At 41.2% G+C, this 272,708-nt stretch overlaps 3 protein-coding genes across 4 annotated transcripts; 2 read left to right on the top strand and 1 right to left on the bottom strand.

Annotated features, from left to right (window-relative positions):
* Window positions 1-45,417: 45,417 nt before the first annotated feature.
* Window positions 45,418-189,293, bottom strand: ZFYVE28 (zinc finger FYVE-type containing 28). Of its 2 annotated transcripts, XM_082759185.1 has the most exons (14): window positions 189,062-189,293; window positions 120,080-120,220; window positions 103,147-103,284; window positions 100,144-100,346; window positions 98,892-98,981; window positions 96,126-96,215; window positions 92,837-92,938; window positions 84,284-85,645; window positions 75,052-75,156; window positions 61,304-61,458; window positions 60,601-60,717; window positions 59,468-59,572; window positions 48,428-48,531; window positions 45,418-47,699 (listed from the first exon to the last, which is right to left on the bottom strand). In XM_082759185.1, exons 1-14 carry the CDS (start codon window positions 189,098-189,100, stop codon window positions 47,568-47,570), a joined length of 2,883 nt encoding a protein of 960 aa, XP_082615311.1. In that variant the 5' UTR covers window positions 189,101-189,293; the 3' UTR covers window positions 45,418-47,567. The 2 variants fall into 2 exon arrangements, with proteins under 2 accessions (XP_082615311.1, XP_082615312.1); XM_082759186.1 differs by lacking the exon at window positions 75,052-75,156.
* A 3,235-nt stretch (window positions 189,294-192,528) lies between these two features.
* Window positions 192,529-246,964, top strand: CFAP99 (cilia and flagella associated protein 99; the record flags this gene model as incomplete). Its single annotated transcript, XM_082759503.1, has 15 exons — window positions 192,529-192,648; window positions 202,871-203,015; window positions 205,903-205,997; window positions 212,347-212,459; window positions 214,603-214,777; window positions 219,559-219,639; window positions 221,822-221,887; window positions 222,829-222,888; window positions 225,016-225,104; window positions 227,836-228,040; window positions 229,779-229,920; window positions 231,149-231,300; window positions 236,422-236,627; window positions 244,399-244,561; window positions 246,797-246,964. The coding sequence occupies 15 exons, from the start codon at window positions 192,529-192,531 to the stop codon at window positions 246,962-246,964; spliced, it is 1,980 nt and encodes a 659-aa protein (XP_082615629.1).
* An 8,372-nt stretch (window positions 246,965-255,336) lies between these two features.
* RNF4 (ring finger protein 4) lies at window positions 255,337-266,686 on the top strand (the record flags this gene model as incomplete). Its single annotated transcript, XM_082759592.1, is given in 7 exon segments — window positions 255,337-255,345; window positions 255,347-255,385; window positions 255,889-256,009; window positions 256,908-256,991; window positions 260,713-260,878; window positions 263,524-263,572; window positions 263,907-266,686. Coding segments are annotated over 7 exon segments (618 nt in total), but the record flags the coding sequence as incomplete, so codon positions are not given.
* Window positions 266,687-272,708: the final 6,022 nt, after the last annotated feature.

Genomic DNA, 272,708 nt, shown 5'->3' with positions numbered 1-272,708 from the left:
CTGACGCTGCCTGGTGAAACCAGAGGGTTTCACCCAGAGAGAGAAACCTCTGCTCAAACCCACCCTGGCGTTGGCCAGAATAAAGCCAGCCCCAGCTCCCCAGGCTGCCTCAGTTCCCATGCCTGGCGCAGGGTGTGAAGGTGGTGCCTCTGTGGCTTTCCAGCCCCTGCTTTATCAGGGAGGATGTTTGTTTCCTGCAAAGGAAAGTACAGGCGTGTGTCACGCCAGGGGAAAATAAAACAGATCTACAGAAGACCACTCTGCTGTCTTTTATGGCTCTGCGTAGAGCTTACGTGTTAGACTCTAATTTAGTCCATCACTGGTGAACAAGCAGTTGCAGGGGCAACTTCTCAGTGTTGTTCACGATGTGTTATGTCATATGGGCTTTTGTTTCCCTCTATAGAAAGCACAGCTCTGATACTGACCCTGCAAAGCTCTGGGGATGGAAAAAACACTGTGTTAGTGCTACGGGTGCTGAACACTCGTGGTGATCACCGAACTGCATGGTGCTCCTCTGGCACGGATCACTCTGAAGAAATGTTGTCCCTCCAAAGTCATACAGGTTGTCCTGTGGGAGTCAGAAATTGATGGTAGCAGGAGCTGGGTCAGCAAGACGGACTTTTGGGGTGGTGAGGGACCTCACCATCCCCTCTGAATGGTGGCCCTAGGGAATGGTTTGGAGAATCATGCACTGAAGCATCTCGACCCCACTGGGCTCCTCGCAGATCCTCCCGTTCCCACATGCAATTCCTTTATCCGTACCTACTGCAGAATCGCACAGAGTGCACGTTTCAGCCTGAGACCATCCTGCTTCCTTTTGTTTTCTCCTTACGGCATTACACACAGCAAACAGTTTTGGCCACGTGCACTTTTTTTAATTCAAGCATTTCTCGTTACAAAAAGATTTCTAGTTCTGGGTCCTTCTTTCCTTTATGGGGAATATCCATTCAGCAATTACCTTTGCCAAAGATGATGTAGTGCAAGCAGGTGTTGCAGCCTTACTTTCGGCCGTATGGAAAATACATTTCATTTCTGACAGCAGCCCTGCTGTTCCAGGGGAAGGCTACCCCATGCAGAGACAGGCTGCTTAGATCAAACTGCACTAATTGCAGAGCCGTTTGGAAATCTGTTCCACTTGCAAACAGAATGAATCCAACACTTGGTAACATTGAATTAACAAAGGTCACATTTCATAAATATTGCAAAGCCATTTTCATAGATACTGCAGCAGGCTGGTTAATGATTAGAGCAGTAAACCCCTGACGTAAAGCTGTGATGAATAAGGGACATATTTTTGCAGCTTCCATTATTATTGCTTTAGGAATCTTAACCAAAGCTAGCAGAAATGATGAGGGTCCAACATCTCTCTAATATCAGTTTCTGGTATTTCCAGTGGCTTCTAGATTAATCACAGCAACTAGAAAATTTAAGAGATTTTAGAGTGTCAGTCAGATTCTTGATGGGAAAATAAGCGTCTTGGTTTCAATCCAGTTTTATTGGATTCTGCAATTAAAAAAAAATAATAATAAAAAAAACAAGGCCTCAATAATTGGTGGGAATTGGCAGCACGCAGGCTACGCCGAGATGCAATTCCCCCTCCTGCTGCAGCTGCTGGGGCTGCCAGGTCAGAGCAGAAAATGTGAGTAAAGCTCCGGTTGTGCTCTGAGCATGGACCCCAGAACTGGCTGCAGCCCCATTTCTTGGAGGGAGAGGTGCCCAGGCTACCTGAGCTGCAGTCCTGCTGTGCTCCATGGGATTCGCTCTGTAGCAAGGCAGAACTTTACTTATTACATGCAAGAGAAGGTGATGGGATGAGCCATGGGTGAGCTCAGATTACTCAGAGGTGTAAAACCTGGAATTTCGGGCCCACGTCTAAACAGCAAGGGTAGAACTGGAGAATGTGATTTTCCAGCGTTTAATTAGGCATGATTTATATCCAAAAGCTGCACACGCAGAGGCAATCAGTATGTCTCAGTGGGTTTTATCTACAGTGAGCCATTCGCGTCTGGATGTGATGGGCGAGGAAATCCCGGTGCGAAGCTGTGGGACAACTGCCACGCAGCAGTGCTGGGGGCCTGGGGAGCAGCACCATTCCTGCGGGATTTTTGTGTTCCCATCAGCCAGAAGAAATCCACAGGGGCTGGAAAGTGGCTGGTGTCACTCTGCAATGTATTAACGAGGAAAAAAATGAAATGCAAAGCCTGTTTGGGAACCCACAGCCATATCCAGACACTGAGGTGGAACCGACAAGTTGCCATTTGAGAAAGCTGTTGAAGAGACAAAATGTGAATAGTTTGTGCAGAGACACTTGCCATTGGGACATTTCAGTTGTTAATTTTTGATTTTTAGATGCTTGTGACTTGAAGCCATTCAGAAACGAAACCTAACTTGTAATTCCTTGAAAATCTGGTGCAATTTGAGGGGGAAAAATAAAAATAATGTGCATACAAAACCAAACCCCACCAACCTCCCTGCAAGTAGCAGCTCAGCTCCACATAAAACAACCCCAGCTACAGAACCCAGCCCAAGCCAGCGTCAGAGCCAGGGTCACACGAAACCTAGAAGGCTTTTCCCACAGCTGGACACTGGGGAAGCCCAGCAGGAAGAGGTCTGCAGGGTCGCTGCTCCCCGGAGGGCTCACCTGCCCGCAGTCAGCACTTTCTCCAGCCCTGCCTCCATCCCAGCTGGAGCGGGCTGCAAAATAACTGGAAGTTTCTTGTCGCAGCACACGCATGGCACAACCAGTTCTTCCTCTGACAAACGAGTGAAAGGAAAAAAAAAAAGTAAATAGATCACACTGTCACTTAAAAATAGCTCCAGTGGAAATAGAGCGGGGAGGGCTCTGGGGCTGATTAGGGAGTGTTATCGGCATACCTGGTGCTGGATAAAACCTGATCCTGCTGCAGGTGTTCTTGCTCAAAAGGACGGATTGTGGTGCTGCAACAAGTGCCTAAGAAACTGTAGAAGTTTTCTGATAGTGCAGGAGATTGAGACAAGGGTTTTCTGCCCCTTGCCTGCAATGGAGCTTTAGATAAGCTACGTGTGGTCTGATCCAACAAAGTGATATTCTTGGAGCTTGTCAAGACAGGAGACAGCAAAAGAGGATGCAGACACTATTCCCCTCCCATACCAGTTACCTCTTTGTGCTAAATGCAAACTGGCTTATTCTGCTGCCAAAGCGGGGTGAGCAACCTCATGCAAGAGTGATCCCATCACGGAAGCCTGAAGTGAAAGTATTCATAAAGGCAAAATCCCCCTGTAAAGCTCAGCCTAGATACAGGGACTTCCATACGTGATGTCTGTGCCTTGTATCCGTACTCTGAAGTGGTGTATTTTCATCACAGGCTTTACCATGTGATTTTGGGAAGTTGGTCCATTGAGCTTTCTTTGCAGGGTCATCATTGTCTTTAAGAACAGCGTGCATCTGCAACACTTTCCCAACAGCAGAGCTCCAACTGCTTGACTCAAGTTTAGGGTCACTGCAATTTTTCGCATTCTTTCTGGTCTTCAGCCTCCCAGTTCTGCTTATACAATGAATTCAGGTGTTCAAATGAATTTATTTTATTAAGCAGTATGTACAGCGTCATTTAATTTGCAACTTTTGTTTCAATCCATTTGCATTGTTCCAATTATTTCACCCCAAAGGGGAAAGAACATTCACTAGCTGAAGAAAATGAGCAATGAACCAAGAACACTGATTCATTTAAAAGACTCTTGGATGTATTTCAAGACAAAAGAAGAAATGGACGGAAAGAGAGCAAGATCAACTCCCGAACTCCTCTGTGATGGTATCACCTGTTAGTTTATTGCAGTCCTCTCAAGACCTACCTGGACCCATCACTCATCTAAAGCTTCATAGCTGGAGATGCTGCTGAAATCCAGAGGCTTGAAGCACTGACAGTACTAAAGGAAAACAAGTACAAGTTTTTTTTACATTAAAAGTAAAGCAACAGCAAATGTAGCTTTGCTAGGTCAAGTGTCATTCTCATGACCCTAAGATTAAAGATCTTTCCTGTTTTTATGTAGTATATCCTGACTGCCTTTTACATGTGGCTGCATTAGCAAAGCACATCCCAATGAAAATATGTAGCAAAAAAGTACCCGAAGAGACAAATCAGGGAACGTGGTGAAATTCTCCAAAGCAGGGTAAGTCCCCAGCTACCCTTGCAGCCACAACCCTGTATGTCCTGTGCACACCATGTGCCATGTGTGTGCTCAGGAGGGCAAAGTCTCTTTGCAGAGCCCACACCTGCATGGGGCCACCTTGCACCTCTCCTTTCCCTTCCCTTCGTCCACCCCAGGATCTGACCCATGCAGATTTCCCACTGCTCCTGATTTCCTGGGCTTTCTTCACAACATTCCTCAGGCAATTCCCAGATATCCTGGGGGAGCTGCACTTCAGAGATCTCCCTGCCTCAGCAATATTCATTTCCCGGTGGGATCCCAGTGGGATCAGCCATTGCTGAGGGCACTGACAGATCCACCATGGCCCTGGATTTCATGCTGTCCTGCTCCTCGGGCCAAGCTAACACCAAGGGGTTATTTAGGACTTTCTTTCCTCAAGCAATAGGTTATTCAGACCGAGGGGACAGACAGCAGGTGACACCTAAAGCCTTTCGCTCCCAGCTCCAGGCACTGCCTGGACAGGAAAGCAGCTGCCCAGCTCACCTGCTTAACCGTGAACAGCAAAGGCTGGAGACCAAAGCTATCAGGAAGAAAAATAAGTAACAACGCAGGGGATGTAACACTGAGATGGTAAGAAGGCAGCGATGCTTGGAAAAAATAAAATTGAAATGCATCCCACCAGAGAGCTGTACTGGGGCAGGACCACAAGGGGTGCTTTCCTGCTGCCTGGCTGCTTTCTTCAGCATCTCTTTCAGAGTCAGCTTTTTGGCTTTACTGCTTGAAGAAGTGGAGGACTCTGCCCTGACGTGCACCTTCTGCACTTCCAGGGTCTGCAACTTTCCCTTAAAAAAGCCTGCCAAACTTCGAGCAGCTTGCTGTTCAAGCTCAGCCCTTCCCCAAGGAACCCATGGAGCGAGGCCAGCGGCACATCCTCCTGGACGCAGGCAACGTCCGTGCTGCTAAATACTTCCAATTCCTCCTCAGATTTCTAGTCAGGACTCAAAGAAGCTCTGGAGACCTGACACAGAGGTTGCTCAGTGTGACGTTTGTCCCGGGGGTCTCTTCAGACCAGCAGTGGGTGAAGTGAAATCCTCAGCCCAGGCCTCACCTCCAGGCCCAGGCCGCATCCCTACCAGCCTCAGCAGCCTGAGTGTGAGGACCTGGGGCTCTGCCTGCTTTGGAGACCTATCCTTTTGTTTGGTGTTTTCTTAAAACATCAGTAGGTGTTGATTTCTTTTTACCCTCCATTTTGGGTGAAGTCTGCATGCCCGTTCTCTCCTGTGTTGGCAGGCAAGTGGGTTAGCAGTGAAAAGCGGCGTGTTTTGGACTTTTCCCTTCTTAGTAGCTCCTAGGCACTGTGCTATGGTAACTACACAACCCTGCCCACATCTTGCAGGTCTGATAAGTATTTCTCTTGTATCAGGTTCAGATACTAAGGGCAGATTTTGAAGAGCTCAGCACCAGTATATCCTACTGAGAACAAAAGGCCTTGCTGAAAAGTGAAGCCAAAAGCCATCTGCCCATGAACCAAGTGGTTCGGCGCTAGCTGGGATCAGAGCAGCAGCCCCCATCCTGCTCTTCCTGCATTTGGGGTCAGAGATGGAGATCGGCCTTTCTTTGGAAGGAACGGGTCCTGTTCTTAGCTGGACCTGAGCACATAACAACCAGGACAACTTCAGGAATTTATTTTCTTCTCCTTGCCTCTCTCCCCTTTGGTTTGTTCCCAGGCTTTTTGGTGCTGCTCTCATTGCCCCCTCAGACTGATGTGCTGCTGCTGTACAGAGAGGAGCTCATCTGCAAGGAGGTCAGGCCAAAAGAAAGAAACTAGCATCTGAGGACCATATTTTAGGAATTACTGAAATAGATTCCAGTATCACTTATTTTTTTACAACATGAAATCATTTGTTTATGGCAAAACCAGAAGAAAACCCTGAAGTGCTGAATTTCCCCTTTCTATCACCACAGTCCTTAAGAAGAAGGTGACATTCACCATCAGCTTCTGGGGACACTGACACCCAGGCAGTTTCTCCTCTTGCCCCAGAGCTTGCCCTGGGATGCTGCTGGTCTTTGCTCATTACCGCTGCTGTTATCGCTCCCCAGGGTTATGGGAAGACAGAACAACTTGAGAGTTTTCAAATCGAGGTTTCAGGAAGAAATAAGAGACACATGCATCTCTGCAGCCTGGTGGGGGAAAGAATGAAAATTAAATTGCTCTGGTGACATGCAGTTGCTGGCTATTAATTCCTTTGAGGATTTTGTATGGCTTCCAAAGCAAATACAAGATTAGCTGTTGGAGTGGTGGAGTAGTGTGGGATACGCATCTTGGGGTTCTTGCAACACAGATGTTATTTATTTAGGCAATGCTGAGCAAACCTACTTACAGATGTAATTTTGTGATCACAGGCTAACTGTAAAGTCCAGCTGCCCAGCATCCCCCGTGATAACGTGAGGAAGCCGTGACCCCGGTGAGGTGCTGAGGGTGGGAAAAGCCCCTGCTCCCGGCCAGGGATGGATGTCCCAGCCCTGCCCAAGCAGGTGCTGGCTGGTCTCTCCAAGGAGGATATTACTGGCATGCCAGTGACTCAACCATTTTTTTTATCGATGTGCAGAGGTGAGTGGAGCAAAAACCAACCCAAGTGCAAGTGGAAAGCATCTCCCAGTTGCCTGACACATTTGTGGTGACACTCCCAGCTGGAGGGGCTGCCCATCCCAGCTGCTGGTGATGGTGCTCAGAGGAAATGCCGCCCGTCTGAGAATGCCGCTATTTTGTAAAAGCATTTTCAGGACCTTCCAGTGCCAGATATCCAGACGTGCTAATGCAAAATGCATTAGCCCGAGCAGCAGGAGCTCCGGGGCTGCTGGCGCCATTGAGTTCCACTCGTTTCATCTTTATTATAAATACTGCATTGTCATCTCCTTTTCTTCTCTCATCCTCTCTTCAGAAAAGAATTATAAGGCTCTAGTTGACTGGTCCCTTTGACTTAGTACAGTTGTTAAACCATAGGCAGTAAATATCTTGTTCAATTGTTTAAGGCGGGTGTATTTATTTCATTGGAGCAACTGAACAAAATCTGTAAGAGCTAAACCCCCCCCTTTCTCAGCAGTTCCACGTCTCCACCTCTGAGCTGAACACAAAAAGTCCTCTTAAACCTGCTCCATGAAATCAGCCCACTGTCAGGCTCGCTCCTGCTCCGAGTTCAGCTTTTGGGCGTTCAAGACGTATTCCAGTGTAGCAGACTCCCTTGGAAGTAGCAGCTGAGCAGTGCACAAGTGCCTACCCCATCACACCAGGCTGGCTGCGGCAGAAATTTGCATCTCAAGTCCTGTATGAGAAGCACATGGAGCCCACCAGTAGGTGTTGCCAAACTCTGATTTGTGTCAGCCACATCACTGCTCTTCTGAGGTTAAAAAAAATCTCATTTCTGGCCATCAGAGAACATGGAATAAAAATATGTCCTCCTAGGAGATTGCTTAGGAGAGTTTAAAGGGGGTGCTGAGCTTCCTGATGGACATGTGGACAGCTGTCTGCTGTTGCATGTGGCTGTGCTGCATCTCTGAGCACTGTATTTAACCTTCATGCCACCCTGTAATCCTTGTAACTGGTTTGGTTTTCATATACTGCTGCAGCAGGGAACTCCAGATTTATTTATATTTTCATTAACTAGAATGCCTTAGTCCACCTGTGCACACATAGTCATCATCTGTATAGGACTGAGAATGGAGTCATAGAATGGCTCGGGCTGGAAGGGACCTTAAAGCTCATCTAGTTCCAGCCCCCTGCCGTGGGACTTCATGGGTTTGACCCAGTGCAGTTTGAGATGAAAACACAGAGAAAAGGAGAAATGAGGAAGGACTACGATTTGAAGATTCTGGCAAGGAGGAAAAGCTGTCACCGGTTTTAATGCCTAGCATTGCTTACTTGCTTTGAATTTAATAGCACCGTTTTCATTGATCTGAGTGGCAGCAGGACTACGGTGTATTTAAAAGGAGAAAAAAAAGGGCATTTGACCCAACAAACCTGTTCTAGCTTCACATCTCCTTCCCTGCTTTCATATCTATTCCCAACATCTGGCTCAGCACAGCCACCACATGCTATCTCCATGCTCCCCGTTCCCCTTCAGCAGCCCTGTCTGGCAACCTGCTTTATGCAATATGATACAACTTCTTCCCCAGAGGGCCAGAAACGCATGGACCCAGTGATCAGGGAAGGCCACTGATTCCTCTCAGCAAGGGCACTTGGCTGGGCTCACAGTGTCCATGGCTGTTTTCATCCAAGAGTGAGCTGATAAGGCGATTTCCTTCCAAGTGGAAAAGCATAAATTACATTTATATGCAGATAATTTCCTACTTGCTGGGTTTAGCACAACAGGATGAATTTCTGTCCTGTTTCTCCAGCAGTCTCTGACCACATGAAACATTCACCATTGTCAGGGTGAGAGATGTTTTGCCAGAAGCTGGAGACGTGCAGCTGGCTGGGCAGAGGTGGAAGGACACGACCAGGCCCATTTACTCCGCTTGTTCTGGGAGGTGGAAATATGGACCACAGCACCTAGATGTTCATTACAGCTGCTTACGCCTTTGCTCATCATTTTACATGCTCATCATACATACGCTTCAATCAAAAATTACAATTAAAAAAACCTTTATGGTGCAGCTAACACCCTCTGAGCCAACTTCAGGACCTCATGGGTTTGCATGGTACAGGGAAGCAGGACTGCACTCAGCTAAGGAGCCCAGGAACTTGAACTGCATGTGTTACAGAGAAAGGATTTACTGAAAAAGCCAGTGGAATATTCTCAAACTCTTCATGGCCATGAGGGAGGGGATACTAAACTTCCTTCCTACAGCACTTCATGTTCAGCTGGAAACCTACCCCATTCCTCTCTGCAGGGGTTTCCAGGAGATGAGACCCCAGCTCGCAGCAAACTGTTAACTTTTAGTCTTCTCTGTATCATTTACTGTTGCAAAGCACCCCGAGATCCCTCCCTCCAGGAATTCTTCATGTTTATTATATTATATTGGGGTTTTATCTTGCACTCACTTCAGTGACAGCCATGGGAGTATGCTCTTCAGATTTAAAGATTAAGCTTTTATTTAAATATATACTGCCCTCATGTTACACATCTGGCTTTGTTCAAAAGTGATGTTACTTGATTCAGAAATACGTTGTTCGCTGGGTCCTTTGTTACTCCATCTAACTCTTGCACTGCAGATGCTACCAGCAGCTTCACCTCAGTCAATGAGCTTTCAATTATCTGGATTTAGGCAACCATCTAGTTGCCCAGCAACCTGCTGGGCCAATGCTGCAGCCCCCGGACTGATGCCTTTGGGGCAGAGAAGCTCCTACCCATCTGCCCTGAGCTCAATATTTCTTCCATAACGCTACCCTGATTTTCCATTCCTCAGGTTTGCCTCTCTTGGCATCTCGTGTGTGTGACAGGCTAATGTACATGAAAACTTTGCAGAGGAAAGTCATCTTTGCTTTATACTGTATGCTTATAAAGCCCAGCAAGTAATAAAAGCACCTCCGAAAAACAGTAAACACCCGAATGCCTTTCTATTTCTGGGATTACTTACTGCTTCTTGAATCCTTTGAGGTTTGACTGGTGTCTTTCAAGAAATGGCATTTAGCTTTGGCTCACTCATCCCTCTTTCTCTGTTCAGTCTTCTGCTTCTAGATTGTGTTTTTTTTTCCCTTCTTCTTTTTCTTCCCCTAGACTGTCTGTCCCTTCTGCAGTGGGACCTGATCTCTTCATCTCTCTCAAGACTGGAGATTTTCTGTTCTTTTTCTTCAAGTATCACCTTTGAAGAGATCTCTGAAAAGTCTAGGGCTCCCATGATGATGCTGATGGTCCCTGATTTGGAGCTAAGATCATTCTTCTGCCATAAAACAGACACTTTAATTGGCACTGAGAAATAAAGTTTATAGAAACTTTAGAATTTAGAATCCAAATGGAATTTATACAGATATATGCAAGTTCCCCAGGCCATGTGTATATATGTACATAAATACACATCTGCATATGTATGTCTATATTTATACACACACAGACATAATAATAAAAATAAAAGCTATATTCTGGCAAAAAAGCTAAGGGTCAATACAGTAGTAGTAGAGTATAGCACAGAAAGCCAATACTCAACATGTTCAATACCATAGAAAAAATCCGATTACTATCACGGAAGGTACCATTTTCCTAGACCTGCCCCAGGAACCTTGTTGCCCTAACCATCTGTACAACGCTCACATTACTCAAAATTTTAAACGGTGCAAAAGAGCAACATTTTGTTTAGCTTCAGGTTTCAGGGAACCTTTCTGCTTTGGAGTTTCTCAGCTTGAGAAAGTGCTAAGCTGTGCACAGTGGATTCCTGGATCTAGTGCAGCCATGCAAATTACAGTATAATTTTCCCAAGCCCAGCTTGAAATACAGCTTCCATCTCTCTCCTACTTAACCGTATCCTGGTGTGAGACAATAATATTGAGAAACACTTCAAACTACAATAGTACCCAAACAATTCTTTTGTTTTATCAAGTGGAATGAATCCCCGAGGACTCGAGAGAACTCCACAGAAGGCTATGTAAGCAAAAAGAGAGATTGCTTATGGTAAGCAAGGTTCTTAGTGGTGAATAGTCAACACGCACGTCCACACAATGAGTGTACAAACACCCAGCGGGACGGGGATTTTGGCGAGGGACCCTTCCCTCTTGCCTGTACCTGGGCACCATGGAATAATCTCCATCACCGTTTATGAGATTTCAGGCACTCAGACCAAGCATAGGAGCAGAAACAGGTCCAGCCACAGCCTGTGACCCCTTTCTTTTTGAGGACAGCAGGCTCGGTCCCCCTGCATTGGCATCTGCAGCTAATACACTTCTTTCCAAATGTCATCTAGTCTACAAGATGACAATGCTCATCTTCCATCAGAGGTGGATCACTCAGGCTGTCAATTAAAGGTGTTCACTGAGGGTGAGCTGCAGATAAATTAATCTAATAAGAAAGCTCCATAGGTCAACAGCTTCCTGCCAGGGACAAGGGAATGTCCCAGCACACTGCTTGTTGGTGCTGGACGTGACGGTAATGCCCCCTGTCACCGCCTGGAAGCAATGTCCCTGGATATGTGAACGACACCGTTGCCTGCAGCCTGCACGGTGCTGTGGTTCATCATGTTTGCTCCGAGGGTTTGTTTCGGTAAGGACCAAAGCTGTCGTGCTACTGCTCTCTCCATGTGAGCACACCGTGCTGGCACCCTGGATGGCCACCCAGAATTATGCAGAGCCAAGAGTGAAAATGGATAAGGCGCAGTCGACATGGGGCAATACCAAGATACAAACCACTGGAGACCTTCATGACAGTCAACAGGATTTGGCAGTGAATGTTTGCCAAGGCTCCAGGGACGACGGGGTCCTGCACTTGGCAGTTTGCTCCAGGACCAAAAGGTCCAGGGAGTCTGTGGGCACTGCAAGCACTGCACAAAGAGCTCCCAGCCATTCCCAGAGAAGTCCTCTAAAGCAGAGGTGGCCCAAGATGACGGAAGATCATTGAATTTGCCAGTTATGCAAACGAGGAGAAAGATTTCCTGTTTTCTCTGATAAGCTGCTAAGGTAGATAAACCTCTGGTCAGCAGGTGTAGGCCCACCTGAACACAGGGTGGCTTTTGAAGGTAGAGCAAAGGGTTCACAATCCTTTCTGCTCACCATGACCAAGATGAGAAGACCCACATCAAACATACCTGAATTTGGGGAAAAACTCAGCCCATGCCCACTGAGTTCACAGAATGCAATTTGCAATTAGAAGCAACACAGAAAGACACAACTGCACACAAAATGTGGAAGAAGGAAATCTTCACACAACATACCTCAGAACTTGAGGAAAAGGATGGAAAAATCCTAGTGCTCAGCAGTACGCTCTGATGGTCATTTCCCTCAGATTATGTTTTGTTGCCTAAAATAATGTTTAGGACATTGCATTATTGGCTGATGTTACTCAGCCAATCAGTTCACATCTGTTTTTTCACAACTTCTTTATATTTGTCCTCCCAGAGTCTTCTAAGCGGAAGTAGATGTTTTCAGCAATGCAAGAGGAATTCTGGATTAGTTTTGAGGTTTTTTTTGGGAGATGAAGAGGAATCTGAGGGCAAAACCAGTTTATATTTACTCATCAACCCCTGTATTTTGTAATATAGATACCAGACATAAGTACAGAAAAATAATGTAAATGTCACGAACAGAAAGGTAGCTTCAATCTCAAATATTTTACAGTCCAAGTAACAACAACAAAAAATCCTTTACTGGGAGACAATTGGTTTGTCACAATTCAGACAAATATTTGTTATGCAAAAGCAATTCTTACTTTACAAAGGCAGCGCGGTACCTTTGGGAATGCTCCCACAAGCCTCATTCCCATCTCTGCAGAAAAACAGAACGACACAACTCAACTGCTTGCGTTGCAGCAGCGGGTCAACCGCTCTGAAGGCATGGTCTCGGGGCACAGGGGCTGCTTCTGCCAGACATCGTAGACGTTTTACGTCATGCACATTCTGGTTCTCAGTTTCCCGTTACTGTTTTCTTTCAGTTTAGGGATAATCTCAGATGTATGTTTCTTGCCATTTAAAACCGAGAGAAAAACCACAACAGTATTTTCCGTGTAAGCCAAAATCTTTCACATGTGCCAACTGTCAGAGCAGACAAAAGAGCTTTGATCACAGTCAGACACCATAACTAGCTACTTGTTTTAATTACAGAAAGTTTTAGCTATTATTACACGACAGGCTGGCACATTCAGCACATGACATAATTTTATGACAGCTTTTCATTGCTCTCAGCGCAGCTCCAGCCCTAGGCTATTCCACTCACAGCAGAAGCATGGGCTTGAACGAACCTGGGGAGATACCCAGCCCTACAGCAACCCGCTCGTGTTCCGACCCCGCTCCCAGCCTCGATGGGATCCCACCACCCTCACCCAGCTGGTGCAGAGCCACGAGCTGCCCGCAGGTCATGTGTGCTTGCTTTTGTTCTTTAACATTTCCCAAATGAAACAATTCTAAATCCACGGTCTGGGGGACATACTTCAGTTATTTGTAAATTTCTTCTACTTGGTGTTTTCCTTCTATTTTTAGCACACTTGCTGTTTTGAGGGACTGATGAGCTCAACCCCAAACTATTGTTTTTTTTCCTGCCTGGATTGCTGTCAGACCACCAGAAAAAAAATAGCTGTGGCACAGGGCAGCCCAAACATTTTCACAAGTATTCCGGGGCTGTTACATGTTTTCACCTCTATTAGCACTACTTTCATTTTGGCAAACGTTTCCGTGAACAAACTCACAAAAGCACCGACGAGGAGCAAATCAAAGGGATTATGACAGTTGTCAAAAAGGCTCTGTGATTTCTGTTTGAACAAACGCTTATGAGTACTCATTTTCTCATAGCTGGGAGCTCTAATCCTCATCTATTCAGCACATTACAGAAAAACACGAAAACACATCCCCTATCACTGCATCTAATTTCAAATGAAATCAAATAAGTGTAGTAAAGAGAATAAACACAAATAATTAGTGACACTGATAACATAGGAACTGGGCTGAAAGAAGGCTTTCCCGTGGAAAACACTGGGAAGCAGTGTCAGAGTTGTTGATTAATTTAACAGCTATTAAAACACCTTATTAACTCAAGTGCTAATTGAGTGCTTGGCAGGAATAACAGAGCAGTGCCAACCATGCACATACATAAAACTTGCTAAAATTTGAAGAAATTCTGTGGCTTAATATTTTGTTTCTTTTACAACTTGTTTTTATAGCACGTTTGGCTGGCTTAGGTGGCCCTACCTACCTGCTTTGTGCCGGTTTTGAAGATGCCATGCTTTGATGGTACACAGCCTCGGGTGTTCTTTAAAAGGTAAGTCCATTTACAGTCCTCACAGCTGAGATCTTCTAAATCCTGCTGGAACACGTGCCTCACAGCAATGCCTGTGTTTGCACAAAGACAGAAAGGTGCAAATTGATGAACTTTGGGAAGAAAGAAGCAGAGCCATAACTGCTGATGTGGTGAGCATGGAGGATTCAAGTGGTCCACGGACCCCTGACCATGCTGACCATCACCTTCCCAGGACCAGTGGCTGGTTTTCAGATCCTCAGATAATTTTTATTTCATGTGCCTGGGCAGTTTGCAGGGAGAAGTTAAACTAGCTTTCCTCCATCCTCAACATTTGAACCCCAAGGGCGATAGTTTGTGGTTGACACACATCATTTCCTTTATTTTCTTGCACCCATAACCCGCAGAGACATCCCACCACAGCTCCTTGATGTGAAGAGGACAGCCACATGTTGCTGTGCTTTCCTTTTGTAGGAGCACAGAGGTCACCTCCACCCCTTCCCCACCATCCCGCCCAGGAGGAGGGAAGCGACTTGTTTTTCCTGTTCGAGCAAAGCCAAGACATCACATTGCCTGAATTTTGCTCGGGACCTAAAGGGAAGTGTACCCCACTGCTGGAAGTGTTGCAAAACCCTTCAGCTCCAGACCTCTCCCCTTGGAGACAGTGGCAGGGTGCTCACTCCTACAGGGCAGGCCCAAACCTCCAGTCATATAGGATGAATTATGTGAGCACAGGCAGGAGATATTTGGAGCTCAGATACTTCAAATCCTTGTGATAGCCAACAAAATGGAAGAAAACTTATGAAGTTCGCCATGCGTAAGGCCACCTGTCTGTCATCAAGCCCTCAGCACAGCCCCATCAATCAAAAAATGCCCCTGGATGGTCTGTTTGCAGCTCCCCTGGAGCACAGGCACACAGGGCCAGGCTGGAAGCCGCACCTGGGTCCATGTTTAGGCTCAGGTACCCAGCAGAGGTCATAAATGCTTCGAGTGGTCAAATCCCCCGGGAACCTTGGTCAGAGGAGGGAGGGTGGTGGTGCTGTGTACATCACCTTCCCCACTTCGAAATGGCCGGCCACCTAGTGCTGGTGCTTATTAATAACCTTGCTTAAGGAAGTTGGCTGGAGTCTCACTTTTCATTGTGCTGAATGAATGGGACTAAATATAATCCAGGGCTCGTTTGGGTGAATAACAATGCAAGAGAAACTTCCTGTTCTAGCCCAGTTTAAAAGTAGGAGTTTCTCGAGGCTTGGTGAAATTCTTCAAATCTCAAGAAACATTAAGGTCACTCTCTAGATTCCTTTTCTCTTCCAAATAAAGATATTCTTTTAATACTCCGTGTGAAGGGTAATGTAGCTGAAAGCACAAGATGTTTTAATCAATGAGCACTCAGAAACAAAGGTGCTTCTTGGCTGAAGACCCAAATTCAATAATTATTTTTTCAGCTCAACTAGAATAAAGACATTATTTAAACATGTATCTGTCATCTCACACTGCCCGTGGCTTGCTGCTGGATATCTATTTCTCAGGCACACCGTGGCAGCTCCTTATGCAAAGGGGGAAAAAAAACATAACCACTTCCTCACACCTGGGATTGTGCCTCATTACAGTGGGGCGCTGTGTCAGGAGGTGGTTTCAGGTGCTGTTGGGTGCGTGAGCGTGCGCCCATCTTTGCAAACACGCCTGCTTGTGTTGCAGATTTGCAAAACCAAGGCTCACAGTGTCTGATTTGGCACTTGGTGCCAAACAAAGCACAGGCCCAGGGGCTGCAAAGGAGGAGGGCGCGGGAGAACCGGGAGCTCAGCAGCGGCACCGCTGCCAAGACTGAGATTTAGAGATGTAAAAACACTTTAGCCCTGCCCATCTCCTCTCCCTCATCGTGCCGTTTGTTACCAACCCATTAGCCTTTCTGATGAGTTCTCCAGGACCTTCGATCCCCATGTGCTGTCTGTGCGAGCGATGTCCTTGCAGAGATCTTTGCTCTGGGAGAAAAGCAAGAAGTTCATCCGCGACTCCTCTTTCTCTACAAGTGCAAAGTCTGTTTTATTTTGCCTTCTAAGTGTGCCACACGCAGTGGACCTGAATCCAGTGCTGCCAATAAATGCAGACCCTTCACCAGCTCAGAAGCGCAGAGCCAGCATGGTCCTGCTGGGCTCTGAGCCAGCCCCACACATCAAGGACCAAGGCTTTGGGGAAGGAGTGCATGCAAGGAGGAGAGCAAGGTTGGTTGGATGTATGTAGGAACATGCTGGAGATGAAAAGGAGAAAGGGCAGGAGGACCTTGGGGTAGAAGCAAGAGAAGGTGGAAGGGAAGAGACACATGGGGTACCTGATGGCTATCTGCAGGTGATCACAGGGCTGAGATCCTCCACAGGAGACCCTCCACATGATGTTGCCTTGAGGAGCTCCTGGCAGCAGCACAGCCATAAACATGGAAAAGTTGGATGAAGAAAGAGGGGGCACACTTCTGCCCACGAGTCTTCAAGATGGGCAGTTGTGCAGGACAGACAGATCACACCCAGACAGGCCCTGCAGAAACCACCAAGCTGTGAGGAGTGACTGGAGGACACAGCAGGAGATTTCATGCTCTCGCCATGTGCTTTGATGCTCTCAGCTAACGAGTTAATCAGCTGTTTGTTGTCGGGCCTGATGGGAAAATATCAACAAACACAGCTAGATGATGAAGTGGAGAGAGCAAAACATTTTCTGGCATGTGCTCCTTTGACTGTAACATCAAAGATCACATTAAGATTTTTGCAGAAGTTTGTTTAATTCCAAAATAGTCAGGGGTGTCAAACCCCATTTGCAGGAAGACCTGGGGAGAAGGACTCCACTGGAAGGGCAGGGGTGTTTAATATTTCACAAAGGGCATGCACAGACCAATACACAGTTCTCAAAACATCCTAATTAAAATGTTTTAATTAACGTTTGTTTAAGTATTAGCAGACATAGGGCTTCATGCGTCCCGGATATATCAGGTCCCATGGGAGCATCTTTTCCCTTTCCCAGGGGAAGGACACATCTTGAACCCCTCACAACCTCCTTTTGACATTGAGAGTTTCCTCATCTCGAAGGGCCAGGAGACTTATTTTTTTTTTATCCAAGCAGAAACCAGCCATGCAAAGCAAACAAAGCCAAGAGTGTGAAGGGAGCAGCAGACATGATCTTGCTTCCTCTCCAGGGCAGTAGTTTCAGTTCCCCAATCCATTAATGTCATCAGCCCAGCATCCAGGTCTGCCCAGCATCTGGACCAGGCACACTCCTGCTCCCGTGCCAGGACTGGAGGTGCTCCTCCATCCCCAGCCACCTTGTCTTGTTCTTGGGAAAGGGACTAGAAGAGGGCTTCAGACAAAGCCGGACAACAAAATTCAGGGGAGCATCCCCATTTCCACAAGGTCATTTTTTAAATGGAGAAGAGATGCTGCTTTGGTCACTCAGACAGTACGTCTGAGATGCTGCGTTGGTCACTCAGAAGAGACAGTGCGTCTGATATTTTCTGAAGATATGGGCTGAAAAAATGATGTAAGGAAAAGCAGGTAGAAAAACATTCTGTGTTTTAATTTTATGGGAAATCTCCTGGGCCGGGAAGGGTTTCGGGGATCTCTAGGGGAAAATCTTGCTGCCAGGACTTAGTTGCCACCATCACAGAAAAGCCAAGGACTAAATGTGCTGCAAAGACCCTGTGAATTTGCTCATGAAGAAGCACCCTTAGCCACTGGCTGCTTTATCTCCGTGGAGATAAGAGGAAGGGTTTGCTGCTGCCCTTCACAAACAGCCCATCCCGCAGCAAAGCCAGAGAGGAGCAGAACAGCAGCGTGTCTTGCACAGCCTTTTCCAGTGATTATTGACGGGGCTGAATGCACACTCCCAGCAGCATGGATGGGCAAATGAGCTACCACAAGATGGGTCTGCAGAAGCATGCACACGGAGCGAGCAGCCAAATGACAGAGGAGCCTGCACCTCAACCTGCAATGGATACGGAAAAAAAAATAATCCATTTTAATTATGCAAACCACATGCACTTTTTTTTTTTTACCTATAAGGAAAGAAAAATAGGACTGTGCCTTATCTTTTTGTGCAATCGTCATTCGGTTTGAAACCCGTGGATAATTAACAACATTATCATGCAAATTCAACTGAGTCGAGCTATGTAAATTAAAGCGGCTTCACCCACCTACCCAGAGAAATGGCAACCCTGCGCTGCCGTCGGGAAGCACTGAGCACTATTTTTAGTGCTGCGCTGTGAGAGGGCCTGTGGGAGGGCATCTTCCAGAGGAATGCAGACGGTATCTTTGAGGAGGAATTAATCCTTAGGAAACCATTACCCGCTCTCACGAATGACCGAAGGATATTTTTTTTCTCACTGGGCTGGAGTTTATGCACAGACAGCCGCGTGCATTGAAAGAAAATCATGACTCATTGAATTTAAGGAACTATTTATTGAAGCCAAATTTTCGAGTGTTCCTCCCTCTCCCTTGGCTCGCTGTCACAATGGTCACAACAGAGTCACAAATTTCTGTCTATTTCCCCTGAATTGGAGAAGTCAGGCTTTTTCAGGACTGCAAAGCTCTCGTGCGTCCTTAGAGCTGTGTGGAGAGAAGCCCACATGCTCGGCACAGCTCATTTCGACTGGCAACACCTTTGCTCGCCAAAGGAGACCACGCAAAGGCCCCTTGAAAAATAACCACCCAAAACACACCCTGAACTGATTTTCTGAGGGTTTCAATTTATTAAATGTTTGCCCAGATGACCTCCAGCCTGTCACACAGACAGTGGGGCCTAGCCCGGGGCCTAGGCCGAGCCCCCGCGGCTCCCTCTAGTGGGGGCACCACAGCCCCAGTTTGGGGCACAGGGACATGTCACATCTTCCTGGTGGCACTGTTCAAATGAATGTTGGAGAGTCACGAACTGCTGCTATTTTTTTTCCTCAAATACCTATAAATGTATAAGCTGACGCCTATCCGGGCTGAAATGTTTTGCTAGCATGTCTGAAGCGTCAAAACCCACGTAAACGCGCGTTTTACCTGTATATAAAGAGCTCCTGGCAGCATCACCTGTGAAAAAAAGCCATAATTACCTCATAAACAAACACTTCTAGATAAAGTTTGTAGGTTTGTTTCTTTGTGCGTGTGAGTGTCTGTTTTAATTTATTTATACTTCTTCTTCTTTTAAATGCATCTCCCTCATTCTCATATATCGGGACTCAAAAATGTTTAACCCCACATCCAGGATTAAAAACTCTGTAGGTGAAGGAGGAAAGATTTGAAACTCTGTAGTTGAAAGATGTTCTGCCTCTGAAAGCAGCAGAGGTGTTCAGGAGTTTCCATCTCCCTGAACATCATCAGGACTTCACTTTCCAAAATGACTTCAAAAAACAGGTCGCCAAAGGCTTGCAAAATTTTAAGGTTGGGAAAAATAAATAAATAAATAAATAAATAAAAGGTGCAACTAACATTGGCCTAAAATTTTAAATCATTTAATGACTTTCTATGGAAAGCATTTGCATTTATCAGCCAGTGCTTCAGATGGCATGCAGCGGGGTCGGTTTGGCTGCTTATCCCCAGCATGAACCCATCCTTCTAATTTTGCCTCCCGCTTGTTGAATCTTGCCTGCTATTGCAAAGTCTTTAGGGAAAGACTTTACATTTTCCTATGTGTCTGCAAAATGCCTGCCACAATGCCCGAGCCCTGTAGATGTTACTATAATAATAATAATAATTATGAGCACAATTCCCATTGTGAGTGGCGTGCAGTGAAGCGGCCAAGAGCCCTGCCACGAGCAGGTTTAGAGTCTGCCATCTAATTACAGGCAAAGAGGAGGTGCAAGAGGATCAGCTATAGCGGGGAAGAGAGAAAGGCTCTTGGGAGAGAACACGAGCATTTTACAAGGTAGATTTGCTCTCCTCACTTGTGCATAACGAATGTGCTGTGACTTAATACCTTAAAGGTATTGCCTCAGATGCCCCTTTTTCTTCTGCTGGGGAAGTCTGGGTGGACTTTGAGTTCCTTCTATATTTCCGTAGGATGTCTGCAGGCTGGAGGAGACCTTAAAATGCACCGAAGTATCAGAAGAAATCCCAATGCAGCCAATGCACAGGAAACACCGAGCCTGGGGCGAGGCCGCACAGCTGGGGATGGGCTGTGCAGGTGCTAAGGGCACGCGCGGAAAATTGGATATGTCCTGAAACCCTCCGATTTATGGCCCTGCTGCAAACCATCTGCCTAGCACATGGCCCGTCGACACACACAGCTGAGAAATCCCACATGGAAACACAGCAGTCTTAGACGTGGGGTGAAAGGGACCATCCTAGTCATAAATACAGCACTGGGGTTTTGCAGGGAACCAAATATTTTATTCAGAACTGAGCCAGGAGGGAGACATTTTTTTGTTTTATGACCAAACCTGAAATTTTGGAATTTGGTTTCTACTGTGAAACGGGTAATAAATTTGTCAGGCACTGCAATTCCAAAATTGCTTAACTTCAGGTAGATCAAAGTGTTTGATTTCCATGAAATCCGATTTCAGCCTTGAAAATTATACACCATACGTATTACATTTTTGTATGAGACTGGAAGAAATTGAACCAAAACATTTTGGAAAGGAAATTCAAATTGTTCTTTCTGTTGATTTTCTATTTTATTTCCTTTCAATTTTTCTAGAGAAGTGAGATTTTGTACATCTCAAAGCAATTCTCCATGAAAATTTGTTTCTCAGCATGCTGGCTTCCCCTTACTGAAGGACACCAGTGGCCACACCGCTGCCAGAAACAAGCCATCAGGTGGGTCAGCGTTCACATCGGGAGCTGGGGATGAAAGCCCAGCCTGCAGCAGCTGCTGCCAAAGGGATGCTAAAAGGTAGCCTAAGAACAAACCACTGATCAGGGCGAGGAGGGCCAGCTGCTTTATCACTGCCTTGATCGATGACGAGCACGGTGCTGGCTGGGAAGACTTCTCTTTCATTAGGAGCTGTGCTCTGACTCATGGCTTGCTGCATCTGTGCAAATATATTCTGTTGACTTAATGCTGGTGTGGGTGCTGGGCTGCATCTTCCCCCACTCGGTATCGTGCAGGACGGCAGGACACCTCATTTTATAGGAGAGGCACATAAAAACCAACAGCTGTAAGAAGCTCATGGGTTTTCTCATGGGCTCTTGCAGAGAGCTCCCCCCAGCCCTGTGGGATCAGACTGTGGGCAGGCAGAGGAAAATGCAAGCAAAACTTCCCCTGCAAGGAAAAAGAAACAGCTTCACATCTTCTGAGCATCGCGGCTGGCAGGCCTAAAAAGACAAATTATTTAAGGAGGATTTCACCGAGCACAAGGATAGGTTTTCAATGCAGACAGCACAGAGCACACCTGGATATGCACCCACCTAACCACACCTCTGGGTGCCTCGTGGTGCTCGGCAAAAGCAACCGGGCTCCTGCAGCTCTTTTTACTGAAATTAAACCGACGAAGGGATCTCCAGCTGTGCAGCACCCGGGGGAAGGCGTCACTGCGGTGGCCGCGGTGGGGACGTGGCCATACAAGGCACCGTCCCCACCGCGCCGGCAGCCCTCGCCGTGGGAAAGTCTTTGATGTTACCAGAGCTCTGGGGCCGCACTTCCACCCCGGTACCTGATCTTGTAAACATCAGTGACGGCGCGGCTGCCGTGCACACAGAAACCACATCCTGTCACCCGCTCGGCAATCAGTGGGGCCATCTCGGTGGCCAGGACGTGGAGGAGTTGCGGCACTTGTCTGCTTGCTGCAAGGCAAGAGCGGTTCCCATCAGGGCGAGGGGCCACCTTTTTGCACCCTACGAACCCTTGGGCTTGTGGAAATCCACCCGTGTGCAGCCAGGGCTTATTTTTTCAAGTGGCCAAGGCAGGCTACGTGCATCAGCTGATGGTTTCTGCCAGCAGTTTTCCTCTCCACAGGAACATGGATCTGACTTTATAATTCATGCATGCCTGGGAAGTTCAATCCAGTCCCACTGGAGTAGCAAGCTCAGTGGGAGTTTATTTATTTAAAGCAGTGCATGCAGTAGCATGGAAAAAATCAAATCTATCAGAAACCATAAGTCTTAATCCTGAAACAGCCTCGCTTTTCGTAAAATATGGTCTAGAGAAACGGTTTTTAAAATGTGGCTTCCACTGAGCCTTGGCTTAGCGTTGCAATCCCCACAGAACAATATTATAGCATAATAATTAAAACATTTACAAAATGAAGATAACCTATGTCTGATCCAAGTTTCTATGGAAATTTGGAGGCTATGGAGTATGCAGCTGTTCCCATCTAATGCAAAGGTTGGCTGTAGCTCTGCTTCTGAGCACATTCGTAACTTAGGGGATAATTTATCTGCTCTGTTTACACAGTTCTCAGCTTGCACAGCCCTCGAGCACAACTTTTCTACGTTTCCCAAGCAAAAGGCTGCCTTACCCTCCCCTCTCAACCTGAGCAGTTGGTGTTCTCTGTGCTAACAAAACTCCTCTGCTGAGAGGTGTGGGTGCTTGCGCTGGTGCCACAGCCGCTGCCTGAGGTGCATCAGAGCACCCTGTGCTGCGGTGCCCACAAAGATGGTCCCACAGAAATGCTGCATTTCCCCTTGGTGAGGTGTCAGGCTCCTGTTTCCTCCCCACACGGGCTGCATCCCGTGCTGCCGCCCTTCCCGAGCAGCAGAGGAAGGGGCACAGCTGGATGGCGCGGCTGCCAGATGTGCTGCCAGATGTTTGGCTGTGGGTATGGGACCTCCTGCTCCTGGGCTGAAGATTCCTGCTAACAGGGTGCACTGAGCTCATGGTGAAGCTGAAAACAGGGAAATTTCCCCACATTTTGAGACCAGTGGCTTCAGGGCATTTAAATATTTTTATTTAAAGCCATGTGTATCCCTGTGCATCCCTGTCTGCTGTACACAAATTACGGTGTCAGCACTTTGCACACATGCAGTTGAGGGGAGGATGCTGTGTGACAAAGCAAGAGGGGAGAAATGCTTCAGGAAGTATCTTAAATGTCACAGCAAAGGACTTCTGGGCTGATCCCACTTCACAGCACTTCATAAACCAGAGCAGTATGAAGCTGGGCAACCCAAGCTGTGAGCAGTGGAGCCCAGAGTCAACATTTGCCAGCTGCTCACATTCATGACAGGACAGGGTCTTACATTCACAGGTTTATCATCTCCAGTGAGCCTGCAGCTGATGCAAGCAGTTTTCATTTTGCAATGTGAAATGGCTAATGAAGAAAGCATTAATGACCGCTAAGCAAAGGAAGCTGGCCAGTGGAGCACAGCTCCAGCGGCCACACGATGGCCCAGGGGCTGCAAACCTTCAAACCTTACAGAAGCAACAGCAAGGAAACCTGCTCTTTGCAAAGGGAGAGCAAAGCTATGTCACTCAGGAGGGCACAGAAGAAAATATTTCAGCTGAAACAGTGCTGGTGTTTCCCATCCTGGACAACTATTTAGTAACATTCACCAAAAATTTGCTTAGCATTAGTCCAAACTCAAAGAGACAGCCTCAAAGTGTCAGGATTTGGCAGTCAGAAGGGAAAAAAAGAAAATAAAACCAATAAAACAAAACAAAACAAAACAAAAGCAAGCATACAAACAAACAAGAAACACCCCAAGCCCCAGTATTTTAATTCCTGGTCACATCGAACCAGTGCAGCACAGCTGAGTTGCAGTTGGGATGGAGGCGGTGATGGCTCAGAAGTGCCATTGATTTTGGAGAGCGGCTGAATCCAGAGGCCCTCGGACACTTCTCAGTGAAAATAATTTGCGAATAAGTATTCACATCTCATATCGTTAGAAAGCTGGTCAGAACACCAGGGAGCTCAGAAGCTGAGGTCAGTACCACTTCATATGGCAAGCCTGCACTTGAGAAGAATTTGCTCCATTCTGCACAGCCCGTCTCAGCACCCCCAGCCTGCTCATGGAAACACTTGGAGGAAAATGTGTTTCCTGCCATCCTGAGAACATTAATTTGGCTCGCATGTACTGTTGCAGGGGGTTGTGCCAACCAAGAGAAACTCTGCTAATAATTTTGTCCGCAGGGCTTGCATGTCCTGTATCACACTCTGACTGCAAGGGAACGTCTGTGGCATGTAATTACTGGGCATGTGTTTATTTTACTCCGATCTTCAATGTTTACAAAAGACATGCAGAGCAGAGAAGGGGGTTCTATTGTTTTCCTTTTCGTAGACTTCAGAGTACATAACATTCCTGGACAGATAGCTGGTAGTGCAGAGGGATGCGAGCCAAGGTGCCGTGACCCGAACCCTCCCGCCTGCAGGAGGTGCAGGACGCAGACACAGGCACCGGGATGCTCCGACACAGAGAAATGCCCCATTCGCCGCCTGGCATTTCCCAGCTTGCTGAGGAAGGTGGCAGGAGGAGGGACAGGCACTTCAAGTGACACAGGGGCGATTCCTAGAAGCAGACCAGCCGTGCCCCTGCTTGGCCGTGCCGAGGGCTCATTTCAGGCGTGCGGCTCCCTCTGTGCCTGTGCCAGTGTTTGCAGCAATAAATCGCTGCCTCGGCCGTTTGCATTCCTTATTCCCCACGGGAGCCCTGTTGCTAAGTCACACGGTTCTGTCACTGGGGAGCGCCTATGGCTTTTCCTAGCTATTTTTTTTAATTTTTATTTTTTATTTTTTTTCCCCCTTGTGGGTATCTTAGTTTCCTTACGTCAAATTCCTAAATTTCCAGCTAGGTATCATCTCACTTTTGGTCATCTTACCTGCAGCTTGGACAGGCCATGAGGATCCTACATCAGTCCCTGACCATCATAGTAATGGATGGGAATAAAATATGAATTACACCAGCCTAGATTAGCCAGTAAGTGTCCTTCAGCACCTTCAGAAATCTATTAGAGAGCAATTTGCACAGTGCTTGCTTTCTGGCTTGCAGAACACTCTCTCTCTCCCCCGTATGGCCAATTTGGTTGTTTATGGGATTACACTTTCTTAAACCAAGAGCCTAAAAAGCTCCACACACAGTCAAATCTATCTCTACATAGATGATAGCTTCCCTTTTTATTTTTATTTTTTAATTACTAAAATTCCAGTAGAGGATTTTCTTTGTAACTACTTACTGCTACGAGCATTAAACCAGATCTGAAGTTAACCAGCGAGTAGAACAAATGTGAAGATCCTCGGCCTCTCAGGTCTGCTAAACCAGAAAACTATTTTCAAGGCAATCCAAGAGTCACAGCCCCCTGGGCAGGGCCAGCACCCTCCCTCATTACAGCCCGGGCTCTGTGCGCTTAACGAGCAGCTGCGTGTGACCGCTGGGCTGGGAAGAGCCGAACAGAGCAGCTGCAATGCGGACGCATTCTGGGAGCAAACAGGGCTGTGATTTGCCTTCCCAAAAAGAGGGGGGAGAGCAGCGTGTGGGATTGCACTGTGAGCACATCCACTGTAGAGACAGGCGCAAGGGAAATCCGCTTGCAAAGAGGGAACTGGATCCACACCTGGAACTGTAACAGCACGGGCACCAGCCCAATTTCTGGAGCACGTGCACGTCTCCGGCAGCATCACCAGTCCTCGCCGCGCTCTGCTCGGGCCAAGATTTCTACCGAAAGGGAAGATCATTTTTCTGTCATATGCGGAAAACAGACTGCAGAAAACTTCCTTGCAGCACGGAGTGCCTTCCCTGCTACAGACAGCCAGAAACGTCCAATTCACTTACAGCTAAAAACGAGTGCAAAGAGAACTTTAAGATTTTATTTATTTATTTATTTTGTCCATTGGATATTCAGTAAAAGAAAAACACAGCTTAAGCATCTGAAAATCTGAAGTAAGAGACTTTACTCTCGCATGTCGTGTGGCTGCCGGCTGGCTCCCCGGGAGACAGAGCTCACGCCCACGGCACGAGGCAGGCTCCCATTACATGGGGGGACAGGGTGGTGAATCACTGCCGACAGGGATTTACCCTCTCGACAGGGCAGGGTGAGGTCAAATAGCCAAGCCTAAGGCAGCGTGAGTGCTGCTGAGAAGTGTTTTGGGTCAGGAGACACCTCGTTGCCTACCTGCTGCTGGTCCCCAGTAACAGGAGCTGCTCCCCCAAGGGCTCTCCAGGAAGGGAGGGAGCAGATATCAGATGGAAAGGTGCTGGGTGAGATAAAAGAAGTCTTTCACAGCGCTGGCTCACAAAATCACAGAAAAGGTGGTTGCAAGTGACCTCTGGGGACCTCCGGTCCAGCTCGTGGCCTCAAAGCAGGGCTGGCACCAGCACCAGGTCAGGGCAGCTCTGGTGTTGCTGCAGGAATGGGACATGCCAAGGACTGTCCTCAAGAGGCTTAGAGCTGCTGATGAAAATAGCAGGATATGTAAATTACCTGTTCTGCATGGGAAGGTACCGGGGAGCTCTGAGCCCAGCCCAGTGGCAGCAGTTCCCATCTACCTCCCTTCTCATCCTCCTCGCAAACTCCAATGTGCAAAAGCAAAGCACCAGGGATTGCCCCCACAGTCTGCATCCATCTTCTTCTCTCCTTTTTTAATAATAAAAAAAAAAAAATCACATGCTGATTATGCAGTGATTTTGCCATTTTTCTTTGAAACAAAGCTGTCACGGAGAAAGCAGAACTCATCAGTCGTGCCAACAGCTAAGACATAAAGGATGAAGATTGAAGAATGGCAAAATAATAAAAAGCAAAGACACCAAAAACATCCTTAAAAAAGGGGGGACAAGTAGGCAGAGAGAAAACAGTCGGGCAAGAGGAAAGAAATAAGTGCCTTTTGCTTTTTTTGCTTTTTGGAGAGAAAAAAAAAAAAAAGAAAAAAAAAAGAAGGAAAAAAAAAAGAAAAAAAAAAGAAAAAAAAAAAGAAAAGAAAAAAAGAAAGATCTGGATCTTAGTACTTACATCAGGGCATTAGAAGATCATTACATTTGCAGACACTCTGTCTCCCCCAGTACATTAGCAGCCCGTCCCCACACCCCATACAATATTTCCCTGGAGATGTCACCTTCTTTCATCACATCTGATATCTAATGAAGACATAAGAGAATTTAATAACAGCCTGCGCAGGGGAGATTTCTGCTCAGACAACCAAGGGAGCTGCTGATGTGTTGTTACTGGAGATGCTGGAGAAGGATAAGAATGACCAAAAAACCATGGGGAGTCGAGTTCTGGAGGTCGTGCTGGTGGATCCACTGATATCACCCCAGCCAGCCCGGAGTTTGTACTCACCAAGGCACAAAATCTTTCCCAGCTGTCCCAGGTTGTGTTGTCTGAGTGAGTTCAGGTCCCAGCACTTGGCTCTACACGTTTACACGACTCCTTGCAGGGGGACACCCGCCCCGAGGCAACAGCTGGATAAGCAAAGTGATCCAAGCAAACTTGCACCCATTTCGAGCTCTCTTGCTGGATGTAACGAGATGTGTCTGGATTGCTCACAAAAATCTTGCCCTGCTTGGGAAATGGGCCCCCGCAGGTACCTGGTTGGGCCCCATGGGAACACGCACTTGCACAAGAAGTGGAGTGTTTTATTGCCCATCCCTGATCGTTTCCACACCCCAAATTTTCAAGACTGACCATTAGTTTTGGGTGCTTAGACTGAAACATTTGGGGGGGCTGATTCTCTTTTTAAAAAATTTTATTTATTTATTTATTTTTGTCAGGAGGCGAACAAGTGTTTTCAGAGCAGCGGTCTCATATAAATAGTCTCAGATGAGAAACCCCCGAAATTAAGGTTGCAAAAATAACATGTCACTTTTAAAAATTATGGCAGGTTACAATAAAGCCGGCTGACCTGATGGCTGTGCCTTGAGGTTCCTGTATGCGTTGTTCGTCCGGTGCCTGCCAGGTCCCTCTTCAGCCAGTTCTCGCTCTGCTCTTACAAACCCATGTTCACGTACTCACTTTGCAGAGACATACTGGAACATTTTTATGAGGGCTTTTATTGCTGGTGAGGGAAGGCAGGCTTCGCTGCAAATTGTTTATGACTCTTCTCAGGTGTGTGTTTAAACACAGAATGAAATAAGCCAAGTACAGGCAAATGCTTGCTTGCAAACACGTTTTGGATGCTCCAGCAGCACCCCCGTGACGAGCAGCATGAAAGCTTTGGAGCCGCCTTTTAGCTGTGAAGCACAGACCCTCACGCACGCAGGACGTGGTGGGCCCTGGCTCTCCTGGCAGGGCACAACACCAACACAAAGTGCTCGGGCACAGGTTTTGCCTCCACATGGCCATTGCTGCTTTTCCCACCATCTTAAAAAAAGTTTTAAAATGGTAACATTACTTTTTAAACTCCTTCATATTGAAGATTTTGACATGAATCTGGTTGGGGCTCAATCCAGATGTTGCTGGCAGCTGCATCAAGGTTATCTGTAAGTGAAAGCCTCTGGAGCTTTCACTCCCCCTTCTCTCTAAATCTGTGAATTCAGTTTTTACTACACTAGAAATTTCTCAACTTTTGCTTTTCAGCTATCTAAAGTAAATTGCCAGATTTCTTATGTGCTTCAAGAGATTCCTTCTCAAATGAAGCAGGGATGGGACTTGCTCCCGAGCTGTTTTCGCCCAGTAACACAGTTGTATTTCCCTTGTTCCTGGACTCCCTGGGCTCCTCTGCCTCTGGAGACCCATCCTTGCACCTCAGGACCTGGGTCACCCACCTCTTTGTCACCCATTTCTGTGTCACCTACCTCTGCCACTCAGGAGGGTCCCCAACACCTTGCTGCCGGAGCACTGAGCCACAGGGAAGCAGAGGTTTGCAAAGCCCAGAAATAGTCCTAGGGAGAAGAGAAGAGAACAGTGAGTGTTGGCTACCTGGCAAAGCTTCTGTACGTGTTGTCGCGGTGGAAAATGCCTCGGAGGTCACATTAACGTGTAGGCTCATTGCTACGGACTGGCTCGCGTCCACCCCACCAAGCACTCTCTGAAGGACACAAGCCATGGTCACGCTTGGCAAAGGTCTTTCCTGAGCTCCCTACAGAGCTCCACAGAACCTGGGTCAATAACGATCACATCCTGGAGTTCTTTTTTTGTGTGTTAGTTTGAAATTCTCCAGATAATGAAAGGCACTGCCAGAACTGCACGTCCACAGAAGGACGTGACAGTGTCTTGTGTTCTGCATCATGGCGTGAAGGTCAGTGGGCATGAGGTCTCCTAAGATGTTTGGAGGACTGTCCAAGGTAGAGCCTGGTCCAGCTCATGACAGGTTTTTCCGTCTGGGCAACCCTGGAAAAAGCAGCCTGTCAGTCGTGCCGAGGTTTCTTCTTGGGAGAAACCAGTTGGTTTGCTCCAGAGCAGAGACAGGAGGGAGCTCATATGCATGCCGTGGAGACAGCCGGTGAGCAGAGCCCTGGGGGGAACACAGGCAGCCAAATTGGCTGTGCAGACAGAAGGTGCTTTCATATCCCTGTCTTGGACGAGCGATGCCATTTCTCTGCACCCAAACCCTGCAGGATTGGCACTGTTGGTCCCTGCTGCCTCCTGGCATCGTCACAAGCATCCGTGTCGAGGTGTCTCTGGCACGTGGCTGTCAGCCGCCTGGAGCTCCTCCAGCTCTGGAGCATCCCCCAGGTGAGGATGATCTCCATGCCTTGGATCTACAATATTTTAGCTACTTTTAAAAGTTAGTACAAAGGTATTCTTCTTTATACATCTCAGGTGCCCTAGCCTTTGATTTTGGGCCTGAATAGAGTTTTAGACTTAGTTTTAACCTTAGCATGAATGATACATAAAGCAGCCTCTTAAAAACAAGCTGAATAGCACTTAACTGACTGATTCCAATAGCTCCCCATCCTATTTACAGCCCGTGTTTTCAATATTGCAGTTCTGGCTGAAAAGCAGCATGAGACAGCATTATTCTCTATAATACACACTCTATTTACAGTAATACATGAAAACGTTTACTTTAAATTACAAATGTAATTATAAAGGTATAATTACAGATAAGACTGTGCCTCTTTGAGCCACCTCAAATTACAGCTTCATGTTATAACAATAAAACAGGATCAAATTAATGACCTTGATTAATTTCATTATGGAGCGGAGCGAGCGCCGCTCGGCGCAGGGTGAGCTTACTCTGCCTGACCTCGTTTCATCCGCGCTCTTCCCCTGCAATTGAGGCGAGCCCGATAGTGCATCAGGTGAGCCTTTCCTCCCCCCGACGTTGCCAAGCGATCGGCTGCAGGGTTATAAATGTTGAGTGCTTAATACACGGTACACGGGGAGCACAGATTAACTTTTTTTTTTTTTTTTTTCCCTCTTTCCAGGTATTAAGGGACCTGGGATGGCTCAGCTGAACGGCACACAAATAGAGTTTGGAACCAGAAATGAACCCAGATTTAAGGCAGCCAGCAGTGCTTGTGTACAGACTGAACTGATTTGTTGTGCATGTTATGTGCTGAGTTGCAAAACCTTGCTATATTAGTGATTTAACTGGAGGAACAATTTGATTTGTCATTACCAATAGGGATGGAACTAAATTAGTCTCCCACATACTCTACGCTGATGAGGTCATGCTTAGATTTCCCTTTGTAGATTCACATTGGCAATACTTTTAATCACTGGTAAGAAACATAACATGAGTAAAACTATTATGAAACGCTGCAGTACTTTCAGAGGGGTTTAGAAACCCGAGAAAATCGTAGAAGTCAAAATCAAAGATAAGCTTTAATATTCAGCCCTGTGTTGTACATCTGATTAAATATTAATTCACAGCAGTATGTTGGGTACTTACAGTCAAGTTCTCTTGACCCATTTGAAATGCACGGTCATGTAAATGAACCTGGCATTTGAAAAAGGACAGCCCCGCAGACTCTACTTAAATCTTTTCTACAGTTCTTTCTTAATTAGTGGCCTGACCCTGCCCTTATAAGTTGTTGACTTGATCAGTGGCGTGGAGTTATGAAAACACTGCTGTAAGATAGATAAGCAAGCTTTGAAAAACACAGAGGCTCTCCGCAAAATATTTTGTTCACTTTCTTTTTCTTTTTCTTTTTTTTTTTTTTTTTCCCTTAATCAAAGGACAAAAGGATGGCAACCAAATTCTAGTTTATTCAAAGAATTTGGCTTTTTACTGCCAGTAGCAGAGCTGCAGTACATATGGGAACATGGGGAACTAGTCTGCTTTCTAGCTAAAAAAGAGGAAAAAAGAAAAAGCCACCGGGTGGAGCAGCTCCCTGAACTACTTAGTGGGAGATGACGTGGGAAAAGAAGCAGATAGCTCACAGTCCAAACTCAATGCTGAATTACCCAAACCATAGCAACCCTCTTTGGTGTTTGCCTGTTGTTGGGGAACTTGGTGGGAAGACAGTGCAGGCTAGAAGAGTTCTACTTCATCTTCTGCTCTTCCCCTTCTCAGGGGCTACATGACGTCCTTGACCATGGCCAACACATCCACAAACATCAGTGAATGTTGGCTACTCTCAGCCCCTGTTTTGACTATCAAATAAATTCAGCACTGGGGTGAAGCCACCTAATCCCCATCCACAGCCATTCCTTCATTCCAAAGCCTGGTACTGACATTTTTTATTTTTTTATTTTTTTTTCTTGTGAGAAACTGTTAATAGCATTTTGTTTGGTATCACTGCTTTGATCTCCCCACTTAAATACCACATTAATTCAGAGCTCCCCTGGGTGGATGAGTTCACAGTATTAGTTAACCTCTTCTGCTGGAAGTCTCAAATATGATTTAGAAATAATTCTGTGCATTGTGACGGAAACAAACAAAAAAAATCATCATTAATTACAAGTATAAATAGGAGGGATTTCTATCATTAGATGAAACAGAATTCAGATGCCAGTTCTTTGCATTTCTTTTGCACTGCATTAAAGCAAATTTTCAAATTCTGCATGGTCTGCCTAACAAGTCTCCTTTCTGGTAAGAAACTAAAGGCATTTTCCGGAATGCCTGTGAGCAATAAGCTAGCTGGATCCAGGAAATATTTAGATTTTGATCCTTCTTTTGGGAATAGAAACCGAGCCGCAAAATTTGGGAACACCCAGATTTCATTACTCCTGTCAACTTGTGAATGGTTTATTACTAGTTTAAACTCCTTTAAGCCATCCTTCAAGGTGTTTTTGATCACATCCACAAAAGGACCAAGGTCAAGCTATGTGAAGAGCCTCTCAGATGCCACGTGCAGATTTCTGGCTTCTCACAAAGAACATGCTTGTGGGGGCTCGACCATCTACACCTTGGCAGTGCTGAGGAGCCTCTCTTCCCAACAACTGCTAGGTGTTCCTCAAGCACAAAAGGAGGAACATGGTGACTTCACCACCCAGTGCCAGAAGGTGGCTTTTTGCTGGTGGTAGTGGTCATTTCTGTGTAATATTAAAGATTACACCTTTATATTTTTAATCTAATTACATTTTACGTTGTAATTCCAAGTTCCTGTCTCTAACCAGTCAGCTGCATGCCACAGTCACCAAGGCCCAGATGTGGTTCCATGCTCATCCTTCTGCCCTGTGAATCTCCAGCCTGGTCCTGCGCAGGACTGAAGGTGCCATGGAGGCCATGGGGTCACTCCTGTGATCCTCTGACCCTGTCTGTGAGCTTTCAAGGCTCAGAGCCCACATCTTTGGTTTGGGGCTGAGTTCTGCAAGTGTTGGCCTGTTGTGTAAGTGGAGAGCACCACCACCAGACACAGGGCACCATCTTACCACCATGCTGCTGTGGTGGGCTGAATCCCAGCTTAATTCCACTGCTGGTTGTCTTCTCAAAGGAACAACAAACACCTCCTTTGAGTGGACAGGGCTGCCACCTGGAGGCACCCCAGTTTTCCTGCAAGGTCAATGAAGGGAGGGAAGCACCTCAGTGAGACCAACTGCAGGCTCCAGAGGTGTCTGACTGGGTTGTGTAGGACATTTACAGAGACACAGTGTGTAGGGCATGGTCAGGAGACGGCCATTTTGGCACCTAAGTTAAATAGAGGTTTTGTGCTGGAGGCCTCTCTGAGGCTCCAGATTTCACTGGGGAGCAGGGTTGTTATTTCCTGCAAAGCCAAGCAAAAGTCTTCTGGGGGTTTCTTTCCAAGGTCCAGGTTCAAGTAGGACCCTGCCACCTACCTTCCCATTGACCTAACGCTCTGTTAGATGAATAAGGACTTTCAGCACTTCCATCTTCCCCACTGAGCACAGGCACCTCACAAACTTTCTTAAAAGCACACCTTCAAACAAGTTTTCTCTGGTCAATACCAGCAATTTCTCCTTCAGCGCCTGCTGAAAACGGAGTCTCAGAGAAGCCTCAGCACTGACCAACAGCACTGGGCTAACACAAGGGCCAGCACTGTGCACGGCTGGGTTGCAACAGGGCTTGTGGCACTGCAGTGGGACGTCAGAGCCCATGCTGACCCGCTTCCGACAGCGTGACCAAGAGGAAGCAGCCTCAAAAGCATTACATTGCTGCAGATTTCCCGAGAAGTCAGTGGCTAGGTGGAAAGAAGAGGTGCAACCAAGTACCCAGCAGTTCCCACAGCAGTGAACCTTCAGCCCAGCCACCCGCTCCTGCCCTGGCTGTGGGTTGCTGGGTTTTGCCATTTGCAGAGCAGATTTTTTGTGCTGTGGTTTGGGCAGCAAATTAACCAAGTGAGAAGGCGATGGGGAGTCATGGTGGGGTTTGGTGGTCCTGCCACCTGACCCGATGTGGTGGCTGGTCTGCTTTCTCTGGCACTGCGACCACAGTTTGATTCTGGGCATTTTGCCGTGTGCAGGGAGGATGGATCTGGACACCGTCCTGCCTTTTGGGCTGTGCCTTGCTCCACAGGTGGCACTTGGGGCACTGTTTGTGAGGAGATGCCCTGAGCACACAGAGGTGGAGCAGTCCATCAGCTGGGGAGCAAACAAGCGGCCACCTTTCCATTTGCCCAAAGAACAGAGCTCTACTGTCACCCCCAGAATACTGGGTGGACAAAAGGTTTTCCCCAAACCTCATAGTTAGCATGACTCAACACAGGCTGATTTCCAGAGAAGAGGCTGTTTTAACTCATTTCCTCCTAGTCCAGCAGCAGGAAGCCTGTCTGTAGGAAGCTTGGGTTAGACCATCACAATGTCAGCAAAAGCAGGCAAAAAAAAAAAGAGAGAGAAAGAGAGGGAGGGAGAAAGAGAGAAAGATGAAAGAAAGAAAGAAAAGAAAGAAAGAAAGAAAGAAAGAAAGAAAGAAAGAAAGAAAGAAAGAAAGAAAGAAAGAAAGAAAGAAAGAAAGAAAGAAAGAAAGAAAGAAAGAAAAGAAAGAAAGAAAGAGAGAGAGAGAGAAAGAGAGAAAGAAAGATAAGTCTTCTTTTCTAAATCTGCCTTAGTTTCATTATTTAATAAAAATTCTTATGAAGGATATGAATTTTTAGGTGACAGCAGTCTAATAAATTTGCTATATTGGCTACAGGACTCAGTTCTGACTAGTTAACTCAATAGAGCAAATCTTACCTTTTGTCTCACCTGCCCATTGCCTTGCTCCTAGTTCTGTGTTGGCTCCAGTTTGAGTGGTATCTGCTGACAACCATCTACAACAGGGGACATTGTCCATCTCCCCCTAGGTGTGTTTCCTCAGTTTGCCAAGACTTGGGCTTCTGTTCTCTGTGCTTTTGTGACCAAAGGCTTCACGTAGAGAAATGGAGCTGAACTCAAAGCAACCAGTTTACCAGGGTAATTTCAGAGTCCGAACCCAAGTCTTCATTTGAATATTCATGGCTGCATCTCTTCCTGCAGAAACAAAGACCTTGCTGGGCAAAATTTCTTCTTGGTGTCCCCACTTTGCACGTTGACTATGGAGTCACAGGAGGGCTCAGCCTGGCCCCCCCCACATTAAGTGAGGGAACTTAATCTGAAGCAGAGGGCATTAATTCACAAGCTTAAAGCAGATGTGCCATCTCAGTGCTCCTCATACCGGCAGCTCTGTCTACACGCTGCTGCACAGCAAACCACTGCCGGCAGGATTTTGCCACCTTATGTTCACAAACTGCTAATGTGCAAAAAACAATTTTCTCTGGTTTGTTTGAAAACATTCAGTGCCTTTTTTTTTTTTTTTTTTTTTTTTGCATATAAATTTTGTGTGATTTGTGTCTCACTCCTACCAATTCAGCTCCAGCACCTTATCAGGGCTGGCCCCACTCCCTCCATTGGCGAGCAGTGTCTTTGCAGCCAGGGTTTTGTTGCCAATGCTAAAGGATAGCCGATTTTAAATCCCTTTTCCTTCTGTCCTGAAGATGGGAGATTAGCTCTTCTTCCTCTGACAGCTGCTGGTAAAACTTGGTCATAGATTTGGAGGCACCAAAACATAAAGGGGATGTAATACAGCCAGCATGCAGTGATTTGAAGTGCAAATATTGAAAAAAAGCCTTAATCTGAAATCTATTTACTTAGTACTTCTTTTAAAAGGAGTGAAGATTTCCCTTCCCATAAAGCAGGGGAGCTTTCACTCAGCACAGATTTGCAGCAGTCCTCTGAGTGGAAGTCAGAACATAAACAGGAAAATAATTTGTGTTTTTCCACGTAAAATGTGCTAAAGATAAGAAAGTTATCTCTTACTTTCTTACTGCATCAATGCTGTAAAGATGGGTGGCCTTGTATGTTCAAGGGAGGGGCATTTGTGCTATTTAACTTGGGGATATGGAGGTTTGTTCATTTCTCAGAAATTGCAATCTCTTCAAAAACAGAAGAAAAAGAAAAAAAAAAAAAAAGAAGAGAAGAGAAGAGAAGAGAAGAGAAGAGAAGAGAAGAGAAGAGAAGAGAAGAGAAGAGAAGAGAAGAGAAGAGAAGAGAAGAGAAGAGAAGAGAAGAGAGAAAAGAAAAGAAAAGAAAAGAAAAGAAAAGAAAAGAAAAGAAAAGAAAAGAAAAGAAAAGAAAAGAAAAGAAAAGAAAAGAAAAGAAAAGAAAAGAAAAGAAAAGAAAAAAGAAAAGTTGTTGTTTTACTCCTGTCTCAGTTTGAGGGATGGAAAAGGCAATAGCACATTCCCCATAAGAGCTGTCAAAATGTTACAGAGCAATTCTCAGAGTCCATATGGTTTTCATCAAGAGACAGTTTCTACATCCTCTCGATGTACCATGAAAACCCAACCACTCTGCGAATGCACTGCCCAGACATACCATAACCCGTAGCACTGCAACGATAGCCTTGGGAAGTAAAACGGCACGTTGGGGCTTCCCTTGGCACAGTGCAGGTTCCCTCAATAATTCACCTACGGATGGTGAAACCTAGCACTGAGTTCCAGTAAGACTAATTTGTGCTTTACTTTGTTTGCAGGCTTTTCCTCTCTAAAGACTCTTTGGGCCAGGAAACTGCCTAAACATCTCCCACTGCTGCTTTCCCCCGTGGATGCTCTCCTACAGCTGCCCAAAGCCCAGCAGCTTCCACCTCACCTAAAACCTCCCATTTCTGCCCCAGATGCTTAGAGAGGAGTGAAGGGCTTCACTTCTTGGAATAGGACTGGGGCGCTTCTAGGGTGTTACCTGGCAGGTTTCCATCACTTGCTGTTCCCACAGGTGTCACAAAAAGAAGCGCCAGGCTACCCACCCGCACCACGCTGGCTGCCCTTGCTGTGATGTCCCTCGTGACGTTTCCTCGCACAGTGTGGGCTCACTGCTGAGGCTTCGGTGGGAGGCAAGAGGAGGGGATGTCCTCCAGAAGTGAGCTGGAGATCTGTCTGCAGAAGGGCAGCTGCACAAACCTTCAAAGACTTCTTTTTTTTTTTTTTTTTTTTTTTTTTCCAGTGACAAATCAAGATGTATGTATTTTTTTCAGCCCTGTCCTTATTTTAAAAAAGAAGCCCCAGTGTAATTTCCATGGTAATCAGATGAAAGCTTGCAAAATACATTTCCTTCAAGATCTGGGGGCATGTACGAAGTGGAGTCCAGGTGACCTGTGCCGTTGTCAGTGACACACACCATTTACATCCACGCAAATGGAAACCTTGCCCATGCTGCAGGCGCATTCTTTGCTTTTCCCATGCTGCTCGCGGGGAGCTGGAAATGTTTGATGAGTGAAGTCTCAGCGATGCATTTCAGCAATAATTCATACGCTATACATAATTCAGGCACCCGCCGCAGTCCCCCCATAACACAAGCTGTACGGCGTGTACACACAAGGCCAGGCGCTAGCTTTAAGGAGGCTCCAGGCACAATCTGCAGCAAGAATAAGTTTGATCCGTCTCCAATTTGCACCTGCCAGATCATGAAGGGAGCTAATTGGATTAAAATATTGTAATTATCATTTCATTTACGTGCGGTAAAACCTTAGGGAAACATTTTAAATAGCAGAAAATTTCAGGATGTAGTCTCTGAAGTCTGCTTCTTAAAAACATAATGCTCTTGCTTTGTCATTGCCTGAGACTTTTTTTTTTTTTTTTTCCCTAGGAAAAGGCGAGCTCAATGAGGGATGTGCATGTAACTAGTGTAGCACACACACAACACTGATGGTTGGGTTCATCAGGGCTGCTTGGGTGCCTCTTATATCACCAGTGACTGTACCCAGCTCTTAAAGGACTGGACCCAGGAGTGCAGAGGACAGCAAGGTGCAGGTCACTGGGACTGAGGAGCATCACGTCTTCCAGGACATGACGTGGATGGCCACCAGGTCCACAGCAGCCCAGCGTGGCCTCTGGAACGGAGGGCAGCAGGGGTGCCATGGGACGTCTGTGCTGGTGGCTGTCACCACAGGGCAGGGAAATGACACACACATGGTGCTGGGCACTCACAGGGCTGATTTCAGAAACTGATGAAACAGAACACAAGACAGGCCCAAAGTAACCCAAAGTCTCCTCACACCTAGCGGGTGCTCTGTAGGGGAGGTAACTCACTTTGTGCAGAGCTGAGGATGTACTTGTCAGGTTTACAAGCCAAACCTGGGCTTTCCCAAGTCCTGTATTGGTTGAAGGCCTCAACCTGGATCAGGTGTGGAGCCTGGATCAGGTGTGGAGCCTGGATCAGGTGTGGAGCAACTCCTATGAGGTGGGTGCTCAACAGCAAGGCCCATGCCAGAAACTGTCTAATTACCTTCTGTATTCCTTCTGTGACACGGAGTTAAGAATAAAGTCACAGCCACAATGAAAGATAACATACAACATCGCTGTGCTCGTGTTTTCACAAAAGCCTTCAGGTCTGCTCAGGTCTCCCGTGGAGCCGGCACGGAGTTGCTGACCCAGAACAACCTCAGGCCTCATTGCATGGCCAGGCCTAACAGTGGGGACACGTGTGCTCATCAAGAGCAGGAAGGTGGCAACAGGAGAGCAAATACCATCTTCACAGGAAATGAAATACAATTTAGGGGACTGCATTAACCCCTCAGATGAGGACACAAGGCTTTGGAAGGTCTAGGTTGCAATTCAGGCCCTGCTCCTGTCACTGGTGAAGCACAGGAGCACACGAGGGCAGCTCTGGCAGCTGCCTCAGCACTTTGCATGAGTTTTGGCAGCCCGGAGCCTGCCGTTGACACAGTTACCTGATCCCAAGGTTACGGTTTCTTTTTTGAAGCAGCCAACTCCATGCACAATACATGGAGCTGATGTTCAAAGGGCGGGCACCCCACCCAGTCTGGAAGCCGGAGACTTTAAGACACGTCCCATTAGACAGGCAGAAATCAATGCCTGCTCGGCCATTAGTCATCCGGGAAACCTCCGCCTCGTGAGTCAGCCCAGGAGCCTGGCACAGCTGGCAAGCTGCAAGGGAAGCTCAGTTTGTTTGCTTCCACCCCCACTAAGTGTCTGAGTCGAGTGGCACAGGCAGCAGGCAGCCTCCTTGGGAAACGGCTTGGCAGGGAACACGACGTGAAATCGATTTCTGGTCCCTCCGAGTCACATCTAAGTGTCTAAAGAATATTTGGCTGTCAATTTCCATCTCTCTGGAAACAGAGCTAAGAATCAAGTCTCACTGAAGCAGGCTACCCGACGGTCTTCTGTTAAGTGCACAAAACCAAGGAAAAGAGGGGGAAAAAAGTAGAATCTGAAAAGTAGAATTTGCCATTTACACAGTTTTGGCTAGTTCTCCGAGCTTCAAGCCAGCCACATATGCTACATATAGAGGAATTTCAGGATTGTGTCTGTTTAGCATTGACTTTGCTCTCCTTAGCCAAACTGCGTGCAGGAAGCTCAGCCTTCCCAGGCTTGAGTCGCTAACACACCTGTGCACGCAGTCCGAGCATCTTCCATGGGGCTGGGGCGTCCACACGAGAGCAATCACTTCACATCCCCGCCAATTCAACGTCCTGCTCGGGCTGCAGACACACACTGGAGATTTCAAGCCTCCACACTTGGATGGTGTTGATACAAAATTGACTTTGCTACAAAAGACAAAGCGGGTCAATGGAAATAAAGCTTTCAGCACTCACTTGCTGAAGCCATGGTTTGTAACCATCGTGTTTCTGTGAACCAAGGGATTTAACCTTTGCCTCTTGGAGAGGAGAGCAGCCCATCAGCACAACTTCTGCTTCAGCTTCCTTGAGATGAAATAGCAAGTTTCCATCTCTGTAGTTATGAAGCTTCTGGTTGTCCAGCAGAGCTGCTAAGGGCAGCACCGAAACTCAAACCAGCACACAAAGCCCTGAAAAGGCTGGGAAGCCCAACACCAGCTGGCATCACCCTGTTGGCCCACCCTGCAGCAGAGCTGGCTGGGAACCACCATACCACGGACTCCCCCTGATGGTGGATGGCTGCAAAGCCAAAACCTGTCTTATTTCTGAGCTAGATGACAATCAGAACGGTGGGGTTGGCAGGGACCTCTGTAGGGTACCTGGTCCAACCCTCCTGCTCAAATAGGGCCACCTAGAGCAGGGTACCCAGGACCTTGAGCAGGTGACTTCTGAAGATCTGCAAGGGGTTCTCTGGTGGTGGTGGTGGTCTCCTGGGCATTGTGTTCAAAAGAACCCAATTTTAAGCTCTTAGCTGAGTTTTAATCCACTGTTTCCACCATTGGGCTGTGGGGGTCTCTGAGGCCCTACCACAGCCCCTATTATTCAGCAGACATGCAGGTGATGGTTGGAGCTCTGTGCGTGTTGCTTTGCTTCACCAGTGACACAGCCTTAGTGCTGTGCTGGCTGCTGAGGGACACCTGAAAAACTCACAAAGCCTCCTGAAGCGCTCGGTGCCACCCATAGCATTGAGTCCTGCCCACCTCCTGTCCTTGCAGGGTCCCAGGGACATCCCCAGCAGATGGCATCCCCAGGGAGGGACAGCAGTGAGATGTGCCTTGCTCGGTGATGGGAACGGGGAAGGAGGGGGAATGTGGCTGGGATTTTAAAAGATAATCCTTAACACAGGGAGGAAGGCACATCTCAGCCTCCTCCTGGGTATGCCCCAACTGAGCTGCATCAGGTTCTTGATGTTTCACAGGGACAGACCAGCAGGAAGGAAAAGTTTGAAGTCTGATCACAGGGACGTAGCTGAGCAGCCTGGTCCCCTGTGCTTCGGAGAGGGCACAGACCTGGTGAGGCAGCCGCTGCCTGCTGCCCTGCAGAGGGCTCAGCGGAACGGCTCGCTCAAGGTTACATCGGATTAAACTCTTACAGCTCCACTTTCCCATGTGTGGTTTAAATTTAAATGCTATAAATTTCACGGTGAGTTATTAAAGCCTTCTTGGCAAGGAGAGCTCAGCTCCAAAGGAAGAAAAAAAAAAATGTTCTCCGAGTTTGCAAACCCACGGGGAGGCCTCAAGGCAAGGGGCTGGGGAGATTTCCAAGGGGTGGGCAGGGAAGAGCCGAGGTGTTTCACAGCATGAGCCCCACGAAGCTGCCAGCTGCTCACCGGGTTTTGTGGTCGGTGCCGTGGTCCCACACATCATGCCCAATGCCATGATGCTCCTGGAGCAGCAGCCGTGCCCCATGCCGTGCGGCACATTCGATGGGACGCCCAGAAATTTGGGGGATGCTCGTCAGTGCCAATTAGCAAACAAGCAGCACGGGAGGCCTCGGAAAGCCCTAATTCTGAGGAGGCCCATGCTATCCGTCTCAACATCCTTTGCAGCCGCCACACGGTGTCACACCAGCCCCGCCGCTGCCGCACTCCGTCACCAGCTGCTATTTTTAGGGACAAACCAGCCATTTCCAGCCCCACAATGGGGTGAGGCGGCCGGGGACCGGGGAACGGGATGGTGGCAGCAGGGAATGGGGAGAGGGGATGAGCGTGGGCCGTGATTTGTCCCGGAGAGGTTAGAAATGGCGATGTTTGCTGCTTTTATCCCACCCGGGGAATTGCATCCTCCCCAAAGGGCCTCGTGCTGCAGCTCGGAGGCACTGCTGGGCTGTGGGGCACTGGAGATGTTATTGATTTCTCACACGAGCAGCGATGCAGGAGCAGCACGGGAGGGGGACTCGGGGGCACCAGGACAGACACCAAACCCCACAGCCACACTCAGGCCAGGTTAGCAAGGGGACAGCAGGATCCCCAGTCTGGGGTGAAATGGGGAAGCTCCAGGAGTGTCACAGCAGTGGGCGAAGCAGCTCCCTCCTGAAAGCACTGCCTCCCCCTGAGCTACCGAGCCACCAGAGGGGGAGAAATGATTCGGCTCAAGGACTTGGAAAGGAAAGCTCTGCTGCCTTTTACATCTGAAACGCTTGCTTTGCTGGAAGATGACTTTGGGATGCAGTACGGGGACTTAAAGGTACTCGGAGGCACCAGAAGAGAAAATACACAAAGCAGAATCAGCCCCTGGAAGCTGCTGGGTGTGAGGTGAGGGCTGCAGGTCACAGCCCAGCAGCGGGTCCGTCGCTGATAGGGATGGGGTTAGGGGCTGAGGTGGGAAGGGGCAGTGTTAATGCCAAGACCTCCAGGCTGCAGCTACCACACTGCAGCCATGGCCTACATCCTGCAGCCCTGCATCCCCCTGCTGCCCAGCACAGGCACGGGGAATGGATTTTAGGTTCCCCCAGTATTTACTGTCCGAGTACAGTAAAGAAACCTGTACTTACATCCACGATGGGGTACGACTGATATATGAAAGGGATTACTCATTGTTTGTGGAGATGGCAGGACAGGACAACCTGATCCCAAACCTTTTAACAAACTCCTTTCCTGCCTCTCCTGCAGGATGGAGATCGCCTACCTGCAGCAGTGGCACAAGCAGGGCTTCACCTGAGCCCACCACAGCACCTCCTGCCTCCATCCTCAGACGCATGGCTGCACCACCACGCTTTTTGGAAGCCTTCAAATAGTGAATTAAAAAAATAATAATCCAGTGATCAGCGTCAGAGAGTTCACCAGCTAATTACCCACACAGGCATTAGCCCCATTGCTCATATGGGTTGTTGTTGATGTATTTCTCATTGCACCAAGAAGGCAGAGAAAAAGCAAAACTATAATCCACAAGCAAAAAGACAGCAGCCTCTGTCTGCCCCCTTCCACCTGCCAAGGATCAGTTAATATTGGGTGGGAATATTTGGGAAAGGCTGCTCACAGCAGCCTGCCTTTAAGGTGGGGACACAGCAGTAAGTCGTTTCAAACACTGGTTAGGGGAAAGAAATACAGAAGTATTTCCCCCAAGACTCAGTTTTGAGTCTAACTCCAATATTATTCCTTTGGAGAGAAAAAAAAAAAAAAAAAAAAAAAAAAAAAAAAAAAAAAAAAAAAAAAGTAGCTATCACAATGCGATGAGTAACCACGACAGAGAAAGGCTCCTTTAGCAGCACAGCTGTGTAGCATTTTCCTGCTTCTGCTGCCCCTGGTAAGCTGCCTTCACCTCAGGCACCTCCCATCTCACGCTGGGACCTTCCCAATTCCCTTCCCCATCCCACTGGGGACAGGGAGCCAGCGGCTGGTGGTGCTCAGCTGCCTGCGGGGGCTGAACCCACCTCACAGAACACCACCACACGGCAGGGCTCGGCCCTCACTCTCTTCAGAAATGTTTCAAGGCCTCGTCCCCCAGGCTGACAAGCTTGGCACTACCACGGCCTAATTCCAGCTACCACCTGAAAGCCGGGCCCTGCTGACATCTGAAATGTATCCTAGGAAGCAGTCACCTCAAACACCCACCTGCCCTACTGCAGGAGAGGGCTGGAGGCTACCGGTGGCTGCATCGCCTCAGGCTCCAAGGACTTTTCTCTGCTGGGATGAGCTTGGTCAGAGCCCTGGGAGCACAGCCTCGGATGCTGCTTGCAGAGCAATGCTGGGCAGAAGGCAACCAATTAACTTCACACCGCTGAGTGAGCCGGGAGGGAAGATCTGGGCCTGTGCTTGCGGCTTCAGAGCCGGCCGGGTCAGCGAACACAAGGACTGAAAGGAGTCCATGGAGGACTCATCGCCGGTTCGTGCATGTCCCCAGCACTCCTAGCACACACACTTCCAGCTTTTTTTCAGGCACCCATTGTTTCATTACAATATTACCTTCACACTTCTGGATTTGCTGTACCAAGTCTATTTTCCATCCTTTCACCTTAACACATTACCATTTTTTGGTTTAAGCCCAAGGAAGAGACAGCCAAATGCCTTTGTAATATCTACCATTTACTAATAGCTGCTAAAATCTGAGATTTAAGGTCTCTCTTTCCTCCCCTGCCAAGCAAAGGAGCACTGCAGGACTCCGAGTGCTGCAGGACAGCGCTGGTGCAAAACCCAGGCAGGGCTCCCACAGCCCAATGCTGTTGCCAGTGCGAGGACACTGAACGAGGGTTTGAGATCAGCCTGTGCCTGGGAACGTGAGGGGGGAGATGAGCAAGGGATGGAGCTGAAAGCTCCTCAAATCGTGTAATACGGCCTCTGATATTTTGCTGGCTGTGAGACCACATCAGGAGGGGTCTGGTTTCCACAGAGCAAAATCTGAAAAGTTGGGTGAGGGGGAAAGAGAGAAGGGGAAAATAGCAGAAGGACCCCAGAAATGCTCTAAAGGCTGTCCACAGAGGGGATTTCTTTCAGACAAGCCTAATAAACGCAACTCAGTAAATTGTTATTTAAATGGTCTGTCTCAAAGGGAGCTCCTAGCAAGCAGCTGGCCCTGCAGCAGCCGTGCTCATGGCTCCAAATGAAGACGTTCGGGGGCTCACGATCGCTCTGATGAAGCAGAAAGCAGAAGGCTCTGTGCCTGCGCGAGCAGGGAGTGCTGCAGTCTTGGCGCTCGCGGAAGAGATGCTATCGGGGTTGCCGAGGAAACCAGAGGATGCAGACCCAGCAGCTTTGACTTTGCATAAACTGACAGGGAGTTCAGCTGGGGACGAGGCGCTGAGAAGGCTGGTGTTTTCCTCCGGCTCCCAGGAGCGATTTTGCTGTGGCCGTGTTTCCATTTTCCTGCAGTCACATCTCCTGCTTCCACCTCTCCCAAATCCAACCCTCCGTGTCCCCCCTTGGTGTCCAAGCACACACAGAGCTTTCCCCCCACTTACTCCCAGTTTAAACTGGGAAAAATTATTCGGAAAAATGATTCAGAAATCATTTTTATTCAGAAATAATTTTTCTTACCCATCCCTTCCACCCAGCCGCCCTATAACCTCTTCAGTATTTTCAGTATTTTTCAGTCTCCTGCACATGCATGATTTCTGGCAGCAGAGATTTTGCTGAAGCTCCTTTCATTGCAGAGGGAGCACCAACATCCCACCTCCCCGCACAAGCCTTGGCAGCAGGAAGCACCGTGCCACTCGCACAGAGCCAGAAGGGCTCATTTCACCATTTCTTGTGAACTTGCTCTGAAAACAGCCTGGAGGCAGAGGGAAGCTGGCAGGCAGCACCAGGTGAATTAATGCCACCTCCAGCAACGTCGCTCTTACCTTGTTAGTCCCTGTCCCTCCCTGAAAGCAATGGGGAGCTGCAGTGCATTGCTGTGGTTTCCCCCACTCCTGACTGAAGCGATGTGAATTTCATTGAAAAGGCCCTTTGGGATAAAGTGCTGCTGTTCATTTATTTATAAACACCCCAAGGCAGCATTATTTGCCCATAAATACTATGTGCGTTAATTCAACTGCAATTCAACTTGCATGCAGGCTTCCCATCAAATTTTCCTGACGTTGCACCAGTGAAGCTAACACCCTAACGTCACAGAGCTGCAGAAGGGTTTTTCCTTCGGTGAAATGGCATCCCCAAGACAGGCATTAAATCCCCTGGGAAAAATAAAAAGATAAAAGACCTCGACCCCTACACCAGCTCCATCTCACGTAGGAGCAGAACGGATCAGCGCTGGGCATTGACGCTGCCCAAGAGCTGCTGCGGTGGGTCCAGGGAGCGGTATTTTCATTGTGGATTTGCATCACCCACAGAACAGCTCAGCTTTGACACAGGCAGATCAAGGGTGCCTAAGGTGTGAAGTGGCCGCTGACAGCAGACATTTCGGGCAGGGAGATTCTCAGCCTGCAGCAAGGGAGAGCAGCAAGCACACTCAGGGACAGGCTGGCACTGGGTTGCCACCCCCTCTCCATAACGGCCACTTCCACTTCCCAACTCAAACTCATTTCTTTCGGGTTATCTGGGAAGTGGGCAAAGTGAGAAAGAATTAGGGGCAGTTTGTTTGACAGGCTGGCAGCTGTCACTACGTGTGAAAGGACCCAGAAATGAAAGAGCAATCCGGCACATGGAAGTAGAAAGTCCTGACATTTTAATTATCTGAAGAGATTACAAGATGAAAGTCTGCCTTGAGGCAAATGTATATTAGTATTGATATAGTCATTGTGCTTTTCAGTAAGAGAAATAGGAGTCTGTATTTACATAAGAAACTATAGTGTCTGAGATCTTTAAATATCATATTTATGGAAATGATTCTGAATTACAGCATTTACAAAATAAAAACAAGCTTGAATAAATATTCAGTCCATTAAATAAGATTTTTTTTCACAGAAGCAACTTTTTGTGCATATTTATTTCACAACTGAAGTTTGTTGTATTTTTTATCCTATAAAAGAAGCATTAAATTTGTTTTTATTTATTTCTTTTTTTTTTCTAAAAATAAAACTGCAATAATCATTGCAATGTGAAGCCTGAGATTTAAGCCTGAATAAGTATCATTGCTTGCACCACGTTATACTCACCTCCCACCAAACACCCACCCCATGCCTTTCCAAACTCCGGTGAATGCCGACACTTCAACTCAAGGATTCCACGGAAGGAATTTCAGGGAAATAATAACAAAAATATAAATAAGGTGAGGACAACACATTATAGCTGACATTGTCCACGAACAGCATCATAAGGCTTGTGCATTACACATAAACTAGGTGAAGCTGTTTCATGTGATCCCAAATGACAGTAGTGCCAGACTGCTATACCCTCATATGGCTCGTAACACTTAATAGAAAACCACTGAACAAAGGGAATGTCCACCAAAAAAAATTATAATTCACACTGGCCAGTTTCGCTTTATCATTTCGAATGACGACCTTTCTTGAGCATGAAACCGCAAACAACTTCCTCATCTCTCTTTTTGTATTTATCAGTTTGAAACACACTGTGTAACTCTGCACGTCAGGAAAGAGGATACAGCAAAGAGCTCTTGATCTCATTTCCTCTGCAACCACAGCACACAGTGTCTTGCTTTTAATGTGGCTAGCTCAAAGCATGTCCAGACGTCTTTGAAACCTCAGTGCTCAGGGAGCTCTTACTGCAAAGAGTTTGTGCAAGATCATAGCAAGAATACATGTGAATCTTATTTCTTTCCTCTCCAAGTGGAAATAAAAATTAATCCCTGGTGTTTCAAATAAATACAAACATCTTCTGAGCTGTTAGCATGAGTGAAGTAACAGTATGCAATATTTTACACGGTTACTCTGCCAAATGTGGACACCAAGAACCCTTCTCTGGCTGACCATTCTCTAATGCTCTGACCTTTCCAATGTATCATTACGTATTTGCCTTTTAAAAATCATTTTAAAAACTCAGCATGGGATAAATCATTGTCACAATACTGAACTCTGCTGCTAAACCCTTCCAAAAATATGTACTTTAATATTGATTCATTCATTTGTAATCATTTCCTCTGCAGTTTGTTTAGTTAAGTTTTAAATGTTGATATAGAAACCAGAACTCTGTCTTATACTTTTATTAACAGGATTTAGCATCAATGATGCAGATTATAAATAATCCCAAAATCTCAAAATATGGAACTAGAAGTTATAAATTGCAATTTTTAAAAGAGAACTTGGAGTTATTGCTCTGCTCAGTAAATGAAAGGCAACAGAAATAGACTGCTTCAGGACCTCCAGTGCTTCCTACGTGACTCAAAGAAAGTTTTGCCTTTATAAATATTCAAGATGGATTTGAAATATTGTTGCTTTAATTAATCCTAGCATAGGTAGCAAAAACCTAGCAATGGGCAAGTTAAAGAGCAACGGGAGGGAGAGAGCTGACATCCACAGCCATGCTGGAATTGTAAGCACAGAAGTGTCCAGGCTTTGGGACTGGTTTGCTGAGATGAACTAGGTAACCGCCTGCTCTGTTCTTAGCATGTCAGATAAGCAGCAATGCTCGTTCAATTCTCTGAGCCCTATTTCTTTCCCCACAGTGCATTTGTTCTGCATATGGCATCGTAACATTAATGTTTTAGATTTATGGAAGACTGTACTGCAGCCTTAGAGCTACAGACGCTTCATACTTCCCTTTAGCAGCTTAGGAAAATGCAATAAAAACTGTACAAAATTTATAATAATGGATGTCAAAGCTTACACACCCTCACAGGGTCCCTCTTTCAAGTTAAGTCTTGGCTTAGGTCAAATATCTCAGTCCATGTAAGACTCCAGCAGACACACCAGTAGTTTAATACGTCAGATACCAGCTTTGTCACTATAGAAAGGAGTGACGTGGAACATGTAACAGTGAGTGCAAACACGGACAGGCTTCATCTGACCATAGCGAGGTAATGGAGCAGAGTGGGAGGAACAGCGGGAACAGAAGATCTGAAAAAGAAAAGGGAGATCTCACGTTAGTTCCCTGAAGAACTGGTGGGACAAAACTCATTTCAGAAAAGGGGAGAGAAGATGGCATGTGCTGTGCTCCTGGGTACTGGGAATACTCGGGAAGACAGACTAGGGGAGTATTTGTGATTATCCCCCGAGTTCCCACTCCTGCATGTCCACTATAAAGTTATCAAAACCAACTTCTTTACCACCTTGTACAAAAGCAAGAAAGCAAGCAAGTGAAATAAGACTGTGGATTTCTGGCTTTCCAAGACTTGTGACTGCTTTATGCTCCCTCTCCTTCCCCCCCAGACTTGCAAAGCAGCAGCCCTGTGCACCAGTCATCCTGCAAAGACTTGGAAGAAACCAAAGGGACATGCTGTCCCTGCAGCTGAGCCCTGCAGCACCCTCTCTGTGCAGGCTGCTGTGGTTCATGAAAGCTTAGAGAGCAGCAGTCCGGAGTGACTCCAGATTCGGGGTGCTGGTTCCTGGGCCTCAACAGGGAGTTCTGCTTTCAAGAGGACAAATTGCTGTATAGAAGTTAGAGTTTCCCACCCCCCTCAGTTTCTAAATAAGCTGACCAGTCGACAAAAGACATAGGAAAGCACTTGTCACTTGAAAATCTTGGGCAAGAGCACACGTTTTGCTGTGCAGCTGAGTTCCTGTGGTGTGTGTGAATGTGCTGCTCTCCGGCTGAGCATTTCTCACACGTCTGCCTGAGTCATTACCTTGCCACAGCTCCTGCAGTGGTGCTTCCTGCGAATGACCGTGAAAGGAGCCTTGCAGGCTGTGCAGTAGCTGCAGACTTCATCTGGAACCCAGTCAGGAGGATCTGTCAGAAACACAACAACAAAAGGGGAGATAAATCAGAAGGGAATAAAACCAAGCCTGCGATTACCAGGTCCTCCAGGGAGCAGGGAGGATAAAATATCACAGCAGCTGCTTTCATCTCGGCGTCTCGAGGTGCTCTGTGAGCAGGCAGGTGGGTAAGCTGAGGAACGACGGGGGTCTCGCCCCCAATTCCCCACAAGGTGACCACCTCTGGGGCAGAGCACAGCTGCTTTGGGCCTGAAATGAAACGCAGCCCGGGCAAGTGAAAGTGGCAGGGAGACGTGGATAGGCAACATAAAGCACGAGGACAGGAGGCTGTTCAGCAGAACCCAGGTGGTTTTGACAACGCAACCAGCCATCAAAGCAAGCTGCGAGCCGTTCCCAGCCTCTGCAGCACATCCTGCAGGAAAGCTGGCTGCTTTTTGTACAGTTTCAGGCAAACTCCGCAGAAAATCGACTCAGAGCCTGGCTGCTCTCTGCTACACTATCAGTGCTCTTCCTGGAAGCCTGCCTTACCGGCAACGAAAGCAAATACACAAAATCACGTGCACAAGACTTAGCAGAAAAAGATCTCGACCGCCATCCCTAAGAGCAGGTTTCAGTTGTTTATTTCTCCTGGGAGCTCTGTAACCCCTCATAAAAGCCAAGCAGCAAAATGGTTTGGTTTTTGCACAGCAGAATGCATCAGGCTCACTTCTGTTGAGCTGCTCCTGCTAGCGACAGGCTGACGCGACCTCCACGAGTCTAAAATCATGAGTGTAGAAATGACGTAGCTGATTGCTTAATTAAGTTAGTAAAAGTCTAATCAAGGGCAAGACAAGTTCTACTCAAAAGGAATCCACGGACAAAGTGGAAACATAAACTGCTGGACGTGTTCACCCCCGTTCCCCATATGCAGCTTCTCTCCAAGTGTTATTTACAGCACACGACCCATACAATTGCTGATTTATACACCTGACAAGCACGATCCCTGCCTTGAGGAGCGTGTTACCCAACAACAAAATACGCGGCGCACTTAATGCAGAGGTCAAGTGGACAACAGCTACAGACAGAAAGGAGACAATTAAATGAAAAATCCAGCTCATTGCATTATATTCGTCAGTCAAATGTAGCCGTGACCCGCTTTCCTCTGTCACATTGCAACACTTGTCAAATTTTTAAAAAAAGCATATACAATGTAATGCAGAAAACATTCAAAAAGCAGATGGATAAAAAAAAAAGTCTGAACAGAACTTCAAATCTGGACACAGCTTTTATAAGATCTAAACTCTTTTGCAAATTAAGTTAGTTAAGGAAGTAATCTCTCATTTAACAAACTATCTGGTCTGATAAAGGCTGTAATTGTAGGGAGAGCAACCAAAAGCGAAGTCAATGTTCAGAGAAATGACCTCTGTGGTAGTAAGAGAAAATAAAATAAAAAAGAGGACTGCGCATTGCAGCCTTCACCTCGCCCCTGGGAACAGCAGAGCAGTTCACCAGAAGTGCTCTGTGGGGATGTAAGGGCACAAAATCCGATTTAAAAGCCAGACTTTCCTACGGCAGCAGGCAGAGGCAGCACTGCCAGCTTAAGCCAGAGCATTAATGTCAGTGAAAGCAGAGGATTTTCCTCTCTGTTATTCTTCTTGCTGCTACCTTTGCAGCTACTACATGTAACGTGGCCAGGGGAACTTGCCCCTAAAAGCGATCTGTGATGCTGACACAAACTGGGTATCACATCCGTGGGATTACCTAGTCTGAAGCCATGGCATGCTGAGCTTGGACCATCTCCACGTTCTCCATCCAGGAGGTCCTTTGGGTTATCACGTACACAAAATAACTAACCAGTAAAGATATTCCTATTCCTAACTTGCCATTAGACTACACAGCCTTGGTTATGTTTTTGGGGATTTAACCATCCCCTTGATTCGCGCTCATTTTTAAAGACAGCAATATTTAGAAGTTATTCAACCTTTTGCCACCAAGTCTTCCCCCCATACAAACAGCACACCAGTGAAGTAGTTTGGTAAGTTGCCTACTTTGCTACCTGTGCAGCTAGTTATCAATTTTAATATTCACCAAAAAGCCAGAAAACAGAGGCCCTTTTTGTACAGCCTGCAACAGGGCAATAAGAATGGAGGCTTCTGGAGCAGCTCGTACCGTAACCGCTCCTCTCCTCAGACTGTGACCAACACAACTCCACTGCAAAGACTCCAGAGCCCATCAGCAAAAAGCAGCCTTCTTATCGGCTGGTGCTCACCGTTTGGGTTTGGTTTATTTGCTTTTCTCTGTTGCTGCCCTTGATAGGCATTGCTGAAAAGTTATTTTTGATTGACCTTATCGGGATTTAATTATCTCCGGTGCTAAATAAGAAGGAAAATCACCAAAAGCACTTGCTGGAAGGACGAGGCTGTGAGCAGCTCAGCCTCTCGGAGCCCGTGCAAGCCCAGTGCGATGGGACCAGCACCTCTAGGTGCCCGTCTCCAGCCTCATCCCCCTCAACCCTGTGAGCTGCCTTCCTGCCTGACTTACATGAGCGACTGAGTCATCATCGGGCTTTTTATAGAACAGGTTTCTGAAATACTCTCTGAAGAGCAGCCTCGTGAGGGTAGAAAGCTCCCGCAGGAGGAGCACAGCGAGTTAGAGAGATGAAACCCTCAGCATCGTCCCGAAGGCTGGCTGGAAGCAGGGCAGCAGCACCGTGCCTGTCAGCTTTTTCTTAGGGTCCTTCTCCAGGCTATGTGGCCCCACACACAACAGCAGATGGAAAGATCCAGTCCCCAAAGCAGCATCTGCCTGGGCTTCGGGGATTTGCACAAGGCATGGAGGGAAAGGCTCGTTCGTGGGCTAATTGGCCCGCTGCTTCATCAGGCTGTGAGAGCTCAGAGAAGTCTGCTGGGAAACGGATGAAGACCACAGTACGAACATCAAAGAGGAGGAGGAAGGGAGGGAAGGGATTAACGAGACAGAGAACAGAAATAAATTTGAGAAGAAAACATAAAAAGCGTGCACAGGAAAAAGGCAGAGAAAAGCAGCGAAACAAGTAATTTAATGGCTATGAAGCACGAGTTCAGAGAAAGCAAAAAAATAAAATTAAGGGCTCAAGATAAAGTGAAACAGTGTGGAGACTGAAAAAGACATTTAAAAGGGAGAGACAGTATTCCCAGCTCCTCGCTATTATATCCTGTGTTATGAAAGCCAATAAATCATGAAACTTTATGTTCTTTTGTTTCACTTTTATATCGTAGCTTTTACAATTCACCTTTACATGTCCCTGCAACCTCATTAGTTAAACAAAGTTCATTCTGCACTATGGAAGTTACAAATCCAACATAAACCCAAGATGCTGGAGCTCTAAGAACAGCATAATCATGATAAAAATCAGATGCTGGAAACACGTCAAAAAGCACATGTGAACTTATTTTGCTTCAATGTGTGCAACACGACTGCTGCAGTCTGTCTGATCTGACATAAACAGGGAGAACATCTCCGTGCCACAAAGCACAGGGAGCCTGCGCCTGGACCCATCAACAGGGGTGAGTCAAAACAGCACCAGGACACACTGCCAGCATGGTCTTCAGCTAGAGCTCGGTCGTGCTGGGATGGACACTTGGCAACAGCAACGCTGAAGACTGAAAGACCAGAATTAAAAAAACAAACCCTGCCTCCTGTGAGTAAACCATCCAAACCCAAGTGTTGACAACACAGAGACACACAGTCCTGAAATAACCGTGAATCCTTACCGACAGCCTGAGTTCATTTGGTGGTGCTGACACACAGGAGACTGGGTGAGATGGGATGAAAAAATCCCCCAAATTGCTGGAGCTTGCAAGTTGCCTTATCTAACAAATCTATATAGTCTGGAAGAAAACAAATCCAAAAGCATGCACTCCCAACTCCCTGTGGAGGGGCAACTGCTAACCCCTAAGCTCATGCCAGTGCCTGCTTTAGGGCCAGGCAAGAAGGGGTGGACCCTTTCTGCATCTTCTGTTTTTATCAAATAACCGTAATGCAGAACTGGAAGTTCCTCCTGGATGGATGTGTATTAGATTTTGGAGCACTCCATGCACGATCCTGATTGTACCTTTCCCAAAGCAGCCTCAGCGAGGGCTGTTCCTATGGCACCCTGTGGAAGCTACAGGGCTGCAGCCATCAACACGCATTATCCTCACAGCTGCAAAAAAGGTCAGGCTGCCTTGCTGCAGCTCCTCTGATGAACGTTGTGCCACACGGTAAATTCTAACAGTTGTAAGTACGGAAAGCAGAGAACAAAGGTGACGTGACTTTACCCCTTCACCCCAACCTCTACGGGAAGATGAGCCCTTTTTTCCCATATGACATTTAATTTTCCGCATGTCATTCCAGGCAGTCTCCAACTTTTATGTAAGATTCCTTGGAGGCAACTGCACCAAAGTAATTTTTTCCCTTGCTCAGTAGATTTAGCCTTGATTACAGCTGGCTTGAAATTTTTCAATTAAAATAATTTTCTGCTTCAACAATGTTATTTGATGAAAATTGGGGCAGGGGGGAGGTGAGGGCAAAAACAGAGGTACAGACTTATTAGCTTCAAGGACAGCTCTGTCAAATGGCTTTCTTAAGATGCGATCTCTGCGCAGACCTAGGAAGCTCTGAACGAAGCACGGAGCTCAGCAGACTCAGGCTTCAGCCTCTGCTGTGCCTGATTCAACACATCTTGACCTATGACATCCTGAATCTGTTCTGTACGGGTGCCTGACCAGCAACTTACTCTTCAGGCCTAATAATTATTTACATAAAATGAAGCAACTCTGATAGAAAACACTGATTTTCACTTGGATATGTTTGTTTTGTTTTTAAAACAGATGAACCTGAAATCTTTATCTTCCATATAACCATTGCTAGCAGTCCTTCGGAAAGCCTACCAGCAATTAGAGAACAGTTATCTTCTAGATTTCTCCCTGAGTGTTCCCTCCCTTTTTTTTTTTTTTATTTAAAGTTTTCAGAATATGTAATAAAACTTATTCTGAAGCCTAAATTTTGAGATTTAAAAATTATGTAGTATATTAACACCCATTTAGATTCTAAATACTTTCTAGTAATGTTCTTGACTTAGGTTCTGAAAACTAGAATTTGATTGATATTTGTTTGAAAACAAATTGGTACTGTGCACTACATGACAGCAGAACACTCAAAAAATGTGTACTTTTAGGACAAAGAAAATTCAAACCTAATCAAATCTCAATTATGCCACAGTGGAGGCAAATAAGCCTGTGCCTTACAGTACCTATTGGTTGCTTTCTCCTCCTGCAACGAAATCTCAATGAAATCTGCACTGTGCTGACAGAGTGGGACAATCTTTGAAAAGGTAAGAGACTGTGAGCAAGTTTTTAACACATAAGCCACACCAATACTACCTAAACCTGAACATTTGGAAATCCTGTAATCTCCCATGATTGAGTACACTTCGTGTATATTGTAAAACAGTGTCTCATTTTAGAAAACTTTCTGGTAAATTATTCTGTTGCACTTGCGCAAGCAGAGCTGCTGAATAAGAAAAACAGCAAGAAGTTATACAGACAGAATATATTTGGTCACTGAACTGTGCAGGAATTTAGCTTCCTTCACTTAGAAAGCCTTGCTGGTCATCATTATAAATAATAGAGTAGCCAGAGGTGTGTAAAGGACAAAAGGAAAACTGAAGCTTTCAGCCAGGGTTGACAGCTAATTCTAGATTCAGTGATTAGACTCTGCACGCACGGCAGCAGGGGCAGTATTTCTTGACCTTGTGCCTTCATATGGCAACAAGAACATGAACTCGAGCCTCGGGACCATAAATTACTGAGCTGTGCTAGTGCTGCTGGCTGGAGAGCAGCAAGGAGTTGTGACTAGACAAAAGTGGGTGGGCCGGGACTTTATGAGATGGAAAGGGATCAAGGAGAAATGGCTTGCTGTTGTGCAGCAAACAGATGCTAACACCATTTGGCACAAACAGTTATTTGTACTGGCAGCCACAGCAAATGCATTACGGCCAGAGTTATGGCTAGGTGGCAGCCAGCAAGGAGGTTCTGTATAAATGGGAGAGAGAGGGAGGGGAAATGGATGTATGGCTGCAGAGAGAGGTGGGATGCTACAGCAAATATTTTTGTGGAGCACAACCAGCTTCGTAATGCTTACTGTCTTTCCCTGACAAAATCTTTAAATTTTTAAGCATCTCACGCTTATTCCTAGACCAGAAATGTAACTCACTGCTTTCGCTGGCCTGTAGCTTCGTGATATCAACACATGAAAAATATTCACCTTGCCCCAATCCCAAATGCGGTAAGCAGGGAATTGTGCTTGATCACATTTACAGATGGAAGAAGAAATGAATACATACAAATCCTTAACAAAACAAACAAAGAAAAGAAGTTACTGTATACATATGGGAAACAGCATGCAAATACAAAGCAAGTTTTATATTAGGACTGGAAACAAGATCCCAGACACACAAACTGCATAAAGATGTCAAATTTCTACATTCTCAATGTTTTGTTTTGTTTTATAAAATAAGAAAAAAAGCTATACTAGATACTGAAGCCTCTACGAGCAAGACAGCCCTGTCGCAGCCAGGATGCATTTTAACTAGGTTAACTGAAAAGCAGCCTTCTTGTACTTTCCAGTGTGAAGGTTTGCTTTAATTCACGTATGACCCGTTCTGCCCACTCCCAGTCCCGTGCAAATTCCTTGGCCAGCTTGTTATCTGACTGGCTTGTCCCAAACCAGAGCTTGGGAACGTCCCAGCAGCCTTCTCCCTGTGCTGGCTGGTCGGTCCCCACTGACACCAGGAGAAAAGCAGAACCCAACCTGCTTTTTTCTGAGCAGCTGTCACACATATGCCTGTTATATACAGACCTTCATACCCACTGGCCACCTTCTCCATCATTTGATCAGGGCATATCAGGGAAATTATATTTTAAAACTCAATTATGAAATTTTGTATACATTCATTTTATATTCTAGTAAAGCAAATGTGTTTGTAGTTTTCACTTGCTCTCTGAAAAAAACACAGACTGCTTTTTATGCCTATAAATTATAAATACATAGGCTTCCTAAAAAAAAAAATAATCCTAGAGCATTAGGAAAGCAAAGATGAATATATACACCACAGGCTCATCTGGACTTTGAAAATGAAAATGCTTCTGTTTTGGAATGTCAATTCATCTGTAGTATATTGTCTTTCAACCTTCAGAAGGTCACAGGATTCAACTCTTATACCCTTGCCAATGTCAGCTGGCTCATAATAAGCATTCGTATTTGTTTTATGACCCAGACCAGCTGGTGAGTTTGATATAGAGTAAGAATGAGAAATCTGACAAAAACAAGTGATTCATCTTCATAATCTGAGTAGAGGCTGGAACCTTCACGAAAATCTTACCACTATTCATTTATTTGTTTGGGTTGCTAGGCTTGCCTTTTTTTTATTAACATCGCTTGGATGCAATCTTCAGCATTTGGTACTTTTTGTAAGGGAGTTTTATTTGATAATTGGAAAAAGCTTTCCTGGCAGGTAGCTCGCTGGACTTTCTCAATTTGATCCATGCTTGTGTTCTGCCATGATGGCAGAAGGGAGGAGCTGCCGATGTGCTCACTCACTTTAAATTGTTTTCACTTTCTGCTGAAATCATTAGGAGTGACCTGAAGTATAGAAACAATGTAGAAAAATGGATATAATTAATTTTGGTGCAATGATGTCAACAGATTGCTGCAACAATCAACAGACTTTGTATTGAATCCATTTACAATGACAACTGCCGTGAATTCCTGTTGGTGGCCTGTGGCCCAGCTTTAGGCTGAAGGATGAACCCATCAGACTTGCTGCAACAAATGGGGAACATCGTTCATGCAGCAAAGGTTATCCTGACCAGCAAATATCTTCATCTGCATCCAAACCTCACCCAGCACGATGCCAGGAGCTGTTGCTTTCACAGCAACCTGCAAAAATGAGATAGGTGGGGAGGTGTTAAAAGGTGTGGGGGGAAGGCACATGGCTGCTGAGGATAAAATACTGCTGCAAGGTTATGCATCGTGCTGGATGCTTTCGAGACAGCAAAGGATGTATCCCATTAGCTATCACCTCATATCTCAGTGAGAGATAGTAGGAAAATGTCTGTAGAGCACTACCAGCAATGACACGTTATGACCTGTGCCTCAAGAGACATGAGTCTGGAATGTACTGAAGAGGGGACAGGATGGGTGTTCCTACAGTTTCCACAAATTCAATGAACTGATCCACTTCAGATACCCCTTTTTGGAGGCCTTCCTTGGTTTGTTCTAGTTTGGAAGGCAGAGCTCACCTCCACGCTCCCCAGCACCCTCTGTTTCTTGTGATGCCCCCTGTAACAAGAGACCTGAACTGTCGACAGTCCAAGGAAGGGCCACCAAGGTGCTGAAGGGCCTGGAGCACCTCTTGTGAGGAGAGGCTGAGAGAGCTGGGGCTGCTCCACCTGGAGAAGAAGAGGCATGGGGGGAGAGATTTCATCTATGTGTATAAATTCCTGCAGGGAGGGTGCAAAGAGGACTCACAGTCCCTTTCCAGTGGTGCCCAGTGCCAGGCCAAGAGGCACTGGGCACAAACTGGAACCCAGGTGGTTCCCTCTGACCACTAGACAGCCCTTCTGTGCTGTGTGGATGATGGAGCCCTGGCACAGGCTGCCCAGAGGTGGTGGGGTCTCCTCCCTGAAGAGCTTCAGAAACCACCTGGATGTGGTGCTGGGCACTCCACTCAGGGTGGCCCTGCTGGAGCAGGGGGCTTGGACCAGGTGGCCTCCAGAGATCCCTTCAAGCCTCATCCACTCGGGCTTTGTAATCCTGTGAAATTCAGCCTCATTCCAACAGAGAAGTCCTGCCCATCAGCCAACCTTAGAGCTAAGTTTACCCAGTCAGAGGAGCTGTAATCATTTGTACAAGAAGGTATTTATAGCATAACCACTTACACACAAGACTCCCAAAGAAAGCTGCAAGGAGATTCACTCAGACATGCCCAAGCCTTCCTGGGGCTATTGGAGCTCCCAGTATGTAACACCACAGATTTCTCCTTACCCCACTCCAACACAGCCCACCATAACATCACCTGAGCACCCAGACTGCTGCCCTCTATTTCAATAAACAGCATCCCAAAACAGAAGCTGTGCATCTCCAAACACAAAACCTTCCCCTCACCAATAAAAGGTGCCACAAAAAGCTGAAGAACCTTAAAAGCTGAATAACATGGCACGGAAATAAACTGACTTTGCTTTGACAAAACGCACGTTCTCTGTGAGAAGGTTATTCAGCATCCTGCAGTTCAGCAGAACTTGCTTTCAAGTTCTGGAAGTCACATTTACTGACACCATCAGGCATCAATTCAAAACAAAAGAATACAAACCGAAATGGTAGGGAGTGAATCATCTCTTGCATTTGTTTCCACTACAGCCTGTATACGGTAGATATTTTGCTTAAAGATTTGTTCTTCACTGTGCCTTCTGTCAGATTCTGAATTATTGCACAATAGAAAAATCAATTAAAATTATTCTGAATAGTTCTTTACTTTATCTGCCCCCAAATCATCTTCCTCCAGAAGAGATAATTTTTCTACAGTACATTATACATAAATTAGGCCTGCTGTTCTAAATGAATAGATTAAATTCCAAGTCTTTAGCCTGCAGCTTTAGAAGAAGGGTTAGCAACCAATCCTTGAGTTTTATATAAGCACAAAACAACTGATTTCTCTAAAATCTAAAAGGTTGTTTGTTTGTTTGTTTTTTCCCTGTGATCTCTGATCTTTACTACAAAAGACATGAACTAACATTTCTTGTCTGTTGGTCATCCCTTTCTGCAGACAAGCTGAGACATACATTGCTCATTACTCATTTAACATCCTGGATTCAAAGTGTGACTGGCAGAACACTGGTGTACATAGACAAATAGACAATAAACAACAGGAGAAAGTTTTAGAGCATGGCAAAATTACTGCCCAGCTGATATTGAGGCAAGTTTAGGCACAATTTCTCAGTTTATGGCTGTCTAGGATTTCTCACCTGACCAGGGACCCTGACCAGAGACAACACCTCTCCAGTAACTGGGCTCCTGGTGTGATGAGATCACCATCCAGCCCTCAAGATCAAAGCCGACAGCTTTCCTGTTTGCTGCATCTCATACAGCTATTTCTCTTCTCTTATTCTTTGACTGCAAGTGCAAAGATTTCTTTTAATCCATTTTTTATACATTGTTTACTATACTAGGGCTACAGTCCATAACTGACTCCTAAGCACTCCTGCAGCTCAGATTTAAAACCAAACCAAAAAACTTCTGAGCTCTCAGGAGGACTGAATCCTGACCCACACTTTGAGACTTACTCTTCACTTCTCTTCAGCCCTTCCATGCATTCAGTGAGATTTAAGTACCCCCAGTACACTCACGAGAAATATCTTTTCCACACTTAGAAGTAATATGGTGAAGCATACAAAAATAAAAACCATAGTATTTTGATCATTTTCCTCAGAGACAAATGCATAGAAAATATGAAAGCTACTTCTACTGGTGAAAAAAGTAGCACCTCCACATATAGCTAAGGATATAAAAGATCTCTAGACTTGGCTGAGATGACCTTACTTACAGCATCACATCATACGCAGCCGTCTGAGACTTGTCACATGTAACGTCATGTGCTATATTAAAGCCTTTAGTACACAGAACCTTTCTCCACTCATACAAATGCATTCATACTGGATATGACAATTTGCAGATCACAGACTTTCATGAGGATGTTAGAAGTTCTGAAAGAAATATATGCTCAGTTTATCATCTGACTCTGTTTATAAGCCACATAATGACAGTATTTTATATTCACTTTCCAGAGCCAAACTTTACAAGAGTGGGGTTTTATTCCATTTTAATGTGTTTTTGTTTTTTGTTTTTAAAAACAACAGTATTGTCTCACTTTATTCTCAGAAAAAAGAAAGTACCTTCAAAGTCCCCATCTCTGGCTTTTGCTGCAAGTTCTGAGGATGATATACTTTCTTGACACAAAGCACAGTCTTCCAATGCTGCATTCCTTAAACCCTGATTAACTGTAAAACAAACCAAAAAGTACTTGAATTCATATTTTTCCAATTTGTACTCAAAATATTCATGTTAGGATTTCCAGAATGATATTACAGGAGCATCTATATGTACCTTCTTATACTTCTTATTTTTTATTCAACCTGACACAGCGATTTAAGAATCTCCTGGATTCTTCTTTGAAATGACAACAGAAATGAAAGATGCTGTTATAACAGGATATACAGTGCTTGTACTTCCACCAGTTTAGCTGCATCCTGTATTTTATTTCACAGTTTTTAACCTGGTTCCTTTACAAAGAAGTAGATGATGAAAACAACCAGAGATTCCCTAGGTGTACTGCACACATCAAATCACAAAGAGAAGCATCATTCCAAGTGTCCCTGACTTTCATTCACTTACTTAGTTTATGCTTACATTTGTCAACATTTTCTTTTTTTAGGTTATAGCTCATCCAGTGGAAATTATTCCAACTAAGAATTGTTGCCTACAAAACTGTAGTGATAATTCTTTATAGCCTCCATTTCTTCATTATTCTTCTTTGAATGTTGAATCTCATAGCCTACTCTTCTACTTTTTTTTTTTTTACATAGCTATTTAAATCCCAGGAGGGAAAAAAAAAAAAAAAAGACATCTGTCTTGCTAAACTAAAATATGACCATTGTAAAACAGTACCAGGAAAATTTAAAAATAAATAAAATATCGGAAGTCTAAACACTTCATATAGGCTATGAACACTGTTCTGTTGCACCCAGGAATACGGGCAAGAGTAGATGCACTCTGAAGGCTTTACATCTTGCAATGTTTGCCTTGAGACATAGTCCTATATACCTGTAATTTCAGTGACTTCATCCTGTTTACAGTCCATTTCCATGACTTTTAAAAAAAAAAAAACCATAGCTCAAATCACTGTACAGTGTGTCCTGTCAAAAATTATCAAAGTTTTAAGAAAATTCTTGTCAAATAGTTCATAGATCCATGTGGAGTTACCATCAGAAATTCAGTACAGAAAAAAAAAAAAAATTAATCTCTTCACCTTTCTTTTGCTTTTCCTTGTCTTCTGTTTCAGGTTTGGTTGCCATAACTTCAAACAAGGTCTTTAAGATACTTCTTAGATCACTAGCATAGTTTGTCTGCAGCTGGTCAGCAACACCTAGGAGATTGAGAAAACAGATCAATCATTGCTAGAGTATTATACCTCCCTTAAAATGAAGCATTTAAATTTGTCTGTTGCTCCCAGTAACGGCCTGGTGTACATTTTCAAAGGTTCACTAGCTCATGTCAGTAGTAAAAATAGATAAATTAACTAAACTAATTTTCCATGATGACCAAGCCATGTTCTGGCCTTTACGTTGGCTTTAATTTGATAAACAACCTCCTTGCCCTTTTGGCAGAAAACACTGGGAGATTCCTTTTGCATCAAAATACAACGGCTGCATCAAATGTCTTCCCCAGAAGACACAGGGCATTACAAAGAAACAGGAAGCACTATGAAGGCAAACCCACTGCATGCCCAAACTCTTCATCATTACAGGTCTCAGATGTCTGTGTCTCTGACTCTTTATGCTGGTCACAATTAGGTAACAGGTCTATCTAGATCAATCTGCAACTTACACTCCAAAACACAGTCCTCCTGCTACTTCATCACTAGTCCATTCTACCATGTATTTACACAAACAAAAAAAAAGAAAAAAAAGGAAGTCTTTTCAGTACATTCAGAACAAACGATGCTCTCATACCTGAGATACAGACAAAAAGGCGGTGAATAAGATCATTACTGCCATGAAATCTGGATCTGATCTTTTCTCGGGTGGCAATTTTAGCAGCCTGCAAAGCAAGCTGGATTTCTTCCTGATCAATGTCATCAGATGAACAAGAACTCGTCATTAAACTGCTGTTGGAGAAAAAAAAAACACATAATGAAGAAAAGTAATGTAAGTCTGCATTCATTTGTTCAGGATGTTCAGAAAATCCTAAAGGATTTATTATTCAGGCAATACTCTACAGCAAACCAGAACTAATTGCTGTAAATTCTTGTTGAAGGTAATCAACACGCAATCAATCACCATCATGTTTGATTTTCACTCTGTGGCATAGTTGCAAAAAACTTTTAAGCAGAAAATCATTTGTCTGTATTTTATTGCATTTCCCTTAGCTATTTCAAAACGCTGGTCCATTTTTCACATTAACTCCCACTCAAACTTCTGTCCTAAGACCATAACTCCACAAGAAATGCAAGAGGGGAATATCAGCCTCAAACAAGAAGGTCAGTTCTGAAGTCACCTTAGAAATTTATTAACGTGGAAGTAAATTTGAAAAAAGAATTTCTGAATTATGCTGCCTTAAAATAGCAAGAATAGAATCCAAATATAACCTTACATAAAAAATGTAAAGGATGATAAAACATAATTTAGGCAGTAGAGAGGAAGATTAGTCCCCTTATATACCTAACGGTAAAAATTACTGAAATGTCAAACTATTGCAAGAGAGTGGCTCATCAACTCCAAAGAGATTAAAATGTGTCTCTAAATGTCTACTAGAGCCTTAACCCTTTTATTTATTTTTTTTCTTAAAAAGGGATGCATGGTTGCTAGCCATTTCCACCACGACCACCTTTGTGGAAAGGAAGCTGGAACAAACTGCAGAAAGCTCTGGCAGGAAGCCAGCTTCTTCAAATATCCAGAATTACCTAAATTACTTGTAAAGTAAAATGCATTTAAAGAAGGAAATGCTTAAAGGAAAATGCAGCATTTCGCCAATGAAAAAACCCTAAATAGCACTATAGGACAGGATGCAACTATGTTGGAATCTTAACGATTCACTGTGTTGATTGGAAGCTACTATGTAAAAAATAAATATATATATATATAAAATCTATGTATGTTATTGACTGCATAAATAGCAAACACGAGGAAGGATGTAGTTTTTAATGCATTTTGAGTTCAGCCTGTTTTTATGAGATGCTGAAGTATTTACCAAGCTGCAGATCCCACTCTTATGCCAGCATGCACACGTATTGCAGGATAAGACACAGAGGTAACATTTACAGAAATTACATGAAAATAATTATAAACCAAAATTTATGGGATATTGTTTTGAAATTCTATCCAGAACTGTACAGGTAATCCTTAAAACATAGAAAAGGATTTATGTTGCCATACAGTTTTAAAAGCCCTAGTAAAAACAGAACTGAAAATACATAAATACTAGAGATTAGTTATTGACTGAAATATCAATGGAAAATATGCGGTGCGAGTACCTTAGCTGGCTTCTCATTCTTTCAAATACAGAGTAAAGAGTATACTTACAAGAAACCCATTTCTGTTCATGTCTCTATTGCTATTAACAAAAGCAAATTTATGTTAAAAGATATTGGTTTTATGCTTACAGTTCCCTCAGCAGCATGAGCGACTTTGTCCAAATAAAAGGGTTTCTGTGTGCCTCTTAACACAGCCAAATAAGGTCTACCTTTTCTCTCATTTTTAGAGGAATCAATCTTACCAATACATATTTGCAATATAAATTGCTCTCCAAGGCAAGCACAGAGCTCATGACAGAAAGAAATGCACTCCACGTACAATATAAAATCTCAACAGAATGATGTCCTGGCAAGTCCCAAACTAAGCAAAAACGTAAGTGCGGGGCACAGATGGGGTGATAATGATGGCTCCCTTCCCTCAAGTCACAGCTGAAGAAATATTCCCAAGGTGTTAAATGGACTGAGAGCTGTAAAGAGTGCCTTCTAAGGAAAAATAAATAAATAAATAAAAATTCAGTCCTTTCCCATTTTGCAGACAGGAAGAAAGGCTCATTCCACAACTCTGACCACGTTTTGACCAATTGCAGTAATAATGTTTGCCTTTCCAAGTCTCCTCCTACTATATATACAAGAATTGTGGTGTCACCGACTTCTGTTCCAGACTACTCAGTGGAAGATTTTGCGGTGTGTCATTAAGACTGGTCATGTCCCACCACAAGACCTCATGGTTTTGTCCTAAAAAGCCTACAGTACAGAGCAGATAGGCATTGCTGCAGCACTGTGGGATGAAGGTCAGCACGTTTACAACACTCACATTTACAACATACTTTCATGTGTACAGAGAGCCAGGCATGAAGTACAATATCCATACAAAAGAGATTCAGAAAAATGGGTATTTTCATTGCCTGTGCCACTGCAAAGAGAAAAGTGAGCATTCCAGAATAATTTTAAACTGGACCTAAGCATCACTGCAGAGTTGGAAAGAAACAATTACTCTTCTTTTACCAACAGGACCCAGTCAGATCTGGACACAAAGTACTCTTAGAGAAGGCTTAATAACCATCTGTTCTTTATTTGAAAATACATCTTACTCTTAAAGGATGCAGTCAGCAAATATTGCAGAGGTAGTCAGAAGCACTGGAAGAACAGAAACATAACAATTCAGATAAACAGCTTTTCTTGTAACTGGGTATCCCAAACCGCAGTGATTGTATCTATGCAAATGTTAAAGATTCTCCTGATTTTTAAATTGATAATTTAGAAAACAAACCCAGATTTTGATCTACAGAGTTTGACTTACCTTTTGTCCAAATTATTATTTCAAACAAATTATTTTTATAGTTCTAAGAGGAATACCATTCCTACTGGGCTTATCTAACATGCATAACTTGGATAAAGACTCTCAGCTGATACCAGGTGTGTAGGAAGCATTTCATTAACGTCAGACCATGCTCAGATTTGGAATGTTTCACTGCCGATATCTCCAGAATTGAGTCTCACTGCAGAATATGAACAACCATACTTAAGCACTGAGTAGCTACAGACATAATGTCTTTTTTTCACCTTCTTGGTTGAAGGGAACCTCCTGTGTTAACCAGCGAATTAGGCTATGAAGAGATAAAGCAGGCACGGAATTCCCCCTGGTGAAATCTTAATCATACAAACAAGGCTTATCATATATTTATTTTTCATAGTGAGAACACTGCAAAGTTAACACCTCTGAAGGTGAATATGAAGAAGGAAGATGTTATGTCAAAGGACTGATTCCAAACAGTAGACTTGCTTATACGTTTAAAGGAACAGGCAGAATAAATTAGCTTTTTACGTGAATCGACAAGCAAACAAAACCCAATAATGTAATTGTGCACAATGTCATCTTTCACCTGTGAAACCAATATGCTTTACAGCTCTGAATTCCAAAATTTACCCATGAGCCAGGTTAAGCCGTAGTGTCCACACATAAAGGAAAGCAGGGCTGTGGAACAAAAAAGGTTACGACTGACGTTTTCAGAAAGGGCTGATTGCTTTAGGTAACCATCTGTGATACCGTAGGCCTGGTGCTGAATTTGCTGGGCATTGACACTCATCTAAAAACAGCAAAAGCAGCAGAGTCTAAAACTGAGCAACCGAAGCCAACAAGACTCAAAAGCTAGTCCAAATTTAATATTTTATATTTGTGCTCAAAAAATAGTCAGTAGCAGTAGAAATCTGTAACTATTCATAGATGTTTCCTTTCAAATTTAGAAGTATTTGGTTCACTAAACCTAAAATCTGCTCTGTATTGAATGCAGAATGTACACGAGTCTCTCAAAAAATTCCCCATTACTCACAAACATAAACCTTCAGAGTATCTGAAGTACCCATTACATGTACAGTAGAGGCAGATAAACAGAATTTAGAAGCTCACTGCATCGGATATAATGAATATAAAGAAATCAACTGTATTATCCTGTTCTCAAAATAGTAAACCTTTAAAATAACTTTGTTAAGAAGCCTCAGATCAAAAGCACCAGGTGGTCACTCCTTGCAAAGGAGAAAAAATCCAATGTATTTTTCTACTCCAAACAGTGCAATTATGTCAGCAATTTTAAAAGGAAAGTAAGCTCATCCTCTGTTTCTGATCTCAGGCAAGGCTTTTAGTTACAACTAATTTTCAGGCGTAGATTTCAAAAGACTGTCAGTGATCCCTTTAAAGTAAGAGGGATCAAATTCCAGCAAGACAAACCCATCCCAACTGAAAGTGTGTAACACTCAGAAGTTCTAAGAGCAACATTACAGATGTTTACTCGAAAAGTGCTAACACACATTTCAGAGACTCTCCTTACTCCATTTCTGTTACACAATACCCATGCCATCAGCTACTCCTAGTCACTTGCCCTGGAAGCCTCCATCAAACTGCAGAGGCACAGGCAGAAGTAGCATGCAATATACGTGTAGAGAAACTTGAAGAGCATACTTGCCTCTTATACTGTGAATTCAAAGCTTGTGAATCCACTTTATAGTGAATTCAAAATATCTGCATTAAATAGTCCTATTCTGATGCAGAGGTTTAGGCACTTTGCAAAGTCAGAGTAGCACATTTTGAGGCAAAATCCCTCAGGTAGGATTCCTCCTACAGTAAGGAAGCGTGAACACTGCCACAGGTTTTCATACACACCACAAACACAATTTCACATGTTCCTATTTACATAAAAGGACATCATGACTATAACCATGCTGAAAGCTTCTACAAAGGGACAATGGTCAATTCTGGAGTAATGATCACAGTTCATTAAACAAATTGATGAGAGACTGCCCCCAAAGAATAAAACAGTGCGGTTCCTTTGACTCAAATGACAGCAATCCACTTGCACTACTCGGCCTAAACAAATCTCTCATGTGCACTGCTCAAAATGCCACACTTTTTCAATATCTTACGAATGCAGAGCTATATTGTGTGCTTGAATTTCCCTATATGCATGTTTTAAATACTCTGTTCTTAAACACTTTTATGCTATTTCCTCAAAACTATTACCATGAGCTCTCTGGCTTTCGATTTGGTTCATGCAGAATTTAGCACAACGCCCCTCTTTTGTTCTACAAGCAATATCATACACGCCTTATCCAATCTATGATATTTAAGCTTTTTTTCTCCCATGTGAATTCTCTGATACTTTAAGTAAAAAAACTTTTTTTTTTTTGTAATTGTCTGAAGAGGGTTTCTAGACCTACTTCGGTAACTGGTGCATTCATCCCACTGATACTTGCGTGGGCTGTAACTGGAAACCCCACCACCGAGCTGTCAGTCAGGTCTCTCCTAAGCTATTACAAGTGCCTCAAGGCTGCAGTCAGCTCCCGGTTCCATTCTGCAGAAAAGAACTGCTCCAAAGGCCATCTAAAGGATCAGACAATGGTTGGGGAAAGGCAAAGGTTGAATATATGAGGAATGACAAGAGGGAAATGATAGGGGTTTGAATAAGAGAAGTATGACTCCATGTAAGTACAAAAAAAAATTACTAGTTCCTATCCTGCTGTTTGCAGTACTTCTGGCATTTCTTTTTTTGGTTATCTCACAAAAAATACAATAAACAGCAGGTTAAAACCTTTTTGTTTCTAATAAGTACTAGTTCTAATATGGTTTGGAGGAAAACTATAATGAGATTAATGGCTTCTTACAATTATTTTAAGTGTAGAGGGTGGGCTACACATCCAATTTTAGAGTCATTTAAACCAAATCCAGAACTTGTCTTATTATTTGGGTAATAGCATACGGTTGTTTAGCAAAGGACTATATTTTAATAAATGATCCCAGAAGCTACATTTAAAGCAGACTAAAAAAGCTTCAATTCAAAACTTTTTTCTTGACTTCCTAACCTTACCGTTTTATTAAGTCAAGAGGCTTTTTGTGTGCAATCGCTTATGTATTTTCTCTCTATTTTAAGAAAAAAAAAGACTAAAGAGGATAAAAGAAAGCCCTTTAAATGTTCCAAAGGCTTCAAAACTTTATTGTCATGAGAAACAAATAATAGAACTGCATGCCAACCCCTCTAGCAGGAACAACTTAGCTAGGCACCACCAGAAGAAGCAGACTGCACTACAGCCTTATCGCCTGTACCATCCGTGCCCAGCCCCACACATCTAGGACACGTGCCCCATCTGCTGTCAGCCTTCTGAACTCCACTGTAGGGGAATTATCTTTTCATCACTGTAAGATTTGTAGAAGCCCCTTCCAAGTGTTTTTTCCTTCAGCTGAAGTGGGCGGACTAAAATAAATAAATTGCCAAGTGGGATGAACCATGGGTCCTTCAACCAGGAAAAATCCCTCAGCATTCCCTCCTCAGCATGCTGAGTTTGAAGTCAACAAGAACAACCTCTGCCCCACACTCTGGCAGCTTCTGTAGCTGCCCACTCCACTGGAGAAATATCTTGAACCATTCCTCAGTTCCTGAAACTGCAGGGCATTCCTGTTGTAGCTACCATGCTGGACATCTGAAAAAACACAACTGCTGAAGCACCATGTTGTGAAGTAGATAAGAAACCATAAGAAACTCTAGCTAGACAACTGGCTTAATCAAACAATGCCATTCTGGCCCAGGTTTTCAGAAAAATGCAATGATACTGTATTCTAAATGGGGATTAACAGGAACAACATTGAGAGCCCAGAAAGTACTGTCCTTGACAACACTCTCTCTCAAAGAACATTTTTTGTTCAACATGAATAAAATGTATATAAAAGTGAGTATGTATGAACAAATAGCTTAGAGCATGAGTAACCAACAAGGCTGCCTTCTTACCATCAAATTTAATATCAGGTACTTGCAAGGTACCGTTTTTTACTGTTATCCTTAAAAACTTACACCAAAAAAGGATAAGACCTGCAAGATAAGACATTGTAAAATTCAAGAAAAACTACAACTGAAAATGCAAGAATTTAGAATTGTTTAGAATCTACTAGGAGTTTTCCCAGTTCCACCATGATGTTTTTTCTAACACTTCCCTGTAATCAAACATGCATTTAAAGCTTTGAAGCGTTCACTCACATTGCAAAAGAACAAACAGTATGAGATTAAAGCACAGAAATAATTAAACTTTAAAAATAATCCTAGACTGTAAAAACTGAAATTGAAAACCAGAAACGGTTAAGCACTTATGTAGAAATGATATGTAACACCAGCTCTGGTATCTAACATAATAGAAATGCATCAGACCCAGAACTTGACACAGGATATACCGAACCTGGATAGCTGATGCTGGATACAAATACTTCCAAGGGCAGTGAAAGGCATTTCATACAGCTCTTCTGCAACATCCCCTGTGATATGCAAGCAACTATACTGTATGGCTTAATAAAAAGTGAATTAATTTAGCATCCAGCTCCAGTAGACGCTTTCCTGCGTTGCAACTGCTGTGTGTGGCTGACACAGAGATGAAGAAGAGGCACCGAAAAACATCTTCCAGCACGAGGAACTCTGAGGGATAGGGAAGCTTATTAGCACAAGGTTTTCATATCGCCTCCATTGGTTCCCTCAAAACATAATATAAAACAACCAGCTGAAGCATTAAAGCATCCTAGGGTCTAGGAGAATCCCACAGGAATTCTGTATCCAGCCGTGGGAGTCAAAGCTGAGGAAAGCTAATTAAAGTATTAGGTGGAGCCTTAAAATTTGAATTCGAAAAGAAAGCTTTCTCTTAATTTTTCAACTTCAATGCTGCTGTATGAGGAAAGCCTCTGTTTTTGCTTGCAATATAAATTGTGGTTTTACAACATACCTTGGTTTTAGGCATTGCCAAAAAACCTGCAAACCTGCAGTTACTATAGTGATTTTAATTAATTACACATAATCTCACAACTCCCAAGCGTGTTATTTAAGTCAGGGAGTTTTAAAAAGAAAAAAAGATCTGTCAAATAAAAGCTAATTTCTGAGAGCCAATAACTCTTGTTCTATCAGCAGCACAGGGAACACCAAGTGATATTCAACAACAGATTTTACACATCATTAAAATGAACATAAGTTAAATGTGGCCAAATTACTAAAAATGAAAATTACAAGCGAGCTCTGTAGAAACACAAATACTAACCCATTAGGATTGCTTTGTGTCAGTCTCCAGCCAAATACGCCACCTGGATTACAGCCACACAATGGCAAATTCTGGGGTGTCCAGCAATTTTGCTAGAACAGACTGCTTGCCTCTGCCACTGATGCTAGGCAGCTTAAAATATTGCCCTATTTCACTTCGTTTACACAGAAAGTAACAGATTTTATATTTAATTTACTTTGACCATATTGGGCATTTTAACATCTCTAAAACATTAGCTTTACCATTTTAATAGGAAAGACCAAAAAAACCCAAAACAACTCAATTGAATTTTCACCCTCCCGCTGTAAAAGCTCTTGTTAACAGGTAGTTCACACAAGATGCCTGGGTTATTCCTCGAGAAAATGAAATCTGCATCAGCGACTTGTTACTCACGACCAAGATATGCATATAATCTACCTCGAAATACCTTGTGGAATTTCCTATAAAAGGGAACACTAAGCTTTGAAAATGCTGCACCACTCAGAGATTTCATTTTTGTCTTGCAGAGCGAAGAACAAGATGGCACGGAACACATCAAGAAGGATCCTGGCGGTGAGAAACCGGAGACATCTGCTGCAGTCACATATGTCTCGCTGACTAAAATCATAAGCAAAAGCTGACAGACCTCATCAGTAATGACTGTTTTGTTTTGTCGCTGCTGCTCAGCTGCTTGGTGGGGCAAGGGATTTAGCTGCAAAGCAAGAAGAGTCCACACAGCAGCCTGTTTATGATTATATTAATATGCATATTAATTGTCCTCACACTGCTTGAGTGGCAGAGCTGTCCAAAACAGCACAGACTCGCAATGCCTACAACATACAGAGCCAATTTGGGGTTGAAAACCATTAGGGAAGGAATGGCACCTGTTTCAGGAGTCATCCGAATTTTCTCAAGGTATAAAAACCCAGTCTCATCCTACAGTTCTTCCCGCTGAGCTCTTTATTTCTGTGACTCCTGTACAGGCCATGTAGGGCAATTATCACCAGCCTTTTTCCAGTTACAAACAGCCTCGCCATAAAGTGGAGCTTTATGGAAAAAGGGGGAAGGAAAATCTACAGCAATGCATTGATCAAATCAAAAAATGACAGCACCAAATATTAATGCTGAATTAATCTGTTATTTTTTATAGGTTAAACAAATGTGATGATGAAACTGCAAGAGGGATGATTTGGGGAAAGAGCTGATCAGGTTGACTGAGACTCATGAATTGAAATAGATGGCTAGCACATCTCTTGTGCCCCTCACTACCAGCTTCTGGATCCCCAGGAGCAGGTGTGATGTCTGTTAAAATTTGTGGGCAAGTAATCTGCACTGTAGTTTTATAGGACAGATCAATGAATAAGTCTGGACCATGAGACGAAGGAAGTGAATTCTCCTAGTTTAATTAAAGTCCTGCTGAACAACTAAGTTACCTTGACTTTTAGCATCCTCTCCGAGGTCTGACTTCTGCTGATGGAAAGCCCAGTGAAGCACCTGGGTTTGTAAGGCACCACCCATCCACAGGACCTGACAGGCAAGGCAACTTCCAACAGGCTTTGGCAAAACCCCCTCTAGTTCTGAAGCAGTAATCAAAATTTCATCCTTCTCACTTACATACCAAGATAACCTTCCCCGCTTGGTTTCACACGTGTGTGTTTGTTCTAACAGGGCCATACTCGGCATATGCCATACAGTCAGAGATATCCTTCAAGGACATCCAGCGAGCTTGGGCTCAGCCCACACACAGGCGGATCGAGACATTCTAACCAAGAGCCCCATAAACATCCCGCGCTAATTTCTGGCCGCTTTGGCTTCAGTCACATATTGCACTTCAGACACCTCCCTTTCCAGAATGTAAATAACACAGGCTAAAAATTCACTACCATTTTTTGTAAATGCCAAAAATTATACAAATAATATTACAAAACACTGATATTTAAGCCACAAAGATAAACTCAAAAAAAGGGACTGCTGACCAGTGAAGACATCCGTTGTACCATTAAGGTTACTTTCTAAAGTTACTGTTTCAAGTTGTCATTTACTGTGTCATAACCTTAAAATTAAGAAATGGGCTTTTCCACATTCTTCAGGCAGGCAAATTGCTTGTTGCTATTTCTTCTTCCCTTGCATTGTCTTTGACAAAAATTCCAACAAGGCTCAAAATCAACTAGTAGTCCCTACCTTGTTTTGCTTCCATCTCACTTTTTTCCCTCACCATTCCCAAAACAATGTTTTTGTGGCCATTTTCTTCCTCCACTCGTTCAAAGAACTTGAGTTCATTCTTGGCTTTAAGCTTATCAAGCCATCTCATTCAGTTAGCATATGAATAGCCTTCGCTTCGGTTTCCACTCAAATTAATGGCTCCCTCAGCATCTTGCCCGATAATTTTAATGCATGTTGAAAGCTTACAGACAAACAAATTTCTGCAAACAGTTTATTTTTAAAAGCCACTGACTTTAGTGCTTCTGACAACGAAATGGATAAGCTTCCAGCATTGTACTTTATTAGCTGCCTACTTACAATCCAATAAGCTATAGTTACATTAAAAAATATTCTAAAAATCACATTTATGAAATAGATACCAGTAAAAAAGGAAAAAACTGGATGCATTGTTTCCTGGAGCTAATATAAACAATAGACCAATTGCCACTTCCCTGCTGTAGCTACAAACATCTCATTTTCAATTAAGTCAGCAGCATTAGTCCACATCCACATTGATGGAGCACAGGAATTATGCAAACTCATGCAAGTCTGCATAAAAACCACAGTTTCTCTGAAACCTTCTGAAATACAAGGAATATATTTACTCCTCACTGAGAAAGTTGACTACTGACATAGGCACCTGAAGTCTGGATACTGCTTAATGAACATTTTGCAAAAAATCTTTTTTTGAACTGGGCTGAAAGTTTAACTTCTTCACCATCAGATCTCTGAGGCTAGAAGAAGGAACCTTCCACAAAGATCTGCCTCCAGTGAAATCAAACTTTCACTAGCAAAACCATTTCAGGAACCTTCTGTGACCCTCTCTCTGCATATATATAGATAAGGGTTTTTTTGATTTGGTTTGGTTTGGTTTTCCTTCAATTTGTGCTCTAGAAACCTTCAAGCAAATATTTTTTTTTCATATTACTGCATCAGCACAGTCAGTAATCAAAGCATACAATCATAGTTCTGATATAAGCCTGAAAATCTTTGGCCCAGATGCATTTCAAGAGAATACACACTTATCTGAGGATTCTGCTTTTCTCCATTGACTGAACATGGAAACTTGAGAAACAAAACTCCTAATTTAGTTGCATCACCTTGGTGCCTAAAGTTAGGTGGGATGAATGTAGCTCAAAAAAATTATACACCACTGGTTGAGGATGGGAAAGTCTATCACATGGGAAAGTGAATCATATGCTGATTTGTATGAGCCTCCTTTACAGGATCCCAATTGGATCCCATGGTCTTCACCAGCTTTTTCTTCCCAGTTGAAAATAAAATTTTCTCCGTGGTTCTCAATTTGGAAAACAATAAATATATAGATATTCGTAATTCCATATATACTATACTTCATTGTTTCAAATCCATTACATCTACGCTGTTTAATATACTGGTAGTTCATTGAACTCTATACGCTAAGCTGTTTTTGCTACTGGAGCCAAACTGTTGAAGGCAGTCAGCTACTTCCAAAAGACACTGCCATCTGACAACAAGGCTTTCAGCCTCAGCATTGCTTACCCACTTTAACCTATAGCTATTGTAATAGCATAGAGGAATTGTTTACGATTTATAGGAAAGGCCAAATAAATGCATTTTATGAATTCTGCGTTTAGCTAATTAATTTTCAGATAAAATTGAAAGTGTAACATTTCAATTCCTGTTACGAGTACAAGTGAAAACTGCAAGGAATTAAAGACAGAAAAATGGCATATCTCAGTGGGAAAAAAATACTTTAAATATTATTTTGGCTATGCACATGACATCAGGAAGAACTTACGTACTTCAGAAAATAACATTCTGTAGAGATGGTCTTTGCACAGAACATTCTTGTTGCAGTAGACAAATGATGTAACAATATAATACAAGTAGATGTGTTGAATATTCCTTTTCTATGCACACAGATCTAGGAACGTGCTTCTCTGAAGCAGTCAGACTTCTGAGCTTTTTTTCTGTTTTCAAACTAAGCTGTGTAAGTATTTCAAAAGGGGAAATTTATACCAGTATAGTCAAGCAGGCAATTACTATTTTATTGGACCATCAACTATAATAGCTAGATCTCTAGCAACGTGGATGAGATACAGAAAAATAGGTAACTTGAATTCCTGGATGACACCCAGGGATGATAGAATGCTATAATTCAGTGGACAACAGCCTAAAAAAAATGCCTTATAAACCAAGCCTCAGAAATATAAAATTTGAAAAAAGGGAATAGACAGATCTAATTACCTAAGCGTCAAGATATTTAAATACAGTGACAAGCACAATACTGATATATGAAGGCAATACATTAAGGTCTTGAAAAAAGGTGGCACACCTAATGAAAACTTACTTATTCTGCTTCAGTTATGCCTAAAGAATAACAGAAGTTACTTCTGTTGTCCATTCAGACGGCTCTGTGTGGGACAGTCTCTTACATGTTAAAATATTTAACAGAGGGCAACTGCATGGTGGTAAATTGAGTTTTGTTTGAAGCATAGTTAAAAGTGTATTTCAAAATTAAAAACATGAAAACCAGTTCTAGTTGCATCTTCCTTTCTTTATTTGCCTTTTTAAAATATGGAATTCTTAAAAAAAAAAAAAAAAAAAGAGCCTGATTGTGGACACATCCTAAAAAACACTTTGTCTTATTTCCTTTACCACTATAGGAAAAGGCCTTTTACCCTCTTTCTTTCCCTCAACCTAGACAAAATTTGGTATTCATGGAGTTAAAATGAAAATTGCTGGATAGAGATGTATGGATGAAAAAGGCAGGGCAAGAAGCAATGGGAGATGTACCTTGACTGATACTGTGGTATCTCTCTACCTGTACCAGAGTAATAACATTATTGCATAGAACGTATGCAACAGATGACATACATGTATGTTATGCATCCCTTGAAAAAAGCCAAAGAACTCAGATTTCTGTTTTAGTAAGATATATTTTTCCCATACCTTTATTCCTCTATTATTCACAGTAGGAGCTCTGCACAAAACAAAGTTAAAGCCTTCACATGCAGGCTCAGATGAGAATATAAACCAGTATTCTTAACAACTTTAGCCAAAAAAAAACACCTTTGGGAGGTAAATTATTAAGCGGCATGCTGTCCTCATTTTAACTACACAAAATGAATTGGAAAAAACATGCTTTCTAGAAAGGCAAAACCTAGCTAAGACAAACATTCAGTAATTTTCAAGCTGAATTCTGAAATGTCTCTTAAAAAATGCTATATGGACAAATAAAAGGGAGATCACCAGCATACCATACAGTTCAGCACTACATGCATTGAAACTTTCCTGTAAATAGTTGCCTCTCCACCGCAGCACTGAAGACAACTGCTGAGGAAAAAAAAAAAAAAAAAAAGGCAAGAAAAAAAAGCAGCACCTGTTGTTCGCAAGGAAGAATAATCAGAAGTGTTGCTGTCACTTGATTGTTAATTCAATGAAATTTTTTAACCAACCGTAACCCAACACAATTAGTCAAATCTGACTGTGAAGCGATGTTATTACCTCAGAGCGTATATGCTGGAGAGACTACATGTAGTGACAGAAACACTCTCATAGTCACTGCTGGAGATGGAGCTGAGGGGGGAATCACGTAAGCCATCCTGAGAACTGAAAAAACATGGAAACAAAATGAACTGCTGAAGAGAACAAAGGCAAAAAACAGAGTGATAAAGCATGGGTTGTCACTGATCATACAGAAATCGGAGTAAACTGACAATTTTATTTGAAAAAATAGCAATAAGAAAGGAAGTGATACACATCTATTTTGTTTGCTTCCCAAAGGGTCAGGCGATTTGGCAAAGTTGGCGGACACACTTCTTATACAAATCCTCAATTTAATCTATGACATGCAGTTACATCACTCAGGAAAGAAGCAAGGATCTTCCATTTTCATAAGGCATAGACAGAAGAATGTGCCCATGCTGTTTTAATGTTGTAACAAAGGCATAACATCATTGGAAGTTGATAAAGTCACAGTGGGTTTCAAGCAAGACACAAATAAGCTTCAAGAGCTTCTGAAATACCACAACTAATTTATCTAAATTTCCACAGAATGAGAATGGGAAGGAAAAAGTCCAAGAGAAAAAGCAGAAAGCTGACTCTTCAGTAAGGAGATGAGGATAATATACCCACCCCTAATTCGCTCGGTCCCTACAGCTGCTATACATGTACCCCAAGCTTGTGCTTTAAACTGTATGAGCACAAGGTAGTGGTCCCATGACAAACCATGAACACTTCATGAGAGGAAATCCCCTAGTTACTAAATCAAAGATGATGAAAAATTTAAGTTAATGGTACACAACTTGTCTCTGACATCCCTGGACTAAGGAAAAGCTTTTAAACAGTACATCACTTTGGATCTTACATCATATTATCCGTATAAGCTAGGATTAGAAGGTTAAAAGTTTCATAAGCATGACAGAACTCTCTTGGAAAGACCAATTTTTGTTTCAGTAACAATTTACTGCTCAGCCACTGGAAACTGCACAAGCTGAAGAAAATTAAATTATACTAGATAAAATATGTAATCAAATATATCAAAGCTGTATTAGCTCTAGGCGGTGCAGGAGAATCACTCAAGCCAGCTGAACTGAAATGTTCAGTCAAAAGAAATCTTTGGCCAAATCTTTGGCAGAGAGAAGTATAAGAAATATCTTTATTAAAAGAAATATAATTGTATAGATCAGGATTCTTTTACCTTACTCATCCACGGCAACCAACAGATTTCTTAGGCTTAACTGAATTGTGGGAGTATGTGGGGTACTTGCTCAGACCAGCTATGTTCTAAATTCTTTTCTTCTACCAAATTTACTATTCTAGCTGCTTTTGCAGTTAAAAGTCTGGAAGAACGCTTAAGGGGAATTCTTCAAAGCAGTGTATGGAAGGTATGCACTCTAATCCCACTAAGAAATAATAGGATTTGTTTGCATACCTCCCACTAATCGCTTGGAATATGTACACCTTCATGTTCTTCATTTCTGACTGCCAATTTGAAAATAAATCCCTAGTGTACCATGCTTTAGTTGAAAGGAAAGCCGTCGCAATTGGAAAATAATTTATCAGACTTGAACAAAAATCTATTTAACTTTCATTCATTTTACATAATTTCCTTTGCTAATTCTGCTCATTATGAAGAGATAGGTGCATTTAACCAAAGGCTTACCCTTTTAATACCTCATCACCTTTACCCATCCAATCTTACAACACAGTCATGCTACTAGAATGTATTTTTGCTATCTGTTTTATGGCAGCTAAATGATGTAAAAAAACACCATTAAAATGCGATTTCACAGCATGATTGAGCAGGAGAAGCTGTCTTGCAAAGATGAAATGTATTGTTCAGAATAAAATAATCTTTGAATAGCAAGATCCAGGAAACAAGAACAACTAGCATACTCAGCTTCTTCTTTCATTCTCTCTCACCTCCCCATCATTTCCATTTTTTTCCAGTCTAACAATCCTGCCAGCTGATTTGGGTAGTAACACTTCCGAGAGATGTAAGGTTTGCTCTCCTTTAGTGCTTTTTGGTAAGCTCTGCCTGATATATTTAAAATCCAGACAAAATATCTGTTATCAACAGTACACAACAAAATTGTGAGACTAAGAACCTAAATTCAATTTCATTTCATAGGTTGAGTTGTGACTTGTTTTGTGTTTGTTATTTTTTTAGAATTTGAATTTTTCATAGCTCTTACTCAAAACCAAAAGGGCTAACACTCTTCCTACGTATAAAGAATTCAATGCATTTTTATGAGCTAAAACAAATAAAACAAATCATCACCATCCTAAGCATCATCCCTCTGTTAAGAGCTGATAATATTTAGCAACATTGTCCCAAGCACAAAATCACCTTAAATCCTGAGCTAACATTTTGGATTGGATGTCCAAGCCAGAAGGCAAAACGAAGAAGAGAGCTGGAACTAGACAGTAAGGAAATGTGATGAGTAACCTCAGAGCTGAATGGCATAACACCACTTTAAAGGTAATACTGAGGTTTTTGATAACGTATTTTCATCTTCATGGATATTCTCAGGCCAGCATACAAGCCTGTAAGCCTCTCACACCCCTTCTCCACACCTTTTTCCCCTCATTTAAATCCCCTCACCTCTACCTAGTCACCAGAAATAACAGCTAGCATTTTTCTTTTCAGGTTCACTATCTTATCTACTTTTAAGCCTTATCTTAAAGCTGATTACCATTGTCAACTGCTTCATAGAGCCTTCATTTTCTATTCATCTTTTACTCGGTGTATGAGCCTGGCCGTGCCAAGCCATCCAGTGGTTTCAGCACTAAAATCCCAGCTGGTCAGAAATCATTTGGCAATGTAAACTGTTTGCAGATGCTTTACACAAACCCTGCTTTACAGAGGTTAGTTTGTTGTACAAAAGGACGCATCATTTGGACAATTACAATCTGTAAATATTTTTCTCACTTGTTTGTACCAATACAGATTGAATTTTTCTACCAGAAATATTTATTATTTATAGTATTTATTTCTGGTTTATATTCAGACTAGAATGCTACAGAGCAAGAAATTCTGTGTTTATTCAGTACCAAGAAATGAAATCCAATAATGAGAAGTCTGTTCTACACCTTCTCAGTGTTACAGTGAAGTATTAAAAAAAAAAAAAAAAAAAAAAAAAAAAAGACACACACAAAGATTCCTGACACACTCACTCACTACATCTTCCCTCAGTATGCACAGATTCAGGATACCTCTTTATACAGTTTTCTTCTCATTAGTGTCTGACTGATGCTGGTGGATCCTGAGGTGAATTGACCTGCTTTTCCCAGCTCATGGTGGCTGTCACCAGCCAGTACTAGCTAGGCACGTGTTCTTTGGTAGCACAATTACAAGAAGGGAACGTATGTGCACGCAGACACGTCCTGCAGCAGGCAGCGGCTCCGAGAGGGCAGCCAAGCCTTTCTTCCACACCAGCCCACGTGCAACATGAACTTCATGGCATCTTGTACTCACTTGAAATTCATGCCAGGTTGGACTGGGCCTCCACGCTCACAGGATTCATTGGACTGTTTAAATTGTGTAAGTGGTAAAAGTTTCATTTGTTTCATTTGTGAGGTCTTAAATGCCTGCTGTGCTAATTTTAAAATGACATTCCAGCTTGGAATCAAACCTCCATCTAGGCTGACCAAAATGAAACTCTTCAGCACTTCTGATAAAAATACAGAATAAAGATTTGAAGCAACAGAGCAAGGTGACATGAGGTGATGTGACCGCCTCTTGTCATGGAATACTGGCCAACTGGACAAGAGAACCACTTATTTGAAGATAAGTTAAATAAATAAGTAAATAAATATTTAAAGCCATTTTTTCCTGCTTTGTGTACTCTTTTCTGCCGAAATGTGTCTCCAGCCTCTTAAAAAGTTCAATTAAACCTCTCATTGTTTTACAGAACGGTTTCTTCATGCATTTTATTACTTGAGTTCCAATTACATTCCACATTACATCAGTTAATTAGCACAGACCTTCTCTTCTTGGTTTTTCTCCTGCTACATGAGAGCTAACTGAAGCCTGATGCGTCAGTGATACCAAATCCACTCCAAAAGTCCCTTTTAAAAGCTTGTTGTACTTGCTATACACATAAATGAATTTCAGGAATATGTATGTTGAGAATTAATGCACTTCCCTGTTGCTGCATTCGATTTATGTCCTAGGGAGATGGAACCTGCTCTAAAACACTGACAGCTTTTATTTGCACGCCAAGGCTTCAAAACAGCAGCCACATGATCAGATACCACACAGAATCGGTGTTCAATGGACAAGGTCAAAAACACTGTCATTTTTAATTTGAGACTGGTATTTGTACTAAATCTGAGTTTGTTCAGTTGCATATATAAAAGGTTACATAGTAAAGAAACAGAATGCCAGAAGGGGAAGAGAGGAATTTCAATCAGAAGCCAGATAAAAGATTGCTTAAGCAAAGTTTTGCAATTGAAAAGCTCCTATGTTTTTCCCAATCAACTACTCTTTCCTTCTTGCTGATGAGAAATTTTCTTGCTCCTGAATAGCTAGTTAAAAGACTAATCAATATGGGATGGCTACGCAGATGCGGTTTGGTTTTGTGAACATGCACAGCTGTACGTTCATTTTTATGGAAGAGGCATCTTTGTCATGTGAGGACGGGCACAATCTTCTCAAGTCTTCCTGTGATAGGAATATTATTGGGAAAACATAGGAATACTGTAGGAAAAACATGAATTTAATGCATTTAATCAACTTAATATGGATTGCATCAGTTAAACTTGTTTTGATAGAGGAGCACAAATGCTATAAACTAATAGAAAAGCTAGAAAGGATTTCGTTATTATTACTACGTGAATGCTAGCCAACCCCAAAATCCAAATACTTGTTTTCCATGCATTTATCATAGTGGAATGACTACAGTGCCTTAATGTTGCTCTAATGAAAATATAAGCATGTCACATGTTGCTAAGGAGAGATAAAACACAGGCAGAAAAATCAAAATTAGAAACCAACTGTATAAAAACAGGTGTTTATCTTTTTTTTTCCTTTGTTTTTTTTCCCAGTCATTCTAACATGCATGCTGAGGAAATAAAGTTTTAAATATATTATAGTTTGGCATTCTTTAGAGTACAGAGGTGCAAACCTAAGAAACGGGACACCATGAATACCAAGCAGGAATTAAATTATTCATCTTATTGTAGACTTGCAATACAGAGCAGTAAACAGGAAAGCATGCTCTTCTGAGGATGCCTCATTCCTCCTCCTTACCCTGCAAAAGCATATGGCAAAATATTCTATTTTTTAAGCCTCCACAAATAAATGTGAACAGTGCCAGTATCTAACAGCCAACAGACACACTTTGAGCTTGCAGAAAACACGAAGATAGGAAGTTCTCCTCACCACCAACCTCAGCTCCTTTTGCCAAGTCTCAAGTGCACAGTAAAAGGCTTCATTCAGTGTACATTCACCAAATAAATTAACATCAAGGAAAATGGGGGGAAAAAAAAAGCATAGTTTAAGTTAGATATAATAGACCTGCAGGGAAAAGAAGAGAAGCTGCATTTCAAAACCTTCTTTTTACATCAGAACTGTTACAGGACGGTATGTAGATAAATGAACATGCAACAGACCCAACTATTTAAACCTAAAACATGAAAACACTAGGATGGCATGGCAATAGGAAAGAAGCTGCTAAACTTCCCTAAACATGCAGAAGAATTTGAAATTTTACAAGACAAATCAATTCTGGAAAAAAAAAAAAAAAAAAAAAAAAAAAGCCAAGTACTTCCAAAACACTAAAATAAACACAATAGTCAATCTTTCTATATTCTTCCCTTGGAAAACCAAGGGAGAATGCTATGATAGAATAATGAGCATTTCAAAAATCTGTAAAGCTTGCTTCCAGTAGGAAAAAAAAAGAATGAAAGAACAGATAAAGATCTAAAGCTTCTCTTTCATGTTAAAGTATGCCCTTTTACCCGAAAATACAAAATGCCACTTTGTTCTGTGGTTTTCTTCTTACGTTATTTCCTCTTCATAACAGTTTGTTTTGCTACCACAGCCTTTCCTTCTAACATTGTGCTTGCATCAGATCAGATACTGACCACATTTTTGCCAGTGCTTCTCTCATATTTGCGTATCATCAATCCCACTGCCCAAGACTCTCAGTGTCCCTTGTGCTTTTTTTTTGAGATACTTGCAAGCAAATAATGGAAAAAGAGGAAACGATGTCAGCTATGCCATAAAACCAGACTAGTAAAGATGTTGCTATACAGATCTTATGCAGAAGAGAATTTAATCCTTACTTTAAACTCCACTGAACATTGAGGCAAGATCGAAAAACCTGGAATAAAGGTAGTTCAGACTTAAAGGATTAATTACGATAAACCCGACAGGACCATTGGAACGATACTAATAATGTCATATTGCACAGTATAAGGACGGATTTGCTAGAAGAAGCAGTTGATGTCATAACACACATTTGACAGCTGCCTGATTCAGACAAGGGAAAGAAAATTTTCTTTTCCGAGTTTCTGAGTTCCAGTAACTAGAAAGTAAATACATTTATCAATTTGATGAATGAGTACACCCTGCAGCTACTCCATGTATATTAGATTGCTTATTGTTCTAGCTAATGGGTCCATCATTCTGAGAATAATCTATGTCTCCAACATTTCCCCTATGGTTAAGTTGGCATTCACAAGCATGTAATAGGGAGCAGTCACAGAAGCCTAATATGATCTGCCAATTTAAGAATCCCATTGAAAGGCAGCGATTAGTCACCACCCAGGCAGCATGAGTAAGGAAAGGCCCACAAAGTTGTGTTTGGTAACTGAATCCTCTCTTTTACCGATAATGTGACTGGTGATTCAGAGGCAAGAGCCAGCCCTATATATAGACATATTGTGTATGGAAACTAAAGAGCAACACACACACAATTGTTTAATGTGAAGTCCTCAGTAGATCCCCAGGATCTCCATCTCCTGCAGAACATACTGAAGGAGTATATATAGTATGAGAACATTCCCAAATAAAGGAGCAACAATCTCTCAAAATACCTCACACCAAAGGTTTTTAGGAAAATTATGGATAACACACCGTGGGGAAGCCAAATTCTCCAAAACGGGTGAAAATTCTCAACCGTAAGCAGGGAGTTGTTGTTAAAAGACTTCCTCCCAGAACAACAGGAGGTCATTTAGGACCCCATGGGTTTTTGTTTTCAGATATGGTCTGCAGATGGGGAGAGCGAGGTCTGAAAAGCTGCCAGCTGTGCCAAATTATTCAGGATAGTAAGAACAACGGCAGAGTGAAGAACTGCACAGGATCTTAAAGACTGGGTAACAGGTAATACAATGGCAGGCAGAATTCAATGGATAAACACAGGGAGAACAATTTTAGCTTCACACAGAACAATCTGAGCTCACAAGTAGAATTTTGGGTCTTTGGCGGACAACATAAAAAAACCATCAATTCACCACTCTGCAACAGGCCAAGAAGTCCGAAGCCAAATATTAGGAATCACTGGAAAATCATCAGAAAACAACTTGGCACTGTGAAAATCCATGGTCTGCCCATACCTTGTGCAGTTCTCATTCCCTAACCCCTATAAGGAAGGTTTAGGGGAAGACAGAAGGAATGATGAATGTTATGGGACAACTTCAGCACAAAGAACGATCGTGTAGGCTGTGACATCCAGCCTCAAAGAAAGACCAGGATGGGAAGGCGTGACTGAGATCTAAAAAGTCACAAATGGCATGGACCAGACAAGGATGTGGACAAGAGACTATTGTTACAAACACAAACCATGGAAGGCTAAAAAAAAAAACACAAAAAACACTGATATATAATTTTATTATATTTTGCAGAATTACTCTTATAAATATCCCACCCAAGGAAAAAAACTGCTAAATGAATTGAGTCTTGCAATAGATGTATAATTTATCTGGCCATTGTAATTTACAATAATTACTTTTAAGCAATATTCCATCTGAAGTGTTGTAAAAGCATGAAATGTCAAATGGGTTTGTGAATTACTTCCTAAAATGAAGATGTTTCAGTATTTCTGTTATGAGGCCTTGAATATGAAGATAGTTGCAAGCCTAAGATCACAAATATTCAGAATAACGAGGAAGATAAAGGTAGTTTCTCAAAAGTTGAGTTTTAAGCATGACAAGTTATATTGTACCTGTAAGAGGAATTAACTCTGGCCCAAATAACTCTTGATTCTATTTCCACTGCAGTGAAATATTTCGTAATTCAATTACGATTATTTCTGCACCCTTTACATTGCAGTAATGCTTCATGGTTCCAGCTACCCCCACTCCGTTATCCTGAACTCCACGCACATATAAAAGACAAATCCTGCACTACACACAGTCTCTGTACTACTGAATCTGTAAGGTACAAAGGAAGAAAATCATCACAGAAATAGAGAAGATAATAGTAACTTATTTCATTTCTTCCCTCTGCTTTGCAGTATTAATCCTTCAAGGAAACCAAGGATACTACTCACCTTTAAAAAAAAAGAAAAAGTTATTCTCTAAAGAGTAAAACAAAATAAATATAAAAATACAAAATTGTTAAAAAAAAGTCTGGTGTTCTAGAGCAGGACCCCAGTGTCTAATCAAAGTTGATTTGAAGTGTAGCATTTTCTTTAACAGATGTTACATAGTTCCTCATTTTAATAAAATAATTTTGTTAAATGTTAATTATGTTACTAATGTCAAATGATTTTAACATTAATCTGTGACCTCTCTTCTGTCAGCTTTGGTTGATATGGTCTAATAAAGTTTAAAAGCTGCTTCTGCACTTTATTAGGCTCCTTCAACATACCTATTCACAAATCCACTCATGCCCACAGGCAACATGATCAGATAAGCTCTATTTTCTTAAAAGAAACTAGAGATATGAGTTGGAACGTGTTCAATCACAATTTAATCCCATGTACTGGGAAACAGCAGAACACAAGTATGGCCACTCAGGTGATTTAGTGGCAATGCACCCTTAGTTACATTAAACTGATAAGATTGGGATACTTAATTTCAATGATACAGTTTTCAGAAGGAAAAAAAAAGCTGATGAAGACCAACAAAAAACTACTTGCATTAAAACTGTATATTCAAAAACTACTTAAATCCTTCAACATAATCTTCTTTAAAATCAACACTAATTGTGCACAGACCACGAAAGAACTAGGAAAGAATTTATTTGTATGCAAATCTTACTACCAAAAAGTCAAGTTGCTCTTACCTTGAACTAGATCTTGATTTTATATCTTCCTTGGCTGTTCTTTCGCTACTAGCATCTTCAGTGCTCTCTACTTTTTTCTCACAGAGCTGTTTTCTCTTCTCCCACCTATTCTGCTGATTTGAGATGCTTTCTGCTTCTCCTTGCAAGTCATTTTCTGCTCCTACCTGTGAACCTGAGGAATGTGCCAGGCACTTAGAGGAGATCGGCAGATTTTGCTCTTCTCTGCCAAAGTCTCTTTCTGCTAACAAAGCAGAGGTTTCAGGTTTTAATGTTTCCTGTGCAGGGACTGAATTGTCCAAGTTATCTACATGGTCCATTTCCTTAGACTTCACTAACGTGTATGAAGCATTTACAACACCTCCTGCAGAATGTTTAGTCTTTAAACCTTCCACATTCTCCTCCCTGCTGTCTTCACAGCTGCCACAACACACACAGGAATTAATGAGACAGTTTGTGGCAGCTATACTGAGTTTATGGGATTCATCCTCCTCCTCATTTGCTAACGGATTAGCAGATCCAGGAACACAATTAATAGCTGCTTCGGGTGTTCCTGGGGATTCTGAGCTAGAGGGAGATTTAGGATTGAATATTACAGTAGCAGATATTTTCATTCCCCCTGTTCTGTGAGCTATCACTTCTGCCATTTCTGCATCATCAGCATATGCATCCCAACCGTTGAGGTATAACTGCGAATCTGGACCTTCCAAACAGCTGCAGGAATTCTGAACTGAGATGCCAGACATCTGTTTGCTGTCTTCAATATTGTTATTATTGCTTACATCACTTTCTGCATCTTTTAAAAGCAAGGTTTCCTCTGTCTGATGACCATTCTCATACAGCAGAGCATCTCTGTATTGCAGGTTCTGTTTTGAACTGTGGCAAGGGTTATTCACCCAAGCAAAGGTATCACTTACTGAATCCAACCCAGCAAGAGCCTCTCCTGCTCCATCTAGGTCATCCATAAAAAACACTCTGTCCTCTTCATCAGTTAAATTGTCAAGATGGTGTCTCGTTGGTGAAGCTTCTGTGCTAGAACTATTTCTTAGACTAGGTCTGTGAGCTGGGGACTGACAGATGCTCGGAGGGGAAAGCAGAGAAGACATTTCATCTCCAACTCTGTGTACCATCCTATTCAGCTGTTCCAGCTCCTGCTCGTCATACTGCATTGAACAAGCCAGCTCAGCCTCTGTGTTCTCAGCTTTTGCTGAGAGCTCCTTGGCTGGCAACGTTGCAGTTATGCCTGGTGTAATGACAGAGGGTACTTCAGGATCTGTTCTGACAGGAAAATCCACGTCTTGAGAGATGCAGAGGTTACGCTCCAGTGTGTGCAGTTCCTCCTCAGTTAACGTCTGAAGTAGATCCCTAAAAGTAAAGCAAAACATGTGACATTACATTCACAATCACAAGAGGCACTGACGTTACACATTTTAAAAAAGCTTTTACTGTCAGTACAGAAATCCAGAGAGCGAACGTGGGAACACAGAGTACTTTCAGCTGCATATCTCAGGGTGCATTTTGCATTCACATTCAGAACACTTGGGACTGCTGGTGCTTGAATTCGAGAACACTCATGCAAATACAGGCTACCAAATTATTTATATATTTGCCGTAAAGCCCCAAAATAAATCAAAACACACCCATAAAGTAAAATGGATCTTCCCCATTCCCTATTTATTTTGAGTGGAAGTGTTACTCACAGTGAACATACTTTGTCATTTTTTTAATTCACAGATTTGATTTTGGTTAGAAAATACATTTGCCATCCATGGTACAAGATCCTGAAAATTATTCTACAAAAGAGCACAGTAGAAGTTTCACACCCTTACATTGTCAGATAAAAAGAACTCATTAGAAGTATCAATATCACTGATGCAGTGCTGATGTCTTGGAAGCCTATTCAGTGCAACTTGGCCCTCCTCCGCCTCCAACACAACTTGGGGATTAGGGAACTAGGTTTTTGTACAATGTTAAGAATCAGGCAGGCCTAAAAGCAAACATTGAGGCATTTACGAAACTTTCTAGAGGCATAAAGCATCTCCACTATTATCAAGTGTCCTCAGTATTGCAGTTTTGGACTACAAGCACTCATAAAAAAAGTGTTATTTGAGACTTATGTTTAAATGCTTTATAACTTTACAACAAGATACACAGCACTGAATTCTAGGTCTGCATTTGATTTATACCATACTTCTGAAGTAGGAGCTGCATATAAAAATATCCTCTGTCAAGAACCGTTGTCAACAGCAGTTGTTTCATAGACCAGCAAGTATATTTTAGCATAAATAAATGGATGGAAAATGGGAGGCCTTTCGCTTAAACAGGGGCTAGGAGTCCACTATTCCTCATGGGTTTAGAGGTCATTAGAAGTAAGAAGTAACTTCAGTCTAAACAAGAGGACCACATCCATCCCCCACAAAAGATCCATTTGATACATCTCATGTTTTGATTTCCATCAACTAATGAAGGTTACCTCAAAGGCCAAATATTTTTCCTATCACTACCAATAAATGTCAAATTACCTAAAAAAAAAAAAAAAAAATCACTGGTATCTGACTTGTGTACCAGTTAACATACAATCTAAAAAATACACACATACATTTATGTATCAGTTTAGATAATCATTTCAAAGGTAGAATAAGTGTAGTATATACGCTTTCTTTTGTTGTGGTGGTGGCTATGTACTCTCCTTTTCAGTAACATCTTTATATAAAGTAAGCTTTTATTCTTGGGCTGAAAATAAGAGGCATCATATGAACCTGAAAAAATACTAGGCTTATTCAAGTACCACCTTAGAAAGACAATCGCACCTCCATATCCTCCCCCTTCCACCTGCTTTCGTATTCTCTAATAGAGAAGTATTTATTTCAGTTGTTCCATATGCATCTCAAAGTCCCAAATGTGACCATTTTTCCAGTCATGTATTAGTAATAGAGGGAAATGGACAATCTCTTTATACCCACTTAGTTTGTAAAGCTATAAACCAATATTGCTATCTTGCAGACTAAAACATTTAAGATGACCTACACACTTCTTTTGTCTAAACAGTATGGCATGATATTACCTTTCTTTTGTCAAAACTTTAATTAAACAGAAACAGATGTCTGTAAGAGATCGAGTGTTTTAACATCACCATAAAAAGCAAATGGACTGGGAACAGTTTAAGTTTTATGGCCAACATAGAGAGCTGTATTATTTGTTTTTGAAAGAATTATACAAATGTAAATCAACAACAACAAAAAACAGCATGATTTTTGCCATGAGGCTTTGTGCTATAAATTATCAGTTTATAAATTTTTAGAAAAATGCTACAATGTGGAATATCAGAAGCAGAAAGAAAGAAAAATGAGATTTTTAGAAACAGAATTATTATTATTTTAAATACAGTAAACACAAAAATGAATGGTTTAGGCTTGTCTCTCACATATGCAAAGACAAGATATTAAAAACAAGATATTTGGAGGTCAGTTCAAGGCCCATCAAGTAGAGATACTGGTCTCTAATATCAAGTTGTAAGGAAAGGAGTAAGAGTGGGCCAAGCATCCAGGGAACTTGCTAGGTGTGTCCAACTGGCTTCCAACAAGCTATAGCTCAGGAAGTCCTGAGGTGGCATTTTCATGGTCAATAATTCTTGGCGAATTTCACTTGTATAAAATGAAAATGTTTGTGTCAGGAACTAAATGACAGCCAACTACTTAAAACTCAGCTCTGCTTCTCAATACACCACAATCAGAGTTGCTCTGCTTCTCTTCTGAAGGCACAGACAGCCTGACTGCTCACAGCTATTGGTTATATGTTTCACCTGTTTACAACAAACACAAAGGTTTCTGCAAGTGCTGGAAATATATATTTACTGCATTCTGGTCAAAAGGCTAACTTCATTGAGTCGAGTAAAAACTCTTCATTTTTTGCCAATATCAAACACCTTAAAACTTAAGAACAATTATTTGCAGTTTTAAGGTTAAGTAAATAAAGCTTGATTCAAAAATCAAGGAAATCAGCAACAGTCCTGTTGGCTTTTAGGGCTTTGAGTCAGATCCATGCTGCCTGGCAAGAGATGCTAAATGCAATCAGTCGGACTACATGTGGTAGTCCACCAGCTCTGTTATTTTATGAGGGAAGTCATTCCTGCTTTAAATTCATAGGAAATCTGCTCAATATCCTAACTGAAACATCAGAAATTTTGCTATTAAAAAATACAGCTTGTCCTCAGAAAAACAGGATCTGGCAATTACCTTTCCAGCTCTGCATAAAAACTAGAGCCACTGGACTAATTTAGATAAAAGCTTCCTTGCAAGATGAACAATTTTTGATTGACAGTTATCTTTTTGATACACGATATATTAGTTAAGAAAGATTCACCGCCAGCATTAGAACATGGCCTGTTTTAAAATGCCTATGTAGATATTGGGAATAAAATTAGTATCAACCAGTATCCAGAAAAAATGGTAAATCTCACTAATGGAAGTTTAAAACTAGATGTCAGACATCATTATTAAGCCTCAAGGTTTAATTAAAGCAGAGCTACTTCCATGGTTCATTTCCTTTCTGTTGAAGCATTTGTAGCTCGTCAGTGGATCCAAGCAAGTGCTGTGCTCACGTGGAAGAAAATTCTCTCTGCTTTCATTATTCACAAGGCACAGGTAACAAGGGCTTCTACACGCTGTCCTGACAGCTGCACTCCACTCGCTTTTCTCTGAGGCTTTAGAAAATAGCAAATTAAAACAAGTGCATGTTGGGATTTCACCTGCTTTTACTCTTATTAGCTTGGTATCACAGAAAAGCAGTCTAACCTTGAAAGTACAAGGAACACTTCTTCCAGTGGTTTCAGCCACTGGCAGGAAAACAAGCCAAGGTCTTAAAACGTACTCTGCCTGTTACAAGCCAGTAGTAAAAGTCTGCTCTACCTATTGCAAAAGCGATAAATATTTTTGACTCCACTGCTAGTACCGAGAGAGCAGAAATTACGGTTTGAAAATTCAAGGCCAGGTGCCCATTTAAAGACAGGCAGCTGAACAGAGGCCAGGGTCACACAGCCCAGGTGCACAGATCCTGCACATTCACTGGGCCTCTCTCCTTGCTGAAATTTGCTTCTATTCTGACTGGTACCTTAAACTGTTTTCAGGAAACAGCATCACTGACGGTACTGCCAGCCCACGATTCAGTTCTTGCTCCTAACAGAACACCAACAGCTCTCGGTTTACAGGGTTGCCACTGTAGGACATGATGCAGGTATGGAAATGCAATTTGCAACCTCCTGCTTCCATCGCGGTGAGCCGCTTTCAGCACACCTGCGTCCATGGATCTGCTCCAATGCATTGCCACTGAGAAAACAAATCTGATAAATAACAAACAGCACTGGTGCTCTTTTGTTGTCAAAGTTTTAAAATCGACTCAAAGTTTTAAACCAACTTGGAAAAACTCACGTCTTTTCCCCAAGTCACCAAGCACGCTTTAAAGGCATGAGATTCACAACTTGCCCCTCATATTCTTTAACACACCGACAGCAGGTACACCACATCTGATTTCTACTCAATGTGCAAGGATTTCAGTGTACTTGAAGTGGTAGGGACCTCTGATTCTGCACCACTTATCTGCAATCTGCTTGATTCTGCACCACTGAAATCCACAGGGACCCTGCCACCAGCTGTAATGGGTCCAGAAACAAGCACCAGGCAGGCAGAGGGCTCTGAAAAAAGGGCAGAACTAAGGAGTACTGCAAAATCCCAGATGTGCTCACCTCTGAAAATCCCCACATAGCAGCCACAAATGCACGTATGGTATAGGCAATATTTTATTGCAAGAATGTTCAGGCATAGGCATCCAAATTAAATATTTATGCATATCCCACAATATATGCTTTTTATGCTTAATAGGCAGAAATGGTTCAAATATCTCAGCTTAAAACAAACGGAGATAACCCTACTATATATATTTATGCATTGGTAGATGCATAAAACACAGTGCTGATATTTTATATCTAAATCTGAAATCAACACAAGCATCTTGCATGGGCATTAAAATATTCAAACTCATCATTTGTTGCTCAACCTCACTAAACCTAAACAAAAACCCTTAATGCTTTTTGCTCTGAAAGTCTCCACAAATAACAGCCTCTATTGCTTTCTAAGTTGCCAGCCACCAACAAGACCGCCAAAAATTGCCTAACCAGATGTTTTTCTCAGCTAGCTGCAATTTAGTTACACAGATCCACAAAAATATGGTACTTTCTTCATTTGAGAGCACTCATGTTTTAGGATAATATAGTTTTAAAATTATCAACTGTATACTTGGATTTACTGGAGTGAAAATATTTAGTTGGCTAAGATTTAAAGCATACTGAACTATATGCAGAAATTTCCTGGGATGTGATCACGTTATTCAGTACAATTTTCTATACTATTACAACATACACACAATTGCAACATAAAATGAAACTGAAAATATTTAACATAGGACTTCTTGAATTATTTTTTGTGCCTTAACTATTGGCCATGGAGACCAGAGAAAGACCCCTGGAAAAAAGCATTTCATTTTTACTGGAGACACATTCAAATATCTCATTCCATCTTCTCTTATTGGCTTCTGTGAACATTGTTAGCGAGCAGGAATTGCAACCTGATGAGTTTAAAAAAAATCTGTCATAACAAACAAAAAAAGATTTAGACAGCTTAGGCATTTTTAAAATAAAATTAATTATTCTGAATGAGCTGCACACTTATTTGTATTATACTGTTCTTTATTTCTATCCAATGTATTTTTCATTCAAGAGTATTACTAAGGATCTTTTTAAGCCCAATTCTTTCAAATAATCAAGTTCGTTGGATGAGTTCCCTGATGTTCCTTCAATCCAGAGACTGCCACTGAGAAAAAATTTCAAGTTACTTCTTAGCTTGCTTGTATTTTTCCCAATGCCCTGATAAATACTACCTCACTAAGAACATGTTGCAAACTGTTTGCTGGACAACTGAATTCATGTCTCTTAATGGTCATTTGAAAGAATAAATTATATAGATCGTGTAGTACCTACATTCCTTTATCCAGAAATGAATCTGAAAGAATCTTTTCATCTTTGAAAGTGTGCATTGAAAATACTAGTTATTGAACAAATAAGCACATTACTAATGTCTTTTCAACCCAAGCATTAAGTTCAGAGAAACTGAAAATTAAATGGACTAAGCAATAAACTGACTTCATTGATTTCCATTTTTCTTGTAGTGAAACGTAAGGAGTAAGCACAAAGTACAGATTATGAGAAATATTTTAGTTTTGAAATTTTTTTTGGCTTTAGTCAGACTGTGGAATACTAGTGAAAATTCCTGTAATAGGCATATATTGGGATATTTTTCTAAAGTAAACTGCAAGGACTTTTTAAGCTTTAGCAATGTTTAAGGTTCCCCCATCCCATATTAAGTTTTGCTACTCAGTTCGTGTTACTTTTCTTTATTCTGTTTTATAAAACCATCATCATCCAAAATATATGAAAATACATGTTAATTTGACCATTTTAATTCTGAGATCTCAACATGAATATCATTAGTGTACCTGAAAATAAAACTGAACCTAGGGAATCTTCAAGGAGCACAAAAGGACGTGGTCTGGATATTCATAAAAGCTAACTTCAGAAATAGGCTCCTCACAAGGAAATTAATCTGGATAAACTTAGTCTCCATGCAAATTCTTCATATGTCAAACCATCATCATGACAGACAGGGAAGGAGACAGGTAAAAATTGGACACAGGAAAGAAAATCTACCAAGTTAACTCTAGAGATGTACAAAAACAGCATTTGCAGTGGGTATACAAATTTGAATTATCAGAAAATATTAGGGTGCATGGATTGAAAGAACATTATTTATTTATTGAGTTAAACTTCTGGATAAAATACCGTAAGTCTGAATATATATAAATATATATTAAAAAAAAAAAACAGCATAAGATACAGCTTCATATCTACAAAGTAACACATCATCACTTTAAAAGACCTCAGCTAAAAAAAAAAATAATATTTTAATGTCCTTTATACTTGAATTGAGACCAAAAAAAGACAACCTCTCCAATGATTACCAAGACTGAAGCACTGTGAAAAAAAGGATATATATAGAATATGATCCACCCTCTAGGAACAGATCCACAATATGAAAAACTGATGGTCACTTCTATTAGATTAAGAATGATCTGAGTATTGCATCATAACATACTGACAAAATATAATAAGCCTAGTTAAACAAAAACACTGATGCTAATTAGAAGCAGGATCTCCCAAAATAAAATGCGACTTTGATATTTCAGGCATCATACCACCGTAAGGAAAAACTGAAATGTAATTAAATTATGTTCAGAAAAAAGAAAATATCAAAGAGAAAAAGTTTAGAAAATTCAGGGAAAATGAAAAACAAGTTAGATATTTCATGGGTATGTAAAACAGACGAGAGAAAAATGTATCTTAAAGTTCACATAACAAACAAACACTTTCATAGGCATTTCTGTGTACTATTTTACCCTCTGATTTTCACTACAGAAAAGAAGCAGTTACAACAATCATTTATTACTTGCCTTATTTTTCTTAACAGAGTGTGAAAAGGTCTGAAGAGTTCAGACATATCTTCTGGCTTGTGGTCCAAGTTCAGTGGTCCCTCGGAGTAGACTACAAGGCCACTGTAGTTCAAACACAAAAATGAAAATTGCTTCACACCCAGTAACTACTCAGTGAGGAATCAGAAAAGCAACTGTACATACATATTAGAACTACCCTCAAGTTACTTCATTTTCACATTGTTATCTTATTTGTTTTATCCACCGCCAGTTAGAACAAATGATATTTAAAGCTACTGGAAAAAGATCCCCTCCAACCCCTGCTACTGAAGCATGGGAGAAAGAGCAATGGAAGCTCAAGAGGAAGAACGTACTCTCATATCACTGCTGCAGCTGACCCAGAAAAAAACAAAATCAAAACACAAATAGATTATCGAGTAAGTTGAGGAAAGCTCACTGGCTTGAGAGAGATTGCAAATGGCTTGTTCTTTCCAGTCTAAATCATTTCTAGGTAAGATGCTTGACTTACACTCCCATTTTTCTACCTCTAAGATAAGTATAACCTGGTAGCAACTTGAGATAAAGAAGATACACACACTAAGTTACATAAAACATATTTTGATAATACAACACTTCTAAATGAACTAAGTACTCATAAAATTTCCCTGAAAAGGGGATATTCGTGATACTGAAACCCCCTGAGCACCTTGCTGCAAATACCTAAATACCTACCGACAGAATCTCTATTGCCAAAGCCCATGTGTGTCAGGGATTACACAAAATTCACCTTTTACACTATACCTGCTGCGTATTACGGCGCTGTGCCTGAGAGCGCGCATTCCACCCATAACAGGCCCCACTCTGCTTAAAACTATTTAATCCTCTGCCCACTGCCAAAACAACTTCTGTCTCTCAAAGGCAAATGGATTGCATGTTCTTATCCTCTAGATTACATATGCTTTATTTCACCGTGGACTTTTTCCCTTCTGAGAGCTGACTATTTCAAGGATACGTTGTTTTTCCTGCAGTCAAATTACAAGTTGCTTCAGAGAGCTTCCTAGGTATAATAAACTGTTAGTGTCTTCTACTCACCTTCTGTTCATTAGCAAGCACCCTGGATAACTAACTAAAGCTCTCTGAGACACCACAGCAATGCTGGTGTCACAAGTAATATGGTTCCCACTGAAGTATTTAAAAAAAAAAAAAAAAAAAAAAAAACACAAAAAACACTTACACTCTGTTTACCATCTGGGAAATACTGCTCTTTTTCTTCTGCTTATAAACCCAGAGTCTGGCTCATGCCCTGGTACCAGGATAGTACTGTAGTCTCCCATCAGGCTGGAAGATGGCCATCAGAAAGTTCAGAATTGTCAAGACAACAGAGGGTCCAAGAAATGTGACTACTCAACGTGATCACCATTGCTCTGGGGATTGGTGTTTGAGGGCAGGAGCAAGGAAGGGGGAGAACAGGAGCATGAGAGAAGTTGCTTCTTTTGCAAGTTAATTTTTTTTTTTGTTGTTTAAGACAAATTATCCTGTTACCAAGGTTACGTACTGTTTTTTTAAGTTTTCTGAGCTTCAACAGGGAGGCTACCATGAAGCGACAGAGTTATCACTGACTCATGTAGTCACGTTCTGCCTCAATAAATGTCACGTCTTTGCTGAGTGGAAGCTAGAGGCTGCTTCCCCTGAACTTCTAACAGCCACAAAACATCACTCTTTTGGCAGTTTCTACAGAGCTCAATTCTCAGAAGAAATTTTAAAAGATAAAAATAGAAGAGGGCTAAAGCACTACAAAAACCCATTGTGAAATGACCTCCGTGTATAAGACCATTCAAAGAGTTCTGAATCAAAGCTTGAATTTGGTTGTACCATAGAAGGAAGTAAAAAAACGCACAAAAAAAGAATACATCTTAACATTTCCTACTAAATCCAGATTTCACTGACACCTGTTAAACACGGTGCAGCATACACTGCCCAACTTGCACCGTAAGCTGATGTCGGAAGAGAAACCTTGAAGAACAATGACTCCCAAAAGTATTCCTTAAAGAAAGGCTTTGTTATTAGAGAAGCAAGGGAAGCCAGCACCTGGCCCCAGATCAGGCTACCCAATACAGCAACAACATGGCAACTTTAAATGCAAGACAGATGCAATTCAAAGGCTTCTCCTTTCACAGTCCCAATTAAATGCCTGAATTTCTTCAAGGCAGTACCATAACTGAATGGGGTTATTTTCCCATGTGGCTTCATATGGCAGTGATTTATCTTCAAGTCACAGGATAGTTGGGGGCAGTTAAACCAATTTCTCTTCTCTCTCTCTGTCCTTCTTTGTAATTTGGGATTGATATTGCTCATTTTCCAGTGAGCCCTTGGTTTTCCAGTGAGCAACCATGTGTTCTTCTTTGTGTCTTCCAAGAGCATCAGAGTGTATTGTCACATTTCTGTTGTCTTTTGATAATCAGATTATTACTGTTGTTATTTTTAGAATGATGGTTACAGAGAATATCCTATTTAAAAGGAAAAATGAGCCACAGAAGCACATTATACTCAGGATTTTAGGTTTCTTATCTCCCTCAGTTATACTACTGATATTAGCTAACTTTAAAACATTCACAATGGTAAAATATTGAAAATATGTTGGCTTTACTTCAGAGAAACTCTCTATTAAATTGTGAAGACTTATTAGGAAAAATGCATCTGATCTGTTCAATGTTGAAAAAGCTGAATAAAGAAAAAAAATGTTTAGACTTAGTTACCTGAGTGGTCAATACAGGGCACAAATTTACATGTAACAAGTTATACATGTTCATACTTTTCCTTGAAAGAGATTTAAACCTAACTCACTGGTCACAATGCACTCAGCTTGTTATGATGATTCTTTCTGGATCCAGAGTCATTAAGAAAAATATACAAATAAAATTGAAATGTCTGTTTTCCTGGACATGTATCCTTAGGTCATATTATTTTTGAGTGACAGAATATCTGCTTTCAAAAAATCTTTTTGACAACATTACATTCTACTGTACTGTACTGATGTTCTTCATTGACCTTTTTAATTTTTTCTGGAGGAAGTCTAATCAACAGTTTCAGGGTCCTGCTTTCTATATTCTCCTTTCTCTTCCCTTTCGTTTTTTTGCTCTTCACCTTCTATGATAAACTGGCAATGACTTTTATTTAATTCTCTGTTTGTAAAAAATGCAAGCAAACTCAGGTGAAAGAAAATACATCAAAATTCTGAACAAGTTTTTTAAATCTTCAATATATATCTGAGGGGGAAGCAGAGCACAGAATAGCTATCAGAATTACTTACCACACAATGGCTAATCTTGGGATAGTAAACATTAAAGCTGGTTCATAGTCATCAATCATATCTTGAGTGAGGTATCCAAGCCTTAAGGCTCTAAGCAAAATAAAATGATTTAGCAAGAGATTAGACACTCAAAGAAAATATTTCAATAGGAAAAAATATGAAAAAATTGTAATATAAGCCCAAACTAATAGTATTTAATTGATGAACTATTAGTGTACATCCTAATATACTATGTACAAAACTGACTGATGTAGCATTCGCTGTAAAATATATATATATATAACATATAGCCATCTAAACAAAACCAAAATATTTTTTATGCCACTTTCCCTTCTTATATACTATTTCATGTCAGGTTTCAGCTTGTTACTGGAAACCACTGGTGCTTATAGACTTGCAAGTTTAGTAGAAAAGAAAAAATCATACATTTTAAAATAATAGGGGAAAGTATTTTGTCTCATTTTCAAATAAAACTTGCTAAAATCTTTTAGGTCAAAACACACTAAGCTCACAAACATAACTAAAAAACCACACACAGAGCAACTACTATTGAAGTCTCTGAATTTAGTATTTGGGATCTTTCATCAATCCCTAATAACTTTTCAAAATCATCAGTCCCTTTTTTGGGCTGAAACCTTTTTTTTTTTTTTTTTTTTTTTTTTTTTTAGGCTTTTCACTTGGTGATATTTTCTAATTTTTTCTGCATAGTTTCTTATTTCCTCATAACTTTCTTCTCCAATTCGTCCATATAATTGTGTAAGATGACACCCACACAGCACACTAGTATAGCTGCTAGTACTGGTCATGAGTAGAATAGATTTAACATTTTCTTATTCCTTTTCAATACTTGTCTTGCCAACGCTGCTGTTGGCAGACAGAGAAATAGCCATGGCTCACTTGGTGCTAGCACTAGATGGACTCATTCAGTACATGGCCAACTACAACTCCCACATTCTTTCCTACAGTTCACCGCCAGATTAACCAAATCTTTAAAAGGCAAACAATGATTTTCCTCTTAATTGTCAAATATGTGGCATTTCTATTTAGTAAGTATCTGACAGATTGTAAATATCTTCTCCAACTTGTTGCAATCATTTTCAGTTATAATCCTTTATTTTAAAAGGCCTGAAACACCTCTGATTTTGGTATCATCTACAGATCGTGAAAGCATGCTATGTATTTCTTACTGACGGTCTCAACCACATATGCACGGAAGCTAAGCTCCGGTCTTCCCAGGACTTTAAAGAGCTTTTACAGGTTCTTTCTAGGTTTGGGTTGGAAGGGACCTTACAGATCATCTAATTGCAACCCCCCTTTAGCATGACACCTCCCACTAGACCAGGTTGCCTAAAGCCCCATCCAGCCTGGCCTTGAACACCTCCAGGGATGGGGCATCCACAGTGTCTCTGGGCAACCTCTTTCAGGGCCTCACCACCCTCACGGTAGATAATTTCTTCCTCATATCTGATCTAAATATGCATTTTTTTTAGTTTAAAGCCATTCCCCCTTGTCCTATTACTACACTCCCTGACAAAGTCCCTCCCCACCTTTCCTGCAGCCCCCTTCAGGCACTGGCAGGCCGCTGTAAGGTCTCCCTGGAGCCTTCTCTTCTCCAGGCTGAACAACCCCAACTCCCTCAGCCTGTGTTCACAGGAGAAGTGTTCCAGCCCCTTGATCAACTTCATGGCCCTCCTCTGGACTTGTTCTAATGTTTCCATGTCTTTAGACATGTGCTGGGGGCCCCAGAGCTGAAGGCAGGGCTCCAGGTGAGGTCTGACAAGAGCAGAGCAGAGGGCGACAATCCCCTCTCTTCCCTGCTGCCCATGCTGCTGTTGGTGCAGCCCAGGACACAGCTGGCTTTCTGGGCTGCAAGCGCACATTGCTGGCTCATGTCAAGCTTCTCATCAACCAACACCCCCAGGTCCTTCTTCTCCTCAGGGCTTCTCTCAATCCATTCTCTGCCCAGCCTGTGTTGGTGCTTGGGATTGCCCTGGCACAGATGCAGGACCTTGCATTTGGCCTTGTTGAATTTCATGAGGTTTGCATAGGCTCACCTCTCAGGCCTGCCAAGGTCCCTCTGAATGGCATCTCTACCCTCTGTCATTTCGACCTCACCACACAGCTTGGTGTCATTAGCAAACTTGCTGAGGATGCACTCAGGCTCACTGTCCACATCACTGACAAGGATGTTACACAGTGCTGGTCCCCTGAGGAACACCACTCATCACTGATCTCCACTTGGACATCGAGCCATTGACCAAAACACTTTCAGTGCAACCATCCAGCCGTTTCCTTACCCACCAAGCTGTCCCTCCATCAAATCCTTGTCTCTCCAATTTACAGACAAGGATATCACGGAGGACAGTGTCAAATGCTCGGCACGAGTCAAGGTAGATGATGTCAGTTGCTCTTCCCCTATTTATGATAATCACTGGAGGTTGGCAGATGATGTGAATCATCTCCCCAGGTATTCTTTACTGAAATAACGTTACATGTTGATGCCTTAAAGAGATTCATCCCTTTTAAATGCTTAGTCTTCATTTACCCATCTATACCAACAATATTACAGTATTATTACCTTTTCTTTAACAACAAAAAGAAAAGGCTTGTGCTAATGCTTTTTAAGTTTGTATTTAGATACTTAAAAGTTAAATGCCACATATTTTTATGATATTTCTTAATGGCTACAGGTAAGGTATTTCTATACGTGTTCAGACTGAAAGCAATCATCAAAATGAAAATGTAATAGTTAATTGAATTGCTTACCTCTCCACAGTTTCACAAAATAGTACAATTACCTCTTGCTGTACATAATATTCTTTTGGGGACTTCACAGGTACCATGGCCGACACATAACTACAAAGAGTATAAAGTAATTAATGTACTTCTGTTTTACATGATTTAACAAACCTGATCATAAGTAAAAACAAACCTAGGCCAAAACACTTTAGAAACACAACATTTCCTGAACCGTTTTGTACAGGTGTTATCCAGAACCAACTACTGACTGCCATAGGTGTCTGCATAAAAAGTCATATTTTTAATCTGCGTTTCCAATTAAGATGTTTTTCAATATAACAGCATAATTACGATTTTCTGAATCAGAAAAAAATGACTTATCTGCGTAAGGTAATACAAGAGAATATGAATACTGAGGAAGGATAAATAAGATGACAGTAAGTACTAGGGATTATTCCTAAGAGAAATTTAAAACACTACCCAATTACCAAAAATCCTGTTCTGCTGAAGGTATGAATTGCTGTATCATGTTAAATCCAAAGATAATCTCATCCAGTATCCTGTTTTTAATTATGCCCAGCACCACATACATCTAACAGACTTGCAGGAAACTGGCTTAAATTATGCAGCACAATACAAGACTTGGTCAATAGGATCTTTGACCCAAAAAGCAGTTATTTTTTCTCACCCCAAAAGCAGTTATTTTTGCCATAAACCTCCAAGCCATTTTTCCATCAGATTTTTTTAAATCAATATGTTCTTGAGTTTAATTATGGCTCATGTGTAAAAGCACTTCCTTCATCAGATTTCAATTTGCCTTCTTAAATTCACTGAGTGCATCTTGCTTTTATCTCTAAGCATGAGACAGAACAAAACCTCATAATCTCTAGACTATTTGTTATCATAAATATTTTTTTAATGTCTCTTATTTGTCACCTCTCCTCTGACAAAGAAAACATTAAGAGAAGAGACTTATGGCTTTCTTTTGTGTCTTGGAAAACCTCCCTCAAATGCCATATGCCAGTATGCAAATGGAAGATTACAGCTGACTTGAGGAGAGCAAATGCTGATTGCTAAAAAGCTATTTAATTTTCTTTTTATTATTGCTACACTGGCAGGGAAAAAATTAACAATACAACACATTACTGAAGAATTTAAATGTCATGACAAAAAAAATAATGCTTTTTCTATTAAAGGAAAACAGAACAAAACATCCAACTTCCAAAAAACAAAGAACCAAGCAACAGCTATAGTAGCTCATTAATTTAGAATCTGTTACCTTAATTCAAATTCTGCAAAAAGGACATCAAAATTTTTGAGTGAATCTTTCATTTTTTCTGTGTAGAGGTTCAAATCCCTTAAGGCCTGGTCACGTATGATGTTTCTAACTTCCTCTAGGCTGCGGGTAAGATCCTTGGCCAACGGTCTCATTGCCATACTCTCAATTTCACGATTCATAATAATCGAACCAGCAGCCAAACACTACGAAAACACGAGAAAGGAATTATTAGTTTGCATAATGTTACTTTTACGTTAAAAAAGCACATGAGGAGATATTGGATACTTTGACTGGGGCAGTGCTTAGCCTCATTTGTTGCTAATTATTAAACAACTAGAAGATTTAAGACTGGTAGGTTCAGAGTCCTAAGTCTTCATGTTAAAGATCAGGGAGTAGCTCAGTCAGGGAGATATGAGAACAGGAGCAAGGTTGGCAGACAAACCTACGGAAAGCTCTACTCCTACTAGTGAGACAATCATCTTCAGTAGGATATATCCTGTGTGTGTGCAAGGATTGCTTGCAGAAAAGGGATGTGAATACAGGTAAAATATTCAATTCAAGCTGGACTGTTTGATTTTGTCCAATAAATTTATCCTTACAAAAAGGACATTCTGTGACTTTTGCAACAAGAACAACCACACTGGCCATGTAACAAGATCCAGTATCCTGTCTCCCACTGAAGCTGTGAATATATTTTACAGGAAAGAATATTAAAAAGCAATCAAGCAAACAAACAAGCAAACAGAAACCATAGGTCATAGTGATTCTTCCCTTCCAGTTTCTGGAAAACAGCAGGTTAAGAGACTCCTTGGCCCTGGAGTTATATATTGACTTCCTCTAACCAGCTCAAAGACAGTATTTTTTATTTTTTTTTTTTAATATATCAACATATTAATATAACACTTTTCAAGATCTTGCTATTAAAATATGTTATTAAATATCTTTGCTGTTGGCTTCATTCCTTTACAGATACATTTGGAAGACAACAAGCACTGACATAAGTCATTCTTGCTCTATTTAATTAAATGAACAACTTTTTTTTTTTTTAACCAAAAATGTAGAAGGTTGTTTTCATTTTTTTGTTTCTGATCCCCCTTTGCAGCTCTGCACCCCTTCCCTCTCAGCCCCAGATAGAGGACCTGCAGTCCCAGCCCCTGCCTTGTGTTTAAGTGCACTCAGACAAGATCATGTTCTTACCTCTTACCAGCCAAAGCAGTATTGGTGGAAAAATATGGATAAGGCAAGCCTTACCTGTTGATAGGCACTCTTCAACTAATGATTCAATGTGACAGCACTGACAAGGACACCTAGGCATATATTTGTAACTGTCCATACAGCCTTCCTTGCTACATGCATTCACAGGACAGTGTCTGCAGGAGCATGAATCAGCATAACTTCAGCACTGCACGCATTAAGTCTCTGAAACCAACAGGTCTGCTCCGACCAGGAACAGTGGAAGTTTGATTTGGAAAGATTAAATGTATTATTTAAGTAACCCAAGCAATGAATAAGGGGAGGAAGTTGTTTTGTTTTAAAAGATACCAGTCATTTCAGTGACTCCCTCGAGCACTTTTCGCCATGCACTCCCAGAGAAGTTACTGCCTTGGTTGGGGCTTTTCCTGTTTGTTTGTTGTTGCAATCCCAGTTTGCTAGTCCCTTCGAGGAGGAAAGGATAATAGGCTTCACAGGGATTCAGTATGAATGATTGTATGAAGAATTACCCCCATCTTGCCCTCCCTAGCTACAAGGAGGTGCCGTTAAGGCAACATGGCAGACGCCCTCAGCATTTTAAAACAGAGCTGGGTGCCATCTGGATGAAGGTAGGGAAGGTCACATCATAACGAGAAGAAAAACTGCGGCTGTTATTGCTGAGCACAGGATTATAAAACATTGACATCACAAATTCATTTAATAAATGCTACCCAGGATTTCTCCTACTCTGAGGAGCTTACAATTAACTACTGTCAAAGAAATTTTCAGAAGCAAAACATATGGGGTATATTGGACTGAACAAGACAGGCACTGCTAATGGAGATCATGCACTTTAAAAAGAAAGGAGGCACCAGTGGAGAAAAAGGCTGGTTAATAACGGGAGCTGAAGGATTGTTTCAAATAGCAAAGATGCAAAGCTGAAAATAACAGTGTAAGGTGCTGTCGTGTGCTGGGATGTCTAGACAACTTCCCCCTCACCCCAACAAATGCATGATGCTTAAAGTCACCTTCAGGCCAGCAGACCTGAAGATACTAAATTTATCACCGAAGATGCCACGATGATTTTTTTTAGCCAACAAATATCAGCACTTATGAATAAGCATCTTACATATCACATCCTTTTTTTCTGATTATTCAGGCTTCCCTTGATTAAATTAATTAAGGCTTATTCACTGTAAAATCCCCTGTTCCTACAAGTTGCTGTGGAGGCAGGTTGTTGAGAGAAACCAGGCAAGAGAAGGAAAGTGGGCTTCAGTGTTTTGCATAGAACCCATTATATCTTCAGCATACATGTGAAATGTGAATTAAGTGCAATAAATGTCAGCTGAACAAACTCTGCATGTTTAATATGAGTTATAGCATCACACAGACATCAAAATAAAATGGCAGCATGCACTTAGATTTGCAGGAGAACTTTTCTCCTGAGAAAATTTCCTTCTCTCTCTTTGTTTCTAAGGCTTTCAAAGCATGAGATGTGAGATGGCCTATCAAGATAAAAGTCATCAAGAACACAAATCAGATGCTAATTTTAAAAGAACAGTTTTTTAAAAGGTGGTCATATTGACAGTAGAGAATTATGAAATTAAATCTGTATCCAATAACCAGAAGCACAGTGAAAGAATCCCCTTCCACTACACATCCCCAGCAAGTTCTCAATCTGTTCCCATTGTTCTGTAATTATACAGACCATTTTCAGAGAAGTCTCAGGGTGCACTTTAAATTCCAACTGCAAGCTTTCTGCCATAAAAAACTGCCCATTAGCCCCAAGTAACAGAAACATGAGAGACTTACTTCTGCTCCAAACCAAAGCTGTCCTGCAAGGTTGTCGTGGCGTATTTCCTCTGGAAACTTCACACAAAAGTCTCGGTTGGCCCGTTCATGAGGAATGCATTCATCCATGATTTGATTTATGATGTTCAAAACATTATCCTGAAGCAAAATATAAGAAAACATAAATACTGTTCCCAAAGTATGCACACACAAACAACAAAAAAAAGTTTTAAGAGATTTTATTAGTGAGACTCCAACTAAATAAGTGACTTGGCAAATGCAGAATGCAACTGAAGAACGTCACACAAACACACACAAAGCATCCTGCTGGTGAGAAAAAGGAGAATATTGCTGGAAGGACTCAGCTTTCAATACTTCAGTGGGACTTCTGGTGAGGAGGCGTGATTTGAAGAGCTTCTTACCTGCAGCTCCCTATCTGCAAGATAGCAGTAAATAAGCGAGAAGTACAAGTAAATTAGATCCCTCTCATTTCCTCTCACCAGTCCCAGCGCCAGGCATTTCGCTCTTCCTAAAAAGAGTGCCCTGCAGGGTACCCCGGAGGCCTCAGAAATTGATTTACGCTGCGATCGTCAGGGTTGAGTGGCCGTGAGCTCGTCCTGGCAATACAGATGAGGTTTCCATAGGGCTGGTGGGCGCTGTGCCACCTCACCTCCGGGACCACCCGGGGGGATACGAGGACACAGCCCGAGTGTGATAGCGTTTAATAGCAGCTCTGATCTGCCTCTGCAGCAGGACAGAGATCAAAGCCCTCTAAGCAGCTCCTTGATACGTGGTAAATAACCCGCCCTCGTTTACTTGAGAAGATAATTTTCACCTACCCCTGCTGGGTACTGCAAGGAATTTGATTACCATAATAAAGGTAGATTCAGAGCATGGGAAAGGCTGAGTGCTTTCATTAAAGATGCTTTGTTTGTCTCATGCTTTTGCCATTATTTACAGAACTTGCATTCTACTTAAAATATTTCTCAAACAAATAAAAACAAATCTGTCATGTATAGAACTGTTTAACAGGCAGAATTGCTTCCAGTCTGCACTGCTCTGTTTTATTTTGCTCTGCACTTTCAAGAAAATAACAGAAGATGGGAATTTTAAAAGAAACCTGCCTCTTTTGTGTGTTCCCACTGAGAAAAAACAAAACCTACTCTAGGTTCAAAAAAAAAACCACCTGTATTTTCTGTAATTTCAGTGCAGATAGCCGGAATTGCTGTTGCCACAAAATAATGCCAGTATCAGTCCTGTAACTACAATGGCCTTCATAAAATAAATAATCAACCAATTATGATTGGCAAAATTTATTACATGTTGGCATAAGGTGCTCTATCTACTGCTGCACTTATTAAAGCATGCTTACCTGAAAGTATTTTGTAAGTGTATCATGCAGTAACATATAATTTGAATTAAGTTGTTCAAAGAAACAAACAGCCCCCAAACGTTTATAACAAAGACAGGGATTCAGTCCCGCACCCTGCGGAGATGGGCGCGAAGTGAAGGCGCAGGGGCAGGAGCTGTACTGGAAGAGTCGTCCCTCGTGCTGAGGCTGTTCTTTGTGTAATGTTTAATTTTAGAGCCGTGGCCTCCCTCTACTGGGTCAAAGAATGTTGCCAGGATTCATGGAGACTTGGATCCCAATTCAAAGCGATGCCCATTGCAGAAACTGAGAAGACGCAGCCTCACAATGCTCTCCAGTAAAGGGAACTGAAGTTCCAGTCCCAGACAACAGAGAAGGAAGATGCTGCACCCTGGTTTGGCACTGGCATCCAGGACCAAGGAGCAGCAAGGCTGCCACCACCTCCCCAGCGTAAAACAGATGAGCAAGGAACTACGTGCCAATTCCTACGTAGTGGCAGGTAACAAAAGCAGACCAACAGCCAGGTACTGCTTTCCTTCCTCTGCTCTCTTCCTCCTGCTGTTCCTCTACAAACTGCAGGTGTAGATCAAACGATTAGTAGGAACACCATTTCTTAACTGCTCACAGTGTTATGTAGTCTAGAGCTAGCTGGGAAACCAGAATACATGTATTTTGAAAGTAGGTCTCATAAGGAAATCAGCTCCTAAACCATTTAGTTCCCTACCCAAAGCCACAGAGCAGGTTGGCACGTCAGAAAAAAAAAAAAAAAAAAAAAGTGAAATTTCTGTTTTCAGGACATTAATACAAGTTTGCAAAGATCTTATAATGTTGGAGTGATAGAGATAAAAAGCATCCCTACCAGCTGAACTTTTACAAAACCTACAGGAAATGCAAAGAAATATAAAAGCAGGGAACTCAGAAAAGAATTACATTTGAACTGAATTATATCAGAGTTTAAATAATCCAGTCCCATTTTAGTTTAGGGCATGATATTCCAATTCATTTTACTTGCCACCACGTTTGAATATAGGAAAATGCAATTTTCAATCTTTTACTTTTCTAAAAAGCTGCACAGAATGGGACAGTGAGACCTGTATTGAAAAGTCTTTCCCATTTATTAATACATTTTTAAACTTTAATGCATTAGTTTCCAAATGCAATCGTATTTTACAGCAAATTCAAGACAGATTGACTTCCCATTTCACAATCTTCTGCATACTTACTCAAAATTCCTGATATATCAAAGAAGTTTTATACAAATGGGGTACAGCAACAGGACTCCCAGACCAGTTGCTTGGCTGGGTATAGTTTGTTCTGTTTTGTACTCTGGCCTAATAGCAGTTTTTTTAAGAGTTACCTGGCTTCACATGGGCAGCTGGTCTTTCTGACAAGAAGCTATACGAAAAACACAACTGAAAAGATGAGCACTTCTTCCTGCCAAATCTATTAGTGATAGTGGAAGATCTAAAAGAGGACAGTTGACAAAATAATATTCAGTGTGAAACTGCTGAGAAAACTATGAAGTAAACTGCTTTTGCTGTTTCAGGATGTGTCATTTCCCAAATTCTCTGAGTCTACACAGGGTAGATCTTATCCTACTAAGGGAAAAAAAAGGCAAACAAAACCAATAAAACCAATTCTCCATCCTTCCCTCTTCCATGCCTCCTTCTTGTGACACCTAGAGCAGAGAAACCTGCGCAGGAAATTCACACCACTTGCTCCTGTAACGATTTTAGATCTCTGCTGCTTTGCAGCTGGAAGAGTGCCAGCCAATTTAGACAGACCATCCAATGCATTGTAAGCAAATTAGTCTTTTCTTTAAAAGAGCTTCAAGAAACATTCAATTTAGTTAATTACAGTATTCTGCTTTGTAAGCGAAGAACGAATGGGTTCAGATACATGGCAGCCCCGAGGTTTTGCTCTAAGTTAAGCAACAGAAATCAATTAGTTGGAATTGAAGTAGTAAATCTTTCACTTGATCTATCTTCCTCCATAAAAGCCTCCGGATGTTAATGTATCCTTTGGTGGCTTTATCTGTTATCTGCCGGTTCATTTGCATAGGGGGCTGAGCGCTTTTGTTTCGGCTGCTCTCCTCGGGCTTTCCTGCAGTGCCAGGGCTGCAGAGCTGTGCTCCGGGATGGGTTCCAAGTTCCACATTTCCTGGAAAACAAAACTCGGAGCTTCATGTAATGGAGAGCACTTGTTTATATCTTACTTTGATAGGAGCGGTAGTCAGACAGTGAATGCAGTTAGCCGCAGCGGAGGACAAAAAAAAATTGGTTTATTTTTGGCCCAGCAGTAATTGGCCAGATACTCGATAAGCAGAGCAAAAAGCCAACAGCGACTGCATTAGCCGTTGGGTAGGTACAAAAAGAAGAGCCAATAACTCCATTGTACTTAAGGTCTAATCAACTGAAGGCGGACTTATCTACCTCTCTGTACTTATCCTTGAAAAAATCTATGCTGCCCTTCCGTGCTATTAAATTTAATATGACTTTTTTGAGGTCCTCTGCAAGAGGAAGGTAACTTCCCGTGTTGCTAAGTACCTTTTTGTTCCCCACTGCAGAACCCAGCCATGGAAACACAGCCTCTGATAACGCTACCAGGAGCAAAACAGATAGCAGTTTAGCATCCTCATTGAAATATGGCCTTCAAATTTGCTGTTTCTTTTTCTGGCTCGATGTTAAGTTGCAGACTCCCTTCCACAGCACACTTCTGACAAACACGGAACTGATAAACAAAAATGACATAAAGGGGCATAGAGGAAGATTCTGTTCCACTTCAAGCAATTAGCTGGCATTCAGGTGTTCGTGGGTTACTTTCATCAACAGGAGAAAGCAGGAACGAATGAGGTACGCTTTGATGTAAGTAAAGATTTCAAAGGACACCCAAAAGGGACACCCAAATCCCTGGCTTTAGAACCCCACAAGGTCCCTGCTGGGCTGTTTCTGATCCAAGAGCCAAAGCCTCCAGACAGCAACAGGTTCCACTGCGCTCCCTCCACCCCATTTTGTACAGGTGCCAAAGGTCACCCTTTCAGTCCTTTTTTTATTTTTTATCCCGATGAGCTTCATAATGATTTCCCACTGCCAACCCCTAGATGCTCCACTTTCTAAAAGTAACTTCTGAATTGTGTGGAGTAACTCTTAGTTTAACCTAGCACACTATAAAGCACTTCCAAAATATATCACAAATGAAAGGCCACTTGGATCTCTAGCCATTTAAATGCTATAACAGCAACAAAAATTGTTCCGGTTTGTGTTGATCTGCAGCAAAGCTTCTCTTCCCGAACTGCCCTGCTGAAATACCCTTATGAGGGCACTACACACTCCAATTATCACAGCCTTGTTAACTGAAATGTTGATCTCACCTCCTGCACATGCTCGAAGTTTATTACAGGTACACTGAATAATTGTATCTCCACGTGGAGTGATTGGTACATATGAACTGGTGAAGACCGGCACACCAATTTTCAAGCCCAAGGAGTCACTGATATTTGAGCGTAGCTTCCAGCACAACTGGTTGTTTAGCCAAGATTTCTTTCTTTCTCAACTCAAAGAACATTTTCTGCAAGCCAGTGTGCACTCTTCTGATGGATTACATTTAAATTTAACTTAAATCTGCTCTTAGTGTGTGTCTGCTGCTAACACAAAGATCTAATCGTGGAATTAAATTTCCTTCTTTTCCTGCTACCCACCCAAATATAGCTCTCGGTAAATAAAAGAGGCATCACCATTTACAGGAGGGCTGTTCAGAAGTGCCACCATCTTCACACTACGCTAAGTACCGGATCATTTAGGGCATCCTCCTCTCTCTGCAGAGAAAAGCATTTTCAGATCTAAGAAATCTCAGCGTTCCTGATGCAGTCATAAGAAAGAGAAAATCTGTTTTACTCCTCCACACAAAAAAGCCATTAGCTAATAATAGAGATGACAGCCTTTCCTGAAATGAAGAATACCCCAGCTTGTACTGAAGGACTGGGTTCTCAGCACAGCTTCCCAGCCAAGCCTGCCTTACTGGGAAATGAGAACTTAAAAACTGTGCACAGCAAGACAAGATATTACCAGATAAACACAGTGGATACACTGCTCTTAGAGCAGTTTATAACTACTCAAGCCTTTTCTATAAGGACTCTAAATGTTTGTCTTGTATTGAAAGACACTTGAACAACACAGTAAGTAAAATTGTACCTTGACATCCCCTTTATGTAGTGTCAGGGCAACAGGAGAATAATTCCCTCTGAACAAGGGCATGTGCTACATACAACAAACAGTACCAGGCTTCCTGCGTGGCACAATGATCTCAGTACTGCCCAGAAACGTACTGCAAGCTTTCCCAAGACCTTCAGCCTGGCACAGAGCTGGCACCACCTTCTTCCTACTGCCTCCAAGCTACCTGGCAGCAGAGGCTGAGAGCAGAAGGGCAATGCTGCCACGACTCACTGCCACCTCCTCTTTGCCTCTTCAATGCCATGGGGTAGAGAAGCACGAAAAACCTTCCTAACATGGAAATTTATAATTTCAGACTATAGTAGTAAACATTGTTACAATCCTTTTTTTCCCCAAGAAAAATGTCTTAAAATATTAATCACTCCCTACACGAGACCAAATACGAATCCAAAATGCAGACAGGGAAGATAAACCTTGGATTGTTGATAGAGTCGTACTGGTGAGTACTTACAGGGTACCAACTTATGGCCAAGCCTTTTCTATTTCCTAGCCTCCCTGCCAATCATTCTATACTCAAAAATAATACAAGTGACCAAAAGTTTCCCAACATAGACGAAAAGCAGACAAGTTTAAAAAGGACACAATTAAGCATTTCATTTACTAATTTAGAAATGCTTATTGCAGTACATTTCTTTTCTACCTAGTTATACCACTCCACTGATCACTCAAAACTTCTGGGGGGGAAAGAAAGATTAAATGCAAAATCTGCACTCATAACCTACTTTGGTTATTGAAGACAACAGAAAAAAAAATCAGCTTTTCTGATACTCACTAGGAGTAATGAAATGAGAAATGTTGTAATCAATTACAAAATAACTGAAGTGGAGATCAAACTCTATAGAAAAAAAATGTAAAGGCTCCTTTATCAGAGATAAACACTGCAGCAGAAGTGTTCAATGTGTGGAATTTAGGGACAATCTTGAAACCACCAATTAAATCAATCAAAAAATGTTTCTCTTCTCAGTTGCACTTTCCTTCTCTTTTAAACTGACACTGTCACCACTTCAATTAAATGGGCAGAGAATGTTTAAAAAGAGAACAAAGCTTGGCTGGCTCACCTATCAGTCAACTGGCCAGTCCTTCTGGCATGAATATCTGGGTTTCCTAAATCTGTATCAAGTCTCTTAAATATAGCCCTTATGGGAATTTCTTTAGAGCCCACCAACTCTGTTACATTTTATAAAAACTCACAAACAGGTACAAATCAGGACGCCAGCATTGGTTCCTCCTCATCAGAGATCAATGAATCATGCCCAAGTGTTCCAATGCTATTGAATGGCCAGATTCTGCCATGGGTTCCTGCTTTCTCCCCAAAATATATTTGTGTAGTATATTTTTCTAAACTTTGGGAACACTAAGGCAAAGAATTTTGATTTCTTTAAGTTTATTTTTTTTCTTTAATTTTGATTTCTTCCCTGTGAATCAATAATTACCCTGCTGTCTCCTTCACTGACCTCCCCTAGCATCACTACCATAATATCTGGAGGGCTCACACAAATTGAGCAGACCAGAAAGACTTGGCCATTACTTTCTGAAAGTACTCCTGGCTCAATCCCCACTGTTCAACCTTTACATCATTTAGCAAAATAACATAAGGAAGAGATTCTTGCCAACTTCTAACCAATCATTAGGTCTCAGAATCCAGCTGGGAGTTTCTTACAGCTTTAGTCTAACTTGCCTTGTTTAATGAGATCTATTTCTGCCTAATTCTAGAAGAAAATGTTCTTCGATGGACAGATGCAATCAAACATGAAAATGTCGCACCTCTGAACTGCCTCGCTGTGCGCAGTGATTATGGTACATACTCCCAGTTTGCTCTTATCAAGAATGTTAATGAATACAATTAGTATTTCTGAGATAACTCACTGCCAATCCTCTATGACACCATCATTGTCCTATGAGTTATTTAACAGCTCTTCACAGATACCTTCTTCACCAAGGGATGCTCATTAAAGCTGACTTTCTTTTTAAATTTTTCTCTTCGGCGCAGATATAATTTAGATAAACTAAAAGAAGAAAAGGGCACGTTTTTCCCTCGTACCACTTAAAGTTGTCAGATAACAGGAGACACCTCCAGATAAGTCACTTTGCAAGATGGGCAGCAAACAGCGTAAGGCGGCTGTGCAACATCAGCTGTTAGGCTGTGACACCAGCTTGTGCAGCCTAGCCCCCATCCCACCTACTTTGCAGCTTTCCTTTCTGTCTCTAGACCGTGCCGGGATGTCTCGTTGGCACTGGCAGCTTCTTGTACAAAGGGTACAAGTGAGCTGGCTCAGTGCACTCACCCGGAGTAACCCCGGGCATTTCCCTGCTGAAGTTCACGGGATGACTCTGCAAATATTTGCCTCGGTACAGCTGAAGATGCGGTTTCATAATGGTCTACAGCTGGCCGCAGCTTATTTAAAGTGGCTCTGGATAAGGATCTATACCCCCACTGCTCCCTCGCCACGCCTGTCTATGGCTATTATCCAGCCGCAGGCAGCCCTTTTATGCCAGCAGGCATCCACACGTCAAGCAAATCACTTGGGCTGAGAGCACAGCCCTACCAAAGACTTGCCTCCAACCAGCCTTCCAGGAGGCTCCAGGCCACCCCACAGCTGCTCCATCGCTGCTGGAACACGAGCCGGGCTCCTAGAACAGACGGACTGCTGTAGGAAGGACGGACGGACAGACGATGCTGCCATGTTTGTGGGCAACACCATCTCAAATCAGTTTTAGGTAAAACCAAGCTGTGCCCTGGGGGGAGCATGTTGAAGTGTAGGGATAGGAATAAGAATAGTGTAAGTAGGAAATGGGAAGCCTTTATATTGACACTGTCAATGGACTTACAGCCCAAGGAGCCATGTGTTGTAACACAAAAATTCACACTTCAGGAGATTCTTCTTTTGTAACTAAAGTTTATCTATCTTGTTTGCTTATACTCCACCACATATCCAGGAAATAATGCAAAGAAATTTACCCAAGCTAAAACATATGTAACATTTATACTGACTGCCCAAGGGCTTGCTTGAGCCCATGACTGGGCCATCCACATGCACAGCTGCTGAAATTATCACAGGACTCTGACCAAAACCTCCCAAACATACATAAAATACTTTTTTTTTTTTTCCTGAAATCACGCTATGCATTTCCACCACTACAGCAAAAAAATAAACAAACAAAAAAACAACTAGCAGTGTTAATCCACAGCATTGGTAGATTAAAAACCCTCTACCTACTAGCAGAGAAAGAACACACTTCACATTAAAAATAAATAAATGAATAAAGGAAAATGCGATTTCATTGAACAGAGTTAACTGAGACAGGTATGTTGAAGTTCTGGAGCTGCAGACAGAAGACAAAAGGCTAATTAGGTATTACATTACCAATCAACTGCAGTTATATCCAACAAGAATTCAACTCAAAACTGCAGAGCCCAAAATTTTAGAGGTATCTGTTCTAAAACAGATGAGTCTGGTGGCTCAAGACCATTTCTGCTATCAGTATATTGAAAATGACCAAGTTAAGGATTTTCTCCTAAAAAAAAAAATTTACATAAAGATAATGTTGCCTTCCTTACTGAGGAGTGCACTCAAAATTTGATTTCTCAATTATACAACATGATGTGCTTTTAGACTCTTATTTGCATTGCAGAATAAGCCAGACAACCACAATTATGTTAATTAGATCTACTGAGAGAACTCTTCACATTCCAGTTACGGGGTTAAATTTGCAAAATCCCCGTGGAAGCACATTGAATAAACAGGGCAGACTTTAAGGCCAGCAGCTTGCAGGAATGTGCGAAAATGGTACAATACTTCTTTAACCCAGCTACCATCGAAGTCTTGAGTAAACATTACTACATAAGCCTGCTAAAATTCAGCCTTTTTTTGTAGGACATCAGACCTAACAAAAAAAAAAAAGAAAAAAAAAAAAAAAGAAAAAGTGTTCTGACGGTATCAGAACAATTCTAAGGCAAAAATCAGAGAGCTTATGTCAATAAAACAGTTTTATCTCAATGCCTCTCTCACTGGCACAAGTCAATTCAACAAAATTTGCAGTCTCAGGGTGATCACTTACACTTCCACACGAACTACTGGGCTGCTTTATCATGGACACTGTGTAAGTGGCATGGCAACGATTTCAGCAGTAGGTACATTGGGGCACCGGAGGAATCACAGAATACAAGTACCTATTGCTAGGCATTCGCTTAAGGAAACTTCCCCAACAGAAACACTAACGAGAACTAAAAATGTATTCACAGAGCTGAACCCAAACTTTTATTGGGTACATCATCCAGCAATACTCCTCAGGTATCAGGAGCAATACTTCTGTTCCCCCTCCAGCATCTTCTCTGAACAGGGAGCAGCATCCACATATGGGAAGGACCACGAACTTGGGGCAGTACTGCTGTTCATCAACACTTTTTTTGAAAGAAAACAAGACTATTTAGTGTAAGAAGTGAAAAATCCAGCAGGAGTAAGAATGGGAGCACTCCTAACCAACACAGCATGCTCCCTGCATAACTCATTTCATACAACTACTTGTTTTGCAAAGTCTTTAAAATGTTTTCAAGTGTGCAAGAAGTGCAAATGCTTGCACCAAGCCTACTGTCTGCTGCTTGCTCCCCGATAAATAAACTTTGGCTCATCTGAGCTGTTTTCATACCAAGCACTTCAAACTTCTCTGAAGCATTCCTAAGTTAATAAACTTAACTTAATAAAAGTGTAGTTCTTAGAAAAACTAACTTGTTTTTTTAAATGACTGTCCTAAAGTCAGCCCTTTTCCACCAATTGTTTTAGAGCGCTGTGCTGCAATGAGCTAAGAGGAATTCTTTCCTAAGCTTTGGTCTGAGTCAGAAAACAGTCGCAGCATCCTTACACCACAAAAGGAACCAGGTCAGCTATGACCAAACTATTTTCATTTAGTCATCTCTCTGTCTAATGATCAAGTTGCAATGACTGACCAATGGGTAACACCTTATCTATTTTCCTCCCTTCACCTTGAACTCCAGCCATTTAATTAGCAGGTTATTGGTAAATTATACACCAGCAGTAAAAACAGTGCAGTCTGCAATTCATCTGTTCTCTCGGCAGACTCTAAATCTATTTTGTAATACCTCCTGCTAATATGCACAAGTCCTTGGGGTGCCCAACGCATAATATATGTGGATCCGTATGTAGATATACATCTAAAGGCTTCCTTTTGTTTAATGAAAGCTTACAACCTACACACGAGAAGCCAAAGTTGCACAATATTTCACAGAATATGCATAATAACCCATTATTCATAATATTTGAAATATATTCACAGCATTATACATACACGGGATATTGTGATATTCCTCCCAAATATGAGCTAGTTAATGATTTATGAATTGTTTCATAGAGAAAAAAAATTAGCCTTTAACTTTCAAATACATTAAGATCACAACGTAAATTTAAGTCCACTGTTAAGAATTTTCTTTAAGAAATTAATTTGCCTTCTTGTCTTTCTTATCATACTTCACTGGTACGAAAGAAAAATTAAATTAAAGAATGTTTTTTTCTAATATGATTAAGTGAAAAAGCTTCTAGCAGAAGAAAACAGAGTTAAACCCCAAGTACATAAATAACAAGTAAATAATTTTCCCATATTGTTGATCTTGCTAACGTGTTGGTAACACACACATATGGAGGAAAAAAGGCATTTTGCAGCACATTTAAATCATGTGACTGCATAACCAATTCAGTGGCCCACATGGGAATTTATCCTTCTTTTCAACAGCAAAAAAAAAAAAAAAAAAAAAAAAGAATAAAGGGATAAAAAAAAAAAAAAAGGAGCTGACTACAACTCTCTGATGGCATTGTTGAAGAACCCGGAAAAACTACAAAACTATAAAGCCCCTGACAGTTAGACACGTCATATTAAATTAGAGCTTACAGAAGTGATCTGCTGTAGTCTCATATCCACAAATGTTGAGGAAAAAAAAAGTCAGTTTTAAAATGACCTCGATCCCCTGTCCTCACGTAGCCTTCAGACGCACGGTAATTACCAGCATGTCTCAGGTATGGTATTGTCAATGTTCAGGCAAGATACCAACACGTCTGTTCTTCTTAATACAAACAGTATGATCCAAGGCAGATAAGCACGCATTAAGAAGAAAACACCACATTTTTAAATGCTCAAAAATTGTCATGTCTTGACAGCAAAGAAAAAAAAAAATCTCTTTGGCTTTCTAATTGAAGTAGGTATTAAATATTAACCTTGCTTTCCTGTTAAATGGAGGACTACCTCATCTCCCACCAAAGACAAATTATTTTTCCTTCTGAGTTTCCAAGCAGAGAACACGCTCCTCATGAGCAGATGGTGCAGGGTAACGTAGCATCACGAGCCCTTTCACTAACAACCTACCGCTTCCCCAGCACGCGCTGTTTAATACAATCACGTTCCTCTTCTCGCTGATAAAAAATTAATTGTATTTTATATAGAAAGACAAGTTTCCTCTTTCATTATTTACCAACTTGTGATTCTAGCTTGAGTTTCACCCTTCTGAAATATAAATACACACAAAATAAAGAAGTCTCACGGACAATACTTTCCATTCCTCGCTGCAGAGAAATCCCCACGTGCTCCATGCAGAGCTGGCTGCAAAGCAAGGATGGCTCTCAGCAGCTCGGGAAGCAGCACCAGGCATTTTGGCAATTCTGTGACCACTTCTGCATTTTTTGGTTGGGTGGTTCTTATTAAAAGAAAAAAGGAACCCACAAACAGTGCAAGGAGAGGTGAAAAGCAACTGGACTGGCCTCCTTCCCTCTGTCAGGCCATCAGTAACTCCTTGCTTAAGTGCCCCGTTATCAAACAGCAACACTGGTTCACCCAAACACCAAAAAGGGCCACATGAAGAGATTCCTCACTTTTAGACTTATCTTACCCATACATCTCCAGCTTCAGGAAGCAAATGATGTATTTATGCTTATTTCATTGATGAAAGCTGCAAGTCTTTTAGTTTGTTGTAGATTTTAGCATGCCTTCCTGTGACAAGGGAGGTTCTCCTGAGGAGCTTCTGCAGCATTTTACCCTCCTATTACTCACTGTTCTCCACAGCCCATTTTTCACTTCCTTTCCATACCCTACAGGGTGCTCTTGCAGCCTGTAGCTGAGAACCAGCCTGTAACACGTGCACTCCTTCATGATAAGGGCAAAGCTGTTTTCCTCAGCACTTGAATCACAGCTCGTCTCCTTCTGATGCTTTCAGTTGTTAAACTAAGCCACAAGACACGGTACCAGTGGTAGAAACAGAGCGTTTTTGATAACATTCTCTACATGTATTTTATATTGTTACAGAAATTGATGCAGACAAATGATAACAAAACACTGGAATATGCTTCAGCTTTCTCTAAGGGCTCTGATTCCTCAGCAACATTCACTTATACCGTGATAGTTAATGAGGTTCAGATTCAGGTGTCCACCACCAATGTATGGACTAACATATGTATGAAGCAGTACACTGAAGTCTACATATATTTTAAAGCCTAATGTTACAGCAAACTGAAGCCACTGAAAGATGACTCAAAAATCATGGCCAGCCAGTTGCAGGAATTCACAAAGTGCTTCCCTAGTGGCTCCATCAGGCAAATAGCAAGAAAAGTGAAGAGGTAGTACAATATGTTACCAGTCAATCATTCCTATAAATGAGCTAGGAAATGTAAGCTTTCACAAATATTAAAAAGTTCCCATTTTACTATTTTGTGGCACAGCACAAGGGGTAGCACGTCTGGACGAGTCGATGGTTTGCTTCAGGTCAGTGCCCCAGCAGGGGCAAATTCCTTCCCAGTGGACTTTAATGTGCCAAATGACACATTGCTGAGACACAGCCTGCTGTTCAAGGAATAATTTTGATAAAACCACACTGGGAACTGACTCCTAACACTACTCTGAGAACTCGCTGCTTTACACAGAAGTAATTCTCAGCGCACTAAGGCAGCAAGCAAGCACCGTGACACTGGGAGCACTTTAATAACGGGAAGCGCTTAGACGCAGGTTTGGTTTTGACCTGTCAAGTTCTAGCAAAATCTCCACGTTAGAAACAAAGGTGGTTTTACTCTTTACTCTCCAGCTTAGGCAAAAAAGATCTACAATATGTAACATTAAAGCTAATTCCATTAGAATGATCCAGAAATTGATTTAGATCAGTCGACTGGCTCAAGTAACAAGATATTAATCAATATGAAAATAGCAATGGTCAAAGTAAACTCATTTAGAAAACTATCAGAAATGCATGAGTGATTAATTAAAAAATGTACACAACATGACGTTATTTCTTATGAAATTCAATACCAAAAAACGTCTTGTGATGCTGGGAGGGGCAGGAGCACCACAGAAAATAACACCTTATTCTAACCCCAATATAAAAATATATCAATTAGTTATTTGTGTTGCAGGGAAAAAAATAAAAGCCACTCAGATGAACCAGCACTGCATATTCCTCAAGATTCAGAGATGGAAATAAGTTTTACTTAAGGAAAAAAAATTGTACCTTCCCACTATCGCCATCAATCAAGATCAAAAAAAAAGAAGTATAACATCCTTTTTTTTTTTTTTCTCATTTAAGAAAAACTTACATAGCTTTTCATCATGCATCTCTCCACACGTAAGTTACCATTAATTTTAGCAGAAAGCAACACAGGAAGAAGTGCTTTATTCCATTAGGTAGGTATTAGCCACACAAAAAAATGCAAGACATTTTATTAACAGGTAAGTTATGTTTGAAGAATATTCTCTTGTTGACACGCAAACACCAAAGCAAAACAAAGGATGCCATTTTTATAACAAGCTACCATAACTGGATCAAACTTTTATATCGCATTAATGTGAAAACAAAAAGCAAAGCTTTGAAAATCAATACCTTAATTCTTACTCGTAAGTACATGCTACTCAGCATCATGCTAAACAGTCAACTCACAGCATTTGAAATCCAAGGTGCAAGATCTTCAGAAGTTTTAAAAAGTGAATTTACTGTAAAAAGTGTGATTTTATCAATCAAATAGTGCTCAATCAAAATAGTAAAAGACAACAGTTGCACTTTTTTTTTTTTTTTTTTACTACATAAGTTTCAACAGCCTTGAAAACAGAAGTTCCCTGTATATCCATTGGAAAAATAAAAAAATAAAAGAAATGAGAACAGCTAAGGCACCAGACTAATACTGCCCTTTTTGTTAAGAGAGAAACCACTAAATATAGCTATTATAAAGCATTGCATTTTCTAGGAAGGGCCCTTTTGTTTTTCCTGAACCTGTTTATGCACTACAGTAAACTCGGAACTCTCAAACAATAGTTTCAACAACTGAAAATATCAACACAGATATAAAGCTGAGCTCTTTGGATATGGTTAAGATCCATCTCTAAAAAGAACTGCAGTTTGTAAGACTTGTTGACTGTTGACTGTGATCTGACCTTTTCTGCAGATCTTTGAAAATTAGAAGTTGCAAAAATAGCTGCACAAAAAAAATACAACTATCTCCATCTTTTCTTTCTGCTCTAGTAACAGATTGTTTAAGTAACAGCAATCTGTTAGACAAATGAAAAGAAGAAACTACCAGGCATCAGACGGTATTAAGAGTCACAAGATAGTGAGTCACTACACAACAAGCCAAGCAAACTGACCAAGGAACTATCAGAGTCTGCATTTCTTGCATTCCTACATCTGAAAGATTCAGAAAAGCTATTTTTTGAACAGAATTCTCTGCCTGTACTACAATAAGCAAATAGGAAAGCCAGTGCACCTGCACAGAAACAGAAGAAATTTTTATCTCCAGGGATAAAACAAGGAGGTTAACTTGCACCATGATATTATTCATCCATCCTTGTTATCATAAAGCCTTTTATAACAACAGTTTGGAAAGAATTTGCCTAGAAAGTTTGTGGAATGTCCATTACTAGAGGTTTATAAGAATGTATCAAATACAATTTGTGAAAGGTGATTTAGGTATAGCTGATCCATCACACAGAAGATTGAAGTCAATGATCTTTCAAGATAACTTCACCCCTATTTTATCCTCCAAGACACTGAACTTTTACTGTTACTAAACTTAGTTTCCCACTTTTGTAAGCCCTGTAACTTCACTTTTTTTTCTCTAGTGACAGTACAGTAGGAAACTGAAGATACTCAAACCAGACAGAAGTATTGAAATTGTTTCTGACATAACACATTAGCTGCCAACTCTTTCCCTGTAAAATGTTCTTCAAAAACGAAAGACTGCACTTTTTCATTCAGTTTTCTTGCAAACCAACACATAGTACCTCACTTTTTTTCATTCCCTTTTCATTAAGAGACTCAGCTAACTTAATGTGAACATTTGTTACACTGATCAGGGCACTGCTCTTCTAATTTATCTTAACTTGGTCAGCAATGATTTTTTTCTGCATAATGAAGTTTGGTACATTTTAACCACCAGTAACAGTAATGTCAGAAATTCTAGCCAAGGTGAATGAAAATGAATCCTTTACACCCAATTTACGTTCCCACCAAATAAAAAATGGCAATGAATCTGTATTACCAGGGTCTTTACACTTAAAATTCACCTGACGTGACAACAAGTGTTTGCTTTTCATACAGAAATCCTCCGGAGCATAATATACTGTGGACTTCAGCTCACTGTGGTTTAAAGTCTTATCTTTGGTGCAACTGGGAGAGGAAGTATCAGAGCATTTGTGCAAGAATGAAGAACAGAACTACAGTGAACTAGTCTTTGCAGTCCTCAATACTGCCTTCAAGTCTTGCTTAAATTATAGCCATTTTTTCAGAAAATACTATAAGGAATCTTAGGTAAGCTATATTATACAACAACAATTTAGAAACTTATTTGTTCGTTGGAAGTAATTTACTAATAAATATCCTTTTCTGTTTGGTTCCTCAGTAGTTCCTCTCACTTTCAAGGCTTCTTAAATGAGGCAGATAATATTATTTCCAAAAATTAGCAAAGCTATCAGCTGCGTTCATATAGCTCGTTTACTAATGAAAAGCTGTCAGATTCATGAAGCATGGAAGCTGAGCATCTACAAAAGATATGGCTACTTTACACTGCCTGAAATTTTGCAATATTCCTCACATTCTAGTAAGCTCTGTATGCTTATTTCACATAAAGGAAACAAAATCTTTAATATGTGCTCTCATTTAAAGGAAACCATCAACAAACACTTAAATGAGGTGGAGTAGATTTATTTTATAAATTGTTCTCGAAGAACACAGCCTTTAAGCTAATAAAAGTCATACAACTACCAAAGTCATTTTAAATAGATTTGACAATAAAAACTAATTAATGCAATAAATAATAATGTAATACATTTAATGTACATGAAAATGCCAATGAAACCAGGAATATGCCAGTCTGATTACCTGACAAGAGCGAAACTGGTTGACTAGCAGTGTACATCTCTGTGGGTCCTTTCTTCCATCCAAACTGTCCAGCTCAGCTGCTACTTGATTTAGTTCCTCATCAGCATAGTAGAATTGAGCAAGGAGCTGCGGGTCTGTTCTCTGCATGGAAGAGAGAGACGCATATAGAATCCTATATTATTTTTTGCCAATAAAAAAAAAGCTATTTATATTTTCTGTAATTAAACAAACAAACAAAAAATGTTTAAGCCAGATCTGCAGCACAGAAGCACAAAAAGAATGATCTTAATGCATTTCTGCATATTTATAAAAGTTTTCTACCTTGAAGAAAAAAATCTCTTCTGTAACAAAGTTGGAGCACAATTAAGCTACTGTTATCTCGAAAACCATCCTGCCATTCTCACCCATTGTGGCATAATTACCTGGTGGACAAACAACTGAATCACTAGTTTTGTTTATTAAACAAAAGTGCATTTCAGTTTTGGCAAAACAAGACAAAGTTGCTTGCCAAGTCAATAACAACCACCCACTGCCAACAAGACGATGTGATGGGCCTTCAGCAGAAGCTGCAGCACCAACTTGTGACCACTGCAGTGACCCTTGAAACCCACTGCCCACCTGGACACAACCCTCATTTTGAGGATCACAAGAATCACATCATAGGAGGTAGAGGTACTGAATCTACTAGATACGTTGTAAGGGTCAAGTAGATACAAAGACCTGACAAAGCAAATGATATGATTAATGAAGTCTTACAGAGAGAAAACTACATCACAAGTCTTTCAGAGACTTTTCAGAAGTCTTCCAAGTCTTTCAGAAACTATTCAGAAGTCTTCCAAGTGGCAAGGAACAGAATTACTATGATGAGTTTTGTCCACATTAAAAAAACATCAATAATAATGGAAAGAAGAATGAGGGAATTTATCAAGAAAAAACTAATAATAATCATCATTACGTGGGAATAATTTCCCTATAAAAGGAAAATATAATAATATTAAGGACGGGAAATTCAGATCCCTATGAAAGCTTCCAAGCATTTCACAGAATCACAGAATGGCTGAGGTTGGCAGGGACTTCTGGAGGCCATCTCTTTGCTCAGGAGTGGCCACCCAGAGCAGGGTGCCCAGCACCACATCCAGGTGGCTTCTGAAGCTCTCTCCAAGGAGGAGACCCCACAGCCTCTGGGCAGCCTGTGCCTGGGCTCCAGCACCCACACAGCACAGAAGGGCTGCCTGGTGGTCAGAGGGAACCTCTTGTGTTCCAGTTTGTGCCCAGTGCCTCTTGGCCCGGCACTGGGCACCACTGAAAAGACTGTATGAGTCCTCTTAGCACTCTCCCTTTAGGTATTTAAATGCACTGATGAGATTAAAAAAAAAAGAGAGAGAGAAGTACCACACCACACTGCTCAATTCCCAACTCAAGTCTTCACAAAATACAGCTCCTGCAAAAAAAAAAAATCCTTTAGGCCTCTGCATTACAGGAGTATTAAACCTACACACCTGTACAGTCCCTGGAAAAGAGCACAGTATTAACATCTTTTAAAGAGGGCAGTACACATCCTCCACAGAGTTAACTACTGCAAGTATGTTATTACAGTCAGTCTTTAAAAAGATCAAGTCTTACAAATGATGCTACAGACTACATCGCTGGTGCACGCCACATGGTTTCTCAGCCAGCAATTTAATGAGGCAACAACAACCTTCCCTGAAAGCAGACACACTGACTCCTGTTCCTACATGCCCTATTTGTGCATGAATATAATGATTTTAAGGCTTCCTATCTTTAATATTATTATGAGCTGTAACACTACCCAACAGCTTTCTACATCACTAGTTCACACCATTCAAGTTGCGAGGCAAGTCAGGAATAATCCTTTCAGGCAGTTGAAACAGTAATGAATGTGGTTTTTTCTTCCTTTAAGCAGAGAGCCAGCCACTTACTACAAAATAAATAATAGAAAGCCTTTCCAATCTTAAGATTTTATCCTTTTCATCCTTTCTCTGTTGTTTTATTAAGCAGCTACAGTACAATGTGTATAAACTGTGAGAAGTTTAGTCTTAAATCACAGAATGGTTTGGGTTGAAAAGGACCTTAAAAATCATCTAATTCCAACCCCTGATATGGGCAGGGACACTTCTCACTGGACCAGGCTGCCCAAAGCCCCATCCAGCCTGGCCTTGCAGCAAAGGATGGTTTCTTATTTATACACATCTACATGGCACTGCAGAAGCACAGTAAGGCAATTTGTTAACAGTGGTCTCAAGCTAAAGGAAACATTAGGCTGAGATATTTAACTCCCACGTGGCTGATCTTTTAAAGTGGAGGAACAAAAGTTTTAATTGAGTTCTTTCTACTGTGCTATGTTTGTTGCGGATTAGTATCATGATCTTTGATTAATTGTGTCAATCATGTGGTCCCTGGCAAGACACACCTGCATGAAACTCGAAATCTCCCAGCAGGGGGGACACTTAAAATGAATAACCCCAACTTTCTAAATTCAATTTGTTCCAACTGGTAGGAGAAAATAAACGATAGCACCATGCTCAATGCCCATTTTTGCTTTCATCTTATGCAAAACTTGGTTCAAATAATCCTGTCTGAATTACTATTCTTTGGCAGAGTAACAATTAGTACTCTTTCACCTTCAACTGTTTAAATTAATAGACAGACTTCATTTGAATGCACCTAACAGAAAACCTACCACTTCATGTCTTTGTACTTTGTATCAAGAACTTCACACGTTACAACCAAATTCATCCATCTAATCTCTTGGTTTGATTTGCTGGACTTCATCTTCTATGTACTTACCTTGTCTTGTTCCACTAGAGCATCATGCATTTAAGCTACTTCTTGTCAGCTATTTTTGTATCCATGGACTGCAGTTGCCCTTTTTTTTACTACAGCTCCCTTGTAGATCACATATAGGGTTTTATTCCCATTTTATTTTTTGTTTGTTTTTGTTAAATCTATTATCATCCTTACACCCTCCTGACCCTGAGTTCTCAAGCTGGGAGTCTCTTTCACTCTATGAGTGCACCCTGCATTCCCTCCAAAGTCTTTCTGCATTTCACAGCTCATGTTCAAAAAGATTTAGCCCACCAAATGACCCAGAATATTCCGTGTAGCTGTACAGCCAGTGCATAACTTACCGTAACACCAGACCACATCCACCACAGATTCAAAGCCATCATTTTATACATTGGTCATTACTTACTATTCTGAGTTACATGATAGGCATTGACTATCATATTCTGTCCTCCAGACAGGAATCAGCATATCATCAGTTACTGTAATACTGCATCATTCACCTTTTTATGAAAGGTTACCCACTGAATATTTCTCTTACTGTTGTCTTGTTGTTGTTGTTGTATTTTATCCACTTTCTGTTAGGCATTACTCTTCATTTGCAGCTTTCATTAAGTCAGAGATTTAATGTAGAAGGCTCCTTGCCACTGCCAAGCTCTACATGTAAAGTTGCATTAACTATTGAACAGGCTTCATGCAGCTTTTCCCCAATGAAGACCTAAAAATGACTGCAATTAGGCTAGCTCAGTTTGTTTCATAACAAATTCGGATTTGATTTTTCTTCAGGATTTACACAGACTATAAGAGAATGTTAAAAGGAAACAAATTAAGAGAGCTATGAGCTACATGTTGTTAGATAAGTAACAGGTCAGTATGATTACTTATTACATGTTATCAGATGAAAAGATGCCATTCTCACGTCTTGCAAACAAGCTGGTCTTTATCAAAAACAGAAGCTGTCACTTAAAAAAAAAAAGTGTAAACTGACTGGGAAAGGAAGGAATTCTAGCACAGACATCTCAACACAGGACAGAAGCAAGGAGCTAGACAGAAAACTGGTACTACAATGAAAAGCCAGGGAGCCAAGAGAGAAATCTCAAACCATTTGGTCAGTAATTCCAGAATTTAATAATTGTTTTGAAAATCAAGTTTCCAGAAATAAGGATTCATTTTTGAGGAGGATTTTCTTCTTTCGAAACAAGATTGTGAGCATCTTTTGCGTGATTTTGATGACAGCTTTCAAGTATGAATAGTGCTTCACTCTCAACTAGCTAATGCAAAATTATGCATGGTCTTATGAACACCACCGACAGCAGCCCATACTTTGAACACCGAAGAGCATTTTCACCAGGTTTCTACAATCCTTCATAGGGAAGTAAAGAAAGATCCTGTTCAAGTTTTTCTTCTGCTTCCATCACAACATGAATGAATCCCCCACCATCTCCACCAAAAATAGGGACAAAAGACGTCATCATCACAAACGAGCCGAAGAGCAGACTGAAACAAGGGAAGCAGAGAGATGAGCGAGATCCTCGCTAGCGATATAATTATCTTCTGATGCCTGTCAGTCACCCTCCAGAAAATAATATTCCTGTTTGAATTGCTGATCTAAAGGCTTCAAAACAACAGCTAAACCCCAGCCCTGCTTAAAATAAAACCCGCGGAGCAGAGAGGAAAGGCTCCAGATTTTGGTTGTCCATTTGCACTTTTCCATGTCCTAAGCACTAACATCTCTGCAATGCACTCAAACCCTGACCCGATCCCTACGGAAAGAAACAATGAGGAAAAACATTAATTACATGCAGTTTGTTGATAGTAAATCCCAGTTGTTTTTTGACTAGAAAAAGAAAACCATAAGCCTACATCCACTGGGAATGCTTTTCAAATAGCATTTGGTAATGGTAAAAGGTGCATTTCACACAAGTAAATTAATTTTACTACACATTACAGCAACTGCATCCACCAAACACCTACAGGACAGTATTTAGTGACACCCGACAGTCCCCAAGTGATCGTTTTAATTGCTGTGGGTGCCACATCATGCTGTCCTTCCTCAGCCAGGATGGTTAACAAACATCAACTCCGCAGTTCCTATTGCGCTCCCGCTGGGACTCTATCCAGATGGGACTCCATCCGCTGAAGTGAGAAGTTTTAGGGAAAGACCATGGCATTCACATCTGCAGAACCATCTTTGGTCTGCATGACTTCCTTTATTCCCCCTTTACTATGGGGAAGGGTGGTGTAAATGTCTCTACTACAGAATGTCCAGTTGTTGTAAGTCAAAATCTGTTGCCTGCTGTGTCTTGGGGGGAAAGAAGGGCACCACCAGAGAAAGAGGATCAACCTCAAATTTTCCATTCCCTAAAATAAGTGCTGTAGTTATCAGACCGTGCCAGAGAGGAATGATTACTGCATGGCACAGAAATCAGAAATGTGTCTTCACAAGTGCATTTGCTTTGAGATGGGACTTTGGAAAGGCTCTAGGTCAAGAAGTCGATCCTCTTCTCCAGCACCCAGAAAACACTGCCTCCCATTTTGGAAAACTGTACATGATGACAATGTCTTTTGTGTACCACGAAGCAGAATTAGGACCTAGGGTTTTAAATATGATCAGGCATGCATCTCAGAGGCAATGTTGTATTTTTAAAGCTCAAAACTGATGTTGCATGTTACTAGTTTTCAACTAATTGAATTCATTTAAGACTTATGTAATACTATTAGAAAAAAAAAAAGTTATTAGTCTGTTGTGTGTGGGTTTTTTTTTTTTTGTTTTTCAAAAAAATAGGATTTAGGCTTGAAACCCCAAACGTATTAATTGCCAATGTGAAAAATAATGGACTCGCAGTGATCAAAACTTACCCAGTTGAAACACGACTACCTAAATCACAGATGCACTAGCAGGCTTGACTGGCAGATGACTTATTTCAAAGATTTAGGTATTTTTTTTCAGAAAGGGATTAACAGTAAATTGTTACATGGGTTCATTTTCACCTTCTGTGCAAGCAAGCGTACCAACATCCTCTCTTCAGACAGGTTCTTTGATTATTTATTCAATGCTTTCCAAATGGTAATAAATACCAATAAGAAATGATCATTCTTTAACAGGTGGAGGAGTCAATATCTGATACTTAACTTCAAACATTATAATTTTTAATAGCACAGGCACTGCTTCACATGAAGGGAAAAGCAACTCTGCTACTCGAAGCATGCAGGATTTAGTTATTTATTTTTACATCTACCAACTCTACTTCAAGTGCTATCCATTAAGAAAAAAGGGTGAAATATTCCCTCAAGGTTAATTTTGTAATGAAGTCTTAAAAACACTGAAAACGCATTTTTTTAAAATGAATTTATTGGCTTTCTGGTGTTGCACAGGTATGAAAAGAAAAAAGGACTCCAAAATGAACACAACAATTGGTAATTGGTCATAAGAATCTGTTAAAAAAAAAAAAAAAAAGCACTGTGGGAAAAGCTACAGACTGGTTAAAGCTTTACCAGCTGCTCTGTGTTTATCTACAGAATATCATTACACAAGCTAGAAAGACAGGTGAACAGGTTGTTAGCACACACACAAAAAAAACGCTACTAGTGCCTTAAGCAAAAAATCAGTGAGATAATGATTTATTTACTATTGGACAACACAAATTAGGTGAGTGAGTTTTTTTCCACTACTAGTGCTCTCCAAAAAGCACATTTAAACGCTATGCTTCCATTACAGAACGATATAGAAATAATACCAGCAAAAAAAAAAATAATCTGATAGTGATTACACTGAACTAGAATAGCAAATATTTGAGACAGCCACACAGTCAGTTTTCACTCATGATGGATTAAGTCACTGCACGGAGTTTCTATTTTTGCACGTTCATAATACTAATCTAGAAAAGCATGTGCTCAAATCCATATTTTCTGGGGGAAGTACATAAGCATATGCTGAACACGTGTTACTTAAGCTTTTGGACATGTACTGTGCTGAACAGGAGTGGACTGCAGCTGAACCATTGCCTCTATTTCTAGGGAATAAGACACACTCCAGGAGGAGGAAGGTTTGCTGTGGGGACATCAAGGCTCTAGGCAGCAATGGAGCATGGTAACCGGCAGCGCTGCCTCCCCACCAAGCTCACTGCAGGGATTTCCACCTCCAGAGTTGCCTGGTTGCCTCCTGCCAAAATCAGCTGCAACTATGAAGAAGTCATGGTGAGGAAGAAGAGATTTACCCGTCTTCATCTCAGCCCGTAAGCTTTTTCATCCTATTTTCTCCCCTTGTGCTACTGGGGAGCAAGAGGACGGCTGGGTAGGCACCTGGCCACCAGCCCATGATCCAACCTCCCACTGACCTACCACTCCCACCAGCCTCCTCCCATGGCCAGTCTCCCCAGGTTTGACTTCAGGATAATCACCTTTCTTTCTCAACTGCTGCAAGAACATCAAGCTTAAAGGACAACTAGTTACTAAGAAGGAGCGAACTGAGCTTGTTGGGATAAGTATCCAAGTGGAGAGGTCATTCTTTAAAGGCTTTTATGCAGTTTCATTCCAATTCGTCTACATTTTTGTCGACGTTACACTAAGTATCTTTTCAATAAAATAGATTCCACCATGTTTTTAGGGATTTGTTACCTGTCAAAAGGAAAAATGTCAATTCAGATCCCCACATTTCCAGATGTACAGGCCCCATATGTGCAGGGCAATGCAGTATCATTTTGAAGCAGTATCCAACCGTTTTTCCTCCAATAATGCAAACCCCTCTGCCCTGCTAAGCTCCATTTTCTCACAGCTTCATGCATTAGAGGACTTCAGAATCCACTACAGTTATAACATGTTTTATTAATGTTTTTTTTAAGTATTTATAAAAATTTCTAAACGCTGAGACAAACCGTAACCTCCTCTCGCCCATCCTCAATGCTCATGTCTTCATTATTTTTTTTCCTGTAAGCTTTTTTCTTCCAAAATCAGACTTCTATTCTTAGGGGGGAAAAAAACAGACAGCTTTGTGCAGTTTACAGATTGCTTTGCAGCCTCTTCAAAATCTCCATCTTCTTCTAGGTTGCTATATCCTAATAGGATTTTTTTTTTCCTCCCAGGTCTGTAGTTCCAGTGTTTTGCTCAGGCTTAGCAGCCCTGGTAGCATGCCAGCTTTGCCTCCCTGTTCAGTTCCAACCTGTTCTGAACAATCTGCCATATACACTACTTTACTTCTGGATCGAGAAATGTCTTCATTTATCAGGGCATAGACAAAACCCTAATAAGAAGGAAACCTGACCCAGCAACGAGTCCAAGCCTGCTATAATAAAAGACTTGCTACGCAGTCCCTCTCGGGTATTAACAGGCGCAGCACATTCCTTAGGTTTCTTCATACTGAAGGTGCATCCTTATTTTTCTTCGCCTCAACAAATTTGCTTATGATGAATCTGAGGTGCTCCGCATCGTACTTGAATAAAAGACCGATCACCTGCGTGAAGCTGCTCGTTCACTACCTCGTTTGCCTGGTAGGAGGCTTTCAATAAGCTCAGGTTGAACGCCTTGCCAGATGTGCAGGATTTAACTACCTTGGCATCATATCGCTACCGCCATCAATCACTGCAACAAAAAGATTTCATCAGAACTTCATTCCCAAACGCAGCTGTTCAAACCCAGGGATGAAAGCAAGGCATCTTCCCAGGCCCTCGGCACAGCGACTTCTCCCGGCTTCCACCTTCAGACAGCAACTTCAAATGAACGTCTGCCTAAGTAAAACTTCTGATCCGATTCCCATTATTTCAGCTAAATAATATAAAAAAGTAGCTTTGAGTGCCATCATCTGTCAAAACGGGCTTATTGTTCAGTTTCCAGGATAACAGCAGCTTTGGATGATGTTTGTCCCGTGCTTACCACGGCTCCTACCCGTGTTATGACCCCATTCGCGACACAGCCCTTCGGTCAGGGCACTGAACTTCTGGCTTGGCAGAAAGTCCCTTTGTCCACAGGGTCCCTTTTAGGGTTTTCACTGCTTTTAAGGGCTTGTTACTGAGATTAGCATCTTATTTCCAAGCTTGCTTCAGCACCAATGCTGGCTGGCTTTGAAAACCAGCAAAAAATGGGCAAGAAGAGAGAGGACAGAAGCAACAGACAGGCACCAGCGTGTCACACAGGGCTTTGAAAACTGTGCTAAAATCTTTTCAAACAGTCCATCAGTATCATATATATTTATACACATACATACATACATATGTATACAAGCACATAAAAAGCCTGTATTTGCTGGTAAGGCAGTAACCTAACTAGATGACACTGCATGGCAGCATGGTCACCAGCATCCCTGCCCCATTCCCCTGTGGAACTGAAGCTTTTTGCTCCTTTAGGCTTTCTTTGGTCTTTTTGTACAATTCCTCAAGGTCTGCTCTTGGTCTCCTGGGCATGCAGAAATCTCTCCTGGGAAAGCAATGGGTTCGTACAGCTATTCCTGTTTTCTGTGCTAGCTCAGCACATGGTTTTAGTTGGACCATTTCTCCTCATCAGCAAGCAGATGCGGGATAACCTGCACCAGGCTTCAGCTGGTCTCCCCTGCCCATCCCTGATATGAACAGGTTCCTTTTAGAGCCCAACACAGAATGCTCAAAACTAAGCAGAAGCACAAGACGAACGCTTTCCTGACAGATATTTTTCTAAGCTGGGTGATTCATTTATTGAAGGAGAAAACACAAAGAAAAAAACCTCTAGTACCTATATATTAGCAATTTGTACTAGGATTTCCAAATCACATCTTAGCAGAAGAGACAAGACCAAGTCTGAGACCTATCTGTTGCCCGTTTAGGTAAATACAAAAACCCAGCACAATTGCGACACTACCTATTTAACCAAGAGAATTAATTGGTTTTCCTCATTCCAGAAACAACTTCTAGAAAAGCTGTAATGCATAGAAGCCTGCTGCCTATTGCTCTCTATTGATCAGTAATATCACTTCCACGTCACAATTACACACTTTCATGTTCCCCAGCTGCATTCCCCAAAATTCTGCCTGCCGATTATTTTCTTCAGTATGCTCAGTGACAGAGAGCCAGAGGCATTAATTGCAGAACTGCTTTTAAAAACCAAGCAAGTGCATTACCAGAAATGCTTATTGTAATATTTACAACGCTTTGGCAAGAATGTGCTTCAGCCTGCTTTTCCTTCGCGATATTTGATAATAGCACCAAAAAAACACAACCCAACAACGCTACATCATTGGAGACACCAACAAAAGAGAAATCTGATCTTTGAAAAGCGAAGCATGCTTAGGTAATGCAGAAACATTAACTCCTACGTGCACAACTCACTCAGTTCCTACACAGACACCTGCTGCTGGTCTTTACCAGCACACAGCAGTAGACTTTGTCTTCCAAAGCTCAGCTCCCTTCTCTGCTACCACTGCTCTACACCCCAGCCAGACTCCTAAAACGAACCCTAACTAGGCACCGTACCAAAACTGGAGGCAGACCCATGATTTTTCTCCCACGTAAAAGGGCAAAAACACCTGCTGGTGTATCTACAGCCTACATTTCAACAGCTCCACAGGTCAAAAAGTTCAATTGTTTTTACTACAAAAACTGCATTTGACACCAGGCTCAGCACACACGCAGCCTCGGATCTAAGTTGCTCATTGCTGTGCAATTGTCAAACTGAATATTTTTCCCTGAATAAAATAATCAGCATAAAATCAACAAGGCATCAAAAAAGCGTTCTGACATTTCTGAAATCGAAGTTCTTAATTATCCCCAGTAATTTCAAGACTATCCTGAAAATAGATGGTAATATCTGCATTGATTCGGTAGGCACATGCCTTGCCTACAGTCACACAATCACATCACTCGCCTAAAACACGGGAAATTGCTGCAATGCTGGTGAAAATAAGTTGTCATCTCCCTTCTACTCAGTTTTTTCCTGCTCAAATCTTTTTACTGGGGAACAAATGTAAAAATAGAGGATGCAACTTGGATGCACTTTCCCACTGTGGTCTTTGCTCGAACCAGATGCCTTTTTTTCCCCCAGCTCAGTCGATACCTGGCCGTCCCAGCCACGGGTTCTCACATGAGAACTGCAGAAAGACCCATCCAGATTCACCAAGAGCGTGGTGGCACGATCTTCTTCTGATGGCCAGACATCAGTTGGAACCTCACAAACTCCATATCTCTCACCCGCACTTCCTTGGTATCTCAGAGAAAACCCAGACAAGCTGCCCTGCATCAGGGCTTAGCTCCAGTACCCTTCAGCCCTTCCATTACCTCTCCCTCCTGCTGTGGTTACCTGAAGCACAGCCCTGCTCTGATATCCTCAAGCCAGCAGGTTCAACGCCTTCAGAACTTCAGGGACTATCAATGATCTTTAAAAAAAAAAAAATCTCAAGGCATTATTAAAGCCAAGAAAAATGTTTTTAATATATACGACCAAGCATTAGTGGAGAAGTACTTGAAGGAGAAGCGTATTGTGCACTTGTGGAGGTTTGCAAACACTCAGAGCAATTAATTGAGAAGCCTTACAGTAAAAACGCTTTACGTTGTTCTTCCAAGCAGTTAGCTTATCTAATCAGAAACTTCAGTTTCCTGAAGTGCTGAATATTTCACAACTTGTAAAGCCACATTGCTTTTCCTTATCAAATGTAAGTGAAATACATCATCCCCTGTCAAAGAAAATGCTGTGGAGGCTGACAGGGGTTTTTAAACCACACGTCAGTATAGCAGAAGTCAGGGCTTTTGGCACTTGTCGTTTGTTTTCCTTGATGTCATTTTTTACATTCTTTTCAATTATCAATCACGTGCATAGAAAATCGGTACAAATTAAGTTAAAACAGAATATCTGCAATTAATGTCTCTGTTCAGAAAAGCACCAACTTCAGAGGCTGATGTTACCATCACCCAGAGCTGCGCTGGGAACACAAGCACCATTCAAAATCATGACTAACACCCGTAATTACAGTATGTGTGGAGAAACAATTTTTATTCATTTACTTTTTTGTTTATTTATTTGAGAGGAAAAGGAAGTCCAGAATTTATCAACCAGAGATGGCAGGCAGAAGAAGATAGCCTGGAATTGATCAAGTTTGGGGATGTGCATGTGGTTTAGAGGGATATCAAAGATGATTTGTAGTCAGCAAAACACAATTATGTTTTTGAAATGGACTGAAAACACCGCGGTGTAAATCAAGCAGGCATTCTGCTGCATCTCTCCAGGCAGCACTGGTGGTAGCACCTACAAGGGTTGTAGGCAGCTCCCAGCACAACCTAAGACAAAGGAAGAGGAATTAACTATTAGAGGGGACAAAATTACCAGTCAGATTGTTAAAATACTGGCAGATTACATCATGACGACTCATTTCTGGGATATCTGTCTATATAGTTATTCCAAATACAGGAAACTAATCTCACGTAAAGCAAAATAATTGGACAAAAAAAAAAAAAACATGGCAAAATAAGTAATTTCCAGGAGGTATCTGAATGCAGGATGTTTCAGAAAGACCAGTTGGAGACAGACATCCTCAGGATTTAAACTTAAAAAAAAAAAAAAAAAAAAAAAAACCTTGCACAAAACTGAGTAGTCACATTGTTGAACACAGCACTGGATGCTCGGGATGAGGAAGGTAATAAGAAACTGAAGTACACATATAAAAAAAAGCACAGATACACCCAGGTTTAGACAGAAGCTAACATAATTACTGGTGTTGAGAACAGTGCAAATACAGGAGATAAATATGTAACCAAAAAGATGGATTTACAAGCACAGAACAAACCTCGACACCTCTCTGGAAAGGATGTTCGAGACCCCTCCTGCTCCCTGCTAACTTCTGAGGATTGGCCCCAACCCATCAAGCAGTTATCAGAGCAAACCTCTACGGCTGCACTGAACGCAGCCCTTCTATCCAGATGAATCCTAGGGTAAATGAGGCAACTGGCAGTATGGAAGTTACGTTAACAGCTCTTCTACATAGATATGATTGTCTTTGCAAGAGACAATTTCAGGAAAGCCATGCAACTTATTTGATTCCATAAAGGAAAAGCTACATTACCTGCGAAGTGAAACTTGCCAAATTACCAGAAAAGCCATTACAAACAAGTTCATTTCCCAGGAAATAATTCCATTACAGAAAACACAGACTCCAAAATACAGGGACTGCTAGGGCTCCTAATGATCACATGTGTTCCTCACCAGAGAGCTGTTGCACCTGGGAAGCTAAATGTGCACATAAGGCAGAGCAGCCCTCCTTATTTCTAGGAAAGAGCCGAAGGAGACCCTGCAGCTGCCCGTGTTCCCAGCTACTCCCAACAAAAACAGAAACGTGAAAACTTTCTCAGCTATACACTTAATTTCTCTCTGCACATATTATTATATAAAAATTTGCTTTATAGTGCTTAGAGCAAGATACAGCTCACATAAAGTTTGGAAAAGCTGAATTTCAATTTAAAAAAGGTGGTTTTTTTCCCCTATTCTGCCCAGGCAGCTGAGCCAGACCCCTCCCCAAGCACCCTGCGGAGCAGCAGATGGGCACGCTCTCCAGCTGAGCACCAGTAGGTGCTTCAGCACCCACCCGCAGCAGGAGACAACGCGACTCCCATACATGTCACATCGCGAGGAATTTATTCTGACTTGCAGTGGACGATGCTAAAATAAAGCCCTGCCCCAGTGCCTCGCATTGCGAGCATCGCTGTAGTCAGGTGCAGGGGTAAAACGATTAAGATTTGAGGGATCTGGCTAAGAGGTTTACCCCAACTAGAAGAACAATGCTTTTGACCAAACTAGCATTGTTTCCAACCCCGACTTCTGAGCTAAGGTACTCCTGGATGTGCCACTCCTACAGTCACCTCTCCGTGTCGTCACATACTCACTGCTTCCTTCTGGTAACCGTGGCTGTTAGCAAGCTACTTCAGCAGTCCATCCCTGGCATGGATGGCTACCTGGCCTTGTTAACATGCAGATGACTGTCTGGAGCCCTTTGTTAACAATGAAATGAGTTTTCCACCCCCCACTATCATCACAGTTCGTAAACCTGCAGTCTGACCTGTCTTAAACTGTATTTGTGTAATTACACACTGGAGTCCCGATATTCTCCAGAACAGGAAAATGAAGTTTGGAAGACATCGCCCTTGAAAACCAACTCAATCACGTCTCCTTCCAGAAAAGCGTTGGAGCCAGAAAACGGTTATCCTAAGAGGTTACTGCAAAGCAACCCCACACGGCAAGCTTCTCCACTCGGTCTGTGGGACAGCTCAAACTATTTTAGCTGGCTGAAATAAACACAATAATTTGCAATTAAAAATTAAGTCAGTATGGTTCTTCCCCTTTTTCTTCCCGTGTCAGTAGATTTGGTTTCGTGAAGGTTTGTGTTATTCTCTCCGCAGCTCTCAGGACTGCCAGGAAGGCTCGGAACAAGCAAGCGAACAAACGAGATGTGCATTGATCCTCAAGGGGTTCACAGCCCTCACTGGAGACAGCAGCCTACACAATCCCGTAAAATTAAACCAATTATATTCCGAGAGTTACATCCTCAAAAATGTGGCCTTCTACACAGGAACAGAGTTTTGTACAGGAACTGGTATACAGATGCTGTCTGGGAGAGATATGTCCTACGAGGCAGGGCATCACTGACATGCAGAGGAGAGCAGAAGGCTAAAATCTCCATGTCTGTACTTGGGTTCCGAGTTTAAGAAGCACGGGATGCTGCATTCCCTGCTGGATGAAGGAAGAGTAAGTTCACTGCTCTACAAAGCTCTTACACCTCAATTACAGGATATCAGGTATTTACCATCCCCAATCACTAGTGCTCTTTTATATACCTTGGGAAGTGTTGGATATACGTGGTTGGTGGTGAGGGAGAGACTTCTGTCTTTGTCTCCTGACAAATCTGGTCACGTATTGCTTCCTATTCCCACCTCATCAGTGATCCCATGCAGAGGTGTGCAGACCCTGGCCAGCCTAATGAAAAACTCTTCCCAGACCAGGATAAGATGCTCTGAGGGTTTCCTCCCCGTTCATAAAATCCGTTCCTAGCCAGGAAGAGAAAGAATCAAAGCCAGCATTTTTCCTCAGACTGTTTCTTAAGGTTTGTCTGGCAGCTTGTGCCAAGGAAAATCTTGTTGAAGCGCAAACAGCCAGAGCACCCCAGGAAGAAAGAGGAAAAACATCGAGTCGAGCAGTCCAAAGGAAAAAACAAAGGTTGGTACAGTGCAATTACGCCACGCTGCACTGAGAACTGAACATTAAGGATCTGCTCTGGCTTTAACATCCCACAGCCAGACCTCACAGCTCTGCACGAGCAACGCTGCCCCAGCCCCACGTGAGACCACAGCAGCACAAGGAGCCAGCAACCAAAAAATGCAAACGCTGCCCTCAAAACTTGCCAGTTCTGTGCAAGGGCTGGCTTAGCTATGCCAAAATCCTTCTACAAATGAGGACATTTTTTTATTGCAGAAGCCTTCTCCTCGATTCCCCCATATGTCTCCCAGGATCGCTCTGCAGAGGCAGCCCTCTGTTGGCATCCTTTCTCCTCCAAAAATTACCAAATAAAGTGGAAAACTTGACAGCTCCCAACAAGGCATGGCTGAGCAGCCTTGGCTTACCCCCCAAAGAGCTTACGCAGGAAAGCAGGTGAGATGTAGGGCACCAAGGTTAATTACAAAGAAAAGGAGCAGTCACTCCCTGGAGAGATACAGGTGCTCCCTCAGTTGGCCAGGGGCATGAACTCGCCCCCAAAAAACATGAACCAGACACAGATAGGATGCATTTGAACCGAGATCACAGCCATCAGGATTAAATCACTGGAAATACAAGGACAGAGAGAAAATGGCAGGGATAGGGACAGGACAGGGAAGGAGAGAAGGAAGGAGGAGTCTCCTGGAAACTGCATCTACCACTGGGGCAAGGTAAGAATTATTTTTCAATTTATTTTTTTCATATGACTTAAAAAAAAAAAAAAATACTTCGATTAAAACTCCATTCTGCCTGTAATACAGCTCAATTGGATATACTAAATTTATATTCCAAAAATACCAATCCTTATTTGTATGTTTTTGAATAAGGCCAAAAAAAAAAAAAAAAAAAAAAAAAAAGATTTTTACTGTGGATTCATAAAGAAACCAGCAAATACAACATGTGCTGCTTTGGTTATCAGGCAGTTGAAAGAGAACAGTAAAAAGGACACTCTTTATCCAGGAGAGAAAAAGATAAGAGTGTAATTTCATGAGTTTAATTTGTTGTACAAAGTGCAAGTAGTTTTAGAGATAATGCAGGACGCGTCCATCTTGAGTGGATACGCTGATGGATTTATTTGTTTTTCCTATTGCCTTGAAGCCACCCACTCTCCTGGAAATGCTGGCAAAAGTTTGGGTGCAGCACTTTAGGAAGCCTGAAAAGGAAGGAGAAGTGCCTTAGCTCTGCTTACCAGGAACTATTATTTTTACATACACTCAGAATTTATTCCTTCAGCTGTCCACAAGTGTTTTTTTCTTAAAACCACAATTCTAATAGAGTCTCATCAGAAGCTATATGACCATAAAGAGCAGAAAAAAAAATTCTACATATAAGTTTCTAGTATGATAACTGAAATATATTTTTAGAAATAATAGGGATAGAAATAATAGGGACCAGAAAGCCCTCTAAATCCACACTGTTCGTGTGCTAGGCAGAAGTTCAAGGACTATGTTCGGGCACCCAGACACTTCTCAGAATCCTGCATTTCCAATCTCTGCACTGACAACGAGTTGTTATAGTTGTTCTGACTCAGTTTAAAAACAAGCTGCTGAACCACTGCAGCACTGTTGGAAGAAAAAAAAAAAGTTTTAAAATTGGTTTATGTGTAAGGACGTATTATAAGGTAGAATTAATTACAGATAAGGATCCCCTGTGACTGTTTGCTTAGAAAGAAAGAGAAGACAACAAAAAAAAGGTTGAACTGATTAAAGAAATGTTTTTGTAAGGTGCTAGAGAATGAACAACATCCTTTTTATTATTTTAAGTCATTCAGACATCGCATTATGCTGCTAAGATCAATATGAACTTGTTTGCATACACACAGGTGAAATTTTGCACTGCGTAATAGCAAACTACAAAGAAATACCCCAAAAAGCTAATTAGCTTCCATAGTCAGCGTTCCAGAGCATGAAAAAATCCTGCTGTCTGTACAAACTTGCAGCATCCCCAATCTTCCAGCACGCCGCAGCATATGGATGAACAGCCAGGCTGAAGGCAGACTTTGACAGATTTAGATATGTATATACAAGGTGGGGAAAAAATCTTTGCTGGTTGCCATCGGAAAGGTTCCCATAAAGCACCCGCCTGACAGATTGAACTGGTTGCTGCTAATGAACTGATATAACACCACGCAACTTCTCACAAACCTGAGCTAAAACTTTTTCTTAACTCTTTGCTTGTCCTATTTATCTCACACAAAGCAATTATGGTGCAACATCCACTATTTTTTTCTGTAGCATCCTAAGAAAGGAACTGCTGTGTTGCTTTGTACAGCCTAATAACCAACCTGAGCTACATTGCCATCGCTCTAGGATGGCTCCATCATGCTGCAATGGTCTTACACCACACTGAGAAACAACCTCTGGCCTCAAGAGCTCAACTTCACAGCAAGCTTGAAGGCAAAGTGAAAAGGAAGAGCCCCACAGGCAGCAGGTCAGCTCAGGCAGCCCGTACGGGGTGTTAGCTCCTCGCTGCTTTTCCTTCCTCACCTTTCTGTGATCCTTGCTGAAACCCTTGTCTGCTTGCTCAGCTGTTCACGTTGGCTTTAATTCATCTTCTCGGATATATTTTTCTCTGTATAAATGCACGTAAGGTGCCAGAGCACATTTTGACACCTCGGCTTTGTTTTCAGAAGCTGGCTTCTGTTTGTGTGTAATCTTCACAGCAATTTGCTGCAGAGCAACACGTAATTATTTGGATTTGACTTCGATGTCAAAAGGCTGCGGGCATGTTAATTTTTTTCAATACTCAACAGCAAAGGTGAACAAGCCAAAAAAGGCAACCTAAACAAAATCAAATCTATTTTTACTTATTAAAAAAAAAAAAAAAAACCTGCAACACTGTATTCCTGCTGCATTTAGCATCTGCTTGATATCAGGTTCATAGATTCAATGCCAATGAACAGGTTACAGAACATATCTGCATATGGAGAACATCACCAGTTGCTCCCATTCTCCCAGCAGTGATACCAGGACAGAAGAAGTGTCTGCCTAGCCCCGAGTCCTGCTTGCAGCTGTGCTTACAGCAGACACCAGAAGCTGTGTGCAGCTGCAATCTGGCAGCCTTATCTGTAGCCACGCAACCTTCTGAACCGGCATGGTGAGCAGGACTTCACTTACAGCATCTGTCCAGCTGCTTCCTGACAATCCTGTAAATACCAGGCATCTGCAGCATCCTAGGAGAAGGTGTCACACGGGCTGAAGAAGAGCAGAGAACCTTTTCTTTGCCCTGAACCTGCTCCATTCAGCGCCCCTTAACTTTTTCTGCTGTCAGAACCTCCTCCCTGCTCACCATTTCACAGAGCTCTCCCATATGCATCTATCATGTCACTTCTTCCCATGTTTTGTCTCAAATCTTCGAGCTAGTAATGAGCTAAACAGATCAGCCTCATCTAAGCGTTCTCATTACGTTTGCCTGCCAGCACCGAGGACCTACAGGCAGGGACACTTCAAACCAACAGTGACAACGAGCACCAGGGGGGACGGGAGGAAGGTATAAAAAGCAATGCTTGCTGAGGACGAAGCAGCTTCCAGTGACTAATGATAGCCAGGAAGGCGCTCTGGCATGCTCAGGATACCAAAGAACATGCATGAGCCTCAGGGTTTCCTCCAGAAGTTTGTCACAAATATTCTGTGAGCGTGCACATACTGAACGGCTGGGGGTTTTTTGGCTCTCCAGCAAATGCTGAAGAAAACTAAGGAAATGAAAATGTCTGTTCTAGCAACCACTCTTTACTGAAAGGATGCTGTTGCCCATTGCTTCAAAGGCAGATGCAAGAAGTTTCATTAAATGGACTGATGCTTAGCAGGGTTTTACTTACAGACTGAAAATAGGAGGGAAAAAAAAGATCAAGACAACTAATTATGGACTACAATGTAAAAAACACATGAAGATTTTTTTCTCTACATGTAAAACAAACTTCATGGCTCCAAGGAACATCACCTACATGAACTTTGACTTAAGTCAGACACACAATGCACAAACCTTTAAGCAGGGACAAGCCTAACAAGTGCCTTGGCAGGGAAGTTGTGCCCACCCAGCCTACTTTCCCCACGGCCTCCAGAGCAAGAAGAGCTGAACTGTTTGCCCACAGAAACACCTGGGCAAGTCCTAAACGGACAAACAAAGCACCACAGTGAACTGAACAATTTAATAATAATAAAAAAAAGCACACATCAGGAGCAGCGTAGCACTTACACAACTCATTAGCAATCACACCGAGTTTCGCTGCAGCATTTGTTACACGCTTCAAAGCCCAACACACAAAACATGACTCAGGAAGATGAGGTAAGAAGTGGACTTGCACAGTTAGCGTGTACTGATTTAACCCACAACACTTCTGTCCCATGATCACGTATCTGATTTGGAATGAGCCTCCAAAACAAGTCATATTCGAAGAAATTTGCATCTTTAGCCCACTAACCACTGGAACTGAGGATTGCTATCAAACCACAAAATTGGTAAATCCAATTTTCTTCAGTGTAGGTGAAAACAGAATAAAACTTGGAGCTGCTCTGAGGAAAGGCGACTATGAAGGAACAATTAAGAAAAAGAAAAGCCTTTGGGCAAAAAGAGAAAGAGAAGTCTGTATGCGCATTTGGAAGATGTTTAAAGGCAGATGAGAAACCAAATCCCAGAGCTAGAAGAGTCAGTTATAATCCAAACTGTGTTTTGTTGGTTTGTTGTTTTCTTTCTTGTTTTCTCTCCTATTAAGTTGCTTTTCATCATTTTTTATGTCTTACTTTCAAATTCAGCTAGAGGTATCACTAGCTAGCCGAAGTGGAAGCGTGGTACCAATCACATCTGCAAATTCATCTGTACAGCACGCTACAAATTTCCTTAATTATTTACTCACACAAGTCAACCCAGATTTGGTATACCAACTATATGGGTAATTTGGACAAATTCAAATTTCACAAGTAACTCTTCCTTCTTTACAAAGAGAAACACATCCTGGCTGTCCCAGACCACACGAAGCTCCCTTCAGATCCTCAGAGATTCGTGGTGCTGTGCAGCGTTGGCGTTCCTTACTCCTTCCTTCAGTTCTTCACGAGTTGGCTTCACAGACCCTTGGCGATGCACAACTGCTGATGCAACGTCAAGAATGGAGAAAAAAACAGCAACACAATGAATAAAATACCTTTATGAGAAACCTTCCTATTCTTACTCACTTTCCCTATTTGTACAAAAAGGTTCAAGTGCATCAAAGCAAAAGTAGATCTTTTCAATCAAGAATATTCCATGGGAAGCTTTTTTTTTTTTTAACCTCTTCCATAAAGGCTTACAAATGACTTTATTTCACAGTTTTCAGCTTTACTGTACAGACCTCCTCTCAGCTGTAACCTCGTTTCCAATAAAGGCACTCCAATGCCTTTTTACTTAGATGAAATTGTTTTTCTACCAATGCTTGCACAGTTTTCATGGGGGAAAAAAGTCATTAAAACACAGAAAATGCTTCTGTGTCAACTGCTCTGCTTTTTACAAACGCATTGTTAAATGACCATGTTCAGGAGATATGAGCAAAAGCAAACAACTCCAGCTATATTTTTAGGCTACTGATGTGATACAGATTGTAACCTGAAGCACTGCTAGGCTGGTGACATTTTGCTAAAGAACCATGATATGAAAAAGCACTAAGCTGAAAACTGTATTGATTAAATAAGACAAGGGAAAAAGAAGAAAATAGAGAAAGAAATCAGGGGGCCTGAAATGAAACAGCAGAATTTGCATCCTCTTAACTCTTGCAGCTGAGTTTTCTAGCCTTACCCAACCTCTGTGTTTTCTCTTACTGGATTTCTTTTAGTTTTCTAATTTCTGTTCAAGTGATTAAATCCTGCAGCACAGCATCACAGTTCAAGGGGACCCATGAGGATCATCAAGTCCAACTCTTGGGAGTTGGGCTCCCTAAAGCTGTTTCAAAAACTTTTTGATTACTCAAACTGTGAACAGTAGCATTAAAAAAATCAAATCAAGAAGAACAAAAAGCAGAGTAAGACCACAAATGGATTAAATAAGGCAATGGCCTCCCTGATCTTAATTCCACTTGAACCTGTATGTTTTGTGAATGATGAGAAAACCAGCAGCTTTGGTCCTTGGCTGCTCTATGAATATCTATTACTAACATTACCACTAAATCCCTCTGTGACCATGGAACAGTTCTGGGCCTTTCCAGCATGATTGCAGCCTTTAATTCTACCTGTAACTGTATGATTAAGTTTTATTAAACTGTGGTCTACCCTGTGACTCACATGAAGAGTAATCACGAACATTTTTTGCACTGTACCCGTAAGATGCCCATCTCACACGTGGAAAATTAAGGTTACATTTCATTCTCACAGCACTCCCTTATTGCCAAGCGTTGCGATACAGAAGAACATTGTGTGAACGAAGCCGCCAGTGTTTATAAAACACTAGGAGATTCATGGATAAAAGCTATTATAATTAAAAATGAAATTATTCTGAACTGGTGGGAGGCATTTTGCACCAGGAAGCGCCTGTGTCCTGCACAGCAGCACTGCTACAAGTCATCTGCTCTCGCAGAGCCAGTGTGGGCACAAGGCGAGCTGATGCCCGAGCTCAGCTCAGCTCCAAGGCACACATCTGACACCTCTGCAGCTAAGAAAACTCCTCCTTTCTTAGTTAACTAAGGCTGACAGACACTAAACCTGAAACTTGCAGCCCCACTTCGGGTAGGGATCAATGCTGTAACCCTTCAGTGAGTATTGCTGCCAGAACTTTTTATAATTTTAACCAATCAATATTTGCAGAAAAACTCATGACTAAGCAGTAGGAAAGTTACTGACACATTCAAATCCCCACAAAATTTTCAACACTCGTTCACAAGATTTTATCACCATCACCTGGCTTTTTTTCATTACTTGTGAGCTAAGTCAAAAAGCCCAGCAAGCTTTGTTGGAATAATTTTTCATGCACAGAGCAACCCTTTCCCACAGCAGAAGAGCTGTATTCCACATTTCAAAACCCACCACATCCAAAACCCTAACACACGTTGTAATCATCTCCATGCTGAAAGAAAAATGGCTATGAGATGACATTGACATCAAGAATTTGTTGTGCAAATATTGGTACACGTATCGTCTTCTGGTCCTAAAAAGGCACCAACTGTTAGCAGTGAGGCTCCTGGTGTGACCCCAAGTGGGAAGGCCAACGCCAACCACCAAGACAACACCAGAGCATCAAAAATTACCCCAACTTGCCTTCATGCTCGAAAGAGGTGTCTGGGAAATGGCAGTGCTAGTGATCAGCTTGGTGAAGATGCTACAGGCAGCTAGGGGAGTCAATCGCCCACGCTTGTAAGAGAAGCTTGAAGCCAGAGCACTGAGCAAGCCCAAATTACAGTACGGCACCTAGCAGGCGATGGGTGCACGTGCCACGCCATGCTGAGCTGTCTGGGAAGGAAAAACTTCAAGTAAAAGCATGGGTGAAGATCTTACAAGTCACTTCTTCCTCCTTTCATAAATAGGAAACGCAAGTAGCAAAATACAGCATTTATTTTAAAATAAGTAAAAGCTCAAACGTTAACGTTTTCCTATGTAAAAGCATTAGTTTCTGTTCTAGTCCTAGCTGGGCAGCTCGTGCTTTTTCAGAGCATGCTCCTGCCAGTGGTTGCATAAGAGAATTACTGAGATTCACAGATTTTCAGAAATTCTGCCAAAAAGTAAACAAACAAAAACAATTATATTCACCTTTTGCTACACACATTATTATTCACAAGCAATAACCAAGCAATAATTATGTTTAATTTTAATATGGTCCCTCTAAAACATAAATTTCATTATTATTTTTTTTTAGTTATTGTGCATTTGTACAATTTCAGTTACATATGCATATACATATACATAGCAAATGCTACAAGTCACTTCCTACAACGTCTGGCGGATAAAAAGGTCAAGTAATAGATCAAGTAATGGAAGAGGCCTGGTACATTTGGGAAGTTCTTACCATCTTGAGCATTAAAAAAAAAATCATTGTGCTGCACGTCTAGCACAGGCCCTCCAGCAGAGATTATGTGATTATTTATGGATGCCGCAGTCATGTGGTTGCACAGCAAAGCTTTTGTGGGAAACATGACACAATTAGATTTCAGTCAGGCTGCTGGCAACGACTTGCAGTTTTGCATTTGCCTCAAACCTGCTCTCAGTGGCAGTAAAGGAATAGCAGCTCGGCAGTGCTACCGGCTCAGCCAGCCGGGGAGTTCAGCTGCCTCGATGCAGCGAAGATCTCAGAGGCTCCTCTTCCCGTTTTGTTTCTTACCTTACCCTGCACAACTCCAGCAGCAGCTCCCTGGGTGTCACTGCGTTTCCCTGAGAACTTGGCGGCACTGCCTTCACCACCAGGCTCCTGTTAATAAATGCTGTCCCTTCATTCAAACAGGCATTTTCCAGACCTGACCATGTAGTCTCTCATTGTACTTTTCAGAAAAACACCAGATTTGCAAAAACTATTTTGCTGTATTACATCTCAAAGAGCAACTGACTTCTTTTGGTTTATTTACCTACTTCTGCCTCTCAATCTGCTTTAAACTCGGCATATCTACACAGTCAAGTGCTACATGTATTTAAAAACAAGAAAATAGTTTAAAAATGCATAGAATACTAGCTACTAAGTTTCTAACAGCTTCTGAAAAAATTGACTACAAAAATCAGGGAATTAATGCACTTATAATGAAACAGGCTGTGAAAATATACTTATTTGGCTCCTATCACATTCATCACTTGTTGTCTTTTACCTATAAATCCCACAACCTCACTGCCTGACCTACAGGGTACTACAGAATATCTAATTACCTGATTTCAGAACAATTCACATTTGGCCATAAAAAAAAATAATTCTTTAAATTCAATAACTTGCATGGGGTATTTTTGCAGCACTTAGTTTTCTTTCTGAAAGCTTGCAGAAGAAATGCTCAGCCAATAAAATGACTTTGCTTTCCCATCCAGCAAAGTTTAGGATAATGTTACTAAAACCAAAACCTCTTATTAAACATCACAGAAGCCTCCAACCACCGCAGGGGTACGCCAGCATGCCTGGAGAGGACTCTGTAACAAAGACACTCCTATTCCCAGGTTTAAACTGACTCCTGTGACACTGAGTTGCCTCCTCGTGCCTACACACATACCTCACTGCACTTGCTGGGGCCCTTAGCACCAAAGGGCACTGCTCCTGCACCACTCACCACAGCTCTCCTAGAAGCAAGCTCCTCGATGCTGACCTATTTGGCACCACAACACCTGCAAGCAAGGGTCACAGCAGGAAGAGGAGTGCCCAGAAATCCTTGCTCGGGCCGCAAGGTGAGATTTGGTCCCACCTCGGCCATGTAACTGGGACGCTAAGGTGTGCTTGTACAGCTCAACTCAGCCCAGAGCCCGCATGCACAACTTCTGTGCAGCCTACCTGGGGTGAGGCAGAGTTTAATGCACATTCAACTACAGTTGAGTGCATGAGTAGCAATTGGATTTTTTTCCTTGGGAAGACACCAAATGAGCCAAGCTGCAATGAGCTCTATTGTAAATGGTTAATGACTTTGATATTCTACAAAAACCTCTGAAAACGAAGTACAGCTGCACAATGAAAGCTTGAACAATAATATTTTACACTCTCCATACAAACAAGTCTCAGTTTTAAGAAGCAGCACAACTACCCGATTCAGACAAGTAGCAGCACACCATAGCTAAGTACCCTGCTCATCACCAACCAGCACAATTACTTGGTGAAACATGGGAATGCTGAGAGCTCACACGGCATCTGAAGCTTCAGGGAGCTGTGTTAAAAAAGGCTATTAGAAAACAAAGCTCAAAGTCTCAGACTGGACAGCCAAGATGAATGCCTACTTGCTGTCTTAATGTGTATGGTATATACAAAACCATTATAGAAATAAAAATTCAGCAGTGTGCACATTAAACTCACAATACCTTTTAAAACTTTTCAAGTTATAAATATACCACAAAAAGAATTTTGCAGATTTGATCTGTTTACTGTCAACCACATATCCATAAAACTAACGTTGTATTTTGAACACCACCATTGATAGAAGATATTTCCTCAGTGCTGGCTACCAGCATTCTACCAAGTCTCCTAAGGTGCTCTCACAATGCACACCTTTATAAAAAAAATTGTATTATTATTAAACCTACCAGAGATCAGACACAAAGTGACTTTTTTCATCCATGTGTAAGTGACATGTTAAAAGCAAACAGCAGAAACATGAGACAAAATTGCATATCATTTAGCTGTTATGGGCTTACTTAATAAACAGATTTGTTCACTGTAAATCTCAGACTTTCCCATGGCTAACTGTAGCCTTTGTAACTGGCTTGTTTGCCAACCAGGAACAGCTTATATACAACTGCAGTAATGAGGAGAATGAACTGCAGACTTTCTTAGAGCTTTCAGTAGTTTGTCTCAACTCTACTTCTGCCAGATGTATTTAGCTATTTAATACCTGGACTTCACGACTATAGAATTGCATTTAGATCTTGTAAATATGCAATTTTAAATTTCCTGAGTGTCCATCTCTAATTACACTGATAACGTAGCAATATGGTCCCATAACTCTCTCAAGTGAAAACTGATGCCGAGAGGGAACTTGAACTGAGCGCTATGGTCGCTATTTGCTCTCAAAGGGCGTTAGGATACCGAATGATACAGGTGATCTGCATTCTGCATTTATCTCGTGGTCTGGTAATTTTATTTAATGTTTAACCTGCTCACCAACTTCAACACAGGCAAAATTAAAAGTTAAAGCAGAAGCCCTGATGTGTCTCTGTTTATAGCCTAATGCATCTGCTTATCCATGCAGAAAAACAGTTCCACAGTCAGATTATATTAATTTGCTTATGAGATGGCTCTAATTAATAATATCCTCTATTGCCAAATATATACAGAATCCTTTCATTCTCCAGTTCTCACTGAACAAATACAGTTTACACAGAGAGCTTTCCAAAGGCACACATTTTCAGATCCCCAGCATCATCTCCGATGGCTTGTCCATTCAGCCAAGCACGGTCGGGCAGGGGCACACAGCTCCTTGCACAAACTCTTTTTGAAAGGAAACAGCAGAAGCCTCTAATTGGAGCAGCCCATTTCATGGTTGCTCTAAAATAAATACATAAATAACACAAAAAGCCTCTTTTCCCCCAGCCTCAGGAGGGGTCCCACACCTTGAACTTTCAACACCACCAGCCTGAGGGGGCCTAGGCCATCACAGCCCAGCCTGTTTCTGTCACCAGTCCCCTGACCAACTACACACTTTGTCTTGGTAAATCCCTCCCTTCAAGCAGCAACCCAGGTCCTACTACTTCATAAAAATCAGCTCTGGCCTCACTCAGCCCCATCTGTGATGGCCTTTTGATCCTACTCAGCATGAGCTGCCCTGTGGTGAGTAGGCCCCAGCCAGCAGCCCAGCTTCCCCCTCACTCCCCTCACCCAAGGGATGGGGAGAAAAACAGAGGAAAGACAAGAAGACACAAGGGGAAGGTAACAACAATTTAATAAGAGCAAAGACGGCATGCACGAAGAAAGCAAAAAAGAGGAATTCCCTGCTTCCCATCGGCAGGCGGATGTCCAGCCGCCTCCTGGAAGCAAGGCCTCGCTGTGGTAGCACTTGCTTGGGGAGACAAAAATCACAAAAATCGTAACTCCTAACAGCCCCTCTTCACCGTTTCCTGAGCTTTCAATGCCGAGCACTGTGTCTCACAGCATGCAATAACCCTTTGGTCACTCTTGTCTTATGTCCCCTCCCAACCTCTTGCCCAGCTTTAGATTTCATCTTTGGCTCTTGGCTATAAAATGACTTCTCACTGCTAGCCTAAAAAATTAAGAGGATAAGGACCTTACAAGGGTTTCCCCATCTTTAAACGGACATTTTCAGAGATTGGTTTGTTTGTTAGGAAAACATGCTAATTGTACATAACCTACTTCCAGCTACCAGTCAGTGACTCCATATCCTGCCTAGAGCAGAGCAGATGACCAAGAATTAGGTTGTCAAAGAGAGAAGATGCAGGCTCAAAGCAGTGACATACGATTTTTCATGTATACCGTTTGTCTGATTTTTGTTGTGGTTTTGGGGGTTATAGTTTTTTTTCACTTGCTTTTTTTTTAATCATAAAGCAAAATCATCACAAAGTACACATTACTAGGCAAAAAGCTCAAGAGGAAATACAAGCACTTTTTAGTGAATCTTTTATTATTCATTCCTTCCAGACCTACAGTTTTAGTGCAGGTCTGTTCAGACAATATTGGGGCTATCGCATATATTAAAAATTTTTTATTTTTTTTTTTTAAACATACCATTGATCCCCAGGGGCCCCCTTGTATTGCAGCTGACAGTAACCTAAGCCATAGCAGAAAAGTATTTTTTAACTAAAAGACTCTTAAAATCTAGTCATTCAGTCCACACTGAGCATTCAGTTCTTAAAACTGCAGTTACTTCAGCTCATAAGCTCCAATAAAAACCTGGATGGACATACCCTGGCTGCTCTGAAAAAGAAGAAAAGTTGCTGTGGTTAACCCACTCTAGACTTCAATAAGTGTTCTCTTCAACCCAGTGTTATAGATCCCAGCTGCACATTAATCTGCTCGCCAATTTAGGCACTCATTGGTGCTACATTTAAAATGCTGAAAAAAATGTTTGTACAGGCATTGTTTGGCTGGCAGATGGATATATTTTAGATTCTGGTCTGTCTTGTTAAAGCATAGGTTGCTCTCCAAGCATTTTGTTATTCAGATTCAATCAGCCCTGCGTGCAGTTACTGTCTCAAAGGAGTTGTTCAGTAAAAGATACTCCAGCCTTGTATTTGATAACTACCACCATGTATTACTATGTGCTTGCTGCTTGATAGGAGCAGCACAGAGACACTCAACCACCCGTAATACTTGCATTCAGTGGCCTGCATATATTTCAAGGGGTCACTTTATTTTGACTACATCAGTAAGTTGATGCAAAAGAACAGAGAGAGAACTTGGAAGGCTTCGTGCACCATCTGAGATTAGAATTAACAAGCATTTTACTAAGAATCCAGCAGAGTTTCACATATAACGTGAACACCATTTATTGCCAATTTACAAGTTAAGCCATAACAACAAATACATTTACAACCATAAGCAACGCCACAGCAAAGTTAACTCCCAGCATTTTAATTTCTTTTATTATAGCGGATTTGGGAAAAAAATCTTGAATCAGAACAGATAATTATATGCTACACACACACAAACTAACCAACCTGATGCAGGTTTCATTTTAACATTATAGTGGAGTTCAAAGATGAAGTACAAGTGGGGGAGCTTTTTACTTTTTTCCTTTTTTTAAAATGCATTTTTGTACCTTCTGTTTCCTTCCACAGAATTGTGCGATTGTAAAGATGACAAACTACAAGACAATGGAACATCTTTTTAAATAAACTTTGTCAGGATGCTTTTTCATTGTTAAATTCTGCTTAGCTAATGACAACCTATTCTCCACAATTTCTTCCTTGAGCCATTACCATAATAAAGCTTGGTGACATTTCAGAGTAAAGGAAACCCATCTGCTAACACATGGATAGCTAGCATCTTTGACAGCACAATTTTCATCAAGGACAGCAAAAGAAATGATGTCTTGTGAGTGCCACATACATCACAAGTGAGATCAGCCTGTGCTTTTCATTATTCTCCATGCATTGCATTTGGAAAGGAAAATGTGCTGTCACATTAATGCATCGCATTGTTTGTCAACATCATTTGTAATTGCACAAGTTTAAAGTCAGAAAAAAAGTATGCAAGGGAAAGGGATTTCTTAGGAGTAAAAAAAAAAAAATAATCAAAAATTGAGTGGAGAATGACTCAGACCGATGAATTCAGATTTGTAATTTGTATATCTAAGTGAAAACAGGCAGACTTCATCTATGTGCTTAAAAACTTGGAAAAGATGAAGTTATACATTTTAGTCTCTAACAACAGATCCACATCCTAGCACTGCCTGCTAAACAACTCCAAAAGTACAAAGAGGCAATAGGTTGTACAGAAATCTCCACACAATCAATAGCACAGCTCCAGCCCTGAGCTGGTATAGTAACAGAAAAGCTTCATAAATTCCATCAAGTACCATAGCAAGAACGAAGCGTTAAGAAATGAAACAAAAGGTAGATTTTATTCAACATTTTTTGTACCACCCCCCACTAGAAGGCTGAGTTCCTCCATCCCATCGGACCCAGCTCTGGGGTACAAGTGGTGCCCAACTCCCCTTCACACACCCTGCATATCCCACAGAAGTTTATGTAGGTTTTTTATGTGCGTTTAAAGAGGGGGTGAAAAAAGAAAAAAAAAAAAAAAAAAAAAAAAAAGAAAGGGGGGAGAGAGGGCTCAGAAGAAAATAAAATTTCATGTCTCCCTCCTCAGCTCCACGTGCATATCTGCAAGGACATAGGCATATCTACAAGGGGCGTGTTAATTGAATATATTCACAAAATCGTTATGAAACAGGATGCAGATTTTCTTCCACCTCACGCAAGAGATTTGTTACACAATTTCAATTACAGAAGTATTTGCATCTCGCTGCTAAAACGTCAAGTACTCACTTGAAAGAACACTCAGTCATAAAATACGGAGTTACAGAAACCTTAAATAATGCTCAGAGCGACGATCTGCCTCCTAAGAGGAAGGCAGCTTCATTTTCAGATTCCACATCGGGACTGTGTAAGCAGCCCTGCTGGGGAGGCAGGCGTGGAGGTTACTGACAAAACTAAAAGGGCTGAAGTCACAAGGGGTCCCTCAGCTGACCTCATTAAACACAGGAATGACATGCACATGTGCAACCTATTAAGCAGGTTCCTGAAAGTCAGGGTATAGTTGTTTGCACAGACATTTAGTGGGCTGTAAGTGGTGAGATGTGATGAGGATGGCTCAGAGATCTGATCTTATTGCTCCATGATTACATCCTTACTGCTAGAACACTGCATGACCTTTAGCTGAAACAGCAATCTTTTCCTCTACTCTTAGATAAAACCACCAAAAATTGAGCTGTAGGCACAGGGGAAGAGCCAAGTCCAAAGATGGAGTAGAAAAATTTTGTACTAATTCAGCCAAAGAGACTTGACGTTTCTTCTACATGCAGAGCTATCACCGAAATAATTTGGTATAAACAAAGCAAAATGCCTTGTGTATAGCGCAACAATTTCTTACAACACGATGGGGAAAAAAAATATCAAGATCTTTCCATGACTTGAAAACATGGGAATACAGAGGCCCTTTAGTAAGAGAAGTAAAATAAAACACAATTCTGCAATAGCTCTACGTTATTGAGAAAGCCGTGCAGAATTGCTGATGGTATTTTTCTTCCTTTCCAAGGTGATACTTGCTTTTTAAATGGTAATGGTTAAAATAATTTAATTTTTAACTTTCTGAAACGCTTGAAATAGAAATTCTACAACATGATCTGTGGTTAAGTTGAAAAAACCTTCAAGGAGTCAAATAGTATTTGAGAATATCGGCCTAAGTCTTGGGTCTAATGAAATAAATATAAATGAAACAAACCGTGATCATACTGAAAAAGGCTAATAACTCGGTGCAAATGTGTGATTAATGGCTTGCTTTGTTTGCAGACCACCGTGCATTGTGGTCTCTGCATAAGCTGTTGCAGAATTTCTGAACCACCTCTTGGTGAACGCACAAAGCTTAACCTTGCAATTCAGCACAGCCTGACAAAGCTTGCTAGAGGCAAGCTAAAATACTGAGCTAATTTATGAAGTGGCACAAGAGCAACAAGGGCAGTAAGAGAGCACTAACAAAGCTGCTGTGGAGATAAATGCATTAAAAAAAAAAAAAGTGAAATCCCCTTAAGGGACCACGCGCAATACAAACTCGTATTACTCAGCTTAGTCCAGTTTGAGGAGGACAGATCCTGTCCGCTCACACGCAAAAAGCTAAATAAAGGATGGTTGGGATCACTTCTATCTTCATTTCTTGTGGCCTTCAGAAGAGCACACAACACATTTACAGAGTCCCTGTGCTTCCTGTCGTAGAAAAAAAATAGAAAGAAAGGGACAAGAAAACAAAAACAAGGTGCCACCTCATTAGGGATGACTTTCTGTTCTCTTTGAGCCTCTCCACTTACATTGGCTTAAACCACCAGGTCCCTCCAGTCTCCAACTCGACACCGCACCAAGATTGAAAGCCTCACACGTGGCTACAAACCACACCTGGAACAAAACAAACCCACCAAGGATGGCAAATGCCGTAAAAGTTACTGGTTCTCAATAGAAGGATGAGAGAGAGATCAAACCAAGCTATTCCTAAACAACTTAGTGCCAATTTTTTTCTGTTCTTCAAGCCACCACTGTTTTGCATTCCTCCCTATCCATCTTATCCTGTCTCTCACACAGCGGTATCTCTGGATGGACAGAATACAAAAGGTTAAGGAAATACTGAAGATCAAGCACACCTGTGTTTAACTTAGAGTTTCTTGAGAAAGTTTGGGCCATAATATAACAAACCACATGAGGTCCTAGTTGGGATTTCTTTAAGGTAAGCACTAAATGAGGTTCTCAAGTCTGTTTTGGAAAGTCTTTTGTATTACTTTGTATGCTGCAAAACAGCAGACTCAAGCAGTTCTTAAATGTAAACTCGACTGGCACCTCCAAAGTTCCCATCGTGTTAACCACCGACCCCTTTTATGACTGACACGGCAAGCAGACTCGATTTATATTCCAAATTTCTCTTCAGAGCCGTGGACATGCAAATCATTTCTAAAAGTTGTATACATGAATCTGAAATTACGTGAAACGGGCACAGGGAGCCTACAGCACTGACGAGCACTTGCACATTCAAAATGTGAATATTCAGAGTTAGGCACGCTTTGCAAACAGAGCAACATGCTCATCTCACTGAGCACTTCCATGTTCTCCTCTTTTCTCTCCTACATAATTACCAGGGTTTATTATAAATCGTATTTAGTTTTTCCCCAGGTGTATTTTTAAGCTCCCAAAAGCTGACACCGATTTGTGCGCGCACCCGCTGAACAGCGTGCCAAATATGCCACTGGAGGGTTTAAATTTTTAGCCTTACAGCCTAAATTATTAGCCTTCAGAAGCCTGCGTGTGGATTTATAAGAGCTGTCTGAAGAATTCACTCGAGCAGCTTTAAAGCACTCAGAAGGAGACAGCACAACATCTGTCCCCGACAAGCTGCTGAGCAGCAGGCAGCGAGCCAAGCGCTCGCAAGTTCCAGCCTAGCAAAACCAGACCATTTTCAACAGCTGTAAACAGTAAAGCAAGAGCTACTTTTACCATTAAATCAAAGAAATATAAAAGCTTGCAAGGAGCATGTAGCATCTGCTGCTTAAAGTTTACCAAAAAATGACAGGGGCACAAGGCAGCTAGGCCTTACAGATGTAAGGCTGTTTATTCCCATTTTACTGGGGAAGATACATTCGTGGCTTTTAAAATTGTCGTAGGTGTAAAATATGGGGAAGGCTTCACTGCTCTGCAAAACTAAACTGAAGCTTCTCTGAGGAGCTCACTACACAAATTCAAAGGAGAAAAAGTAGATAGAGCAAACCTTTAGAAAAAAATCAAAGCCCAACTTTTGTGTCCTTTACTGGTAAGGTTCACATCCTGATCCCTCCCAGAGCATTTTATCTGCCTTTATGTTTTGGGGTTTGTTTTCCTCTTAAGGAAACAAGAATCAACCTGATATTACAGCAATGAAAAATGAAGAATAGAAAAAGCATAAAAGGCTTAAAAAGACAAAAGATACATGTAGATAAGCAGAGGGTAAGTGATGTTAAAAACTACAGGAAATACTAACAGATGTTTACAACTCCTGGTAAAAGCAGAAGGAAAGAAGTGAGCAAACAACAAACTCAGGACTGATTTTATTGCCTAAAAGAAAGCCAAAGCATTTCAGAAAGCAAAGAGTGAGAGCATTACCTCTTTCAATATCAAGAATATACAACTCGATGCTTTTTCTAGTGATAACAAGTAGAAGTAAAATGCTTTTGACCAGTCTGCTTTAAAAAAATATAACCTCCAAATGAACTCATAAGCTGCCAAAGACACTTTAGGGAAGTTTTGCCTAAACATGCTTAGCCCCATGTTTTCAGGTGCTCCAAACAGTGTTCATGTATCAGACTTTTTCCTTTGTATGGTAGATTTGACCACATTTCTTGCCTACTTACAGCAGGCTGCCGAGCCATACAGGATGGAATTGAGGACCACACACCACCTTCATGGGCCCTCCCTTTGAACGTGTGACACCAAATGTTAGCTGTGTGACAACTGGGGATGACAAACGAGATTCAGGGCATGCCCATGGGTTACCTGAGAGCTGCAGCAGCTGAAGGGGAGTGAGGAGCAATCCCCTGCACGCCCCGTGTGTTAGCATGAGGCTCGAGAGAGAGAGAGCAGCTATGGCAGCACAGCCATGAGGGAGCGCAACGCAGAAGCCATCTGTGTGAGCCTCGTATTCACGGCGTGTGATGCAGGAAGCCTGCAAAATGCACAAAAGTGGCTCTGGGAAAGCAGCTTGGTGCCATGAGAGGAGCTGATGGCACAGCCAAAGGACCGACACCTTTGCAAGGCTGAACTGCTGAGGGGCACAGCTGAAGAGGTCTGCAGTACAAAATACAAGAAGCACGTAAGCAAATACTTCTCAGACACACATCCCGACTTCCCATTTATTTCCTGGTGCACCCGAAGCCGTGACAAACCCTGTACCAGCCCTAGGAGGCTGCCACAGCGCTGCAGCAGCAGGGTCAAGCGAGGTGCTCCAGCAGGAGGCTCCGAACACAAATGCTGCCTGACAGGCAACATGCACAGGGGGAACCTGCGCCGGTCCTTTACTTCCCCTGTCAGTCAGAACCAACTCAAGCATCCTTCACAAACCGTACAAGCCCACCATGGCTTTTATTTGTTCTTTTTTATTGTTTTTGTTTTCCTTAAGGTTAGGTGGCATTTAAGGGGCTGCTATGTTGTGCTGAGCAGCTGTCCTTGTTTTCATTTCAGCCATGAATGGGACAGGTCAGCAGTGAAAACTTCATACTTCCTCTTGGCTCTGCATTTGAATAAATGCTGCAAACAAAATTACTAGTTTTCAGTTAAAAAATGAAAGGAAAAGCTCACAGACAGCTGTGAGGACAAGAACTGCTAGTTTACCAGAGACACATGAGGGTACCGGGAGGGAATTAAAAAGGGGATTTTGCAGTAAAAATAAGGATCACCTGATTGAACTTGTGGCTGCTACTCAGTGAACTTCTGAAGCCACTCTCCTTCAGGACAAATTACTGTAGTTTGAACGCCATGGGAAACACTATAGCCTTGAAGTGCACAGTAAAAAACAAAGCAGCTCCTGTATCTTTCCCCCATAAGATAGCAGATATTGACAAGATAATTTTTCCATTGATCTTTATGGGTTTGCACTGAATCTATTTTCTGTCTTTTACTGATCTAAGAACCAGGATGTATTGACAATAGGAAATATACTTTATCACAATGGGTAGTGTTCAATCCTGCCCTAAAACAAACACAAACTATTATCATCCCACAAAAAAACAATGCAAAGAACCCAGAATTCATACCTCAAGCTTCTTCAGCAAAATAAGATTTAAACGGCACATTTTTCCCCTAAAGGGAAAAAGTACCTGCAATGTGGTACTTCAATTGTATGCACAAGGCACAGGTTTTTAATGTTTTATATGTAGCTAAAATACATTAAATATATTTTTATAAGGTGCTTTAGGAGGTTAAAATGAAATTATTCAAGCACCTTTCCAAAGCAACATGAACTAATTGAAATACTAAATTCCCCAAAAGCAATTCTAACAACTCATCCAAGAAAAAAAAGAGAGGGCTCTGCAGCCCCTCGTCCCGCTGGTTTGGGATATTATGCATTAGCTCACAAGGACTGGTGTCACAAGTGGCTGAGGGAGAAAGCAGAAACCACCCAAACATTGCTGAATACGGGTTTCCCAATTAAAAAAGTACAGGTGTGCCCCACAGAACACCTAAGCAGAAGGATACTCCGAATAAAGACTCCCCAACATACACAGAGCACTAACACAGCCTTCTTTCTTTGCTACCTTTCTATGTGTTAGACAGCACGAACAAAACGCTGACAGGGACTTATGACTTCTGTATTTTTCCATTAACAGATCTAAATTCTTGTCATGAAAAAGATGAACAAATATCACTGTGTGTTCACTGTGTGCCGGCAAGCATAGCATCCCCTTTGCCCTGGACATCCCTCGGGTGACATTGTGTAACTCAGGTTGTGAAAACACAGAATAAATTCTTGCTCCTGGCTTAGAGAACTTCTTCTCATCCCCCCCTTCCCCAGGAAGCCTTTTTCTCTCCAACCTCCTGCCTGCCTTGGGGCTGTCGGACATCACAGTGAACTCCCAGAGTATTTGTTTGGGGAGAGGAAAAGCTATAGTATTTTCACTCCTAAATAAAGGGGACAAGATATGTCCAGCGTGTTAATTAATCCCATGAGCAAGTTAGCTACAGCCAAGCTTATGACTATATAGGAGAAGAAAAAAAAATAAGGAAGAAAAAAAAAAAGAAAAAGCAGCAGCAGACCCTGCCAGGGAACAGCAGGGAGCAAAGCAAGCAGAACAACCTGGATATTCGTGTCCGGCTGCGCAGAGCTGCTGACCTTTCTGTGCTGAATGAAACCTCCTCCACGTGCTGGATTAGGTGGGCTACGTGGCTCGGGCAGGCAAACAGGCAGGGAAGGAAACAGCTTGTGTCTGCTCTGATAGGGAGGAAGGAGGCAGCAGAAAATAGTGCAGAATAGAGATAAATGAGTATTACTCTTGGAGTGATTATATTAATTCAAATGCAAGGCATAGGGGAACTGCATTTGGTACAGTACTGCATAGAGTAACGTAAGGGAACAGAGCACGCCGGGTTGTATACGTGTGGATGCACAGGAAGGCCACACCATGCCAGGGCTATTTATTGCAGAAAGCAGGCATGGAGTTGGATGAAGTCTACTCAGTCTGAGACAGCACAGTCAAGAGAACAAACAGGAAAAAAAAACAGGATGGGGGACTGTAAAAAGTTAAATACAGTAAGTGAAAAAGCTTGAGCACAAGCACACTGTGAGGTTCTGGATGCATATTGAACTTGAACAGATTCACTCCAGAAATGTTTTCAGTATCGTGGGTTCGTTCACTTGCCTTCTTCCCAAGAGAGAAAAAGCTCCAGGCAACAGCCAGCCCCAGCAAGGACTTGCTCTGCCTTTCCAGGTCACCTCCAGCACCCACACTCAGCATGGTTTCACCTTGCTGCAGCCATACAACACGCAAACATCTCTTCTCTTCTCCTAAATCCTACCTCCAGATCTTTCAGCCAGCAACACAGCCATCTGCATCACCACTTCTTTTAGGGTGCTCACACCTGCAAGCAGCAGGGACAGATCCTGTGCCAACCCGCTGGGCTGGCCAAAGCCCCAAGCAGCCAAGCCCCTGCCAGCTCTCCTCCAGGACAGAGCGTCCCCAGGTTTTCCAATAAATATTAAAGTATAAAGGAAAAAATGCACAAAGACTTTTTTTTTTTTTTTTTAAATACAGTGAAATTTTCTCCTTGTAGAAGAGTGTAGTGTGCCAAGTTTATTTTTAAAATGCCTTCAGGGCTAAACCTCTGAAAATAGAGCTTTGCAGATGAGAACGCCACTAGTTCCTTTAAAGGTGCACACAAGAAGCTGTAAGTATCAAGGGCCACAAATGAAAAATAATTTGATATTGGTGGAGAAATTGGACTTGAAAAAGAACAACACTACAGAGTCCCTACTACACTACCTGCTAGTGCTGAGAGAATGTCAGGAGTATTTCCATTATAGCACTAATGTTTTCAATTTATCACCAATCTCCAGAGCAATCTTTCAAATCAATGTTTTTCAGACAGCGTCTCTCCCTGTAAGCAATCCCCCCTGCCAAAAAAAAAAAGTTTGAGAGAGTTCAGTTATGTTAAAGCAAGCGAGAAAGAACAAATAACCTTTTCTAGCAATTACAGATAGTTCTAGCAGTAATAACTCTGAACGCAGAGATCAAGCCTGGCAGGTTAATATCCACCTCTGGGAAAGACAAGAGACAAGCAAATTGCTCCACAAACATCTCCAACTTATTGCTAGCTATGATGATTTTATGACAACTTACTGTAACTATATGTTTTTAAAATGCACAGAAGAGAAGCTGCTGTGAAGCCTTGCTTTGTTTTACAGTAAGATTTACAGTATTTTGTAGCATTTAGAGTCATATGGCATCTGCAAAGGGATGCGCCTGGCATTTGGACTTCACCAAAAGCACCGCGTTTGGCAGTTCACTTTTAAGGTGTTGTCTCTGTTAAATATTCCAATTACCTTACAGATATTTCTATGCAATTCAAATCCTTTAACAATAATTAGCACAGGTTATTTTGGTACAAGACAGAAATCAACATATATTAGAATGAGAATGAACTCGTGAATGCTTTAGAGAGCTAAATTCAATTGTTCAAAGAAGAAAAGACGTAATTAACAAAGGTTTTCAGAGGAAGTCACTTGGGAAACCTCTGGTTTTGGATGGTCAACTTTTGACATCTTTAAAAGGGCTGTTTCAAATCAAGAGGAACACTTCCACTTTGAGAATAGGATCTTGTAAAGAGAAAGTCAGGTATCTCTGTCATCTACTTGCCTATGCGCTACAGTGAATGTTTCCTTCCTGCACCCTCTTACCATTAAACAAAAGCAAACATTGAAAAAATCTTCTCATTTCCTGATAAAAAATGACAACTGCCAGATTTCAGATAGACAAAAACAAGGGAGGTTAGAAAACATTACAGCCCCTCAGCATATTTTCTTTGAATGATCCTGAAGACCGTTTCAGTAAGTACTTGCAATGGAACCATAAGCTGACCTTGTTTTCAGGGGTTGGGGTTTTGTTTTTGTCTTTTTTTTTTTTTTTTAGTAAGGTCATAGTAACATTGGAGACTTCAGGAGGTGATTTGAGTCTGCCAGTTTGAGTCTCCTGTAAGTGGATTTTTTTCATACTCAACTGTTCACCAACACTCCATAAAAACAGTCTCGGATGTAGTGACAAAGATCGTATGGTACAGCATTACTGGAAAGAGATGGAAATAACTACTATAATGTGTATGTTCCACAAAAAGCCTAGTGTTGTTCACAGAACTCTTTTTAAAACCCAAACCAGAAATCCCAAGGCAAACAGGTTCTCATCAAACACAGCAGGTAGGGTTCAGCTGGCAAAACTTCTTCCACCAGACATCCCACCGAGAAGGAAGTTGGAAAAGCCAATTTAGGATAGTAACTACTGAGCAAAACCAGGCTGAGATGCAGGTTACACACTCAACTCAGCTTTTAGCAAGCCCTTTAGCCTCCATTTCATTTTTTCACAAGATAAGAGGCTTATCTTCACCTGTAGATATGAAAGCATTTGAGAAGAGACAAACTGCCTAGGTTTTAACCAAAAAGCTGCAATTTAAAACTTAATTTCTCCGAAGTATATAAAGAAGGCACAAGATTTCAGTTCTTCAAATCAGACTGTATGCATTCATACTCCAAACTCAAATCTCAATACACAAAATGGAATTGTAAAAAAGGCAGCTGACTTCTCCCTTGCCTACAAAACCCTGCTGATCAGACCACTAAGGAAAGAGAAGATAAGAGAATAACTAAACTCTGCCTTGGAGGGCACACAGAAACAATGAATTAAACCAGAAAGCTAGCAGCAGTCTTGAAAAAGACCACGCACTGGTTATTTTATATACCTGCTTGCTTCTACAGCAGACTCAAAAATGACTTCCGCACTTGCTCATTTCCCTTGAAAAAGAGAACCTTTCCTTTAAATCAAGTAAGATGACTTTGTATCGATAATAGCAATTTTGTAATCCTCTCAAATCCTTAAGATTAAGGCAACACAAGGCTTCAGTGGTAACAGGGGAGACAAAACCAAGATGGTGCAACTGGAGCTGAAAGATAGCCACCTTCACTGAGACCTAAAACGCAAGGAAAAGCAGGGGTGTTACCTTGCATGATTTTATCCCATGCATCAGAGTTCAAATGCTCCTAACAGTGATGGTGATGGTCAGAAAAATACTTGTACAAGTCACAGGGAAGTCACATATCAAGCATGTGATTTCTGATTGATCAGATTAAAGTTTAAACATTTTTACTGCTCTAATGCAGCTTTCATTTTAGAAAACTTTCCAGGGATCCTTATTAACAACCACATTAACTGCAAGCTAACGAAAGGAGGATGGGAAAAGTACAGGTATAAAGCATTACAAAGGGGAGTGTGGATCCCCTTCGAGGCCATTCAGCTCCTTCAGTACCCTCCTGTGTCTGGGACAGGACAAGTTTCTTCATGTTCCTTCCTGAACACACCCAACAAGCAGCTTAAGGGATTCTCAAATTGTTATTTTTATTCAAATTACTGTGTTGTACTTATTTAGCAGCATTGAAGTGTTAGACATCTTCTTTCCTTTTTTTTTTTTTTTTTTTTTTTTAAGTTCTGTCTCAGCTGTGTTGTTTCTTAATATAAAAACCCAAAGTACATAAAGAGCTAACGTGAGAAGGAGGGAACACACTGCTGCTGCTGTACACTGATGATCCAAACTGGCGTACTAGGGACTATGCCAGAGTTTCAGTGGAGGCAACTCCACAATTAAAACATTTTTGCCTGTCTCGGTCTTACAGAGCACATTTGTCCCAGAACAGCTGGAGCTGATGAAGCTTTTTGCTTGGCTTTCTGCACAGCACGAGTTGTGCAAGGCGGTCACTGTAACATCAGGGTAATTTTGATGCAGAATCTGACAGAACAGACGACATTACAGACCATCATTTTGCACTCAAACCATTCCAAAATTATAATAATCAAAGTACAAATTGCTCATAATAGCCCAAACTGGAATAAATATGAAATCCCCACTCCTCTTGCAAAGCTGCTTGTTAAAGTTCCTTGCAATGCGCATCATTCAAACTCCCAACTTAGTGTTTCTCCAAACTTCGCATTCGCTGTTTCTAAAAGTAGTCTGCTTGTCTGAAATTTTAACCAAGATCTGAAATCCACGTTATATAAAGCATTCCTTCCCGATACCGATGATGCAGAGTGAGTCACCGCTTCAAAGCCTCCAACACACCACACAATCCACATTCTTTCAAGTCGCAGCTAAACCTTAAAGTGATTTCTCCCTTCCTGCCTCTAACGAAGCATCCTCAGCTAGAAGACAACCGAGTTGGCAGTGAAGCATCACCGAGACACCTCCGAAGGTCTGTCCAGAAGCAGGCAGTGGTGGCCAGTGCCAGGCAGGTAGAGGTAAGCAGCCACTCAACAAAAGAGGGCTCAGCTAAGTAAAAAACTCCACTGCGGCCACAGGCTAGGAATTAGGAGACACCCAATGATGTGCAGTAACTTGTCGGCGTTGCTTGGCCCTGAAACATCTGCACTCTTATTTGAAAGGGAAAAAAAATGAAACACTTATTCTTGCTCAGGAAACAACCGTTCGGCTGCTGGTGACAGCTCTGTCAATGGGAAATTCCTTCCCGTTGAGTTTCCAGCACTTACACACACCCCTGACGGTGCCTGCAGCCTCCTTCAGCCCCAGCACGTGGGCCACGAAGCCGAGCCAGGTGCCCACACAGGCTCACGCTATTTCTTGACACATTCGCAGTGACAATAATTCACTTTTTAAAGATGTTTTGAGGAAATCATCCTGCCCACCTTTCAGAAGTCTCCACTGAACAGCTAACATAGCACAGGTTTTCATCTTCCCATCAGCTTCCCTGCTTAAGCTTCCCCAGAAATATGGGCTCCACAAAAACAGTGTGAAGAGACCAAGATCCTACTTGGTTTATTTTCAAAATTCAGGAATTACACTTCACTACAGTGTTCACGTGGTTTCTGATAAGCCTTTTTTGAATATATTCAGAACTGCTTCAAATGGTGGTAACGGCAGTACCCAATCACTCAGCTTCAGTACATTGACAGCACCAGACTTTATGAAGAGATGCCCACAGCTGTAGTCATGAAGCCTTTATTGTTCTTTAAAACCAAGACTGCAGCAAACCTTACCATCTTTTACTGTAACCAGAACACAGGTGGAAAGCTACCTGAAATCCTAAATACACCTCTTTGCACTTCCACGTGAATTTGCAACTTCCAGATGAGCAATGGGTTCTTTTCTTTTCTTCCTTGGTTCCTTCCTCAGCTCCCACTCCCCTTCACTTTCCTCTGCGACTTCAGTTACTGCATAGTCCAATGAAAGATTCACTACAGAGATGTTACGGAGATAAAAATATGATTAGCTTCAATAGAACAGCTCAGTTGGAAGGGACCTACGAAGCTCATTGAGTCCAACTGCCTGATCCCTTCACAGAATTGTGATTAATATGAGACCCCCTGAAACTGCCTTAGGAACAGAAACTCTGGACATGTCTGAAGATAAACTAATACCTGAAAAACAACAACAGGCAAAAACACACCAGCCAAAGACTTGGTAGTTCTCCAAACACTTAGCGACAAGGCAAAGACCTGAGCAGGTAAGACCCCTTCCCTGAAGGACCATATGAGCATTAGCCAATGTAACATCCCAAGCCTGAACTTGCCAATACAAGAGTTCAGCTTCCTTCCACTAGGAAGCAGTGTTAAACCAACGAAAACATAAACATTGTTGGGTTGAATCTACCTAGCTCTAGATAACATTCAGGAAATGGGTAGTACTCACACAACAGTCTCGCACAATGAATGTCACTTATCTGATATGACCAGTGCCATACAACCCAAGTTCCATGGCACGTGTATGTGAGGAAGGCTCAAATGGGAAGAAATCTGAGAGTGCTCAAGTTGCTCAAGTGCCTGCATTAATTCTAGCCACAGCAAGGAGGACAACATACAACTGTACAAGTTCGAGAAGCAGCAGACCTCACTCTGCAGTCCATAGGCATGTGGAGTTCAGACTTCAGATCAAACTGAGAAAGCCACATGTAGATTTAAACAGTGTGTTAGGATTCAGAATTCCCAACTCCAGAATTTACCATTATCACGCTTGTTAAAAGTTACCCTGTAGCAGAAAGCCTACCCCAGAGCTACACTGTACTACTCACCAAAGTCACTGCTACGTCAGAGAAAGACAACAAGGCAGTCAGCCCCTGTGAACGTTACACACAGTTTTAGCATCTCAGTTCCTGGATGGATTCCTCCCTAGGATAAGTGCCTATTTTAGCCTCCGCTAATTTTAGCATATTCAACCAAAATTATTGCTGCTCCTAGAAATAGAATAAGCTAAGTGAAAACTTACCACTCAGAACAAGTCGATATAACCTTGGCAAAATAATTTTTAAAAATCAGTTTGTTAAAAGGAAAACGATGCAGCATTAACCTGATGGAATAGCTGCACCTACGACTCATGTTTACATACCCTGAGCAGCTGGCCTTCAGGTTCTGCCTCTAATCCTCTCTGCCAGAAAAAGATTATTATTTTCAATGGCATTTGTCTTCTAAAGCTGCTGTTTCAAACCAGTATCAAGGGAGGAAGAGACCCCAAAGTCCAGCAGCTCTTCACTTCTCAGACTGCAGAAATCACCACTGTGCTGGTGTCACCTTGCTCAACACCCTCCAGCAAGGTACCAGCACAAGGGGCTGGACGTGACATGACCAACTATGGCCTTGCTTTTAGGGGCTTTGGGCAACGTGGGCTGGTGAGAGGTGTCCCTGCCCATGCAAAGGGGTGGAATTAGATGGCCTTTAAGGTCCCTTCCAACCCAAACCATTCTATGATTTTTGTCTCCCACCCTTTTTTTTTTTTTTCTTTTTTTTTCTTTTTTTTTTTTTTACCATAGGTCTGTAGTTGGCATGTATTTCTCCTACGGTGTTCCTTTTTTTAGCATTTTATGAAAACACGGTACAAAGAGCAAAGTGTTTCCTGCTTACATAATTTATGGGCCCAGATACTCTGCCATTTCTCACCCCACTTAGCGCAGGAGATGTGCTGAGCAGGACACAGGGCCTGAAGCCAAGGTTGCTGCATCTCCTCCTAGTGCTGCCGCTCGCTCAGCGAGCTTCAGCAATCAACCCCGTGGCTCTGACTGAAATTCTTGCCTTCAAATTTTCATTTTTTTCTGGAAGCGATCAATATGTTGTCAACAGCTCAACTCAACAGATTTACAATATTTAGCTAAGCATGTCAGCAAATGCTTCCATAAAACACCCTGCCCAAGCTTTCTGGCTGCAGAGTGGGCTTCCCGTAAGGCAGGAACAGCACCGAGTTGGAGCAGAGCAGCAAGCAGAGGCCTCCTCTGCTAACAGAGCACACCAAAAAGGCATCACAAGCACCCCTGACAGCGCACACACAGGTTTTTCTAGGCTAGGGTCTCTCCTAGCACAGCCTTCATGAGAAAGAGCTCTGCAGAGGAACCCATAGCCCAGGTACAACCTTGGGAAGACGCCCCACAGCTTGTGCTCCTGGGGCTTTGCATGATGAGGGTAAGACTTGGAACCATGCAGTTGTACCCACAAGGAGCTTCTTCGAGCAAATGAAACCTGGCAGTGTGGATTCCTGGCCTGGGGAATAGTTTTTCACTGCATCACTTCTTGCTGTGCAGACCAGCTTGTACATATGTGAGCAGAGAGATCAGAAATCCCATTACAGCATGTGGCCAACGTCAGCATTGCATCTTCAGCCACACTTCACACCGAACAAAGGTGGAACCGAGCAGAATACTGCAGAGCCCCCTAAGAGTAAATGAAGAGAATGTAGAAAATATTTCTTTTTAAAGCAGCATGAACTGAAATACCAGAAATATCTGATAACCAAGCAGTTATTTTCTAGAGTTTGGCCTTGAGAGGACATGCCTCAGGGCTCACCTAAACAGGGAGAGTCGAGAGAGAGAAGACAAGTTAGCCAAAGGCATTACATCGACCCACAAGTTAAAGCACATTAATCTGTTGTAAGGACATTCCCTACAGGAAGATCAACCTGTTAAAGAAAAAAAAGGCCATCTTCTCCTCTGCAAATGTGCATAATGCACATACATTCATTTCTCATCTTTAGTTAATTGCATCATCTCTCCTAAATGAAGCTGGAGAGGCAAACCCTTAGACTAAATTGCATGAAACAAAAAAACAAGCACTAACATCTCAAAAAAACTAATAACTGGAAAACTGTAGAAGATGTTAAAATACCAGATTTAAGAGTAAAAGCTTCAGAACTTTATTTTGCTCCAGGAAGTACAGCATAAAAAAGCCCACGCATATTTAAGGGATAATGCAGCATCTTCCCCCAAAGCCCACAAGCAGCACACTCCTGCTGGGAACTACACACAGGCTCTTTCTCCACTGATTTTTACCGCACACAGTTCAAGCCAGGTGACCTTCCTTCCCCCCGAAGCCCCCACCCCATGCCCTTTCCAGCAGTGCAAAATGCAGATAAACAACAACTGAGACAAGATGAGTCTCCAGAGCACGCTACAGTGCAGATTTCCAACAAAACCAGATTTAAAAACAAGTTTAACCACAGCCTCTTGGAGTATCTCCAGAAAGTATTCAAAGGTTTAAGTTTCCTAAAACTTACCTGGACTCACTTATTTTCCTTGCAGTAGCAGAACGATGATGATACTTCTCTTCAACCAGCACAGAAGGCTCACCATCTCCCGAACTACTGGGTTCAGCATTAACACATGAAAACTGCAGCTTGCCTAAGGAAAGCATGGTCTCCTTGGAGCACCCAGCTTTAATAAGCCAACTTGCACCCAGTTCTGAATCAGTTTCACCCTCCAACAGCTCTATGCTGTCTATAAGTAAAAGCAAATTATCTCAGTGATACTTCTTACCCTTCCCCTCACAGATCAGAAACATATCTCATGCTAAGAAGCAAAATGCTGACTGATGAAATGAATGAAGGCAAATGAAGGCTGCAGCCAGGTGCCCGTTATCTGGGTACGCAAAATACCAAGCTGAACAAATTAACACGTCTAAAAACATAAAATGATAGATTTTGTTCAGTTGCAGGTAACACTGCTGTTATTTGTTCGGGATACTTCTGAATTCACACAAATTTCTCATCATCTCAACTGGTGCATTATTGACATGCTTTAATAAACATAAAAAAGTTTACCAAAGTGATGATATTTTTAAGGACAAAAACCAGTAATAAAGGTATTATTTGGTACCTAGCCTATCTGTAAAGAAAAACCACATAGAGATACGCCAGTCTCTGTTCCTTGCTCCATGACGTGATCTCTGCATACAGAAGTCAGACTGGCAGGATTTTTTTATGCTACCTTGCAAACTCTTGTTAGATGTTACCTTCCAGCAAGCATATAATGGGTCTATTTCTGTTCTGCTGATTCCAAGGCTCCTCCTGCAGAGCAAGTCTGTCAAATTTGTCAAGCACTGAAAGCACACAAGATGCACTAGCAGAAAAATCTGGAAGGTTCAAAACCTTTGCAAGAAAACATTAACATAATGTCAGGATTTACTTCAGAACTAAAAAATTATTTAAAGATTTAAACTCCTGCACAAAGCAAAATATTTTCTTTGCAATGTGCAAGAGGGTAGGCAGTAGTTACAGAAAATGAGTGCTGATCTCCTCCCATGAGGCTCAGGCTTAATCATTTAATCATCGCATTGTGTGTTTGTTCACAGTGCCCGTCACTGATGGCAGCAGAAAGTTAGGACTTGTGTTTTCCCCAAAGAATGCAGGTTCCCTCTAGTTATTTTAAGTAGTCATTGGCAAGCAGCATTCATTTCCAGAGCCACCCGTCAGCTCAGTTTTTGTGAAGCGATTCGCTCCATGAGCTGTGCAGCTTCTGCACGCCCTTCCACTCAAACTGCTGGTGACAAAACTAAATGAAGTTCAGTTTCCTACGACTCCCTTCCCTAACGCAATTCTCTAGCACCAAATGAGAGGCAGGCTTCACACTGAAGCTTCCCTTGCAGCTCTGAACAGACTTCTAATAGTTACCAACTACAGACTGCCACGGTCAGTGAGACAACAGCTCGGATTTCTCACAGGATTCCCACCCAAGTCACATTTCTCTTTTTTTTTATCAATCACTGCTATATTAGAAGTACCAGCATCTACACGTGAGCAATATTAAAATGGGCAAGATAATATTTAATTAGGTACACAAAAGGAGTTAGACTAGCATCCTTGTCGGCCCCTTCCAACTCCTGATAGCCTATGATTCTGTGAAAATAAACCATTAATTATAATGACAACTTTCCCATTTAGTCCATTGGAAAAGCTTAATCTAAAGTTCAATTTACAAAAATGCATTTTTGAGCCACAGCCCAAGCATGACAACAGTCAAGTTGATATTTGAGCAATTTTTGTTTGTTTCAGTAAATACCAAAGCAAAAAAACTACTTCTCTAATAATCACCTTAAATCTTTCTGATTTTTAAACACCACCCAGCTTTCGTTCCTCCTTGAAGAGCTTAAAAGACATATTTAAGACTGAAATCCTTATACCACACTGGGATTTGGTATTCTCCTGATCAGAAGACAGCATTTGCTCGTAACACGTCACTTCTATACTGGAAGTATCACAGCAAAGCAACTGCATTACAGCTAAGGTTTTGTGATGTTACCTGTTCTTGCCAATCCTATGGCAAGTTACAATTTTCATACTGAATTTCTACCTGCAGTTTCAAACACGGTATTAAATTGTGTTATTTCAAATAGCAGGAACCAAGTTTGCACTTTTCACTCAAGTGCAACAAATACGGTTAGATGAAATCCAACTATAAAGAGTAAATAAGGGAATGAGTCAAATATACCAGTCCATTGAAACCATCCTCAACACAAGGCAACCCAAATTCTGTAGAAAAATAATTGTAGAGTCCATATTTATTTAAATATTTGAAAATTGTTCACAGAAGTGTCAGTTACAAAGTAAGCTATGTTTTGGACAAGACTCTATACTTAGTAAACAAAAATATGGAGGACTTGAGCATTAGAAAGATAAAAGCCCACGAGGCTAAATACGCAGAAGAAAAGCAATTGAAAGTGTTGACACTCTTGTCCCTTATAACTTCTTACCCTGTAGCCAATCATTTAACCACAGCGACTCTTCAAGCAATTTCTAAGTAGAACAGTAAAAAATTTAAGCTACGTTAAAGTGTCTGGAATTTACTTTTAATAATAGAAGTATCCAATGCTTCAAATAATATTATTATAATGGGAAAATAAACTTCAAAACAGATATATAACCATAGATTTCTTGGCAGCCAAACTACCACAATAAATCTCTCATGAAGCTCTATTTTCTTCATGCATTCCTCGCACTACCAGATCCAGAAAAAAATGTTTAGGATTTAAGATGAAAACTGTTTAGAAGACTGGAAAAAAGAGCCAAATATCTCACAGCCACTTACTTCTGCTTCCCAGACAGCCATGGCATTTTAATTTTACTCGAGTGCTTTACTTCTCTTCTTTCCTCTCTGCTTTCCTGCCCACATTTTGGTTGGCATAATCCCTCCTTTGAAAGCATAGATTAATTTAGGAAGAATAAATATACTTAAACTTTCCCATTTCTCATTCTTTCACCAATATTATTCCTAAGTCTACCATCTTATTTCTTATTAGCTCTCTTATGATAAAGTACATATCAGCTTTCCAGAATGAAGTCAAAGTTATGAAAGAGAATGCACATTTTAAATAAAATAACTTGGACTTTCTCCAAATAAAGGTCTGTTAAGTCTTAAAAACATCTGAAACTACTCTAGAAGTTGGTCAATCACACGTGAAGCCGTTCTGCAAAGCACAGGCTCAGACATGAGCTCCATTAGGTGCTTTGAAATACAGAATCCCCACAAGTTGTTTCATGTGGCACAAGCAGCTCCATGGACTATGCCAAAAAATATAGCCCATTACTAAATTGCAACTAATTATCATCTTCTGAATACATTCTGCATAGCACAGAAAGATTATCTGACCTTAAATCCAGATGGGAAAAAAGGAACAATGAACGTGGATATTTTAATCATTTTCTTTGCTATAAAAGCAAAGTAGACATGCTTTTATACACAGCTTGCAAGTGCTTTTGCTCTCCAAAGCAAATGTTTACATCGAAATTCAACTAATCCAAAGAACAACATTGACTTTGATAATGATGTGAAAGTTTTCAATGATTTTAGTTTGATAAAATCACGGCTTTTTTTCTGCAACACCAACCATCGACAGGTAGAAATTTAATTACTAGTAAGCAAGAATAGAGAATACTTAAACAAAGAAAATCAGAAAGCATAAAGGAAACAGGAACACTCACATTTCAACAATGCTATTTTTTTTCTACTGAATTCCATAAAAAAATCTCTTACCAGTTTTACTCAGGAGAATTCCCTCCTAATCACCACTGCACATTTTGGTAAGGCAGATCTCACTTCAGGGGTTGTGTCGCTCAATGGACACACTTTTAGAAGAGCCCAATGAGAAAAGTCTAAACAACTTGTCTTGTTTGGATTTTTGGAAAACGACCTTCCCCAAAGCGATTGCCATCATCCCAAAACATGAGTTGGTGATTTTATGCGACACACCTACCAGTAGTTAAATCTGTTAGGAGAGGCAGCACCAGCGTTCAAGAATTTCTGGTTTCTAATCCCGTGTGCAAATTCAGGAGTGTTTTAAACCCTGCCACAGCAGTAGCTTTGTTAGAGAACGCAAAAGAACGTGAATTACTGATGTTGAAGAGTGCACTACCTTTAAAAGAAAGCTCCAAATCCTTTGAAACCCTGAAAACTACTGCTTTAACTACACGATGACTCAATAGTTATTTACATATTACAAAGACAAGCTGTCGATACCATATCCTCTTGTAGCATTTCTTGCTCATTTTCTGATAGATTGCCCAGCTGTAGGAGCCAAGAGCAACAAAACCCCACCCAAGCATCTGCACAAAACAGCGCGTATTTCAATAGCTGGCACTAACCTTCTAAACACAAGACGTTTTCCCAGCAAAGAACTCGTTGGCATTCAGTGGACAAACCCAAATATTAGCACCCTCTGCTTATTACCTGTATTTGACTTGACTCACACTGACCAAGTCATTTCTGCTGTAAGAGTACAGGTGGAGGGAGAAGATCCACGCATCCATCATCCATCACCGCCTCCACTACAGGTTACACAGGGTCTGTGTTTTCGAAAATGCCAGGAGGTCCACCACAGATCAGAGAGTAAAGTCATTTTAGTCATGGGTGACCTGGCATATCTATCTAGTAGCAGCAGTTTTTCGGGTTTGGTTGTTTTGTTTGGTTGGTTTCCTTAAGTAAGCACCTATTATTTAAGTTGGCCGCAAATCCCATGAAATATTATATGGTTGACTAACAGAAGCTTTGACATCTCTCTGTCAATAAAACTCAATTCATTTTTCATTGTTACACTAAAATACACTCTGCTATTTCTAAATCCCAAAACTACTTGCAGTAAGGTATGGCTTTGATTAAATGATCAGCCATGGAGTCATACTGCAAGAGCTAACCCAACCCTACACCAGATTCCCAAGTTTTAAAAAAAAAAAAAAAAAAAACAGGCAAACAAACAAAGAAACATACACATATGGGCACACCATGTGCAAAGAAAGGTCACCTCTGAAAGCCAGCCAGGCCTGTACTCCACCTTTGCAGAGTTTTAACTGTTTAAATGTTGGGGGGAAAAGGGAGAACTGAACCAAGTGCCTTATTCTGGATTCGGTTGTTACAAAGAGCCAGAATCACTTCTAACAGAGCAAAATTTTCCTGTTATGTACTGGAGAAACATCTTTAGTGTTACAAAGGACATCAATTCTCTCAACATACCTAGTGCTCACGATACACAGTTCTGCTCTAAATACAATCTTGGAAGGCTTCATAGTCCATGGTCGGACCAACCCTTCTCGATGGCACCAGTCCCCAAGGCTGGAAGAGAATCGAGAGCTATCAACAAACTCAACATTCATTTCTCCAATGCAAGTGAAGGAAGAACGTGACTGCAATTGAAGGATTTGAGGGGGAGTGATGTTTTGGTTTTAGTTTGTCTATCAAAAATGTCATGCACGATGAGCATGATGAGCACGATGACAAAAAATCCTTCTGCTTTCACCAGCATTGTAAACAGCTGGCCTTTAACACTGCACACGTGTTAAGCACCAGTTCTTTGATCCTAACCACCTATAAAAATACATGCTGCTTATTCAAAGAAAGGGGAAAAGAACAAAACTGGGGAAAAAAGGATGAAATTCATCATTGTGAATACTCTTTGTCTCCATCTGCTGCTCAGCTAGATCTTTTTGAGGGAAAGAATTCCAGTAGAAATAAGTTTTACCATAAGCTGAGACATTTATGAACCTTGATTTTTACCTAATTCTTTTGTGAACTGCTTATTCAGTGTAGTATGCAGATGACACTTTTAGGCTATGCCGCTTATTCAATTAACCCCCCATGGCCACCTCTATACGTAGGGATCAATAGCATTAAAGCAAATAAGCAGAAATACAGCAAGCCTGGGAAGCCTCAAAGGAAACAGCAGAAAGCTGTACCCCTTCCCTGCAGCCTTTGCTACCTGTACTAATTCCACATATAAAAAAATTAATGCAGAGAGATCTGCTTGTCAAGTTGCTGGAAAGATATATTTTTATTTAAAAAAAAAAAAAGACCAATTCCCTTCCCCCCAAAAAAATAAAACCAACAACAACAAAAAAAATTGACTAATTTGCAGTGAGGTTGTTTTAAAACAGTGATGATTTATGGAGCCCAGTAACAAATTTCTGCTAAAATACTAATGCTAGATTCAAGTTTCTACCTGCTGTGTTAAAACACATTCCTAAAGCTTACTAAAAGCTGCACTTAAAACGCTGAATCACAGGATTGAAAGAAGTTAAAGATGGCATTTTCAGCTAGGTTTCCCAAAGGTTACCCAATTCACTTCTTATATACATTCGGATATATGTTGCTCCTTCCACTAATTCTTCTTTGAGGTGAAAAATCCTGTTAAAATCGACTTTTTGCAATAGAAAACTTTTTTGTTATTGACACGTAAAGAAATGGAATGTGCAAGTTAAGTAAACTCAAATTAGACATTCAAATCTTCCAGTATCACAAATTATGGAAGCTTCTTCATAGGGAAATCGGACTGTTAGGGCAGCCAGTGATGGGCAGCAGTGTTTTTCCAGCTAGAGAACAAACTATAGCTACTGAGGAAATAATCAGAATATTTGATTAAAAACAGTTACTTGCTGAACTATTTCAGGAGTATTTCACATCAGTTGTTAACACATACAGTCACCTCCACTTCGGATATGCATTCAGTTTGTGTACCGAGTGATTTTATCAAGTAATTACTATACTGGAGGCTAATTATCCAGGGGGATTTGTGCAGTCAGTCGTTACGAAACACCTTAGAGAATAGGAGAAGAGCTGAAGCTTTTCCAATCTCACTGCCACAGTTTGGAAGCCATTTCTGCACATCACAGCAACTCTGGCCGATGCTGTGAAATTGCTAAATCATGCAGTACTTGCACTGGCTGCACCAAATCTCCTATGACCTGCATGGGGGACATCACAGAAGAAACACAAAGGCTTCTGAAAACAGCTCTGCCCCAGGGCAGGTAGACCCCAACTTTTTCTTTCTTAAAAACAAAGAAACAGTGGACTTGTGCCCACTCTCATCCCCCAGCCTCAGAATCTGAGCTCAGCTCCTGATGCTGGAATGCAGGCCCTCAGGTGCAGTACCGCATGGTGAAGGTATTTTTCCCCACCACATCTTCATGAGCTTTTTTTCATACTTACTGTTCCGTTGTAATTACAAGCTTTGCTTTAACATCACAGAAAGGCAGAATCTTCAGCTACAGGCCACAAGTCCATTGAACGGGGGGCCCAGGGCCATGTCCAGGTGGCTTCTGGAGATCTCCAAGGAGCCCCCACAACTTCTGGGCAGCCTGTGCCAGGGCTCCAGTTCAGAGGGAGCCTCCTATGCTCAAGGTCTAACTCAAGCTTTGCGTCCCATTCTCGTAAGACGCTTTGCAAGCATTCCCCAATCCTTTAGGCAAAGCTGCTAGAAGTATGAGTTAAAACCCAAACACTGCCAATGTTCAGAAGAGACAACCAGGATACAGCGGGGGCTAATCCAGCCACCACATGATTTGAGTTACTCCCCTGGGTGTCTACTTTACCTCAAGCTATACAAGTTAAACGCATGAATTCTATTTATTTATTTATTTGTAAATAGTGCTTCATAATCATGACAACTTCAGATCACTTTCCTTTAGGAAAAGGCCTGTCTCCGTCTGTCCATGTCTGGAAGTGCCTCTTACTTGACATTCATCCAAACAGACGATAACAAAAGGCCAAGTGTAATAGATTGGTAAACCTTTGTGAGCTTCAGCTGAACTGACACAAGCAATGAAAATGAAGATATTGAGGATTAGAAACCTCAAGAAAAGCCCAACAAAATCCTGGTAATGACTTTAACCCACATCGACCCAGCGTTCATGCTCTAATGCCATGCTGCAATGATCCCTGTCTTCTGCTGACAGCTCTGAGAGATGACAGCAGATCAGGCTGAATGCAGCCTGACAACCCCAACCACCTTTTCTCAAAGACATTATTTTGGCTAGTTCCTAGTATTAAGAAAGAAGAACTCGCAAAGCTTTTTATTTCAGGTGAGAAACAACGCATAGAGAAAGCAGATAACAATCCTTTCTCCCAGTTCCTCTGCAAACATGACAAAACTACCAACAAAAGTCATACCTACTAATACTTGCAAACTTAGATGCCAAAATAATATTGGAAGCATTAAATTTAAAATACAAACTCTAAGTTATTGTCTTCCAACCACTCAACTAAACCAGTAAGTTACTTAGAATAGATGCAGTATTTTCGAGTCTTCATACAACAAAAATGCCTGAACAAGTGTGAATTCCCTGAGACAGTAATTGGACTTCACCTTGAGGCAGTTCTTCCCACTAGCAGCGTCCTGACACCAGCAAAAATACCATCTACAAGAGCAAGCAAAAATAACCTAAGTTGTGGTAGATATTACTAAAAGAAAAATCTTCTCTAGAAAATCCCTTATTTTTATTCTCGGAAGCCACACAGCCTTTAAAACAAAGATTCAAGGTAGCTGATGCTGTTCTCAAGACATAAAAGAACGAAATCAGAAGAGAGAAATATATTAGAAGAACGTGATCAGTATTGCAGGCATCCTCCAGTGTCTTTCAGGCTTATTTGAATTTTTCCTTACAGAAGAACATGACTTTAGGAGAAGTGAGAAACCAGAGTAAAACCTCCATATAGCCTATAAAAATTCATTGATTGCTACGATCCTATTCCCCAAAATCTCTAAAAATTTTAAGTGAAATTTATTTTATATACAATAACCGTAAGAGCCTCTTATGAAGAAAATCATAAGACTTCAGGTGCTAAGAGTCCATTCCCCAGCTCGCTTCAGGAACCCCAGCAGGAGTACGCACCGAAGCCAGATTTGGAGGACCGTGACCTGCCCAGTTTTGGAGTCAGCTGAGAAAATAGGAGATAAAAGCTCTTCTGGGGCGTAAATGACACTAAAAACGAGCTACCAAAGCTACCGAGTGTTTCCTGTGGAAGCACCTTCCACATCCTTGACGCAGGCTGGCTGCACTGGGCTAACAGCAGGCCTCTCAGCACCTCGCGACATCATCCCTTCCGTAGGAAAAAGAGGAATATTTCCCCCTCTCTTCAAGTACTTCAAGGCCTACCTAATTGCAAATGTTCTCAGACTGATTGCAAAGGGAAAAGACAAGATAAAAGTCAGCATAGTTTTGTTCTAAAGCTGTCTGGTTTTAGAAAATCAGGCTGTTCGAGGCATGCTCTGGGGCAGCAGCAACCCTGCCCCAGGCTTTCCTCAGCCATGAACATCTCTGAGGAGCCATCTACAGAACTGCTGAGGTCGTGCATGGCTTCTTCATTCATTTTTTGGGTACTTTTGGCAAATTTCTACACTACAGCAACACATAATAAATAGCTATGCCCTGGACTTTGGCTATTTTCATTACAAAAGAAAAGCATCACTTTTTCTGAAGAGGAAATATTCCCTGGAGAGACTTCATAAAAAATTGCCAAATGCCTAATCAGCTTCTCACGAATAAGAAATCTTTGAGGATGACACAAACAGGTATATCTCAAGTAAAACCAGATCACAAACTGAATCAGCTAGTGTAGCTATACTCGAAGTACCCAGAAATGATTTTTTTTTGTAAAATAAATAAAAAAGCTGACGTCTTCTCTGAAGAATTTTCCTACCAAAACAGATGATTCCTCATGATTGTCACTAAAATAATCCACACCAAACACAAACCAGCTAAGACAAGTTAGAATGCAACAGAATCGTCATTTTTGCAAGGTGTACAGTCCACTAATCAAATGTTAGTCATTAAATATGAAAAACACAGCTGCAAGTCCTGTTCCTTCTTGATAAAGGATCTAAAAATAGTAATTGCCCTCATCTTCTGACATCTTTTGAACATAAAAAGAAGACATTAATTTTACCACCTCATTCCATAGCTTTGGTTCATGTGTATTTAGGGCATGTCTCAGATCTTCTTCATTTGCCTTTCACTTTTGGCCTGAGGCAATCTCATTCAATATGGAAAAACGTCAGAGTCTTAATTGTGTTTGTAAATTTCTTATAAAGCGCATACACTTGGAAATGCTCATTTCTCCAGTATGATAGCAGTAAGAGTACTAACAAGCTACCTCTAATGAGAAACTTGATGTACGCCAAAAAAAAAAAGTGTATTTTTGGTGCTGAGAAAACAAGGAAAAATCTATCAAATGGTTAACAAGCAAATATTATTTATCTCAGTATTACCCAATAAAATTTCCCTTACAACGTTCAAGGAATGAGCCAAAGACCACTTCATGGAGGAGTAGGAGGACTGAGAACAGAAATTAATTTTTTTTTTTTTTTTTTTTTTAATTAACACACACACCACCACCACCACCACCACCACTTTTTCTGAGGTAAGAAAGGGAAAAATGATTCAAAGAATTATGGACAACTCAGTCTAAGCTGATGCTTAGAAAGATACAGGGAGAGGGAAGGAGGAAGGAAGACTAAAGCCTGAGTTTGTAAGCTTTGAAAGAACAATATATTATTGAACTACTAATGTTATTTTCTTACGTTAAGGACAAATCATGAAACCATTTTAATTCCCTTCAACTGCATGACTGATGTAGTGAACACAGACGAGGGATCTCTTTGCCTCACTGGAACTCTTCACGCAGTCCCATGTGGCATTCTTGTTAACTAAAGAAACAATCAAGATGAAGTAGCCCAGAGATAAAAGATTGTTTAACTACTTGTGTAACTTACAGCATATACTATGTGCTATTAAAATGTGAGTATGTGTCAAGTGCTGTCATGGGTCTGGCTCTGTACAATTTCAAAAAAAATTAAGTGTGGTTACAGTCCACTTGAATTGCATTAAGGCATGAAAAATGCTTTGGAAAGCAGGAATAGAATTTACATTAGCATAAACTGACTCTGTTTTACTGATGAGCTCTAATGACTTACTGTTGCCAAAAGAGCAATCCCATCTCTCCAGAACCCTCCTCACCCAGTCCTGCACACTTGGCTGGCTGCTGTTCGGGTCTGCTGTGAATGAGTGTGGAAAAGAAGTCAATTCAGTTGTCACAAAATCCTAAACTGTTTTCTTTTGGGCTGAGCTAACTCAGTAAGGGCACCACCACATGCCATAGCCAAAGCTGGGGAGCACTGGGAACAAGGCAGAGCTCAGCTCACCTGCAGTAACAAGCTCAGGCTTAACAGAAATGAACCAAAAGAAAAAAAAAAAAACTTAATACTACACAAAACTGCAAATTGGAGAGTAGTCATGAAGAACAGGTTCTAACGAACGAGGAATGCAAAGCAGGATCAGCTAATTACCTCAGAGCACAGAGCAAATACAAGTCAATGCCACAGCACCGATAAGGACCAGATGACACGTAAGCCACTCCATACGGCACTGCTGCTTAGCTGAAACCCCACCTATCGAGCTCTATAGAAGATGTGTATCTCAAACAAGAGAAGGAATGAGAGGACACAACAGGAATAAGAGGTTCAAAAAGCACAGCTTACAAACATGCTTAAAAAAAAGTTAATTGACGACAGGGGATAAAAAAAAAAAAAAACACCATTCCAATACGGATAAAGTTAAAGAAATAAGACTTCTTTTCTGTATCCCTTTGGTCTTAAGAAAGAAAGAAATTGTATTAAACAGCAGGAAAAGCACTTGGCATTCCGAGTTGGAAAGGAACCAGCTATGAGAGAAGAGGAGTAGATTGTCCTAAGAGATGGTGAAAACCATTTCTGACAAGTGTGAAGAATAGGTTATGCGAACATCCCCACAGCTCAAAGCACAGATAAATTTGAAGTCCCAGAAATTCTATTTAAATATAAGCTTTTTTTTTTTTTTTTTTTTTTTTTTACTGGAAACGTGATGATGCAGTTGAACAGGCTGCCCAGAGAGGTCTTCAAGTCAGTGGACTGCACAACATTCAATACCCAACTCAACACGGCCCTGAGAAACCTGCTCTAGGGATCCCTGCTTTGAGTTTAAATGAAACAATCCTTTAAAGGCACTAAAGAAAAAAAAAAAAAAACTTCACGGTGTCATTGATTTAATAATATAGAAAAAAAAAGTACATTACTGTTGTACATTAAAAACAGCATTCACCTACATAAACAAATCACAAGGCTTTCATGTCTCAGCTGTGCAGCCTCCAATGCCTTGCAAGATGTTCCTCTCCACCCAGCTAGCGTGGCTCATAAATTAAATAGCATCAGGTCGTTCAACAGCAGATTAGAAGAAACCCAGATGTTTGCAAAAAAGCCCATAGTAGTGGCCATATGCTTGCCCACACGTTTCCCCAACCTGGCCTGAACCGATGTCCCAGCATGACACCAGATGAGTCTGTTGCTGACTGTGCAGCTCAAATAATCCATTGGTTACCAGATCTTGGGAATTTTTGATCATAAGGCAGTAAACTGACATTTCAAATAAGCAAATTTCTTCTTAAGCTTTTCTCCCCAGTTTATCTAATGGCATTATAATTTGTCCATCACATGGACCTAATTTGCATGCAGTTTCCACTCGACATGGTATTTACTTTTCAGCCTGAACTGCAGTGAACCTATGAAAAGTGCTGAGGGTTTTCTTTTCAGGAGAGGTACAGTAGGACAATCGACACAAAACATCCAAAACATTCTCATTAATTATCTCCCCTAAGGATCTGCCATTGTACTTCAATGGCCCAACAGAGTGGTATAAAGCACCTGGAAACTTTATTTTTCTTTTTTTTTAATGTTCATATCATTAAGCGATCACCAGAACTGTACAAAGCTCATTTAAATATTACGAGGCTGCAGAGGGTGCTCTGACACTGCTTACAGACAATTTCTATTCAATCCCCATATTCCTCAGCAAATCACTCATCAATTTTCCAGGAGTAATTACAATTTGGAAATAATGCCTGAAAAATAATTTTGAAGGCAGGTTAAGATTAGGCTTCCCCTAATACCCAGCTTTACCCTCAGAGAAAGGTGATGTGAATTACAATTAGCAGTAGTATTTTTTTAATCCCTAACAGTAGGTATTCAGAGTGGAAATAACATCTAGGAAGACAGCACTTCTCCACGTCACCTTTTTCCTGCACCTAAATGAGATACCTAACTGCTCCACATGGATCTAGTGGAGTGGGGAAAGTGGGGACTCACCCATGGAGGGAGACACATGCTGCAACATCCTCATCCGCGTTGCTCCCAAGTTGTTTAGGCAAACAAGCCCCCTACAAGAAGCTTCTGCTGCTTTAAGAGTAACTCGTCAAAAATAGCAAAGCTTTTAGCTCTTTTTGGAACCACCCAACACCATGATAAAGCACACACAATGCAGAATGAAGAAGCTTGTGCAGATAGTACTTTATATTTGGAGAAGAAAAGAAAAACCCACAAAAATAAAAGATTGCCTCTACTTGCATACCCCAGTTATTAGTTTTGTACTTAGCATTGCAACTTTTACTTGCTAGCTTTCAAGTAAGCGAAACACAGATTAATTTAATTATAGCTGAAAGTTTAACAAGAATTTGTACTTCTCCCTTTCCTTACAGTTCTTTGAAATTTCTTATTCCATTAAGTACACAGTGAAAACTGTTACGTTATCTGACAATACTGCTATTTAAATATATTAATTCTGACCCAACTGATGAAAGGTAAATAAAAGAAAGGTTTTTAAAAGACTTGGAAATTAATTAAAAATATTCAGATCCTTCACTTCACTGGCTCCAAGCCCCAAATTAGCAAATTCTAGATTTGACAATTCATATAATGAACTTGAAACAGAGCATAGATATGCCAAACAGACAATGGTGCATTAACTGGATGCTTTAGCACCTTCACAATTCCTGTTGAAAAAGGAAATTCAAAGTGTCAGGTAGTTCAAGAACGTGGAAACCCTGCCCTTTCACTGCTCCCTGTTTTGCCTCACTGCTTCTGCAGCTTTGCTTTGTGCCTCTGTCACTGCAAGATTAGCTACATTAACATTTTATACATGGTCTGTACCCTAATGTCACCTAAAAAAAAATGAGGTGGGCCTGTGTTTTATGATAAAGAATCGAATCCCAAGTGCAGCTCTGTTAGTTCCATGTGACTTCACCTGGGTTTCAGACTGCTCCCAGCATTACACAACGCAGCATCTCTCGTGCCAAAGGAGCAACAGAATAGGTGCTGTCAGAGCCAACGACAGAAGTGTTTCTCTCTTTGGATTAGGGGTTCATTTTCCCATTATTTGTGTTGTGAATACAATATCAGACACAAACACAAAAGACTCTGAAGATGCAATTTTGTGTCTGCTACTGGGTAATTTAAAGACCACGTTGCCACCAAAAGAGGAGATCCTGCTGCTCCCCCCTGGATGAAGCTAACGGGTAGCTCTGCAAATTATTATAAACAAATGAAATTAATTTCCAGCTGTGTCAGGAAGTTGATCCAATGCAGAGCAAGGCTGCTCCATTCCTCATGCAGGGCATAAGGAGATAATAGAAGAGCACACAGGCAGCAGCTGAAGGAGCAGGAGACCAGCTGCGACTCTGCCCCTCCAGCAGAAGCAGCAATGTCTTCAGTCGACTTAAAATTCACAAGGGGGACACAAATATTCTTGATAGGTGACAGATTAGGAACTTTGGAGAAGATGAGTACTTCTGTTGCTCTGAAAGATCGCTACTGAACAAATACATTTCACCATACTTGCACAGTACTTTACCAAAACCCAAAAAGTCATTCTAATAGAAACATTGCCTAATATCCAGTACAAGGAGGGAGTCAGAAATGGCATGCAGGAACAAAGTTAAGCAACCTGACTTGTGATATGGAGTAGCCATGAGATGACTCAAATTCTGGCAAAAGAGTGCAGCAAACAGGTTCAAAGCTAAGTTTAGTCATGACCAAGAATGCTTTCATCCAGTCCTGCAAAACCTAAACATCCCATAGATGCCAGCATTTAAGAAACATTTCTAATTCATACTGCTTTACATACAGCATTGATCACATCACCCTTTTTTTTTTTTTCCACAAACCAAACAAACTATAATGTAAGCAAGATATCCCACCACAATCAGATAGATTTTCGGTACCTTGCGCTTAAGACTCCTGGACAGCATTTGAGTTGGAAGACACTCTCCTCATACCCCGAATTCCAAAAATGCTTCTGCAGAAGGAAACCCTTTTCTCCCAGCAGCTTTGCATGCCAATACACACCAGGGATTTTACCACAAGGGGGAGATGCGAAAGACGACAGACAGAAGCGACGGAAGGCCTGGGTAGCGAGGCACTGGTTTGAACATGACTAATTAACAGTTGAAAATCACCATTACCTATCTCCCATATGTTCTCATTTGTAAGCTAGAGTTGGACAGTGAATCCAAACATATGGAAACAGTAAGCTGCGCTCCTGTCTCTGAATAGCAAAGCACACACAATCTGGTCTTCAGTTTCGGCTGTAAAACATGACTGCATGGTAACCCTAAAAGGAAAAATAATCTCACATAAAGTAGTGGACATGGAGGAATGAGGACAAAATAGATAAGAAACCCCTAAATTAAGCTTTTCTGGTTGGTTTGACTATTAGCTTACATGTGGCACTGAAAAACTGTTGTGCCTCAGTCCCCCATTTAAAAGCTAGGAAAAATAACCATTTTTGGCATTAGAAAAAATGCACAGATTATACACAATTTCTGGATCACACACAGCACATGGGCACAGAGAGAACCACAGCAAGAGCCAGATCCAGCCTCGCAGCATCTCACTGCTTGGCCTGACCGACTGCAAACGACTCCAAGCTTCAGCAAGGAATGTGCTTGGCTTTCCTACCTTGAAACCAATGCTCAGTGGAAAGGTTTATCTATTAAGTCTTCAGGAATACTCATGAAGTATTATCTGCAGTAATTTGGCAGGGTTCATCTTTTCCAAAAAGCTTGAATTAGTATTTGTCAGGTAAACGTTTTTTCTAAACTAATTAAAAGCTTTTTAACCAGATCAAGTCGTGTCAATCGAAACAACAGCCTACCTCTGATGTAGGAAACCAAAGCAGCTAGACTTCAGTTCACTTGCCTTTACTGTTAACATGAGGATAGCAGGTTAAATACATACACACAGCTAGCTATAGGTAGATCTAGATATACACACAATAGAACTTTTCTAAAGTAAAAAATTATCTTTATTGTTTATGCAGCAACATATACATTGGGGCTTTTTGAAGCAGCATTCATTTTGCAAGTTGCAGCCCAAGTCTACATCGAAAAATTCTTCAAACTCTTGCTCTCAGCTCCACGCAGCACCGTCTGCCAGGAAAGTGCCAGACAGCAACTCTCCAAGCTACACAGGAGAAGTAGTCGTCTACTGAAAAATAGGCACACTCTAAGGCTGAGGCTTTCTTCAGGAAACCAATCAGAAGAAATACTGTAGCTGATTGAGATAATACATCCTTTAAAATAACACGACAAAAAATGGGAATAGAATATATGCTATGAAATAAAGATGAATGCCTAACAATAAACCTTGCTTCCTTGCCTCTTCTAGCAAGGAAAATGGAGTACTTCAGTACCTTTCTTCCTACCATCATGACCACTATCACATTATGCACTGCACCTCCAGACTGAAATCATGAGGCAAGAAAAATTTATAGCAAGTCCCCAACTATGAAAAGAAAAATATAAAAAATCCAGTGAGAAGCAGCAGCTTTGTTAGGGAGATAAAACACACAAAAACCCAACATCTGAAAGCAGTCTCCAAATTGAACACATCAGTTCTGAAGAAAACGCTTGAGAGTAACTTAATTATCAAGAAAATACCAACCAAGTGACCAATGACACCAGCGAACTCCTATAGGTAAACAACATGCACCGTTTAACATAAGGCACATAAAATAACCCACCTGCCCTCTTCCAATTATTTGTTGCTCATCATGACACTGCGGTCTTATTACAGGCGTTATATAAACACTGTAAGAGAGCTACAAAGCACACAGGAAGCTCACACCTTGGAACAACCCACTACCGCTCTTGAGTCTTCAAAAAAGCCCTCCAGCTCTGGCTAAGCTCACCATCAGAAGCTTACGTACCGAAGAGAAGCAAAGTTTGACAGGGAAAAAAAAATGCAAAATGTTCTAACACCTCTTCACCACAACCTAATGGGCCAACAGAGCCTAGGCAAACACAAGGATGTGAGAGACCTCACCAGGGCACCCTAAATCCCTACACACATAAACAAAAGCAGTCACTCAGCTCCAGGATGAACACACACCAGTCATTGCCATCGGACTGGAGCAAACCTAATTACCATTTCCATTTAATCTCTTATGCCTCAGTGATGACCTGCAACATACCTTAAAATACAACGCCAAATAAATCACAGGTTCGAGATGAGATTTGCTTTATGGCCCTTAACATTTTCTCCTGCTCCTTACGTCCTATTAACCCTGCCTTACTCTACAAGGGTTTCCATCCATCTTGCACCACAGAACGACGTCTCCTCTATTGCATCAAGCCATTTTTGTAAGGCCATCAACTAGATCAGGGACGCTCATCCAGCTCCATAAAAACACTTTACAAAAGCATTAAATAACGCATTCAGAAGTGCAGGTACTCTATGTTTCTGAATCTTGAAAATTAGGTAAAAGCAGGCAGTTCTTTCAAAGGTTTTGTAGGGCTTGATAGGAAACAGTCTGATACGTCCTTATCTCTACGGTAAGAGCACTCAAACTCCAGCAACTGGACTGATACAGGAAGGTGAAGCTTCTGCCAACAGACTGATGCTGCTCTGATTCTCCTTCTGTACAGAGGCACTGATATGAGCGCCCCTTATCACTTCTAAAAAGATCCCTAAGATGACAACCCTCCAAAAGCCAACTTTAGATAAACATGGAAGGCTCCCTTCACGCTCAGTTCTGTAACATCAGTACAGAGCAGAAATGATAACTCAGATAATCCGATTGTTTTCAACATCTGATGAACTTCAGACTTGCAGGAAACGTCTCCTATGTTAAAAGGTTGACAAAGGAAGGAGAAAATTAGAAGAATGCAAAGTAGAAATGCCGAACACCCTGAGCATCCGGTTAGTTTAGCTTCAACCACCTGTAATTCTCCGAGATCAAAGTGCCAGGCGATGGCAGGAATTAAGACATTCCAGCATAAACATCACCCCAATTTGAATCAACCTATGGCCCATTTGCAAATATTAAGCCTGCATTTCGAAAGAGGAGAGTCATCTCCTCCCTTTTTCCACCCTCAGCCTGCTTTTCTTATGTTTTTATCCTGAGCACTTCCTTCTACACTATTCACCTCTCTCCCCTTCAGTGCCTTTCCCCTGGTAGCTCTCTGTTCCTGCATTCACCCAGCGCGCAGTACATGGAACTGACACGATGCTCACTGCTACGTTATTCATTCTGAACAGCCATCAAGCACAGCTAAAGATCCTGCGAGAGAAAAGAAAAATGATCTTGTGCCCTATAAAGACAGGGTAAAGCAGGGGCAGTCCTTACATGACATTCTCAGCTTTCCTTGCAGTGCAATGGTATAATCACAGCCTGGCTGCAGGATCCTATTTCCTTTGATAACCCAGTTCCTGTTGATCAGCTCTTCAGGGAATCTTGATCCTAAACAACATCAAAAGCATTGATACTCTAGGGAGGAGAAGGTGGTGAATAGAGAGGGATAGGAGCAAGCAGAACCACCAGCAGGATCAGGGCAGTCAAGAAGAATACCCATGCTAGGGGCTCGAGGAAGTACTGCAAAAGGGTCACTGCCCACTGGGAAACAAGAAGGGAAATCCTACAGGCTGCAAGGGAGAACAGAAATACACAGAGAATGCAGCAAGTCTCACCCAAACCATCAAAATAATTAAGAAAGAGCAAGACTCTCCAGTTTTAACAGCAAGGAGCACTCAGACAGGAAGGCTGCATCTTTGTTGTCCCAACACACAACCCCCCAGAAGCTCAGCCTTTCCTACATCCTCAATCTACAGCTCTGCAAAGGGTATTACGATTTTTGCCACCCGCCTGTTTCCAAACAACAGGCTTGGATGCTGCCCCAAAAAAGAAAACCGAACTCTACTACACAGCTCTGCCTGTCACAGGGGCTGAGAGCTTGGTGTTAGCTGGCTCGGGACAGCTTTGGTTCAGGGAGCTCGGCAGCTTCACCTCGCCTGCAGAGCAGCAGGTCATGTCTAAAATACAAGCAGAGAGCATGTGGGCATTAAACCAGCTTGTAAGTTTAGATACACTGGAATATTCTGTACTTTCAAGATGAAAAAAAGACTCATCTGAGAACAGGTAAGACAGACTCCAACGAAGCAGCATCCTCCAGTACAACAACCCAGCCTGAGCAACTTGCTTTTTCGGATGCGCTGTGACGGCTGGTCAGTCTTCAGACATGAGTCAAACGTACCTACGCGGCTTCCAATTCATTTATTTTTAACATCCTTACATAAAAATAGCTTTACTGAATGCATTTTTAAATGAACATCGCTAACAGAACTGCCAAGACAGTAGATCATAACTATTAAAACAGCTAAATGAAGCATGTCAAAGGTATTTGCACTGCTAATTTTTTAGTTAGCTCAGTACGAAAATATTCTTTGGGCACCCTCAACTACCAGAGCATAAATACTGTGGTCAACGCAGACATTTTTTTGTATTGGGATTCTTCTAAGTAACACAGAAGAGCACAATGTGTTCTTTAAGTATTTTTTTCTAGGTTTTGGTAACTATCATGGGGGGAACAGGACAGGGAGTTGAAAGATCCAAATCATGTTTCCAAGGGAAAGAGCAAAGGGAGTGTGCAGGACAAGGGACACGCTGGGTCACACTGGTGGATGCTGGAAAACGTTTACCTCACTCGAGGGAAACTCAGCTCTGAGCACTGAGTAGCCAGTAGTCATAAAGGAGGCCAGAAGTATAAACGGACTGAAAACCGATTAGACAGTTTAAGGAAAAATGTTCCCAAGCTGTTGAATTATAAGGGCACAATCCGCAGCTCAGCACGCTCCTGAAAAAAATGCAGACTGCCAGAAGTTCAAAAGAAAGCCCAGGGGAAATATCACTTCCTATTCGTCTCATCTTTTCTCCCCAGGCATCTGCTACGGGACGCAGCCAACGAGCACCACCAGACGTGACACCAGGCTGGATGGACTCCCGCTCTGATACACCCTGACTCTGCTCACAGAAATCTACATCCAAAAAGTCACTTTGCAAGGTGCATGCATCTCTCCCACATCAGGGTAATTATGAACAGCCAAGCATTTCCCTTAATAGACAACTACAAGCTGCCCACTTGGCTTTTTCAGATGCAGGTAAACCAAGGCCAACAAATAACACGACTTCGAATTACCTTAAGTCGGCTGCAGAGCCACAATGAGCTGCAAAGAATCCCCAGTTTCCACACGTGTGTTCAAACCACTAGATGGTGCTTCTGAAATAAAGCACTTCAGCATGCAGAGCTCTAAAGCAATGTCTGTTGATGTCTGAGTTGCCTTCCTCCGGATTTTTATCAATATTGCTGAGGAATGTGGTTCGATAGCTGCAGCCTCTGATCAGACAGCAGCAACAAGATGAATTAAGCAGGTAACTGAGGTCTCCCCAAATAAGAAAGATTCCTAAATTTTGTCTTGGAAAGTAGTAAGATGTTAACAAAAATCTAGTATTAAATACCAAGTTTTGTTCACAAACAGCAGCGCCTAAAGACTTCGGTTACTGTACAGCACCAGTAAAAAGAAATTTTAGGCTACAAATGCAATTTACCTCTTCCTTCACTCTTCATTCAAGTAGTTTTCTTAAGACACTTTTCCCACGACTGTACTCGCTCTGTGAAGAGTAAACACTTCACTTTTAAGATGTGGAAATTATAGCTAAGATAAGATAGTGCTTTCTTCCTATCACTCTGTAAATTGATCCTTCCTTTTCCTTGCACTCACCCCAAACTAGCCTCAATAGTTGCTTGGCTATTCCAGTTGCTTCATCCTTTTTCATTTCTCACCATTTCAGTCCATCAAAGCGCTCCTTAAAATAATCCTCCCTCTTCCTACATCTCATTCTACTGACTAAAAGTGTTCTTCACAGGGTGTTAAGCACGTATTCCAGAGTAATTTTTACTATCTTCTGTTCCTCTAAAGTTCATACTTCGATTCATCATCTTCTGTATAGAACTTCTTCCTAAAAAGAAATCCTACGAATATTTTCCTCTTCTTAAAAAAAAAAAAGTCTTGGCTATTTTCTATTTATTTCCCATCTTTTAATGCTTTGAGTCAGCTCTGCCACAAAGCAACACTGACAACGCTCCCAAGCAGGATTACATTTGTATCTGCAGGTTTTAATGATCAGTTTTTACCTACTTTTTAAATATAGATATGCATTTATTATTATATATATATATATTAAAAAAATAAAATAAACAAACCCACTTATCCTTATGCAAAGAGCCTCTAGGAAGCTCCTAGAGGTCACTTAATGAATATTTTGCCATTGCCTCTCACTTTTCTACATTAGGGGATTACTCTTGATCCCCTAGGAATATTCTCTCTTCCTCTTACTTCCAAGATGCTCATTTACTAGCTCTTGTTTTAAAGCCTTGTTTTAAATTAGCATATCTATGTTTTACTCTCAGTCCTTCAATAAATATTATGAAAAGCATTGTTGCTACCTAGGGCTTACTTTCCCAAAACATAGCTTAGTAAGAAGGCCCTTAAAAAGTTAGAGAAAGGTACGATGCACAGACATGAAAACAAGCTTTCTCCCAGTACCAGCCATCCACGCATCCCTAAATGTTATTTCATAGAAACACGTTAACAGAAAGCAAGAATCTCTTGTCCTGAAAATGCATCTGCTAATCCAGCTACAGAAAGCAACCATCAGCGTGAAGAAAACCCAAGGAAATTCAGATTCATAGATGTAATCACCAACTAATGTTTTAAATAAAGAAAACTGAACATCCATTGAAGATGTTCCAGTCTTTTATGCTAAGCAGATTAAAAACATCTTTGAGTTGTGGTTACAGAGATTATTTTTTCCCATGTCAAATACTGAACAGTTCTTTCAAAATATCAATAAAACGGATCCAAATTCAAAACATTGACCCCGGTGAGCTCTTCTCTGCTCCCTTTTTCAAGCTATTCTTGGAACTTCAGCAGCAGCATTCACAGAAGTTATTCAGAATACTTTGAGCATCAAAAACATTTCTGAATTGTCCAAACCCAGGCAGTTCCCATACTTCTGTGGGATGCTCAGGTCTGCCCGGCAGCAGGCTCTGACCTCGCACCTGTGGAATGTTCCGACAGCAAGAGGTACGAGATAAGAAGCTCCCTGGAGTGACAGGGAATATCTCTGGTCTATCTCTGCGTACGCACAAATATTTTGATTTAGAAGGAATCGTCCTTTCTCTGCACATGGTAGCAGAGCCAAACAGGCAGCGGGACGCCTGCAGTGCCTTGAAGTCAGAGGACGCAGCCCTCGTTCCACCAACGTGGAGGCACACAAAAATTTCTATCACCATCGATGCAGCACAGGAGGCTGGAAACCAAGCCTCATCTCTCTGCTCTGCCTCTAATACATCAGCTGAAAGTCTGCCTCCTGCCAGCTGTGCAGCCCTCATCGCTGCCGTTAATTTCTGTCCCTGGGTACCTCCAGCACCCTGCTTACTGACGTCTGGGCATGGCAGCACACCTGGAGAGCCAGGGCAGGGCCAGAAGTCAGAGCGCGGGCTGTGTAAGGCCGTAGGAAAGCCGTGCTGCTCTCGTGACACGCTCCCAACATTAGTCAGGACTTTCCGCTTCCCTACACCCACGTTTTCTCTCACCTCCTTGCTATGCTCAAACAGATGCAGCAGTTCTGAAGTAAATGTCTCTGCCTAGATGCAGGTCCCTGCCTCTTACAGTAACTTGGCAATTATCCTGACGGCTTTGTAATTCAATCGTGTTGAGTAATACCTCTCTGTTCCATTTCTCAGCCTCAGCCATGTACAAATATGAGCATCTACCCAGGTGCCTGACAGGGCTGCGCTGTGAACCCACTGCTCCCCTGTTCCCTCCCAGTCCCGTTCCCCCTCTGCCTTCACAACCAGCTCCGGATGCAATCAAAGCAGCAGCCAAACACCCCACAGCAGCCTAATAACCAGCAGAAGATGCTGCCGTGCAGAAGTCCTGTTACATTGCACTAGGATGGGGAAAGCCTCAAAAGGAGCAGTCTCCATCATCGGTTTGATACTGCTCCTGCCCCCAAAACACACCTGGAGCCTGCAGTACCTTACAGAAGATTATAACTAAGTAACGTGAGTGGGGATAAACCCCCACCAGAATAAAAATCCCAGAAGGAAACAGCTTTGAAACGGGTTATATTCCAAAGCAGACTGTGGAAGCCAGCAGCCTGACGGGAAGGAGCCCTAAGGATCCTTTGGTCAAACGGGACAGCAAGGAGAGCAACCAAGAGAGATACACGTGAATGCATCCATCTGACTTTCTACCAAAACCAAACAACCAACCGTGCAAAATCCTGCATATTTAGCTCAAATACACCATCCGTAACAAGTCATTAGGAAAATCAGAGCAAATGCTTGTTCCTGAAGGAACAGGTCGTCACCTTACTACACCCCCACTGCCACATTTTGAAGAGGAGCACAAGGAGCGATGCAGCCAGCTCCTGAAACCAACCCGAGAAACCCTTTATCAGAAAACCCCAACCTGGGGTTTATCAGAAAGAGAAAAAAAAAAAAAAAAAGCTCAGATCTCTATCAGGAAGGCAATTAGAGGGAAAGCTAATTGGTTTTTTGATAAAGAAACGGCAACAAAGGCTGCACGCACAATTTCTCCCGCTTCTTTTTTTCATTGCAAGCTCCACGTTTCTTTTTTATTCCTTAGGATCTCTTGATGTGGAGGACAGCACAAAGTTTATGGGGCACAGCTGAAGTTTGTTGCCCCCCCCCCGCCGCCCGCTCAGCCCCTCGCCGCGCTCCCAGCTCCCTCACCGCTCAATTTTATCTCTTTTTCTTTTAGCAGCCGCCCCGCCGGACCGGCAGCCTTCCCCCACAGGCTGGCCGGGGTGCCGACGGCAGGAAAAAAAAAAGGCAAACCGCAACTTTTCCCCGAAAACCACGCTGCAACTTTTTGTCCGTGCGCCAGCCCCCCCCCCAGCGGGCTGTGCCCTCCGGGGGCTGCAGAGGCTCGGCTCCAGCACCCAAACCCGGGCGGCAGCAGGAGGGGACCGGGGATGAAAGGGGAAAGGGACAGAGGGGGGAGGACGAGGTGCTCGCGACAGCGCTGTCGCGATAGCGGCGCGACAGCAGGAGGCTGTGCGCTGCCTCCGGCGCGCGGCTCGGAGGAAGAGGAGGATGGAGAGGAGGAAGAAGAGCGAAAAGAGGATGAGGAGGGCGAGGAGGAAGGGCAGGTGAGGAGGAAGGGCACAGCGCGAGGCGCCGCCGTGCTTTGTCATCCCGCAGCCCCCCGGAGCCGCTCACCTTGGGTTTGTACAGCCACTTTCGGAACCTGTTCATCATCACCGCCACCGCCCGGGGCTGCTCGGGGGGAGCTGGCCGGCAAGCTCCGGGACGCTCCGTGAGGTGAGGCTGTGCTGTGCTGTGCTGTGCTGAGCCGCTGCTGGCGGCTGTGGTGGCCGCGGGCTGCCCGCAGCGCAGGGACCGCCCGGCGCCGCCGCCGGCTCCGCGCCTCACTGACAGCCCCCGCGGCCGCCCGCCCGACAGCGGCGCCCCGGCCCCGCTCTGCGCATGCGCGGGGGGAGGGGGGCGGGGCGGCTCCGCCTCGCTCGCTCCCCCCTCGGGCCCCGCCGCCAATCGCAAGGCGGCGGGAGGAGGGCTCGCCCCGCCCCCTCCGCCGCTCATTTGCGTAAGGGGAGAGGAAGGGGGGGACTACATGTCCCGGCATGCCGCGCAGGGCTGCTGGGGGTGAGGTGGGGTGCGCTGCCGCGCGGTGCGTGCTGGGAGTTGTAGTCTCCTCTCCCACCCAAATGGTAAACCTGGCCGGTTCTGGGCAACAAGCATCTGCTTCTGTCAAGCAACCCTACCCGAGTCCGTGCGGATTCATTTCTAGCCGCTCCTAAGCGCAAAAACGGAGAAGTGGCCGACCGACCTGCTTGGCAACGGCGGCAAACAATCGCCGCCATCTTTCCTCCCACCCCCGTAGTTCTTTGCCCCCGCCGCGCCTGTTGTGCGATACGAAAGCGGCCGCGTGGGAGAACTACAACTCCCAGCAGCCCCTGCGGCCCTTAGCAACCGCGGCGGGCCGGGCCGTGGCGGCCTCAGCGGGCTCGGGAGCGGCGCCGAGCGGCCCCAGGTACGGGGGTGGCAGCGCCCGAGGGGCCGCCCGCGCCCCGCCGGCACCTCAGGGCCCCCCGTGGCCTCCCCGGGGGACCGGTAACCCCAAACCCAGACACGAAACAGAAGACCGAGAGGGGAACTCGTCATATCGTGACATATCGTGACGAGACTGTTGGGATTTGCTTCCTTGAGAAGGGTTTGGGCAGCGGGTCCCTGCTCATAAAGTTCCGCAAGGTATCGAGTGACAAAAGTGCTGTGTGAAATACAACGCCTGTAGGGGACAAAATAGTGAAAAACGTGAAAATTTAAAAAGGAGTGGGAGATCTGGAGCTGGATCTGCAGCATTTATGTTCTCCATCCAAAGCTTTGACGTGGCGCTGAGGGACATGCTTTGGTGGTGGCACTGATGGTAGGGCGATGGTTGGGCCAGCTGCTCTTGGAGGGCTTTTCCAGCCTTAACGATTCTGTGGTTCTAAATTCCAGCGTAAATGCGACCAGCAGGATGCGACCCCGGAGGCAACAGCACCCTGCGTTCGGTGGCTCTCTTTCTAGCACACGTGAGAACACCTATGCCATTCTGAGCGGCTTGAGCTGAGTGAATTTTGCAGGGAGACTGAGTTCAGCCCCCCCCCAAGCACTGCTTTCATCAGGGGAAATGCGATCTCAGACTTTCTAGGCTAGGAATGCAGGAATGAATGTGAAACCAGAAGGCCTCTCTCATGCCATTGAAACAACTCCTTATAATTGTGGTCAACCTTACCAAATGGAATTACTTTCAGAATATCTCCAAGCTCTGCCATAAAATAAAGCTAAGTCAGGTTCTTAATTCCTTTAACTGAAATTCTACATCTGACAATGGAAGGAAATGTATACCGTTTTGTGTGCAATGATTCTGTATCATTTTTATACACAGGAATTAGTATTTTCTCCTAAATAACCATATGGCAATAAGTGTGCACTCCATAACACAATGCATTTTAATTCTGGTGCATGTGTTTTAAAATAACGTTGATTATTTTAAAATAATCAACAAACATAAAATGAAAAGGCAGCATTTTTTTAAACACGGTCACAGGCAAAGAAGCCCTGTATGTCCCGAGTTCTCAAGGTGTATGTGTCCTAGTTCTCATATTCCATTTTTTTGCTTTAATGACTTTTTTTTTTGGTGGGGAGGGAGAAGAGGCAATGTTGGCATGTACAGAGCACAGGAACTCAAACTGATTTCTGCTGTGCCAGAAGAAAAAATATTTGTCACAGGGAGAGCTGTTGGAGCCTGAATTATGATTCAGTCTGAGTACAGAGGTATTTCAATCGCCCTTATCCGAAATTCCTTGTGAGTCTAAGAACCTTGGCAGGTACAGAGAAACAGATCATGTTCCGCAGAGGAGGGGAGAAATGGTGATTCCCCCGATGACAGAGGCACTGTAGCACCTCTTCTTTGCTTGTCCTCACTTGTCATGATCCAGCCCTGTCTTGCTGGTCATTTTTTCTTTATTTGGACATTTTATCTTCATCATACTAGGTAACTAAATGTCTATATTGCACAAAACACCTTTTTTAAGGACCTTGACATTAGTAATTAAAAGAGTTGTTCAGGCAATTATAATTACATTTGATAGTGCTGAAAGGCAGGGTATAAAAACACTATCGGAAAATGTTACAACATCCTTTCACAACAAGAAATGAATTATATTAACCACAGTGGGAATGAATCATCTTGATCAAGCTTTCTTTTCCAACAGCAGAGTATAATGACATATAAAATTAAAGAACAATTTTCAAAAATATTTTTTTCACCATGTGAAATGACTTCTCTGCTCATTTTTTTTCCCATTGCTAAACCAGATTCCTGACTTTCAGCCCTGCTCATTACTGTCATTGGTCTTTAATACACAGCAACATGCCTGTGAGTGTAAACAGATGAATTATAGTTCCTGTCATGTGAACATTAAAGTGTAGGTAGCCAGAACTGTGGACTCACGTATGATTAAGGCGTTATTAGAGGTGGATATAATCCATTCATTTCACAAACAAAGCATCAAGCATTAAGTGTACTCAGCTGCTGTGCCCTGGAAAACTTTGGCAGTGGCCTAAGCTACCGATGTGCTGTGATCGCTGCCTGCTGACCAACATTGTCTCATTGCTTCCTTGTATTCCTCGTATCTCCGCTCCTGTTCTTTTTTTTTTTTTTCTTTCTTTCTGTCTTGAAAAATAGGCCGCTAGTAATAACACTTAATAAGGTTGAAGAGTAAAATTCTGTATTCACTTGCATCTCACTGGGAAGATCAATGTAGTAAGTAGGACTTGTGTAGCACACATACAAAAATTAATGCTTTTCTCTAGTATTATCTTTAATTAAATTTTGTCAAATAATCTGATACAGAAATCATTTAAAGTATGATCTAATGATCTTCCAAGATATTTGCAGAATAAGAAGTATGTAATTGTGTCTTCTATGTTATTGATGTTTCTATTGTTTCTAGTGTTCTCATTTCTGCTGTTCTGAATACCCATGATTTTGAAAGCTTGACCTAAATGTTCTTGTGTACATTACTGCAGTGTATCTTCTCTATGAGCCTATCAACATACATTATGCTACAACTGAAGCAGGCATGAAAAATTAATGATTTACTATATTTATAGGATTCTCCATGGTGAAGATGGTCAGCCATGGAAAACATATTGCGCTAATAGTCCAACAGCTTAACAAATTTAACCCAGAAAATCAGAGCGTGGAGGATTTCTTGAATGAATCAGCAGAGATGTTGCAGGTATATTCAGTTTCAGTTCATCTTACATGTATGTTGCTTACATGATTTTAAATATGAAGTTATCTATTTTCTAACATGCTGTTGTCACTCTCATAGATTTTTCTTACAGTGCCAATGTTTTTGATTCAGGAGTAAAGTCCAAATTTCTTGTGGTTATCACCAGAAAACAAGGCAGCAAAGATCAGTCATTAAATAACTGCTTTAGTAGCAACAAAAGATGGGGGAAGCAGCAACCTACTAAAACAGATCTGATGGTGACAGGGAAAGTTTCTCCCCCACTTCTAAGCCGTTTTCTACTTTTCTTTCATCTTTTCTCCTTCTACATTAAAGTTCTTGCCAGCACCACCTGTTTGTATACACAAACACAGTTTAGAAGCTGACTCACAGGATCAGGTATTCTTGCTTTGAGGATGTGACTGTCAGAACAGTGGGATGGAAGGCAAGTGGCACTAAATTAACCACCTGCTTTTAATCTAATGCTGCAGGTAACCAGAACAAGATTCAACAGTGTGTAGCTATACCAGCTGAAGCAGTTCCTGTCTTTTCCTCACCATGTTCATTCATCTTTTCCCATCTTTTTGTCCTTAGTGCACCCCTGACTTCTGCTGGTGCAGCTGGAGGATTGGATCAGCTGTAGGAAATTACTAAGAAAAGACAATAATATTGTTTAGGCTGCTGTTGTTTGTGCATGCTGTGTATTGTCAGACTGCATTGTCAGAGCCCTCATTCCGCATTGCCACATTGTAGCTCAAGTACTCATTGCCACTTCTGACAATAAGGTCTAAAATACTGCTACGCCAATTAGTTAGTCTTTTATGTTTATTTTGCATAAACACAACAGATTACAAGAATATAAAACTTCAGAGTTCTGATATGGACATCACAAGCTGAGGCAGTGATGCACACTTCTTGGGTATTTACTTTCTTAATCAGTTTCTACTCAGGTCCCTATTTTCTGGCACTGCCCTCCTGCCTTGTAGTGCTGGCATAACTGTTTCTGGATTCATACGCTGAATTACATCATGGAACTGGTCCAGTTTCAAAATAATCATTTTTGACTGGGCAAAGACTGGGTAAATTCAGCTACCACTGCTGCCAAAATAAATACCTATTAATATTCAGATCATTGCTCTTCTCAGCCCAAGAAAGGTGATACAAAGACAACAGAAGTAGTAGCTCCATTAGAGAAACATGGATCTTAAGATTCTTAATAAACTCTTTCAAAGGGGAAAGAACACGGAGGATAGCTGATACCACAGATAAGGCAATAATCTTTGTCTGGGACATCTTAAATCATTCAGTTTCACTTCATTTACTATATAATAATTTTTATGCATATTTATCTGAGAAAATTAAAAGAGAGATCTATTTTTATACAAAATTAAGCTTTCATGCAATATTTTTGTACCAAATGGGTGATTATAATTCTTCATGGAAAATTCATTTCACTTTCTTTTCAGTTTCAGAATAGACTTGTGGTCCTAGAAATATTGTAGCATCTTTGCACACATGATCTCCTGGCTTGGCCACTTCCCAGTTAGCCAGCATTAACTGACTCGGTATTAACTGATTTCTGCAGGAACTTCCTCCAAGTTAGAATCCTGTTTAAGGCCATCACTTTAAACCACACTCAATCCAAGCTTGTATCTTTTGTGCTAGCAGAATGACAAATAGCAAACCTAATATTGTGGACTGCTGACTAGACAAAAATGAGGAGAACCAGATTCCAAGAGCCCAAATCCATATGATTGCAAGACACAGCTCTCTTTATATTTAGTTAGTTAGGTATGCAGTAAATCAGACTTGACTTTTCTACAACTCACTATCTTCTATTTTGTTAGACTTGCCTACTTAGTAAGAAGTACTTCTGAAGTTATGGAAAAGAAGTTGTGGAAGGAAGTTGCAAGAGAGTGCTGAAGTTCTGTTTTAACATCTTCAGATGACAATCAACAACAATGAGGAAATGATACAGAATGAGGCTGGATTTTAGACTGTAGTTTAGAATTCTTATTTACGTACACAGTGAATGTAGGTATGTTATAAAAGGAAATTGGATTTAATCCTAAGGGAGTAAGTCCTGAAGGCATAATCTGTCTTGACCAAAATATCCCTGTCAACAATCCACCAGGAGTATAAAACTATTCTTGTGGGAATCCTTACAAATTAAAGCATTAAAAATGGGTGGCAAACTGAGGTACAGGATAAGAAATGAAAGTGGCAAAGTGGGCAAGCAAATATATGTTTAAATGAAGGACTTGAAAAGAACATGAAAAAAAGAAAGAGGCATAAAATCCAAAGGGTCAAAACTGTAGGTTAAAAATGTACCAACTACTGAGAATAACTTGCTTTAAGTGAAAATTAACTGGCAGAATTCCATATTAGACCTTTTACTTTATTAGTATAGAAGGAATAGGTCCATGCTGAACGTTCTGCTCCAAATCCAGCACAACATTTCTGTTGGTTTCACTGTGCTGCTGCAAAGGTGACACAACCCAGAGGTTTGCATAATAACTTCCCAGCAAGATTTTCTTTGTAATCCTTAGTTGCTCTAATTTTTCCTTCACATAAAGTTAGATAAGTAATTAAATCAAAGCCCAAAAAACATGATTATGTTAAATAATAATAGTATATTATGCTCTTCCATTAAAATGGTGTAGACAGCTTTCCATGAAATAGTTCCTTGCATCAGACCGCGCGAGCTCTCGTCTTGTTCTTCTTGAATGCCAGAGGAGGGCATCGATTGACGTCAACGAGAGAAGCAACCTTTTGAATATTATTGTTTCTTAATTCATCATTATAATTTTTCTTTTAAGTATCATTACATTATTCCCATCTGAATACATTCACTCATTGTAGGAAATCTTGTCTCAAGCTTTGAGAGAGGAAGCTATTTGAAGAACATTTGGGTGTACTATTTGCTTCCAGGTATATTCCAGAGTCAGAAGCTGTAGTCTGTACATATGTTGGTGTAAATGAGATAAGTAGTTGACCATTTTAATTTGCAGAGGAATTAGATAAAGCTATCTAGAGTTAAGTTTTAAGTTTTTTGCCTTTACATCATCCATTTACAATCATGGTGACTGCACATCTGTAGTGGGAACCACGACAACATCTAATCGCAGTGTACTGCTTTGAAAAAGCACCCATCTTTCCCTGTATTTTTGTGATTGAAGCAGATGATGCAGATAGCATATCCAATAACTGTTGGGATGCATTTTTCTTCTTCACTTACTGCACTTTGCAACCACTTGCTATTTCAAGATACAAAAAGGGAATCAAAAAATTAGTACCAAAGGAATAGAAATTGAATTTTAAAGAATAGAGGTGAGCTTTATTTTGACAGTTGCTCAGATCTGTCTGAACCACTGTATATATAAAGATAGAATCTTCTCGTGGTGTGATGGAAACGTGTAAACAGACTGCCCAAGTGTCGTGTAGTTAGTAATGTTTAGTGTAGTTATAACTAGCTCAAGGCTGGGTCTTTCAAGTGACACACACTCAGAATTACCATGTTAATGGCATCATGGCCTGCATCAGGAACAGCATGGCCAGCAGGACTAGGGAAGGGATTTTCCCCTTGTATGCAGCACTGGTGAGATTGCATCTCAAATATTGTTAGATGGTAAAATGAAGGACTTTCCAAAAATATTGTTTTCCGTTTGGGGCCCCTCACTACAAGGATATTGAGTTGCTCAAGCATGTGCAGAGAAGAGCAACGGAGCTGGTGAAGGGTCTAGAAAACAAGACTTATGAAAAGTGAGGAAATTAGGGTTGTTTGGTCTGCAGAAGAGGAGTCTGAGGGGATACCTCATTGCTCTCTGGAAGGGACCTCTCATTTCAGAAGGCAGATGAAGGTCTTTTCAAATACCTGCTGCTCAGCTGAATATTTGGTTTCAGCTCCAACAGAAAGCTGTATTCAGCACAACATTGAGGCCTTCCATTCTTTCTTCATTTATTGTATAGGCATTTCGGTCACGATTCAGCAAAACACTCAAGCACACGCTTTTATTTTTCTATTTATTATTGCAATTTATGGTGCTTTTAGTTTATATCTGAACATGTTTGAGATAATCCTCATTCTATAGATCAGAAAAGCAGGTTGTTAAGAGAAGATAATCTCTACGTGGCTACTCAGGAAACAAGACAGAAAACCACATTCCAGTGTCATTTCCTATTTTCCAACTCCTAGCTCGTGCTTCTATGTACAAATGGCACTAGTGAATCTCACTGATTATTAGCCTTCTGTTGTTAGAGAAATACAAATGAAATATGGTAAGCATTTTTATTTCTTGAATAGTGCGAGATAAATCAACACGGTTTCCTCTAATTAGAATGTTATGATCAAAATTACTCTAGAAGCAATTCTGTGTTAATCTCCATATATTTTATTTCTGCAACATGTTAATTTTACATCATGAAAAGAATTTCTGTTCATTGTTCCCAATGAATGATCAGACTTGATTTTCTTCCAGGAAAGAAACTACGCTTTGACTTGTAATTTGGCTATTTACAGTCCTCATGCTTATTGTGTTGTACGTTGTAACATTTACAACATAATATTGAACTTGTTTTCACTGGGAATATTTTCAATAGGAACATGGGTTCATTAGTAATATGATATGTGATTCCTAGTTGCAACAAGCAAACCTTCACCTTCAATCCTGAAGAATCATGTTATGCCCTTCAAAGCTAATAAAAACAAATAGTAAATGCAAATAAATGCTTGTTTCAGTGTTGCGACCTTGTTGGTATTTAACGGAGTTCAGTATGAATTATCCCAAATAGCACATTAACTTAAAATAGTTCTTTAAATCTTAGTTCTTTAAATTATGGGTATTCATATTGAAAACATTAAACATCTCTATTTCTATTGTTCTTCATTTGAATGCCCACACTACTTCTCTTTGTTTATCTTCCTAAATGCTTTTTAATACTCTTCTCATCAGATTGATGCCCTCCAGATAACGTCTTTGTTCTTGTTTACTAAAGCCCCCTTTTTTTAGTGTTTTCAATTAAATCTATTAAAATGATCGACATCATAGTGATCCTTCATCTGGTGTATTGTACATAAGTAATAACATACATCATTTCATCAGACCATTTATAAAAATGGACTGCATCTATTCATTTTGAAGAAAAAAATAAATTTTGTACAAAACTGAAGCATCCCAGACAGTTTTTCTTTGGAGTGACTATTAAAATCAAGCTTTTGCTATGGATTTTAATGCAGAAGTTATCATGCAACATTTGTGCCTTTCTCTATGTAAATAACTCACTTTATTTTCAGTGGAATGATTTGCTTCAGTTAGAGTTTCAGGATCAGACCAATCACGTTGAGCTTTATAAACTCCATCTACTGAAAAGCTTAATTCTGTATAAGCAGAATTGCCACCCCAAATTCACGGTTTTATTCCTTTTTCCCTCTCATTGATAGCAAGAGGAACCTGCTTTTGAGCTTTCTGTTTTGCAAGAACATGGTGTAATTTGGCACAACTCTTCATAGTTCTCATTTGTGTTGGTTCAGCTGTATGTCTCACACATGCCCACTCAATTGTGAGTAAAATCCCCAAATATCAAATGTCATAGATTTAGTTTTAAATATGAAAATCATGTAATGCAAGATTACTTTGATGTATGTAGTTTAAAAAAAAAATCCTACTAAATTATACGAGTCTAATTTGTACTATTGGTTACTGATATAAATGTAAATTATGATCTTTCTAAGAAAAGGATGGAATCTGATTTTTCCACAATGTCCTGCTCATATGGCTTAATAATAAGTACAAAGGAAAATAACCTTAATTGTACCTCTTCAAGATGGTCGGCATTATCACATGAAGATGAAAATAGAGCCGGTGAATGCAACATAGACTGTAAATAGTAGAAGCAGTGCATTCTTGTGTTTATATCCTAAGATCCCAGGGCTTTTTTCCCTGTTGAAATTAATGGAAGCAAAGAGGACTGAGTTCTGGTGACTTATCCAAAACCCAGTGAAGTCAGTAGGGATATTCTCTTTCATTTCCATGGCATTTTGATTAGACCCCTGGAGAGGACTAGCACTGATAGCTGAAGTGCTATGAATCAATCAGACTGCATCTGCAAAATGTGTGTAGAAGTCGACAAGTTCAGTACATGCCATTACTCACAGTTCTCTCGGGAGGTGAAAGGTATTTATCTTTTCATCAAATATTAGCTTCTTACCTTAAATGTTTGTTCACCTTAAACTAAATCCTTATCCTGAGCAGTCTCAAGCAGGGTATGGCTGATGTTCATTTCCTTCCTTCCCTCTAGAAACAAGAACTCTTCTGTCTCTCCTTACCCATCCTTCTCTGACCTCCCTTAAACAGATCCCATTGTCACCATGCTTATCATGCACCCCCTGTGGCAAGGCTTGTTTTTTCCAGATGCTCTTCCATTTAATTCATGCTATTGCTTGTACTCACGCATGTTGAAAGTTGCGTGCTTACAAATCCTGTGCTTAAGTTTTCTTACACAGTCTCTTCTGTTCTTGAAGGAACTTGACTGGCTTCCAGCCACAGTGAGGGAGCAGGAAGCAGGGAAAATGCGCCCAGAGAAGCAGACTGAGGGCACCAGGGATCTCCCAAAAAGCAGAGATAATGCCAATCAGCACATATTCAGACTAGGGTAGGTCAATCTCATGCATCTTTTTTTGCAGACAGGATCCTTTCTTTACAGCTTAATCACTTGGGAATCAGGAAAAGCTGAAATTCAATGTCATAAAGAGAATATGGTCAGGTATTTTTATGACATGACATTACAAACACATATAACAATATTTTGCTTACATACAGTGCAGGCATTGCTCAGCACAGTAATATATAGGCTCCCGAACATTAAAAATACCGAACCATCCAGTATTCATCTACTATAAACTTACTTCGCTTTAAACAACAAAACAAAAAAAATAGACTCTGTAGCATTAGAGATAGAGAGGTTGTTTCTGGAGGCATATTTTTCTAGATTTATTGTCCTTGATATATTTCAATAGCTGGTGCAACAAAAGATGATAGCTGCATATTACTTTCACCTGTAAATTATCTGGCCCTCCTCATGCTGAAAGACACACAGAAGATACTTGCAAACATAACCACCTGTTAGTTGTTTGAGAGAAATGAGGTGAAGTGAAATTCAGAAAGTAGGAATATGATCTGATGGACAGCACAAAGACTCACAAATTAGCATTTATAATTTTTTTTTTTTGATTGCCACCAATGACTTAGGGTGTTATCTGGGGAAAATTTCTTCCCAGCTCGGTCCTGTAGTTCCCACTTTTACAAAATAGTATTACCCAAAAGGAATTTCTTTAAGCACAATTAATATTTGTGACATGTTTTGAGAATCTCATCCAAAAGCTGCTGTAACTTTACAACCTGTCATCATATTGTAGTAACTGTTTCTGGGTCACTTGACCCACTTGTGAAATCCATTCTGTGTGATTCTGTGATAAGAAGGCACAGAGAAAGAATGCACTTATGAATTACTGGTCTCAGTGGACAGCCTAGGAATACTACCAGAATTAATGACCACAACTATTTGATAATTATTTATTTATTTCTTGTACATAGCATTTTCCGTAGCAGGGACTATGAACTTTTTAAAGCATTAGGTCAGTTTTTGGTTTAATAGATTATCAGGCCTACTTAACCAAAAACTGGCTTACCTTTGAGATTTCTTATCCAAGTCCTGATCCTGCCCAGTCTTGTTTAGTTTATTATGAGTGTGGATGAGATCACTTACTCAGATGACACAGAAACAGAACACTTAGTACCTTCTGTAGTTAAAAAAAGATTCAGTGTATGATAATGTGTGATAAGAGGAAAGGACTCTTTGGGGCATGTGGTCCACAGGATTACTGGTCAGTATAAATGTTCTGGGGCACAGCTGTCCCCAGGCTGCACCTCCTGCTACTTGTTGCTTACTTCGAGGCCATGCAGTGGTTATGTACTTTCTTTGCCTCTAGCTGTGACAAGGGTAAGCACAAATTTCTGTGTTTGTTCTACCAACTAGCTTCTGGCTGACTAGTTAAATCAGAACAGCAAAAGTAGAGTAAATGTATATAAGCAATTGCACTTCTCTCTGTAGTCTGAACTGTGCAGGAGGTATGCCCTGGGTAATGGTGTCTTCCCATTGCCATCTGGGTGTCTACTTCTGTTCCTCTCTCAAAAGTACACTTGAAAAGCACGGGTTTGTTGGAGGACTTTGTACACATAGGATACTCAGGAGGTGAATGCAAGGATTCTGATCAAATGAATATCTTAAGAACTATTTATTTTCTAGCCTTTTAGAGAAAGTAATTGTAGGAGGTTTTGAGGGCATATTCCCAGCAAGCTTGTCCAATTTTAACATGAACTTCTCTTTACTATCAGAGCTACTGTTATTTGCAGATTGATCTGCTTGTGAACAAAATCATCTGTTCAAGAGGACCCATCTTTTTAGATTAAAAATGCCACAGTCTTACTTTTGTTTGAACTATTTCTCTCTTTTTGCATTTCAGGTGTTTGTGTTCGCTTTTGCCTTTTGTGGTGAATTCTGATACCTCCTATGAAATTTGGGATATATATTTAAATATTGGTAGGGGATTAGATTTCTGGATTTTCTCTGTCTGCTTTCATTTATGAAAGATCTTCCTTAAATCTAGAAAAGGTATATTTGGAATGGAGGGTATCCCTCACAAGAATTCTCAATGCTTAGCAAGATGGAATTCATGCTTCCCATCAATTTTATATATATATATAATTTTTTTTTTCCGGATATGTTCAGTCTCTTTGCTCTTCCATTTGTGTCCTTCCTCCATCAAAGCCCTCCTGTATCTCCCATTTTCTTCTACCTTCCTTTGCACTCCTTTCTCTTTACTCCCTTTTTGCCATCTCACTCTTGTTGGCTCCATTTTCCCGATTGCATTCCCCTTTATCTTTCTGCTATCTCAACCACAGCCTATTAGTTCTTCTTTCTCAGGAGCCCTGATGAAGAATGAAGGTGATACCCTGCTTACTTGCACTTGGTCTCTAGATGCCCAACAGACTTTGTAAAACTTCAGTGTCTCTATGTAACGTATAGTTCAGCTATACTGTTTCTTCTTACCCAACATATATGGGTCACAGAATATATCCAAAGTCATACCTGATTACTTCAGTTATAGAAATAAAGCTTTGTATATCATTTTAACTATTACTAGCTTTAAAGACCTAAAACCCACAAAAACTGAGTTTGATTCTCGTTCTGGATGTGTACTATTAGCAATGTTTTCTATTACAGTTTTTCTAGAGAGAGTCAGATATATTAGTGTGATTTCAGTGGCAGTAAAGAAATTGCAAATGACGTGTGTTTGTGTAATTTTGCCTGCATATATGTGTGCCTGTGAGTATATATACATACGTATTTGTAGACAATTATATGGAGGCAACAGTGATGTGTTTATAGTGAAAATGTGCATGTAAAAAGGAGTGAAACCTGGCTTTGGAGCAGGACTAGTAAAAAAAAAAAAGAGCTGTACTTGCTCTGAAAGACAAGCTAAGTAAATACACTTGGAACTCTTCTATGTCATTTTCTACATTTAAAAACTGGAACTGTAATTTTAAAGTTTTACCATGTATTTGCCCTCTCTCAAAGCCCTACATAGTGTCATGCATCAGAAGACTCACATACTTTCTTCTAGAAGCCCCTAATAATACTTTTAAACTAAAATTGTATTATATTAGACAAATACAGTGATTATGATGCTAGTGGCAATAGCCTACTGGGCATGGTGCACCTCTGATCTTATGTCATTGCAGGTCAGTTGTTCCTACATCTCAGATCAGTGGGAGAGATCATATACTGAATGTGAACTATCTTTTCAGAAGATGACTTGGCTTTTTTCTTGGCTAACTTCTTTAAGTCAGAGAATCATTTTTGTCTGCCATTTTGTCTGTTGTCATTAACTGTTGACTTTCACATATTAGGGCCCTTTAACTAAATTCACATGTCAGCAGATCAGCTGAAAGTTTAATACTGGGGGAGGTTACATTTTACTGAATAAGGGCCATTAACTTGTTACAACGTCCCATGTCTTGGTAGTGTTAGAAATGTCAGCCCTTCAAAGGCACTGCTCTTAAGTATTTGTGGTTTTCCATTGCCTCAAAATGATTGTACTTCTTTGTGTACACAACTAACATTTTATTTCCAAAATGTATTAATAATTATTAATTTTATATCTCTATAGACTCTTAATGTGACTGAAGAAAAATTTGTATTGGACACACTTGCTGGATGCATAGAATATAAATCCTTATTGGATGTAGTAGTCAATGCCTTTTTTGTTCGGGATGGGAAATACTGTCTGATTTCTGAGCGTAATCTCTATGTAGGTAAGTGTCTTTAAAACAGCAAATGTGTTTAACACAGAACTTTACAAAATATTATATTATTAGTGCAGGTTTTGTTATCATTGTGGCTAGTGCAGCATGAAATCCAGGACCTTTTCCAATGGCCTTATGATCTAAAGCCTAAATCCCGAGATTGTTATTTAGTCTGGATTCTCACAGGTGTTAGCTGGATATTTACCTAAGAATGTTCTCCAGAATGTGCCAGAAGATTAAGCTAATTGTAACGTGCAGGTGGAAAATGACATCACTGACTACAAGAAATACCTGGAAAGCTCAACTATCACTTTAAAAAATATTATTCAGAGTTTTCCCTTTATTGCCTTCTAATCTAATATCTCCGCCATTCAGATGTGAAACTGTGTAACAAAGCTCTGTTTGCTGAAGAGCACAGCATATCTCACAGAAGGAGATACATTGCTTCCACCCATACATGGACTTCTTCATTAGTAGTCATACAATAACATTAAATAGACTTCTGTCTTGTCTCTGTGAGATAAGTCAATTATCTCCCTTTCATTAGTGACTTGGTTAAAATCAGTTACAATATTACTACATCTGATAGTATGAGCTAGTTAATCAGACTAGTTACTATCACCAATGTTATTTCAGGCATTAAGAAATACATCGAAAAGTGATCTTTAAATATTTTTATGCTATGCACTTAATATAACTGAGATTGAGTTATAAAGCCCATAAAGAAATTGGAATCACAACTGCACTGGCATTGTTTCTCTGAGTCTTACGTGTTCTGAAGTTTTGTAGGTACTTTGTAAAGTCCAGTCAGTGTAATTCAAAGTGGTTGAAAATACTAAAAATTGAATTAATATACATACGTCTACATTTTATGTTCTAAAAGCTATTACATTTTAACTGCAATTCTGGTTGTTAATGCCACAGTCCCAGGAAAAGCATAGAAATCTAAATCAAATAACAAATTAAATGGAACCTAAACTGTCAGAGATGAAATTAATGGTACATTGAGTTGATTCTAAATGATAATGCTTCATTGTCTCCGTTTCTACAAAGCCATGTTTTTCAGTGTCTGGGGCACATATATTACAACTTTAAGCTGAGTGTTGCTGTAATTGGATTGTCAGGACTGGTCCACACAAAAGCCTCCATTAATCATGGGCAAAGGGGAGACTGCGGAAGATTTTCCTTTATCAACAAGTTGAGAGTCTAAGGTCATTGGCTTAGATTTTTTTAAGCTGCTTGTGATTCCCTTTACCAAGCTGCATTGACACTTAAATGATCAAAGCTGCTTATAAAGGCTGTTGCTATGTGTGAGCAGATTTGAATTTAATAAAGCTGGTAGGAGATAAATGTGTACTCTACTAAGACTGCTTAAATATGTTGCTATGCTAAAGCACACGACTGAAGTCTAACGATACACTGAGTTGGTTGCAGCATATTGGTCAGGAATTACTGATTTCATCATTACTATTTGGTGGCAGCTAAAGTACTGCACTGCAAGTGAGTCTGATTGATCCAAGTGAATAAGGTCAAATAAGAGCTGATACAGGAACTCGTGAACTTTACAGGTCCATTAAAATCTTAAAGAACTGACTCTTCCCATACCAAACTGCATGCATGCCAGAAGGGGATGCGAAAATCAGATTGGGACTTACCAGAGAATTCCACAGTTTTAAAGTTTGGTTTTATTATAATTCAGAATTTAAAAAAAATGACAACATTTAGTGCAAAACGGTCACTTTCAAAAAAAAAAAAAAAAGAAAGAAAAGTAAATGAAATAGTAGAGATATGATATTTTATGTTTGAATTTTTTGTTTTATGTAATAAACTGATTTTGTAACAGAGTAAAAACTATCCTCTCTAACAATATTAAAAACAGATTATGTCAAAAAATCCAATATCAAAACTTTTTTTAATGTCATCTCTTTACATTTTTTGTCAGAATAAGCTTGCTTACACTGAAAATTTTGGTTATGTCAAAAGAAAGCTATTTTCAGCAATGTAATTCTTTTAGAAACTTTTCAGTTGTGTCTGTCAGGAGCCATTTGACTCCTGTTTTTCCTGCCTTATTGCCAGATTAACACTGAATTTCACTGATGGAGTATGCAGATGCTTGGTGTATAAGATGGTGCTACTACCGGAAGAAATGGGCTGCCTGTGTCTTCATCATGGGCCACTCATTCTCACCCCCAAGAGTGAGAACGAGTGTTTAGCAGCCATCCAGTGAACTGATCAAGAAACTGCTTCAGGTTAAAATTCACAGCCTGAGTTAACTTGGCTGTGTGGGGGACTGTACTTGCCCAAGAGAAGAAACACCAGGAACTAAAAGGGGGAATAGGAACAAGCATTCAGGGGTTGAAAAAGCTGCTTGTTTTAGTGGTGTTGGCAGAATGAAATGACTGCAAAATCACAGCAGGATTTTAGAGGATTCCAAATTCTGCTCTGGTAGATCTCCCAGTTTTGCAAACAGATATTTGCAGGCATCCAGAGGACCTCTGAGCATGACTTTGGATAACTACACTTGTTTTACAATTTTTGTGTAAGTGGACAGATCCTCAGCTGTTACAATTTCTGCATAAAATTCTGCATGCATTCTACATAAAACGGTAGACTTTCACTTGCTTAGATCTAACTCAAGAAACTTATTTATATGAACTATATAACTTATTTATATGAACCACAGCACAGTCAGAATACTAGTAATGAACACAGGGTTAATATTATAAAATCCTATTACAATTTCTCATTGTCAAGCACTGTATTGCCCAGGTAGATAAGCAATACTGAAGACTATTTAAAATTAAAGTAACAATCTAAATCCCAGAACATGTTGAGTATAGGGTATATATTTACTAGAATTTTCTGCTGCATTTTAAATATATTTATCTTTTGATAGTTATTTGCTATTTGGCAACTTTTCAACTAGAAGAGCTTGGTCTTCAGCACTTCAGCAGAATTGTGAAGTCTCAGGACACCGCAAAAATGCATAAGGTAATGATATTACGATTTTTTTCAACAATTAGTGTTTTCTTCCTTGTGTTTTATTAATCAGATGAATTCTCAACTTTTAAGATCATCTAAATTCAGAAATTAGTGTTACTTTCAGTTTAAATTCAGAAATAAAATGGGAAATTATTATTTTCTTATCATAAAAATCTTGAGTTTCTGTACTTATGCAATGACTATCTCATATTCAGTCAAAGATCAAGTTAAAATGTATTTTTTATCATCTGAGAAAGCAGAATAAACACAGGATCTACAGTTCATGTGGTTTATAGTTGTCCCCCTAACTTACATACTCACTCTTGGCTGTGCTTGCATTTGTTCTTTGATTTCAGGCAGTAGAAGTTTTTGCTGTACACAATGAATCTGTTGAAACTTGTGGTTCTTGCCAATTTGTGTTCTTTTTTTCCCTAAATAACCCACTGCCACTTTGCTTATCAAGCCTTTTTCCCTTCCATTGCTTTTTTTCCTTTCCAAAAAAGCACAGTTGCTTGTTTGGAGCTATACATGTACCAGTTACCTCATTGCAACATATATACAATTCCATTGCTGCCAAATAGAAATCATGACAACAAAGTTCTGCCTGCCTTTTCCTCTCCGGGGTCATCGGTTTGGATTTCTCTCCTCTACTTGTTTGCTAAATTTCATGAAACTTGTGGAAATGTAAATATATTTTGCTTCTCTTTCAAAATGGTTGAAAGTGCTGATTATCTTAAAAGCTACGTTTTAAAGTCAGCGAGAGGGATAAACTGACTGACAATGCTTTCCCATAAGCCTTGTTTTCTTGGGAAAATAGGCTAAAAATTAAATTACTGGTGACATACATATGTAAGCTTTGATCATCTGGATGTTTCAAAGCATGTCCAAACACAAAGTTTGAACAGCAAGTATATAGGCTTCTATATAAATGTGAGATTCAAGGGATAGGCAAATTCTAGTCATTAATATTCAAAAGGCTACGGTTTATCCTTATTCTGATTACACAGAATGTTCATGTGGATGCCTGTGTCTTTTTCGTAAGTACAGTTGTTTTGTAATGTGCAGGGAGAAAGAAGGTTCGGGTGTCTGCATAATGCTTTTAGAACACTCAACCCTTTGGTCACTTTGTTTTGATGGGCTTGCTATGGACTGTTTTTTATTAATTCCATTGAGAGGAAATATATATATATATTTCATTAACTGCTAGAAAAAACAGAGAAGTGGCTAGAAGAATTATCATAATCTGATAGACAGACAAATCACTCTCTGTCTAAATGCTCTCCAGCCCCTTCTTTGGTAAACATCTTAGAAACGAGCCACTGGATTGGATGCATCTTGAGCTCATTCAGCCAGCAACACAGTCTTCCCACTACATGACATCTCCTGTCAATTCCATTCACCTAGCTTTATATGGCTTACGTGTCAGTACCCTGACGTTTTACTTGAGACAATTTCTATCTCCTTGTCTGGAATATTTTTTCTCTGATAGGGAAGTGCTGCATGAGTGATGATCTACACCTGCTACTTTTTTTTCCCGGTAGATGTAATTTTGCTTACTTAAGTATCTTACCAGATCCTCATCACCACAGCATCTAGGTTTTCTTCTCTTGCATTAGAAGAGGTCCTTTGTCTACCAAGTAATGCTAGATTATATTAATGCACCTGCAGCAGAGGATTTAGAAGCAGCATTTGGTCCCCCAGCAACAGTGACAAAAACAGCAGAAGGCAGATTTGCAGCCTTAGCAACAGCCTGAAGTTGTCAGAAATTTGGGATTCTTCTTCGGGATGCTGACCTGTAGATACTGCCTGATGACTTTTGTGGCTGAGTTCAGTTGAGGCACAAAATAATTATTCATGTATATTTACTTAGAAAATATTTACTTCGATTAACAGAGAAATGTTTCTGCACATCACAGGCTGCCTGGAATTTTCTTAATTGTGCAGATAAATCTTAATGCAAATTAGTAGTCTTCATGAAATTAACAGCACTGTTCTTATGAATGAGACGTATTTGTGTGAGTAAACGTTCTTTTACAGGAGTGCATGACGGAATCCATTTGAATCAAAGTCAGTGTTCCCCTATGATTGGTGTATGTTCAAATATTTTCATTGGGGCCTTCAATATCAAGGCAGAATAATAATGGCACCTCATTCATACATGTTCATCTGCTTGAACAGAAAATTATAAGCTTATTCTGTAATGTTAAGAATACATGCAACAATTCTTTGTGATTTTATACTGACAGAATCATTGGATAAAACCCAATTTTGTAACCTTAGCAGGATTGTTCTTGTAAGAACTTAGCTGTGCACTGCTAGCTCAAGCCTATTTTCACGTTCTGTTATTCATACATTTTGTTCTTTTATTTCTGTGATAAAATTTAAGGGTTTGTATGTTAGAGAAAAGATGCTTGAAATAAAAAGTTGAAGTAAACGGGTTTATAATTTCAAACTTGCCTTGTAAAAAAAAATGCAAATAAGTAGCATATTCCCTCTAGCACTCAAAAACATGTTTCATTCTATTTCACGTTCTGATTTATACCAACAGCAGTGAAGTCCTTTATAAAGAATTTCTGAGATCTGCAAATGAAATTACTATATAAGAACCGGGTATTGTTATTGCTGTTATGATGAGGTAGGAATAGTAGGACAAGATCAGCCTCCTGGAGGATAAAATGGCAAAATAAATCCTAGCTGGGTCAAACAGTGGCAGAAGTATCTGGGGCCAGGCTAGGACACTTTTCTCCAGAGCTTCAAATCAGGATCCTCAAAATGGAATTTCTGATTACTATTTCTTGGCAGGAAAGCCTTCTAAAGAGTTTCTTGCCTTCCTTTTCATTTCTGTGTTCCAGTTAAAATCTTACAGGTAATTCAACTTCAAGTGAAGAATAGTAGTGAAAGAATCAACAGATGAAGAGAAGAGTGAACAGGAACCTCTTTGATTGCCTTTGCTACTACAGCAAATATCTGTGGTTGTGTACAACCAAAATAAACTAATTCACAGGTAGTGGCTGATCTGTGTCTCAATCTACTGTTTCTTACAGTTGATTCTTTAACTCAAGAATCAAAAGCTTATGCTGTGAATATAAAGATGACTTCATGGATGTAGGGGTAATCCCAGATGAGGAAACTTCCCATTGTTTCATTTCATTTTTAGAAATAATCTCACTGTATAAAAACATATTAAGAGACTATTAGCAGGGCATGTTCAAATTCTCATAAGCAAGGCATTAATTTAGCCCACCTGTACAAATGCATTACAAAGCAGTCAAGTTTTACACCCTTGTTCAATCTTACCACAGCCAGAGGAAGGTAAAGTAGTAAAAATGGATACAATTCCTGCTGTAATTACACTGCTTTCAGAGGAGAAATTAAGCTGGTTTGTCATGCTCTGTGAGTAGTGAAATTTTTGGGCTTGGAACATTCAAGACAGAGGACCAGTAAGCAGGACAGTGCTGTTACCAAAGTGACTGTCCAATGGCTTCTCTAAGGAGAGATATAATGGTAACATCTGAACAGGAATCTGAGAACTTCAAGCTGTATTTTGCTGCTATAAAAGCAAAGACTGATGATATTGGGGTTGCCACCTGGTCATGTGTGGCCAAAGAGAAAACTGAAATACAAGGTATTTTTTCCTAGTAATTCAGTTCACAAAGCACAGGAGTTTCTCCTGTTAAGAAACAAAATGTTCTATGGTTTCATGGGCCTGGTTCTGCCCAGATTTGCCATCTGTGATATGATTTGTCAAAGCCAAGATTGTGGACTTGGGTCCAGGCAGCCCAGGGTCAGAACCAATGCCTGGTAATCCCTGCATTACCACTGGCAGTCCCTGCATTGCCTGGGTAACCACTGCAGGGCTGCATTCCAAGTCTTCTCCCACATGATGCATTTTGAGCATACCCATATTATAGCATTTCTCTGGGGACTGTGACTAAAACACAGAATATTGTAATATACATCCCAATAACTATCTGATTATGCTCTGTAGCTCATAGGAATACGTCATAGCATCCATCCATCACAGAATTATCCATTTGTCCTAATTCAGTGTGAAATGTTAATAAGGAGAACATAACTGGAGTTGCAGTGAGAGGCCTCAAGGGATCATAGCCAGCTGTTTCATACAACAGCCAGAAATCACTGACTGTATGCTTTTATTAGTTTCATCTGCCTTGAAGAGGTAGTTGCAAGTACTTTGTAAAGGATTATTAAAGCAAATATTTAGAAGACCTAGACAGAAAAGATCAGTCATGGAGAGCTCAAATAACAATAATTCAGAGGCTTAGTTTCATGTGGCAATGTAATAGACAATTGATTGAAGGCTCTGAGGATGGAGTAGGCAGTATTAGAGGAATACTGAGGACACAGCGAAGGAGGAGGAGTTCAACTTAACAAAAAACAATGAAAGAAAACTGGAGGATCTACAAAACACCACCCGCAGCATTTCCATATCAGCTTCTTCTATGAATTATCTGAATTCCCCAAAATTGTAAACAACTTCTACCCTCAGAGTCTGCCTCTTTTTAAGTATGCTCATGTTCAGTCCACCCTTGTATACACACTTGCTCACATATATGGGGTTTAAAAACACATTTTTGATAAACTTTGGGTATAGTTGGGGCCTTCTATAAGTTAAGAAGAGTACTTTGGCAACAGACATGATTCTCTGAGTCTATAATCAAATCTACACCTGGGATGCCTGGATGTAAAATTTGTTGCGATAACTGCTAGAAGTAGTGTATATGCAGTGCGTCGGTTCTCTTAGAGACTGTGAACTTTTCGCATTTTATTTATACATTGCATAAGCAAAAATGATTATGTTATGTGGAAAATGAAATCCAAGATGCATGTATTATAGAGAAAGATCCTCCAAAAGAAGAAAGAATGAGTTTCTTCAGTGGACAGTGTGTTGATACAACAGCAGCTGCAGTTTTGGGGAAGAACAGTAATTTCTAGACATGAATGGGAGTCCAAGGTGGTAATGTTCACTTAGGCATTCAGTTGTTGATCAGTCATTTAACTCTATCAAAAGTGCAACAGATGAAAATAAGACTAAATTTGCAGGCTAATTCCTTGGAAATGGTCACAACAAGACTATAGATTTCAAGTAGCAGGATTTCTATGACTGTTGAACATCCACAGCAAGCACCTAGAGTCGAGTCTGTATTGTTTATAACTGATTTATTCACGGGGCTGTGAGCCATCTTGAGCCTGGCAGCACGTGAATTAAGAAGCAGCCTGCTAGTCCTCCGGAACAAAAAGCTCTATATGAAGACCTATATAGCTCTGTAGAAATCAACTCAAACAAGAAAGGATTGATGCCAAGTCTGAAATAATAAGTCCTGCAATCTCCATTGGAAACTGTTCAAGTGACTGCACGCAGATTTCCAGTATGTCTATATTCCCATAATGTCTATATTATTCAGGGGGTTTCTCTATTATTGGGGTTATTTCAGTGTGATACTTGGATCCCTTCCGCCTTGGGATATTTGATGATTCTATGGTTGCCGGTACTTCCATTTCCAAGAATTGTAATGAAAAAGTTCAGGTTCAAGTTTGGAATTTATATTGCTGTCAGTGATACATGCTGAATCCGAGTGCCATTTTTCAAGAGTGTTTCAAAAGGCTATTTGAACAGTTCGAGTCTTAAAAAAAGGCTCTTGACCTTCTGGTGAACTCCAGTGGAAAACAAAAGTTCAAATGTTAATTGCCACTTCTCCAGCATGTAGAGCTCTACAATGTATGTGTGCCAAATTTCAGCTTTCTACTTTAATGGGAATATGCCAATTAATTATATTTCAATAGAAAAAGAAACCATATTGTATAGCAGTTTGTAGTTCTCACCACTTTCCCCTGCAAAGTTCCCAGGGAGTTGAAAGGATCTTAAGCAATTCAGGTGCAGTGCCAGGCCTGAGATATCTGTGGGCACCGTGGATCATCCAGCTACAGATGATCAGGAGTTGGCTGCGGGAATATTAGACTTCAAAACTGTATAATTAGACAAAAATCAGTGCATTGCACTAGCAATTATTTTTTAATAAAAACTTCTTGTTTCACGATGTTTGAAGCAACTTAAAGATGCATCAAAGCATCCCCATGTTGTAGCCACTAGATTTTTTAGACCATTAAAATATTTTAGTATCTATTAATGTTTCACAAAATAGGGCTGAAAGACCTGAGGCTGTCCTAGCAGAACTATTGAAAATATACAAATACCAAGCACATGGTTGTAATTACAGGGTAAAACGAAAGCAAGGTCTTCGAAAGTATTTGTAACAAACACGTGGTTTTTGTAGTTTTACATGTATGTACATTGTACCTTTAGTATTCATATTTAAAACATATCCCTTATTGCTAGTTTCTTAGATTCTTCTTCAATGCCTTGTATTTGAACACTTGGATAAAAGATGAATGGAGTCGGTTCTACGATTCGCTGTATGTAAAGGAGAACTGGATTGATCCACTGCTAAGGTAAGCAGTCAGTACTTAAGTAGCCTGTGGTCACCTCAAAGTTTAAATGCAACACACTGGGGAAAGCTTCTGCTGAAAATTTCATTTGCTGTTAAAGTATTTCTCCCATTTAAGTCACTGAGAACCCTTCTGGTCTTCATGAGACTATAGTGATCCCTTTTACTTACCCAAAGGCAAGGTTCTCTCATGGAGAAGTCCTTTCACAGCTGTTGTACATTTATTTCTCAGTGCTCCTGCATAGATCAATCATCATGCTAGCAGGTTTAAATTCTCTTAGAGAGTTCGATTCCAGCCAGTCACTTCAACATCTGCGTGACATTAAGCACATGGAAAAAAAAAAAAAAAAAAAAAGATGTTTGATTTTCATAAGCATGGCTTTATGCTCAGATTTGTTTATGCAAATGGTCATAAAATCCCTTCTGAGCAATAAGGGATAAGCATGTAAACATGTCTTTTAAAATTATTATTTATTTACACAATTGCAGCATCACTTAATGGTTTAAGTGCTCCAAGGTGCCAGGTGTGTTAGGTGGTGATACAGTAGCCTGAGTATCCTTGCCAAACTGGAACATTTTCACATGGAGAAACAGTAGCTGAATATCAAGTTACTCAGCAGCCTGTTTTCTTTTTTTGCCCAAGACTGAGAAACTAAAGCTAGCATGGGCACACCTAGGTGGCTGCAATCACACCTCCTCCTCACTGCAGTATAGATTACCAGAGATGATGGCAAACACTGTTAGACAGAACTGTTACAAACAATGTCAGCTGAAAAAGAATTTGCATCTACCTCTGTCATGTCAGCAGACACAATTAGCCCTTTAGATTCTCTTTAGATTATATGAAATTAACAAATGTAGTACTATACCTTTGGCTTGAAATACAATTCCACTGAGTCCTACAGGAATTACGGGGATGTATTTTAAGTCAGAATTTGTCTCAATATATTCCAGTGTAGTAATTCTAATTATAAAGTATGCTTACAGCTCGAATATAAAGATACAGAGAGAGATTCAGAATAGCAATATAATCTGTAGCTTGTGTTTCATTAATAGTAGGCTTGTGAGAACTGTCCTTCACACTCAATTGCATTCAGTGTAACAAGCACAAGTGTTTTGCCTAGAAGTACACGTAAGCTGTGCAGGAATGCTGAAGACCAGATTTGATCACTGGATTTGAAACTTCCTCCAAGGGGCTGAGGATGCACTGATCAGTTTAATCACTCGAGTAGCTTCAATTCTTTTAAATATGTCCTTGTATTCCTCTTTCTAACATCAGCGAGGTTAATATAAAAAGTTCATTTTATTTTAATGGAGCTGCATTATTTTGGAAGTTACTTGTAAGCCTCATCCCACAGTGACATTGCTAGCTAAGCTAACTGTCATGTAAAGAAGTCAGTGCAAATTTGCATCATCAGCTGATTTTTAAATTCTGGGAAATCTCTATTGCATGTGTAGTACTTAAGGGTGGAATAAATATGGAGGAGCAATAACAGGCATGAAGCTGTCACCAAAATCAGCCCTGATAACTTGTCTGTGTGTTACCTTGAATTCTGTACCTTCCTGTCACTCCTGGGAAGAATTTTGAAACTTCACACATGCAAAAATCCAAACACAGAGAACTCAAAAACATCTGCCCTACAGTCACCAACTAGTTTTGAGGGTTCATTTGCTGATTCCACCAAACTCCACACATCTTTCTATTTATTTTTTTATTAGAACTGCCTGGGCTGTGAGGTTGATCTATGTGTCTGACAGATGATGACAATGGCAATATTTAGGCCACTGTCTGGTCATAGTCTCTTCATCTGTATGTACTCTGCTTCTGACAGCTGATTTTCTGATTCATAGTCTGGTCCTGCTGCAAAACAGACTGCTTATTATTAACTTTATTAACTAATATTATTATTAACTGCTTATTCAGTAAAAACTGTGGCTATTTCACCACTGGGCTAGCATCTATCAAGAGGTGAAATAACACAGTCCAACTAAATCATACAAATTCGTGGGTTAATTTTGTTAAAAAGAAGATAACAGAATAGCTGAAAGTGTTACAGAATTCGCACCTGTGCCAACCTCAGATACTACACTGTGTGTACAAAAGAAGAAAAAGGAAATAAAATTGAATAATCTATTTTTATTTGAAGATGGCAGCCAAAAGTACAGCAACTGATTGAACAGCTCATGGATAAATTAAGTAATCGTACTACCACTGTCAAGACTTCAACGGTCACTCAGCCAAAGGAATTTAATTTGACTGTACCCAAACCACGTGCCATTCCTATACCTCTGCCAATACCAGTACTGGAAAAAGGTCCACCTGTGAGTTTTTTTAATGCTCTATGAGATACTCTGCTCTATGTAATCTTGTGCACAAAATCATGGTAAGGGAGTTAATTGTCTCTTTCAAAATAATTGTAGAAAATCTACAATCTTTGACAAATCAACAATGATTTATTTTTTATTGAAGGTCAGATTTCTAAAAAATAACTCATTCATTTCATTTCAGTGAAAGTTGTGTAAGCAAATTGTAGGCCAAACAAAGGAAAGGGAAAAGGTTGTTTCCTGTAGTTGGTTTGCATCTCTTGGATGTAGAACTCTACAGTGGATACAAACTGATGAAAGCATGATACAGAGGTTTCTGATAGTCCTTGGATTTTGTAAAATGTTTGCTTTGGATAATGCACTGAAGCAGGTAAGAAAAGAATATTCAACTGAACAATTTTATAAACTAGATAGATTATTTTTTGGTAGATGAACTCTCATTAAATAAGTAACAAGGCAATTTCATTGGACATGAGAGGAACTCTAGATTTTTATTCCTTGCTATTTGTATTCAGGTTGAATCTCATAAATTAATATTTTTTACCATTTTAATTTATTGCTTACATACAAATGAGAGTTGACTTTATCTTCGAAATGCCACGCTTTCATTTTACTAACCATCCAAGATACTGACTCAGTTGCACTGGTACAAATCAGAGACACACAATTAGTTTATAGTTAGCTCGCTTGGGAAAGGCAAACAGGATTTGGGATCAAGTTGCTATGACTAACTTAATGAAGACTCCAAAATCATTTATATTTAAATGCAGTGGGAAGTGAGCTTGGAAGCCATAGTTTGGAGCATTATATGCCATCTTGTATTAGCACTTGAGGTTTCAAATAATACATGTGTTGAATGCTCTTAGATACCATTTACATCTTAGGATGGCGGCACAATTTAATGGCAGTGTGTTATACAGTTAATGGGATTTTACATTGAAACAGCTTAATACCAGGCTCTGAAAAACTGCATTTAATAACTACTTAATCAGTATAGGAATGAGTCATATTGCTGTCATTTTAGTGACTTTATAATGTGCAGCCCCTCTCAGAATAAATTTGCTTTAACGCAGATGCATTTACTGAAATTCATTTGTGTTGTTAGGGTTATACTAAATTTGGTTTACATTTTGGCCAAGTCTGCAAATTTAAAAGCTCGTGTGAATCTAAAACCATTAGCGTAGCAGTGACATATGTTGTGCTCATTTCTGCATGTGTCTCAGAAAATTAAGCTTTGCTTTAATTTGCCATATTGTTGCCAGCATCCCTGTTTTAGATCCTGTACTTTCAGCAAAGAAAAGTCAGCCCAGTTGTCAACAAAGATGCAGGAAAGTGAGCGCAGCCTTTAGTTTTGGCTACTCTGTGGCAGAGAGTTGTATCTATTTGAGAGGAATGCACAGAAAAAAACCTCTTCCAGATTATATCCCATAATCTGCTGTTCCTGTCTGTTTTCTCACAAAGTTGTTAGTTCTCTGAGATATCCATTTTTTCTCATGGTTCTCATTCATCTGTCAAAGAGTTTGCCCTGTGGCATGTTAGCTGGGAATACTGCAGTTACACTAACTACAGGCAGAGTCACTTTGAAACAACTGCATGAATTCACATGGAGGCGTCTGGATTTAAGCAACAACTACTGGGAAGTCATTGCGTCCCTATGGTGAAATGATTTAATTTTGATTAATAAGATTATTATTTTAGGCATTTCTTCCTGATACATTGCATTATGTAGCATAATTAAAATAAAACACGAAGTAGGATGGGATGTATCATGTACATGAATTTAGGGATAGTACCGCTGTCTTGGATACTGAAAACACACTTCAGAAACTGCAATGGACCTCGCAGGGCAGTGATCGTGGCACAGAGCTGCTGGAGTTCAAGAAGTATTTGGACAATGCTCTCAGACATAGGGTCTGATTTATAGGTTGTCCTGTGTGGAGCCAGGAGCTGGACTCCATGATCCTTGTGGGTCCCTTCCAACTTGGAATATTCTGTGATTCTGTGATTCTAGGTGGGTTATTGTGGAAGACAGGGTAGTTGCCTTACTCAGTGATCAGTATTGAGATGGGACTCTCCGCTGGCATTGGGATGTTTCACTGGGGTGACATAGGCCTGAAAGGTTAGGATTCATCCTCATAACTCATCCTCAGTCATCGTCATAAACATTCATCAAAAACTGATGAAAAGGAGAGATTTTCCTTATTATTTCAGCTGAGCTTCACGAGTGGACTTGCTTGATTATTTAAAATAATTAAAAGGCTAATACAGATAATTTTGTTTACAGATCTATAGATCAAACAACATAGTTACCTTTCTGATCTTGTTTTGTATAAAAACAAGCTCTTAAAACAACAAGCACTGCATTAGTCTGTCCTTGTCTATCTTATAACAGTAATTTAAAAAAAAAATACAATTCTGATCACTACCAAAGTTCAAAGTACTTATTCATCATTTTGCATATTTCCCTCTCACACCTTTTCCTGAAATTTATTTTCTCTTGCCATTGTTAAATTGCCTCATCTCAACCAATATAAGGTATTTCTACTTGGATGTGTATTTTGGGGCTGGTTAAACAAAACTGAGCTGATTTCTTAGAAATCATTTGTCATTCTCCAGGTATGTGTCTCTCTGCACATTTAATGCAATAACTAGTCTGTGTTGGGGTTGGAGTTTATCCAGGGCTGCAGGAGGATGCATTCAGGAGCAATTTGTTTCTGGGCCTATTAAAAAAGCTTCTAGTTCTGCTCCTTTCTGCATCCATGCATGGTGTCAGCTCAGTGAGTACATCATGCAGGTTTGTTCTTCCTTAAATTTCTTGTTATACCTTAAATAAAACCTGCAGTAAAAGAGCATCCAGAAAGCATAGGTGAAGCTGGCCACAGGCAAGCTTGGTGTGCCTTCCCCCTTTTTCACTTCAGGATTAAGTAGGTACAGTTTGGCTTTTCTGATCTCCCCTATTGCTGGAATTTGCAATTTGCTTAGAGTGATTTATTCATCCTCATCTGGCAACTGCACACTGTTTATTGTTATAAAGGGTAATTGCGGTGTTGTCTTTCTGTCTGTCTGGTGGGTACTCATCACCATGGTATCTGAAGGCTAAATTACAAGGCTAGGATCATTTTTGAAACATCTTATTGAAAAGTCGCCTCCTTGAATTACTTGGAATAAGCACAGAAGTTTCTGCAGAGAGATCTTCAACTCACACTGGCAGATGAGTACAGTTTTGTAGGTAAAGCACATGACTAGGAAGAACATTGAAAGAAACTGATACTCATTGCTGTGCAACCCTTCACAAATTCTCTGGACTTTAATTTCTCCATCCATAAAAGCATAATAAATAAAAAAATAGATACTGCTGGGAAATACTTTCAGTTCTACTTCACTTAAAAAGCTCACAAAAATACTTAAGCAGTCTCATCCATGCATTTAATTGCTAGCCTTTTCTATTTGTGCATTTGTTTTTCCTGTAGATAATGATGTCAAATAGCAAAGGCAGTAGAAAACACGAGTTTTTCAAAGCATAGCTCTTTCTATAGTCCAGTAAAGCTGGTTGGGATCCCCCCACTTCCCTGAACTGAGTTCCAGAATGATACAGATTATAGATTTTTCCCAGTAACTCTTGAATTAATTCTATAACTTTGAATGGAGATAGAACATTTTTAGCAAGATAAATACTCAAGCAGATGCCCCGTAAGCTGGTGGACTATCTCATCCACCCAAGAGGGAGACATCCAGTCTTTTTCCAGATTCTGCTTTTGTACTAAAGGTATTGCTTACACAAATACTTAAATGCCCCAGAAGCCTGAGCCTAGATCAAAACGATGCAGTCCTGTTTCCCCCTTCTGCCTAGTTTATTGTTGAGCCATAGGACAGCCAGACTATAAATCTTTCCTGGTCATTTTATCTGTACCACTTTCTGACATGTGAATGCTTTCCCAAATGTTTGACTAATGCTGGAAGGGTCCTCACAGTCCTCTACCTCCAAACATTTAATCTACATTTCCAGTGATGTCCCTTTACAAGCACATCGGGGCAGCCACAGTATAACAGAGAGAAGGTTCATTTTGCCTGTTTGTTGGTTTTATTATTATTATTATTATTATTATTATTATTATTATTATTATTATTATTATTATTATTAAATTTTTCCAGTAGTGGCTAAACCCAGACGTCTAGGAGGAACACAGGGATAAGACAAGCATAGTTGCTGCTTTCCCCAACAACCTTCTCAGCTTTCAAACATTCAAAGATGTCCTCAGTTACAATGCAGCGCCTGGGTGTTTAATAACCCTCAAAGTATTTTTCTTCCCCAAACTTCCTTGGACCCTCTGTAAACTTGTCGACACGCACTGTGCCAAAGAGCTCCACCACTTAAGTTCATACAGCTACCCTATCTGGCTGTCAGAGCTATGAAGCTGAAGTTTGTGTGATGCCAGACAGAACTTTTCCCCTTCTGATAACTTCTTTTTCCCCTTCATCGAGCCTATGGTGTTTACTGTTCCCTCAGCCTTTCTTGTACTAGTTCCAGATTATTCTTTCTTACTGGCCCTTTGTCCAGGGCTTATATTACACTGCACAGGTCTGAAAAGCCTGGGTGGTCCCAGCTAATTGGAATCTGTCCATGGCTTCTATGCTGGCACTGATAGAAAAGAATCAATATTTAGAAAATAACTGCAGCTGTTTTACAGTAAAGGTGAATGTGGTGTTTTCCCTGCAAGAATATATCACTTTAAATGTTTTATATCCCATACTGTGGATATTATTTTCTTTTTATTTAGGTTCCTCCAAGTACCTACAAGCCTCCAAAGGAAAAAAAGCAACTAAAGGAAGTCAAAATAAAAAATCGACAGAAAGCAGAAGTAAGTGTATTAAGTTCCTGTTCCAGTGTTTTCTTTCTTCTGAACTCTCTGTTCTGCAATTTGTACCAGTTTTCACAAATCTAAGAACTCTATCTGAAACATGTTTGCTTTTGTAGCTAATAGGTCACGGCTCCTTCTCTAAAGTCATGAGGTCTGTGTTCTCTATTCTGTTCTATCATCCTTTGCCCATCTTCTTTATTTTATTATCAATTTATTAAGATCCACCTTTTATTATTAAGGTCACCTTATATTCACAAGAATTACATGAGGGATTATGCAAATAACTATGTAAGGTAGCAGAAATGCAATTACTTTCTTTTCTTCACCAGCTTGAAACTGGCTCTTTTACTCCCACAAGACATGTGGATATTTAAGGCATTCACTTAATAATCAAGGCTTCAAAATATGAAATATATTCAATATTTTTGTTTGCTTTCTATAGTAACTGGTAAATAACCACATGCCATTACTGATTTAAAGTATCAGTAGATCCTGAGTTCTTTTTCATGTGGAATCCGTACTCATTCCTTAAGTGGACTGAGGGAGTGGGAAGTCATCAGCATCTGTAAAGAAGCAGAGTACATGGTCTGTATGTTAAGACAGCAAGAGAAAGGAGGGCCTGGTAAGTACCCTCACAGAAAGACACAGATTTAGTTATTTGAATTGATCCAAACTTTGATATGAAACCTGTTCAATAAGTTAGCTCCTATCATGGTTAAAGCGGATTGTTGCCTTCTTCTCCTTGGAAGGGAATTAATTAAATGTCAGTTCCCACTTTCTTTCTTCCTTCCCACTCTGTAATCACCATATCCAACCCAATCACAGCATGTGATAAAAGGTGTGCTATTTGACTTGTTTTTATCTGCACTCTCCCACCTCCATTCTGAAAATGCCTTACTTTAGCTTTCACTAGCTAGTACAAGACCATTTATCACTGTTCTGGGCTCTTCATGTGTCCTTGTGCACGTCCTTGTGAAAGGGGCATTGGATTCTGCTCCTAAACAATGGTAAAATAGTAAAAACCTTAATGTGTGATAGATTCTAGGGGGATAAACTTTACATTCCTTTTGCTGGCCCATCACATTGCTTGGTATTTCATTATCAAACAGTACTGCATTATTTATTATACTTGTATTATTTCCACATTGTGGAGAAAGCACATTGTATGCTCATTTATACGTACAAACTTTCTAGAAAAACTGGGGAGGAAAAGCAGGATATCACAGTGCCTATATTGTCAAAAATCTATGACAACTGTAAAATCACTTAACTACCCGCCACATTCTTCAGGGGGGAAAATGCGTGAATGCAAGGAACAAAAGAAAACCACCACAGAAATCAGAGCTGCATTAACAGCAGTTTTTGTTGCCTTTGGAATGTTATAAAAGGCATCCAAAGCATTCCCAAAGGTCAGTTCCCTACACTGTTTGCTAAACAAGCTGAAATGTTGGGTCCTAAAAGAACTATGCATTAAGAAATGCCATTTGTTTCCTAGAATTCTTGCAATAGCTATAGATGGCATTATAAGTACTGTGTCTGAGCAGCTTTAAAAGGCAGGAAGCCATACTCAGTACCGTTACGGATGTGTGGATGTTATGGACAGCTGACCACCAGAAAGATACTGGAAAATCTAGCCTGTGTTTCACAGATTGGGTTAAAGATTACTGATTACAATCAAAAGAAATATCCAGAAACAGGAGATGGGGCTTCCTGTACTTCCCCCTTGGAAATGACAGACAAAATTAGTGTTATGGATGTGCCCATTGGAGCAACCCTTGGTGCTCAGATCTGATCATAGTCTTCTGATTTAACAGAAGAACAAAGCCATCATTTATTAGCTATGTGCAAACAGTTACTAGCTATGGTACTGATGTGCCATAGATGATTATGAGGCTTTTAAGAGGTTGAATGAGCAACGTCTCTCATGTGGGCAGACGTAGCAAAGGGCCTGATGCCCTATGCAAAGGATACAACCAGGTAGAACTGTGCAGACAGTCAAGACTTGCCTACAACAAGTCTTTCATCAGGAATGAAAATTCTTTTCAATGTTAAGTCCAGGCTTCATTCATTGGAAACAAGTTAGTATATTGATCTGTACTGCAGGGTTTTTTTTTCAGATAGAAAATTCTTATTAGAGAATTTAAATGTACCGTACTCCTTAAGTTAATTGCTTTAATTCTAGGATCTGCTTCTGAAAGCAAACACTAACCAGTTCAAGTGTGCAACCACGAATCCAAAAAAGGGAGAGGTATGCTACAAAATACTTTATTATCTAAAAATTACACAGTGTGAAGATGAAAAATGGCTGAGGTGTATAAAGATATTGCAAAGTATTTGAAAATTTTTATTTGTCACACAACTTGCGGTTGTGTGGACAGTTCACATACATATTATTTTCAGATTATGCAACATACTAACATTTGTTTCTTTGCATCCATAGTGCACAACCCTCTTTTCTTCTGGTCCTACTTTATTATTCTGCTAATTCTGAGACCACGAGCTTTCCTGTGATACTACAAGTCTCCAAACCACCAAAATTCCTCTAAACCCACATAATATTTTTTCATGGAGCAGTCAAGCTGAGGCAGTAACACTCCCATTCATACAGAACTATTGCTTTGGTTGATTCCCCATTTGCAACTCTGTCACCAAACCATATATTCATTACATCTGCATATTCTATTCCCTGTGTTCATCCCCATAATATCCAGACACATTCACATCAGTATTACCATAAAATGAAATTAATAACCATTGCTAGAATTCTACCACTTTAATATATATATTTTTAATATCCTTTGGCACTGTATTTTGTCTTCCCAGTATCTGTTTCAGCTAAGAGCTGAATACATTCATGATCTATACATAGAACTCAATAGTCAAATGAAACATCACTGTTTTTGGTATTATTTTAGTCAAGAAAGGTTATGGAAATAAAAGAATCTTTGCAATAACTTTTTATTTGCACCCATGTTTGCATGGTTATTTGATAAGAAATATTTCCACTGCATTGGATGTATATTGCAAGTTTTTGAGGATATAGCAATCACAAGATATATTCCATGATCACAGTTGTTACTGTAGATGATTATTCAAGAGTGATTTTCTGTAAAGATCTAATATTCTTCTGCTGAGTATTTGAAATTCTCACTCTGAAATGAAAAAATGTATTTTTGGTTTGAACTGCAGAACATACACAACGATATGAAGAGTAGGCCAGCATTCCGGGCTCAAAAGATCCAAAGCAAGGTGAGTAAAATTTCAGATTCCATTTCTAAATGTACTTGAAAACTTCAGACTAAAAGAACACAAATTTTGTGGGAATGCGAGCTCTGCTGGAATCCAGGGTTTTACACGAGTTGTGCAGGAGAATGAGATGGATTAGGGCTAAGGCTATAAAGGTCTATGGACCTTTTACAATCCACAAAGAAATGGTCAGGGAGCAACAAGAGTGTGGCTACTCCAGGAGGGAGGACAAACTATGAGCCAAGGGTAGTAAAATCACAGGCAGTGCCCTCACCAAGCAGGACATAGGCTACAGTATCTGAACAGGCCAAGGCTGGTGATAGTGACAGGCTCTGCTGACAGCCAGTCATCCTTAGACAAAGCAAGGTCCAGGGTCAACCCAGGAACTCCAGTCAGGAGACACCGCTACAACATCAGCCCAGGTCCATGCTGGAAGTCCAGTATGGACAGCAGGAGAATTGTGAACCCATGGTTTAAGAACTCAGCACAGGGACGGAACAATCTTGTATCCATAAATCACAGTTTCGATATGAGATTCTAAAGAACGAAGATTCCAGTTAATGACTGTCTGATATGCAATATACAATCTGTCTGGATGTTTGTCTTGTGTCCTTCAGACACAGTCAGGTCACAAAATCCACTATACTGATTGTTTCTCCACTAGGATTTCCAAGGTTTGGAGAACTGTAAATACAGAAAATGGTCTGTTCACTGTTAATGGTACAGAACATGAAAATTCAAGTTGCTCTCTCTGCAATAATTATGGTACAGATAATGTTTGCTCTTATATCATTCAATCTGTCACCTCTCATTTGTTTCAAGTTCATATCCAGGATAATTTAATGTGGAGACTGTGTTTGTATTGTGACCTCAAATACCTTGTGAGGTCTACCTACTCTTTAAAGCCATCTTTAAGTACATTGTTTGGGGTTCTTGTCCTAAATTCTTTGAGTTATCATCATTTTGCCAAGAAATAGGCAGGTAATTAATTTTTGTCCATTAAAATGGACAGCTCCATTCCAACTCTAAACGTGGAAAACTCAGTAATTCTACTCACTGAATTTCTAGGTGGTACCATGCATTTATTATCCTCAACGTGCCTAATTAATATGAAGTATAAAATATCCCTTTGCTTTTCCAGTTAGCTTATATATTTCAGGAGACCGCAGAACATATTTGCACATACAATATTTGCTTTAGTGATTCTCTGCATCTGTTTCTCAGCTACTCATTAAGTTGTTAATTTGGAGTCTAAATAGACATTTGGATTCTAAACAACTTGTCTGGACTTAGGTCAAATGTGTTGTGACTGAACTTGGTTTTCTGCAAGAATGATCCCAGTTCTTATCCCACTTGCACTGCTTTGTCTTGGTTCTGATCAGTTCCAATTATACACATCTGCAAAGGTGTTATTTTGTTACCTGAACAGTCTATGTGTTCAAGGAGAATTTTAACTGGAAGAGAGATTGTTCCCTTCCTCACGCAGTACTTATAGGTTGTCTAGAAGTTAGTCCTAAGGCAGTGCTCTGAAGAACCACAGAGCAGCTACAGGATCTAGTCCAACTTGTACCATGAAGGCTGAGAGTCACTGAGAACTTTGCTGCCTCTGTCTAGCAAATGGATATGGCAATTGGTAATACCTGCTGTCTTAGAAATATTATTAGGTTAAAACAGTGATTATTTGCAAAAAACTTTTAAGATCTTTGTGTGCTTATGATTTACTTTAATGTTTTTGGCCAAGTTGTTTTCCCTCAGAGATAGGCACACAAAATATTTAACTTTGGAAGCAGTTGATTTTCTTTGTTCAACCCAGATGGAATCCATGCACACTATGTATATGAGCACTGAACGAATGAAAGGAAGTGAACACATTCCAAGGGATTTGACATGGTCCAAGAGTGATTACAAATTTATAATCCACTTGGGGGACTTTGCTGATTTCTTAAGCAGCTTGAGTGGTTTATGAACAGCATGCAATTTCATTGTGAATGTCAGATTAATGCTAGATGAATGCTTTAAGCAAAATTTATGCTGTCTTAGGTCGATTTATTTAACCCATTGAAATGTTTTTATATTCTGTTTTATGGTTTACATTACTAACGATGGTATGTACATTCCCTTTCTTGACAGATTGACAATATACCTATTAAATTAAACGCAGCAGCTATTTTAAGAGAGGGTGCCCTCTATCAGCGGAAAATGGAACAGGAGCTCAAGAGGTACAATCAAGCGTCTTTCTCAGATTATTTTTCACATCCCTTGATACAGAATAATTAACCACATGAAAATAACCAAGTAAACTCCAAGTAAAGTAATATAAAGGATCTGTTGTAAGGCATTAGGAAGCTGTTCTATAAACATATAAACATTGCTGACAAAGAGAAAAGTTGTCTAAAATGAATGTCTACATTAAAGTCATTTAGCTGGAGATGCTGTAGAAGTGTGACAGTGTTCTGATTTAACACTCTGGGTAGTGTCCACTTGTAAAGCCCAATAAGGATCACTTGTTACATTTATTCCAATTCTCTCAAATAAATACTGTCCCAAATACACATTTACCCCTGTCCATTATAAAAGAAGCATATATTTTAAGCCAAATCATTTCATATACCTTCATTTTCTTTGACAGTTTCTGGGGAACTAAATGCCAGATTTGATAGTTGAACTTGTTTATCCGTATATAAAAATACCTGTCCATTTCTATCACAGTCAGCTGTCATGGAGAACTAAGAGCTTGCTGCTCCACCAGGCAAATGAGCCAGGAGCTGAGAGTGACAGCAAGGCATGTAAGGACAACATCCTGACAGCAAGTACAGGGATGGGCACACGCATACCTGCAGCATAGCTTAGGCAAGGACAGTGGCTGTTAGCACAAACCGAAATGCAGCTCCCGGAAAGAAAGTCATAGAATCATAGAATCATAGAATATCCTGAGTTGGAAGGGACCCTTAAGGATCATCAAGTCCAACTCTCGACACCGCACAGGTCTACCCAAAAGTTCAGACCATGTGCCTAAGTTCACAGTCCAATCTCTTCTTAAATTCAGACAGGCTCGGTGCAGTGACCACTTCCCTGGGGAGCCTGTTCCAGTGTGCAACCACCCTCTCTGTGAAGAACCCCCTCCTGACGTCCAGCCTAAATTTCCCCTGCCTCAGCTTAACCCCGTTCCTGCGGGTCCTGTCACTGGTGTTAATGGAGAAAAGGTCTCCTGCCTCTTGACAACCCCTTACGAGGAAGTTGTAGACTGCGATGAGGTCTCCCCTCAGCCTCCTCTTCTCCAGGCTGAACAGGCCCAGTGACCTCAGCCGTTCCTCGTACGTCTTCCCCTCCAGGCCTTTCACCATCTTCGTAGCCCTCCTCTGGACACTTTCCAACAGTTTCATGTCCTTTTTATACTGTGGTGCCCAGAACTGCACACAGTACTCGAGGTGAGGCCGCACCAGCGCAGAGTAGAGCGGGACAATCACCTCCCTTGACCTACTAGCGATGCCGTGCTTGATGCACCCCAGGATACGATTGGCCCTCCTGGCTGCCAGGGCACACTGCTGGCTCATATTCAACTTGCACACATAAGTCCACGCACACATAAGAATTTTCACAGCTCTTCCTCACACAGCTCTTTTCACTGCAGTCTGATCCAGTGGTGTACAGCTTCACCACAACAGAGCTGCCTTTGAACACAGAAAACTAAATCCTAGGAGTGGGGAACAAAAGGTTGCAGGTCCTTTTGGTGCTGTTAGGGCTCTGACATAAGGAAGCCTGACTAAGTGGCATAGGTTTTCAGCTGATGTTAATTAGAGAGAGATTGACTTCTGAATGTACACTGCAGATTGTATTCTATAACTAGAAATACAGAACATTTTCAATAATAATTTTAGCAAAGATAAAACCTATACCATTGTCATCTTGATTTAGTATTATTACTAATCCACCTAACTTAGCAGGCTAAGGACTAAATATTAGCATTTTAAATCCTGGAATGAGTGCCTAAAGTTGGATTTAGTTTTTGGATCTAGCAAATTTTGATATATGGATCAGGATTTTAGCAGTAAGATATTACACATCACTCAGGTTGTGCTACCTCCTATCATTAACAGCTGTGTATGCATATTGAGTTTTTTTTTTATACAATTATACATGATACTGTTCACTCTATCTGGCAGAATTTTATTCCACTTGGTAAAGGAAGAGATTTTCCCCTCAACTTAACACTATTTTATATTCATGAGATGTAATCTTCAGCTGCATTCAACAAACAGCACGTACATATATATGCATTGGGGAGCAACAATAAGGCACAACTCACTGCATTTTTGTGTCTCTGCCCAAATTCTTGGCTCACTCAATCCTCTGCTGCTGGACTTTGAGGGGCCTGCTGCAGGGCTTTGCTATGCTTCTCTCTCAATCAAGCACAAAAAATAAGAATGTGGTTTTGCTTAATTGAATACTTCTTTGCCTCGTTACATGTTATAGGATTATTTAATTGGTACAATACAAAACAGATAGAATTAAGCAGAGAAAGATTTTAGTTCTCTATGTTAAAGTGGCCAAGAAGACTGCCAAAGAGAAAAGTTTCTTGTTCTTTCTACCTCTAAGCAAAGTAATCCTCTGAGAAAATGTACATACCATTGGCCTGATTCTTCTTACTCCTTGTGAGAATACATATATAAATAAAGTTAGCCCTCTCCTGGGGCTTTACTGTTCTGAAAAATTTCACACCCTCATGCACTTTTTTCCTGCCCAGCTTTCCCAGGCTTTCTTCATAGTAGGATCTCCTCTTACACTGGAATTAAAATGCATTTGTGAAATGACTTAGCTACAACCACCTTTTTTCTTTGGAGAGATCAAACACTTTATGTCACAACAAACTGATAGAAATGTTTTACAAACCAAGGCCGTTGCTGGAGAGCCAGATCCCTACTATGGTATACTCTTCTTTCACTCTTGCAGAATTGAAAATTTGCTACGAGGGGCTGGAGACCCATCTGAATTCTTGGAATGGCAAAAACAGATGCGTGGTAAAGATTTGAAGGAGCAACTGGCTGAAATAGAGTGTAGGAGGCTTCAAGGGAAACTGAGTCATGAAGAGGCAGTTTTAGCCCATCAGAATGTAACTCAAGAAAATAAGAAGAAAGCTGATCTAATGAGAGAAGAGGTAATACATATAGTGTTGTTCAAATTTTGCTTGCATTAAAGCAGTGCAAAACTTACCATAGATATAACTAGATATAATATATATATATAACTCTTATAATCAGTTATAAAAGTTCTGTACAATGTCTTTACTCACGGGAGTCTGCAAACAATTAAAAAATACTGCTATAGCTTCCAGACACAGCAATACTTATACATCTAAGCATTTTTTACAAGATTTTGATTTGACTGGTAGCACTTCTGAGTTCAGTTGAACAGTTTAAAGCATTTTGCCTTATATTCATGTCATTGTGAATATTCTTTCTATACAGATACTGAGATATTAAGCACTGTTTGTAAAGAAATCACCAATATATGACTAATTTCATTATCTTGTTAAAATGAGAGCCACAAATATAAAAGAATTTGCTTTCTACAACTGATATAATTCAATTTACTTCATATTATCTGACATGCCTGGATCTCTCTTAGGGGAAAATTCAGACAGGGAACCCTCATTAGATCTACATACATGAAAAATGAATACTTACACCAAGAAGTACCTCTCACACATTTTACAATCTTGCAAATCACATTTTTTCCCAAAACCTTGTTAGATCTTTTCATTTTTTTTCCCAAACCCCAATACATTTCTCGTGGTTTTCCTATAAACTAAGCAAATGATCAAGGAATCACCAATACTATAGACTTAATATTTTTAATAGCCACTATCACACATGGTGTCCACTGCTTTTCTTGTCTCATCCTGATTTATTGCTATGCCCATAGGCTGGCCAGTACTTTTGGCCACCTCTCACAGATGTCTCAGTAGTGTCTCAGGAACTTAGGATTGGGACACAAAGGTTTTTGTAAAAACTATACTACAAAAGGGAAACGTTCTTAATGTGGTCCTTTTCTGTCCTTTAAAAAAAAAAAAAAAAATCTGAACCTTTTTTGGCATTATGTCTATCTAGACACTCTGTAGCAAGAACTTAAAGTGAACCCTAACATGTACAACTGTGCATGGTATGGTTGGTCACACCCATTCCAAAATGATTGTAACTATTATATTCACCTTGATTTCAGGGCACGTATGTTTTATTTTTAACAGAAATATCCCCATCTATATTTATCTGGGAATGTGCAAATCAGACTTGCTCTAACCTCACCAATTCCTGGCAGCTCCCTTCACTTTCCAACAGATGCGAGCAGGGCACTCTATCCATGACCAACAGCTGTCATGGTAGCCTCCCTCCTTCTTTTAAAACTCTAGTATTCCATCTAAAGCAGAAAATACAGAAAAGAATGTTAGAAAATTGTTTTCTGCTTCCTGTTTGTTTTGTCTGGCATAGAAAGGAACGTGATCACTAAAAGTGGACTTTCTGTACGTTACAGATATACAGCTCAGGCCAAAGAAGATCCTGCAGGCATACAACTGTCTGTGTATTAGACTGGCACTCTTCTTGGTATCTCAAAACCAGATCCAGAGATGACTTTTTTTGTCTACTTTTAGAAACATATGGGAGAAAACCCTGGGAAATTGCAGTACAAATGTTATGGAGGGCTGTGGTGTGAAACTAAAAGGTAGAGAGGGATGCATTAAAACTGGGTCTTTATATTGTCCCCAGCCAAAGTCCTTTGCTGCTTTTGTGAAAGATGTAGTGCTACGAATCCATTTACCTTTGCACTGTTTCAATGATTTGAGGCTCTCAGATCACCAGTTATCAGTAATTTTATTAACCTGTTTGTCTGGGATTTAGAAAGCAGAGCTGATGCACCAGTATGCAGAGAAACGTCTCCAGGAACAGAAAGAAATGAGGGAGCTGGTGGAGCAAGTCGTGGAAGGACACAAGAACGCAAAGCAAGCAAAACTAAAGCTTCAGAAATACAAACAGCAGATAGGTATTTATATATTGCCAGAAAAAAAAATAAAGAAAGAAATAAAAGAAAAAGAAAAATAGAAAGAAAAAAAAAAAAAGATGATGCCAAATGTCCCCAGATTATTTTATTTTAGTGGGGTAATTACAATGTTTACTGAAAGGAAAGGGAAGCTGAGGCAAATACTCAGGATATACATTCCCAGAAATGTAAGCATGTGAATGCCAGTAGCAGGTTTGTAATGGGTAGATCAGAAATTCTAAGCTACTGCTCATGGGAATTACTCTTTGTTTAAAAGGGAAAAATACAGCACTAATGTTCTGCAACTGGTTTCCCTTCCATCTAAAAGCAGCATATGTGAAATGACTGTACATTTTGTCAAATCAAGTTTTGAAGCTCAGCTTCTTGTGATTCATACCATTAAGAGAGGATTTGCCTAGCAACCACTCTGAAAGAATCATAGCTCAAGATTATTGTCTTCTCCAGATAAGACAGTCTGGAAAAGAAGATTGTAGCTGAGGAAAGAAAAGAGATCTCCCAGAAGGGCAGGATCACGAGGGAGGAGGATGTAGCACCTCCAAGACAGACCACTCATTAGGATGAAGAGAAATGATGTTACTCATCCTCCATAATTCTTAAAGAAAATTCTTCAGTTAATGCATCAGCGAATGAAGTCCAGGCAGAAGGCCATTCTGACTGGCATGTCTGTACTTACTACAGTGCAATACCATCTTAACCTCTGGTGTACAAGTGGGCTACCTCTGTGCATATTTTAGTGAGCAGAAGACTTTTCTCTGCTTATCTTACTCCGTACTTGAATTTGAGGGGACAGAGAGAGTTAGCCAGTCTAAAATGGTCTAGCGAAGCCTACCAACCTTTGCAATTCAATGATTTCTATGATATATATATATAGCTTGAAAAACTATGAATGTTTGATACTGTATCATATCCTTTTATTAAATAATGAAACAGTATACATTAATTAGAGCAGAAATTAGGATGCAATAATTCAAGTGTCTTTTTTATGTATGTATACAATATGCTTCTGTGTCGAATAGAATGATAGATACTGGAGGTGGGAAGTACTCATTTGTTTCTCTAATCATTCCTCCCACCAATGACAGATTGTTCCCTCAAGTACCTTTAGATCCGTATTATTATCGTTATTCACAAATGCGTATGAATTTTCCTCCAGATGGACTACTTGTTAAAATATGCAATCAGCTAACAGAGATTAGTTCTTTTCTTTCAGTTCAGGAAGTTAGTGAAGAAAATCGAGAACTTCTTCGGCAAGCTTTAGAAGAAGAGGAGGAGAAGCTTCGGAAAAGATGTGAATTAATTCAACAAATACGAGCCATTGAATCTTTACCAATCCTTAAACACAAGTTTGTTGATTTAACTGAGGTAAGCCCAAAAGGAAGAACTACAGTTTTTACATAGATGCATACTGTATGTGCTTCACATGTTCAGAGGAATTGTGTACTGATATATCTCAGCCTGCATGCGTAGTGTTAAATACAAAATGGCCCCACAACACAAAGATTAGTTTTGAAATGAAACTTTCACAAAGTTTATAAAATAAAATTTTTACCATGAAGAATATTGTGAAGGTAAGTGAGATCTTACGTAAAACTTCTCGTGGTAAGTGAAATCTTAGGCCCTTTGAACTTTCTTTGAATTTTGCCAATGGTATCTAGGTTTCCCAGCGTCCTTCAGAAAGAGACTACAAAGTGATGACAACGTGTGCTATCCACCTTCAAAAAGTCACAGATTCGTCAATCCTCAGTAAGGACTGACACAAAAAACAAAGTGTGAACTGATGTACTGTTTTTCATAGTGCTGTGTTGATTGCCATGGTAATTGGCAAAATTAATTTCCTGTGCTTTCAAAACTGTCAACATTCAGGTACACACAAGAGATTGTCTGGAGAACCCAAACCTGCTGTTCTGTTACAATGTACTGCGCAAATGCCTTGTCTGCGTGTGGTTAAGTCCACAGTAAATGTATCCCAAACTTCTTGGACTTACTATTGATACACAACTAATATGCCTGGTACTGGGCTTGGCAGTGGGCACTTTTGCAGAATTTCCAGACTTAGTCAACATCTAGAAATCTGTTATCCTACCACTAAACTAGAAGCAGAGTAGCTAAAAGATACTCTTCCATTTTTCACACCCAAATTAAAAAGAATAACATAAAATAATATAAAATGACCCCACCAATTTTAAATATAATCATTTTGTTTTTTTTTCTTGCTTTTTTTACTAGTATTCAAATGAAGGTAACAAACTCAAAACCATCCATGGCTAGTCTGCAGAAACCATACAGAAGGAACAGGTCTTCCTTCCATGGGGCTGTTCAAACAGTCTGTATGATGCTTTAGTTTTATCTCCTGCTTCTCTGAAGAGAACTGAGACATTCACTGATTGTAAAGCTACCTGCTGTATTTGCAGGCTCCAGATAAAGCACCCATCTCATTTATCAGAATTTAGAACACATTTAATCTTAAGTGTGAAATAAGTGAACGATAATAAAACCAACTCCCCAGATGTCAAATCCTCCTTTACTCTCTTTGCTTCTCCACCCTTCCAGCCAAAGAATGCAATTCTCCTTTTTCAAACCCAGACTCACTCCAGCCATCCATGGAGAAATAATACTGAAACCTAATAAAAACAAAACAAATAAACAAAAAAAAAAAAAAAAGAGAGAGAAATAAGTGAAGAGTACAAATAATTACTTTACACCACAGATATTGTAAACTGTCTTCATAGAAATAGCAGAAAGGTACTCCAATCTGTAAGTCTTTTACTGCTCCAGATAGAGCTTCACATTTTGTCATCCCTAAACAGAGCCCTTAGCACGTGGTCTCACTGCACAGTTATTACCCAGATGATTCAGTCACAAGATGTAGGCTGCAAAGTCATAAGATGTAGGCTGCAAAGACACAACAGTATAATGTATTTGGATGTGGAAATGTCATTGCTTCTTCAATCACAATGGTAAAATGGTGCAGGTTCTCATTCGGGCAAGTGAAGGTGATTGGAATGTCAGTACTTTTTTATTTGTGAACCTAGTTCATTTCATTGCCACTTACAGTGGCTGTCAACCCTTGACATAGATCTTCCGCTGGAATCGTGTTTTTTTCTAAGTACAGATATGGCTTTAAGTGCATTTTCCCATCCAGCTCATCTGAAAAGACAGCGGAAAAACATAACTGGTTTCAAGTCATACATGAAAAAATCATTTGAAATCAAGCTTATGCTATTTGTAAGGTTACTGTAGTGTAAGGTTGCTGGAAATGGGCTGGCCATACAGGTCATATTGCAAGTATAAGAGAGTCAAACTGAATGATATCTCAGCTTATTTCACAGTTCCCTTATACTCGCTATTGCGATGGCTCTCAAGAGTCATTTAGCATTCTTTTGGTGATAGCTTACCCTATTTTTTTCTTTCTACAAAAGGCTTTTTCAGGCTCAATTAAATTAAGTATGTGTCCATAAAATTCACACTCATTCTCACAATTTTTAAAGTACCCAGTCCTTAACTTGATGGCGCTTCAGTTGCCCAAGTATCAGCATTATCTACTGCACAAGTATAGAACCTTTCTTATTTTAGGAACCACTTCACTGAATATTTTTGAAATGCACACACTCAAAGTATTCACCTCTACCATTCTATGCTTCTAGGAAATTCTCTTCCCTGGGCCTTTTTGGTTTCTGCTTACGATGCTCACACACAAACAGTGGGACGTATTTGTTGTAAAACATTTTCCTTTCACTTTCTGTGAATGCAACTCGGTGGTCATTGCGTAGCTTATTATTAAATTAGAGGCAAGGTATTATAGCATTTACCATTTGCAAATTCACCCTAAATTGAAATTTGAGAAGGAGATAAATGATCGTTTATTGTTTCAGTAACCTATGGTGTTTATGAATGGTGTTTACATGTCTATGAAAAAGATGCAAAAAGAAAACTTTAATATTGAACTCTTCCATCAGTCTTCTTCTGATGTTACTGGTGAGCAATGCTTATTTAGGTCATGTTCAGTAAACATGAGGAGTGTGGAAGCAGAAACCACCGAACTAAAACTGAAGAGTCAAGCTTTAGGTGAAAAAACAGTGAGGTGATGTTCTCTTCCTACTTGCTCAACTTCTGAAGCTTTAGGAAGAGAAGCTGTGGGGACCAAAATGGTAGGAGAGACTCTTTGAAATGTTGGCGAAGTCCCCAGGGATGGCTGCCCAAGGCACGTTCTCCTTCGCTGCTGAGCTTGTATCATCAGGCTCTCCAGACTAACTCAATACTGAGCCCACTTAAGCACTATTGCTGTAGCAGCAGGTGGTTAAGCCTGGTTCTTTGTCTTACTTGGTGTTTTTCTTCCCACTGCCATTACTGTTTTCTTCATCTCTCTCATCTTTCACCCAGATTCATAGACTTGCTGCTCTGAATAGCCACAAAATGCTCAGTGAAGGAAGGGTTCCTGACTAGGCTGCTTAGATGACATACTAGGCCAGAGAAGAGGGACTGGGACCACGTCAGTTCTTGCAGCCAAACAATCAGAGCATGTATCTTTGACAAAGCACCCTTCTCTTTTTCTTTTCCTTTTTCTTTTCCTTTTTTTCCTTCACATTTTGTTTTGTGAAAAACCCAAAAGCAGAAAGGTAAATAGTGTTCTGTCAACAAGCAACTAAGTATTCAGTACAAGGGCTTTTTCCTGCTAAAAAGGATTGTTTGAAAACACAAAGGCTCTTTTAACTGAATAATTTCCATTAAAATGATTACCTTGATTTTTACTTACATAGATTTATCATTACCACTTAATTTCAGTCTTAGAAATAAATTTGGAGGAGTGATTTTTCTTTTATATTGCCCTCCCCTAGTTCAGCCTTTCCAAACCTTGTTATTAATTCTCTATGTTCTATGTTCTTAGTTCTATGGAACTAAGTAGACCAAGGCCTTTGTAATTAAAATCTTAATGATTATATCACTCTTAATTTTGTACAACTTTATCTGGTAAGCATCTTGACTTCCTGCACCCATCATATGCATTCCATTATAACATGCCATGGTACCAGATATGTACCAAAGATGTGTACCAAAACTAGGTTGATAGACAAAAGAAAGTTAGCTGATGTGTCAGGGGTGAAATTTTCCAGAGAAAACTGCAGAGAGGCTCAATATTCATGGGGGTTTGTGCAAGTTTTCCTTTTATGCAGGTGTATAATTGCGTTGACGCAGGGAAAGGGAGAGTTTATGTAAGAACAAGGGCTGAAAACTTCAAATATATACAACTGTTTAGAAATGATCTGTCTTCAGATGTAATCTAAGGTGCAGAAGTCTCTCATTATATCTCAGAATCAGGCTCAATATCCCTCTGTCCTGATTTGGGCTGGGATACAGTTCATTTTCTTCCTAGCAGCTGGTATGAGGCTGTGTTTTGGATTTAGGATGAGAACAATGCTGACAGCACACTGATGGTTTAGGTGTTGCAGCATGGTGCTTACACTAAGCCAAGGCCTTTACAGCATTTCACACTGCCCTGCCGGAGTGGGCTGGGGGTGCACCAGGAGCTGGGAGGGGACAGAACCACCACGGCTGCCCCAAACTGGCCAAAGGGACGTCCCATGCCATAGGACGTCATGCGGAGCAATGAAACTGCAGGGGCTGCTCTGGGGGGGGATGTGGGGTCACTGCTTGGGGACGGGATGGACATGTGGATTCACCAGTGGGGTGGGGAGCAATTGCATTGCACATCACTTGCTTTGTATATTCCTCTGTCACTGTTATTACTACTGTATTCCATTCTTCTTCTGACCTATTAAACTCTTACCTCAGTCCATGAATTTTAACTTATTTCCAAATCTCTCCCAATCCCACAGAGGGTAAGTGAGTGAACAACTGTGTGGTGCTGAGCTGCCTGCTGGGTTAAACCACTACACATTCTCATTGCAAAGCAGATTTTAAAAAGCTTTCTTTAAACATTTATGTTTGAATAATTTAAATTTGGGCATTTTTTTGAATTTGCTGTGTACAAAGCATTTTTTATTCCATGTCTTTTCAGATAAAAATAGTAGATGCCATCATAGATCAAATCTGTAACATGGAAATAGATAAATTAAAAAAAAAAAAAATCCATGTTTTTGAGTGTAAGGTCAGTTCTAGTTTTACAAACTTAGAAAATATGCACTTTTACACATTTCAAAACTTGTAATGTCTAACTAAAACTAAAAGATAGGTCAGCTACTATTTTTCTGGACAGCAAATGTATTTATGTCTAATGTACGCTATATTTCAGTGCTTTCGCATGAAATGTTTTGTGAGCCTTGTGTTTTTACACATACAAAAGATGAGCTCTACACCTCAAAAACAGCTTGTAAATTACAGTTAGGTTAGAGCCATGCCTGTCGTTTTTGAAGTCAAAATGTGTTCAGCATGATTTGGAACACAATCAAAATATTCTGGTTTTAGTCATTTACTCTCCCCTTGCCATTTACCGTGTTATTTAAACCTATATTTTGTATTTCCTAGACTGGTGGCCACGGTTTAATTTGTGAAATGTCAATAGTGGAACTACGTGAACGCCTCGCTCTACTCAGAGAAGCACAGAAGGCAGCAGAGGAAGAGAAGAGAGACCAGATAATTCATGAAAAACAAGCTAAGGAACAACTTCTTCTAGATAAACTGGACCAGATTTCTGTGTTCAGAGCAGAACTTGGACGAGCGGCTGCCTTAAAGTCAGTATAAAACAGCATACGACATTTAGCACATTACAACTATGTTAATGTTTTGCTAGCCCCTTCAGAATTTAAAAAAAAAAAAAAAAAAAAAAAAGGCAAAATACTGCCCTTTTATAAAGCAGTGTGATTTCTGTCAAAGATTACACTGGGACCAGGATTTATTCTTGAAAATATTTTGCATCAAATGTAACAAATCTTTTTCATCAGTTTGAATTTGTGGTTGAAGATGCTCTATAGGCTAGTGTTGACAGCATTGCCTCAGGATTGGGAGCCAAACTTGTATCTTGTGAAAGATGCTCTGCCTTTCTTCTGCTCCTTTTCAGTTAATCAGAACTAATTTGATTTTATTAAAATCATTCTAACTTGCTACTAAAAGTGGCTTCTCATTTTCATCTAAACCAATACACTAGGGCTATAGTCTTCTTCCTTGAATTTCATTTGTTATGTAAAAGGACAGGCTTTATTTTGGAAATTGAAGATATTTTAGGAAGGAGATTTTCTGATAATAATAATAAATTATAAATTAAATAAATTATAGCAGTAGATCAAAGAGAAAAATCTTTGCTTACAGGCTCTCTGATCAAATTTTGTATTCATTATTCATATTCATTATTCATTATCATATTTATTATTCATTGTCATAAAGGATCCATAACCATCATAGATGGTTACATATGCAGAAGACAGGTCCCTTCCACAAAGAATTTAAAATCTAAGTTGAAACTATTTGCAAATAGATCTGAGCAGGAAGAAAGCCCATGTGAAAGTATAAAATATGGCACACCTCTTGATCTTATGCCATTTTTAATGCATCTTGACTATTTGCTATTTTTTGCAAGTTTTCTTTCACGTTTTTTCTTTTGTGAGTTAGATAGTTTAGTCCTTGTCTTGCCATATTTATCCTGCAAGCCGGTGTTCAGGGTGGCATTTTGCAGACATATTCTATCAGGCTAAAAGCATGCGTCTTTAGACATGTCTTAAATTTGTGTTTATCACTTAGATAAGAGTTCAGTTCATGTTATTGGTTTATCTTCCAGTTCTAAATCCCAATCACAGCAGGCAGTATTGATGTATTCATTCAAATAGTTTTCACCGGTCCCAGCTGTGATTCGGTTTGCTGCTGACAGTTAATCTCCAAAGAGTGAGGTGTTACTGTGTTAGTACTCGGGAGCATAGTTTAATGAGTTTAATGAATCAATAACTGCAGCTCCAGTGGATTGACTGCATAGATCAGTGAACTTCTCTTCTACAGCGGCTATAAAGAGAAGACTAAGACTAAAGGACCTGAAATGGAGTTAGAGCTGGAAATAAATTCCCATCTCCAAGCATTCAGTGTTGTGAAAGCCTGTGGGAGCATTTCAAGTCATCCTTTTCCACCAGAGATTCGAACTAGGCATTAAGAACTTGTATACCTTATAAAATGTGTTTCTTGCAGTGAGCACTCTAATAATCATTTGTTATGGTAGATACACAGTTTGTGCACATTGCATAGTGCTGGTTTTCTTTAATACAAGCTCTTTGCCTTAATTCAAATCTAAAACTCTTCTGATCCTGAAATAAGCTATGCTTGAATGCGAAGTTAACTTTGATTCACTCTTTGTCCCGACATATTTGAAATGTTATTTAGAACAGACCACCATGCCAAAGATGGTAGAATCTAACTGAAATTAAACTCTGAGTTTGCAAGCTTCTATTCAGACTCGTGATAAGGAATACAGGAATATACTTTATTTTAAGGGAGCCCTGTTTGCTCTCCAAATAAGGCAAATATAAAGTTTTATTATAGATGTTACAAGACATTTTCTTTCATGTCTCATAGTTTGGGAGCATTTACATGTACTAGGAAGAGGCATCATCAAAGCATACTAGAAATGTTGTTCTTCAGAAATGTATTTAATGCATTATCATCCAGAATGCAAATCTGTGGTGGTGTTAATATGCAGCATGCTGGCCTATTTAGGAGTGCTAGACACTTTGCTGCAGCTTTTGTTTTTCTCTAAACAAGCTGTAGGCTTCATGTGTTAAACCTGATATACAGATCCGGACTCCTGAAATTTCTATCAAGTCAATGTGAGTGATTAGTTGTTTGGCTTGTATTGATATACTGCACAGAAGATGTAAAGAGCAAATGATTGTGTTTACAGAATTAAATCATAATTACAGGCATAGAATAGCAAATCTTACCAATGGTGCTCATAAGATAGCGCTGTGCATCAACAAAAAATTACACGTTATATCTTCGATTGTATTATGTTGAAGGCTCCTGCTAATCAGCTGAAGTGTGATGGCTAAGCTTTTCCCAACAAATGTGCTTTAGTTAGTGTCAGCTGGAGTTTAATTGGGTCCCTACCAAGCAGGTTCCTTTCAATATCATTTACAAACAGACATACATCAACACAAAAGAAGCACATTGAGCAAGCATATAATGAACTATATTAAACAAAATAGGAAATGGAACATGAAAAATTACAGAGACATCAGCCTTTAATAGACTGCAAGCCATGACATCCATCACAGCAGTAGCTTTGTGAGTGCCTGCAGAACACTTAAGAATCAATTTAGGATGTACGCAGGACGTCCCTTTAATTGCTAGAACTTCACACAGCTTGAAAATCAGCACTGGCATATGAAGTGGACAAACATTGGAGTTCTCAGCTTTCAAACATGAACACCAAAATATTTATGACCATTTGAGTACATGCTAATGTACTATGGGTATGTGCCTGTATGCTTCAGATCTTTCAGTCTAGTGAGGCTATGTCTATATTGCAGGTAATTAAACTCAGTAAGAATCAAGCAACAGATAAAATCAGTTGGTGCTGAGGCTCCCTCTGTCCACATTATCTGTGGTTTCGTGGTTTTGCTTTGGGTTAGATTTAGATTTGGGTTAGATTTAGATTTAGCCTGGTCTTGGGGCTGCATGTTCTCCCCATTCGTGTGGTTTAAAGCTGTTTAGAGGAAAGCTATCTGACAAAACTTCTCATCCTCAATTCCTGGCTCTCCTGCAAGCCCCTCTAGGAAACACCACACTGTTTTATTGTCTCTCACATTTTAGTGTCTCACATAGCTGACAGTAGCACATCCGTGCCCCCCAGCCACTGCCACATATGCGAGGTACACAGAAGCCAGCTGGGCACGATGGTGCCTGCTGCCCAAGCCTCCTCCCCTGTCCAAGACAGGACAACATCCAGATGAAGGCAGCAGCTTCTGCTCCAGGGTGACAATCTGAACTAACACCGGGTCTAACATAGTGACTAAAGGCCTTCTTGGAGTTGGAAAGATGTGATAGAGGAATGCCTGCCATGCTACCCCAGTGCGTGGCTATTGTTTCAGGTCTTCAAAAACATAGCCTAGAACACTGAAAAAAGGCTGAATGATTAGCAGTATGAGGGACCTGGGTTTGGTATTTTGTAATATTTGTGATTTCATTCATTTCACAAATTTCGCAAGTACTTAGGGTGCCGTATGTGATTGCAGTAGGGAAGTAAGATTTGTTTTCTCAATCCCTGCTGCTGGTAATCAGTTCTTCACTAGCTTGGAAACAGTAGGCAGAAATTCATCAGCAATGATGGATCAGCAGCATAAACACCTGAAAGGAGGCTGTAAAAAGATGACGTCAGGCTCTTAGCGGTACCCTGTGTCGGGACAAGAGGCAATGGGCACAAAAGGAAACACAGGAGGTGCCATCCAAACCTGATCAGGAAGCTCTTCTGTGCTGTGTGGGGGACAGAAGTTGCCCAGAGAGGTTGTGGAGTCCCCTCCTTGGACTTGGAGAGCTTCAGAAGCCACCTGGATGTGGTCCGGGGCAGCCCTGCCTGAGCAGGATTGGAGCAGGCGGCCTCCAGAGGTCCCTGCCTGCCTCCAGCACTCTGCAGTGCTGTGGGTGAACACTGATTATACAGCTTGATAATCTTTATTTCAGCTGAGGAAAACAGAGTAGCAGTCACTTCCCCACCTGAAATGAGGTGCTTAGCAAGTTAATTGGTTTGGAAGAGAGCCAGGATTTGAATGCTGAAATCCCTCACATTAGTACAAAACCGTAATCAATCTGGCAGTAGAGTATGCTTAAATATGAAAATAATGGCTCCCCTAACAGTGAGCTGTTAACAGATACATTCATTTTCCTCATTGCAATAACTAAGATTATAGAGTGCAGGACAGATAAAAGACAAAGAACTGTGAAGTACAGACAGCCCAAGCCACTGAGACTGAAAAAATGAGGAAATAGCAAAAAATTGTATTGTTTATTGCAATATGAGGCAACCATACTTGTTTAAGTTTCCTTCTGCTGTTAAAAATATACTTCTATTTGTTGCACAACACAAGACTGCTATTTGTAAGGTGAGCATATAAAACAGTCCTAGGTGCTTAAGTGATATTTTGGTGCCTAGAGTGGTCAGGTAGCTATTTGTACTCATCTGCTGCTGGTACTGAGTCAGTTAGGAGCTGTCATGCATCTATGTCACAGTTTCAGTGCACATCTGGAGTTTGAGAATGTAAATGAAGGCACTGCTTGGTTTTCAGGCGGAATCCCCCGAGCAAATCTACAGACTCCCCATTTTCTAAACACAGCTGGGATCACCTAACCTGGCTGTTCCAAGGGCTGTCATCTCATACAGGGAAAACCTTTAGTGCTGAGTTGCTTCTTCAGTTCTAGGCCAGATGACCTTTGGACCTAGAGTCCATGTGGCCAAATGCTAAAACTGCAGGGCAGATAAATAATTACAAGGGATAGGTAAATAAGAAGAACCTGGACTGCCAAATTCCATTACAAATTGTAAAATGTGAAGTAAAAATATACTTTTTTAAAATTCTTTATGTTATTTAAGGAAATCACTGAGAGAATGAGTATGGGATGTGAACTTCAGTTTACAAAGCCTGGAATATTTTTCTTAAGTAGAAAAGACACATTTTACCCATCACTGATGGAATTGCTCTGCACTTATCACAGTGAGCCAAAGTCTTCCTGCTGTTGATTGTATGCACAGTATGCACAGGAAGTGAGTAGAGAATGAAATGAGTAGTAGATAAAAAAAAAAAAAAAGTTTTGTTTTGTTTTTTAATCCATATTCTGTTGAATCTCTCATTAGTTCCTTCCCCTCCTCCTTTAAGTAGTTCATACATACACCCCACACTACTACTAACCTCCTTGGGCACATACAAGAATCTCATCTCATTCCTTACCACTAAAAGGTAATTTCTGACAAGGTCACTAAGCAAAACCTAGAGTTCATTAAATCATTTCAAATACATATGGACATTAAAAGGATTGCATATTTTTTTCCAAAGAAAAATATAGAGATATATTTTTGGTCTTATTTATGGCAGATTCACAAAGAGGCAGAAAACTCTTGTCTGAGACCAAAAGAAAAGACACAAATTCTCTCTTGGACCAAAGATTTGACAATACCTTTTAGGAACCAAGACCATTCTTAAAGACTGCTTTTTATTCAAGTTGTTTATTCAATACCAATAGCTGATAAATATAATAATAATAATAAATGATCTCTGTATATGTTTTCCAGAAATTACCAGATAATTTCCTATTGAATCTGGAGAAGATTCTTCTAACCATGTACTATCCTATTCTGAGTAACTATTACTTTGCTTCCCATATCACATGGGGAAACAGAAATTGTATGAGATTTTGCTGTCTTGAGTCCTAAAAGGTATTACCTGGCCATCACAAAAAAACAGGACTTCCTTCCCCTCTCTGACTTTCCATTAGGATGTGCTGTGGTATCTGAATATGTGTGGGACTGGCTGCTTTTTGGAACAGAGTAGATGGCTGGCACATGCCTTCGTGTTGAAGAGGGCTGAATATCAGTCTGATGATAGCCAGCTATTCACAATGTTAATTCATAAGCAGCCGCTGCTCCATGATGTTAAACCTCTTGCTGTTTTTCCTGTAGTGGCATTTACAAGAATCTGGATTTGCATGTAATGAAAGGTTTTGTTGCTTATTCCCACTGACAATATTTAATCATCAAGTGTTTACATAAAAACCTTATTGTTATATTCTGCTATATCCCTTGGAATGCAACGCCTTGTTACAATGCAAGGAGAAATATCCCGTGTTCTCAATTAGATTAAATGATAGTACATCATTTCTAGACTTACAGAACAGTGTTAAGGATTAATCTCGGTGTCACAGAGTGTGTCACTGTATCAGGGAAGGTACAGAAGTGTTATCCCATCCAGACTGCATGATGCAAGCAGCACAATTCAGGAAGTGTCTCAGGGAAATGAGAAACCAAGCTAAACTGCACCCCTTTTTTAGAGTTCACAGTCACATTTCAGAATGTATCATGAGTCAAACTTCCCCTTCTTCCAGTTCCTGAGGATTTGGGGGACCACAGAACAGAATGGCTGCTCTGGGGAATACCTGCTGTTATGAGGATTTTCTGATTAACAAGGATAAAGCTAGCAAGGCAGACAAAAACATCTCTCCCGAGGTGAAATAAGTGTTTGCATCCCTGGAATCTTGATAAAGACCCTTTTTAAGGCAAAGTGGTGGTTTTAGCATCAGAAGAAAAACCTCTTCCTTCATCCCCTTCCTCCAGCTCCTTGAGAACCACAGCATGGTTAAGGTCGGAAGGGACCTCTGGAGGTAATGAGAAGAGTGTGCCTTATAAGCTTATATACTTCTATGCCCAGGTGATGATGAAACAGTTCTGTTGTAAAACATTTCTAAGGGGCAACCTGTGAGTGAAATTAGTCCTGCCACTCACAGAGCAGCAATTCCAGTACAGGCTGAACATGGTCCCAGTGCACTTTGCTCTTGGTTGTTTGGAGTCCTATTCAGGTTTCCCATAGTAGCAATGTAACGTTGTACTACTGCAGCATAAAAGGACCTTGGAGAACACTCCCCTTGCCAGCTGAGAGAAGACATCAGATCAAACCTGGTGATATATGAGGTGTATTCCTTGGTGGGTCTGACACTTCCTTTAGCACTGGATTTGGCCAGAGAATGACAACTGCTCGTGGCATAATGTAACGCTGCAGCCTGGTGATACTCAGCCAAATCCAAGGGCAATGTACAAAAGAGAAAGCTGGATGTAAAAAGGCATGGTGCAAGGTGGTGAAACTTACATGAAAAACTGTGAGTAAGTTGTGCCAGCTGGGTGAAAGTAAGCAAAACCAGATAAAATGTAACAAAGGATTGAAAAGTAACTGTAATAGAAGGAGAAAAAAAAAAAAAAAAAAAAGAAGACTCTCCAATGATGTCTCTTTTATGCTTATGCCTTACACATACGCTACACATGGTACTATCAATTTATGCCCACCTAGACCCTCTAACCTTACTACATCACTGCCCCCAAATATTCTGAATCTGGGAATTGAGATTACACAGGCAAGATATCTTTTGTTTGCTAAGGAATACAGCAATTGAGATGAATACTAATGATCATATAAAGAAAACTCCACAGCTCTCACAAGCAAAAGGCTATAGTATTAAGACAAGTTTTGCACATGTTTTTTTTCCAAAGAATGTCATGTCAGCTTGAAATCCTTCAGCTATTGTCATCATGGCATCCTGTGGGAAGAAATTATTCTATCCTGTTTAGTAATGCTGTTCTGTAAACAACAAGAAGCAAGCTGTGAATTCCACATTCATTGAGCTTTATGATTTAAACCTGTTTTCAGTCTAGCTGGTCCCCAGAAGCAAGAGCAAATTCATTATCATCCACGTAATATATACTCAGATGGATTTATTCTGTAGGTTGATATTATTTTACCTTCTCATTGCTTCTTTTTCATTTTGCAGACAAGAAGAAAAGAAAAGAAAGTCCCAGGCTGGTGAAAGTCATATGAAAGATGAACGCATTTTAAACCTACAGAAAAAGATTGTAGAGAAGGCAATGGAGCGTAAAAAGCAAGCAGGACTCTTAAAGATTACTCCCCAGAAAACCAGCATTGCATCAAGGAAGGTCTGGGAGTTACTGAAGGAAAATGCTGTGTGCTAGATCTGCTGTTTAGGGTTTGACTCTACTGCCAGCACTGGCAGGGGTGGCAGAAGCAGGTGGTGTGACACCTGAGTGGCAGTGACAACTCCCCACATAGGCACAACGTCCCCAAACCATAGCCCTGACCTCAGCTCCTTGCCATACGTTCTGCTACCACAGGCCAGGGTCCATCCATCCCATACCGAGCTTCCCACTTGCCTTACCACACACTGTCATCCCACTGAAACAGGATCTCCCCTTCTCGCACCCAAGGCATGTTCCACTTTATCATTTCCATGATTTTTACCTGACCTTTCCTCAGCCAGGTCCCACAACATCGAATGGAAGCACCAGTAAGCCTGTGGGCTTTATGCTGGTTTATACTGGTTGTGTTTCCATGGCAAGTGTCTAAAGGGGTGAGAGCTGCTGCTGCCACCTCTGCCATTGCCTCACGCGTGCCTAACATTTACAAGTGGTCCATGTAGCAGTAACAGTTCGTCTCCCTCAGCACATGAAACACTGCAGGGAACGGTCACAACGGGGTCACTTTTTCAAAGCTGTACTAGAGCATTATAAAATTAGAACTAAATCTCCTACTCCTAAAATAGTAATTCTTTACCTACGAAAATAGTAACGCTTTACCTGTTCTGTGAGAAGGATGAAGCTGAGTTCAATCAAGAGGAAAAATGTATTTTTCAAGTGTGTGTAGTCTAAAAACTGAAATAGTGCAATCTTTCAGAGTATCAGTGGTTGCTGCCTTCAGAAGTCCCATTTCAAGCCACAGCAAGCAAAACATGTAGGTGCTTCATAGACTATTCCTTTTAGCAAAGAAAGTATTGAAGGCCTATTTGAAGAAAGCATTTCCTAAATTGGGCTGGCTTTCTGAACTGAGGCTTTGAACATATGCTTAATCACTTTGCTGAATGAGGTCCAGTATAAAGCAGAAGGAATAAATGCAGACTTCAAAGGAAAGCAGCTATATAATTACAAATGTGAGACATTTTTTAAATAAACAAATTATAAATTCAGAGCTAGGACTTTTGACTACTGATGTGGGTCTGTGTGAGTGCTCTGGTGTTTTATAAATGTGAAAAAAGCCAAGGCTTGAAAGATGTTTTGAAGTTAGACCTTGTCTTTCTTTCTTTCTTTTTTTTTTTTTTTAGCTTTACACACTAAGTCTCCTAAGATGTCACAGTGCTTTTGTTTACGGTCTGCTCAAATGTTAAGACATCTGTAAAAAAAAAATAATAAAGAAAAGAAAAGAAAACCACAGGAAAACCTTAAGGTTACTATAAATTATTTAGATGTTTTGGTGTTTGTTCCATCAGTGCTGTTCAGCTCTGCATGACCCTGTCCAAATGTTATTACAGCGAAGTGGCTCAATTCTGGTCAGATATGCCCAGCAGCATCTTTTTCTAGTTGAACTGCATATTGCTGTACATGGTGTTAGAGTGACTATAGGAAAAAAATCCTTAGTTATAGTGTAATAGCTATCTGGCATTCAGTTTGTATAGCTACCTTTTAGATTTCTCAATATATAGACAAAAAGTGAGACTAACCCCATGTTTTAAAGTCCCAAGTCCAGATCATAGCTTCAATTCCATTTGTGATAGCCTCTGAGGCCCAAAACATTTGTGCTGGTTTAAGTGAAAGTAACATTTGTTAATAAATCACTATTAAGTTCTTAGTAAAACAGAATTTATATTGTGATTTGGAAAACTAAGATACAGAAAGCTGCCATTAATTTAAGAAAATGTATTTTTTCTACCCTTTTAAGTGAAATATCAGATGAAAAAGTAGCTATTTTCTGTTTCTTATGAGCTTTATGGGGAATGATCCCTTGTGAACCTAGCTTGTAAATCAGCAAGCCAGCGGAGTCTGATAGGATTTGTGCCACTGTTCATTTACAGCTTCAAGAATAACTTGATGGCAAAGAAAGAGCATAAGGTTCTGTGGCTTTGGAGCCACAGAAAACAATCCAGATGGTTTTAGCTTGACCTCACATTCTGTGGAGCGCTGCAGCTGGGTAATTCATCTTAAACTGGGCAACCCAATTGAGTTACCTTTCTATCCATCATGCCCAAATTGATGCTGACATTCCCCAATCATGCTAGCAAATAGCTGTGTTACCAGCCAGCCAGATTATCAAATAAAAGTTCGGTGTATCTAAATAGCAGCATTATATTCTCTGCAGTCTGAGCGTGTGTGTCCTCTCTGCAGGATTCTTTGCAATGGAACCACTGGAAAGAACTGGAGGAGAGTCGGGAAAGGAGGTTCAAGACCCTTCAGTACGGCTTCATGGCCAGAGAAACAGCTCAGAAAATGGCTGTCTATGAGGCAGCAAGAAGTGGAGCCACAGCTTGTATATTGCGCTCCGAAGTAAAATAAAGTACCCTTGGAACAAATTCAGGCCTGTTGGAAATCTCCCAGTGTGACTATTTACTACAAGGTTGAATTTTAATCTTTATCTGATCTTCGCGGTGTGAATAGCAAAATTTGGGTCATACAGGCACAATAGAATAAAAATGTGTTAATTTTTTAGAATGGAATTTTATTTTTAAGCTATAATGGTATATATGTATCTTCTGTTAGAATCAAAAGCTGTAAGAAATCAAAATGTCAAATGTCTGGGTGAGAATGCTGAGGTCTGTATTTCTGCTGTCACTGCATACCGGGCCATGGTTTGCTATGTTCACTTTCCCAGACAATAAAAATGGGGGAAAAAATAAGCAGCATTTGTTTATATAAGCATCTTTTCAGAAGGCATGCTCAGCCCAGGCTCCTAACACATCTTCCATGACAGTAACTGTGTGTAACAAGATCACCAGTTTCAAGGCTGCTTTTAGAGGGTAAGGGAAGAACTGTTCAGAAGGTTTAGATGACACCACAGCCTGCAGCTGCCAGGGGCCAGGCTCAGTGACCCGACAGACCATCCCTCTGTTTGCAGAGGTTAATGTCTTCAGTCTTTAAACAGTGGAAGGAGAACATAACATTGCTTGATCTCTTTAGCAAGCTGCTTCTAGAAAAGTCAAAATTCTGTTACTCACCTAGAAGATAATTTGCCCTCTATGACAATTTCTATACTGAGTAAAACAGCTTTTAAATCACAAGACTTACTCTAGGCATAAAGCCAAAGAGGACATAAATCTGAATTAAAATCTGCACAGCAGTACGACTATGTAATGTATTTCTATTTTAACTTGATGCCAGTTACTAAGTGTTTAATTATGGCTATTGCAAATATTTAAATTGAAGGAGACTGTCATTGACATTAGAGTCAGGCAGCTGCTTTTAATGCTCTCGCAACATTACATTTCTCACTTTTTAGTGAGGGAAGTCTAATGGAATTCTTTTGTTGCCATCTAGCTGTGAAGATCACTTCCACAATCTGTGAGCTGATAAAATGTGCTGTATTTTTCATTTGTTGCAAATGCTGTGGTAGTCCACAAAAGCAATGTAGGACTTGTGCTCTGTAGGAAGAGTTAGGGAACCTAGGAGAGTGAAAAGAAAGAATGATAGCAGCACAGCTACAGAGAGGAGAGAACTATGACATTGTGTCTGGTACAGGATTGCAAAAGCCTAAAAGGACAAACACTAGGTGGCAGGGAGTTCTTCTTCATTTGTGGTTGTTCAGCATTCTGTTGCAGAACAGCAAAGCCAGGTCTGGACTGTAACACCTTAGTTTTCCAAAAGCTAGAAATTAACAGGGCTGACAGTCATGTTTTGGAATATTGCATAGCTGAGTAGTACCTCTTATACTTTTTGATTTATCTTGCATTTTGAGATTATTTTTTTAAGTGTACTTACGTGGGTAATAAAGACATTTCAAAAACCTATCATACTGCATGCTTCTTCCCCTGGAATGTTGGACCAGGCCTTCAAAATTCTTACTGAATTGCAATCAAGATGTCTCAGAACTATTTCCCTCTCCATGTTTTCCCTGCTCTCAAATGGAAGGGCTGAGGAACAGAGCAATCTCAGTAATCTAGCTGCAGATTCACCATCAGAAGTTGCAAATAGCCCTGTTCTTGTTACTGTACTTGTGACCTGATGCATGAATTCATCTTCAGAGTTAACATTTAGAGGAATGTAAAAGAGTTTGAGTCTTTAAGGAAAAATACCAATGTATTCTTATTTTCCATAAGCTATTGATTTTAAGGTGATGGCAGGTCTTGTAACAGAATATCACTGAATCACAGAATCATCTAGGTTGAAAGAGACCTCCAAGATCACCTAGTCCAACATCTGACCTAACACTAACAAGTCCTCCACTAAACCATATCACTAAGATATGTTATATCATACAGGATTACATTAAAACTAACACGATACTCATGACAAACGTACATAATTTGATGCTGGAGGCAGCAGACCCTAGACAAAACCACTCTGCCCATGGCCACCAGAGCACTTTCCCTAGTATTATTCCTCATTCCAGGAATATGGTACACTGAAACCTAAGGTGATCCCACCGAGAGCCAGCAAAGGTCTGGCAGGATGTTCTAGCCTTAAATTACAAAAGCATCTGTAATGCCATCAGAGCCAGGGGAGCTTTGAAGCAATACAGCTGCACTTCTCTGTGCAGCCACGGCTTGTACCTGTGGCACAGATAATCCACAGCCTGGTTAATCCACGCAGAGATAATTGGTAATCAGCAGTGCCTTCACACTGGTAAACACAGGGGCATGAATAATTCGTGATTCATTTACATGTTTGTTACAGTATTTGTTACAGCCAAGGAGACAAGTGTAAGTGGATGAGGCTGGCTCTTCAATGATCTCTGAAAACAGACACAAAACCAGAGGTTTTACCTATCTGGTTTTAGTGACGGGCTCATTAAGAAACCCCTTTTAATGCCATAAATTTCACATGCCAGAATCACTCAGATAAATGTGAGGTCTCTTATTTCAGTGTAGATGGCCAGATCGCGACAACTTGGTCTTGGACCTACAGTATAATGAACAACTGAGGAAAAAACAAGGGGTTTTGGACACAAGGTGCATACCCCTGTACCACAGTCACTGCCACGTGGCTCCCTACATCAAACCAGACTCACAACCTGGTAATGAGGCAAGTCCCTAGGTGCCTGGCCAGGCAAATCTACCCTACACAGCGCAGATATTTCATTATTCACATAAAACCAAAGACAGTGCTGTGCTGGTTGTGTACAAAAAAATGGTACAAATCTCAAGAGCTGGCTGCCCTGTGAGGAAAGGCAAGGGAAGCCAGCAGGAAGAGCTACGGATTTATGTACAAAAAGCCAGACTGGGGGACGTGGGGCAGTAAAAACTGAAGGAAGGACGGGGAAAGCGGCCATGAAGCGCTTCAGCCCCTGGGGGGAGGGGGCAAAAAACTTTCCAGGGGGCCACCGGGCCGTGAGGGACCTCCAGGCCTCACCCCCACCCACGCGAACTACAACTCCCAGCACTCCCCGCGGCCGGATAAGAGGCGGGCGCGTTCTTTTTCCCCATCCCCCCCTTTGATTGACAGCCGCCGCGGCCTTTGGGCGGGCGGCGGGGCGGCGGCGCCACCAATGGCAGGGAGGCGGGGGCGGGCGCTGCCCTTCCGCCGTCGCCGGGCTCGGCCGCGGAGGGTGAGGGCCGCAGGGCCGGGGGGCTCCGAGGGGAGGGGGGGGGCGTGATGGCGGCGGGCTGAGGGGAAAGGGGGGGGGGGGGGGCAGCGCTGAGGGGAGCCCAGGGGCCGGCTGTGGGGAGCCCAGGGGGCGGCTGTGGGGCCGGGGCCGCTCCTCGCCGCCGTGTGGCTGCCGGGTGAAAGTTTGGGCTGGGTTCCTCTTTGTTTTGCCCTTTTTATTTAGGGTGCTGTGGGGGGGGCGCGCTGTGGGTGTGTGGGGGGTGCTGGGTGCCCGGGGGGGGTCTCTGGGCAGCCTGGGGGCAGGGGGGGCTTCTGGGCTGCCGCTGGGCCTGGCCCCACAGGGAGCCACCCCCACTTCTTTTATTTTTTATTTTTTTTACGTCTTTGGTGCTGTTTCCTGTTGCAACCAGAGGTTTGAAGAGGCGAAATAAGCCCAATTTTAAAGAGCTGTCATGGCCCTGCCCTGGCAAATACCGCGTGGGCTGTGTGGGGTCACCTGCGCCTGGCGGGTACCAGGCCATCGCCTCGCTGCTGCCTTCAAACGCTGCCTTTAGCCAGTTTTTGATGTTTAGGGTGTTTACCAAATCCAGTCTTGTCCATATTAGTCAGATGTGATGGAAACGCCTGCCTCTCCTTCAGCTGATTTGCTTCAAAGCGTTCTGGGCTCGTGGCGGATCAAAGCCTTGTTTTCAGAGCGGTGTGAGGGAAGCTTTTGGTTATGCTGAACAGAGGATTCAGTTTTCAGGACTGTCACTCAAACATGTTAATTGAGCTCAACTTACGCACAGCAGATATACTAACTTCTTTTTAGAACAAAAATACAAATGGAAGGCTGAAGTCGTAAATATGGGGCACAATATTCCTCTACTCCTATTATGAATAACATTTATGTAGCTTTACCATTATTCTTCTGAAGTATCTACCTGTACAGAGGAATGCCGGTGGTTATAGTACTTAAAATATCAGTGGGTTAGCTAGAAAAGGCCTTGAACGGTGCTGTTATGAGGACAAATACTTAAACCTTTGGGAGAGCTGAATGGCAGGAGCAGTAAGTGCACGTGGAGAGCTCCGTGTGTGTGAGGAGGGGTCAGCAGCTCATGCTGGTAACACTTCATCATGCAGTGATGCAGAAAGATCCCTAAAATTTGGAAGTACGTATTGGCTTGCTGAGTTGATCTGCAAAGTTTTCATATTTAAAAAAAAGAAGTCTTTAGCTTAAAAAATAAATAAATCTGGAATTTTGAACTGGTTTCCGAGTGCATGTTGCCGCAGGTATAACAGGTGACCTTACTGATAGCTTCAGCTGCAGTGATGTGATGCTTACAGGTTGTTTTGGGGAGGAGAGGTGTTGGTGCAGTAACTCTATTTGTGTCGGCCTGTCAGAGCCCTGATGCTGGGTTTCCATAGAGACTGCTGGAGGAGGAGCATGTGGGCCTTAGGAAATAATTTGGGCTCTCTGGGCCTGCATAACGAATCATGATTTGGTAGTCCTGAGGTCTTGAAAAATCTTTTAAGGAATTCTGGTTACAGAATCACAGAATGGTTTGGGTTGGAAGGGATCTTGAAGGCGACCCAGTTCCCACCCCCTGCCATGGGCAGGGACACCTCCCACCAGCCCAGGCAGCCCAAATCCCATCCAGCCTGGCCTTGGGCACCTCCAGGGCTGGGGAACCACAGCTTCTCTGGGCAGCCTGTGCCAGGGCCTCACCACCCTCTGAGTAAAGAATTTTCTCCTTATATCTAATCTAAATCTCCTCTCTTTTAGCTTAAAGCCATCCCCCCTTGTCCTATCACTGTACACCTGTCAAAGAGTCCCTCCCCACCTTTCCTGCAGCCCCTTCAGGCACTGGCAGGCCGCTGTAAGGTCTCCTGGAGCCTTCTCTTCTCCAGGCTGAACAACCCCAACTCCCTCAGCCTGTCTCCACAGGAGAAGTGCTCCAGCCCCTTGACCATCTTTGTGGTCCTCCTCTGGGCTTGTTCTAATGCATCCATGTTCTTGTGCGTGGGGCCCCAGAGAAATTAGTGAGTGTGTCACCAAGTGTGCAGTGTTTGAACAGCTTTGTTTATCTCTTCTTGTATAACGCTAACTTGATCTGTGGGATACTAAAGAAAATAAGCTTTATTTTTCATCCTCCTTCTTGCGGTTCAGACAATTAGCATTCAGCAAAGATTCCTGAGTAAGCCAGTAACGTAGTGTGGAAATCTGTAGCCCCACAGAAGAGGTTTGTTCTTCCAAGAAAAGAATGTTGCTGGATCAAGAGACTCCTTCCAGAGTCCTAATAAATCCCAGCAGTCTGGCGTTCCCTGTAAGCGTGTTTGTTCTGAGGTGGCTTTGGTTAATGCTGGTGGTTTGCTGATGGTTTATTTTAGGGTAGCTTTAGGGTGATGAGCGCCCCTACGGATACCCATTCCCAACTTTCTTCTGCAGAAGAACTTCCCATGGAGGTTGAGGTTTGATCCAGCAGCAACTAGAGCAGGACAGGAACACGTGTGCCTTGTGTGTGCTCTGTATCAAGAGCTGTGACAATCGGTATGAAGAAATCCTTCTGGTGGTGCTGGGACATTCAGGAAGATAAAGCAGCTGAATAGCGACATGGGGCTGTCACCTCAGTGTGAGCAGAAGCTCTCTGTGTTGCTTTGAGGCCTGATGTTACTCTGACACCTCGCAGTAATCCCATAAACGATGCATTTCTGGGCCTCCTGGTGAAGAGGTGTGGGAATGGTTAATGGAGGTAAATGGCTTTAGTGTGACGGATCCGCTGCTGTGCGGTACTTCCTCATCGTCATCCTCCCCCCAATAAATTTCCAAATGTAAGTGGTTTTGGTTGTGTTGTTTTGTTGTTGTTCTGGGCTGTGGTGCTGTTGATTTCCTCTGTAATAGCTCTTTGGCATTTAGGCCACTCCTGGCCAAGGAAAAGATCTTTAAAAGATTTCAATTAAAACCAATTCTAGCAGTTTGTAATTTCAACTAAGCTTGTTTAAAGCTTAATTCTTTATGCTCCTCAGATGCGTGTATCAACGAATATTTCCCAGCTTTTTAATGTCCAAGTATTTTTCCCATCCCCTATCTGAGGAGAACAGAGGGAAATGTCTTTTGGCTTCCTTGGTGCAATGAACTTAGCAAGAAGCCACGCCATCGGATTCTTTATATAACTCAGATGTTGCTCGGTCTTGTTCATCTTCCTGCTGTCTGAGGGAAACTGCTTTGCCAGAGTTATTTTTGGTTTCAGTGGTAGCTGTCGGATGAAGCAGCTGGGGTTTGAGGGAGCTGCTGTTAGGCTTACGGGTGGTTCTCTCTTTGCCATCCCTTGTGCTGCATGCCCTTCCTGCAGCTTGTGGGAGCACAGAATCAGATGCAGTCTTGTTTTAAAAGTTCTTGTTCCCTCTTCCAAAAATTGAGCAAAACAGGATCTTCCTGTGGGAAGGGGTGGGTGGCGGTGCACAAGGACTTCGGAAACTTGATCTGCTGTGAGCAGAACCTGCCAGTGGGCTTACGGGCCACTAACAGCAGCACTCGACAGGTAGTCTCTTACTAAATAATAATTTGAACTTATTTTTTTTGCAATCCATTGGCAATTTTAAAATGAGGGGGAAAAAGACAGAAAACTGAGAGGTGTGTTGTGTTGCTTAAAACTGTGCCTAAATGCATCTTTTGGCTTAGGGAATGTGCTAAATGTAGTGTAAAGGTATTCTCAGGCACGTCTTGTGTCACAGTTCATGTTAATAGGTCTTAAAAAATAGTGATGTAAGAAATACAGACCATGTTTAAGAGGAGGAATAACATTCAGTTGGTTTCCTTGAGCTGAAGGTTATAACTGATGACCAAGGTCATTCCATCCCCTGGGGGGTCTCAGCATTTCTTAACCTAGGAATAGGTTAATAGCCTGCTAATTAGTTCGTACCTCCATTGACACGGGGGAAAAAAAGGAGAGGGGAGATTTGGGTACAGATGGTGAAGTTGTGGGAGCCTGAGCGACCTCAGCAGTGCTCGGGCACGTGCTGGTCCTTGTGCTCAGGAGGGTTGTGCGGAGGATGGTTGCAGGTTTATTTCGTATTTATAGATTTACTTTATACTTTGAGATCATACGTCTGTGTGCCCAGGGTGCTCCTGCCAAGCCTTGCCTGCTGCCAGAGGCGTGATGGTTGGGCACTTAGTAGGCTGTGAAGGCTTCAGCTTGGTCTTCTGTGCACTAAAATGCAGGCTGTCTGGTGGGCTTGATTCCTCAGCTTTCTAACTGCTTCATTTTGTCTATTAAGGAATATTTTTCCTACTACTCTGTAATGCTCTGTCCTCTGAAATTAGTTATTTGGTTTGTTTGGGGTCCCCCTGCTGCTCCCTGTCGTGTTTGGACACGTGATAGCTTTTCTATAAGCAGGCTTTACATCGTGAACTTCAGTCCCGTGTCAGCTGCTGCGAGAACCAGCTTAGTGCTTGCTCCCTGGAGCAGCGAGCTGCCTGGCAGCAGGGCCGTGCACACCTACAGCTCCTTCAAAACAGGGGCTGTGAACTCCTGTTCTCCTACACCAGGGAGCTGTGAGTAGTTCCACACTGATGTTCCTGTGCTCCACTTGCTTTAGCTTCCTTTCAAGCTGTTCAGTTGGAATCTCGAGGCGGCTTGGAGAAAAGAGAACTGCTTATCTCTAGTTTTTGTTCTCTGGAGATGGCTTCTTGTGACACAATTCCTGGTGACTTCTGCCCACACACAAACATTGCCTGAAGAGAATCAGTTGTTTTTCTCAGATAACACTTAATTGGGACTCCTTAGTATTTTATTATTATTTTTTTTTTGTGGTGTGCTATTGAACTGCCTTATTCTGGTGTTTAGCTTAGGAAATGGGCAAACACGAGTGAGACTTCAGGCCCATCTGCAGGTGTTTGAGGGTTAAATGCTCTTGGGACTTGCAGCCTGGCTTTGGTCAGCAGCTAGTGGATCAGGAACGAGAACCCTTAGAGCAGGTGTGTTGAAGAGAACAAGAGTTACAGATAGGTAATCTTCTCTCTTCTTTTCTTATAGGTTTGGAAGAACATCATTCTAAGATATTGAGAAATCTGGACTTTTTAACAGTGTACTACCTCAAGAAGGAATATATATATATTATATATATAAGGAATATAATATAAGGAATTGAAAGTTGTAGCTTCCTTGCATTCAATTTTATGGTATTTGTACCTCTTATTTTTTCTGTAACTTTAGATCAAGAAACACCATGAGTACAGTAAGTATTTCACTAATCAATGTAAAACTGCTTCTTAAAATGTGTTGTTTGTAGTACTTCTGTAAATCTTTAAGAGTTATTGTGTACATATACTAACATATTAAGTTCCTCTGTAACCTCATGTTCTGTGATCCTTAAGAATAATAATAAATTAATCTCTAGGAGCTAGCAGTGTTTCAGGAATGCTTAAAATGTCAGCAAAAACTTTAGGTCAGACTAGTCAAATGACATAATTGTGAGCTCATCTTCTCAGCTGTAAGCCATCACAATATGTGTCATCATTTTTTTTTTTTTTTGTGACTCAGCTGGCTGGAGATCTGGAGTGATGTCTTCCTTGGTGTGATGAGTTGAGATAGGGCTGCCCCATCCCACTAGTGTGTCCATACTGCAGCCTTCTAGTGATGTGTTTTGTCCATCTTTTTATGCTGTCGTTGATGCTGCAGAAGTGAGGTCTCCACTAACATTACTCTTAAAGAAAACTCTGAGGCTTTGTTCTCTCTTAGACTCAAAGAAAGCGCCGTGGAGGATCGGTGAATTCTAGGCAAGCTCAGAAACGAAGCAGGCTGATAGCTTCCACCACGGAAATGGCTTCAGAAGCAGAGCCAATAGAACTTGAAGAAAGTGGTAAGCTTTCTCTTTAATTTGGTAAGAGAATCACCTGCTTCTGGAGTGTTGGGATCCCACCTAACACGTCTTTTGCCAGTTTCAAGGTGTTTTAAAGGAGAAGAGAAACCTAATTATTCTAAAATGCCTGTAGTATGGAATCTGTAAACAGCAAGGCTGCTGACAACTGTTTGAGTTGGTTACTGAGGTGTGATGTGTTTACTGCTACAGCTGAGTTACGTAAGGAAGGTACGCAAATGCTCAAATATCAGGCTGTTTGCTGGGACTCACTGCAGCTGCCTCTGCAGATAACAGCAAAGTAAATTTGGGAACTCCCAAGTTTTAAAAAGATAATTAAAAGTTTGTTGTCAGTCATGCCCTGTCCCTTAAGGGCCCTTGTCCAGTATCGTTTTACAAAAAGCACTAGGCTTTTAAAAATAATACTTAAACTGCCTTCTTTGGAAAAAATTAAAAGTAACTGTTGGTCTGCAGGTAGCTATATGGCTTTTTGTCTTTCTGCTGTGAATTTGACTACTAAAGGTTTGAGGAGGCGTGAGACGAGAACATTTACAGCATAGCACTGGAAAACTCTTATGTCCTGTATGATCTGGGTTTTATGATGTGATAAATGTTCTCCTATATTGGATGAATAATCTGTTGCTGCATACCTCCTGCAAGCTATTGACGTATGAGAAAGTGTGAGGTCAGCTGCTGTTACTCTTGCAGTGCGACTTGCAAAAGGCAGTGATGTTAATGCTGTACGTGGATTATTGAGAGCAAAGCATGAGTGAAATGTTAGATAAATTACCGAAGAGAAGAGGGATAGGGCAGTGTTGAATCATACCTTAGCATGTCACACACTGACAGGTGATTATAGTCCTGTGATCTCTGATATGGATTCTAACATTGTGTTTTTAAGCTGGTGAAGAAGTTGTAGATCTCACGTGTGAATCTTCTGATCCTGTAGTAGTTGATCTAACTCACAATGATTCTGTTGTGGTAAGTAATGAATGACACACTTCACATCTAGATAGTGAAGTCAAATAAATTTTGTATTGTGCTTGCTGGTAGAATTTTTAAGGATGAGTTCTAAGTTCAGAGTTGACTTCTTAATGCACAAAAGCCATACACTGGAGGTCAACACAGAAGCTGCTCTGAAGGTGCTCCTTAGCACAAGCATTCTTTGGGTACAGCAGTGTAGTCTCTCCCTGCTTTCCTGGAGTGCTGTAAATCTTCACGGGCACTCTTCTTCAAAAAACAACTGGTTAAATGTCTCTGAGTTTAACCAATTTAACCAGGTTCAAGATAATGATATGCCTTTTCGTAGTGTAGACAGGATGGTGAATACATTTCAAGTGTGACATTCCCTGAGAATTTAGGCCCCTTGTTCACTAAATATGGAAGGTACCTGAGCTGCACAGTGTCTGCTCCCATACTGCTCTCTGGGTTTTTGAGCCGTATTGTTATTTGGAGCGTAATGCACAGGCTCCTTGGTTATTTTTGTGGGTTGCAGTGGTGTGTTTCTTAATAGCTAGGTGCAGACCTTACTGCTTCTAATCTAAGGATCAGAAGTCTGGCGTGCTTGTCATGGCTGTCATGAATGCTTAAGAACCCTACTGATAATTATTAAGCTTGAGGAATCTGGAAAACTAAATGCTGAGGCATTAAAGAGTTCTATTGAAATGTGTATTTGATGAATATTTGAAGATCTGCACAGTAAAAGTAAATTGATATACTGACTGCAGAAGTAAGCTTAAGCTTTACAAGATTTGGGTTTGGGTCATAATTTACCAAGACCCTGGATCTTCAAAAGCTCATCTTCTAGACAAACAGCTCCTGAAATCTAAGTAGCCTGACTTAAAGGGTTAAAACCTGGCTCTTATTTAGCACTTCAGAGTTCACATTCAATGCCAAATGGATTTATAGGTGTAGCTACATCTATGAATATCACCTGCAGATAATGAAAGCACAATCTAAAATAGCTTGTTGCTCCAGATCTCAGGGTTATATACCTGTCACGGGTAATGTAATAGAAGCAGATGCAACTTAAAGTGGGAGCTGTGTTAGATATATCAAAGATAAAGGCCAATGATTTAAATAAAAAGTGGAGGAGGTAGCAATAAGTCTTTGACTTCATAAATATGAAGTGATTAGTTGAAACGTTAGTTTAAGGTGGCAAGCACAACTGTAGCTGACTGTTAGAAACTAGTTCAGTTTCTTACTCCAAGAACTCTTTAAAAAAATCCACTTTGTTGTTACTGCTATTTTTAAAGCTCAAACAGTATTTGATCCAGCCCGTGGTGTAGTTAATGGCTGTTTTGGGGTGCCACTACTGCTGCACAGAACCACAAACAAGCAGCAGGAGTAACAGGGAGGGTATTTCATGCTAAGATTGTTCCTGAGCATGTACGTAGGGAAGGTCACAAACATTTTAATGTAATCTGCGTTGCCTTGGTTCTAGTTCCACCAAAAATAACAGTGGGTTGGTTTTCTGTTTAGGTTTATTTTTTTTAGCAATTGTTATCTAATATGAAGTGTTTAGGGATATCTCACGTGAATTTGCTTGTTTGGGGAAGAAGGAGCTGAAGAATCACCTCCAACCCAAATCAAATTGGGGTACTGAAACTGGGGGACAGGGAGAAGGGAGTCAGAAGTAAGAACTTGTAAATTACTTGTTACTGTGAAGCTACTTTTAACACATTCTTAAACAAAATAATATAATGATATCCTAAAATTCTTAGCTTGCTTTGTTGTTAATTGCTTACCTTATCAGATACTTGTACATAATGCTTGAGGTGCATACCAAAAATCTAATTTTATTTTTCTTCTCTCTCCCATACCATATATATTGATGCAAGATTGTTGAAGGTGAGTTGACGTTTTACAAGTGACAATAGAATTGTCCTGAACTTACTTATTTTTTTTCCCAACAAACTTGAGCAGTGTGGATCAAAACTGTGTTCAGCAAGAGACAAGGAGCAGTGCTACAGTATCTGGCCAGTGTTTTGGAGAACAGATCCAGTCTGTGTGTCATAGTCTCTACTGAAGATGATATAAAGTATCTGAAATAAAATCCATCACAGTTTCTCAAAATATATTTTTCTTCCCAAATACAGAACTTCTGTGAGCCTGAAGCGAACAATCAATTTAACTAGCACTTTTAGCAGTAGAATATCAGCTTTGAATAGGAAAATGTTGAAAGGTCTTATTAGCCTGTGTTGCAGTGAAGGAACCGAAGTAGAAAGATGTCGAAAGTCATAGTATTCACTTTAATTGTGTAGCCTAACTCTCCTCAAATTTAATACTGGTAAGTGCTAACAAATACAGATTTTTTTTTCTACTTCATGTATTACAGTAGTTGTAGAATAGGTATAAAGAACTTAATCCCTCACATCTTTCAGACCTTGCTCTGATTATAATATCTGAGATGCGTTAATATGTTGTTAGCTGCTTACTTAGAATGTAATCCATTCTGGGCTCTGAATGACACGAGCAAGTGAATAAAAATGTATGCAACAAAAGTTATAGCTGAAAAATAACGCAGAAAGGAACTTAAATTTTATGGCTGTTGATGTAATGTTAATCAATCCTTCATGATTGCACCTTCAGTGTTGTTGTAACAACAAAGAAATAACTATTGCATGCAGTTTCTAATTGTTAAAAAAAGCAAGCAGCCGTTCTTTAACCTTTGGATGCTACAGGCCAGGTAATTATTTTGATCTGTTTTTATTTGGACAATATGAACTCCATTTTCAAGTTGCACTAACTCAGGAGGATGATGATGAAAATGTGTAAGGAGACACTACTTCAAGTATTTACGTAATCTGCCAGATACTGTTCTTAAAAAGGCTTATTTTGTCAAAACTGCTTTTGAGTAGGGCGATTTGATTTAAGACAGACAAAAAGAGTGGAACGCTTCAGTATACCTGGATAGAACAGTGAGAAACCACAGCAGCTGCATAATTTAAATGTTTAGACTTAAGCATGTCTTCCATCAATTCTGAAAAATTACTTATTTTAGATATTGTTACTGGAAGAATATTCTGAGTGTGTGTGTGTGTACACACATATGGTCGATAATCTCCTGAAGCAGCAACTGGCTGCTGGCAATGATATCCCTGCCCTAAGCAGTTTAGGTAATTGTGGGGGATGGTGCTCCCTTCTAATCTCATGCATTATACAGTTGTGAACAAAGTGCTTTCTGTTTTGGCAGACCTTCTTGTGCTACCTCGCCATGCTACTTGGAAACTTGTCTTTTTTCTCTTTTTTTTTCATTTCCTTTAGGGAATCAAGTAGCAATTGTTCCAGTTCCTCAACGTTGTATCATACTAGTTAGAAGTAGTTAGATTTCTTCTGTTAGACATTTCTTCCAATATTTCTTCTGTTAGAAGTCTGGAGAGGTAGCCTCCCTTTATAGGGGCGTTCTATTCACGCGTAGTGTAATGGTATGGGAACTTAACATACAGACAAGCTTTAAGGTCAAGTTTTGGCTGTTGTAGAGATAATAGAGCAAATGTTTTGTGTCAATATGTAACAGAATATTCAAAGCGTCTGGAAATGTCCATCCTCAATATTGAAGAAGCTTTTTTGTTGCTCTTAACAGAGATGAATATGTTTTAGTCCACTTTAAAATTACAACTGTTACAGTCTACTCATACTTTTCGAGGTTAGTTACAGGGCTATATATTTTATAATGTATCTAACTTTAAATAAATAATTTACAGAGAATCAACGGCGAAGGAGAAATCTCAGACTAAGAAGCCAGCGGCAGTCAGACAGCTGTGTGCTGAGCAGCGATGATGAAGATGAAACAAGAGATAATGATGTGTATGTAACAGATAAAGTGTCTCGAGAATTGGGACCACTGGAGGATGAAACTGCAAGTTCAAAGTATGTATGCCTTACGACCTAATAAATATTAAGTTTTGCCTTTTTTTATACATACAGGACTAATTTATGTTGTTATAATCAGTCTTGGCTTTGAAATCTTACTCTAGTTTGCCACTCTCGATGAGTACAGCACCACGTGTCACACACTGACAAAATGATATTGTTTGCACTTCTGCAATAAACCAGCCCAAGAGGAATGCACAGCTTTGCATACAATCTTTAAGATGAATGTGGGGGTGTGTCGAGGAAGGAGGATTAGTGACAAGCCATAGCTTATAATGTGTTATACTTCCTTTTCATGCAAAGCTCTAGTAGTGCTGTTACGGAAGTACTTTCACTGGTGTGGATGAGGTTTGGTGTTACAATCTACTAGAGTAACTAAATGAAAGCAGGTATCCATGCGACTAGGGCAGACAAAGAACATGAGAATTGGTATAAATGTCTTGTAAAATGTTTGAGAGAGGGGGGAATACACATTTTATTTAGGGTTTTAATGTAGTCTTTTGTTTAGCTCACTGATTGTATTGCTGTGTGCTTAGACCATGCTGTCCAGCCTGTCCAGGCTGTGTTGTTACTGTCATAGAATCAAAGAATCAGTAAGGCTGGAAAAGACCTTTAAGATCAGCGGTCCAATGTACCCTCTGACTAGGAAATAGATGAAATCAAGGTGAAACTGGAGTGCAGTGGATAATAAACTAAAGGGAAAAAAATCTGTTACTCTTCCCAAGAAATATATTTCCTAAACTCTTCTTTGAATGGCTTGATTTCATATTTAAAACTTAGTCAAATTTGACAGCTGACTTAGCCACCCCTACTCAGTAACAGCACTGTTCTTATCTCATTGACAGTTTTACAGCTTTGAATAGGGTGTCCCCATCTGACCTTACAGCATAAGGTACTAGATCTTAGGCAAGTAAATGGTATTTATGATGCAACTGATCTACCTGATCTGGTTTTCAGGGAATAAAGGATAACAAATTGGCTAAAGATGCGCTAATAATCTTAAAGCTTAAGAGCACTGGTGATGAATTTTGTTTTTAAAATTTAAGTCATCTGTGGTGTTGACAAAAACCACAGTGTAAACATTCCCAGTATAACAGTGTCGGTGTGCTAACTTATTTGTTTTTTTGGCATCTCAGTGTCTGTAGGCATTTACATGTGGCCTTAACTCAGATTTTCTTAATCCTTTTGGGTATCTTCAATTCAGGTCCTCCTGTTTTGCCCCAGCAATGTGATGAGTTAAAACCTTCATTGTGACTTTAAAAACAAAAAAAAACAAAAAAAAAACAAACAAACTTATTCAAGCAGTGGTCAGTTCTTCCATCGTGCATTCATGAAAGTATGCAGTCAGTCTTTTTTTTATATATATACAACTCTGCACTCTGTGACAGGACTACTTGAGCATGTTTTGGGAAGCAGCTCCATATACTGATAATTTTATCTTGTTGGTGTACTTTGATCCTTTTAGTTTAGTGGAGGGCAATATAAGAGAGAACATGAAAATTTTGTGTGTCAAATTCTTAATATGCAACCTGAAATGCTTGTATTTGAAAACAGAGTGGATTTGGCCAATGAGTTTGTGATCTTTTTTGTTATTTTTGGCCTTTAAATATATATATTATATGAATAAATCCCACTACTTAGTTAATGCAGAAATGTTATGTTTAGCTATCTTAAGCTCAGGCTTCTCTGTTAGATTGGGCCTTCTTGGTCCGTTTAGGTATGGCTATGACAGCTCCGTGCTGCAGCTTTTAATATTGACAGGAAGATACTGATGATGTAGATTGCCGCAGAGCCTTCACGGTGTTGGGCTGCAGAGTTAGGTTACTCCTGCTTACATGGAGGTTATCACTACTTGTAATTACTGAGTTGGTATAATAGCTGCTGCATGAAGAATTTGAGTAGTAAAAATGGGGGAATCAATAGAATTAAATTATGTATGTGAAACTAGGCGTAGACTTCAGTACTTGCTGCTTGAATTTAAGATTGTGGGATGGAAGGTATCGTGTTTTCTGTCCCTGTTGTGATTAATAAATTATAAACTGTTACCTAACATGGGAGGTTACACAGTAAAGCCAAGTGTTTATGGTAAAGACTTATGAAAGCAGCTTACTTTGATCATTTAAAATCAAGATTAATCTGTCAATAAAAGTGGCAAAAAGCTCTTACTCTTTCTAATAGAGAATATCATTCAGCACTAATGTTACAAAACACTCCCCCATGCAGGATAGTTCAGCCTGTTAGTACGCAGTGCTTGCAGTACAGCTGACTTGGAGAGGGAAGGCAGGAGGGGGTGCCTCTGTGACCTCAGCTTGGAAATGGCCACCCAGTTGGTCTTCTGAGCCAGGTGTTTGGGTTTTTTTTAATGTTTCCTCATGTTAGTGTGTGACTTACCTGCATCTTCCTCCCATTTTTGTTGATGGAAATCAAGTTGTTTCCCCTAAGTAAAGGAGACCCTAACTGCTTATTAAAAGCAAGGAATTTAGGGAGTTAAAGCTGTGCAGGGATCTTCAGATGTAGTGCATCATCACGGCTGTTCTGTGCAGTCAGATGATTACCTGACATTTTATGTATCAGTAAATGTCAATGTACCATGAAATTAATGGATGCGTTTCTTTTCCTTTTTTTATTCCCTTTACCACAAGGCCTTCTGGTACCGTGAGTTGTCCGATTTGCATGGACGGCTACTCAGAGGTAAGGACCCACACGTTGTCGTCATTTCTTTTATGTGGGAGGGGGAATGGGGAAGAGGTTGAGCAACACAGCTCTGTTAGGTCGTGTGGGACAGCACGGACAGCTAGCTTCAAGTCCAGATTTTGGTTCCAAGGTCAAACTGGCTTGTAACTCAAAGTCGTTTCTTCTTAGTATACATAGAGGGAGAAATACTTTCCAAGATGGCAGAGAGTTGGGTTCCTTATAGTAACAATGTACTGGCTATAGATATTGAAGTGCTATTTAGCTGATGCCAATAGACCAGCAAAGCTGAATTCCTTACTCCAAATACCTGTTGTGGTTTCTTTTCTTCCAGATTGTGCAAAGCGGGCGACTTATTGTGTCAACCAAATGTGGCCATGTCTTCTGTAGTCAGTGCCTCCGTGATTCCCTTCGGAACGCCAATTCCTGCCCAACCTGTAGGAAAAAACTCACTCACAGACAATACCATCCAATTTATATATGAGTACTTAACATTTCTCAGGACAGATTCAACTGGATTTCTGGGGAAAATGTCTTGGTTTCAGTGCTCTGAAGATTTAAGGAGCAGCAGGTTGTGAACACATCCAAATAAAACTGATTTTTTTTGAGAATAACTTGTACATATATAAACAGCTTTTTTATGGTCCAAGCTGCTTCTTGTTATGTCACTGGTTATAATGAATTTATGACTGTCTATAAACTAGACCAGCAGCCTATATCAGAAATGAAGCAGCTAATCCATTTCCTTCTACTTTTTTAATGCGTAAATAAGGGGGGTCTGAATATTTTGTTATTTGTAACTCTTGAAATTATTCCCACCATTGCGTATGGATATGAAATAGTTACCTTTCAAAATACAGATGAACAATTTGCCATTTCATTACTCTTTTGTTTTTATCCTATAATACGCTCATTACTATATTATTTTCTGCTGAATCATCTTTGTCCAAGTAGAATAAGTTCTGTAACAATTGATCATTTCATCATAAATCAATATGAAATTGACACCCAGGGTAATGCAATAAAATAACCTGCTGTTAACCAGCAGTCAGATTTTTTTAAAGCAGAAGGCTTGAACGTGTAGATGTCTTTATGAACTCCGTGAGATCTGAAGTACGTAGCCAAATTGCAACATGTACAACATGAAAATAGTTCTTTGAATGTTTTAACTGCCAAGAACTCCTGTATTTGGATCACAACAATGAATTTATTTTCTAACATGATGAGATGGTCACTTGGGTTTACCACTGTTCTATAGAGCTCTGTCTCCTTGTACCTGAGGCGAACGTAGTCTTCTCTAGGCTTGCTAGTGATGAATAAGAAGCAAATTGTATGCTTTGCTCTTGTCAGCTGAATACCAAACTACCCAGACAGATCTTGTTGCTGTATCAAGTGTACCCAGTGCAATGCTTCAAGTGCAGTACGTTCACTTCACTGTTCTCTTCAGTCGCTCTGCTGACACACTTGGCTGGTTTCAGCCTGATGTATAGTATCAAAATTTAAATAATTGCAGTACCATGAATTTAGAAGAAATAGAGACTTTAAAAGACATATGGCAGCAATCTTGACTTGGAAATTTTTTTGAAAGAGAAGTTTAAATTGTCTTTGCCCTGAGGGTCATGCATCTTTCTTTTAAAAAGAAGAGAAGTCAGGTACATGTCAAAGGAGAGAACTCTTCTATTTAAACAAGGCAGGAATACACATGCGTATGCACTGCTAGCCAGTTATTTCTCTTCTTCTAGGACTAAGATATAAATGTCTGCTTAAACCTGATACAGCTAAACTCTGCCAGCTGATGTGGAATCCAAGATGGGCTGATACAAATAGGATTTTAATAATTAAATGTAGATGAGATGATTAAAATTGGTGCTTTATTGTCCATATATGCAGTAGCTGCATCTGTAAAGGTTGAAATTCAGTCTGTTTTAAAAAAAAAATGCAAAATTAAACTGTTAAGCCTCCTTTGGAAGTTTGTTAATTATGAAAGCCATTAGAAGTAGCATTCTGTGCTCTGGTACAACAGAATTGTAGGAAGCGTTTAGTTAACATTGATGTCTGATGTATCTTTGCTAACATGTCCTAGCAATCTGTAGGAAGCCTTTAATTAAAGCAGCTCTTCTAATTAGCTGTCCTAAGTTCTTGATTGAAGATGGCAATCCAAGAGCTGAGTTTCTTCTTAGGATGTTTAGGGGTGTTACTGGAGATAGCAATCCGTGAAGAGTTCTGCTCCATGAAGGCCACCTTGAGAAATGCAATACTTTCCCCACCCTGGTTGGGGGTAGCTTGGGTTCGGTGTTGTCCTGGGGAGACAGCAGCAATGTGAGCTCATAAAAGAAGGAATAAGGCAGTCATAGGATAGTGCGGTGACAAGGCAGGATAGAGTTGGTGTCCGTGAAACAGATGAAATGCTGAAACAGTCCTTTGGGGTTGTTTCAGGCAGAACTGCATGAAGAGAAGCAGCCCAATGTGAAACTGTGAAAATATTTACGGGCCGTAAAGGGGAGGTGGGGGGTGGGTGGAGAACTCTGGCCAGTTTTACTTCAGTGGTTACTGTGTCAGAGGGACAATAACGAGAGGGTTTAATGAGTTACCTCTGGGAATGACGTTGAGTCACACATCCATGCATCTTTCATAGTGTACCTAGCTATAGCCTAAACTGACTTTGCACAACTCCCTCCATGTAAATATCACTTTATAGTTTGTGCTTCAATAAGTAGGCCTAATTGAAATTTAGATATCCCAAACTATAAAATATTTAACAAAAAGAAGTTTTTTAGCTTTTGTGTACCCTGTGAAGTGCCACAAATTTGTGCATCTCGAATTTTAAGCTCGCAGTACATGGAAAAATGCTAAGTTGCATTATACTTTTTTATTAAAAATGAAATAAAAAAGAAACGCCAATATATTTGAGTTCCAGTGATGTTTGACATTGGCAAGAACTGATAGATAATATAAAGATTTTTCATTATGTAAATGTATGTCTTGTTGTATATAGTTCAATTTTTCTTGTATTTAATTGTATTCATGTCTGTATGTCACATCTATGTTGGACTCTGCTGGTAGGCAAACAGTTCTTTTAAACAGGTGGAAATAAAATAAAAACTCAATCAAGTATTCCTGCTTTTAATTGTATGGTGTTAAATCCTTTGGGGGAAAAAAAATCCCAAATCCCAAAATGAGTGGGTTTGGGTGAGTTGGTGTTGGAAGGTGTTGCCTCGTGCAGGAGTGAGGGCGAGATTGCGGCTCCCAGTCCTGCTGCAGGGTTGGGGAGCAGGGACTGGGTGCTTTGGGAGCTGGGAGCTGGTGGCACTTACAAGGATTTGGGCAGAACAGGCGTGTGGTGAGGCGTCTTACTGCTCCTGCTGCTCCTGTAACGCGTGGAAGCGTGCAGGAGAGGGGGCAATGAGTGCGGAGGAGAGGACATCACGCAGTGGTTTGGAAGTCCCTCTGTACACTTCATTTTACTTCTCCAAACAAGCTAAGTAGATGCTGTTGCCCTGTAGCTCTTTCCTTGTGCCTCTAATTTGTTTTCCTTACTCATTTTTCCTAATGAAGCTTCTGCATTGTAAGGAGGAAGGGGGGAAGTTTGCCTTTTATGTCTATGTAAGCAGTTTGTAGAGCATCTTAATCACGCTCGTATGTGAGTGCGCTGCATCAGAGGTCCACTGGTAATCTTATTTATTCAGTGGGTGTTAAAATGTGTTGTGATGGACCTGAACAGCAGCTTTGGGAGTCAACGTGTTATTCTGAAATATGTTGCTGCTAATGGAACTCGTTAAGTGTGTGTGTTTTCTATTGATCTTTATTTACAGCAGCCTGATGCCTTTTTGCATCTTCTAATCGTGTTTTTCTTCTTCCCCACTCTATCTGCACTGGTTCTGCTTATGCTGGGGAAATTTTAATTTCTGGGAAGAAAGGTTACCTATTTTTTTTTATTTTTTTCTTATTTTATATTAAAGGGAAGTGTTCTCTAGTCTTAAAAATAGAGATGCTAGTGCAAAATGCTGCTTTCATCTGCAGGTGATGAGTCCTACAAGTCTACAGTAAATACACACCAGTGACAAGCAGGTGCCCGAGCTCAGCTCCTGGATAAAACATTGCAAGACAAAGCTCCAAGAATAATTCTCTTTCTGTAAGTCCAGTGTTTGAGGTACCTTCCCTCAGTGTTAAGTTCCAGTCTCTCCGTTCTGCTGTAGGCAATATTGAGAACAATTCGTATGCTGGATCTTATTTAACAGATTTTTGCAAAGATCTTTGGCAATCTGATTTTCTAAACTGTTGCTTAATCTCAAATTATTATCATTATTTTGGATTTGGCTTTGTTTTAAATCAGAATACTACAGCTGTTCTCTTCTACAAGAGTGTTAGAAATCTCTGATCTATTTTGCTCTGTGTGTTGTCTTGCTGCTGAAGGCTATTTGGTGCCGGGGGCTTCTCATTCCCACTTCTATCCCCCCAGGAGCCTCCTGCAGAACCAGCTTGATCCCATTTGAACGAGCTGAGCAAACACAGGCTGTGTGGTGGCTCAGTCCTTGCTGCCTGGTCTGCTCCCGGTGCCGCTGGAAATAGCAGGTCCCTCAGAACTCAGCTCTGACCTGCAGTTGGATTTGGCCTTTGTGGGATGAATGACAAGAAGTTCTCACCCTGGGTCTGATCCTGGTTTGCAGTTTTGGAGAGGAGAAGGGGTAAATACAAGATGTGAGCCAGATACCCAAGTGGGGAAAGCCAAAGTCCAGGAGCAGAGGAGACCAGTCCTGAGCTAGGAAGGCAGGTAAGAAGGAGTATCAGATTGAGCCTTTGTGCTTAGGAGCACGTTTTAGGCCCCCCCCCCCCCCCTTTTTTTTAATCTGTATCTTTACCTTTTTCCTGATGGTGTGAAACCCATCTTGGTGCTTCCTGTGTTGCTCTGTTTGATGTGAAGACCAAATTCCTACTAGTTTCTTCAGCTGACTGAAGGGCTGTTAGCACTGAGATGCTGTGAGGCTTCTCTGTGACATCCCAAGTCCTCCTCCAATTTCTCTTTGTGGGTTCCGGGAAAGTAAGAGGGACAGGAATATCTCGTCTTGGGCTTCCCAGAGGGAAAGATTACCATTATTACCAAGGAAAATCTCCGAGGCTGTGTCCAAATGCAGTCTGAGTTCTCTTCCCAGCCTCTCATTTCAGAATGGAGTCCAACCCATGCTGGTGGTATGTGCCGGCTATGAATATGGAGGCAACGCAATGCATTTTTCTGCTTTTATTAAGAATATGACAGGTCACCATTTCAAAATGATTTTGATACTTGCAATACTTTTTGTTCACCAAAGCCCTTAATGACAGCAGCAGCATAAAACTGAATGGCCTTGCCGCCCACTTGTAATGCTGCTAACCAGGTATTTTAGATACAGACTCGGTGTTTTCTTATTTCCAGTGTTAGATGTTATCTTAAGGTTGCCAGCAAGGCAGTCAGAAGCAGATACGTTGGGAAAGAAAGTGTAGATGGAAAATTGTTTGTTTCTGAACCGATTTCCTTTCCCAAATTATGTGAACAAGTTATTAGCAAAATTTAAAAAAAAAAAAAAATAAAAAAATAAAGGCATTAAAAACCTTATGCAAGAAAAATTACAGGGTTTGATACCGTTCTAATATAGAGGTGAGGCTTAATAGCTTTAGAGGTCTGTCTACGCAAGAAATTGCAGACATTGATTTTAATCACATCTCAACTCTATACGGGGACACTTGTTTCCCGGTCAGCACACAACATTTGCTTGCATCTCCTGCTGAGGGATCCTCCTGGAGGAGGGAGGAGGAGGACCTCTGCCCCCTTTTGCTGTGGTTTCTCCTGCATTTCCTATAGGGAGGAAATGTTTCTCCTGCTGAGCTCTGCCTGCTGCAGTGGCACGCTGGTGGCAGGGCACGCTGTGCTGCGGTGGCCAGGCTCTTGGAATGACACCTTGCATGGTGTCCTTCACTTTATTAAGCATCTGAAGGTGCCAAGTTGAATGTTTTCTCTACTGCAGGTTCCTCCTTAAATCTCCTTCAAATCCCTGCCCTGTGGAGGAATGGGAGGAAGCCGTGGCTATGGCAGTGACCAATGCTCCAACAAAATCGCCCCAAATCCTTTATTAATGGGTGAAACAATCATAGCTTCTCTCTAATTCAGCAATCAGGAATTTAGACATGGATCATGCCTACGTTTGTGCCTCCCTCATGCCTTCTCTCTGGGGTGCAAATGAATTTGTAAAAGAGCCTGGGGTGAGGGTTTAAGTCATTCATTTAACAAGGCTCTTTAAAAGCTTCTTTTCTAACCTGCCAAATTATAGGATGGTTGTAATTTAAGTCTTTCAACATTCAAGAAAATGCCTGCTGCATGCTGGAGCATTAGCACCCCTCAACACTGAGCAATGCGAGCGTGGGGCTCCGGGATCAGCCGGGGCTCCGCTTGGAGAGAGGTCTGTCTGTGGCGACAGGGGCTCCGTGGCTTGCAGAGTGCTAATTAGAAAAAACACTTGCAAAAGACTGATCTTCCAACACTTCTGGATAGAATAAATTTGAAGTGCTATTGTAATGGTGAGGGCTCTGTTGGTGGAGGCGGTGTTTTGTGTTTGCCACCCGCTGCTCCTTGCATGTCCGCCCTCTCCGGCATTGTGAGGGCGGAGAGCCCTGCACTGAAAGCCACGAGGTCCTGAGAAAGCAAGGGGAGCTTTCAGCTGGAGCCACACGTACCCTCAAAAAATCATTTTAATTATTATTATATTTTGAACCCCAAAAATCAAGCGGCTCCATAAACTCCTACAGCTTGTCACTGCTGTTATGGGGCAGCAGGCGCAGGCTGATGAGGCAGGAGAGGGCTGAGGCCTGCCACAGCGCCCTGAGGTAGGCCCCGTTATGGCCTTCACCACATCTGGGGACACTGAGGGGCAGATTTTGTCCCTATTTGTCCCATCTGCTGTCACCCTGCCTCCTCCCTCATACCTCTGGATGTCTGAATTAGCAAATATCCCTGCTGTCCTTGTGTTTATCCTTACTATTCTGTCTGAGAGGCTCTGGAGACAACGTGTTGTGCTTCAGGGCTAGGAAATGCTGTCCTGGGCTCGTGTGGCGGGTCCCAGGTGCCCCACTCTGATGCTGAGGACAAAGATTAACCAGACCAGGATCCAATGCCGGTCAACGTTATAGAAAACCGTGTCTGTTTTAGCTTAGATCCAAAACTTGTGAGGAGTTTTGGCTGTCACTAGGGCAAGCTTGGTTTGTGGAAGCTTTGGCTCGTTCCTAGACAGGAGATGAAGCCCAGGGCTGTGGTTAGGTTGCTCCTCGGCCATCCACAACAGCTGCATCACCTGTACCTGGCACAAGAGGCCACCTCTGCCACCCAGCCCAAAGCCAGGATTGCCCCACGCAGCTTCTACTCATGCATTACAGCAGCTGGACTTGGACCCTTCTGGTGAGGTACAGCTACATGCTGTAGGGAAGGGTGCCATGGCCAAGCGAGCACGGAGGAAGGGGTGTAGCTCTTCCATAATGCCTTGTAGCTGCTCCTTCCTCTCTGTAAGCATGCTGTGTGTCCCTCCTGTGTGCGCTGTGGTTCTGGTGACACCCTGATGGGGGTGGCCCTGCTGGGGCAGGGCTTGGGGCAGAAGGACCCCCAGGTCCCTGCCAGCCTCAGCCATCCTGTGAGGCTGGGACGTCCCCAGCAGGATGGGTGGCAGCCAGTGCCAAGCCCTTCTTTGGGGTTTCATGACATGGCCCCGTGTTTTAGGCTTGTGGCAATAATCATCAAAGCATTTGAACAGACAAAAACAGGCTGGGGAAATACACTGCTGGCGCCTGTCGTGCCTTATCAGTGCAGGCGCACCCTGACAGAGCTCGGGTATTAACGCTCCTAACCAAAATCAGAAGCATCTGTGCATAGTATAGAGCAGTAAGCCACCGTTATCTTTATTTTTCATTTATTGTAATGAAATCTCATTGGAACGCCAGGGTTGAAAATTTTGTTCCTTAAACAACAGCAACACAAGTTGATTAGGAATGAATGGCTTTCTGACTAGTCTGTTTTTGCTTTACGCCTGGAGCAATTTGAAGAAATTAGTGGTGAATAGGAAAATTTGTCAGTGTTGTGAATAATTATACCTGCAATTATTAAACACTTGTTATTAAAGCTGATCATAAAGCCAGCAATTTCTGTTCTGGCTGCATACCGATAATATTAAGGATGCCAAGAGAAACACAATGGAGATGATTGGAGATCTTAGTGGGACAGAAGGAAGAAAGCTGGCTTTTATTTAGCCCAACAAGGGAACTGTTGGGGAGGATTTAACTGAAGTATTTCGTATATTGAAGCATATTGCAATAACAGGCCCAGTGTGAGAGGGAAGGGACCGCTCAGGTTTAATGGCAAAAGTTAAAACATGCCCTTGTGGCTCCGGGGTTTCTTTAGCTGGGCCTCTCCAGAGGTCTTTGGTCACAGGAGCATCGTGGCTGCCATTGAACACCTCAGGTAAGAGGAGAAAAGCCTGACCATTACACCGGGGAATGGATGAACAAAACCTCCCAGAATACTGTTTTTCCACAAAAACCAAGTTGACCTCAAGAGCAGAGATGAGCAGAGTGAAAACTCCTATTTTCTGAATGACCTCAGCGCCGATGGAGAAATTAAGGGGCAGCACTGGGATGCCTCTGTTACGCAGATCTCCACCTAATGCCTCCAGAGAGACAGAAATATTTTCTTTCTACTTGCTATAGAGGAGATGAAACTCCACTAGAGGAAAATAATGGCTATTAACTTCCAAAAGGATGGTGATTTGGTCTGAAATAAAATTCCTGCGGCTGGCAATACGTGCTGGAGTTGTAAGATCAAGTAGTGAATTACCTGCAACACTGCTACATGGGGAGGGCTTTGGAGCTGTGAATGGGGGGAAAGTGTGCCACAACCCATTGAGCAACCGGTAATGCAAATCACAGGGGGGAAAGAAAAATAAAAGAGAGAGGAGGAAAATAAATTAACTTCCTAAAATGTTGTCCCATGGCCCGGGAGGAGCACCAGGCTAGGTCATTGCCATCATCCAGCTCCTGCTCCCGTGGCAGCTATGGCATGATGTGGGTTTTTGCATGGCCAAGCTTGGCTGGGGTGTTGGGCTTTGCTTCCTGCCCCAGTCTT

This window comes from Aythya marila (assembly GCF_965140915.1).
Source record: "Aythya marila genome assembly, chromosome: 4".
Taxonomy (NCBI): Eukaryota; Metazoa; Chordata; class Aves; order Anseriformes; family Anatidae; genus Aythya; species Aythya marila.
The sequence above is the reverse complement of the archived record's forward strand: the minus strand, read 5'-3'. Positions and strand labels throughout refer to the sequence as shown.

Excerpts from the sequence above, each read along its gene's own strand:
- ZFYVE28 (XM_082759185.1), bottom strand. The coding sequence starts at position 189,100 with ATGATGAACAGGTTCCGAAAGTGGCTGTACAAACCCAAG. Across the intron at positions 98,982-100,143 it reads TTTGCAGAATTTGAATTAAG|TTATGTGTCGGCCATGGTAC; the intron begins GTAACAGATTCT and ends TACTCTTTGTAG. Across the intron at positions 75,157-84,283 it reads AAATCAAGATCTAGTTCAAG|TTCTCAGGATGGCTTACGTG; the intron begins GTAAGAGCAACT and ends ATGTTTTTTCAG.